This window comes from Peromyscus leucopus, chromosome 23 (assembly GCF_004664715.2).
Source record: "Peromyscus leucopus breed LL Stock chromosome 23, UCI_PerLeu_2.1, whole genome shotgun sequence".
Taxonomy (NCBI): Eukaryota; Metazoa; Chordata; class Mammalia; order Rodentia; family Cricetidae; genus Peromyscus; species Peromyscus leucopus.
Window position 1 is genome coordinate 26,732,616 of NC_051082.1, and position 265,258 is coordinate 26,997,873.

Sequence of the window (265,258 nt, forward strand, 5' to 3'; positions counted from 1 at the left end):
CTTGTGCCTGTAACCCCAGCACTGAGGAGGCAGAGACAGGCAAATCCCAGGAGTGCACTGGCCAGCCAGTCTCCCCAAATCCATGCATTTTAGGTTCAGAGAGAGACCCTGTCTCAAGAAGTCAGATGGAGCCAGGTGTGGTGGCACACACCCTTAATGCCAGCATTTCAGAGGCAGAAGGAGCAGATCTGAGTTCAAGGCCAGCCTGGTCTACAGAGTGAGTTCCAGGACAGCCAGGGCTATGTAGTGAGACCGTCTCAAACACTAGAGTGCTGGAGAAATGAGCTTCTGTCTGGTTTGGACTGGGTCTGTGGAGGTGGGGGGGTCCACTGGAGTCAGGGTCCACACTGTACCCTTGTGTGAGGCTGACCTTGGTGGCCATCTCCAGGTCCCCTGGATCACACCACTCCTCAGATCCCCTCCCTGCCCCTGTAGAACTGTTTCACTCCAGGAGTGTGGCTATTACATCCCTGACTGTGGGGGCGCCTCCCCCCCCAACGCTGTCAGCAATTTACCTCCCGTGGTATAGTGTCCCAGCAGCCACTGGCTGGACCAGAGGGCACAAAGTGGGCTATGTCGCCCCCTATTGCCTGATGTGCTCAGTATGAGTCAAGGAGATCCTGTGGATTAGGTCCAGAGAGCACAAACTCCCCTGTGTGTGTGTGTGTGTGTGTGTGTGTGTCTGTCTGTCTGTCTTTGTGTCTGTCTGTTTCTCTGTGTGTGTGTATCTCTGTCTCTCTGTGTAAGTATATATGTGTGTGTGTGTGTGTCTGTCTGTCTGTCTCTCTCTCTGTGTGTGTATGTATGTGTGTGCACGCATGCCTTGTACCCATGTTGGGGTGCAGAGGACAACTTGCACGAGTTACCGCTCCCCCACGCTGGTCCTGTGGATGAACTCAGGCTCGACCACTTGTGCTTTTACCCCCTTGCTGGCTCACAGCCCCTCAAGTTCTGTTTTTGAAAGAGACAATTGAGACTGAGGTGGGGGTGGGCATAGAAAGTTTGAGGCTAGCCTGGGCAAGTGAGACTCCGTCTTAAAAAAGGGGAAGGAGAGCTGGGCTTGCAGCTTACCTGTAGATATTTCCTGACATGCAAAGGCCCTGGGTTCAGTGCTTAACATTGAACAAAACTAAAGACCCAGCAACTGGCTTTCTATGTGGTGTTATGGGATCCTTGTTCAATCAGAAGCTGGGACCTGAGGGCTGGGGTGTGGCTCAGTGGTAGAGCACCTGCCTAGAATCTAGGAATTCAAGGCCATCTTGGACTATTGCATAGCAAGATCCGGTCTCAAACAACAAATAGTAAACAAAACAAGGAAATAAAAGAGAATGTGGTTTTGGCTCATGAACTGTAACAAACCACCTCGATCGTTCAGCCTTGCCTGCTCTGCTGTTCAGACATCAGAGGGTAGTTGATGTCAGGGTAGCAGGACATGCTGGACATCACAGTGCTTAATGAAGTGCTTGTCTGAGGACACCTCCTTGTGGGCCATCCTGCTGAATTCAGCAGGAAGAAAATCACGAGGGCACCGATAGCAGGTGCCACACACGCTCTGCATGCCCAGCTCTACAGTGACCTAAACCTAGAGTGGGTACCACACACGCTCTGCATGCCCAGCTCTACAGTGACCTAAACCTATAGCGGGTACCACACACGCTCTGCATGCCCAGCTCTACAGTGACCTAAGTGAGACCTCTCCTTTATTCTTTAACAGCTACAAAGTGCTCCCCGAGGTAGCCATGCTGTGATTTCTTTTCCCAGTTCCTCTGAAGGATTTCAACTTTTCTGTTTTATCGATTCTCCAGCCCTAGTTGAGCTGGCCTTTCACCACTGCGACAAAGTGCCTCTCAGAAACAGAAAGAGGAAAGGACTACCTTTGCTCATGTCCCCAAGGTCTCAGTGCATGGTCAGCTGGGCCTGGGGAGAGGCAGACTGTCATGGCAGCTGGATGGCAGGATGCAGCAAAACTGCTCACCAATGGAGGCCAGAGAACAAGAGGAATGGACAGGCCAAGATACTCCTCCAGTGACCCTCTTGTAAAGAGGTCCCCCCCACACTATAACTTACTATATGAATGCATCAGTGTGTTACCATGGATGAATCAGTGACCTCATGATCAATCACCTCAGTCGTGCCCAAAGCTGGGGACCAAAACCTCAACATGGGTGCGTTTTCACCCAAGTGCCATATCCAAATAGCAACACGGTATAGGGTGAACATCCTTTTAGTCCAGTGTCACTGTTCAGGAGAAGCCTAGCAATGGTGATGCTGGGTTGCAGAGTGTGTATTCATACTGTCTTTTTCAACTTTACTTTTAAGTATGTGTCTGTATGTGCATGTGAGTGCTAGGGGCCTGCACTAGCCTGCAGAAGCCTGAGGATGGTTTTGGGTCCCTGGGGACTGGAGTCACAGGTGATGGGAAGTGAACTTGGGTCCTCTACGGAGCAGTACTCACTCTGAGCCCTGGCTCCAGCCCCAGGCCCTTTTGAAACAGGGTCTCACTTACTAAGCCCTGGCTGGCCTCAAACTCACTGACCTGCCTACCTCTGCTTCAGAGCAAAGCACTAGGATTAAAGGCATGCACCACCAACCATATCTGCATACACACCCGATTTTTTTTGGTTTGGTTTTTGAGACAGGATTTCTCTGTGTAGTTTTGGTGCCTGTCCTGGAACTCACTCTGTAGCCCAGGCTGGCCTCGAACTCGCAGAGATCCGCTTGACTCTGCCTCCTGAGTGCTGGGATTAAAGGCGTGCGCCACCACCCAGCTCATTTCTGGATATTTGGACAGCCAGAGACCTATCAAAGACCAACAATCACATCCAAATAGAGAGCCATACATGGTGGTGCCACCTGGAATCCCAGGACCTCAGTAGTTGAGGGAGAAGGATCATAAGCTCAAGGACAACCTGGGCTACATAGTGAGTTTTAGGAGCCAGCCTGAGCTATAAAGTGAGCCTGTCTCAGCCTCCCACCCCTTCTGAGAAAGACCACCAGATAGAGGAACATTGGTCATTACCATAGGACTCAGCAAGGAGTGCTGTGTTTGTGGGGGCTGGGTTTGGGCTCCTGACTCTGGAGGGACTGAGGGACATCTGCTGCCAGAGGAAGCCAGGACATGGTCCAGATCTGAAGATACAGGTTTGGGAGAGTCAGCCAGGTTCTCAAGGCCTCTGGCAGCACCAGGAATATCCAGGAATGAACTGCTGGGAAGTTCTCCTGCCCAGCTCTCCTCAGCATGCACCATCTTCTCACCAGAGGAGTGAGCTGCAGGCGGATGGGCACAGCCAGGGCCTTTGTTGGCATCAGGGGGCACACTAGCTCTCCAGCAGGTATGTGGCCTCCATGGGGCCTCACCTTGGGAGTGTCTTCAGGACATGGATGCCCTTGAGTGGTTTTTCAGTGGCAGGCGCTTAGGAGAGGGCGACAGGGAGGCTCTTCCTGAGAGTCCAGGGAAACCCAGCTAGGTGGCAGGTCACAGGAGCCTGGCTGAGCAGAGGCATGGAAGTTCGTTTCCAAGCTGCAAGATGGAGGCCGAGCTTACGAGTGGGTGTCCTGGAAAGACTGCCATCCACATGCTTCTGGGGATGGAACAGCTGGAGGCACTGAGAGGAAGGAGGAAGCACAGGACGCTGGGGAAGACTCCAGAGGTCCAGCGGGAAGACTCATTGGCTTCCAGTTTCCAATGAACTGGCCTGGCCACAGCTCCCCACAGAGAGGTGCATGGAGATCTGTGGCTCTAGTAAACAGACCCAATTCCTACCCTTGCTGCTCCCTGCAAACGGCTTCCCTCTGCCTGATCACGGCCTTCAGGAGAGAAGTTCAATTCACACAATGAATTTGTACTACATACTGCTAGGACAAGAATGTGTTATATTTACAACAAAAAACAATTGTAACATAATTCTCTTCAAAAGAACCCAACAGAATACACAGAGTCAGTTCTATCTGTACTGACCCACAGACATCAGCAGTTGGAAAGGGTTAGGGTGGGAGGTAAGCCGAGAGGACGCACGCACGCACGCACTCAGAACCTACTTTCCAGAGCAGTGTTCCGCTGTCACGGACTACCCTTTGTTACTGTGTATGAACGTGGAGAAGGGCTGGCAGGGCTGGCAGGGGTGCGGCTGTCTTCCGGGGTGGCTGGAGCAGTGTGAACTAGGGGCTCCGTCTATCCCCAGCAGAGATGATGGAGGAGTCCACTGGCCCTTTCTTGCTTGCAGAGGCCAACAAACCTAGGAGTGGAACAGAGTATGAGGCGCGTGCCAGGACCTCTAGTCCCAGTAGAAAGCAGCTACCATGGGAGGCCAGACTTGTAGGTACTGGTGTCACATACAAGTACAGAGGAAGCCAGGCCCAGGGGAGTCTGTGGTCCAGGGAACAGGCCTAGTTCCCTGGTGGGGGACACAGGAAGCCAATAAGTATGGCTTCAGGAAACTAGAACCGGCTGGGCGGTGGTGGCGCACGCCTTTAATCCCAGCACTCGGGAGGCAGAGCCAGGCGGATCTCTGTGAGTTCGAGGCCAGCCTGGGCTACCAAGTGAGTTCCAGGAAAGGCGCAAAGCTACACAGAGAAACCCTGTCTCGAAAAAACTAAAAAAAAAAAAAAAAGGAAACTAGAACCAATGAACACGGCTGCCCAAGAAAACAAATATACAGGCCCCAACCTCAGAATGTCAGGTCAAAAGAAGACCCAACTTCATTTTCCAGATGAGGCTCCCAGAGATTCAGTTTCTCTTTTTTAAAATATTTATTTTTATTTTATGTATACAGGTGTTTTGCATGCACACAGTTCCTGCAGAGTCCAGATCCCCTGGAACTGGAGTTATAGGCAGTTATGAGCTGCCATGTAGGTGCTGGGAATTGAACCTGGGTCCTTTGGAAGAGTATCCAGTGCTCTTAACAGCTGGGCCATTTCTCCAGCCCCCAACTATTTTTGAAGGAGCACTTAAGTCTTTAAACCACCTTAAGATGGTATAAGGCCCCTCAAGCCACCCATGGGAGCTGTTTTTCAGTGGATACTGCAACTCCTTGGCATGGTGTGGACCCCTCACGGTGTCAACACCCACACTGGAGGGACAGGACAACCTCCCTGTGATCACTAATACTCCTATGCAGATGGCCAAAGCACGATGGTGGGGGCAGGGCCTGTCCGTACAGGGACCTGGGCTCCCTCCCTCCCTCCCTTCCTCTCCAGTGTGGAGAACCGAGCTGGTGGGCAGACACACTTGTCTGACGACGTGCACACACGTGTGAGCTGCCGCACACTGCTGGCCTTGGTTGAGTCTGAAAGCCTTTCTTTAGCAATGTCCCATCAAGCAGTTGCTCAGGGAGCTCTGTGCTCAGGAAGGCTGCTGCCAGTTTCAGAGGACCACGTATTTACTCCTGCCACCCCAGGGTCAACTCCATAAACCACAGCGAGTGTGGGGGGGGGAACGGGTCTTTGTGCTGGAAGGCACTTGGTAATCCTTGATAAAAGCCCCTAGTAAAATCATGTGTTTAAGTTGCTGTTGAGAAAGAATGTCTAAACCTCAAAGCCAGCACCATGGCCGACAGTGGAAGCCACCTCAGAGCAGCATGCAGATAGATGCCCAGGGCGTCCTGCAAAGCTGCTGGCCTAACACAGCTGACTGACATGCTGAGGTAGCTAAAGCAGAGAGATCCAGCAGTGGATAGTGCTTGCCCCAGAAACGTAATGACCTGTGTTTGATCCTAGACCAAAACACAACCCCCCAAAAAACCAACCAACCAACTACGGCAGTGCTGTGGTACACAGACATCTGTAACCCCGAGCTGGGGAGGTGGAGATGGGTAGGCTCACTGATCAGCCAGCCTAGCTAAATTGGCAACTCCAGGTTCTGTGACACACCTTGTCTCAAAAAAATAAGGTAGATGTGGGATATGGTGGCACACTCGGTTAAATCTAGTACTTGGGAGACAGAGATGGGTGAATCTCTGTGAGTTCTAGGCTGTCCAGGCTAAATAATCAGACCCTATTTCAAAAACAAAACAAAACTGTGATGGTTTGAATGAGAATGTCCCCACTAGACTCAGAGATTGGAATATCTGGTCCCTAGTTGGTGCCACTATTTGGAGGTCTAAGAGGTGTGGCGTTGCTGGAGAAAGTATGTTACTGCGGTGAGCTCTCGGCTGTTCCTGTCACCATGCTCGCTGTGATGGTGACAGACTTATCCCTCAGGACCGTAAGCCCAAACAAACCCTCCCTCTGTAAGTGCCTTGGTCATGGTTTTGACCACAGCAACAGAGTCCAAACTGATCAAGACAGCACGCAGCGGCAGAAGTTGCAGAGTGAACACTGCAGAAGACAGCTAGTGCACGCAGGGGACAGGACGGCCAAGTGGGAAAGCAGGAGGGACGGACGGCTCAGGGGTCAGGACACCTGCTGTGCCATCAGGATGACCAGAGTATGGGCTCCAGTACAAATCTAAAAACCAAACCAAACCAAACAAACAAAAACCCCAACAATCAAAAACCACATAATGTATACTTTTAAAGACGAATCTTTCATCTCTCCTATAAAGGCTCTATGTGGAATTGCATTACTTCCCACACAGGCCTTTTCTCCACAGTACACAGTCTATATCTAAATGCACTAACCATGTTTTCACATGGAGCAAATACATCAGATATGGTGGGAGTCATGTCTCCTTTTCAGTAGCTGATGCTTCTTCTTTCTTTTTTGTTTTTTGAGACAGGGTTTTCTCTGTGTAACAGCCCTAAGCTGTCCTGGAACTCATGCTGTAGACCAGGCTGGCCACAAACCAGACATCCATCTGCCTGTCTCTTGAATGTTGGGATTAAAGGTATTCGCCACCACTGCCCGTCCCCACTCTTTCTTTTATCAAGAAGCCAAAGTTCTATGAAACAATTTCAATTAGCACAGACATAAGCTCACTGTCCATCCATGACTGACCCCAGGAGTCAATCTCTGTGATCTCCATCCTGAAGGTCTAACCCACACACATTCCTCTGACGGTTTTCAAGTTGTTCATGTGTGCAGTGATAGCTCTTCCGACTACCTTTTCTATGGCTCAGACATACGAGGCTGCTTGAGCTGTTTGTAGACACTGCTTTTTCTGTAACAGGGAGTTCCAAAACAGATGGAAATCGACAGTGGTCCTGCTTACGTAGCTAAAGTTCTATCTGCTTTTGACAACTTTGGGGAATCCATGTCTCTCATGGCAGTCCTATAACCCTCAGTATAAGCCATAACTAGTGCCCTCATTTATTACTCAAAAATCAAATACATCAACAAAAAAGGAAAAATATGGAATTGACTGCTCAGGAGTAACTTGCTAAACCAACTTTAAATTTTTATAAATTGTTCCTCCCAATTTTCCTAACAGCTGCAGAAAAACATAATAAACAAGAAGCTTAAGCCAAACTAATGATTTTACGTAAACTCCCTCAAGAGCCCAACCAATCCAACCAATGGCTGGACCTGTTCCACTTATTAATTAGAGCTGAGGCCGGCATCTATCTGTGTTTTCCCCTACAGGCCCTCTCTTGATCCCAGCACGACTGGTAAAGCCATAGGAGCTGGTACCAGAAGACAAGGAGTCCTCCTTCAGCCCGTCTATTAGCACCACCACCTGGATGAGCTGGGGCAGAGACAACAAGTACCACCACCACCTTCACCCTCCAACCGCCATCCAACCTGGGGAGGCGCCACACCCCCAACCAATGCAGCTCAACACATCCTTGGGAACACCGAGTCTGGAAAACAAACAACTCACTCCTACACGGTACCCATGTAACAAGCTGGGTGACCTGAGCATACCTAGGACCTCAGCTCTGAGGGGTGGAGACAGGAGACTGATAGAACGAGAGCCTGGGTTCAGGGAGGACCATGGGTTCAATGGACAAAGAAAGATGGAGGAGGCCCCAGGCCCCCACCTCCTGCTTACTCATGTGCACACACCCACAGAGAAACATGCACATATATAAATAATTACATCTTTTTTGTTTTCCTTTTTCTACAATAATTACATCTTTAAAACCCCACAAAAGAATATTATAATACTCATAGCATGAGAGTAAGATGGTTCTTCATGTGTCAACTTAGAAAAACCCAAAATGTATTTTACAAATATTCTAGTATGTGATGTATAATTATATTTGTGGAAAAAATAAATATGGAATATTCCTTTATACTGTGTGAATATGTCACTGTGGTTGGGTAGTAAAGAAGCTAACTGGCCAATAGCTGGACAGGATAAGGTTAGATGGGAAAACCAGACTAAGGACACTGGGAAGAAGAGCAGAGTCAGAAGTCACCAGGAGACAGAGGGAACAAGACACACTGGAGGATAGATAAAGCCATGAGACATGTGGCAATACATAGATGAATAGAAATGGGTTAATTTGGGACTGGAGAGATGGCTCAGAGGTTAAGAGTACTGGCTGCTCTTCCAGAAGTCCTGAGTTCAATTCCCAGCAACCACATAGTGTTTCACAACCATCAAAAATGAGATCTGGTGCCCTCTTCTGGCCTGCAGACATACATGCAGGCAGACCCTGTATACATAATAAATCTTAAAAGAAAAAAAGAAATGGGTTAAGCTGTAATAGCTAGTTAGTAATAAGCCTGAGCTATTGGCTGACCATCTATAATTAATATTAAGTTTCCGTGTTGGTTATCTGGGAACTGGTGGGCAGGTGAGAAAGAAAAGTCCACCTACAAATAAATAGATAACATTTAAAGAGGTTTTTTTTTTTTTAAGATTTATTTATTATGTATATGGAAGGGGGCGCCAGATCTCATTGCAGATGGTCGTGAGCCACCATGTGGGTGCTGGGAATTGAACTCAGGACCTCTGGGAGAGCAGTCGGTGCTCTTAACCTCTCCAGCCATCTCTCCAGCCCCCATATAAAGAGTTTTAACAAAAGACACAGGGAATATCAGTGCTGGTTGTCTCTGCAGGGCAGTCTTAGGACCTGGGGAGACTTACTGTCCCTTTTTAGAATGTTGGTTTAAAATATTAAGCATGGACTATTTTTTCCAGAAACCCAAAAAGTGAGAGCAACAGGCAGCTAGCTGTCAGTTAGCCCACAAGTGCACTGTGCAGACATGCTGACTGGTCCTTCTTCCTGTGGGGAGAAAGCATGGAGAAAGGTTTAGTGATCGCTGAGAGAGGAGGGAGACTGCTCCGTGTCAGATGCCTTAGATTCAGTGTGCTCTTAGCACAGAGGTGGCAAGGTCCCTGTGGACACCAGAGAAGGAGTCAGAAGAGAACTGCTCCTGTTTCACTGTGAAAACTCAGTGTGCACAGCACAGAGGTGAGTGTAAGAGAAAAAACCAAGGACAGCGACGCCAGGGACCCACCAAGACAATGGGAGCGACACAGCCTGGTCCAAGAGCAGACTCCAGCTGAACCTATGAATGCTAAGCAGGCTGTTTCCCACGGCCTCAGGAAAAGGCACACAGGCCAGCATGAAATAGAAACTCAGGGGTGATAGCATCAGTGTCCACAGTTGTCACCCAACACAATGAGCAGTAATCAAAGAAGAGTGTGAACATGTAACGGAGACAGGACGGAGAAGCCCTGTAATCCTGTCACCTCCAGCTGCAGGTTGCAGACCCAGGATGTTTACAGCACATGGAATCTGAGGACAAAGAGCTGGGGATCAGGGCTGGGAGGTGGTGTTCATTTCCCACGGTGGCTGAGCCTCCAGCACTTCCCTGTGGTTCTGTGACAGCCACTCAGTGCACAGCCAGGCAGATGTGAACCTCATTAGTGAGAGGTCTCTGGAACCGTTAAGGGTCACAGTCTTTCTGAAAACGTGAATGATGCTGGATGGCGGTGTATGCTGTAATCTCAACATGTGTGATGCTAAATAAGGCAGGAGATCTCAGGTTTATGGCCAACCTGAACTATATGGCAAGACACTGTCTCCAAAACCAAACTCCTCAGATGGAAGCTGTGGCCCTGCTCCCAAGCCCTGGTGGAGACACAGGGCATGGGGGTGGCGAGGCGGGGAAGCAAATGCCATGAAGCCTTTGCCATCTTAGCCTGGTCCCCAAGCACTCACTCAACACTTGGCATGGTGACAGACATCCGTAACCTCAGTGCAGGAGTCAAGAGACAGGCATTACCCCTGGGGTTTCACGGCAGCCGGTTTAGGCAATCAGTGAGCTCCAGCTCCAGTGAGAAACACCGTCTCAAAAAATAAGGTAGGCCGGGCGGTGGTGGCGCACGCCTTTAGTCCCAGCACTCAGGAGGCAGAGGCAGGCGGATCTCTGTGAGTTCCACGACATCCAAGGCTACACAGAGAAACCCTGTCTCAAAAACAAAACAAACAAAAAGGTGAGGGTCACTGAGAAAAGTACTGGACATCAATCTTTGGTGCATACATACATGCAAGGTGGAGATTCAGACCTTCCAAGCTGCTTAACCAGCTCTTTCCTAGAACGCCTTCCACCTGAGCAAACTAACACCCTAGGCATCCCTCATCACCTCATTCAAGGGGATGGAGCCATCACTGATACTGTGCTCTGGCTACTCTGGGCAGCTGTGTCCCTGGCCAGATGGTCCTGAAGCTGACTCTCCCACCTTGCCAGGTCTCCTCTGCTTGCCTCTCCAGCATGGTCTGAGGTTCTCTGGTGTCGCTTCTGCAGCTCACTTGCTGTCGAAGTCCCTGAAACCTCCTTGCTGATCCTCTGGGTCAGCCTTCTGCCCTCCCTTGGTGCTATGCCTCAGCATGGGATGCCAAGACCTCAGCTTCCTCCTTTGAGCTGGGCATCAGTGTGGGGGATGGTGGAAGCCCTTCTCACCATGGTTCAACTGCACAAGCACGAACTCCCTAGTCCCTTCTCATAGCATTATCCCACCACGCTTCCTCCAACAGCTGGAGCTTAAGGCCCAACCGCCACACATTTCAAAACAAGAGTCACATCATCTAATTGTGTTGCTGGCTACCATCTTGATATTCTCTTGGTTTTATCTTGAGAAAGATCCCCAATGCCGGGGACCGGACAGCTGCAGCCACATGGTGACCTACCCTGGGGTCAGAAACAACAATCCCAAGGCCTTCTGACTTACGGGTTGACATCTTTGGGAGGGGCCCAAAGCTATGCATTGGACTGTGCTTCGCCACCAGGGTAAGGTCCCAGCAGTGCCAGCTCAAATACCTGCACCCTCTTTCCACATCAGGCAGTCTGGCCTTTGTTCCCATCAGGCTGCCATTAGCACCTTGGTCCTTTATAGCCAATTTGAATTCAATCCTCCCTCAAGGGGGTCCAACCTGGGGTGCAGCAGTTAATTGAGGATAGCTATGCACGTGGCCTGTAAAGTTACTCATAACACTGAACTTTAAATTTTTTTTGTAACCATTCAGTTATCATGACCTCTGCTGGCAATGCAGGATGATGATGTAGAAGGTCTGCAGACGCTCTTCACTGTTGGTAGGGAGAGCTCACTGGAGGCTGATGCCCACTGTGTAAGTGGGAGTGCATCTACACTTGTTTCTGAAGCCTTCTGATGTTCTGGGGCCTACTCTGCAAGAGTCCATGCAGGCCCAGCCTGTTTTCCAGGTTTTCTTTTAAAACTCTCACTTCTCCATTGACTTACTTTGTGCAGGTGTGTATTACGTGTACTATGTGGGTGGGTGCGCATGTCACAGTGCACAGCTGGAGGTCAGAGGACAACTTTCAGGAGTTAGCTCTGTTTCTACTGTGTGTTCTGGTGATTGGCCTCAGGTTATGGGGCCCGAGTTTCCTGGTTTGGGAGACAGCTCCTCCCCCTCTCCCCAGTCCTGCACCTGCATGCACTCTGGCCCCCATTCTCTCTCTATCAGGCTTCCTCTCTGACTCCCCTCCAAGTCTCTGCCGTCACCTCTACCTTCATGTCCTGCAGGATCTCAAATTCCAATGCTACAAACTAAACATGGCTGTCCTGAGCTGTGAGGACCCTCAACTGGCCCCACCCCAACACCAACGGTGAGATTCTGTGTCTGGCTACCCATCCATCCCTCCTCTCTACACCATTTTCTGTGCTGACCCGCCTCTCCTTGTATGTGAATGCACAGATTCCTGGTCCCAGCTTGTGTCTTCCCCATCCCTGCTTTCAGTCACCAGGAAGGGTCACGATACATTAGAAGAGAATGTTCTAGAGGAGAGTGCTATGTTCTCATGCAGGAGAGCCAGGATGAAGCTTAAGGTGCCAGGTGCCTGGTTCTGAGCTACTATTATATTAGGCTGGGAGTTCCCAGTAGACGATGACACGTAAAACAGCCTCCAGACACCTTTGGATATATATTCATTCTCATTCTCTCTCTCTCTCTCTCTCTCTCTCTCTCTCTCTCTCTCTCTCTCTCTCCCTCCCTCCCTCCCTCCCACAATAAAAACTTCCCCCTAACAATGGAGCAGCCATGTCAACAGTTTCTTTACTGTGCCCCCACACATGGCTGGTGCTGAAGCATGGGAAGAGCACAGTGGACCCTTTCCAAAGGGCCTGGTCTTTCCTAACTGAATCAAGTTGCTGATGCAACTCTAAAATACGAATCATTTGTTTCTGCTGGCTTCGGCTACCTACCATATTTGACTTCCATTTCTAGAGTCCACCTCTTCAAGCACTTTCTCCACCTACTCTAACCCCTCATCTCTCCTCACCCACTCATAAGTGTCCTCTCCAATTCTCTGGCTCCTGGAGCCCGCCATGCCCTCCTGGGTGCCCATCCCATGGAAAGGCTCTGAGTCTGCTGTATGCATCTCTACTGTGACTCAGGGTACCTCTCTGCTAAGGCACTTACCTGAAGCATGAATCCTAATTGGTCTTAATAATAAAAACCTGGAACCAGATATTGGGGTAAATGCTGGAAGATCAGTAAAGGAGCCAGCCACTAGAAAGACTTTTTTTTTTTTTTTTTTTGGTTTTTCGAGACAAGGTTTCTCTGTGTAGTTTTGGTGCCTGTCCTGGGTCTCGCTCTGTAGACCAAGCTGGCCTCGAACTCACAGAAATCCGCCTGGCTCTGACTCCCAAGTGCTGGGATTAAAGGCATGTGCCACCACCACACAGCTTAGAGAAATTTCTTACTTCTACTGAATCCTCAGCCTGAAGGGGCCAAGCCCCTGTCTCCACCCTCTGCCTTATCACTTCCTCTCTCCATTCAGTCCAGTCATATCACCTATTTCTTCTTCCCAAGCACTGGGATTAAAGGTGTGTGCCACCACTACCTGGCCTCTGTTTCTCTTTTAGACTGGATCAATCTTGTGTAGCCCTGGCTGGCCTTGAACTCACAGAGATCCATCTGCCTTTGCCTCCTGAGTTCTGGGATTAAAGATGTGTGCCACCATTGCCTGGCCTCCGTGGCTAACTAGTGGCTTAGCTCTGCACTCTGATCTTGAGGCAAGCTTTGTTAGAACACAAACAAAACATCACCACACTTACCCATCTCCTCTACCGAACACTCCCCTCTGGTGGACCCTGCCCTAAGCCTCTCATCTCTTAGCTCTGCTTCTCAAGGGGGACTTCTTTTCTGCTTGCTCTCTTTCTCAGCTTGCTCCTGTCTCTAACCACTGGCTCTTCCCATTCAGAACTGGACTTCTCGCCTGCCTTCTCTAATCTCTTTTCCTTCTCAGACTCATTAAAGTTTCACTGTCTTACTACACAAATGCTTGACCTCAGTACAGCTCAATGGCCAGAATATGGAACATTCAATTTCCAAATTATCAAAGATTGTAACACTCTGCCACTGCACAAGTAAACGATTCCCCAAATCTCTTTATCTCTATGCTTTCTCTACTCTTGAAAATCCCTTACCTCTATGCTATCTATGCTTTCTGCTCTCAAAAAATTAAAATCCCTTAAGACCATTGTTTAAATTCTCTGTCTCAAGATTTGTAAACTTTTTGGGTATGGTTAAAAAAAAATCTTGTAAAATCTTTAACAAAAAGTTAGCTTAAAACTTGTAACAAGCCAGGTGCGATGGCAGGGCTTTAATCCCAGCACTCAGGAGGCAGAGGCAGGTGCATCTCTGATTTCCAGGCCAGCCTGGGCTACAGAGCAAACCCAAAACCAAACACCAAAGCAAAACAAAAAACAAACCAAAACCAAAACAAAGCCCAAAACAACAACCAACCCCAAAATGCTCAATGAGAGAGCCGCCTTCCCAATGGACAGAAAGAACTACCAGCTTCTGGTAGCAGCAGCTTCGTCTTTCTCTGAAGAAGAGGGGCAGCAATAGTAATGCTGAGCCTGGGCAAAAAACTGCCCCATGCTTCACCCTCAGCAGGGCCTGCCCAAACTGTGGACATTGTTGGGGTGACTGCCTCACTCTGCCTCCAAAAGGTAGGTCAGTTCCCCAAAGTTCCTCCTCCACAGAAAAACTCAGATCTTAGGGGTCTGACAGCCAAAGGTTGAAGCTGCCCAGTGTGACAGAGGAAGACTAAGGACCTCTGCCCCCCTCTCCGGGGGTGGGGGTCCCCTAAGATGGCTGTCCAGGTATTGGTAAGTATCATTGTAATTGATACAGGGCCTACTCCAATGTATCCTTCTCAGATCTCTGAGATGGCGCTGCTGGCCTTTATCAGACAGCTAAGCACCAACAAAGCCGACCTCAGGCAGCTCCTCCCCAGGGAGGCAGCCGGGTCAGCCCATTGCATATGTAAAAGGCTCGCCTAGCTTTTCTTAAGGCTACTAGGTCTCCTGCTGAGAAAGGCAAACTCACAGTGGCCTTACCTTGCTGACAGACTTCATGCTGAGAAAGATAAACTCACAAAGACAAACTCAAGCTACCATGCTGTGGTTACTAATAAAAGTTGATTTTTACTATTTATTACTTAAGATGTGTTAAAAAAAAAAAAAAAAAGACCTGATGAGATACATAATGTGAAGACTTCAAAGCTCCAAGTTTAACCCTTTACTCCTGAAGTTGTGGTCAGACGTTAGTCTAACCCTGGTAAAGCACTGACTACTCCTGCCATAGTCACAGGCTCAAATTTGTAAATCTCCTTTGGTAGTTTTTAAAATCAAAACTTACAATACGGTCTGGAGAGATGGCTCAGAGGTTAAGAGCACTGACTGCTCTTCCAGAGATCCTGAGTTCAATTCCCAGCAACCACATGGTGGCTCACAACCATCTGTAATGAGATCTGGCGCCCTCTTCTGGCCTGCAGGCGTACATGCAGACAGAACACTGTATATATAATAAATAAATCTTAAAAAAAAAAAAAAAAAGACTTACCGTGCTTCTCACTGTTCTGAAACCATCTGTCCAATCTCTCTCTGTTTAGGCTCTGGACAGAGCAAAGTGTTCATGGGTCCCATGCCATTGCTGTCCTATTACAGATAACTGTTGAGGCTTCTCCCATGTTGATAACTGTCGAGGCTTTATTTTTGTTACGGCTCAAAGGTGTGAGCCTCTTCCAGCTGTCTACGGACACTCCACTGCGTTTCCTACAAGGAGGGCTTCAGTACAGATCACAGACAGTGCTCGTGCTAAGAGATCTAACACTTTCATCACTTCTCTAAGTTTCAATTCCTCTAAGCTCAGGGAGTTGAGTGAGACCTGGGTCAAACAAGCACTCCTGTCCGTCCAGAGCTTAAACTTCCTCTACGACCTGTCCCTGAGGGTGGGCTCCTTCCTTCTCCTGGCTTGGGACTCCTCTCCACTCCCCAAGTCCCAGGACCACAAGACAGGCCTGGAAGTTCCAAGTGCACACCCAAGATGAAGACTTCCCCTAAGCTCCTTAACTTCACCTTGTCCCTTGTCTGTGTCTGTCCCAGCAGACTTCCACTCAGCTGACAGACACCATTCAGAAAACAACAGCAGCCCTTGTAAACTGCTCCAAAATAGCCCGTGCTTTGACAGCCCTGAACTTGCTGAAAGCTGAACCAGTCTGTCCAATGAGATTGCTTCCTATCTCTTCAGACCCCTTGGAGAACCAGATGCTTCTGACAAAATTTCCAGTCCTCCCCATCCCTACTTTTATCTTGTATTCCAGCCTTTCTGGGCCCATGATGACCTTCCCCGGCTTTGAAGCAGTCAGATTGCATTATATTGCCCTTTATCAACAAAAGACTGAACTGTTAGGTTTCAGGCAGTCCATATATCCAGAAAGGAGCTCAGGATGGACTCTAGGAGGGTTTCTGGAGGTTGGATGGAAGCTGGCATTCCTGTAGGTCTGCCAAAAGGGGTCCTTTGCCTTGCCTCTGGCTCTACTGACATGCTCAAGCAGTTGCAAATTAAAGTCCAGGCCCCTCCAGTCCCTCCTCCTCACAAGTGCTTGTCATACATTTCAGAGTCCAAGCGGGTCTCCCCAGATACCCATTTGCTCTTTTTTATAAGAGCAAGGCTTCTCCCTCTGCCCGTGATAGTCTCTCTTTTCTCACAGACAGTCCTGGCCATGTCCAGTCTACTTCTCTTTCTCTCTGCTCTAGACTCCTCCAGATGCCTCTGGATGTTTTCTTTCTCTTATATACAATAAAAACATCCCCCCTAACAATGGGAGACGTTTCTTTTTTACTGCAACCCCTCATACTGCAGAGGGAGAAGTGTCAGAGAAAGAGAAAGCATGTGGACAGGAGCAGGGAGGATCAGGGAGGGAGGGAGGGAGACAGAGCTATCAAGAGGCTATGCTTGTTCGTGTCTGAAGCTAGAGGAAGACCCCGAGTGCAGAGTCCTGGTGGGGTGTGAAGGCCGTGGCTGGAAGCTGATATGGAACTTCTCCCATGAGATGCAGCACTAGGTGAGGACACCAGCATGGTTAACACCTCTCCCAGCCACCTTCTGTTCAGGCTGCAACACTGATGGCAACTACTGAGCACTGTCACCACAGCAGGGTGGCCCCTCCCCTCCCCTCTTAGTGCACAGCTGCCTGCTGCAGGGAGAGAGAGCTCCCTTCTGCTCCCAGCTCTTCACTTCCTTTACCATTCAGTCTGAAACCCTTAGGCTCACTCCACTTCACCTCTGCTTCCTCCTGGTCTGCGACAGCTCTGGGGTTAAGGAAAGCCACAAAGGTCAAAATCAGGGGTTGGAGCTGGGCATGGTGATGCACCCAGGAGGCAGAGGCAGGAGGATCCCTGAGTTCAAGGCCAGCCAGGTCCAGGGTTAGTTCCAGGACAGGCAGGACTACACAGAGAACCCTGTCTCAAAGGATAAACAAACAACCAACAACAAAACCAGGGCCTGGGATGTGGCTCAGAAGGTAGAACACTGGTCTAGCTAGCATCAGGTTCCAACGCCAGCACCACATAACCAGGTATAGTGGTGTACTCCTGTAATACTAGCTAGCACTCAGGAGGGGAGGAGGACCAGAAGCTCAAGGCCATGAAAGTACCACACACTTAAGTGATTGTACCACTGAAGCTCATGGTCATCCTCAGCTATACAATAAGTTTAAGACCAACCTAGGACTACATCAGACCCCTTTTCAAGACAGCAACAAAAAATCCAACACCCACATACACAAAGAAGTCAAACTCGGGGATATCTTGGAGCTCAGTGGTAAAGCACTTGCTTAGCATGTGGGAGGCCCTGAGTTCTATCCCCAGTGCTGCCATTTTAAAAAAAGGATTTATTTATGAGCGTTTTGTCTGCACACTGTACAGACAGACACCAGAAAAGGGTGTTAGATCCCCTTGAATTGGCACTACAGAGAGATGTGAGATACCGTGTGGGTGCTGGGAACTGAACCCAGGACCTCTACAAGGACAAGTGTTTTTAACCACCGAGCCATCTCTCCAGCCCATATTGCCAAATAGTTTTTAGTAATTTAATCATATTTCTTTATTGTATGAGTGTGCATGTACACACACGACACAGAACATGTACCAGATCAGTACCAGAGCTGGTTCTCTCCTTCCACCATGGAGGTCCCCCCCACCCCCAGGGATCAAACTCAGGTCATCAGGCTTGGTGGCGAGTGCCTTTACTGGCTAAGCCATCTCACTGCCACGCCCCCCCCCTTAAGTAAAATCAACAGTAGCTGTAACCTGAAGTCATGTGAGCACAGTCCATGGCACAGAGCTGGAGGCAAACTCTGGGAAGGGGAAGGGGCTTCTTACCATCCCCCTCAGATGGAAGGATGGAAGGACAGTGATTCTCATGCTTGGGCCCATTCTTTCAGTCCTCCCAGATGTCTTTTTATCCAACCAGGTGCTGAAGATCACATGTGCTCAATGGCAGGCAGGGCACACGCCATTACTAACAAACCCAAGGTATTCAAGACAGGCTAAGCTGTAGGCCGGAGCTGTGGCTCAGTTGACTGAGTGTTTGCCTAGCATGCACAAGGCCCTGGGTTCTATCCTCAGCACCAGGCGTGCCTGTAATCTCAGAATTTGGGAGATAGAAGCAGGAGGATCAGGAGTTCAAGGTCATCCTTGGCTACACAGCAAGTTTGAGGCCAGCCTGAGTTAGGTAGGTAGGGTAAGCAAACATATAATGGCCTCAATGAAGCACATCCTAACAACACACAAAAGACAATTCCACTGAAGCCTAGAAGGGCTGAAATAACTTGGCTAACCTCACAGCCAGAGCACTACAATTGACAATCTGCTTTTCATCTCTTGACCCTGGGATGAACAGAGGGCATCTCTGCGCTTGCTCACTCTGTAGATCAGAAAAGGAGTCTGACTAGCTCCCTAGATAATAATAGCCTCATTGATCCCTCACCCACAAAGAGCACGAATCCACTAAAGCGCATCTCAGCGGGAAGCAGACTGTGAGCCCAGGACCACTGCCAAGAGAGGATGTGCAAGAGGTGAGAGGCCAGAGACACCCTACAGGGGAAATGCCTTCCCAGGAAGGGGTTATCATGAAACGGGAGCTACCTGAGCAGAGATATTTATAGTCAAACAACAAAGGGTGACTTCAGTGGCACCTCCTGAGCGGGCAGAAAGGCATCTCACAGCGGTCTACAAGATCAAGAGCTGTGTCTAACGGCTTAAGCCGAACAGCCCTCACCCAGCAACAAGAGGAGGACAGGTTGGCTTGATACCCTGGGGAAATGAGACTCTACAGTCATCAGAAAACACAATGTGAGAGAGGAAGTCAGAAGAACGAATCTCCTATTAAGTTTCAAAAGCACATTTAAACAAGGTATCTACCTGTCTGGGATGCCAACATCTAAGTGGATGCACAGAGCATCTTCACAGACTGCATGCTGTGTTTGAGGGCTTCCTCTTTATCTCTCTGGAAAGAGAGATCAAAGAGATTCCCCAGATAGATTCAGCCACACACTATAAGCAACAAACAATAACCATCACCTCAGGGCTTTCTTGGTTACAGGACTGGAGCCTGGGCACTGGGAGATTGTTCTGAAAAGTCCCAAGACTGGGGTGGGGTGGGGGCAGCCTCTATGGGCCCAATGTTCTTGCGCTTCCTCAGCTGACTCTTGAACGAGGACCAAATTCTTAGATCCTGGCTTCCAATGCCTTCTCCACACATGGACCTCCTGTGATCTTCCAGGAAACATGCTTTTATAAAAAATCCCATTAAGTGCCGGGCGGTGGTGGCCCATGCCTTTAGTCCTAGCACTCAGGCAGGCAGATCTTCGTGAGTTCGAGGCCAGCCTGGTCTACAGAGCGAGATCCAGGAAAGGCACAAAGCTACACAGAGAAACCCTGTCTCGAAAAACCAAAAAAAAAAAAAAAAAAAAAAAAAAAAAAAAAAAAAGACAGTCTTTTCCCTGGAGCTGTAGAGATAGCTCGGGCAAAATACTCAGTCCTCATGGAAAAGGCAGGCACAGGGCAGGGTATGGTGGTGCATAGTTTTAATCCCAGTACTCAGGAGGATCTCTGTGAGTTCCAGACTAGCCAGGGCTACAATGAGGCCCTGTCTTGAAAAAACAAAACAGAACAGCAAAATGCAAATCCATTCACAGAGGTCAAAGTGTACTATGATCCCAATGATGGGAATGTGAAACCAGAAAGATCTCTGAGGCTTGCCAGCCAGCCTAACTGAATCGACAATCTCCAAGTCCAGGAAGATCTTGTTCAAAAAAGGAGGAGGGACGTGATAGAAACCGACACTTGGTAATGACTACTGACATCTATCTCGTGTATCTACACACAAGATACTCTCTTATCAGGGCCAGCTGGTCACATAGCTCAATCCTTCAAAAACTGTTTTTTTATCTATTGAGTGTGTGTAGGCCTGCGTGTTACTGTACATGTCAGAGAACAACCCATGGGGGTCAGTTCTCTCCTTCCACCACGTGGCACCTGGGGAAAGACTCAGGTCATTAGGCTTGACAGTACTTGCCTTTACCCACTAAGCCATCTTGTCAGCCCCTGGATCAGTCCTCGTAATTCTATGGTCCAAAGGCTTTGGGAATGAAAAGCAGAGAAGAGAAATTCCTTCACATTTAAGAGGGGACACTATGGCCACACTCCAACTTACATTAAACCCAACAAAAGCAGCCACAGTGCTCACACACACCCACCAAGACCCCACAGCACAGGCAAAGGGTCAGTTGTGGGAGTTGTGTCCTTCCCCAGCCTATGAGACAGAACTGCTCATCTCTTTTCCATACCAATCCTGGGTGAGTTACGTGGGTCCACAGACACCATGGAGCACGCAGACATGGAATGATGCCTGGATGCAGAGAGCTGTGGTGGAGACCTCTATCCAATCCTGCTCCAACCACAGACCTCTGCTCTCTCCCATAGGCCAACCGTCAGGACAGCCCCAGTCCCTGGAACCATACTTCAAGTAGCAGAAATTATCTGACCTTTCCTAATTACTATTTAGTTACAGTATTTCACACAGAAACTAGATCAGGTATCAACAAACAAAACAACCCTAGGAGGGCAAAGGGCACTGGTAGGCAATTTGCATAAAGCAACTGCTGTAACTGCAATCCCAGAGGATCTCATCCCCTACTCTGGCCTCTGAGGATGCTGCACGCACATGGCACAGACATAAGGCAAAACATCCATACACGTAAAATGGGAAAAAAATAAAAAGGGCAATATGGCTTAGTGGGTAAAGGCACTTTCCACCAAGACTTATGACCTGAGTTCTATCCCCAGGACCCACATGGTCCAAGAGAGCTGACCACCACACACACGCCATGACAGTCACATATCCACAAACACATGCACACATAAATAAACATGCAAAATAAAATGTCTGTCCAGGCCCGAGAGAGGGCTCAGTCAATAAAGCACATGCCGTGCAAGCTTGAGGATATGAATTTGATCCCAGCACTCAAAGCCATGAGGAAGCAGAGACAGGAGGATTCCTGAGCCTTGCTGTCCAGCCAGGCTAGCTGAATCCACAAGCTCCATGCTGAGAGATTCTGTCTCAAGAATAAAGAGGGTGAGTAATTGGCACTTGTTGGTGACCGCTGACTTTCCCATGCACATACACACATGTGCACATAAACATGGATACAAGATTTTTTTTTTTTAAAGACAGTTTCTCTGTGTAGCCCTGGCTGTCCTGGATCTCGCTCTGTAGACCAGGCTGCCCTCGAACTCAAAGAGATCCGCCTGCCTCTGCCTCCCGAGTGCTGGGATTAAAGCTGTTCCCCCACAGCCTGGCTTAGTTTTATTTTTGATTATGTGTATGGGCATGAGTCCCTGAGTGTAGTACTCAAAGAGGTCAGAAGAGGTTGCTGTGTTCCCTAAACTGTAGGCATAAGTGGTTATGAGCCACCCAACATGGGTGCTGAGAACTGGAAAAGAGCAGCAAGCACTCTTAACCAATGAGCCACCTCTCCAGACCCCACAAAAGGGTGTTTTTAAAACAGCAACAGATAAACAATATAAGAAGGGACAAACAATCAGTGGAAAATTTGCATAGAGAATATAGATAGTCAATAAATGTATATAAGATTTCATCTTCACCAGAAAGTAGAAAAACAGTGAAAAAGTACTTGTATATACTACTTCAAAACAATGCTTCTGAGGAAAATTAAGGATATTAGTGTTGGGATTGGTATTCAATGCAAACCTCTTCCTTCTGTTTTTGGGATCCCAAAGCATTCTGGCTGGTGCTCACCAGCTCAGCCTTAAGACCACTCAGTCCAAATGCCTGGCCCCATCCACAGAGTTGCTAGCCAACTCTTCTACTGGTACAGTCTCTTTACTGTATTTGTTTTATGGCGATGCTTGGGATTGAACCCAGGGCCTCATGTTTGCTAGGCAGGCACCACACCACTGAGCTACTTCACAGGCTTCCACTGGTGCATTCTGAATTGTTAAATGTTATCTAAGCGCCGGGCGGTGGTGGCGCACGCCTTTAATCCCAGCACTTGGGAGGCAGAGGCAGGCGGATCTCTGTGAGTTTGAGGCCAGCCTGGGCTACCAAGTGAGTCCCAGGAAAGGCACAAAGCTACACAGAGAAACCCTGTCTCGAAAAATAAAAAAAAAAAAAAAAATGTTATCTAAGAAACTAGACATTTGAGGAACACCCATAACACAGAAAAGTCAAAACACACAGGCATCAGTATCCCAAGCAAGGGAAGGGAAGAAAATACACACATACTGCTCCTTATCCTTCCGATGCACTTAGAGAAGTACCTGAGGATAAAACAACTGAGATCTGGTTTACATTCATACAGTCACATGGAACAGATCTTAAATCTGGCCTGGGGCCATTTCCTCTGCCCAGTACTGTCAGGCCAAAGTCCATTAAATCTTAAGGAAGGATGCAGTTAGATGCTCCAGGCCTGGGAAATTTTGTCTCAAATAAAATGGTGGGTGGCACCTGAGGCTGAACTGTGGCCTTCACACTATGTGCACCTACACACACACACACACACACACACACACACACACACACACACCACAGTTTATCCCTTATCCGATGCATTCAATGTCCAAAGTTGCCCAAGGTACTAGACAAGAAAGAAAACAAGAAAAGGGATTCAGGAAATAGTGGATTTGGCCCAGCAGATAAAAGAGGTCATGATGCCAGCTGCGCCTCAGCTTACAGAACCATTTGTACAGACTTTCAGGAGGGAAGTCCTTATACAAAAGGAGATCATAGATGATGTGACTCCACTGAACTTTTCAAAATTTTACATTGTGTGTGTGGAAGGGGGAGATGTGGGAGTGTGTGTGGGTATGTCACAGTCACAGTGTGTAAGTCAGAGGAATCCACTTTGTCCTTGTACCTTGTGGGTCCTAGGAATCAAACTCAAGTTATCAGGCTTGGCCACAAGCATCTTTATGGGCTGAGCTCCACAGAGCTTTAAAACAGATGAATAGGAAGTGGAGAGATCACTCAGTTGAAGAAGTGTTTACCACACAAGAGTGAGGACCTGAGATCAGAGTCTGTAATCCCAGTGTTGGGATCAGAGACAGGAGGATCACTGGGCTCATTAGTCAGCCAGGGTAGCTGAAGTGGCCCATTCCACATTCCATGAGAGACCCTGTCTCAAAAATAAGGTAGAGAATGCTGGGCATGGTAGTGTACATCTTTAATCTCAGAGCCTGGGAGACAAGTGGTCAGTCTAGTTTACACAGAGAGGTTTGGGATAGCCAGGTCTATATAATGAGACCTTGTCTAAAAAAAAAAGAAAAAAGAGAGAGAAAAAAGGGGGTTGGGGTGGAGAGCCACTGAGGAAGATACTTGGTGTTGACTTTTAGCTCCCATGTGAGCAGTGCACGTTCACACACAAACAAAATAGTATGATACAGGCAAAGTTTATTTAGGGGGAAGGGCATTTAGAAACTGCAGTAAAAACATAAGTTATAAAAATGATACAAACAGGGCTGGAGAGATGGCTCAGCAGTTAAGAGCACTGGCTGCTCCTCCAGAGGATCTGAGTTCAATTCCCAGCAACCACATGGTGGCTCAGAACCATCTACAATGAGACCTGGCGCCCTCTTCTGGCCTGGATAAATATATATTTTTAATGATACAAACCTAAATGTTTACTTTTTTGGTTAGCAGAAGTCTTGCCTAGTGCTGAGCACAGGACACAGTCTTTCTGGGTGATCAGCACACCAGAAGATGGTCTGACAGAGGGAATGCAGTTGGTAAGGGAGGAAGACATAGCACCAAAGCTTATGATGTGGCAAGAAAGCCACAGTCCCAAACTGACAAACTACAAATTGGCAATGGAGGGCTAGGGACATGGCTTAGTGGTGAAGAGAACTCACTGTGCATGTATGAGTGTCAATTCCACAGTCCACATAAAAGCCAGACAAACAGCATAAGCACCTGCAGTCCCGGTGCTCCTACAAGGAGGAGACAGGTCAATCTCAAGAAGCTGGAAGCCCGCTATCCTGGTGTACACCTAGTCAATACAAGACAACCTGTCTCAAGATGAAGATGAGAACTGCCATTCTGAGTTATGACCTGCCCACATCACACACACATCACAAGAGAAGTATGTGTGTGAACATGTTTACCTCTGTGGGTAAATACCCAGAAGGGAATATTCAGGGTTAAAGCTGGTTTCCTCTCATGGACAGTACTGGTTGCTGATTTCAGCTTAGTAGGGCTACAGCCAGGCTGAGATTATCCCAAAGTATGGTTCTGTTCAGAGGGACATGTTCCTGACAGGTGTTGCGGAGGTCCTCAGAAAAAAGAGGACATGTCAGGGCCATCAAAGTGTCTGTTCCTGTCAAGTTCATCCTGTCCCAGGAGCTGGATCACTGTAACAGTTGGGTCCTCCATTGCTTTGTGTCACTCGTAATCACAGAGTCCTGCCAGCTAATGCAGGAGCTATAGTATGTTTCAGAGTAGGTGGATGCTGTACCTTCAATCATCACCAGGGCTAGGAAATGCACAAATGAGAAAAGACTGGTCTCCAGTCTTAAAGTGATCATGTCTTCTACAGTGGAACGCTTGGGCTCCTAGGCTAGAAATGGCTCCACAGTGAAGAGCACATGCCCCACAATCACAAGGACCCAAGTTTGGACTCCAGCACTCAAACAAGAAGCCAAGTATCCCATGCATGCCTGTAACCCAGCCCCAAGCAGGGCAGAGACAAGGCAATCACAGGGATTGACTGGCTTCTTCCTAGCCAAGAAAAAAAGAGTGCCAGGTTCAAGGAGAGGCTAAGGAGAGGCCCTGGCTCAAAGGATTAAGTACAGAGTAATAGGGCACTGTGGTAGTTTGAATGCATTTGGCCCCCATAATCTCATAGGAGTGGCTCTATTAGAAGTGTGGCTTTGTTGGAGTGAGTATGGCCTTGTTAGAGGAAATGTGTCACTGTGAAGGCAGGCCTTGAGGTTTCGTATGTTCAGGATACTGCCCGGTGAGTCGACTTCTGTTGCCCCCAAGATGTAGCACTCTCCTCCAGCACCATGTCTGCCCACATGCTGCCATGCTCCCCTTCATGATCATGATGGCCTGAACCTCAATGAAATGTTTTCCTTATAAGATTTGCTGTGGTCATGTTGTCTCTTCACAGCAATAAAACCCTAACTCAGGCAGCCAGTGTTACTTTCTGGCCTTGTCTATGCAATGTGCTCGCACACCCTTCCTACCCAGAGCACATGTATACACAAAAAAAAATCAACCTTTAAGAGAGAGAATGGCCCTCATCAAAACAAGCACATCAAGCTGACAACCTAACCAGCACTTTGGAGGCAGAGCCAGGTAGAGCTTTGCAAGTTTGAGGCCAACTTGGTCTACATAGTGAGTTCTAGGTCTGCCAGGGAGGTCTTATCTCAAGAAACAAAAGTGCAGTAGTTACAATGAAAATGGCCCCCCAAAAGGCTCATATATTTGAATGCTTGGTCCCTAATTGGTGGAGCTGTTTGGGAAGGATTAGGAGATGTGGCCTTGTTGGAACAGGTGTCTCCCTGGGGGTGGGCTTTAAGGTTTCAACAGGTCCTCACCATTCTCTCTCTGTCTGTCTGTCTCTGTCTGTCTGTCTTTCTGTGCCTCCTGCTTGTGGACTAAGATGTGAGCTCTAAAGCTGGGTGGTGGTAGTGCACACCTTTAATCCCAGCACTCAGAAGGCACAGGCAGGTGGATTTCTGTGAGTTTGAGGCCAGCTTGGGCTACAGAGTGAGTTCAGGACAGCTGGGACTACACAGAGAAACTCTGTTTCAAAAAAAGAAAAAACAAGAAAAGATGTGAGCTCTCAGTTACTGCAGCACCATATCTTCCTTCCTGCTGCTAGGCTTCCCAACATGACAGTTTTGAACTCTAACCCTCTGCAACTAGAAGCCCTGGAGATAAACTCTTCTATAAGTTGCTTTGGTCATGCTGTCAATACGAAAGAAACTAAAACAAAAACAAGCAAAATTATTGGCCAGTGGGCGGGCACGACAGTTCACTGAAAAGTCCCTTCAGTGAAAGCCTGATGACCTGAGTTCAATCTCCAGAACCCATGGTGGAAGGAGAGTTCCAATCCCCACAAGTTGTCCTCTGATCTCTACACATGACCCTGCACTTTCTCACACGTGAAAAATATTTATATAAATGAGTGACTGGCCAGGCCACACATATGGAAAAACAGGGCCAGAGGAAGATGACAAGAACTAAGTACGCTGCAATGCTAACAGGAATGGGAATACAGCAACTATCGTTTGAGACTCAAACACCTTCACTAATGGCTAAAGGATGAACATCCAAGAGCTGGAGCTATGCAGGGAACAAAGCAGCTACAGAAAACTCTGGAAGGATATCCTGCGGCTTAGCTGGGATTCCCAAGACCTGGTTCCCAGCTGGGCCCTGGAAGGACCGGCTCCTCAGTCTGCAGAGCATGTCAAAGTCCTACAGAGTCTAGGGAAGCAGCAGGTAAACAGTCCAGGAAGTAAGTGCCATGTAAGACCGGAGTTAATGCCCAGAACCCACCTAAGAATCCAGGCATGATGTGCATACTGTAATCCAGTGATGGCAAGGTGAGTGGAGGAGACAAGCAGACCTCTAGAAGCTTGCTGGCCTGCTAGCCTCTCCTATTTGACAAAGCTTCAGGCCAATGAAAAGACTGTTTCAAATGGTAGGTGTCTAAGGCTGTCCTTTGACTGTCATGGAGACATGCATACAAAAGACACAGACAGACAGACGGACAGAGAGAGGGGAGAGAGCGAGCAGCTGTATATACACATGCAGCCACACAGATCCATACACCACAGGTCTGGGAAACATGTCTTATGTCTCTACTGAATGTGACAAGAGACAAAGAGAGGTCCCTGGTCTCGGTGTGGTTCAGAAGTCCCCCAAAGACCTCGAGGATGGGGTCAAAGAGCCGTGCATGCAAAGGAGCTGACTGGTGGCATCTGCCGAGCAGACAGCAGTGCTGGAGACTGCATGAGCACACGGATGAATGGGCCTTTCATGGCCCCCCTGTCCAGCCGCTTCTGTAGACAGAAGGGGCAACAAAGGCGAGCTTTCCCGCAGGAGCCGTTCAGCAGCTGCTTCCTCCTCCTTCCTTGTTTAACTTCTCTCAGAAGAGCGGGCTCTGGACCTGGCTGAACAGCTGTTTAAGGGAGGTAATTCTGTTCCCATTAATTGTCTTAAGTAATAGCAGAGCAGACTGGAAGGTTATCTTGGGTACTTGTGGAGACACTCTGCCTGAGCCTTCTCAATCACAAGCTGCCATTGACTGACAGCAATGCCATGTTCTGCTTTTTCAGGTCTTGGCATCTTGAATCCTGGTAGTTAGCAGAACTGAAAAAGCACAACACAGCCCAATTCCTCAACATTGGGATTTTTGTCTTTTTAGTACTGTGTTAGAGGTAAACCGAGGTCAATGGCTTTCAAGTTCTAGGAAAACCCAGATGAAGAAAAGCCTGAGCTTTTCAGGGATAGAGCACCTTGCCTACCTACACTTGCCAAGCATATGTGAGGCCGTGAGTTCAACCCTCCCAGCACCACACACACACACAGCCTGCAGCCAGGCATAATAGTGCAGCCTCCTCCTTTTCTTGGGTTTTGTTTTTTGCTTTTGTTTTTCATGACAGGGTTTCACTACATGACTCTGGCTATCCTGGACCAGGATATCACTCTAGACCAGGCTGGCCTGGAACTCACAGAGATCCACCTGCCTCTGCCTCCCAAGTGCTGGGACTAAAGATGTATGCCACCACACCTTGTTGAGCACTGCCCAGCTTAATCCTACTACTCTTGAGGCTGAGAGAGGATAACTGTGAATTCCAGGCAAACCTGAGTTACACAAGGAAACCCTATCTCAAAAAACAAAGGGCTGGAGAGTTGGCTCAGTGTGTAAGACATACATTGCTCTTACAGAGGACTGGAGTTCAGTTCCTTGCCCCATACCAGATGGCTCACAATTGCCTATAAATCCAACTCTAGAGGATGTGATATCCTCTTCTGGCTTTCACAGGCATCTGCATTGATATGATTACACAATAGATACATATGCACAAACATATAATTAAAACACACATAAACACATCCATAACAGGCTGGGAATGTGGCTTGGTTGGTAGAGTGCTAGCACACATAAGGCCCAGGGTTCCATCCCTAGTACACTAATCAGACTGTGGTGGTATAAGCCTATAATTTTAGCACTCAGTAGGGGCAGGAGGATCAGAAGTTCAAGGTCATTCTCAGGTACATAGTGAGATTCAGGCCAGCCTGGACTACATGAAATTATCTCCAAAACACAGTAACAAAAAGAGAAACTCAGTTCTTCTCTTTCAAGCCCAGCTAAACCGTCACATTAATGACTTCATTCATTGCTTCAGTTCTAAGGAACTTTGAAGAGAGTTTAATTTCACAAACCATGAAAAAAAGTCTTTCAAAAGGGAAAGCTCAGGACCTCCCAAATATGAATGTAACCTCCAAGTCCTCCTCCCTCAGTGACCCACTCTGTGGGAAGTCTGAAACAGTGTATTCTGTCCTATGCTGTCCTCAGTGGAGATAGCCACTGGTCACCAAGACTTGCTGAGGAGAACATCTTCCCCAATGGACAGAACCCTGAATCCTCTCACGCATGCGCAGCCCTGTACCTTAGTTTCCTCCCACTGAGGAGCCGCTCCCACAGGGAGCAAACATCCGGTGACACATCTCTCTCTCTCTGTCCACGTAGTCCCTGTAGTGGCTGTGGAGAGAAAGGCAAGCTTTGTAGGTTTGCAGGAGGTGACATCTGGTGGCTGGAATTCTCTGGTAACAGACACTGAAGTCAGCATTGGACAGCAGGCAATGGAGACAATACAGTAGAGAGCAGGGACAGGCAGGCTAAGCCCACTGAGGACGGCCCTGGACACAGGCCCTCATTTGGAAAGACAGCAGCTGGGAAGGCAGAAGCCACTGTCTTGTCAAATGATTCCCTGTACTAAGTACCTTCTGACTCACTTTGAGGTTTTCTTGCTAAGGAATGGTCAGATTCCTTATGGAATGGAGATGGCTCCCAAAATTTGGGATCTAACCCGAGAGGACCCTTTTCCATACTAGAAAGGATGCTCCTAGGAAACCCAAAAAGACCAGCAGCATACAAATGGAAATGATGCACACAGCTTAGAGACCTCAGCAATGGGGACTGAATGCTTAATGTTAAGGAGAGAACCTTACCAAAGCAGAACAAAAAATACATGTTAAAAATGGTGGCTGTCTGCCGGGCATGGTGGGGCATGCCTTTAGTCCCAGCACATGGGAGGCAGAAGTAGGTAGGTCTCTGATTTTGAGGCCAGCCTGGTCTACAGAGCAAGTTCCAGGAGAGCCAGGGTTACACAAATATAACCCTATCTTGAAAAACCAAAATCCAAAACCAAAACAAAACAAAATGTTGGCTGTCCTAGAACTCATAGAAAGATGGTTTTCAGGTTCTCTACAGCAAATGCAGTTTCTCTAATCAGAAAAAGTCCCATTTTTTTTATAAAGCTTTCACTTTTCATTTTTCTAATGACACTTATTCACGTATGTGTTGGGAGTGGACTCAAGTATCTTTGTGGAGGTTAGAGAACAACTTGCAGGAGTCAGTTTTCTCCTTCCATCATATGGGTCCTAAGAAGGAACTGTCGGGTCATCAGGCTTAGCAGCAAGAACATTTACCCATTGAACCATTTTGCTGACCTCTCAAAATGTACATTTCTAAAAGGTTAATGTCCTTCTCACTTGAACAAGTCACACAGAAGCAGCTCATTTGTGGCCCTAGAAAGACCCATGAGGAACAATGGCTCTCGGGTGATTTTGAGAATAGGCAGGGTGCTAAGCACAACTTTTTGAAAATTAATTTTCCATTTTGAGGCAAGGTCTGTATAGCTCTGGTTGTCCTGGAACACACTCTGTAGACAGGGTAACCTTAAACAACATACTCTGTAGACAGGGTAACCTTAAACTCAGAGGTTCACCTGCCTTTGCTTCTTGAGTGCCGATTTCAAGACTTTCTTTATTGTGGAAGATCGGCTTTTTGTACATTTATTTATTTAGTGTGTGCAGGTGCACACCATGTATGGAGGTCAGAGGACAACTTTCAGGCCAGCTCTTTCCTTCCACTATGTAGGTCCTAGGGATCAGAATACCAAAGACTCTCAGCTGCTGAGCCCCCTCACCAGCCCTGGTTTTTGAGACAGTGTCTTATTTTACACCTAGAAGGTCTGCATTTGTGATCTTCTTGTCTCGGTATCCCAAGTTCTAGGACTACTAGAGTGGACCACCATACCTAGTTTTGACACCCTTTTAAGGTCACATGGGGGACTACAAAAATAGCTCAGTTGGTAAAGTGAGGACCCAAGTTTATATTCTCAGCACCATGTTAAAAAAAAAAACAAAAACAGGCCCAGTGAGTCGAGTTTGTCTGTAATTCCAGCATGGGGTGCTGCTGGGTGGGGGGCAGTGGGAGACAGAACAATCTCTGGGACTAGCCCAATCTAACTGCTGGACCCTGAGCGTAACACTCAAGGTTGTTTTCTGGCCTACACACATAAATATACACAAAGAGTTGCGGGGACCCACTTCTCTAGGGAGTGCTGGACCCTGGAGTGGGTAGCTGTTCCAGCCATGACCTTGAAGCACCATCCTAGTGAGGCAGCAGGTAATAGTTACATCTGCATATGACCTTGAGGTACATGCCCCTGGGGCATAGCTGCTCGGAACCCTTAATACCTGGCATGCATGTGCGCAGCACTCTCTCTTAGTGCCCAACATGGGGCACAAACCCATGGCCCTGAGCAACTTTAGAACAGCTGGTTCAAGAGCAGTTAAATGCTCAACACATCGAAGAATCTACCAGCCCTTGAAATTCTCCTGTTATTTGTTATTAAAAAGAAGTCTAGTTATTGGAGAATGCTGACAGATCTGAGAGCCATTAATAAAGTAATTCAGCCTATGGGCTCCCTACAGAATGGGAGGCCCTTGCCCTCTGTCCTTCTGGCCCTATCTTGAACTTTGTTTTACCTGAGATAGGATTACAATCTCTAGAAACTGGACATTTATCTCTTGAAGAGGCCAATTTGATTGCCATGATTTTGGTGTAATTAGAGTCACACTCCAGGACCCACTTCTCTAGGGAGTGCCAATTGCAGGGTGGTACAACAGGAAGGAGGGACATGCTCAGAAGTGATGCCTCCCCCCTCACAACAGTCAGTTCAGGACAATGAGCAAAGGAACATTCAGGTGGGATGGCTGCCTCTGAGCCAGTTTGGGGCAACACTCCTAGCCTGTCTTCTATCTAGATGTTGGACTAGAATTCTTGCAGCCACCTCTCACTGTGCTTCTAGTCACACTCCTGCCCTCAGCTCTCACCTGGACAGCTTCTTCAGCTCATTATTGATGTCATGGTTGCAGGGCTGCTCCTTCTGAGCTCGCACCAGAAAATCCCGGGCCTGCTCATACTCGGTTAGAAGGAGGCAAGCCTGTGAGGAAGGGACACAATATTAGCTCAAGATTAGCATTTGTGGTAGTGGCCCAAGTGAGACCAACTGCTCTGGGGGAGTGCACATGTGCATATGTGGATGGAGACCAGAGGTCGACCTGGCTTCCTTCTAGGGAGTAGCCCACCTTATTGCGGGGGCAGGAGGGGCTTCAAGACAGGGTTTCTCCGTGTAGTTTTGGTGCCTGTCCTGGATTTCGTTCTGTAGACCAGGCTGGCCTCAAAGTCACAGAGATCTGCCTGGCTCTGCCTCCCGAGTGTTGTCTCCCCCCCCAGTCCACCTTATTTTCAAGACAAGGTCTTCCTCTGGGATTCAGGGCTCCCAATTCATCTAGGCTGACTGGCCAGCAAACTCCAGGGATCTAACCTGCCTCTGCCTCCTCAGTGCAGCGATCTAGCATCCTGGACTCTGGAGAATGAGCTCAGGCTCCCAGGCTTGCACACCTGGCAAGCGCTTGCTTTATTGAGTGAGTTACTGCCCCAGGCCCTCTCTCTCCCCACTTCCTCTCTTAGGCACTTACCCTCAACTCACCTGTCCACACCTGAAGAGGGCCTTGGCGTTCCTCTGATCAATGAGCAGAGCCTGCTCCCCATAGCGCAGGGCCATGGCAGGTCGGTCCAGCTTCAGGTACACAAAAGACAGGTTGAGGAGGACCAGAAGCTCGGCGGGCTCCACCAGGTGCTGCTCCTCACAGATTGCCAAGCGTCGGTGGAGCAGCAGCAAGGCCTGAGGAGAGGAAGGAAGGCAAAGGATCAGGAGGACAGTCCTATATCCTTACCAGTCACATGAACTACTGACCAAGAAAGGACAGTCCTATATCCTTTCCAGTCACGTGGAACTACTGACCTAAGGAAGGATTCATTTAGCGCTCAGGACACACGGTTAATGTATTAAAGTCAGGAGGCTTCTTTTTAAGAGTTATTATTATTTTAAATTATGTATATGCGTGGGATAGGATGTGTGCATGTCAGTATAGTGCCTGTGGAGGCCAGAAGAGGACACCTGCCTGGAACTGGAGTCTGTGTCTTCTAACATGGATGCTAGGAACTGAACTCAGGTCCTATGCAAGATGAATACATGCTTCTAACCACTGAACCATGTTTCTAGTCTAGTTTGAAGGTTTCTAACAGGAGAAGACATGCAACCTAAGTAAGGCAGACAGAATGTATCCTCTACTCTTTTGTCTCAAAAGGAGTAAGGACAGTATACCCAACAAGAGCCAAGACTAAGTTGGATTCCCAGCAGGTGGTTCTCAACTGTTAAGTCCAGGATAGGGGGAACCCCATGCCTCTGGGCTCCGTCAGCAACAGCACTCTCATACGCACATACCCCCACAGAAACAAACACAAAAACATACACACACACACACACACACACACACACACACACACACACACACACACACACGGTTTTGAGAAAGTCTCTCTCTATAGCCCTGGTTGTCCTGGATCTCTCTCTGTAGACCAGGCTGGCCTCAAACTCGCAGAGATCCACCTGGGTCTGCCTTGCGAGTGCTGGGATTAAAGGTGTGCGCCACCACCACACCTGGCTTCTTTATGTAATATTTTAAAAATTTTGTGTGTATGGATGTTTTCCGGTATGCATGTGTAACACATGGGTGCCTGGTGCCCAGAGATCAGAAGGAGTTATCACATTCTCTGGAACTGGACTTATGAGCTACAAATGGTTGTGAGTCACTATATGGGTGCTGTGACTTGAACTTGGGTCCTCTTTAAAAGAAGTGCTCTAAATTGCTGAACCATCCCTTCAGCACCCAATCCCTGCTTTTTTGAGACAGAGTTTCTCTATATAGCCTGGTTGTCCTGGAACTCACTCAATATGTAGACCAGGCTAGCCTTGAACTCAGAGAAATCTGCCTGCTTCTGCCTCCCAAATACTGAGAGACTAAGGCATGTACCCTTGTGCCAGGCTTGCTTATTTATTTATTTATTTATTTATTTATTTATTTATTTATATTTTGAGATAAGGTCTAATGTAAGGCCTAGGCAGGTCCTCAAACTCACTATGTAGCAAAGGATGACCTGCAATTTCTTGTTTTTAATATGTGTAAGCATGTGTATTTGTGTGCTTGTCTGAATGCAGCTGCCAGTGAAGACCAGAGATAACATATCCTTTGGAGCTGGAGTTACAGGTAGTTGTGAGCTGCCTGGTGTGAATGCTGGGAACAGAATTCAGATCTTTTGCACTCTTAACTGCTGAGCCCACTCTTAACTAGAAGTCTGCAGCCCAAGCTTCAACTTCTGGTCTTCCTGTCTCCAACCTGGGATTGCACCTGGTTTATGCAGTTCTGGGATGAAACCCAGTGTTTCATGCATGCCAACTCTAATACCTAAGCTGAATCCCTGTCCCAGGAGGTCTGTTTTCTGAAGAAATGGAACAAAAAAAGACTACTGACTTTGGAATGGACAGATGGGGTGCTGTTAATGGTGTGTGAAATAGTACTGTTTCCCCAGCAGAGAGCCAGGCCTCTGTGTCACTATTCCTGCTTGCCCCACAGCCACAGAGTGACACCAGTCTCCAGAGTAAGAGGGATGTGAAATCTCACAGATGGCAAGCACAATGGAAAAAAATCAACTACAACTGGGGCTGGGGATGCTGGAATGAGGATTTTTTAATACTTTTTTTAAACTTTATTTTAGGTGCACTGGTGTGAAGGTGTTAGATGCCCTGGAACTGGAGTTAGCTTTTTTGAGCTGCCATGTGGGTGCTGAGAATTGAACCCGGGTCCTCTGGAAGAGTAGTCAGTGCTCTTAAGGGCCGAGTCTTCTCTCCAGCCCTAGGATTTTTAATTAATAAACTTTTCTTTGGAGCAGTAATGGGGAATTTTTTTGTACTTACATGTGTGCATGTTTGTATGCATGAGTGCACACATACCTATAGGTGTATGTACCTGCACGTGCATGCGGAGACCCAAAGACAACCTCAGGGATCATTCCTCAGGAGCCATTCACCTCATTCCCCCCCCAACAGTCTCTCATTGGCCTGAGGCTTGTCAAGTAGATCAGGCTAGCTGCCTACAGAGTTCCAGGAATCTGCCTGTCTCTGTCTCCCCAATACTGAAATTACAAGTAGACACTACCACACCTAGCTTTTCTTTCTTTTCTTTTTTTTTTTTTTTTTAAATGTAGGTTCTCAGGACTAACTCAGATTGTAATGCTTAGTATCAAGCACTTTACCAACTGAGTTCTTTTTCCACCTCCCCAAGAAGGTAATTCTTAAAACACCAAATTAAAATAATATACACAGGTAAAAAAAAAAGTAAGTGCATAGCTTAATGAACTTTCATAACTCAAATATACCCAGGAAAACAGCATCAAGAAAAACACACAGGCCAAACATGGTGATGCACACCTTACATCCAGCACTCAGAGGCAGAGGCAGGTGCTGTGGGATGGGCTGTATGTCAAATTGCTCTGATTGGTCAATAAATAAAACACTGATTGGCCAGTGCCAGGCAGGAAGTAGGTGAGACAAGGAAGAGAGGATTCTGGAAGCGGAAGCTGAGGAGAGAGACACTGCAGCTGCCCATGACCAGCAGCATGTGAAGACACGTGAGCACAGCCACGTGCAAGGTATAGATTTAAAAAATGGAATTAAGCTATAAGAACAGTTAGCAAGAAGCTGCCACGCCATACAGTTTGTAAGCAATAAGTCTCTGTGTTACTTGTTGGGTCTGAGCGGCTGTGACTGCGGTGACAAGATTGTCTGACTGTGGGCAAGGCAGGAAAACTCTAGCTACAGGCAGGTGCATCTCTGAGTTCAAGGATAGCCTAGTCTACAGAGCAAGGTCTGGTCAGCCAAGAGTACACAGTGATGCTCTGTCTCAAACAGACACACACACAAAATGAACAGAATGAGTCAAGTTTGTAGCTTTATGCCTATAACTCAGCACTTGGGAGGCTGAGAAAGGATTACCATGAGCTTGAGGACAGCCTGGGCTAGAGAGTGACCTGTCTTGAAAAACAAAAGGAAAAAAGATCAACATAGAGAACATCACCTCACATCACCCAGCCCCCACTGCCCTCAAGTCATTTCTAACACAAGGATCTTCTCTGTATGTTGTGTATATGGTGTGTGTACATATGCATCAAGTCATTTCTAACACAAGGATCTTCTCTGTATGTAATGTGTGTATGGTGTGTGTACATATGCGTCAAGTCATTTCTAACACAAGGATCTTCTCTGTATGTAATGTGTGTATGGTGTGTGTACATATGCGTCAAGTCATTTCTAACGCAAGGATCTTCTCTGTATGTAGTGTGTGTATGGTGTGTGTACATACGCGGGCAGGTTGGTGTGCCCATGGCAGGTGTCCTGCTGTATCACTCTACCCTGTGGGTTGAGACCCTTCCCTAAGACCATTGGGAAACGCAGATATTTATATTATGATTCACAACAGCACTAAAATGACAGTTATGAAGTAGCAACAAAGATAACTTTATGGTTGGGGGGGGGTCACCACTGCAGAAGGAACCGTAGTAAGGGTCACAGTATTAGGAAGGTTGAGAACCACTGCTCCACCTTCTTCCTTGAGACAACATCTCTCACTGAACTTGGAGCTAGGCTTCAAGTCTCAGTGATCTTCTTGTCCCTGCCTCCTACAACACTAGGGCTGCAGCACACACGTGGCCATACCTGGCTTAAAAAAATCTTTCATGTGTAAGTGTGCATGCCTATGTAAATTTATGTGTACTATGTGGGTGTAGGAACCCATGGAGGTCGGAAGAGGGCCTCAGATTCCCTGGAACTGGAGTTCCAGGGAGCTGTGAGCCATATGGATGCTGGGAACCAAACTCTGGTCCTCTACAAGAGCAGTGAGTTCTCTTCCCTGTTACACCATCTTCCCAGCATCCATGCCCAGCATTTTATATAGGTCCTGGGATTTGAACTCAGATCCTTAAGCTTATAAAGCAAACACTAACTCATTGAACTATCTCCCCAGCCCCTTTTTTCAATTTGAGACAGGGTCTAGTTAAGAAGCCCAGGCTGGCCTGGAACTTGTGATCCTCCTGCTCAGCCTCCTGGGTGCTGGGATTAAAGTCATGCACCACCCCTGCCTGGCTTAATGTGATCTTATTAATGGCTGCCTGTGAAGAGTAGCAAAAAGATGAAGCTTATGTTCTTAAGTTTTCTGGGGCTGGAGAGATGGCTCAGAGGTCATAAGCATTGGCTGTCCTTCCAGAGGACCTAGGTTCAATTCCCAGTACCACATGGTGGCTCACAGCTATCTGTAACTCCAGGTCCCAGGGATCAATGGAACTCACTCTGTAGACCAGGCTGGCCTCGAACTCACAGAGATCCACCTGCCTCTGCCTCTTGAGTGCTGGGATTAAAGGTGTGCGCCACCACCGCCCGGCTCCTTACCCATAAACATTTTTAAAGGTGAAAAGGTTTCTGGATCACACACTTCCAGAGCATTCTTACCCGCTTGTACCTCACTTTGGCATCACAGAAGCGATTCTGGCGGAAAAGGTAGTTGCCAAACTCCCTCTCAGTTGCTGCTACTTTGAGAACCTTCTGAAGCGGAAACTGTTCTTGCTGTTCCTGAAGAGCAAAGCCAAGAGCAGTGACATGGAGTCAGAAGCCCCAGTGGCACAATGGCAGCCATGTTCCACTCATCAACATTCCCTCTTGGACCTTGTGTGTGCAGAGACCACCCAGGTGAGCGCTGTGACAGGCCCACCTACAGAGCAGCTCGGGGGTCGTGGCTGCTGTGATCCTCCTCAGATTCCTCCAGAAGCAGAAGCATCCACAGAAGCTGAGAGAGCCTGCCAAGCTCGCACCAGTTACTCAACAAGACTTTTCCAGTTCCTGGTTGGTTCAGAGCCCTGGGGGTTCTATGTGTTTATGCTGCTAAACTGGCTTCCTATCACAACTGCCCGTAGAACCCTACCCAGAGCCCCAAATCTGAACCTGGGTGAGTGCAGGATCATCTAAGTCCGTGGAAAAATGTGGACAAGGTGAGACACTCGACTGAGGCACTGACAGTTAGTGTGAAGACCCAATCATATGGAGGAGCGAAGCCTGGAATGGATGCACAGCGACCACCACATATGCAGTCTGGGGATGACAGCAGCACGTGACTGCTGATGGGATTACAAGCTCTGCTCTACAGGCTGGGGAGCGAAAGGCTGCATGGGAAACCATGGCTTGGGTTATGAGACTGTGGCTCTCTACCCCAGTCTTCCTGAGACTGTCTCAGCTTGTACCTCATGTCACAGTTATCCTGTCAAGTTAGTAAAAGCCTCTCATTCTCAAGGCGGAACCAATTCTCTAGCTTGTTTTTACAGTCCTGGGGATGGATGGTCCTAGAGTTTGTTAATGTTAACACTCTACCACTGACCTACAGAGAGAGCTCCAGCCTATCAGTGGCAGATTCTAGGCAAGAACTATCACTGAATTAGCTCTCCAAGCCTCATCACTTTGTTATAAGCTACCAGTGCCTAACTTTCTGAAAAGCAGTCATCACCTTGTAGTGAGAACTAAGCAGAGGGCGACTAAACAGCAAACAGCTAATGCAGAACTAGTCTAGCATGTTGTACCCTAGACAGAGGAGAGCAGACGCCACAGTGCAGGAGGCTTGAGTGGAACCCAGGGTAGGTGATCTAACGGAGCCACCCAAACACAATCCGATCCCTCTCCCTTTAGAAAGTCCCGGGAAATCTGGGGTCTTGAACTTACAGCTGAAAGTGCACAGAACTTGTCTGACTCAGCAGAATCAAGGAAGTCAATCAGCTCGATCTCAAACAGGACAGTAGCATTTGGAGGGATGAGGGGTGGGCACCCCAGGGTGCCATAAGCATAGGTTGGCTTGAACAGGAACCTGGCTAATTCCCCTCTGCGCATGCTTAGAAGTCCCAGCTCCATGCCCCAGAGTGTAATATCTGGAAGAAAGGACAGTGAGCTCAACTGAGGCTCATCCAGCATCCCATTCAAAGCCACCAGTTTCTCCCTATTCCAAGTGCATGTGCCAACCCAAGTCTTTGGCACGGTGCCCCAACTCAATGCTCAGTTGTTTCTGTTGTCCTGCTTTCCCCAAATGCCAGCTTTTGCAGGCTTCATCTCTGTCACATAGTCTATTCTTTCTTTGAAGATCTCTGCCCTCAATGCCTGTGGCCTACTCTGAAATTTTAAAGATTTTTTTTCCTTTATCCTTATGTGTTTTTTTATGCATGTGTTTGCCTATATGTACCACATTCATGCAATGCCCACAGACACCAGAAGAGGGCAGGAACTGGAGTTATAGATGGTTGTAAGCCACCATGTGCTTGCTGTAAACTGAACCCAGTCTACTGGAAAAGCAGCCAGTACTCTTAACCTCTGAGCCATCTCTCCACTCCCCTAGTTGAGATCTTATTCCAACCTCAGGACTCTCATCTCTAGCCTTCTTTCCCATGTAGTGCCTGTGGCCCTGCCAGAAGGAAGGTTATTATAATTTCATTAAGCAAAGCCAGAACACATTCCATAGCTCCATGTTTCATTCAATTCTATGAGGTTAGTTTGTGGACTAGAGGCCAACCTCCCCCCCTAGTAAAGTCCACAATGATGGGGTTCTCATCATTCATCTGAGCATGGTCTTGAAATATGTTGCTGTGTTGTGTGTGTGTGTGTGTGTGTGTGCGCGCGCGCATGTGGATGCTAAAGGACAATCTCAGCTGTCATTCCTCAGGTGGCATCCACCTTGCCTTTTAGGACAGAATCTCTCATTGTCCTGGAGGAGTCTGGTAAGTAGGCTAGGCTGGCTGGTCAGAGCCCCAGGGATCCAGCTGTTTTTTGCCTCCCTGCACTGAGATTATAAGCACACACTACCACATCTTGCTTTTTTTTTTTTTTTTTTTTAGAGACAGGGTTTCTCCATGTAGTTTTGGTGCCTGTCCTGGATCTTGCTCTGTAGCCCAGGCTGGCCTCAAACTCCCAGAGATCGGCCTGCCTCTGCCTCCTGAGTGCTGGGATTAAAAGCGTGCACCGCCGCCACCTGGCTTCGCTTTGTTTGTCAGGGTGGACGCTGTGGGAAGGAAGGCAGGCCCTCATGCTGGCAGAGCAAGCACTTTACTGACTGAGCCTTTCTCCCAGGTCCTATGAGGTCTTGTTTCACCACACACACTGGGAAGTAAGTATTCACTGCATTCATTTCATAAACACACAAGGAAAAGTGCTCAGAGGACCCAGGTGTAGGGCTCATGTTTATCATTTCATCACTCCAGAGCTGGGGCAGGAGGCTTCTGAATTCAAGGTCAGTGTGAGCTGCACAGATTCTGTCTTAAAAGATGCCCTGTAGCTGGATAGATGCGGTTCCAAGTAACTACACGGTGGCTCACAACTGTCTAACTCCAGTTCCAGGGGAAATGGCACCCTCTTCTGGCCTCTGCAGGTACAGGGCATATACATACATATGGGCAACATATGCATAAAATTTAAAAAAAAAAATCAAGAATAGAAAAACATTCCCAAAAGGTAACTTAGATGCCAAGATAACCTTGCCAGGTGGGCTATCACCCAAAAATAAAGTCCCAAGAAGAAAAGTTGACAGATAACCTGGGAGCTTCCCTGAAATCTAAGCTCAGCTACCAACTGTAAGAATCTGTTCTCTGGACACTGTGACAATCCTAAAACACGTCATGCCTTCGTTTGACTAGATGACCCCAGATGACCTTACCTTCTCCAAGTTTCATCAGCCGAGGTGTTTTCCTAAAGCAATTAGAATCGAAAGGCTTGTCCATGTGCTCCAGGTATCCAGAATATTTCACTAGGGCAGAGGGGAAAAGAAAAAAAGCACAAGTGTGAGGAAAACATTCCAGAGACACCCCCAGAGCCATCCTATTCACTAACACAGTTTACATCACAATTACTGGGGCATGGTGGTCCATGTCTGTAATCCCAGCACTTGAGAAATGGAGATAGGAGCAGCCTCAGCTACATAGCAAATTCTATACTAGCACCAGACAAAAGAGTCCCTGTCTAGGGAAGAAAAGAATTACATGAGTTAGAGCTGCCTGGCACCAAGACCCACAGGAAAGCTGCTTGTGGGGTTCTGACTTTCAGCACTGAGGTTCAAGGGCTCTCCTGATTGGCCTTCCCTCATTGCTCACAGTGGTAGAGGAAAAGGGGAGATCAGGAGCCTGCTTTACTTCTTAAACCCTGAGGCAGGCAAGAGTGGCAGCCATCTGTCACCCCAGACCTGCAGGCAGGAGCTAAGGCAGGAAGAATGCCGGTCTGAGGCTGGCCTGGGACACAGGGAGATCCTGTATTTAAAAAGGGGGGTGCTGTGGATATTGCTCTATATAAATAAAACACTGATGGCCAGTGACCAGACAGGAAGTATAGGCGGGACAAGGAGAGAGGAGAATTGGGGAAACAGGCAGAAGGGGGGGAGACACTGCAGCCACCGCCAGGACAAGCAACATGTAAAGACGCCGGTAAGCCACCAGCCATGTGGCAAGGTATAGATTTATAAAAATGGGTTAATTTAAGATATAAGAACAGCTAGCAAGAAGCCTGCCACGGCCATACAGTTTATAAGTAATATAAGCATCTGAGTGATTATTTTATACGTGGATTGTGGGACTGCGGGGCTTGGTGGAACCTGGAGAGAAGCCCTCCAGCTACAAATGGCGCCCAACGTGGGGCACGAACCCACGACCCTGAGATTAAGAGTCTCATGCTCTACCGACTGAGCTAGCCTCCAGCAGCAGGGGAGGGGGGCATTTGAGGCTGGCTTGGGACACAGGGAGATCCTATATTTAAAAGGGGGGGCCGTTTGAGGCTGGCCTGGGATACAGGGAGATCCTGTATTTAAAAAGGGGGGTGTTTGAGGCTGGGCTGGGGTACAGGGAGATCCTATATTTAAAAAAGGGGGGGCGTTTGAGGCTGGCATGGGATACAGGGAGATCCTGTATTTAAAAAAAGGGGGGGGGCTGGGCTTGGTGGCACACACCTTTAATCCCAGCACTATTAAGGCAGAGACAGGTGGATCTCTGAGTTTAAGGGTAGCCTGCTCCACATATATTCTGATCTACATATGGAGTCACAGGCCAGCCAGGGCTATGCAATGAGACCCTGTCTCAAAAACAAACAAACCAACAAAAACTAAAACAAAGGCTGGGGTGTAGCTGAGTTGGTAGAATGTTTGACTAGCATGCATGAGGCCCAGAGTTCCATCCCCAGCACCGTTTAAACCAGACATAGTGGTATACATGAGTAATCCCAGCATTTGGGAGGTAGAGGCAGGAGGATCAGAAATTCTGGGTCATCTTTGGCTACACAGGGTTTGAGGCTGACCTGGGATATATGAGACTGCTTCTTAAAAACCAAACCTCCTCCATTTAGGAGAAGCACATCCAGTCCTTTAAAATGCCTTATTTTTGAAATATGAAATCACATACTTGAAGACACCTAGATTCTGGGTTCAATCCCAGCACCTTGAAACAAAGTGTTATGGGGTTCACTTGGAGCCAACACAATTCACACCAACTCAATGCAGAAAACAAAACTGTATTGTAATCAAGCCACTACCAATCAATCAGGGCCGCAGAACAGACTCAGGAACTGAATCGCCCAAGCCAGAATGTTTCAGAGCTTTTATGCCTGAGAACTACAAACATCTGTGCCAAATTAGACTTGCATTTTTCCACCAATCAGGATTCAGGGACAGGGGACTTTCCTAGCACTACTGTTCTGTGGTACACTTATCTTACTTTCATTGGTTGGTTTACTCAAGGGCGGTGACTGTTCTTGTCTCACCTTGCCAAGCAGGATGCCAGTTACCCAGGGAGGTCTGGGGAACTTAAACTTTATTTGACCCTTAATTCAAAGCACAATTTCTATCCAAAATGGCTTCAGTTTGGTTCCTTCTTCCAAAAACAACCACCCTAACCAACCAGGTAGATTGTTGCACACGGTTGTGATGCCAACACTTGGGAAGTAGAGGAAGGGTCAGGCCTTCAAGGTCATCCTCTAATACACAGGAGGTTGGATTTCAGTCTGGGCTATTTTTATGACGCTGTTTCAAAAACAAAACAACACAGACCAACGACAGGGCTGGGGACGTAACTCAGTTGGTACAGGGTTTGCCTAGCATGCACGATGGGGACAGGTGTGCTCTGTCCCCAGCACCACATAAAACGTAGTCCTGCCCACCCATAATCCCAGCACTCAAAAGGTGGAGACAAAGTGTCAGGCGTTCCAAGATCATCCTCAGCCACACGGGCAGTTAAGAGGCCGGTCTGGGTTGTATGAGACCCTGCTTCAAAAAAAAAAAACAAAACAAAACAACAAAACAAAACTTAGCCGGACAGTGGTGGCGCACGCCTTCAATCCCAGCACTCGGGAGGCAGAGGCAGGTGGATCTCTGCGAGTTCGAGGCCAGTCTGGGCTGCAGAGTGAGTTCCAGGAAAGGCGCAAAGCTACACCTGTCTCGAAAAACAAAAAACACAACAAAACTAAAACCGTAGTTTCCAAGGACGAAGCAGCCTAGCGGCCTCCATTACCCAGCACGGAAGCGTCAGGGGTCACGGGGTCACCAGCGCCCTCTCGGATGACATCCTTCAGCACACCTCGGTCCCCAGAAATGTCCAACATCCGCTGACTCAGTCGCTCGTAGGGAGACTGGGAGAGGAGAGAGAGAGCCACAGGCCTCGGGGGTGAGCGCCGCCGGCCGCCCCCCAGACCCCCGTCCCCGTCCGTCCCCACCCTCACCTGGCCCAGGACTTCGTCCCCGTCCAGGGCTCCGGGGCCGCGGGTGCTGCCACCCATGGCCGCGCTGCGGGTGCTCCCCACCTCGTGCTTCCGAGGTGCCCCGACCCCCCTCGCTCCGCTCCGCTCTACCTGGCAGTTGTCTCGCGACGGCGGGATTCCGTTCCTGAGGCGCGAGAAGACGCTCATCTTGCCGCTCAACCGCCGCCAAACGCCTCGCCGGAAGCAACGCCCGGAAGTGAGGACCCCGGGCCGGGCCCCGGCGCGTGCTGCGCACGAGAAACACACGTGATGGACGTGATGGACGCTGCCCCCCCCCCCCCGCGAGCGTGCGCATGCGCCGATGCGGAAGCATGATGGGGACACCCGGAGGGTTGCGGGCCAAACCTTGGGTGTTTCATAAACAAAGGCTGGGCCGCGAGCCTCTAGGTCTCTGTGTTGCCCTTTGGCGTTCTAGCGCAGGTAGAACACATCGCCACAAAATTAGTGACTTAAAGCGACGCCTGCTTTTCAACCTCAGGGTTGAACAGTTAGATGTGCGATAACTTATTTTTGGGTGATGCTGAGGACCGGATGTAGTCAACATTAGGCAAAGGATCTGAGGCTGAACAGCATCCCCAGCCCCCCTTCAGGGGATTCCTAAGTAGGTCCCCATCCCTGATAAATGCATCTAGCCCTTCACTGAGGCGTCTAGGCAGGCTCTGTGCTGCTGAGCTATGTTCTCAACCCCAGACTTCACTTTTTTCCCCGCCTGAGACAGGCTTTCTCTGTGTAGTCCCTGGCTGTTCTGGAACTCACTCTGTAGACCAGGCTGGCCTCGAACTCACAGAGATCCGCCTGCCTCTGCCTCCCGAGTGCTGGGATTCAAGGTGTGCGCCACCACAGCTGGCTCCAAGGTGTCAGATTTTAAAAGTTCGTCCTTTAGTGACATTGATGGAAAGGAGTCTGATGTCAATAGTACAATGCTTGTGACTGTTTTCACATCAAATTCACAAACAGGCACTACGGACTGGACTAGGGATGTAATTCGGTGGTAGGGTGCTTTTGTAGCATGCTCAAGACCCTGGTTCTGTCTCCCAACAAGGCAAGAAACAAACCAGGCCAGGCAAGATGGCCAAGTGGGCAAGGTGCTTGCCACCAACCCTGCCAACCAGGACCCACAGGTGGAAGGAGGGAACCGACTATTGCAAGTTATTCTCCACCCTCCCCATGCATAAGGTGTCCTGTGACTTCAAGCACACACAATAGATGTTAAAATAAGTAAATAAACACAGGCAGCTACCATGCCATTGCCACCGTCACGGGGTCCAGGACTTCGTCCCCTTCCAGGGGATACAAGCCAGGACAGTAACTGTCTTGACTGGGAGCCTGGACTAGCAGGAGATAAGAGACTTGTTGATGTTTTATTCTTTGCTCTTTTGGGGGCCTGCCACACAGCTCCCAAATAGATCACACATGGAGGCTTATTCTTAATTATAAATGCCCAGCCTTTACCTTGGCTTGTTGCGAGTCAACTTTCCTTAAATTATCCCATCTACCTTTTGTCTCTGAGCTTTTTCCTTTTCTTGCCTTTTTTTTTTTTGTTTTTGTTTTGTTTTGTTGTTGTTTTTTCGAGACAGGGTTTTTCTGTGTAGCTTTGCGCCTTTCCTGGAACTTACTTGGTAGCCCAGGCTGGCCTCGAACTCGCAAAGATCTACCTGGCTCTGCCTCCCGAGTGCTGGGATTAAAGGCGTGCGCCACCACCGCCCAGCCGCCTTTTCTTACTTCTATATATCTTACTTTCACTCTTTCTCCATGGCTTGCTGTGTGGTTGAGTGGCTGGTCCCTAGTGTCCTCCTCTCCTTGTTCTTTTGCTTCTTCTTCTTCTTCTTCTTCTTCTTCTTCTTCTTCTTCTTCTTCTTCTTCTTCTTCTTCTTCTTCTTCTTCTTCTTCTTCGAGATTTCTCCTATTTATTCTCTCTGTCTGCCAGCCCTATCTATCCTTTCTCCTGCCTTGCTATTGGCCATTCAGCTCTTTATTAGACCAATCAGGTGTTTTAGACAGGCACAGTAACACAGCTTCACAGAGTTAAACAAATCTAACATAAAATAATGCAACACAGCTTTGCATCATTAAAAAAAAGTTCCAGAGCATAGATAAATGCAACACACCTTAAAACAATATCCAACAAGAGGGACCCACACTGGAAATGCTCTACAACTTTATCTTTTGTTTTGTTTTGCTTTTGAGATGGCTTTGAACTTGTTGTGTAGCTGAGAATGAACTTGAACTTCTGGCCTTCTGTCAGCACTTCCCAAGTCCTGGAATTGATTACAGGTGTTCACCACCCTGTCCAGTTTACACCTTGACCTTGAGAGTGAACATACACAAGTAAGATATACATCACTACATCACACTGTGTGGTTAAGAGCTATTCATGTTACACCTCAAATGAAAAAAATTGGAACAAGCAATGTGTTTTATCAGTGTTTTGCACACCACACACACACACACACACACACACACACACATCTCATCCAAACCTACAAAACAAGAGAAAATATAAATACATAAAACACCTTTAAAATTCTGGGTTGGGGTATTCAGAAAGCTGCTTGTCATAGCGCATACCTGCTCTGGCTTGGAGTTCGTAAGTATGGAGGGCAGGTATGTCCCGCCCCTCCCCCACCCCGGGCAAGGCCACTATCTGCCCCCTGGGTTATCATAAAGGACCCAGCAGAGGCTGCCGCCTCAGTCTCGTGGTATGACCCACTTTCCACCTGATTCTGGATGACCTTGGGGACACAGGTGTTGTTGGAAAAAGGGAGTGGAGAGGGGAGGGGGCGGACACCAGGCAGTGGGACTCTGTGTCCAGCTGGGTGCCCAGGTCTGTGCGTCATCTGTCCCATTCTGGAAGGAGGAAGAAAGGACTTGAGTGACCAGTCAGAGCTGCTGGTTTGAGACCTGGTGGGAGGCCTGGTGGACCACAAGAGACCAGGTAATGCAACAGTGGGGTGGGGATGGGGTGGCTATCATGGTCTAGTGGAGACTTCATTTCTGTTTCCACCGGGGAGCAGGGGGAGATGAGCACCAAAGCCTCCCCATCCCAGACTCCGAGGACAGCGTTGTTCGGGGACAAGGGACTTGGCCCTTGGTGCTGGAATGTAGCTAGTGGATAGGTACTGACTTACCAGTCACGCTTGAGGCCCCGGGTTCTATACCCAGCCCTTTATAACCTGGCTATCGTGGGGGCACACCTGTAATTCCAGCACTCCTAGTACTACAGCCTCAGGTGGAGGAGGAGGGTCAGGAGTTCAGTCTCATCCATGGCTGCATACAGAGTTCAAGGCCATCACTGCTTACACGAGTCTGGTCTCTGAAGAACAAAACAAAACAAAACAATCTTGCTTTAAGAGTGCTTGAGTGGGCCAGGCAGTGGTGGCGCACTCCTTTAATCCCTGCACTCTGGAGGCCGGGGCAGGTAGATTTTTGTGAGTTCGAGGCCAGCCTGGTCTAAAGAGTGAGTTCTAGTACAGAGAGAGAGAGAGAGAGAGAGAGAGAGAGAGAGAGAGAGAGAGAGAGAGAGAGACTCCTTGAAATAGAACCCCCAGAGCTGGGGCTCTGGAACCTCTAAGACTCAAAATAAAAAGTAAGGGGGGGCAATATCTCATCAGTAGAGTGCTTGCCTAGTGTGTGTATGGCCCTGGGTTCAATCCCCAATGCTGGGGGAGTGTGTGTGTGTGTGTGTGTGTGTGTGTGGGTGTGTGTGTGTGTGTGTGTGTTGGGGGTGTGTGTTAATATCTCCTGACATTTGTGATTCTGGGGACTGAACCCAGGACCTCATGGATGGTAGGAAAGTGGCTGTACCTCTCTGACTTACACTCCCAGTTGAGCTGTATATCCAGACCCATAGTGACCATTTTTTTCCATTAAAGTCCTTTTTTATCTTCTGGATGGGGAAACTGAGGCTCAGGGTCATAGGTTGAGATCAGAATCCAGGGCCGGCATCCTTCTCCCTAAGCTTCCAGCATCTCTTGGGTTGGGGGCAGAAACGACAAGGGGAGGGAGTGGCAGGACCGAAGACCGACCGATGCCACCTGCTTTGCAGCTGAGCTGCGTGCATGGCTTGGCGCGCGGCTGTGCCGGAGCTACAGGACCAACTACAGTGCCCCATTTGCCTGGAGGTCTTCAAGGAGCCTCTGATGCTACAGTGCGGCCACTCCTACTGCAAAGACTGCCTGGACTCCTTGTCCCAACACCTGGACTCCGAGCTGCGCTGTCCCGTGTGTCGTCAGTGGGTAGACTACAGCAACTCCCCACCTAATGTCTCCTTGGCACGGGTGATCGATGCCCTGAGGCTCCCGGGGGACACAGAGCCCACCGTTTGCGTGCACCACCGGAACCCTCTCAGCCTCTTCTGCGAGAAAGACCAGGAGTTCATCTGTGGTCTCTGCGGCCTGCTGGGCTCCCACCAACACCACCGAGTCACACCAGTCTCCACCGTCTACAGCCGCATGAAGGTGCGAGGAGCGGGCGGGCCTCTAGCGGGAGGAGCGGAGCAAAGGGGCAGCTTTCCTGAGCTCTCTTGCGCCTCCACTCGGTGGAAGTAGCCTACTGCACCAGGGCTCCGTTTCCCACCCCAACTCCATTTTGGGAGCATATGCCATGCATATACAAGCATGCATTATTATTCATTAGTTTTTAACGTTTATTTGTTTATTGACTGTGTACGCTCGTGTACCACGGCATGCATGTGAGAGTCAGAGGGCAACTTGTGGAAGTCAGTTCTCTCCTTCCATTCATTGGTTTTGAACAGTTGCTTATACCAGGTACTGGGGAATCACAGCTGCAGGAATGACGGGGAACCTCTCGCCAGACACTTCCTTTTCTTTTTCTTCCTCTTCTTCTTTGCATCTCTGGCTTGCTGTACAGACAGAAGGCTTAGTCTAGAGCTTAAGCAGCGCTCTACCACAGAGCCACATCACCAGGTTTCCTTTAGTTCGGTGAGATGGTTTTTTTCTAGTGGTTGATCTGAGACAAGGTTTTACTATGGTAGCCCAGGCTGGCCTTGAACTCACTATGCAGGCCAGATTGGTCTTGACCTCTAAATCTTTTTTTTTTTTTTTTGTTTGTTTGTTTGTTTGTTTTTTTCGAGACAGGGTTTCTCTGTGTAGCTTTGCGCCTTTCCTGGAGCTCACTTGGTAGCCCAGGCTGGCCTCGAACTCACAGAGATCCACCTGCCTCTGCCTCCCGAGTGCTGGGATTAAAGGCGTGCGCCACCACTGCCCGGCTTGACCTCTAAATCTTGTCTCATTCTTCACAGAGCTGAGATTTTAGGCATGCACCACCATGTTTTTTTTTTCCTTTTCTTTTCTTTTTATGGTTTTTATTCCTTCCTGAGTGGACACGTGTGTGCGTATGTATGGAGGTCAGAGGACAACTCCCAGGAACCGGTTCTCTTCTTCCACCACGTGGGTCCCAGGATCAAACTCAGGTCATAGGGCTTCATTGCTGAGCCGTAACGTTGGCCTGGCTTCTTGAAAGCTCCTCAGTCTATCTGTACACAAGCAGGAGGGCAGGACCTTTGTTCCCTGCTGTGGGTCAGTGGCCACAATTGTGGTTCTCAACCCGTGGGTCGTGACCCCTTAGGGTTAACCAGCCCTCTCACAGATGGCCTGCATATCATATATTTACATTACAATTCCAAACAGCAGCAAAATTAGAGTTATGAATTAGCAAAAAAAATAATTTCATGGTTGGGGGAATCGCCACAACATGAGGGACTGTATTAAAGGGCCACAGCATTAGGAAGGTTGAGAACCACTCTCTACAGCTAAAGCTGACAAGTAGTAAATGTTTGAAATATATATGTTAAATTGAATTCCTCAGTCTATGGATCTCAGGTGAACAGATCAACATTTACTATTTAAAATTTTTTTCAAATGTAATATATATAAGGCTTAAGAGTCATATGTGGGCTGGAGCAATGGCTCAAAGGTTAAGAGCACTGATTGTTCTTCCAGAGGTCCTGAGTTCAATTCCCAGCAATCACATGAGATCTGGCGCCCTCTTCTGACATGCAGGCATACATGCAGGCAGAACACTGTATGTATAATAAAATAAATCTTTGGGGGGAAAAAAGAGAGTCCTATGTATAAGGCTGGAGATGTGCCTCAATGATAGAGTGCTTGCCTAGAATCCCCCAGTGAGGGGCTGGGGTGTGGCTCAGTGGTAGAGCCCCTGCCTAGAATCCCCCAGTGAGGGCTGGGGTGTGGCTCAGTGGTAGAGCCCCTGCCTAGAATCCCCCAGTGAGGGGATGGGATGTGACTCAGTGGTAGAGCCCCTGCCTAGAATCCCCCAGTGAGGGGCTGGGGTGTGGCTCAGTGGTAGAGCCCCTGCCTAGAATCCCCCAGTGAGGGGATGGGGTGTGGCTCAGTGGTGGAGCACCTGCCTAGAATCCCCCAGTGAGGGGCTGGGGTGTGGCTCAGTGGTAGAGCCCCTGCCTAGAATCCCCCAGTGAGGGGCTGGGGTGTGGCTCAGTGGGAGAGCCCCTGCCTAGAATCCCCCAATGAGGGGCTGGGGTGTGGCTCAGTGGTAGAGCCCCTGCCTAGAATCCCCCAGTGAGGGGCTGGGGTGTGGCTCAGTGGTAGAGCCCCTGCCTAGAATCCCCCAGTGAGGGGCTGGGGTGTAGCTCAGTGGTGGAGCCCCTGCCTAGAATCCCCAGTGAGGGGCTGGGGTGTGGCTCAGTGGTAGAGCTCCTGCCTAGAATCCCCCAGTGAGGGGCTGGGGTGTGGCTTAGAGTCAGAAAGCTTGCCTAGCAGGTGCAAGGCCCTAGATTTCCCCAGCACAAGAAAGAAAAAAATATATACATAAAGTGTGTAAGTGGGACTGAAAGAGGTTAGTTTTCTTGTTCCTTTCGGGGCCTTTATTTCTTTCTTCAACCTAGAAAGACAGTATAACACCTGGGCTGGGCAGTGCCTGTGCCTTTGGCTTGCATGTACACACTGGGTGTCTAATATGTGCAGGCACTGTGCTGTACTGCTAGCCTACTACTGTAGGCAAAAGCCTCCCCAGGTGCATCACCAAGTGAAGATGCGTCACTTGGGATCGGAGGAGTTCCGTGTGTTAGATGGAAGTGGACTTCCCATCTGAGATCTGAATCCCAAGGAAATAAGGGGGAAAAGAGGAGGAGGAGGAGGGGAGGAGGGAGAGGAGGAGGGAGAGGAAGAGGAAGCAGCACCCTCAGAAGAGCAGGAGGCATGTGGGAGGTCCTTCCGCCATGGGCAGATGGTACGATGGCCAGAGCACTTGCTGCACGAGGACCTGAATTGGAATCTCCAGCACCTGTTGTGAAAAGCCAGGTGTGGCCATGTCTGCCAGCGACACCAGAAGTGTGGGAAGACAGAGACAGGAGGATGGCTGGGCCTGCTGGCTGCCAGCCTACCTTCAGCATCACAGAGAGACCCTGTCTCCAGGGAACAGGGCAGGAAGTGACAGAGCTGGACATCTGACATCCTCCTCTGGGCTCCACAGGTGTGAAAATGGCGTGCACACCCACATATGTGTGTGCATATCGTGTACACACACACACACACACACACACACACACACACACGCCATCCCAAGATTCACGAGGGTAAGTGAGCTGAAGAGCCATGCCTGGTGATAAAATACCTATAGTTCCAGCACTAGAAATGTGGAGGCAGGAGGATCAGAAGTTCAAAGTCAGCCTTGGTTATAAGTCAAGTTTGAGGCCAACCGGAGTTACATGAAACCCCCTTTTAAAAGAGAAAGAAAGAGAAGGAGAAGGGGAGGGGGAAGGAGGGAGGGAGGGAGGGAGAGAGGTGGGGAGTTAAGAAGGAAGGAAAGAAGGGCCAGGCATGGTGGCACATGGGAGGCAGAGGCCTGCACATCTTAGTGAGTCCAGGGCCAGCCTGGTCTATACAGTGAGTTCAGGGCCAGCCTGGTCTACATATTAAGTTCCAGGCCAGTCAGGGCTGTATAGTGAGACCTTGTCTCTAACAAACAAACAAACAAACAAACAAACACAAAATAAAGGAAAAAATGAAAGAATAGAGGGAGGGAAGAGGGACGGAGGGACAGAGGGAGGGAAGTGGAGGTTGGAGCCAGATGGGGCAGTGAAGTAAGCAGGACCCAAACTGTGGAAACCTGTACGAGCCAGGAAGGGACCTGGAGTTTATTTAGAAGCCTTGGACAGATGGTGGCCTCTGGAGGTTTGAAGCCTGGTTGTGATGGGTCAGCTCTCCTAGGCTGGAGAGTGGACCAGAGTGAGGCTGAAGGCCGCAGCAGGGTCTGCAGGGACCAGGAACTAACAGGTAGAAACTGGTAAGGAAGTCCGGATGTGCCGGGATGCTTGGAAGGAAGACGAGGAAGACCCCTGAGGCCTGAAGGTGGGAGGAAGGAGCATGGGAGGACCCAGCATCGCAGACGGGTGGGCTGCCGTGAGAGATACGCAGTCGTCCACACCTGGGTGACCCCATCGCTAGGGACCAGGCAGAGAGAGAAGGAAGACGTGGAGGAGCCCAGGAGCATCGGGGCTTAGGATACAGGGAGAGGGCTGGAGAGCTGGCTCCGCCGCTTGATGAGCGCATGCTGCTCTTGCGGAGGACCCATGTTTGTTCCCAGCATCCATGTCAGGTGGCTCACAACCACCTGTAACTCCAGCTGCAGGGGAGTCCCATGCCTCAGGCCTCTGACGCTTGGACACCAACACTTAGCACATACCCCCAACCAGTTACACACACATATATACTCATATACTTAAACATACAATAAATCTGTTTTAAAACCCTTTAAAAAAAAAAAAGAGGCGTGGTGTGAGTGCTATGAAGATGACTCAGTCAGTACGGTGCTCTCTGTGTGAGAGTCCCTAGGCCCACATAAAAAGTCGGGGTGTAGTAGTATGTGCTGGCAACCCCAGCACTGAGGAGGCAGAGACAGGCAGATCCTTGGGGCTTCCAGGCCAGCCATGCTGCTTAGCTGAATTAGGGGAGCCCCAGGACAGTGACAGGCCCTGTCTCAAAATACAAGTTGGAGAGTATGTGAGGAACGACAGCCGAGGTGGACCTTTGGCCTGTCTCAAAAACGAACAACGAAAGCCAACAACATCCACAAACAGCACTCGGGGAGCAGGTGGATCTGAGTTGACAGCCGGGTCAGCGAGCGAGACAGCTCAGCACATAAAAGCATCCGCTGTGCAATCCTAAAGAGCCGAGTTCAATCCCCGCATATGGTAGAAGGAGAGAACTGACTCCTGAAAGATGTCTTCTTCTGACCTTTACACATGTGTCTTGGCATGCACACACACACAATTTTTTTTGTTTGTTTTTTTCAAGACAGGATTTCTCTGTGTAGTTTTGGTGCCTGTCCTGGATCTCGCTCTGGAGACCAGGCTGGCCTTGAACTCACAGAGATCTGCCTGCCTCTGCCTCCCGAGTGCTGGGATTAAAGGCGTGCACCACCGCCATCCGGCCACGATTAAAAAAAAAAAAAAAGATATTTTGATTGATTTTTTTTTTTTTTTTGAGTTCTCAATACATTATCCCACTGGCCTGGAACTCACCATGGAGCACAGGCTGGCCTGGAACTATCTTCCTGCCTCAGTCTCCTGAGAGCTGGGAATGCAAGTGTGTGGCTTGACGTCTTAACTTCCTCTCCCTGCAGCCCAGTTCACTGGCCTGGTCTCGGCTCTCTCTGCCTAAGGAGGTGACTGTCGTGTTCCCTCCTGAGACGGCTGGAGATGCTCGGCGTCCTGCTCCTCCAGGCCAAGGACAGGGCATCGGCTGCCCCTGGATACCTGGGCTTGCTTGCTTCCTTCTTTTTTTAAATAATGCTTAGATTTGTTTTATTATTTCATGTGCAGGAGTATTTTGCCTGCACGGATGTGTGTGTGTCGTGTGCATGCCTGGTACCCAAGGAGGCCAGAAAAGGGTGCCGGATCCCCTGGGGCTGGAGTTAGAGATGGTTGTGAGCAACCACGTGGGGGCTGCGAGTCAAACCCCTGAGCAGTTTCACCAGCCCCTTGTCTTCCTTCTTTGCCCTTCCGCTTTCCCCCTTTCCTTTCTTCCCTCTGCTCCCCCCCCCCGCCCCGCCTCCACTCTGTTCCCTTTCTCTTTCCCTCCCCGACATAGTCTGGTTACATGTAATGTAGGCTGGCCTTGAACTCCTGCCTCAGCCTCCTGCGGGCTGGGGAGACAGGTGTGCACCATTACATCCATCTTCCTTAAACACTCTTCACCTGTGTGTGGAGGGGACCTGGGAAGCCCTGGTTCCTACCCTGGTTCCTACCCTGGGCTCCGCGTCACGGTCACTGGGAAACCCCCAAGGGAAAGGTTCTGTGCTTCCTGAGGAGAGGGAAGAGCACTCGGCTGGCTCCTCACAGGACCACGGCATGTCACCTGCAGGAAGAACTCGCAGGCCGCATATCCGAGCTGAAGGAGGAGCAGAGGAAAGTGGAGGAACACATTGGCAAACTGGTGAACAACAGGACCCGGATTATTGTGAGTCCCTTCCCTCTGCCTGGGGCCCTAGATCTGTCCACCCCATTTTCTGCAGAACCCAGTTTCCCACTCCCTTCTCCCCGGCAACCGCCATTGCCTCTTTCTGACAGGATCTTGAGTAGCCAGGATGATCTTAAACTCTTGACGCAGCTGAGAATTACCTTGAACTTCTCATCTGTCTACCTCCTCTTTTTGAGTGCTGAGATCATAGGTGTGTCCCGCCATACCATGCAGTGATGGGGATGGGACCCAGCACTTCATGTGTGCTAGGCAGGTGCCCTACCTGAACCACATCAGGGGGATTCTAGGCAGATGCTCTACCTCTGAGCCACACCCCAGCCCCTCACTGGGATTCTAGCAGGGGCTCTACCACTGAGCCACACCCCAGCCCCTCACTGGGAGATTCTAGGCAGGGGTTCTACCACTGAGCCACACCCCAGCCCCTCACTGGGGGATTCTAGGCAGATGCTCTACCACTGAGCCACACCCCAGCCCCTCACTGGGGGATTCTAGGCAGGTGCTCTACCACTGAGTCACACCCCAGCCCCTCACTGGGGGATTCTAGGTACTACTAAGCTCTGTCCCTGACTCAAATTTTCTGAGCTAAAAGCTAAAAGCTCAGAAAATTTGATTTTATTTTTGTCGTGCTGCAAATCAACCCAGAGCCCTGTACAATCAAGGTGAGCACAGGGTTCTAAGCACTGAACCGCCCCCCCCACCCCCCTCCCAAGCCCTTTTCTAATTTGCCCTTTACAGAAAAGGGTGCCTTCTGTACAAAGCTAAGTTCAAAGATACCCTGGTGGCTGGGGGGAGGCCCCATTCCTTATAAGGGAATTGGACCCAGGTGTCAGAACTGGTTCCAAGTTGGCTTTTGTTCAGTGATAAGGCAGGACTGGAATCCCCGAGATAAGGTCCCCAAGCTTGGGCCCAGCTCTCCTCCATACTTTGGGGCCACCTGTGTCTGCTTGCCCTTGGTAGCCATCATGGGGTACTGAGGAACGAAAGCCTGGACAGGAAGCTGTCGGTGTTGGGGGCTAGAAGTGGCAGAGAAGGGACAGGAATGTCACACATGCTCTCACTCAGCTCTGAGCCTTAGGAGGAAGATGATGGAGGTTTGGTCTTCTTTTCTTTCTTTTTTTCTTTTCTTTCTTTCTCTCTTTCTTTCTTTCTTTCTTTCTTTCTTTCTTTCTTTCTTTCTTTCTTTCTTTCTTTTTTTTACACAGGGTTTCTCCGTGCGGCCCTGGCTGTCCTGGATCTATTTATGTAGGCCAGATTGGTCTCTGCCTCCCAAATGCTGGAATTAAAGGCATGTGCCACCACCTCCCGGCTGATGGAGGTTTTTTAAGCTAGGAAGAGCGTGAGGGTCCTTTACTCTGATTATAGCTGGGGACTGCCATTGTCGTATTTGTGTTTGTAGCTCACACTCAGGGTTCGGTGGGCAAGCATGTAACGCCTGTCCCTTTCTGCAGTCTAGCCCCCCCCCCTTTTCCTTTTTAGTTTTTGACACTGGGTCTCACTGTGTTCTCTGTGTAGCCCAGGCTGGCCTGGAACTTAAAGAGATCAGACTGCTGGGACCAAAGGCATGCGCCGCCACACCTCACCCTAGCTCCTTCTCTTTTGTGTTGTTACAAATCATTTTACTCTTTGCCTGTCCTATTTTTTTAATTGAGTGTTTAAGACCATGTACAAAATATTTACCCACTTTATTTTTAATCTCAAAGTCAACTGAAGCTCACTTTTAGCGTCTGGGGAGGAGCCCAGATTAAAGTCTGGCTCCTTTAATCTGTCCCCTACCAGTCATGCTGTGGGGTGGATTCAGGGTCTTGCTGACTAGGTGGCCTCCCTCAGAAGTGTTGAGGACAGTTCACTCTGGGTTACCCCTTACTTTCAGAATGCACATTCTTGAGAGTGCAAACCCTGGATCTCCATTGCTCTCTCTGGTCGAGAGAATGAGGATGTGTGACTTGCCCAAGCTTCAGGACCCTTTGAGAAGCAGCCTGTACTTTCCTGGAATGTAGCTGACCTGGGGACATGGGCCAACGTATTGGCTGTTGTCTTAGCCCCGTGGTATTATTGGCTTTGGCCGTCCAGTATGGTGATTGAACACTCAGAAGGTCACTTACACCAGTATTTAAGAACAAACAGTGCTTTCAAACTTAGCTGTTGATTCACTTAGATAAAGTTTGACAAAGACATGTTTCTACATAAACTTTAACTCTGTTAGGACTCAGTTTCCTAACTAAAGTCTGATGAGCTCTGTGGAAACCATGAACAATTATCTGATAAAACATTAAACCTTTGTTCTCTAAGCACATTTTTGTAAACCCCTACTATTTTTACTAATAAAACAACTTTATATTTCAATGGAAACTTAGGAAACTGTAAACACAGAGAACATGTGTACTGTGTCTTAAATGTGTAACATCTACAAATGCAAACAAAACAGTCCTGGAGATAGTTTTAAAAAGTAACATCTAGCTGAAGATGCTGAGTAGACACGACTTTTAGATCCTATTCAATCCAGAACCAGAGCTCAAAACATGAGACGGCGCAAAAAAAAAAAAAAAAAAAAAAAAAAAAAAAAAAAAAAGTAACATCTAGTCATGAGGGGTGACACATGCCTTTAATCCCAGCACTCAGGAGGAAGAGGCAGGTGGTTCTCTATAAGTTCGAGGACAAGACTAGAACATAAGTCTATGAGAATCTAAAAAAAAAAAAAAAAGTCTGTCTATGATGAGTTCTTTGATGCTTATGCAGGACATGTCAGTCTAGAGACGAGTCCTAGTCTACATGATAAGAGAGTGGAGGAGGGAAGGGGGAGGGGGCAAGGGAGGGGGGAGAAGAAAAAAGTCTGAAAAAGAAAATGAAAAAAAAAAAAAAAAAAAAAAGAAAATTAAAAAATAAAATAACAGGGCTGGAGAAATGGCTGATCTTCCAGAGGTCCTGAGTTCAATTCTTAGCAACCACATGGGGGCTCACAACCATCTATAATGAGATCTGGTGCCCTCTTCTGGCGGCAGGTGTACATGCAGGCAGAACACTGTATATATAATAAATGCATAAAACTAAAAAAAAAATTAAATAAAATAACATCTAAATTAGCAAATTTGACAAATACTAGTTAAATAATAAATAAACAAACAAGACAAGGCTGTCCACTCTCCCCATATTTATTCAATATAGTACTAGAAGTTCTAGCTAGAGCAATAAGACAAGAAAAGGAGATACAACAAAGGGATACAAATTGGCAAGGAAGAAGTCAAACTTTCACTATTTGCAGATGATATGATAGTATACATAAGTGACCCCAAAAACTCTACCAGGGAACTCCTACAGCTGATAAACTCCTTCAGTAAAGTGGCAGGATACAAGATCAACTCAAAAAAATCAGCAGCCCTCCTATACACAAATGATAAAAGGGCTGAGAAAGAAGTCAGAGAAACATCACCCTTTACAATAGCCACAAATAATATAAAATACCTTGGGATAACACTAACTAAACAAGTGAAGGACCTTTTTGATAAGAACTTTAAATCTCTAAAGAAAGAAATTGAAGAAGATATCAGAAATGGAAGGATCTCCCATGCTCATGGATAGGTAGGATTAACATAGTAAAAATGGCAATCTTACCAAAAGCAATCTACAGATTCAATGCAATCACCATCAAAATCCCAACACAATTCTTCACAGACTTGGAAAGAAAAATACTCAACTTCATATGGAAAAACAAAAGACCCAGGATAGCTAAAAGAATCCTATACAATAATAAATAAACAAATCTTATTATAACAAGCATTTACAAGCTAATTTTGTTTAAAAGTGTTTACTGTTCATTTTGAGTTCCTACATAGCCAAAGCAGGGTAAAGTCTGAATCTTTGTTCTCACTTTGTGTCTATGCTTTTGTTAGTCTCACTTTTCTTTGCTTACTTCTGCAGGTAAGATATTAATTGCTTGATCTGAAAGCACAGGGACACGGACTGTCTTAATTCTTGAATTCCGGGAACAGTACAGTCTAGCAAGATCAGCCCCCAAGTGAGGCTATTTCTCCATTCGGGTGAGGCTGCAGGTTGGAGTAGAAGTCACCATGTCCTGAGGGGCAGTTTATTTCCTGCAAGCAATAGGGACTTCTTGAATCATTTTGTGGAACCAGACAGTGACCGAGCAAACAACATTCTAAGAATGTTTAATCACATACACATTTTATCTTCTGTTTTAGAGTTTCAGTTACACTGTGAATTAAAATGAATTTGGCTGAACTTGACAGTTTTAATTTATATGATCTTGTCTTAGTTACTGTTATTGCTGTGAAGAGACATCATGACCAAGACAACTGTTATAAAAAGAAACCATTTAATTGGGGCTTGCTTACAGTTTCAGAGGGTTAGTACATGATCATCATGGCGGGAAGCAGACAGGCATGGGACTGGAGCAGTAGATGGGAGCTTTCCATCCTGATTCACAGGTGGCAGTGCAGAGACAGACAGACAGACAGACAGATACTGGGTCTGGCCTGGGCTTTTGAAGACTTTATGCTTACTCTCAGTGATACCTTCCCAACAAGGCCACACCCCCAATCCTTCCCAAACAGTTCCACTAACTGGTGACTAAACATTCAAATATATGAGCCTATGGGGGCCAGTCTCATTCATAAACCAAATGGGTGCTATGTAAACATAATTGTTATTATTATTATTATTATTATTATTATTATTATTATTTTGGTTTTTCGAGATAGGGTTTTTCTGTGTAGCTTTTTGCCTTTCCTGGAACTCACTCTGTAGCCAGGCGGGCCTTGAACTCATAGAGATCTGCCTGCCTGGGCCTCCTGAGTGCTGGGATTAAAGGCATGTGCCACCACCACCTGGCTGCAAACAGTATTTTAAAAGCATAAACAGAGGCTGGGGAAATGGCTCAAGTGTTCAGAATGCCTCCTGCCCTTGTGGAGGACTCAAGTTCAATTCCTATAACCAACACAGCACCTCGCAATCACCAGTAACTCCAGTCCTCGGGGATCTGACACCCTCTTTCTGGCCTGCATGAGCACTAGTAGAAACACACGTGGCATATATGCATGAATACAGGCAAAACACTCATAAAATAATAAAATAGATCTAAAAAATAGATTATTTTGATATGTATGAGTGTCTTGCCTGCATGCATGTATGTACACCATGTGTGTTTCTCATGACCATGGAGGCCAGAAGAGGACATCAAATCCCCTGGGACTAGAATTGCAGACAGTTGTGAGCTGCCTGTAGGTGCTAGGAATTGAACCCAGGTCCTTGGCAAGAGCAACAGGTACTCTTAATTGGTGATCCATCTCTTCAGCTCCAATAAATAAATTAAAAGAGAGAGACTCTTCAGCTCCAATAAATAAATTAAAAGAAAGAAACACCTAGAAACCAATGCCAATGCCCATTTCTTTTTTTCTTCTTGAGATACGGTCTCTCTATGTAGCTCTGGCTGTCCTGGAACTTACTCTGTAGCCCAGGCTGGCCTTGAATTCACAGAGATCCACCTGGCCCTGCCTCCTGAGTGCTGGGATTAAAGGTGCATGTCACCACGCCCACCCTCAGTGCCTATTTCTGACACAGCAAAATGTGCACTGATGATCCAGTGTTGACTCAGCGCAAGTCCAACTGGTACTCAGTAAAACAGCAAACCATGACTAAGCACAAAGAAAAAAAAAATAAACTAGGCACAGTGGCGCACACCTTTAATCCCAGCACTCGGGAGGCAGAGGCAGGTGGATCTCTGAATGTTGAGGCCAGCTTGGTCTACAGAGCGAGTTCTAGGACATCCAGGGCTACACAGGGAAAACCTGTCTTGAAAAACCTAAAAAAATAAATAAGGCCAAACATATCTCAGCCAAGGCAAACCATGACTCAACAAAAAGCACACCATGACTTGATAAAAAAAAAATCAAGCCATGACTCCGCTAAAAACAAAATCAAACCTTGACTCAGTAAAATAGCCAAACATAATTCAGTAAAGCTCCAAATTGAGACTCAGCAAAATCACAAAGACTCCGTTGAATCGGCCACCATAGCTGCACACTGGCCATTTTAGGGTTATGGGGTGAGGATCAGGGTCGGGGTCAGGGTTAGGAGTAGGGTAAGGTATTTGCCTAGCATGCATGAAGCCCTAGGTCCAATCCCCAGTACTACAAAAAGTAAAAAAAAATATACACAGAAAATAGGAGCGGGTCATTTCTAGGGCTTCCCCGTCACAACATGAACTCACAGCTATCATCAACCCACTGGGCATGTAGGCTGAGCCCCTTCAGGATGGGCCAGAAAAAACGAGGTCCTGGGGATGCTGAGACCACCCCGAGCCCAGCAGGTGGGCGGCGACTGCCCTGTGACTGGCCCTCCTTGTCTTAGAATGAGTCCGATGTCTTCAGCTGGGTGATCCGCAGAGAGTTCCAGGAGCTGCATCACCTGGTGGATGAAGAGAAAGCCCGCTGCCTGGAGGGGGTCGAGGGTCACACACGTGGCCTGGTGGCCTCCCTGGACATGCAGCTGGAGCAGGCCCAGGGTACTCAGGAGCGACTGACCCAGGCTGAGCAGGTGCTGGAGCAGTTCGGTAATGAGAGTCACCATGAGTTCATCCGGGTGAGTGGCCAAGAGTGTGGTCCCCAGCCCTCTCCTTAACGATGCAGTTTCGACACAGCAGTAATCCCGTCCTTCTCTTTCTTCCAGAAGTTCCACACCATGGCCTCCAGGTAACAACCTCAACTGAAGCTGCTGGGACAGAGGTCAGCCAGTGTCCAGTGTCTGATGGCACAGGCCTCTCATCCCCATGGTCCCTCCATGTGGTCTAGCTCTAAGCTGCTCCCAACGTGTGGCTCTGCCCAAGGAAAAGAACGGAAGTCAAGTGCCTTCCATCAGGGTTCTCACAGACTAGTCATGTAGAGGAAAAACTGGTGCATCCCTGTGGTAACTATGGCAACAGATACTGCCTCAAGCTATAGAAACTCAGTGGAGGAGGTGATGGTCAGGGACCGGCAGAGGCATATAGGGGTGACAGCTGAGAAGGCTGTGGTGTGCAGGCAGGCAGAGTGGGAGCCATCTCGAGAAATGGGGGTAAGGTGGTGTGCAGACCACAGAGTGCGATCAAGTTCAGTGTTGCTGTGGAGTCAACTGTTATGTGTGAGGAAGTGGAGAGGGAGATGTACCAGGCAGGCAAAGCCAGAATGAGTGCCCTTGAGGTGTGCTCTTTGGACCCTGGGAAGGGAGTGAGTTCATGTTAGTGCTGGAAAACTCAACAGTTTCTGAACCTTCCTCAGACCCTGCGGACGTAGAGCTCCTTGTTTTCTCTCTTTTTAAATTCTTGTTTTATGTGTATGGGTGTTCTGCATGTATGTACGTCTGTGTGAAGTGGCCACAAAAGCCGTAAGAGAGCATTGGCTTCCCCAGAACTGAAGTTACACAGCTGTAAGCTGCCACGTAGGTGCTGGGAATCGAACCTGGGTCCTCTCAGAGTAGCCAGTGCTCTTAACTGAGACATCTCTCCAGCCTCTCCTTTATGTGTGTATTGTTCATGCACATTTATAGGTGTGGAGGCCAGAGGACAGCCCTGGCTGCTGTTTTCAGATACCATCTACCTTGTTTTTTTGTTTTTGATTTTGTTTTTTGAGACAGGGTCTCTCACTGGCCTGGGGCTCACCAAGTAGGCCAGGCTGGCCAGCCAGAGAGCCTCAGGGATTTGTCTGTCTTCGCCTTCCCAGCATTTACTGTACCACCATGCTTGGCTTTTTCAGATTGATTCTTTTATTTTATGGGATGAGTGTTTTGCCTGCATGTATGTCTGTGCGCCCATTGTGTTAGGTGCCTGAAGAGGTCAGAAGAGGGAGTTGGATCCCTTGGAACTAGAGTTGCAGACAGTTTGTCATCTGCCATGTGGGTGCTGGGGACCGAACCCAGGTCTTTTGCAAGAGCGACAAGTGTTTTAACCAGTGAGCCATCTCTCTAGCCACCGTGCCGGGCTCTTTCATGTGAGTTCTGGGAATTGAACTCAGGCAGGTCTTCATTCTTGCTAGGCAAGCAATCTACCTGTTGAGCTATCTCCCAGCATGCCCTCCTTGTTGTCTGTGGTTTCCTTTATTCCTTGGGGCCATGTGCCTAGAAGGCACTTATGGAAATGAACAGACAGACACTTTGCCTAGCTCAGCTGGAAGCAGAATCCTCCCCAGCTACAGTGAGCAATCAAGTCACTTGATGTAGAGGGTCTTTGGCGGCAGTGCGTGTCAGCAACGCCTGCCTGGAGGGCTGGCTAAGACGTGATACAACTTAACCAGGGTGATTGGTTTCTGATAAGCAAGGGTCTGCATCTCTAATAATTCCCAGGAAAGTTAGACTCCTGTTCCCCAGACCCGCGCATGCTCTGTCAACCAACATCTGTTGTATTAGTAGCCTTGTCTCGCTGAGACCAAATGACGTAAGGGAGGTAATGTTTATTTCAGTCCATCACAGCCAGGAAGGTGCGTGGGAGCGTGGACTTGGTCACATGGTGGCAGATAGGGAGCTGAGAGATAAGGCTGAAGTCAGAGGTGGGGGTGACCTTCAAAGACCTGCTACAGTGACCCGTTTCCACCAGCCAGGCCCCACCTCTTTCTGATAGTTCTACCACCTGGGGACCAGCTTCACGGCATGAGCCTGTGGAGGACACTTCCAGGACCATCTGTAAGAGCAGCCATGCAGCATCTCACGCTGTGTCCAGAGTGGCTCGGTTCTGGAAACCTGCCTGGGCAGCGAGGGGATGCAGAAAGAGCAAGTCCGTAGACACACAGGAAAGCTGGTGTCAGGTGGGACAAGCACTCTGAGGTGATGGCATCCACTACAGAGCAACCTGGAACCTCAGCATGTTTATTAGACACAGCACGGGGGTGGTGGTCGGGGTTACACACTGTTGGTAGGCGGTGTCTGTAGTCCGCAGTCTCAAACCGTTAACATCTAGGAGGAGGAAGCTGCAGGCTTTGCACACACTGGTCAATCTTTGGTGAACACTTGGACTTTTACACACTGGCAACATTTGTCCTGGGACAAGAGGAAGGCTTTGCCATCCCATGGGTCTGAGGCATCGAGGTCCCCGACCTGGCCATGCCGATGTCAACCATAATAGTCACTCAAGACTTCATCTGTACTTGGCGCATTCACTCAGGGCTTCCTCGGCTCCCCACAATCCCAATCCTAGGCAGCAGGCGCGTTCCTAGGAAGGAGGTGTGAGGAGAGGGATGGTGGTATCATGAATGTGAGGCCTGAGTGGTGAATTTGCCTCTGTGGACTCCCACATGGGAAGGAGGGTGGGAGACAGCCTTCATGTGGAGCTCCCCACCATTGAAACTCATGCACACAGGGCAGAGGTCCAGCAGGCCCGGCCTTTGGAAGGCGCGTTCAGCCCGATATCCTTCAAGCCAGGTCTCCACCAGGCCGACATCAAACTGACGGTGTGGAAGAGACTCTTCCGGAAAGTTCTGCCAGGTGAGGCTTCAAATCGTCACCCTTTCAGTTCATTGATGGCACCAAGAGGCACACACAGAACTTACAGGGTGCCTGTATGGGGTCGCGGAGAGTGTGGAAATGGCTGTGTGAGCACAGGCACTTGCAGAAGCCAGGCTGGCGCACACACCTCTCCCTGAGCAGAACTCTTCCACGCTGGCCATGTCTGATGTGCTTCAGGCATCATCCATTGGCTCGCCCATCTCACCCACACTTCCCAACCTACCCCATCCATCCCTTCGTCTATCCACTCCATCCACACAGCCCTGTGCCCGCCCCTTCCAGGTCCTGGGGACACAGAGTCAGCACAGCTGCTCCCCTACTCAAGGACTCAGGCTGGCCATCCCCTCCTGGGCAGGGTCTGCAGCTTCTCTGAACCAACGCCGGGTCTCTTCCTCTTCCAGCTCCAGAATCTCTCAAGCTGGACCCGGCTACTGCCCACCCTCTCCTGGAACTCTCCAAAGGCAACACAGTGGTACAGTGTGGCCTCCTCGCCCAGAGACGGGCCAGCCAGCCTGAGCGCTTCGACTATAGCACCTGTGTCCTGGCCAGCAAGGGCTTCTCGTGGGGTCGCCACTACTGGGAGGTGGTGGTGGGTAGCAAGAGCGACTGGCGCCTGGGAGTCATCAAGGGCACAGCCAGCCGCAAGGGCAAGCTGAACAAGTCCCCAGAGCACGGCGTATGGCTGATAGGCCTGAAAGAGGGCCGTGTGTATGAGGCTTTCGGCTGCTCACGGCTGCCGCTGCCTGTGGCCGGCCATCCCCATCGCATCGGCGTCTACTTACACTATGAGCACGGGGAACTCACTTTCTTCGACGCCGACCGCCCCGATGACCTGCGGATACTCTACACCTTCCAGGCTGACTTCCAGGGCAAGCTGTACCCCATCCTGGACACATGCTGGCATGAGAGGGGCAGTAACTCACTGCCCATGGTACTGCCCCCACCCAGTGGGCCTGGACACCTCACACCCGTACAGCTGTAGGCTGCTCAGGTGTGGTCTGCCCGTTGGCCCATCCTGCTAGACACAGGAATTTGAGGGGTTCTGCTGGTCTTAAAAGACAGTTTGGACTGCTTGAGAAGTTTCTTCACACCTGCACGTCCCTGGAACATTTCTAGCAGGGAATATAGGCCCCTACCCACCACCTAGGGGTATGCGTATTACCTTCCACCTTTCCAGGTCCTGTATCCACTCAACCTGAGCAACCCTGTCCCTCCCAACTCTTCCAACAGAGGATAGAAACAGTCCCACACATACTTAATTCTTATCATTGGACCCTTCAAACACCTATTAAAAACAATAAATTTGACATTTTTCTCATTAATTATTACTGTTACTTTGGCACCAACATGAAAGGTATTTTGACCCCAATATTAGGTTTCTCCCCCAACGCAGTAAGCTAGATCAAGCCGAATTAAAAAGACCAGGTTCATTGGGCAAAGCACTCCCAGGTGACCTTTCTAGCCTTCACAGGTGAGGCAGGGGACAGGAGCAGGAGAAATCACATGACTGGGCTAGAGGAGGGGGTTTAAATACTCTGTAGGCGTGGTCTTGAGCAGCTTACAGCTTTGGGGGAGGAGCCTGGATTTCTGGCAGTCTGACAATCTTTCTGAGAGGGCGATGTTTGGAATGGGGCCAAGCTGGAGATTCCAGCCGAATAATTACTACTATCTTTAGTATTTTAGTTTTAGTTGGGTGTATGTTTGGGGATGCTGTGCCCATAGAGGTCAGAAGTTACAGGATCCCTTGGAGCTGGAGTTACAAAGGGTTGTGAGCGCCTAACAGGTTCTGGGAACAGTATGTGCTCTTAACGGCTGTACCATCTCTCTTAGCCCAGCTACCACTATTATTTTGAGACAGTCTCATGTAGACAAGGCTGGCCAGAACTGGCTAGCCAAAGATTACCTTGAACTCTTGATCCTCCTGCCTAAGTGCCGGGGTACGGGGAGTGTGCCATTATGCCTGGCTCACTCAGTGGAGGGACTGGAACTAAGGGCTTTCTGCCTCTTGGCAAGCACTCTTCTGAGTTACATCACCATCCCTCCTCCTTCTCCTCCTCCTCCTCCTCACCAATGTTGAGGATGGATTCCAGAGAGCTGCACATGCTAGGCAAGTGCTCTACTTCCAGCAGCAATCTCTGCCCTATTAAAAAACACACTGTTGAATAGTCTAGTCTAGTTTCTGCAGTGCTGAGGATGGAATCCCAGAGCCCCACATTCACTAGGTGGGCGATCACACCGAACCACATGTGGTTTTAAGGCGGGTAATCTACTTCTGAGCCACACCCCCAACCCCTCAACCGGGGGATTCTAGGCAGGTGTTGTACCACCGAACCACGCCCTTAGTCCCTGACTGGGGGATTCTAGGCAAATACTTTACCACTGAGCAATACTTCCAGACTCTCAATAGAGGCATCTAGGCTGTGCTTTATGACTGAGTCTTTCATCTTATCATTGGAGGAGGCTGAGGCTGGACGGCGAGTCTGGGGTACATTTTGTGTCTCAGAGTAAGTCACGGTCTTAACTATAAAGTAGGCCGGTGGTGGTGGCGCACACCTCTAATGCCAGCACTCAGGAGGCAGAGCCAGGTGGATCTCTGTGAGTTCAAGGACAGCCTGGTCTCCAGAGTGAGATCCAGAACAGGCACCAAAACTACACAGAGAAACCCTGTCTCGGAAAAAAAAAAAAAAAAAAAACCCAACAAACAAAAAACCTATCAAGTAGCTACGGAATTAGGTAAAATTACTTTTTCCCCCTTTTTTGGTCTTTTGAGACAGGGTCTCACTATATAGCCCTGGCTGTCCTGGCACTACGCAGACACAGCTGGCCTCGAACTCACGACTGCCTCTGTCTCCCGAGCGCTGGGATTAAAGGCGTGAGCCACCACGCCCGGCTATAGAATTAACTTTCAGACGCTGAGAACGGGAAGCAGCTACCTTCTCGGGAGTCTAAGGCCTTCGCCTTTTGACGCCGGAAAGCCGGCGGGGCAGGATGTTGCCGCGGCCGCCAAGCCGGGGGCCGAGCTTTGCGACAGTGTCGTAAAGACCGTGCCGGAGCGGCAGCATGGGCTGTACGCGGCGGCGGCGGCCGTGCTGGCGGGCGTGGAAAGCCGCCAGGGCTCCCTCAAGGGGCTGGTGTATTCCAGCAGCTTCCAGGTACTGGGGCCGGGTGCAGGGAGGAAGGGTTGGGGAGCGGGGCGCGGCCGCGCGGGAGGGCGGGTGTGGGGGGCCAGGCCCGCGCGGGGTGCACAGCGTGTCTCCCCCGGGCCCGCAGAACGTGAAGCAGCTGTACGCGCTGGTGTGCGAGACGCAGCGCTACTCGGCCGTGCTGGACGCCGTGATCGCCAGCGCCGGGCTCCTCCGTGCCGAGAAGAAGCTGCGACCGCACCTGGCCAAGGTGAGCGGCGGTGGCCGGGGCCGGACACCCGCGCCTAGTTCTGCCCCTCTTTCCGGGACCCCAGTTGAACTGGAACGGATGCTGACTTCACTTAGAGCATTGCAGAAAGGGTTAATCAGGACAGAGGCCCGAACTAGCCGTGTGGCAGAGGCTACCTGCCGGGAAGGGTGGTGATGGAAAGGAAGGTTGGGGGTCCACAGTTCTGCTCAACAGGTTTTACCTGCGGGCAAGCTACAGGCATGGGAGGCAGGACACCGGGTTTCAATACCGAATCTGCTTTCTGTCTGTCTGCCTGCCTTTTTTTGCGTGACGCTGGAGATTGAACCCAGAGCCTCCAGCATGCCAGGGAAGAGTTCTACCACTGAGCCACGCCCCCAAACCCCGCAGTGGAGGAGTCTAGTTCTATCCCTGAGGAGGTGCTCTACAACCGAGCCACACCCCAGCCCCTCCTGGGATTCTAGCAGGTGATCTACCACTGAGCCACACCCCACCCTCACTGATCTAGCAGCCACCCTGACCACACCCAGCCCCTCACTGGGGGATTCTAGCAGGTGATCTACCACTGAGCCACACCCCAGCCCTCACTGGGATTCTAGCAGGCTCTACCACTGAGCCACACCCCAGCCCCTCACTGGGGATTCTAGGCAGGTGCTCTACCACTGAGCCACACCCCAGCCCCTCACTGGGGGATTCTAGGCAGGGGCTCTACCACTGAGCCACACCCCAGCCCCTCACTGGGATCTAGCAGTGCTACCCGCCCCCCCCCCCTACTGACTGCAGCCTGTAACCCATTCCTTCTCTGGCGGATGGATACAAGGCAAGCTCTCTACCCTGCTGCTGAGCTTTGCTCCCAGTCCCTTAAGTGGTGGATGCTAGACAGTCCTCTTTGGGTCATACCCTCAACCCTTCTCTGGGAGATTCTAGGCATGTTCAACTGAGCTACATCCCCAGCCCTTTTAAGATTTTTGAGACAGGTTCTTGCTAAGTTGCTTAGGCAAGTCTTAAATTGGTAACTCAGGTTGATCTTCAGCTTGTATTCTTGCTTAAGCATCTGGGATTATAGGCGTTTGCCCCCATACCGGGCCATTAATTTTGTGGGTGATCTTTTGCAAGAAAATGCCCTTGACATGACTATCTGGATACGTACTTAGTCCTCCCACCGAAGGGTTTTATGTTGCTAATAGTGTTTCTATTTTTCTCTGTCCAGGTGCTAGTGTATGAATTATTGCTGGGGAAGGGTTTCCGAGGAGGGGGAGGCCGATGGAAGGCTCTGCTGGGCCGGCACCAGGCGAGGCTCAAGGCTGAGTTGGCCCGGCTCAAGGTTCATCGCGGTGTGAGCCGAAATGAGGACCTGTTGCAAGAGAGTTCCAGGCCTGGCCAAGGTGAACTGGAGGCTGAGGGGAGGGTGATGGCCCTCCGGAGGGGCTTGCCTTCCTACCCACTCACTGCTGTGGCTTCTAGCCTACCAGGTGCCTCGGTTTGTGCGTGTGAACACGCTCAAGACCTGCCCTGAGGATGCGATCGATTATTTCAAGAGACAAGGTTTCTCCTACCAGGGTCGGGCTTCCAGGTGAGAACTTGGCACCTGCCTGGGTGCCTTCATTTTCCCGGATGTCCAGATTCCTGGGGAAGCAGGAGTCTGTGGGAAGAGAGACTGGGGGTAGCGACTGCTTTCTCTAGATGTTTTTTCCTGCTTTCCCAACAAAACTTTCTCTCTTTTAAAAAAGATGCTACTTTTGTTTTCAATGACGGATAAGTATGTATGTCTATGTGTGCGTGTGTGCATGTACCAAAAGAGGGCATTGGACCCTCTGGAGCTGGAACTATAGGCAGGGGAGCTGCTGGGCGTGGTGTTAGGCACCAAACTTAGGTCCTCTGAAAGAGCAGTGTGCCCCAGTGCTGAGTCACGTCTCTAGCCCCTCCTGCAGTTTATTCCTCGTCATCTTCTGAGACCTGTTTTTTTTTTTTTTTTTTTTTTTTTTTTTTTATCCTAAACGGGTATTCCTACAATTCTTTATTTTTTTTTTTTTAAAGATTTATTTACGTATACAACATTCTGCCTCCATGTATGGCACCAGATCTCATTACGGATGGTTGTAAGCCACCATGTAGTTGCTGGGAATTGAACTCAGGACCTCTGGAAGAGCAGCCAGTGCTCTTAACTTCTGAGCCATCTTTCCAGCCCCTAATTCCTGCAAATCTTATTCTATGTTCTGACGACCCCTCTATTTGTTCTCTAGCCCAGCTGTTCCCTCTCACCTTTCAGTTTCCTGTCTAGATTATAGTCTCTTCAGCTGGAGGTCAAGACCCCATAGGCTGCAGAACAATGTACAGTTTGAAATATTTGGGAACAGTAAAAGGTCTCTGAAGACACAATGACCAAAATCAATTCATAATCAGATGAGGTCATCAGGTTTGTGCAAGTGCTTTTACCTGGTGAGCCACCTTGCAAACTCAAACCCCCCTTTTTAGAAGCAGGGCTTGATGATACATACTTGTTATCCCAGTACCGGGGAGGTTGAGATGGAACTGAGTTCCAGATCCTGTCTTAACAAAAATAAAGCAGACCTAGAGCTAGAGCCATGGCTCAGTAGTTAAACAGTAAACTCTGCTCTTGCAGAGGACCCGAGTTCAGTTCCTGGCACCCATGTTGGGTGGCTTCTAGTTCCAGTTCCAGGGGCTCTGATGGTTCTCAGGGTATCTGCTCTCACGTGCACATACCTAAACATAGTTACATGATTTAAAACAAGAAGTCTTTTTTTTTAAAAAAAAATGATTTGTTTAATTTTATTTTATGTGCATTGGTGTGAAGGTGTCAGATCCCCTAGAACTATAATTACAGACAGTTGTGATCCGCCATGTGGGTGCTGGGCATTGAACCCAGGTCCTCTGGAAGAACAGCCAGTGAGTGCTCTTAACCACTGAGCCATCTCTTCAGACCCAGAAGTCATCTTTTTTAAAAGTGAAAAGCAGGGAGATGGCTCAGTGGTTAAGGGCATGACTGCTTTTGCAGAGGACCAGAGTTTGATTCCCAGAACCCACATGGTGGTCACAACCATCTGCAACTCCAGTCCGAGGGAACCCGATGCCCTTTTGGTCTCCACAGACACCACATGCATGCCGATGCAGACCAAACACCTGAACACATCATAAACGTAAAGGTTGAAAACAAAACCTAACCAGTGGTTGTTCCCTGCCAGCCTGGAGGACTTGCGAACTCTCAAGGGGCAACATTTTCTTCTGGACCCCCTGTTGCCTGAGCTTCTTGTGTTTCCTGCACAGACAGATCTGCATGAGCACCCGCTGTACCGCGCTGGCCATCTCATCCTGCAGGATAAGGTGGGGAGCACGGACAGGGAAAGGGAGGATGTGTGGGGAGTGACTGGGGCTCTGTGTTTACCGAGCTGCCTGCCATCTTCTGCCCGACAGGCCAGCTGCCTGCCTGCCATGCTGCTGGCGCCCCCGCCTGGCTCCCACGTCATTGATGCCTGTGCTGCCCCGGGCAACAAGACCAGTTACATTGCGGCCCTTCTGAAGAACCAGGGGTGAGTGCTGGCAGTGAGCTCGGAGGCAGAGGGAGGGGTGTGGTAAAAATCTTGTGCTTTGTGGGGAAAGTCTTGTTAATGATACAGATTGACAGTATGGCCCTAGGCAGCTCATAGCCTAGTCCCAAGCCAGGCTACTGTGTGTGAGACAAAACTCCCTCAGCCCTTGGGATTCTCCCCAGGCTGGTTACCTTTGGCAGGAACCCCTATAAGCCATTTAAATATGTTGTGTCCTAGCTTTTTGTTTTGTTTTGGGTGGTAGTGTATTGAGGATTGAATCCCCAAAGCCTTATTACATGCCAGGTAAGCACTCTACCACTGATCCACACCCCAGCTCCTTACTGGGGGATTCTAGGCAGGGGCTCTACCACTGATCCACACCCCAGCTCCTCACTGGGGGATTCTAGGCAGGTGTTCTACCACTGAGCCACACCCCAGCCGCTCACTGGGGGATTCTAGGTAAGCCCTCTATTGCTGAGCCACACCCCCAGACCTGTGTCCTGGCTTAGTATATGTTGCGGTTTGATGTTACCTAACTGTAGGGCTCCATGCTCCAAAACTTCTCAGTTCAGGGGCTGGCAAAATGGCTCACCGAGTACTTGCTATTCCAGAGGAGCTGTTCAGTATATAGCACTCATGTCAGGTGGCTCACAGCATACATGTGTCATACACATAGACGTCTTTTTAAGAGTTATTTTATGTATATGGTGCTCTATCTGCATGTACACCTGCAGGCCAGAAGAGGGCATCAGATCTCATTATAGATGGCTGTGAGCCCCCATTTGGTTGCTGGGAATTGAACTGGAAGAGCTGCCAGTGCTCTTAACCGCTGAGCCATCCCTCTGGCCCCCTAGGAGTCGTAATTTAGAAGAAATTCTCAGTTCGCCCTGCCTCTGCTCTCTTCCCTAGGAAGATCTTTGCTTTCGACCAGGATGCCAAGCGGCTGGCAGCCATGGCTACATTGCTGGCTCGAGCTGGGGTCTCTTGCTGCGAGGTAGCAGAGAAGGACTTCCTGACAGTTTCTCCCTCCGACCAGCGTTACGGCCAGGTCCAGTACATCTTGCTGGACCCTTCTTGTAGTGGCTCTGGTGAGATGGGGACAGTGTGGCTGTGCTCCTGCCCCGCAGCTACTTGGATACTAAAGGCGACCAGTTAATCTTGGTATTCCTTCTGACTTGTGACGACGGGCAAAGGCTCTCATCTGTCAGTTAATCTTGGTATTCCTTCTGACTTGTGACGACGGCAAAGCTCTCATCTATAAAATGGGGATTTGGGTGGGCAATGGCTTTCTGATTGCCTTTCCCGTAGGTATGCTGAGCCGGCAGCTGGAAGAGCATGGGGGAGGCACACCTAGCAAGGAGCGTTTGCAGGCCTTGGCAGGCTTCCAGCAGCGGGCTCTGTGCCACGCCCTCACCTTCCCCTCCCTGCGACGCCTAGTCTACTCCACGTGTTCCCTTTGCCAAGAAGAGAACGAAGACGTGGTCCAAGAGGCTCTACGGCAGAACTCGGGGGTCTTCAGGTAATGGTGTCTCCAGGGCCTGGGGTCACAGGCTACTTCTCCTCAGGGTCTGAGTCCTCTCCTTCTCCACAGATTAGCTCCTGTCCTACCCACGTGGCCTCACCGAGGTCTGAGTACCTTTCCGGGGTCTGAGCACTGCCTCCGGGCTTCCCCCGAGACCACACTCACGGGTGGCTTCTTCATTGCCGTGTTTGAGCGGGCAGAAGTGGTACCAAGGTGAGGAGGAGGAGGAGGAGGAGGAGGAGGAGCCGAGTTTCGTGTTGGAGGCAGGGTCTGTGGCGTCCTGGTTGCTCTACACCTCACTCCCGAGTGTTAAGAGTTAAAGGTGTGGGCCATCACATCTGCTAACCTCTGGCCTGTCCTTCCAGCCCAGCCCCACAGGACAAAGCAGTGGCTCCAGAACCTCTCAGCAAAGCTCCAAAGAGAAAGAGAAGACGCAAAGCAGCAGCTGGTGGCAGCGTGCCACCACACACATAGTGGGCACCGAGCCTTACAGCAGACCATCCTGGTGGGACGCCGCTCCCCAGGAGGGGAAGATGTGGCGGCCCTGGGGCCCCGTACTGGGCAGGTCTACCAGTTAAGTTCTTTGCTTCACAAATAAAGGGCAGACCGGTCAATGACAGATCACAGTTTTATTTTTAACGACATAAGCAAGAACAATCTCACATTCATCCTAAAAATCTCAGCTACGCTCACAGGAACTCAGTCTGTGGTGGGAAGCCCCAGCCTCCCTGCCCCCGTTCAGCATGAGCACGGACAGATGTGCTCACACACCGAGGCTATGCCAGGACGCCTCTTCAGGGGCCCTGGATGCAGGCCTGCTGTGGAGCTGAGGTAATTAGCTCAGACTGAATTGCAGGGAGGCCCCTTCCTTACCTGAGGCACAGGTAGAGGCTTCCTGTGCAGACCCCACCCATCCTCACAGGCATTTGGGACTTGAGGTCCAGCTCTTCCCCAGCTCCACACAACCCAGCCTAACCCCTGCCAGTCACAAAGGGAAGGAACCAGTTACAGCTACGTCACATTGTTTATAAAGTAAGAATTACACTTATACGACATGTCCAGAAGGAGCTAGCTCTGCCCCCTTAGGAGAGCTGCGGGGACAGCCAGGAGCCCCTCCTTCACACAGGCAGAACTACACAGCTAATTCCTACTATCCAATAGCATTTATACTTAACCACCTCAGTGAACCAAGCTTGAAGGAATTTAAAAGGCAATTTAGCTTAAATATAAAAATAAATTTTTATTTTGTTAAAAAACGTTTAAATATTTTTTCTTTTAATTTAGACACACGCATTCATACTTCTCCCAAAGAGGATGGGCATGGCAGCCAGGCTCTGGGGCCCGAGGGTGTGGATTCTAGAAGGAAAGAGACAGGCCGGAAGGACCTTTTGGGAAAACAACTAAGGTGTGGTCCATTCATCTACAGCTCCAAACACGGGCAGAGGACGCCCTTGCCTGGGGTGTGCTGTGGGGGACACAGGAAGGAAGTCTGCTCCCACAGGCTCCGTCCCCTGGGCTGCCAGCCCTTAAGTCAAAACACTATTGAGAATTCAGGAGTCAGCGCTGCGGCTGTCACGCGGTGCCACTGCCAGCATTCGGTTAGCTGGGCCCAGGAGGGCCCAGGCGACATTAAGTCCGGCATCACCAACATGCCGCCACACACACAATTCAATTCTTCCTCCAAACTCGATTCAAGGAGCAACACACATTAACATCAGACAAACACGGTACAAGGCTTGGAAAATACAACCCCGAAGAGGCAAAGAGGCCCGTGGGGCGGCGGGCAGGTGAAGAGGCAACTAGAAGCGGTGGTGGGCAGTCTGCCTGCCCCAGGGCTATCGGAGCAGACTCCTCCCCTGGCTCTGCCAGGCTGTCTTGAGCCACCAACCTTTTGGAGGCTGGACTGGCAGAGGGCCGGAGATGAAGCAGACTTGGCCGAAGAGGCTAGCAGTACCCACTGGGGTCTCCAAGGCAAAGCAAGATTCACTGCCATTTCAAAGGACTGAATCTCAGAGGACTGGGGAGGGGCAAAGCAGCAAGAAATGAGGAGAGACCCTGAAGGGACCAGAGGAAGAGACCACTTCTTACAGCCAAGCCAAGCAGGCAAAGCTCGGGGACATTCCGTTCCCCCAATCCACCTGATGTGTACCGGGGTCCCAGTGGGTCCCATGCACCCTCTAGCAGAGAGGGTGCTCAAGGAAGGGGGAGGCCGCCTAGGCTACACACTAAACAAGCGCGGGGGCAGCAAGGACAATATGTACAGATGTTTCTCCAGTTCTCCAGCCTCACGGTGACTGTTCAAGTCAAGTATCGGGCTTCTGCCCCTCCCTGGGGCACCCACTCTCTCTAGAACAGAAAGGGCCAGGCTGCCGCTTCTGCCCTGGTGACAGGCTGGGTTTGCTATGGATTCGAAGGGTCAGAGGCTCTTCCTAGCAGTGCTGAGGTCCAGATTGGGGAGGGATGGGATGGAGCCGGGGGCAGGCTACTTCTTGCGGGTATGCTGCCTCCGGGCCTGAAGTCGCTGTCGGGCCCCCGGGGTCTTGGATCCCGCGCCAATGGAAAAGGAAGGGGCCGCTGACCCTGCAAAGAGTTGACAAGAAGAGCTCATCAGGCGGCGGCTGCCACAGACAACGTTCCTGTGCCTCGCTCTGGGGAGTCAGGTCAACAGCAGGAGCATCGGTGTTCCACCAGGGCTTCGGAAGCTGGCGGGAACCCATCGTAAACATGCAGGAAAAACATCAATGCACATAAAAATAAACCTGTGCAAAACAGCACCTGACTTCCTAAATGCTTGAGTCTCCTGAGAAGACTCAACTCGACTGTCCAACTCCCTAGACCCCAGGGCCAGCCACCTGCTGTCCTCATGGTCACTCCTGACCCAAGGGACAGGGGTGTCATGCTGGCAACAGACTGGCTGCTTACCGAAAGCTCCAACTCCAACAAAGCCTTGGGCAGGTGTTGAGGAGGCCCCAAATGAGAGGCTGCTGCCTGCGGTGCCCACTCCAGGGGCAGGGGCACTCTGCCCGAAGGTGGGTGTGGCTGTGCCTAGAGGGGGGAGAGAGAAAAGCTGCAGAGACCGGGCAGGTGTCAGACCGGTCCTCAGCACCCAGTGCCGAGGAAGCTGGCCTCTGCCACCCTCCACGTCCAAGTGCAGCCGGAGGTGTGGGGCGGTCAGGGTAACCCTGCCCTGCCTCTCTTCTCCCTGGCTCCCTACCTTCCTTCACACTCACCGTGCAGGGCCGCGAACCCCTCCAGGATGTCCTCTGGGAACGGCTCCTGCTCTGCCTGTGCAATTATCTCAGGCCTGCCCTGCTCTGATGCTGCTTCCAGACCACTTCTCAGCCCTCCTACCTCAGACACCCAGTTCTTCTGTTTTGCTATTTTTGAGATTGAGTCTGCTATGTAGCCCAGGTTGGCCTGGAACTCTCCAACCTCCTGCCCAAGCCTAAGTACCCGGATACCAGGCATGCACACCACACGCAGCTCAACTACTGATTTGGTGTGGACCACCAGGTTCTTATAAATAGTCCTGGTCCTTTGCAATGTCACCTGTCAATCATTCCTTTTCCCCACAAAGGACCCTGAACCATCGCCTGCCCATCACCATTCTCAAGTGACTTCACCACTAGCGAGAACAAAGCACCCATGCAAACTGGCCCCGTGTGTCATCCGTGCCGTGTGTGCACTGCACTGGGGTACCTACCACTCACTCATTCATGGCAGTGTATAAAAGCCAGACGCTCACATTCCAGAGTCTCTCCTCACCGGCCTGCAGCTGGCTATTTTGGCTAGACTGGCCAACCAGTCCATAGGATCTGCCTACCTCCTCCACACTCAGCACTGGATTATAGGCACACACCGCCTCACCTAGCTGTTGAGCACTGGGATTGAACTCAGATCCTTACACTCAAGTGGCAAGCACTGACTGCTGAGCCATCTCCCCAGCCCCGTCCACCAGCTTATTCGGGAGGCTGCATGAACTCATCATCCCGTTTCCACCTATGAACCAACCACCTGGCAAATGGTCCACCGTCTCTGGTTCTATCCCTTTCCTCACTGCTCTAGATGACTCACTCAACAGACCCGCCTCCCACCTCCCCACTTCCCCAGGAGCTTCGCCATTATTTACCAAAGCAATCAGCAGCATTTAGGGCCAAACTTCAGCCTGCACACAGCATCAAGATCTCTTCACCCCTCAGCTTGAAATTCTGTTATGACTTCCCGGGATATTTAAAACGCAAACAGTGAAGCCTGCTAGGACCAGTCTCGTCTCTGCCAGCCTTACCTACCCAGCCACTCTTGCCTGTTGTCTGCTCACAGACCTGGTCCTGCCTGTGCTGTGCCCACAGCCTCCCCTGCTGCCTGCATGGCTCTCTACTACCACAGCGTTCAGGAAGCTCGGGTATGAAGATCTGGAGTTTGAGGGCAGCCTGAGTTACTCGGAAGCGGTCGCTCACATAGACACACACAACAGTACATTAGAATGGGCTGGGGAGACGGCTGGGGAGTGCTTGCTGTGTATGCTGAGTAACCATATAAAGTAAAGCTAGATGTGGCTGTACACAAACCCATAACCACAAACATTCTTCCCTTCCATTCATCACTTCCTCAAAGGCATTAGGATTTTTGTTTTTTAATGGGGCTGGAGAGAGAGCTCAATGGTTCCAGAGAATCTAGGTTCAATTCCTAGCATGAACATGGCAGTTCTCAAGTCCCAGGGGATCCAACACCCTCTTCTGGCTGCTGTGGGCACCAGCACGCATATGGTACACAGGCATACATGCATCAAAACACCCATACACACATCTTTTTAGGATTAAAAAAGTGTGTGTGTGTGTGTGTGTGTGTGTGTGTGTGTACACGTAGGTATGTGCACAAGTGTAGTGCCTGTGGAGACCAGACCAGAAAGCGGCGTCAGAGCTCTTGGAGCCGCATCTAGGGCAGGCGACAGCCACTGGTGTGGGTGCTGGAACTGAGTTTGGGTCCTCCTCGGGACAGGTCTTACCACTCCAGCCCTCCAGAAAGAAGCGCTATTGGCTGCGCAGGGGCCCTCCATCCCTCACGAGCTTGGACGGCTGGCGGGCCTCTAACACACTTGCTGGCTGTTCTGCACAAGTCTTCCCACGGTCCCCAGTCTTACCTCCAAACACAGGCTTGCTTTCAGATGCACTGCCCGCATTGAAGGCGAAGGGTGAGCTCTGGCTGGGTGTGCCCAGGGTGTTCTGACTCAGGCTTCCCCCAAAAGAGGTGGTGGTGCCCGTGGTCCCGCTCGGTCCCGATCCAAAGCTGAAAGTCCCAGAGGTGGAGCTGGTGCCTGGGGTAGCCCCGAGCCCAAAGCCTCCACTGGCAGACGGAGCGGCTGAGCCACCGAAAGTGAACGGGGACGGCGCAGAGCTGCCAAATAGAGAGCTGCTGCTCCCACTGGTGGTGGTCTGCGTGGTGGCTCCAAAGCCGGAGGTGGTGGCTGAACCAAAGGAGAACACCGACGTGGTGTTCCCGAAAGCCGGCTGCGTGCTGGCAGGGGTGCCAAAGGTGGAGGCTGCGGCTTTCAATCCGCCGAAAGCCGGCTGTGCAGCGCTGCCAAAGGTGGCCGCTGCCGGGGCTGCCGACGGGGCCGAGGCCACGGAGTTGCCGAAAGTGAAGGAGCTGCCGAAACTCGGGGCCAGGGCTGGCTTGCTGGCCCCGCCAGCGGCTCCAAACGTGGGCTGCGGGGCGGCTCCAGGGTAGGCCGGCGGCGGCGCAGGCTTGGCCCCGGAGCTAAAGGGAATGTTGAAGGTGGGGGTGGCGGTGCTGCTGAAGGTCAGTGTGGGCTGGCTGCTGGTGGCGGGGGCCGAGGAGGAGGTGGTGAGGGTGCTGCCAAAGCCACCGAAGCCACTAGTGCCGCTGCCGCCGGCCACGGTCTGGGCAGAGCTGGCAAGGGGCTGGCTGAAGGAGGTGCCCACTGCAGACGCCGCGGTGGCGGCGGCAGCGGCAGGGGGCTTGCCGAACTGGAAGATGGAGGACAGGGCCGGGGCAGAACTGGCAGCAGTGACAGGGGGCGCTCCCCCGAAAAGAAGTGTCTGCGAGGTGGACGTCACCGTACTGCTGGCACTGCTGGCCACCGTGGTCACTCCAAAGCCAAACACGAGCTTGGAGGCAGAGGCTGTGGTGCCAGAGGCCGCTGTGGAGGCGGCAGTGCCCAGGCCAGTGAAGAGAGGGGATGGGGTGGCTGTCGTGGTGGCGGCAGCAGCTGTCTGCTTCAGGGAGAAGGGGGCTGCCAGGGGCATGGCTGGAAAGGGCTCCACACTGTCAAAGATGGGCTTGAAAGTGGGAGCTGGGGTGCTGGCTGTGGTGGCGAGCGAGGTGCTGGACGAAGTGGTGGTGGTGGCTGAGGAGGAGCTGGATGGCAAGGGGCCCTCACTCTCACTCTTGGGGGTGGCCAGGAAAATGGGCTTAAACATGGGAGAAGCACAAGCTGGGCCGGGCGTGGCAAGCGGAGGAAGTGGCGGGTGGGCTCAGCATCCCGAACAGCATGCTGGGCTTTGGGGTGGGGGAGGGAGCCGAGGAGGCTGGGGTGCTGCCAGGCTGCTCAGCCTGAGGGACTCCAGGGGACTTGGTGTCGTCAGTGAGTGGTGTTGCAGATGCAGAAGAGGCCAGCCCCAGGAAGGCGGCTGCAGGTTTGGAGTCTGAGGAGGCGCTGGCCGACGGCGGCCCTGTCAGTGGTGAGACCAGAGGGCTCAGGAGGCTGGGGGTCTTCGGGGGCGAAGGGGCTGCAGTAGCTGCTGGCGCAGCAGGTTCTGTGAAGCAGAGGAAGTGAGGTGAGTTCTGAGGGGTCTGCAGGTGGCACTTCGCATGCTTGTATCCTCCACTAAGTACACCACTGCACAGGACTGCAGGAGGCATTGTTATTTCTACCCCAGACTCCAGGAAAGAAGGAGGAAAAAGGAAAGGAAAAAGGAAAGGAAAAAGGAAAGGAAAAAGGAAAAAGGAAAGGAAAGGAGGAAAAAGGAAAGGAAAGGAAAGGAAAGAAGGAAGGAAGCAGGGGAGCCGAATGGGGGCTCAAGTGTGATCATGAAGGGAAGAGAAGGCAGGCCATTAGCACAGCTCTGATGTCTACTTACTTACCTACCCAGGCCTCATCATCTAACGCAGACACCCACCCTGTTTACCAACCCAGCAAGGGAGTGTCTGTCTGAGCCCACGGCTGCACGCCAGTGAGAAGCCCAGCTGCAGCATGCAGGCATGTGCACATGTGACAGGCTGGCGAGGCCCACCAGCCTTACCCAGAGAGAAAGAAAGAAAGGGACTTCAGCTACTCTAGGCTTGGGATCCAGAAAGCTAGGACACCTTATGGGATGGATCACGTCATACTGCAGACACCTCCTAAGGAAGACCTCATTTTCACAGATGACCCAGGCTCAGAGCAGCTGGGGCAGCTGGCCTGGAATCAGGAACCCAGTGTGACAGCCTGCCTTCCAGTTTCCAGACCAGGGCACTCTGAAGCACAGAACCCACAGGCTCTACACTCCCTTCACATCCAAAGCCCGTCATTACAGGGCAGAGTGCCCTGCTCACCTGAGGATGGCGGGGCTGGAGACTCCTGCATCTTCTTCAAGCTCTCCAACAGTGGGTTAGAGCTAGGAGCCGGGAGGGAGGCTGCGGAGGCAGCAGGAGCCACAGCAGGCGGGGTAAATGTGAAAGGAGGATTGGCAGCAGGTGGGGGTTCACTGGCCGAGGTGGACGCATCGTCTGAGGAGGAGAGAATCTTCTAGCATGAGAGTTCCAGAGCAAAGGCACAGGAAGCTGAGCCCAAAGTTTCTTCAGAAATGTTTCCCTAACCTCCCAGGTGGCAGGCACACTGGACCGCAGGCCTCAGTGAAGACCCAAAGCAGGTTTCCCAGAGAAGGGACAAAAGCTGGGGGGGGGGGGGTAATGGCCAGTGCTGGACTGGGAGGCTGAGGCCACCCGCGGCCAGACAGTAACATCATTTCCACCAACGAAACAACACTTCCAGGCCCTGTGGAACAGTGTTGGTGACAGCTATTGGTCATAAGACTGACTCCTGGTGAAATCAGGGGACAAAAAACTCAAGAGCTGGCTGTGGTGGCACCCGTCCGTCTGTAGCCCAGCACTTGGGAGGCTGAAGCAGGGTTCTGAATGGAAGACAGCCTGGGGTAGAGGAGACTCAAAAGGAAAGTCAAGTATTCTAGCACTTCTCTTCCGAGGAGACTGACCCGAAGCCCAAAGCCCCCCAGAGCACACTGCGCTCGGCCACAGCCTTACCCATCTTGTCCTCCAAGACCTTGTTAAACCACTGCAGCGAGGCTCTCCTCTCCATGTCCAGGTCTTCGGCAGTGATGGAATAGCCGAGCTCAGGGGGTGGAGGCTGCTCAAGACAACAGACAGGTTAGGCCGACCCCACAAGCGGAAGAAACCTGCTCCCAGCCCTCCTGACCTAAAAGAGCTGAGGGAGGGAGGAGGGACAAGACATACCAGGGTGAGCTGGTCCCCTCGCCGGGAGGGCAGCAACTGCACCTTGCGTTTGCGTTGCCCAGAGTTGCCAGGCGTGGGTGGGGAAGCCCAAGAGTTCTGCTGCTTCCCGGTGGCTGTATCTGTAACTACAGACAAACACAGGTTTGTTGGCCTATCTGCAATGTCATTTCAAAGGTGCACACAACTGCACCTGCGGGGATGGCAGGGACCCAGAGCCCCCCGCCATGAGCTTGTCACCTGCCAGTCCTCACACTCTGCACTGGACCGGCTGCCTTTCTCCCTTCCCACTTCCCACACTAAGGACCCAGCAAGGGCAAGGCCATCGTCCCAGACAGAGCGAGGTCTGTCACCTCAATGGTGCTGTTCCTCTCCACTGCAGACCACCTTTAGTCCACATGGCTTCTCCACTTACCCTTTTCTCCTGGGGACTCCTTGTCTGCTACCAAGGGAGCTGAAGAACTGGAATGGGGGCACGGCTCCTCCTCTCTGTGGGGTTGTGAAAAGCCTAGGTTTTGTTTGGGAACACTACCCGGACTGCAAAGCACCTCCCTCCCTCCCTCACACAGGGCTGAAGTCTGGAGAGACCAAGGCTCTAGGTCTCAGCATGTCACATGTCACAGTTCTTGTAGAAATGAAGGTGGGCAGTTGACAGAGGTCACGAGCAACTGGTCTTTTAATTAAATACAGAATCTTACTCGGAGCCTGCCAAGTCCAGGGCCCCAGACCGTACCTTCAGGCTCTAACAGTGGGTTAGTGCGGGGAGCTAGGAGTGAGCTGGTGAGGGAGCAGGCCCGGGACAGGTGAAAACATCAAAAAGGCTGGGTGGCGGCAGGCAGGTCCAGACAAGACAGACCTGATCCCTGAGGAGCTGAGCTCCAGTGAAGAGTGAGCGGGCCTGGGGCCAGGCTCCCTGCTGCCCCATCCACTCTGCACCTCCCACTGGAGTAGGACAGGGCAGGGGAAACCATCAGTGTGCTCAGACTGCACGACAGGGCCGCAACTGTAGCAGGCGCTTGCTCGCTCGCTCGCTCGCTCGGCTGCTCTTCCAGGGCTTGACTCTGATTTGCTGAATCAGAGTCAACAGAGAGCCCAACAGCCAATCCCTGTTAAGTCCCGTCCCACCCCCCAAGCACAAGTGCCCGGAGGTCAAAGGTGACTACCTTGTTTTCTTGGCTGGCCTCTCTGGAGTCTGGGAGCGGGAGGAAGCTGGGCTGGAGAAGGGGGAGGAGGTGGGACCACTCCTCTTCCACAGCTGCAAGTCAAGCAGAGGGCAGAGCTAAGGGCACCCCTGACAACAGGCCAGCACCAGGAGGCAGAGGCAGGGGGATCTCGGTGAGTTTGTGGCCAGCCTGGTCCACACAGTGAGTTCCAGGACACAGTCAGACCAAACCAAAATAAAAAGAAATCTTTTTGAGGGGCTGGAGAGATGGCTCAGCAGTTAAGAAGCACTTGCTATTCTTGCAGAGGACTCAGGATTGGTTCCCAGCACCCACTCGGACTGCTCACAAGTACTGTAACTCTAGTGCTAGGAGACTGGATGCTTTCTGGCCTCTGTGAGCACCTAACTCACACAGGCTCAAATAAATAAAAATTAACAATTCTTTTCTTTTTTGAGTCCAAGTCTCACTGTATAGCCCTAGTTACAACTCACTATGTAGATCAGGCTGGCCTCAAACTTAGAGTATGCCACTACACCCTCAAAATAATAAATCTCGGGGCTGGAGAGATCGCTCAGAGGTAAAGAGCACTGACTGTTCTTCCAGAGGTCCTGAGTTCAATTCCCAGCAACCACATGGTGGCTCACAACCATCTGTAATGAGATCTGGCGCCCTCTTCTGGCCTGTAGACGTACATGCAGGCAGAACACTATACATAATAAATCTTTAAAATAAAAAATCTTAAAAGTTTTTAAAACCATATTAAGATAATATTTGTACCCATTATATATTCCGACAAGGATTATCTACAGTAAAAAACACACCCTCTATTTCTGCAGATTTTGACAATCTATCAGAATCAGCTTATGCATATTAAAAAGTACAAGCTGGGTGTGGTGGTGCAAGCCTGAAACCCCAGTACTTGGAAGGCAGAAGCAGGAGGAGGATTACTACAAGTTCGAGCCCAGCCTGAGGGGCGTAGCAAACTTCAGGATAGCCAGGGATCCATGAGACCTTGTCTCAAAAAACCAAACCAAACAAAAAGGTAACTGATCTACCTGCACAAGCCCACACAGCTACTGGTGTCAATGTCTACATTAATACCACCAAACCTGCCTGGCACCAAGCTGCCTGGCTTCCCTACCCATAGTTAGGAAGTAACTCAAAGCAAGAATGACAACTACGTCACGTTTTAGAAACTTGTACTAAATTGTCTCTTAAAATCTCATCTGCACTCCAAACTGAACGAACCCTTTCAACCAGAGGGTACCGTTTACTGCACTGGTCTCCCTCGGTCCATGCAGGAGCAGCTCCATTTGTACAGATCTGCAGTCTGCTCAGGCCCACAGGTCTAGGTCTTATTTGCTATTTAAGGCTTTGAATTGCTGTTAGCCTAGCGACTGGTCCAATGCAAGGCAACAGCAAGTGGTCTGCACCTCTGTTCGCAGCCGAGACATACCTGGGAGAGGCCACGGGTGGAGCTGTAGGAGCTGGTGATGGCATTGCGGCTGGAGCTGGGGATGCCGCCTGTGCAGGTACCAGGCAGGGAGCTCACAGAGGAGGTTCGAGACCGTTTGTTCAAGTGGTCATCGGAGCTCTGGGAAGCCAGACTTCTCTTCAGGGAGCCAGGCCTAACAGAAGGAAAAAGTAGACATGCTGCTTTTCTTCTACCATTTCTAACAGTTCCTGCACGGTTCCAACACACCTTTCTGAGCAAGCCTGCAGGAAGACCATGGTGTTCTCATGGGCATTATCAGCAAATGGCATGGCTGCCCGTATCTGACAAAGTGACTGGGTAGAGCACAGCATGGGAAACACTGACGGGAGTGCAGAGAGCAGAGCAGACGCCTGGGGCTGGAGGGAAGGAATACACCTTGACTGTGGCTCCACACACAGGGAGACAGTTGAACGTCTGCTAACGAAACCTCAATAAAGCTGTTCAGAGAAAAATCAGAGTTAAGAACCAACCACTCTCCTGAGCCTCTAACCCAAAAAGAAACCTCCCATGAGCCTCCCTGTAGGCCTGTGTTCCTAACTCTGCTACAGTATGGTCCCCTGACAGAAGAGAGTTGGCTCAGCAGTTAAGGGTACTGACTGATTTCCTAAACAACCCTGGTTCGAAACCCAGTATGGTCCCGTTATGTCCCAGGGCACCCCACATCCACCACAAACCAGTTGGCTGACACTGCAGCAAGATGCGTTTCCTTTCCCCCGAGCACCCGTCTGCAGCCAAAGCCAGCCAGGTGGTCCATTCCTTTCACACAGCAGCGCTTTAGTTCCAGAGAACCACTATCTCAGCTAGCTCCCACAGGTGTGGGTTTCCCCTGAAACTGTAGGCTAGATAGAGCCTCCAAAGGCGCCTCCCCAGCCCAGCCTTTACCTTTCACATCTCGGTGGTCCACAACATGTGTGCATGTCTCCCGAAGTACAGTACAAGGGAGCTGAATTTTGAATGCAAGGGTTCACAGACAGCCTTTTACCATACTGGAACCTATGTCCCTTGCACCCAAACTTCCTCCAACATTTTAAACTCAGATGTGAGATATTTAGTATTTATTTTAAATTCCATGCTACATTTCTTGCACAGCAGAAGCTCGTACCTTGTGATCCTTCTGTGAAGGGTCAACTATAGCATGTTAGTAGAGCAGAATAAGACAGAACAGACCAATGATTCGACACTGACTTATGGGTTTCTTCAGTGGTTCACTTAAAGCACTGTGTGTACTGCCCATTTCTAAGTAGGGCTTCACTTGCTACTTGGAACAGGATGACCTGGAGAAACCAAAGGTTGTTGTCCTTAACAACCCGAGCACAAAAGCTTACACCTGTCAACTATAATGTATGCCTTTAGAACAAGGTGACTGGCATGTTCACATCTGTAAAATCTCACCCCACCTTGCGGCTTTAGAGTATGAAGTGAGACTGTAAACTGGGCCGCTGTCAGAGCCCTTCAGGAGCTCTCCTGGCTTTGGTCCCCTGTGACATCTCCTCCCCTCCACTCTCCCTGGTGCCGGAGCGCGCACTCCAGAAGGATTACCGCAACATTAGCACAATATATGATGTCATTAAACAAGGACCCGCTCTGTGTTTTCCACTCATATTAGTGGAAAAACATCAGAAGAAATTGGAGAGAAAATATCTAATCATGGCAAATTAGTCCAAATGTTCTTCCAGATTTCAGAGTGTGAACTGGACTCAAGGCAGAAAGCAAAGAGGAAAGCCACAGCACCGGCTGTCAAAACGCACTTCTGCGAAGCATGACCCCAGTACCCAGGAGTCACTTACTTAGGCACAAACGCGGCGGGGACTCCGTTGGCCACAAGGGGCTCGAATGCCGAATGCGCGCTCCCACTGCTATCATGGCGCCTGTGAGAAAGCAAAACAGTCCTCCGTGAGACATTGGGCCTGTCCTCCCAACCCTTTAAGGGTTTCCTGGGCTGCCATTAGCTCAGCAGGTAAAAGCACGTTTGATTCTGGGAACCCCTGGACCCACAAGTAGAAAAAGAGAACTGACCCTCCTAAGCTGGGCTCTGCCCTCCATGTGTGAACCAACTCACACACAAACACAATAAACGGCATATTTCTTCACACTCCTGGGGCCCAGCACTCCCTCTGTAGAGTATACGTTCCACGGTAAACAAGAAAAGGTTTGTTTCAAACCACTCAGTTCTGGAAAGTATGTTACTCTAAGATGGTCCCGGTAACTAGGGAGCAAGAAAGACTCTAATACACCTCAACTACTCAGGTGCATCAGAAGAAGGAAAAAAGTTTGAATCAAGTTCTTGTTATTCTGTCCAAACTACATAAGAACTCATTAGCTAGCCTCAGGCTGTCTTTGAACTTCCAATCCTCCTGTCTCAACCTCTACAGTGCTAGCTACCATGCCTGAAAGACTTATCAGTTTTTAGTGGCTGATTTTATATCAAAATATTATAATCATAAATTTAGCTGTATTATAGGTAGCAGTCCACAGAGCCCCTAGTGCTCCAGAGCTGTTAGGAAAGCACTGTACACTACACGCAAGTGTGTACTCAGGGGGCTCGGGAGACGGCTCAGCAGTTGAGATGGCTCAGCAGTTGGACCTGGCTGCACCCACATGGCAGTTCACAATGTCTGTAACTCCAGTTCCATGGATCTGGCATCCTCACACAGACATAAATACAGGCCCAATGTACATTAAAAATAAATAAATCTTTTTTAAAAATTAAAGAGCTGGGTGGTGGCGGCAGCGACGACGCACACCTTTAACCCCAGCACTCAGGAGGCAGAGACAGGAGGATCTCTGAGATCCAGGCCAGCCAGGGCTATACAGAGAAACTATCTCGGAAAAATCACAAGAGTCCATTCATGGTTCCAGTGATCACTGCTAAACTCCAATTATGGGAAAAATAATATGGAATCCTCAGCTACAGGTGTACCAGGGCCAAGAAAAAGAATTATCCTAAAGAACATGAGAAACAAACAAGAACATGAGAAACCTACCAGGACTGCAATGGCTGTCATTTTCTCCCTGCCTCCCTGACCATCTGCTGTCCCTGCTCAGCTATGGGGCATCAGCACAATGCTAACTTGCCACACCTGTAACTCCTCTAACATCCTTTATTCCATAAATACATGTGCCAATAAAGATCTCCCTAACTAGAGTGGGGCACAGCAATGCACACGGTTATCCTAGCACTCAGGTGGCTATGGCAGAATGATTATGAATTCTAGTCTAGCCTGGACTATATAGTAAAATCTATTTATTTATTTTTTTATTTGTTTATTTTGGCTTTATTTGAGACAGTTTCTCTGTGTTTAACTATCTTGGCTGTTCTGGATCTCGCTCTATAGACCAGGCTGGCCTTAAACTCACAGAAATCCACCTGCCTCTGCATCCTGAGTGCTGGGATTAAAGGTGTGTGCCACCACCCTCTGGCTCCTACACAGTGAATTCTAAGTCAGACTGGGCTACAAAAACTGTCTCAAAAAGAAGTCAAGAAAAAAATCTCCTTTACTTCATTTTGTCATCTAGTATCAGAAAGTCAATTTAAAATCTGGGGCTATGAATTGTCCAGGAAACGGACAATGACAGTTCTTCCCTGGGCATGTGATCTACTGTCTGCTAAGAGAGCTAGCCCTTCCTCTTCACATCACGAGGCCTCGTTACTTCCAACACTCCATTTCCAATCCTCATGCACTTACAATCTGTAATTACCTTGCTTTTTAACCATTTAAATACATGTCTTGCCAGGAGTGTTGGCACACGGAGAGGCTACTGCCCTTAGGTTCCAGGCCAGCCTGACCCCGAAAACAAGTGCTAGGCCAGGGCTCCAGAAGAAAAAAACCCTGGCTCAAAGACCCCATCCCAGAAAAACAGTGTGGGTAGTCAGCCTGCCACCAAGCCTGATGACTTGAATACAATCCTGAGTCCACATGGGAAAGGAGAGAACCAATTCCTCCAAGTTCTTCTCTGGCTTCCACATTTCTTCTGTGGCATGTATGCATCCCTTCCTGATAGCCCCCACCCCCCAACAGATGAATGCGATGTAATGTTAAGATTTCAGAAATTGGGGCTGGAAAAACTGGCTTGGTAGTTTAAAGCACTGGCTGTTCTTGCAGAGGACCCAGGGTCAGTTCCCAGCACCCACATGGTGGCTCCCAATTATCTTTAACTCTAGTTCCGGGAGCTCTGAACTCTTCTGAACTCCAGGCATATGTGCATACATGTACACTATATATGCATGTATCTGTGTGTATGTATATATAAATTTGTTTGCCTTGAAAGTCCTATGAGGATGAGGAGTAGGGTCTGTACACAATAGGTGCCTGATAAACATTGTTGAATTAGAAAAAATAGTGGAGGCTGGGTGTACGGCTCAGTCCTTGCCTTGAGTGCTCCGGTGAGGAACTAGGACTGTGGCTCGGCAGGTGAGCACTTGCCTAGTATGCAGTAGTCCTTTACTTCTTACTTTTTTGGGACAAGTACTTTTTTTTCCTTTTTGAGACAGGATCTCTCTGTGCAGCCCTCACTGTCCTGGAACTCACTCTGTAGACCAGGCTGTCCTGGAACTCAGAGATCCACCTGCCTCTGCTTCCTGAGTGCTGGGATTAAAGGTGTGCACCGCCACCCCCTGGCTGGGACAAACACTTCTTTCAGCAATACTATTGGCACTTAATTAAATACCAGAAAAACACGATTGGAGAAGACTTTGAACATTCTCTTTTGAAAATAAAACTTAACAGATTAGTATCCGAAGCTGATGGCTGGTCACACAAGCCCATGATCCAGCATTTAGGAGGTAGAAGGACTCAAGAGTTGAAGGCCACCTTGGGTTGCAAAGTCTAACACCAATCTTCCTCTGAATACCGGGAGGGGGACAGGGGATGGGGCAAGCATTCTAATGCAGGTAAACTCCTGCATAACGCAGAGTCTAAGTGCAAGGGAATTGTAGCTCACTTAACCCATGTGTGCTGAGATTTTTGTCTATGTTCTGGCAAATAACGCTTGCCTGGAAACCAGAGGGCAGAGCCAGCCACTAGTTAACCATAGAGGCCAGGCAGTGGTGGCATACACCTTTAATGCCAGCACTTGGGAGGAGGAAACAGGAAGTGATCTGGCTGGGTGGAGACAGGAGTTCACCCTTTTCAGGCTGAGGATTCCTAGAGGTAACAAGTCTCTCTAGTGGCTGGATGCTCTGCTTCTATGGTCTTTCAGCATTTACTCCATATTTGACTCCGGGTTTTTACTGCTAAGACCAATTAGGACTCTTTTTACACCCATGCATTAAGAAATGAACAGTAAGCTGGGCGGTGGTGGCACACGCCTTTAATCCCAGCACTTGGAAGGCAGAGCCAGACGGAGTTCAAGGCCAGGCTGGTCTACAGATTGAGATCCAAGACAGGCACCAAAACTACAGAGAAACTGTCTCGAAAAACAAAAACAAAACAAAAAACAAACAAACAAAAGAACAGTATATTAAAGCCCCTACTACCAAGCTGTTTCCAGGCTCATACTGGAGCTGGAAATCACCTTCATGGAAATCACCTATACTTGAACAAATTCTCTGGAGTCCCCCTGGGAAGGCAGTTAAGTACTCTTCTGATCAGTACCTTCTCTTGTTTTCCTGGCCATCAAGGGGTAGCTGGTCTTCCTCCTCCACTGTCCTTTTCTTCTTCTCCTTGAGGGCGCTCAGCACAGTCTCCTTCGCACAAGGGTCTGGGGCATTACTCGATGGTGAAGACAGTGCTGTGTTGAGCATCTGCTCTGGCCTATGATCAAAGACAGGATTTTAGAAACAGGATATTTTAACTATCACGTAGAGAACAGAAACCAGAAGCTAACTGACAATTGAGTCCTTAACTCACGTATGTGTAGAAACTATGATGATTAGTAAATCAGGCCTGGTGGCCTATGCCTGTAATCCCAACAGTGAGAAGGCAGAAGCAGATCATCCTGAGTTTGAAGCCAGCCTGGTCTATAAATAAATAGAGTGTGACTGAGCATGTATGTGTGTATGTGTGTGCATACATGTATGCAGAAATGGCTCAGTGATGAAGAGTTACACAATCAGGAGGACTGGTGTTCGGATCCCAGCACCCACACAATAATCTAGGTATCCCGAATACCCCCGCAACCCCAGCTCCAAGGGAACTAGAGACAAGAGGTCGGCTAGGGCTTGATCAGCTAGACTGAAACGTGAGCCTCAGGTTCAGGGAGAGACCCTGGCCTCAAGGGAATAAGTGAGAGCAATTAAGGGAGACCCGAGGCTTTCTGCTGGTTTCCACGCAGGTGCAGGTGCTTACCTGCAAACAGTTTATACACACACACACTCACTCATACCCATACTCACATTGGTGAGCGAAGTAACTTGCTGTCTGGAGGGGCAATCCTCACTGTCACTGGGCTACACACCATCCTTGAGTTCCGTGCAGACAGCACAGCCTTCTTGTGGCCACCATTCCAGCAAACTGTTGGCAGTGCCCCAAGCAAGGAATACTGGGCCTGCTGAATGGGATATCGTCTTCGGGTGTTATAACGAATCGACTGGATAAAGACCCACAATCTCTGTAGAGAATAGGAGACACATGCTGGAACCACAGAGCCTTAAGAGAGCATCAAATTCGACGGACTGCAGAAACAGAGGCACTAACACTTCTTTCCCAGAGACTATCAACCTCTCTTATTTTTGGCAGTGACGAAACCCAGGGGTGTGAGCATGCTAGACAGAGCACTCTATCACTGACAGCTCAGATCTTAAATCTTTCTAAGCAACAGGGAACAGAGCATTTTAATGGCAAATTTCTCCCATTCCATCCAAGGGCAGAAAATATCAGTTGCTTAATGGCTGTCTCGACCATGGTCTTCAACCAATTAAGAGGTAAACTGAAAACCTTGCCCACACAGGTACTTCAGAAGAAAAGCACATGTGGTTGGGGTGTGTAGAGATAATTTTGTTCAATTTGTCTGCACTAAATCACCAATACAGAGGAAAGCTAAACATTATCAGGTATTCATCCTCAACTGAACACATATTATCAGGGTCAGCGGAAGCAGCTGAATGGGTAAAGGCGCTTGCTGCCAAAAGCCTGATAACCTGACATCAATCTCAGAGACCCACATGGGGCAAGGAGAAAAGACTCCAGCAAGCTGTCCTCTGAACTGCGCATGCATATGCAATTTAAAAAAAAAAATGCTTTCATCCAGAATCTAGGCTGACTGTGGTGGAGCACACCTGTAATCCCAGCACTTTGTAGGTGGAAGCAGGAGGGTCAGCCGTCCAAAGTCATCCTCACCTACAGAGTGAGTTCAAGAGACAACACGAGCTACAAGAGAGCCTGTCTCCAAAAAAAGCCTAAAACCAAAGGCCAGGGAATGAATGGGCAGGGTGCTTGCCTGCTATGAATGAAGCTGCGGGTTCGATCCCAGCACAGCATACAAACTGGTGTGAAGATGCAAACTGTAATCCTGTCCTCGAACTCCTCATCCAGAAGGTGGAGGCAGTCCGGATGAGGAGTTCAGGGACAGCCTCAACCAAAGAAAGGGTTCGAGGTCAGCCAGCCTGGGTCACCAAACACCCTACCTTTAAAAAAAAAAGATAGTAAAGAGACAGGAGCGTAATGAAGAAAGGGAAAGGGGGAGGAATAAAAAGAAAGAAAAGCTAGGGGAAAGGCAAAGGGAAGAAAAAAAAAAGGAAGGTAAGGGAAAATCGGATTTCCAGGCTGAGCCCTAGGTTAAAGCCGCAGCGACCCTTGGAAGATCGCCATAACTTACCGATGGGGCAGCCTCCGGGAGGATCGTAAGAGCGGGGTGGGGAGCGCGGGATAGACGTGGTGGACTCGTTGGGCCGCCGACGCGGGCGGCGGGGAGCATGCGGGTGGGCGGCGGCCCGGCCTGTCCCGAGGGTCCTGCGCTAGGGCAGGCTGGGGCGGGCCGGGCTTGCCCAGGTAGCTGCCCATGAGCAGGAGCTCGGCGGGGTCGGGGCCTCCGAGAGGGCTGCGGGGCTCACAGAGGCTGCCGTTGGCCGCTGACTTGGCCGGAGGCGGCGAAGCGGTGAGCGCGGGCCGCGGGGGGCGGCGCGAGTCCCGCACGAACGACGACAGGCCCCGCGGGCCGCGGGGTTCGCGACTCAGGCCCCACCAGGCCGCGCTCGCCCCCACGGCCAGCCAGGCCAGCGCGGCCGCCGCGGGCACCAGGTAGAGCGCGAGGCCCAGGAGCGCGAGACCGAGTGCCGCGGCACCCGCCGGTCCTCCGCAGCCGCGGGCCCGACCCCGGCCCTCCCGTACGCCCAGCGGGGGCCGCCGCCGCTCGACTCCGCCAGCCGCCGCAGCCGCCGGAGACATCGCGGCTCCGCGCCGCGGAGCGGACTTAAATATCCCAGGGTACACCGCGCCGCGCGCCGCCGCTGACGTCACTGCCCCCGACGCGGCGGGCGCGCCGGGTGAAGAGGGGAAGCGCCGCAGCCTTGGCGAACGAGGCAGGCGCGAGAGACGCGGTTTGAAAAACACCGTTTGGGTAGGCGGCGGTGGCGCACGCCTTTAATCCCAGCACTCTGGGAGGCAGAGGCAGGCGGATCTCTGTGAGTTCGAGGCCAGCCTGGGCTACAGAGTGAGTTCCAGGATGGACTCCAAAGCTACACAGAGAAACCCTGTCTTGGGGGAGAAAAAAAAAAGAGGAAGGAAGGGAAGAAGAAAGAAAGAAAGGCATGGAGCCCGGTGTGTTGGCACTCTCCTGTAATCCTGGCATTTGGGAGGCGAAGACAAGAGTAGGATTGTGAGTTCTAGGCCAACCTGGGCTACTTAGTGAGATTACACCAGTTAATATTCTGATCCGCCCCTTGGGGCTGCCCTGCGTCCTGACATAGAAGCCTCTTCTTTCTTCTTTTTTTTTTTTTTTTTTTTTTTTTCTTTCTTTCTTTCTTTCTTTCTTTCTTTCTTTCTTTCTTCTCTTTCTCTCTCTCTCTCTCTCTCTTCTCTTCTCTTCTCTCTCTCTCTCTCTCTCTCCCCCTTCCTTCCTTCCTTTCTTTCTTTCTATTTTTTTTATTATCAGCTTGATACAGTACAAATTCTTATCCTAATAGTGAAATGTTTCTAGAGGCTTGCCCAGTGATTGAGTAAACCCAAAACTTATTATAAGCCACAGTCATCCTAGGGTCCCCCCTGCTATATAGCCTCCCTGGTTCTGTGGGTTGTAGTCTGATTGTTCTTAGAACCTCTGTCTCTCTCTCTCTCTCTCTCTCTCTCTCTCTCTTCTCTCTCTCTCTCTCTGTCTCTCTCTCTCTCTCTCCTCCCTCCACTCCCATGAGTGGACCCCTCTCTCTTTCCTTCTCTCTTTCTCTCTTCCTTTCTATCTTCTCTTTGTCTATTATAATAAACCATTTCCGTGAGCCCGCCTCCTGCACCCAGCTCCTGTGCCCAGGTTTTACTTGGATGCTGGAGATCTAAACTTAGGTCCTGTGCTTTCATGGCAAACACTGTACCAATGGAACCATTTTCCCAGCCCACATTTTTTTGGTTGGGGAGGGGAATTGAAAGCTGTTTCTTCACAATTAAGAGCAAGGTAGAGAAAGCTGGATGGACAAGAGAGAAGGGGATTCGGTGTGGGGGAGAGGCAGAGGTTAGAGCTCAGAGACAATGCACATTGTTTAGTTTGTTAATAAATACTAGCTGAACTGGTAAATGACAATGAATAAGGTGGGCACAGATTATAGTTAAGAGATGGGGTGGTCCTCCTGAACACGGGGGTTTCTTAGTTTCTGAGGTGTAATCCAATAGGGCTTTATTGTGGAGCAGCCGTTAGAGGACAGCCCCAGGCTTTTCTGTAAAGGCACACCCCCTTACCTGTCAAGCCTTCCCTTGGTCTTATAGGAATCACTGAAGCACTGGACACATGACCAAGCTACCCGAGGCTTGTATTTGCCCTTTGAAAATTGTGGTTAACAAAAGAGCAAAATGGGTCAGGTCTGTGCTTGGATCTCGTAGCCTACTCCTTCAGTCGTTTAACCCTTTTCCCTGCAGAGGTGTGGTGTGATGGGTGGGGTGGGGTGGGGTGCACAGAACCTGATGTGCCTATTCAAGAGGTAGAGGAGGAGGGTGAACAGTGCAAGGTCATCCTTTAGCTACCTAGTGAGTTCCATTACAGCCTGGGTTACATGGGACCCTGTTTCACCCCCCAAAGGAGGGAGGTTGGGGAGATGACCCAGTAGGTATGCTGGCTGGTTTGTTTGACACAAACCTAGACATATCTGGGAAGAGAAACCTCGACTGAAAAAATTCCTCCTTCAGGTTTCCAGTAGACAATTCTTTTTTTTTTTTACTTATTTTTTTAATTACACTCATGATATTCATTAACTACATTCATGATATTAATTACATTTGTGGTATTCATTGATTACATTCCCAGTATTCATTTAATAATTATATTTATGATATTAATCAATTACATTAATTGTATTGATTTATTACATTCATGATATTATGTCCTGATACTACTGTCCATTTGTGGGGCTTTTCCATCACACAAAACAGAGATTCTGTACATAGGAAATCATTGCTCTATATTCCTTTCTTCTCTGTCTTGAGATAATGTCTAATCTTTCTGTCTCTATGAATTTGCATATTCTATATATTTCATGTGATACAATTCTATAGTATTTGTCCTTTTTTTAAATGTAAAAACATTTTATGTACAACTGCAGGAGAAATAATACTCAGATAGCCTGAACATAAAAATAGGTTATAATTTAAAAATGTTTTACTTAAGTTGTTTAAGTGAGGTTCCTATTCATCTTCCCCTTCACTGATTTACGGCAGACATTTTTCTATAGGCTAATCCATAGTCTAAAAATATTTTAGCCTCCCTTCCTGAAAGTACAGCCAGCATTTTGTTTTGTTTTGTTTTTCAAGACAGGGTTTCTCTGTGTAGCTTTGGAGCCTGTCCTGGAACTTACTCTGTAACCCAGGCTGGCCTTGAACTCACAGAGATCAGCCTGCCTCTACCTCCTGAGTACTGGGATTAAAGGCGTGTACCACCACAGCCCGGCCAGCATTTTCTTTCATCAGCTTGATACAGTACAAATTCTTTTATTTGTTTATTTATTTATTTATTATATGTACAGTGTTCTGTTTGCATGTATCCCTGCAGGCCAGAAGAGGGAGCCAGATCTCATTACAGATGGTTGTGAGCCACCATGTGGGTGCTGGGAATTGAACTCAGGACCTCTGGAAGAACAGCCAGTGTTCTTAACCTCTGAGCCACCTCTCCAGCCCCGATATGGTACAGATTCTTATACTAATAGTGAAATGTTTCACTAAAGCTTGCCCAGTGATTGGGTAAAACCAAAACTTATTATAAGCCACAGTTATCCTAGTCATCCTAACTAAATGTTAGTTTTATTTATTTTGTGTGTGCGTGGGTGTTTTGCCTGCCTGATGTGTATGCCTGGTGCCAGTGGAGGCCAGAAGAGGGCATTGGATCCCCTAGAACTGGAGTTACAAATGGTTGTGAATTGCCTAACATGTGGTGCTGGGTATCACACTGGGCCCTCTGTAAGAACAAGTGCTCTTAACCACTGAGCCATCTCTCTCTCTCTTTTTTTTTTTTTTTTTGGTTTTTTGAGACAGGGTTTCTCTGTGTAGCTTTGCGCCTTTCCTGGAACTCGCTTTGGAAACCAGGCTGGCCTCGAACTCACAGAGATCCGCCTGCCTCTGCCTCCCAAGTGCTGGGATCAAAGGCGTGCGCCACCACCGCCCAGCACTGAGCCATCTCTTGAGTGCTGTTTTTAGTTCTTTAGTTTTTGTTTTTTTTGAGACAGGGTTTCTCTGTGTAACAATCCTGGCTGTCCTCAAACTCCCTTTGTAGACCAGGCTGGCCTTGAACTCACAGAGATTTGCCTACCTCTGCCTCCTGCAGGTTGGGATTAAAGGCATGCACCACCACTACCCTGTATTTTTAGTTTCTTGGAGACAAGGTCCAGTGTAGCTCAGGCTAGCTTCACTGTGTACTGGGGTCACAGGTTTGCAGGCCACCACTCCCCAGTTCCAATTTGGTTTATCATGTGGGGACAGGCATCAAACACACTTGCAGCTTTCGGTCACACACAGAGGTTTGAAAGGTGTAGAGATTGGCTACTACTGTGTCCTCCAGCCTCCTGTTCTGAGCCATTGGCTACTCCAACAGAGAGGGCGTGGCTTAGTGCACATTCTTCCCTTCCCCCCTTTTCCCACAGCACTTGTATTGAGTCTTTATTTCTACCCAGAGGCCTTTGCTGCATAGCTTTTTGGCTAAGCCCCTCATCCTGGGTTTGTGGGACAGCCCATTGCAAATGGGTAGATTCACTTCCTTCCTTTTCTCTCCTTTCTTTCATGTGTGTATGTTTGTCAGGGACAAGCCTTCCTCACACAGTGTGAGAGCCTTCCATTTCTAACACCTATTAGAAGTTATGGCCATCATGGGAATACTTGTACAAATTAAGACTGACAATGCTCCAGCATATGTCTCAAAATTCAGGAATTCAATTTCGATGTCACCTCTGGTTTATGAAAAAGTTAAACTTAGTTGGCTGTGGGTTCACACCAAGGTAGGAGAGTCAGATTCCTGTTGCCTGAAGTTTGAGGATGAAATTCCTATCCATTGGCCAGTCTGTGGTGATCCACATTTATAATCCTAACAATTGGGAGATGGAGGCTGGAAGGGTCAGAAGTTCAAGGTCATCCTCGATTATAGTTGAGTTTCAGGCCAGCCTTCAGTATAGGAACAAGAGGACCCTGTCTGAAAACCCCAACTGGAGGAAGTAACTAAGCCAAGGAAATATTTGGATAGTGTAACAAGCCTCGGAAAGTACTTTTGCTACAAAGTACCGACTCCTCTTTAACTCACGATCAACTAGGCAAGGGCGGGGAGATACATGGTTCAGCAGTTCAAAGTACTCAATAGGCCTGTGACCTGATGACCCAAGTTCAATCCCACACCACACAGGACGGCAACCACCATCTCCTGGAAGTTGTCTTCTGTCTTCCACACTGGTGCAGTGGCACTCAAGCGACTTCACTCACACACACATATCCCACAGTTTTGGGGTCCCGGGGACCCCTATTCGCAGCCCTCTGGCTGGAAAGACAGGTTCTCACACACACGCACACACACACACACACACATATATATATGTGAAAACTGGAAATCTCTTCCTTCATTTCTCCTCTAATTCCCTTCCTTCCGGCTGCCTCTTTGCCTCTGCACGTAAGCTGCCAATCACTAACGGTGATTTTTGTATCACTCCTCTTGGAGATTCAACTGAGGCATCTAACTGTCAAGTTTTTACAGTGTCCCAGACCCGTGAAAGATGCCTAAAGCTCACCCTCACCAGTTATTCTAAACTGGGAACCACCTTGGACTCCAGGCAGCCGAGCGTCCAAGGCCATTGTTCACCACCAGGGGGCACTGGTTCACCGTAGAGAGGTGGCTCCTAAAGCCGGTGCTGTCCCTTCCTGAGAACCTGCCTGTCCCCTCAAGCAGTAAGGACTTCTTCAGGCCACTTTGCAGAAGCAGAACTCAGACAAAGATCAGCTGGACCCCACCCTGCTTAATGACACATAGCTCTCCACCCCTGGCCCCTCCAAAACCTAAAGCCCAAGTCCCCAAACATGGACTAGGACTCGCTAGACTCTCATCTGTCCTCATTTTTAACATACATTAAAAGCAAATAAAGTTTGTTTATTGTGCGTGCATAGACACACATTCGAAAGTGTGGATTTTTGAAACGGCTTTTCCGTGTAGACCTGGCTGTCCTGAGACTCATTCTGTAGACCAGGCTGGCTTCAGAGATCTGCCTGCCTCTGCCTCCCAAGAGCAGGGGTTAAAGGTGTGCGCCACCACCGACGACGACGGGTATATCATTTGTTTCTTAATGACAGGGCCTCACCCTATTGCCGTGGCTGACCTGGAACTCACAGAGATCCTCCTGCTTCTACCTCCCAAATGCTGAGATCAAAGGCGTGCACCACATGCCTAGGTTCAGATTTAAATATGCAAGAGGTGCCCTTAACAAAGCATCCAGGTCAAGTGTGGCCCCTCTCATCATGCCTTCAGTCTCCCCAACATTGTCACCTGACAAGCTCCCAGGACTGTGTGAATTCTCTTCCTGGATCAGACCTGTTCTTCCATACTATCTCCTAAACTAGGTTGGAATCTGTCCAGGCTCGGACTCCTTCCCGGCTGTGGCATTACAAGCTAATGCCGCCATGCCCAGCACTCTCCTCTCCTCCACAGTAACCATCAGGATTTGATGAATCATCTACTTATATATTTATTTTAGGTTTACTTTGAGTGTTTTGCTTGCATGTATGTATATGATGTATGTATATGCACGACCACATACATGCCTGGTGCCCATAGAGATCAAAAGAGGGCATTGGAGCTCCTGGAACTGGAGTTACAGAGGTCGGTGAGCCACCGTGTGGGTGCTGGGAACTGAACCCAGGTCCTCTGAAAGAGCAGCCAGTGCTTGTGAACACTGAGATATCGCTCCGGGCCCCTGGTTTCTCTTTTAGTGTTCATTTCTTCCTGCAAAAACATGGAAACTCTATTAAGCTATTTAATTTAGTTTTATCCTCAACACTTTATAATGCCAGGAACAGTTGATGGCTAGTCTTTTTTTTTTTTTTTTTTTTTTTTTTTTTTTTTTTACTTTTTACCTCTTAATTTTCTTCTTTCAGTATAGTACATTTTAAAGGTTTATTTTATTACTTTACATGTAAGTGGGTTTTTTTTTGTTTTTTTTGTTTTTTGCCTGCATGTATGTATGGTCATACGCACATGCCTGGTGCTCTTGAAGGTCAGGAAAGGGCCTCAGATCCCCTGGGACTGAACCTAAAGACAGCTGGTTCTGGCTGGAGAGATGGCTCAGTGGTTAAGAGCACTGGCTGCTCTTCCTGAGGTCATGAGTTCAATTCCCAGCAACCACATGGTGGCTCACAACCATCTACAATGAGATCGGTTCCCTCTTCTAGCCTGCAAGGACACATGTAGACAGAACACTGTATAGATAATAAATAAATAAATCTTTAAAAAAAAAAAAAGACAGCCGGGCGGTGGTGGCGCACGCCTTTAATCCCAGCGCTCGGGAGGCAGAGGCAGGCGGATCTTTGTGAGTTCGAGGCCAGCCTGGGCTACCAAGTGAGTTCCAGGAAAGGCGCAAAGCTACACAGAGAAACCCTGTCTCAAAAAACCAAAAAAAAAAAAAACCAACCAAAAAAAAAGACAGCTGGTTCTAGGCTGCCATGTGGGTTCTGGGAATCTAATCTGCTGCAAGAGCAGCTGTTAATAGTTTGACCCTTCACAATGAACTTAACAGGAATGGCTTTTTCTTCATCTCTCCTCCCTTTGGCTACCAGGATTTTCACCTACTTTATGCCATGCTTTTCAACTTTAATAAAACTGTTCTCAAAATAAAAAAATAAAAAAAGATTCTGAGCCACTCCTTGGAAACCAATGTTAATATTCTGACCCCTTGGTGCCACCCTGCATCCTGACATAAAAGCCTCGTTTTAAGAAAAAACCCTTCAGCTTCCTCTCTCTTCTGCTTTTTCTCCCCTGAGGAATGTACCCTCAACCCCCTCTCTCTCTCTCTTCCTCTCTCTTCTCTTCCTCTTTCCTATTTTCTCTTCATCTCTCTATTATAATAAACCATTTCCAAACGGATGTAGCATCTGGGTCATGAATGACTGTCTGGTGCCACCCCTCTGCCATGCCGGCATGGCATGGGTCACCCACCAACCCGCTCCTGCATCTGCCCAGCATGCCAGCATGTTTTCCCTGACGTGTGGGACTCCCTAGTCGGGCCAGCTGGGGGTTTCCCTGAGTGCAGATTCCTAACAGTGGCCACATGCTCTTAAGGGCTGAGCCAATTCTTCACCTCTTGGTACATTACTTTGAATTATTACTTTTTGAGATAAGGTCTTACTATATATAACCCTGGCTGTCCCGAAACTTGCTATGTAGACAAGTTTGACCTTGAACTCACAGAGATACTCTTGCCTCTGCCTGATGAGTGCTGGGAATAAAGGTGTGTGCCAACTGTGCCCAGCATGAGAACAAAACAAAAACCAACTTTTATTTATTTATAATGTATATGAGCATTTTGCCTACAAGAATGTATATGCACCATATGAGTGCCTGGTACCCCAGGAGGCCAGAAGAGGATGTCAGATCTCCTGGAACTGGAGTTACAGGTGGTTGTGAGCTGTCGTATTGGTTCTGGGAACCAAACCTGGGTCCTCTGCAGGAGTAACAACTGCTCTCAGTGGATGAGGCACCTCTCCAGGCCCCAATGTCTATGCTTTGAAGTAAAGACAAAATGGGCAAAGGAAATTACAGGCTAAGATACTTGGGCTAGAGCATATTCTACAGTGTTTTTTTTTTTTTTTGAAAGGGGGTGGGTAGTTGAGACAGGGTCTATCTACATAGGCTGTCCTGGAACTCACTATGTAAAACAGGCTGGCCTCAAACTCACAGGGACCTGCTTTTGCCTCTGAGTGCTAGGATTAAATGTGGTTGCCATCATGACTCCTGTGTGGTTATTTTTTATTTATTTTTTTCAGATGGCTTTACTAGTTAGTCCAGGTTGGCCTTAAACTTCAGAACCTCTTGCCTCAGCCTCCCCAGTGCTAAGATTATAAGCCTTACCACCATGCCTACAAGGTTTTTTTTTTTATTGTGTTAGTTTTTGTTTGTTCTCTATCTTTTTTTTTTTTAAAGATTTATTTATTTATTATGTACACAGAAGAAGGTGCCAGATCTCATTACAGATGGTTGTGAGCCACCATGTGGGTGCTGGGAATTGAACTCAGGACCTCTGGAAGAGCAGCCAGTGCTCTTAACCTCTGAGCCATCTCTCCAGCCGGTTGTTCTCTCTTTAAAAGATTTATTTATTATTTTTGTATGTGTGTAGATATATGCGATTGAGTACAAGTGCCTGGAGACATCCTTTTAAAAGCTGGTGTCCAATTCCCTGGATATGGAGTTACGGGAGGTTGTGAGCCTCCTGACTTGGGTGCTGGGAACCAAATTTAGGTCCTCTGTGGGAAATAGTTAAGACATCTCTTCAGCCCCATTTTTTGGAGACAAGTTCTCATGTAGCCTAGGCTGGTCTCAAACAGTCTATGTAGCTGAAGCTGCCCTTGAATTCTTGATCCTGCCTCATAAGCATGTGCCCCACTCCCAGCTTAAATCCTCCCTCCTCCTAGGTATCCCATGTGGCCTTGACTTCTGATCCTGCTGCCTGGTCTCCCAAGTGATGGAATTAAAGGTAGACACCAGTACCTGCACCTTGAATCTGCCTTTTTATTGAGATGTGTGTGTGTGGGTTTTTTTTTTTTTTGTTTGTTTTGTTTTGTTTTGTTTGTTTTTGAGACAGGATTTCTCTGTGTAGCTTTTGAGCCTTTCCTGGAACTTGCTCTGTAGCTCAGCCTGGCCTGGAACTCAGAGATCCGCCTGGCTCTGCCTCCCGGGTGCTGGGATTAAAGGCGTGTGCCACACCACCCGCCTGTGATATGTTCCTTACAAAACCCAGTCACACAACGCTTGCCATCCATCAAGGCATCTACGTGGACTGTTGCTGACCCAGCCACAGCTGAACTTGGCTGGCAGAGAAGCCGTAGATGGCCCAAATACTGCAGCAGGGACTTACCAGACCACACCAAGTCCAGGTGGGTCCACATGGACAGTGGCCCGGCCACGGTTACCCGCCTTGAGGCTGGGACTTGTGCCAGCCACCCCCGGCCAGAGCAGCCCGCCGCTCTAAGCAGCACGGAGGTCCAAGGACCTCATGGCCCCAACATGAACCACATGCCTCTTACATCACTACAGGGCAGCTCTGCGAGGAAGCGCGTTAGACAGTCGGTTGCCAGGCAACGAGGCAGCCGCTCCCCAGCTCCCAATCAACTGCCCGCTTTTGACTGAAAGCGGGAAAAGGCGATGCACGTGGTTTGAGTCTTGTGAGTAGTTTTTCTTTACTCTTATTAATTTTCTTCTCATTTCCTGCCTCTAAAGTCCTCTTCTCTTATTCCACCTCCGTTCTCATTCCCCAGCCACTTTCCTACCCTTCAGCTCGGCTGACCGGCCAATGAAAGGGATAAAAGGAGGAAGAAGCCAGCCAGTGGGTCCTTTCCATCCTCCCAAGCGAGGGAGTCTCTTGCTGCTGCTGAAGCCTTGGGCATCAGACCCTAGCTTTTCCAGACCGACTGACTGGATCATCCGTTCCTATTTTTTTTTTTTTTCCTCTTTCTCCCGAGACAGGTCTCTGTGTAGTTTTGGTGCCTGTCCTAGATCTCGCTCTGTAGACCAGGCTGGCCTGAACTCACAGAGATCCGCCTGACTCTGCCTCCAGAGTGCTGGGATTAAAGGCGTGCGCCACCACCGCCTGACCCTCTTAGGAGTTTTTTAAAAAGATTTATTTATTATGTATACAGTGTTCTGCCTGCATGTACACCTGCAGGTCAGGAGAGGGCACCAGATCTCATTACAGATGGTTGTGAGCCACCATGGGGGCGGGGCTCAGGGATGGGAATTGAACTCAGGTCCTCTGGAAGAGCAGCCAGTGCTCCTCACTACTGAACCATCTCTCCAGCCCTCCTCTTATGATTTTAATAAGTACAAAGCAATGTTCTCTTTTTTAAAAGTGGTTTTTGAAACAGCTTCATGTAGCCCAGGCTGGCCTTGAACTCCCTATGTAGCCAAAGATGCCCTTGAACTTCTGATCTTCCTGCCTCTACCTCCTAAAGGCTGGGGTTGCAGCCATATGCCACCCGCCTAGTTTTATCCAATACTGAGAAGCCTGCAGCTTTGAGCATGCTCAGTGAGCATTCTTTCAACCATGCTCCACCCTCTTCTAGGATCTTGAAGCAGAGCTCCACTGTATACATAAGTATACATAAGTTGTCCAAACTGGCCTCAAATGTGTAATCCTCCTGCCTGTTTCCCGATACTAGGATGAGAGGTGCACAGGACTTCAGCCCTCCTTCCTCACCACCCCTATCCTTTGCCATGAATGCTGCAGACAGACCCCATAGCTTAGTAGGCAAGCACTCTATCATTGAGCTACACCCCCCAGCTTACAAACCGTGGTGGTTTGAATAAAAATGCCCCCCATAGGCCCATGGGGAATGGCACTATTAGGAAGTGTGCCACTAGGGGTGGGCTTTGAAGTCTCAGAAATTCAAGCCTGATCATGCTTTCTGCTGCCTGGAGATGCAGATGTAGAACTTCTCCAGCACCATGTCTGCTTACATGCCGCCGTGCCTCCTGCCACGATAATGGACTGACCCTCTGAACTGTAAGCCAGCCCCAATGAAATGTTTTCCTTGAGTTGCTGTTGTCATGGTGTCTCTTCACAGCAATGAAACACTTAAGACACAAACCAATGTTTAATTGTCATTTTAAAATTTGTGTATCTGCTTTCCTGTGCATACACCAGGTGCGTGCAGGTAGCTGCACAAACTAGAAGATTGTAGAATCCCCTGGAGCTGGACTTAAAGGCAGTTGTGCGCGATCTGATGTGGGTGCTGGGAACTGAACCCAGGTCTGCTGGAAGAGCAGCAAGTATTCTTAAGTACTGAGCCAGCTCTCCAGCTCCTTTTTGTATTTAAAAAATAACTTTTATTAAAAAGAAAGCATGCTTGGTATGGTGGTGCATGCCTTTAGTCCTGACACTCAGAAGGCAGAGGCAGGAGAATCTCCAAGTTCAAGACCAACCTGGTTTACAAAGCCAGTTCCAGGGCAACCAAGGCTACACAGAAAAACCCTGTCCGAAAAACAAAAACAAAAAAATTGTTTACGAATCTTATGAGTGTGTATGTGTGTGTGCCTGAGTACATGTATGTGTAGTCCATATGTGTGGGAACCCGAGGAGGTCAAAGATGGTGTTGGATACCCTAGGACTAGAGTTAAGGGAGTTGTGAACTGCCATGTGAATCCCATGGATCTCAGAACACAGAAAGAAGATATAGGAGTCCAATCCTCAGGGGCACTCCGTTGACCCTCCGTCTTCACTGTTCTCCACGGCCAGGCTGACAGGTTTATTGGAAAAATTGAAAACACAGATGCAATGCATTATACAAAGAAAGGTCTTCATTCCATAATAAAAGTACTGTTGGGAGGAGACAAGAGCCGGTGGCCACCTGCCCGGGGAAGGTAGGCACGAAGTGAGAAGTGGAATTCACTGATAGGGACGATTCTAATGGAAAACTGTGGAAAAGGTTAAAAACAGAAGATAGGGCATAAACAAACCAAACCAACCCCATCCCCGCAAGTTCAGAGTCTGTTACAAGCTTGGGACGTTTAGGTCGTCTTCACCAAGATTTAACGGGATCCCTCGGTTTGTCCCTAGAGCGCTAATCTGTTTAACTTAGGGTCTTCAAACCTGAGGTAGTTGAGGGTCACCTGAAAAACATGTCTGAAGGGTCTATATGCTCAGAACTGGATCCAGTCACATCTAACCAACCGTCTCTGGCTTTGGCTCCTGGGCGAGGAAGTACTCCACCACCGTGTTTGCCGGTTCCCTGTTTGGACTGGACCTGTGTGACAGGGGTGGCAATTGCTGTTCTGGATCGGTGTGGGTGGCTGCCAAGTGCTACGGTGATGGTTTCCAATCAGTGTGGTCTCCGAGAACTCGAGAGGTGGAGAGATAGGGCAAAGCCAATCTGTTTCCAAGGCAAATATGGAGGACCCAAGATGGCGGAGAGAGTGCAGGGCCACTCTGATGGACAGGTCAGGGTTGGCTCCAAAGGCTGGCTTTTGTAGCAAGGCTGCCAGAGAGATGGAAAGGCAGTAGAAAGTAGCACATTTGCCAGCCATTAAAAATTAGTGTTAAGCCGGGCGGTGGCAGCGCTCGCATTTAATCCCAGCACTCGGGAGGCAGAGGCAGGCAGATCTCTGTGAGTTCGAGGCCAGCCTGGGCTACAGAGAGAGTCCCAAATCAGCCAAGGCTGCACAGAGAAATCCAGTCTCAAGCTCCCCACCCCCAACATTAGGGTTAAATGATGCTGGAAACCCTTCTACAACCAAGCCACTGACCAGGAAGTAAAAGCTTTCCCCAGACACAAGATGAGAACTCTTAAGATGAGAGGTCATAGCAGACGAATGTGGCCAGAATGACAAGTACATGTGACCTCAAGTTACCTGGTATAAAGCCTGGTGTCGGACCCGTCAGCCACACCTATTCTGAGACAGGATGTCCTGGAGGTGTTTGGCTCCCCCAGCTACTGGGTTAAGGGCTCGTATGTAGGTGGGATTCTAGGAATAATGCTGGGCGCAGTACAGTCATCAAGCCATTTAAGCTCTAGTCTAATTTATTTTTGGTTTTTCTGAGATAAGGTCTCAGTACATAGCCCAGGCTAGACCTGAACTCGTGATCCTCCTGCTTGTGTCCCAAGTGCTGGGATTCCAGGCCTCCAATGTCAAGCCCGTTAGAGTCATTTCAATTCCTTGCTCAGATCTGAACCCCACATACATATCCTCAATCTCTAGGCACTAGAAAAGTGTAACAAGTTAAAAATGAAAGACAGCTAGATTTGAGTTTCCTTTTCACCCCACCCAAGCCATTGTCTTGTTAATTTTTTGTCTTGAAAAAATATTTTTTGAGTTATTTGTACTCAAATGGACGTTGCGTGCATCCGCATGAGTTCATGTAACCGGTAGAGGGCATCGGATCCCTTGGAGCTGGAGTTAACGGTGGTTGGGAGCCACATGATGTAGGTGCTGGGAACAGAACCTGGGTCTTCGGGAAGAGAAGGAAGTGCTCTTAACTGCTGAGCTATCTCTCCGGACCCCCAGTTCCCTGCCTTGAGGATCTGTCTACACTCATGCAGCAGACTTTAGTCTAAGGAGCCTCAGGAATGCTTGAAAAAGCTGCGAAGTTCCTTTTGAGCTGTAAGAATTTTCAGGGCTTGGTTTGTCCAGCCACTGGGTTAAAGACTCCCCTTTAGGTAGCAGCAGAGCCAACAAACTGTGGTCTAGGCTGAGTGGGATGGCGCACACCTTTAACCCCAGCACTTGGGAGGCAAAGGGAAGGGAATCCCTGTGAGTTCAAGGACAGTGAGGTGTCATAGTTAGTTTGAGGCCAGCCAGGGTTATATAATAAGACCCTGTTCCCCCCCCCCAAAAAAAACCACCCAGTTATATATAATTTATATACACACACATATAATCTAATTATTTTAAAAAAAATTTTTTTTGAGACAAGGTCTCAGTATGTAGCCCAGGCTGTCCTTAAATTCAGGATCTTCCTGCTTCAGTCTCCTGAAAGCCAAGATTACAGGTATGCACTGCCAAGCCTGGCTAGAAAGAGCTGCTGACTTGAGTTCCACTAAAAAGTTCTGATCCAACACTGAGCAGGTGGGACGCTTGTGCTGTTGACTCCCCTCATGCTGGGGTTCTTCACTGTTTTGGTACTCAGGAAGAGATTAATGATTAGGGTTTTACAAATGACTGGCTTTTCAGACAGGCGTGTTATTCAGAGAATCCCACTCTATGGCTGTGCGTTTGATATCCTCTTGCTGGGACACACAAGTGTGAACGCTCTGACCTTAGAAGCAAGGACTGACTATGTTAACCTCCTTTGGAAAAGCTGACCCACAGCGAGCACACGGATTGGCTTGATTGGCATAAATGGGCCAACAATGCCACACAGCTTACTTGTTCTGGTCCTTGGACTCAAGAAGAAATGCTAAGCAGAGAAACATGCTTGCGGCACCAGAATAGGCCGTTTCCACTGCAGGTAACTCCTTTAGCCCAATGTGGAGGTCACGTGTCTCAGCAGACTTCTGGGATGCTGGGAGTTTTTGGAGTGCCGGCTTAGAAAATACCCCGGGGGACAGAGTCAGGGTGGGTGGAACAGGAAGAAGGGGGTTGATTCACAGTGATCAAACATTAATTAGCCTCACAACCCATTACCCAGCAAAGCCGAGCCACGTCCCACTGGGGACAGGCTCAAGGAACTGCCTGCTGGCTGCCACCTAAGAGTCACAGATACCAGAGGGAGGAAGACGCCATCTCCCTGCCCCATGCTACAGATCAGAAGGTCACTTAACTCAGTGGTCCATTTGAGAGTGGCAAAGTGCTGTCCGGCTGCTTGTATCTAGGTGGGATGCCTTCAGTGCCCACCTTGTCTTCATGGGAGCAAGAGTGGGCAGTGGCGGAGTCGGTGACACAGTCAGGGCTGGTCCCCTTCCTCTCCTGCTCCTCGATGCTTCGAAGAACCTGCCTGCTTTGGAATCCGGGCCCAGAAATGCCCAGGGATGGCTCTTTAGTCTTGTCTGTGGTCTGTGGTGACTGTGGGCGGAGGGCAAGTCTAGTCGGCCACCCTCAGTCCTGATTGCTCCAAGCATCTCTGGGGCAGGTGTCGCAGGAAGATTGTTAGTAATAAATATGAAGAGTCCTACCCCGAGCCGAGGTCTCTTCCCGATGGGAGCTAGTGGGTCTGTTGAATAAGTAGCACATGGAACCATCTTTTTCCGGTTCAGGAGGCTGCAGGAGCAGGCAGCTGGAAAAGGAAGCACTTCCAGCTCCTTTATATCTGTCCCTCTTAGGACCTTGCCTGGGTTTGACGGAAGGTGGCCCACGTGACATGGCACAGGAAGTGCGCTCTAGGGATGTAGTGTTGCGGCTCACACCAGCTCCATTCCAGCACGTGATGGGGTGGTGAACCTGCTCACATGAGCTCCTAAGAAAAATGTCCCCAGAACAGCTGGGTCCCTGGCACCTTTTTTTTTTTTTTTTTTTTTTTGAAACTGGTGCTCCCTGGCTTGTGAAGGTGGACAGAGGCCTTGGGATGGCACCCAGGGTCAGAAAGTAAAGGCACTAGCTCTGCTTTAGGCTTCCGAGGAGAGCTGTCACCCTGGGAAGTGGCCTTGGCTGACGGAAGAGCTGATCTGGAGCACCAGGGCGTAGCCTGAGCCGCACCATGGTGGGGGTGGGGACCTTCCTCTCAGAAGGGCTCAGAGCTCAGGGTGGGGGCGGGGAGGGGAACCCTTTTTTGGGAAAGTTGGCTATGTGAAACGTTCAGACTATAAAACCAAAAGACCCAAACGACCACCTAATAATAAGCAGGAGGGGATCCATCAGACTGCCAAAAGTGTAGTGTGAAGGGGGGGGGGGGGCGTTGCTTTGGCAGTCTCCGCCAGGCCTTTGTTCCTGTTCCTCTGACTGTGGATTCAAACGGCGGAACTGGTTTGGAATCCAGTGGAGTTCAGATGCTCGCAAGTTTGCGCAAAAGACAAAATGCAAAAGACTGGGGGGCGCAAGGGGGGGGAAGAACAGGTGTCAGATGCTCCAAGCTCCCAATGACAAGAAGCCTCTCTTAGGACATGGCTGGCGAGGAGGTGGATATTAGGCAAGACAGGTTGGCCATGTTGCTGTTTTTCTGTGGACCTGAGCTTGCTCATGGCCAACGCTGGCCTGCCTGTATGTCAGGACATAAGGGGAGAACTCATCATGCATTCAGACAGAGGCGGTGTCCTGAGGAGACACGACGGATGGGCTTCAGCGTTTGTGAATGGAGAGGTCTGCAAGGGCCCGGTGTGCCAAGACGGGGAGGGTCACACACAGAAGGATAACAAGGATTTACATTCTGACGTGTGGGGCGCTGGCTGGGCCTACTCTTTCTCCGGTATTGCTTCTTGAACAGTAGGAGGCGAAGCTTCTGTCCCTAGAAACAAAAACAACAAAGACAAAAAAAAAAAAAAAAAAAAACATTTCACATGGAACCTCACGCATACATGAACTCTTCATGAGAGACTGTGGCCATGTGAGACTCAAACTCATGAATGCCATACTTTAAAGAACCCTTTAGCCGGGCGGTGGTGGCGCACGCCTTTAATCCCAGCACTCGGGAGGCAGAGGCAGATGGATCTCTGTGAGTTCGAGGCCAGCCTGGGCTACCAAGTGAGTTGCAGGAAAGGCACAAAGCTACACAGAGAAACCCTGTCTTGAAAAACCAAAAAAAAAAAAAAAAGAACCTTTAAAAAATTTGGGGCTGGGGATTTGGCTCAGTGGTAGAGCGCTTGCCTAGCAGGCACAAGGCCTTGGGTTCGGTCCTCAGCTCCAGAAAAAAAAAAAATTATTATTGTGTGTGTACGTGCATGGGTGTATATGTGTGTGTGTGTGTGTGCGCATGCACGCACACGTGATATATATGAGTGCAGGTGCACACATGCCACATTCAGAATGTGGAAATCAAGAGAACAGATTTTTCGGGAATTGGTTCTATTCTACTGTGGGTTCCAGGAAGTGAACCCAGGTCATGAAGCTTTGCCTTTTTACCTACCAAACCACCCTCCTGGCTCCACATCGTGGTGCTTTGCTGGCTCTATAGTCAGAACCTCAGAATTAGTGTGCCTTGCCTGCCAGCTCTCCACTGACTACTATTCATCTACCGCAGTTTTGATAGCAAAGCTGTGTGTGTGTGTGTGTGTGTGTGTGTGTGTGTGTGTGTGTGTCCACCCAGGGTGGTGGTGATTCAGTGTTAAGGGCACTGGCTGTTCTTCTAGAGGACCCAACTTCGAACCCCAGAACCCACGTGACAGCTCACAACTGTTTCTATACCTAGAAAATAAAAATAACTCTTTTTTTTTTTTTAAAAAAAATAATTTAACTTAATTTTATGTGCATTGGTGTGAGAGTGTCAGATTCCCTAGAACTGGAGCTACAGGCAGGTGTGAGCTGTCATGTGGGTGCTGGGAATTGAACCCGGGTCCTCTGGAAGAGTAGCCAGTGTTCTTAACCACTGAGCCATCTCTCCAGCCCCCAAAAATAAAAATAACTCTTTAAAAACAAAACAATGCCAAGGCTAGTGACCAGAGAGGGCACTGTAGTGACTAGGACACAAGTCCACTGGCCAACGTGGAGGCTTTTATAACAGTCAGGGTTTTTTGTTTGTTTCTGGCTACGCAGCCGAAATCCCCAGTCTTCTTGCCTCTCTCTCCAGAGTGTTAGGTCTCCAGCTGTGCACCACCCAGGGTACAGCTGGAGCTTGGAAGGGCTATAACAGAAGCTTTTCCATTCTCTATGATGTGCCTATCTCTAGGCTGAAAGGTTATTTAGGAATGAAAAGGGGGAGGAAGAGGAGGAAGTGCCAGGGCAGAGGGACCCGTCCTGTTGGGGGAAAGCCCGTCCCTTCCGAGGCACCCGCTTCTGCGGCACCCGGCACCCGCAGCAAGTACCCGAGGCGTGCTCACCTTCCTCCCAGCCCTCGGCAACTCCAGCCAGCTCGTAGTGTTTCTTCCGAAGCTCTCCTAGTTTTTGACGCTCCTTCTGCAGGTCATTTTCCAGCTCTAGCACCCTAACCTGTGGAGAAGGTCTGGTATTGGTTTAACTTAGTTACAAGTTAAAACGCAGCCCCGAGACCGGGACCCACGGAACACAGGCTGGCCTTGAACTTTAGTCCTTTACCTCCCCAGGCCAGGGTTGCAGGTGTTAGCCTTCTCTCCTCTTTTTTTCCCCATTTTAATTTTGTATACACATGGGGGGGGGGGCATTTGCAACTGAGTGCAGGTGCCCACAGAGGCCAGAAGGTGTTGGACCTCCTAGAACTGGAGTCATAGGTTGTTGTGAGAAAATGCTCTTAACTACTGAGCCACCTCTGTTTTTTTTGTTATTTGTTTGTTTTTCAACAGTCTTGCTATGTAGCCCACACTGGCCTCAAACTCATGACAATCCTCTTGCCTCAGCCCCTCAAGCGCCAGGATTTGCTGCGGTCCGCAGGAATATCATAAGAACTCAGCTGGTTATGGCAAAGTCACTACCTGGAGGAATCAGGGAATTCCTCCAGAGGAAGCCAAATCCCAAGGAGTTTTTGGTGTTACTTGGCTTGTTATATATCAGCTGTCTTCTGTTATGAAAATCATGTGTGCCTTCATAGCTTTCCCAATTGACTTTTCCCTAAGAAGGGCTAACAGTGTGGACTGATCACTCTCTGGACATACACATTCCAGGTATTTGGAGAACTGCCTCAGGAAAGACTTTCTCTAGAATCAGATTCTCCCTTGGCCACTTTCAAGGACTAGCAGTAATAACAGTCCACGTGCAAGTCTCCTGATTTAAGATAAATTCCATAAGGAGACACCGCCTAGGTCAGGTGGACGTTAAGTAATAGCTTTACACAATTCAGCTCGGACCCTCCTTTCTTACAACCTTACCAACTTTATAGACCACTAACTCCTTACCTAACCACTTCTAGGAATATTTAGATAACCTTCTGCGCTGACAGCTATGTTCAGCCAGAACCCCAGTTCAAGCCTCCCTGTAATTATCATCATTGGCAGCATCCGGCCAGGTCCATCCCCAGATGGAAGAAAGTACCTTATCAGAGATACCTCTGTACTCTCTAAGAACAGACTTAAACATCCAGGCTACCTGTTTGAAAAGGCCTGGTGGATGTGCCAATTAAGCCTTACTTCCTTTCCCAAACCTTACCTCCAGTTCCAGATCTCCCTTTAACTATCACCAGAGGCATCTAGCTGTACACAGGTTGCCTAGCAACTGAGCACACTTTCCCCCACCCTGCAGAAAAATGGCAGATAGCTTGGACAGATAGAAGCCACAGGAAAAAAGAAGACAGTTTTATTTTCTCCCCATTGACCTAGCAACTTATAGATTCTTAACACTTTCTACCAAACACGTTTAAGATTATAGTTGAGCACATAAGATCCCTCTTCTTAGATATTACCTGAATTTAGCCTTTAGTTAATTCATTTCCCCATTGGTCACTTCCCTTTGGGGTTGTAAGTATAATTAATGGTTATTGCCTCCCTATGTGATTCTTATCACCCCTCCATTTGACCCTGGAAGCCTGGTTTTGCACTGCTAAGGGAATACTGCTTGTAAGTGTATATATACTAGGACTCCCAGGGCACGAGAAGACAGAGAAGAGAAAAGAGAATGGAAGAACTAGATGGGTAAGAACTTGAGAGGAACAAACTGAGATGGGGAAGAACTAGATTGAAGGGCTACAAGAAAGTACTAGAGGAACGAGATGGAAGAGGAAGAAGAGCCAGATGGGGAAGAACAAGATGAGGAAGAGCCAGATGAGAGAGAAGGAGACAGGAGAGGAGCTGATAGGGGAAAGAACTAGATGGATGAGAACCTAGAAGGGACAGAACTAGATGAAGGAATTAAGATAGAACCTAGAGGGGGACAGTAGACAAATATAGAGAAATAAGGCAAGGAAGGAGCTAGACATGAGAGCAGAATAGAAGCTGTGTAGAGAGAGAACTATCCCAGAATAATAAAGTGTATGGACTAAGGAGTTTCGTGTACATAGATTCATTTCTTCTCATCAAAGATTAATTATCGGCTGGTTGTAGATTCTTCCCGGACCCTGGGAGGGGGCTATTGAGGGGCTGGACCCCCATAGTCCTCGATAAGGATAATTACATGCATGCCCATACCTCACTTCATTTAACCTAAGTTACTCTCTTTCTCTCTGGCTTCTCCCTGGGGAAATGATACTTGGGGACGACGTGCAGGGAATGGAGCCAGCCCGACCTTGGACGTGGCCCTGGTTTTCTTACCTGAGAATCCATCTCCTGGCGCTTGATCTGGGTCAGTGTCATGCTTGAGAAGTCCATACTGTCTGCAAGGATGGATACAGGAAGAGACAGTCAAATAATGTCCCTAGCTGTCACGTGATCTCGAGGACGACGGCAATTCTCCCCTGCACTGCCTGGCCTGCCCCCTGCCACCATCATGGTCCCAGGCTGAACTGTCCTCACAGGCTCATGTTGGGAGCACTTTTCCCTAGCTGTTGGTGCTATTTTGGGGAGACTGTGGAAGGTTTGGAAGGTTGGGCCTGGCTGGTAGGTCCCTAGATGTACGCCTGTCTTTGTGTGTTTGTTAGCGTGTATACAGGAGCATGGCATGTATGTTCATGTGTATGAGGGTGCATGGACCATGGGGGTCCAGGAGATTGAACTAGGTTGTCAGCCTTGGTGACAAGCTCTTTCCCAGGGCGACATCACCAGTCCCTGGATGAGATGGAGAATCACCATGGACACGTAGACCCTGGGGCGTGTTCGTGGGGCAGTTTCTAGACTAGGTTAATTGAAGTAGGAAAAACTAACCCCCCTCAAAGCAAAACACCCAACAAATCAAGCCGGGCAGTGGTGGCGCACACCTTTAATCCCAGCACTTGGGAGGCACAGTGGATCTCTGTGAGTTCCAGGAAAGGTGCAAAGCGACACAGAGAAACCTTGTCTCAGAAAAAAAAAAACAAAAACAAAAAACCAAACCAACAAATCATGCTTATGTGAGGTTCTGCTTTAGGAGATTAGCACGGATGTAAAAAGACATAGTCTGGCTTCACACATGCCAGGGAAGCATTCTAGTGACTGAGCTGCATCCCTAGCCACCCACTTCCTTCCTTAGAGGGTGTCTAGGAAGAGCTGGGTAAGGCGGTGCATGCCTTTAGTCCATGCACTCAGAGGCAGATGGAGGTGGACCTCTGAGTTTAAGGCCAGGACTACACAGTGAGATCCTATCTCCGGGAGAGAGACAGAGACAGAGAGAATGTTATGGGGGAATATCGACAGTGGAAGAGACCCAGACTCTGGCCCCACACACATTAGTAAACACTTGTATGCATATGCCAACACCACACATAAAGAAGAAGGAGGAGGAGGAGAAGGAGAAGGAGAAGGAGAAGGAGGAGAGGAAGAAAGGAGAAGAAGAAGAAGACAAAAACAAAACAGAACTAAATTGAGATCATGGGGAAAGAGATTCGCAGTGGCTGAAAGGCTACCTGTCTCCTCAATCTGAGATTTGCCGGAAATGGTTGAGGCCACCACGGCGGCCGTGGCCTGGTTCACTCCCCGAGAGGCCTGCTGCAGCTGCGTCAGATTGAGGCTGCCCTTGTTAGCTTTCACCTGCCGGGACAAAGGACATTTTCGTTCAGGCTACATCAGAAGCATCGAGGACAGGACCAAACAGCTGGCCTGGTGGTGCCCATCAAACACCGACTGTTGTTACCAGTCAACCTCTCAAAATCATTGTTTCCTGTGGGACCAACCCCTGACATGTCTAGAATAGAAAGTCACCCCCAGCACATAGGTTGAGTTATCTACACTGCACTCTAGCTTGAACAGTTTTCTGCATGAACTCTTCCGGGTGTGGGAAAACCTGGGACCCTAAGAAAGGGAGGAAGAAAGGCCATTCACCACTGAAGTTCTGTTTCCCTGGTGAGGAGACCTTGGTCAACAGCTTTGCATGAGGGTTAAATGGGCCAGTGGTTCAAGTTCAACAGAGGAGGGGCAGACATTGGTCACGTGGACTTTAAAGGCCAAGTCAGGTGACCTGTAGTCTCTGCTCAGCAGTTTCATCACCAAATACTTTTGTTTTTTAAGACAGGGTCTCTCTCACTCTGGAGCCTTGGCTGGCCTGGAGCTCACTATGTACACCAGGCTGGCTTCAAACTCCAGAAGTCCACCTGCCTTTGCTTCCTGAGTACAGGGATCAAAGGTGTGTGCCTGGATAGCATATCCAGTGAACAGATACTGTTTTGATTTTGGATACTAGGAATGGAACCCAGGGCCATGCGTTTTACCAATAACCCACACCTCAGCCCCTCACTGGGGGATTCTAGGCAGGGGCTCTACCACTGAGCCACACCCCAGCCCCTCACTGGGGGATTCTAGGCAGGGGCTCTACCACTGAGCCACACCCCAGCCCCTCACTGGGGGATTCTAGCAGGGCTCTACCACTGAGCCACACCCCAGCCCTCACTGGGGATTCTAGGCAGGGGCTCTACCACTGAGCCACACCTCAGCCCCTCACTGGGGGATTCTAGGCAGGGGCTCTACCACTGAGCCACACCCCAGCCCCTCAGTGGGGGATTCTAGGCAGGTGCTCTACCATTGAGCTATGGCCATTGCCTCTTACCAGTAAATCTGGGGCAAGTGCTTTGCTAATAAACTATCTGCCGCCCCCTTCCCCCTTTTCCTTTTTGATTTTTCAAGATATGGTTTCTCTGTAGCTTTGGAGCCTGTCCTAGAACTTGCTCTGTAGACCAAACTGGCCTTGAACTCACAGAGATCAGCCGGGCTCTGCCCCCTGAGTACTGGGATTAAAAGTGTGAGCTATCACTGCCCAGCTTCCTCAGCCTGTTTTAAATTACTTTTTATCATGTTATTTAATTAGTATTTATGTGTAGGTGGGCATGCCATGGTGTGCATATGGAAGTCAGAGACCAACTTGTGAGAGTCATTTCTCTCATTCCACCATGGAGGTCCCAGGGATCAAACTCACATCATCAGCTTTAGCGGCAAGGACCTTTTCCTGACTGTGCCGTCTCGCCGGCCCCTGTTTAAAGTTTTTCTTCGGAGCCTCTCTGACCCAGCCAGCCTCACAGTGTGCTGAGCCTCCAGCACCAGCGGGTCCTACCTTGGACGCAGCCACAAGCTGGGCTGTGCTAGCAGCGATCTCGTGTGAACACACCATCAGTTCCTCAAACTTCCCCTTGCCTTGGACCACAAGGTCAGCAGCATCCCTGAGAACCCAGGAGAGACACGGAGGAGGAGGTCGCAGAGGACAGAAACTATCACGATCCCACCTCCAGCCAACCCCTAAGTCCCTGTCCAGGCAGGAAAGGCAGCCTGTTTGCCCTATCCCTGTGTTGTCCTGGGAGACCCCAGGTCCCTTTCAAACATACAGTACCAGTCACTACTTTTTGTATTTATTTGTGTGTGTGTGTGTGTGTATGTAGGAGAGAGAGAGAGCGCGAGCGCATGTGGAAGCCAGAGGGCCACTTCACATATCTTTCCTCAGGTATAGTTTACCTTATTTATAAAAAAATAAAAATTTTTTGAGACCCTATCTGTCTGGGGTGGATCAATGGAATGAGGAAGGGGATGTGGGAAGCCTTGGAGCCAGACACTTACACCATGACGGTAGCTCCCCAACCAACAGCTTTGGAGGCAGATATAAGTCCTTCTGTCCAGCGAGAGTTCTTGGCATAAAATTCCTTAGGGGATGCAGTACCCTATGGAAGCAAAAATATCACAGGTTGGTTAGTTTTTATTTTAATCTTTAAGCAGATTTCGCGCATGAGGGTTTTGTCTGCATGCATGTGCACATGTGTGCAGAGGTCAGGAGAGGGATTCAAATCCCTTGGATCTGGAGTTACAGATGACTGTGAGCTGCCATGTTGGGTGCTGGGAATTGAATCTTGGTCCTTTGCAAGGGCAACAGGTTAACCGACAGGCCACCTCTCCAGCCCGGGTTATTTTTAGACAGGCTTTACTACGTGGCCTAAGCTACCCTCCAGTTCTTGGTCCTCCTGCTTCAACCTCCCAAGTGCTAGGATTATAGGCATGTACCACCATACCCAGGTTTTTTTCTTTTAAATTACATTTACTTATGTATTTTGCGTGTGCATGTGGGTGGGACATGTCCATGCCATGGTGCAAAGGAAAAGCTTGGTCAGAGGAAAGCTTGTAGGCATTGGCTCTGTCTTCCTCCCATGTATGACCTGGAGCTTGAACTCATGTTGCTAGGCATGGTGGCAAGCTCCTCTACCTGCTGAGCCATCTTGTTGGCCCACTACCCAGCTATTAATGGCCAATTTTATAGAATGCCTACCAAGTGCTAAGTGCCTTTATTCTCACTTTTGGTATAAGAAAACTAAGGTGCAATAAGGCAAAATAACATCCTTAAGGTCTTGGAGGTAATGAATTAAAGTAAATCCCCAGCTTTTAAAAGAGATTTATTTTTTAACTTTTAATTGTGTGTTTGTGTTAAGAAAATGCAGGTGCCCAGTGATGCCAGAGGCATCTGATGCCCTGGAGCAGGAGCTACAGGCAGTCGTGAACCACCTGATGTGGATGCTGGGACCAAACTCAGACTCCTCAGAAGACCAGGAAGTGCTCAGCCATCTTTCGAGCCCATAACATTTTTGATTTGAGACGGGGTCTCTATGTATGGACCAGGCTGGCCTTGAACTCACAGAGATCTGCTTGCCTCTGCCTCCCAATACTGGGAATAAACCATGTGTGGTTTTATGAAGTGTTTGGGATGGAATCCAAGTTTTTATAGATGTCAAGCAGGGACTCGACCAATCGAGTTATATCCTTGACTCACAAAGGGAGTTTTGAGAAAAGACCCAGTTATGTAGCCCGTGCTGAGGTCAAACTTGAGAGCCTCCTGCCTCAGCCTTACGAGCATTTGGATTATTAAAAGGGTTAAGTATCTGCAGGTCTGGGAATCTATAGAGACTTGTCATCTGTGCCTGAGGGATGACAGTACCAGGTTTATTCCTGGGATCTGCCCAGTTCTCCAAAGTCCCCAGTTGTCCCTGAAGACCTAGATTGGAGGTGGCAGCGGGGTTTCCACAGCAGGTCTGTGTGGCCTGGAAGCTGGGGCTAGAAGGAACTGGTCGATTGCCCCTAGAGACAGCTACTAGGAACCCTCAACTTCCCAGTGTCTGGGAAATTTCCCTAAGAATGGCAGCTCTGCCCGTGAGGGAGGCCGTTGGAGGCCACAGCAAAGCAGAGTCCAGTACATAGGGAAGGGGAAGGAGCCCACCCAGAGCCCTGCTTACCCTGCCACTTTCCACGATCTCCTTCTGGAGGTCCTTGGAGGCCACCACCAGGACCTTGATGGCTTGCATCAGGCTGGTACAGGAACCAAGGATCCTAGGAAAAAGAAAGGGTTGGGGACGGGGACAGTAAGAAGAAAGCGGACAGCTTACTTTCTCATTCCTAAACCAGGAAAACCTTGAGTAGTGACGAGGGGCAGGAAAGGTGCTGGGACTGCTGGAGGAGCCTGAGGCGAAGCCTTGGAGGAAAGCTACTGAGTGACACTTCACTCTGGGCCTTGCTTTCAGGGCCGGGCTTACCTACTGCGACCACCAGGCTCACACTGACCTTTCGTTCACCTCCAGCTTGACTCCTGTGTCTCCTGCTCGGGATTTACTGAGTATTTCCTGTTAAAAAGAAGCACGTCTGGTTTCTTTTCTCTCTCTCTGCGTGTGTGTGTGTGTGTGTGTGTGTGTGTGTGTGTGTGTGGTGCATGCGCGCGTGTGTATTATTGGGAATTAAGCCCAGGCTTCCTGCATGTTGTTTGATAAACCAGGACCTCAGTCCCTCACTGGGGGATTCTAGGCAGGGGCTCTACCACTGAGCCACACCCCAGCCCCTCACTGGGGGATTCTAGGCAAGCTACATCCCCACCCTAAGAAACATGGTTCCTAAATGTATCATGAACCTGATCAACCACCACTACCTTGATACACTCTGGATCCAACCAGGTGTGGTAGCATAGAAGGCTGAATCTAGATAGCTTCATCTCTGTCCTTGTGAGTCAGAACACCCCAGATCTCTCATCTATTGGCTAGTAGGACAGCTGGAGCTGACTGCTCTAGTCAGTAGAGTCTCGATCTTGGCACTCGGGCTGATGTGCATGAAACACCGAGAGCTGTGGTACCTGACCACCAGGGTCAGCTGCTACCAGATCCACAAGGCAGGTGCTCACACCACAGCAGGGAGTGACTTTTCCACCAAAGAAGCCACGTGAGACCTTTCCAACAGGACCCATTCAGCTTCTCCTGAGGAGTTCTTTAACACCTACCAGGCGACCTCTGACATTTTATTATTATGACAGTGATGGCTAGCTCTAACAGTCAACTTGACAACCTAGACTCACTCAGCAAGAGAGTCTCAGTGAGAGACTGTCTACATTGGGTTGGCTTATGGTCATGTCTGTGGGAGAGATGTCTTAATTAAATTAACATATGTGGGAAGACCTAGCCCACTGTAGGCAACACCATTCCCTAGACAGGGGATTCTGAACTTCATTAGGAATAGAGAAATCACCAGGCAATGGTGGGGCACACCTTTAATCCCAGGACTCAGGAGGGAGAGGCAGGTGGATTTCTGTGAGTTCCAGGACAGCCAGGACGACATAGAGAATCCCTGTCTCAAACCCTTCCCCCTCCTCTGTCCTGGGGCGGGGGTGAAGAGTGGAGAGATCAAGTTGAGCACAAGCAAGCAAGAGAACACGTATGCATTAATGCCCTCTGCTCTTGACTGCGGATGGGATGTGATGAGCTGCTTCCAGCTTCTGCCATGGTGACTTCTCGGTACCCTCAAACTGGAAGCAAAAATAGACCCTTCTCCCCTAAGCTGCTTTTTGTTAAGATGCTTTGTAACAGCAACAGAAATGAAGCTAAATCAATGGCCATCCTATAGAAACAGGATCTAGGACTGGAGAGATAGCTCAGCAGTTAAGAGCACTGGCTGCTCTTCCAAAGGTCCTGAGTTCAATTCCCAGCACCCACATGGTGGCTCATAGCCACCCGTATTGAGATCTGGTGCCCTCTTCTGGCCTGCAGGCATACATGCAGGCAGAATACTGTATACACAATAAATAAATAAGTCTTAAAAAAAAAAAAAAGAAAAAGAAAAGAAAAGAAACAGGATCTAAGTCTCAGCCAGGTGACGTAACTTCATATAAGTCATGTAATTATCAGGCAGCCTGAAAACTGAACCCCAGGTGGCCTGACACCAAAATATCCTATCTTGGAGGAAACTCATCTTTCTTTGTAAGGACCCCATTTTCATCCCCTCATTTAGGCAGTGACCTTGGCCTTGGGTTTTGTGTTCTTTTCTCTTTCTCTCCTTTTTCTTTTTGAGACAATATCTCACACAGCCCAGGCTGGCTTCAAACTTACGACCTAGCTGAAGATCACCTTAAAATCATGAACCTCCTGCTCCCACCTCCCAAGGGCTGAGATCACAGGTTTGCACCATCACACTTGGCAGTTTTGACTAAGACATTCCCGAGGCATAGCACTGCCTGAGGGAACTGACAGAAATGTTGCTGTGGGAAATCCTACACAATTCTCTCACCTCTATCCGGGCGGTGGCAGCTTCAATGGCAGCTGAAGTGGCAGCCATCTCCTTGTCCACAAGGTCACCCAGCTCTTCCTGTTTGATGTCCAGGCCCCTGGGCAGCAGGTCCTGTGAACAGTATCACAGAGGTTAAAAAAAGACACTTGGTCTTCTCTTAGCTTTCTCTTGGACCTGTCATGGGAACCTTCTATAAGGCATGGGAGGCGGGTCTGTCATAGGAGGCAGGGTCTGTCACAGACTCCACCTGGAACTTTCCATAATGTGAATGTTGGAACTGTTGTAGAGTTTTAGTTAAGATGTGTTACATTCTTTTATGCTGTGGAATGTTTGTTTAATGATGCAAAGATGTGTTACATTCTTTTATGTTGCATTTGTTTAACTCTGTGAAGCTGTGTTACTGTGCCTGTCTAAAACACCCAAATGGTCTAATAAAGAGCTGAACAGCCAATAGCTAGGCATGAAAAAGGATAGATGGGGCTGGCAGGCAGAGAGAATAAATAGGAGGAAAAATCTGGGAAGAGAAGATTAAGGAGAAAGAAAAGGAGAAGGAGAGAAGTACTCAAGGGCCAGTCACCCAGCTACACAACCAGCAATGAAGTAAGAAAGTAAGAAGCCCAGAGGCCAAAGGTAGACTGGAATAATTAAGTTAAGAAAAGCTGTCTAGAGACAAGCCAAGCTAAGACCAGGCATTTATAAGTCAGAATAAGTTTCCTGTGTATTTATTTGGGAGTTGAATGGCCAGTCCCCCAAAGGATAAAGAGCCAAAGAGTAAAATGAAACAACATGAACCTCATGTTCCTCCCTTCTCTGCACAGTTCACAACCATGTCCAACTGGGAGGCCACTAGTCCCCAACCCTACAGAGCCATTCAGCTACAGTTACTGTGGCCCTAGGATGATTAACCTTGATTGTCAACTTGATGGGACTTGGAATCGCCATGGAAACAGACCTCTCAGCATGTTTGTGAGGGAGTTTCTAGATTGGGTTAACTCAGTTGGGAAGACCCACTTGAACGGGTCTTGGGGTTTGGAATGAATAAAAAAGAGAAAGTGAGCTGAGCACCAGCATCCATCTCTCTCTGCTTCCTGATGGTGGATGCAATGAGGGTGGCTGCCTTGTGCCTCTGCCTCCATGCCTTCTCCTCCAAAGCCTCAAACTGTGAGCTAAAACAAACCCTTCTTCCAGCTGCTTTTGCAGGTGTTTTTAACAGCGACAAGATACTAGACTAACATAGGCCCTAACTCTGTAGTCACGGGCATCAACTCTACTATTTATCCCTTGACAGTGAGGCCTTTCAGCAGGCCAGTGAATTAAACACAGCTAGAAAGTCCTTCTGGACAGACTTGCTGTATGTGTGTTGGTACCAGCCTGCAATCCTAGCCCGTGAGAGGCTGAGGCAGTGGGCCTGTAAATATGTGAGCACGGTGAGATCCTGTCTCTAAATTCAAGGATGCCAGTGATTCTCAGCCCCAGCTCTTTCTGGCATCCAGGTGGATACACATGAGAGATAGTTCAGTGGGTAGGAGGGCTTGCTGCTCAATCATGAGTTCTGGAGTTCGGATCCCAGCACCGGCATAAAGAGCTTAGCATCTGGCACATGACCTCGTCCCAAGCTCTGAGTGGAGCAGAGGCAGAGGATGTCTGGAGGTGGCCGGCTTTCAGGTTAGCAGAGGTCTCAGGGCTCTCTGAGACCCAGCATCAAAGGAACAGGCAGTGATAGAGGACATTTGATGCCCTCTTTTGGCAGGTTATCTACATACATACATACACACACACACACACACACACACACACACACACACACACACAATACAATCATACAATCTTTTTCTAAAAAACGACTTTCTGTGTAGGCATGGTGGTATGTGCCCGCAATCCTAGTACATGGGAGGTGGATGCAGGAGAATCAGCCATTCCAGGATATTCTTGGATACATGACAAGTTCTAGGCTAGCCTGGTCTATGTCAGACCATCTCAAAAGACAAACAGAAAACCAAACAGGGCTGGGGAAGTGGCTCAGTTGGTAGAGTGTTTGTCTAGCACTCCTGAAGCCCTGGGTTCCATTCCCAGCACCACATAAACGAGGTATCGTGGTCTAGACCTGTAATCCCAGGAGACAGAGACAAGAGGAGAGGAGTTCAGGGTCATCCTTGGCTACATAGAAAGTTCGAGGCTAGCCTGGGCTACACAAGACTTTGTCTCAGACAACCAAACAACAACAAAAAGCAAACCACATCACTAACAATACCTCGCCAATGGCCTGGATCTTGCTGAGGCAGTTCCTCATGGCTGTGCCGTCAGCTTTCTCCATGGCTTCCTCTTCCTCCAGGGAGGACAGGTAGGCCAGGGTTTCCCTGCCATACTGCCTACAGGCCTCTGTCAGAGCTGGAGACAGAAGAGACAGGTGTTTAAATGCCCCTGTTGTCCTGGCTCTCGGAGTATCCCTTTCACTCTGATACTCACAGTCGGCCGGCTCTGGAGGGGCCCGGAGGCTGGTGGCGCTCCCCTGAATGATGGTGTCACTGGTCAAGTGGGCAAGCAGGGTCACAGAGTGCAGGAGCTCACTGATATCTGCAGGGCGCAGGAAGTAAGGTCTCAGGCCCAGTGGTGGCGCCATTTTCTTTTTAGGTTCATTTTTACTTGATGTATGTGTCCGTGCGTGCGTGCGTGCATGCGTGCGTGTGTGTGCGTGTGCGCGTGCGTGCGTGTGTGTCTGTGCTCAAGAATGCAGATACCCATGGAAGCCAGAAGAGGGCATCAAATCCCTTGGAACTGGGGTTTCAGGCAGCTGGGAGCAGCCTGAGGTGAGGGGGGGTTTGGCGGATGCACCTAGCTCCTCTGAAGAGGCTCCTAACCCCTGGGCCATCTCTCCAGCTCCTGGTTGTACATATGTACATATTTGCACCTGGCCCGGTTGCCCCTAGCGACGGAGTCCGCATCCTCTGTTCCTTTTACCTTCTGGGCAGGACAGATACTGGCTGCGGTCCTTTTCCAGTTGATCGAGGCAGCTGGAAACAGCCTTGACTTTGGAGAGAAGGTGATCTGAGGGGAGACAGGAAGTCAGCACACGAGTTCCCACAATTTGTTCTACATAAGCAGCGGGGTGGGCGGGATGACCTGCTGAGAGTCCCTGCCTCTTACAAAGGAGGGCTGCTGGCTGTGTGCTTGTGCTCATGTGATGTACATCATCTATTTGCTTTTCTTTCTTTTGAGACAGGGTCTCATGGTAATCCAGACTGGCCTTGAACTCACTATGCGGTCAAGGATGACCTTGAACTTCTGATCTTCCTGCCTCCTTCCGCAAAGTTTGGGATTACAGGCATGTACCATCAGACCTAGTATCCATGGTACTACAACTAGAACCCAGGGCTTCGTGCATGCTAGGCAAGTACTCTACTAACTGAGCCATGTCCCTGTCCCTCCAGAACTATTTCTCAGTTCACTATTGTCTCAGGGTACTGCTCACTAGAGGGGCATGCCACACTATAAGGTGCGAACCTCAAGTCTCTGTCTCTGTCTCTGTCTCTGTCTCTCTCTCTCTCTCTCTCTCGGTTTTTCGAGACAGGGATTCCCTGTGTAAGCTTTTTGCCTATCCTGGATCTTACTCTGTAGACCAGGCTGGCCTCAAACTCACAGAGATCCGCCTGCCTCTGCCTTCTGAGTGCTGGGACTAAAGGCGTGCGCCACCACCGCCCGGCCTCAAGTGTCTCTTAAAAGCTCATGCTATTATTATTATTAATTATTATTATTATTTATTATATTGAGACAGGGTCTCACTAAATAGTTCTAGAACTCACAAAGATCATCCTGCCTCTGCTTCCCAAGCATAAGTCCATGTTCCAATGCTTGGTTTCCCAGTTTTGTGCTATTTGGGGAGGCTATGGAAATGTAGGAGGTGGAGCTGATTTGGGGGGAGCAGGTCACAGGGGGCAGATTTTGGGAATCGGTTCTTCCTGCCTATTCCCTGTCTTGCTCTCCGCTCACGGTCCACCATGTTATGAATAGCCTCCACCACATGTTCCTACAGCCACGAAGAGAGCTGCTCTTCCACGCCTTCCTCATCACTGTGGACCGGAACCTTCTGAAACCGGCCCAAGTGAATCTTTCCTCCCTTAAGTCATTTCTGCCATGTGCTACGGTCAGGGCGACACAGTGACAACCAGGACACTGGCTGAGGCAGTGTGTGCCTCACCTGCCTGGCCAAGAAGTCACAACCACACAGGCAGTATGCTGCATTTTCCAACCTAGCTGACTTAGGATGGGGAGAGGGGGCAAGCCTCAGAGGCTCCAGCATGCAGCTGGATTCAATCCCAACAGGAAGTACCAGGCAGTTGGGCCCAGCAGGTGGGCATCTGGGAGACTACCTGTGGACCCCGCGCAGCTGATGAGGGCAGGCTCTTCAAGCTGGCTCAGTGCCTCCTGTATCTCACGCTCTGCAGCCTTCCTGGTCCCTGCCAAGAGTATTTTCCTCTGGTCCTTTACCTGCTGGCACATGGACTCCTAGAAAAAGGTCATGGAGATGAGAGTCGGCCAGGCACACTACAATGAACCCCAAAGCAGCATCCACCTGGGACCACACTGGGATTCCTGGCCTCTCGTGGGGGTGCTAATGAGATCGAAGCTGGTCAGCTCCACACAGAAAACAATACTTGACTTTGGTCCACTCCCAGGGTGGCATTCAGATGACTCCCTAAGGAGTGCTAACTTGTCATCTTGATTAAGACAAGCCTGGATTAATAAAGCATACCTCGGGCTGTGTCTGTCAGAATATTTCTAGAGGTAATTAAAACCCAGCATGGGTCCTCTGGAAGAGCAGCAAGTATTGGGCCTCTGAGTCATCTCTCCAGCCCATATTTTATTAGGCAGGGACTCGTATCTCAAGCTGGCCTCAAACTCAGTATTAGGGAGTTGAGGGTAACTGGAACTCCTGATCCTCTGGTCTCCACATCCTGAGTGCTGGGATTACAGGTGTCAGCCTGCATACTAACTCAGCTGATGTGGTCTGGAGACTGAACTCAGCGTCCAGTGCATGATGGACAAACGCACTGCCCACTGAGGCACAGCCCTGGCCCACACACTCTTCTTCTTATACAAAAAGACACACTTGGCTTTAGAAACTATGTTCACAGAAAGCCTTCGCCATCAGCCACAATGGCCTTGAACCCTTCACTGCACACCTGTCTCTGGCTTCCACGATGTTCCAGGGGATGTCTGTTACTTGCCTGGGCACTGGCCAGTTTGATCTGGGTGCTTTCCAGCTGGTCTCGGAGGGTTGAGAACTCTTCCTCTCTCTGAGCAGCGGCAGCTGCCAAGCTGCCCTTTTCCTTCTCCAGTTCGGCGATCTGGGTCAGCCACTTCGATTCTGACTGCAGAGGTCACCATGTGGAAACAGGGAGAAACTGAGGAAATTAAACGGTCCCCTCACTGGGCCTCCAGATCCACCTCCTGGCTCCGAAGGGCAGGGGGTGGTAGCCTGTCTACGTGCCTATCGCTGCCTCGAAGAGTACGTGTGGATTACAGTGGGAGCGGAGGGACTCTCGGGAGGGACCCAGGCACCAGAGCGGAGCGGGGAGTGACTCACCTGCGCAGAGGTTTCCAGATTCCCGTGGAGGACCTGCAGCTCTTGTCTGCTGGTGGCTAGTTCATGCTTCAGGTTCTCAAGAACATCCTGCTGCTCTTGAGTCTGAAACGGAGGCAAAACAGGAACGCGGTGAGCTGGAGAGTCATGAGAAGGGATGCACATATGTATACATTTCCCAAGCCACTGATTGAGACTGTGCGCTCCACTGGGTTGAAGGGCAGGCTGGAAGGTAACAACCCAGACCTCACCAACTTTTCTTTTCCAATAGTAATTTGGAAGATTAGTTTACCAGTCATAAAAAGTCATGACTGACATATATATATGTCATATTTACAAATATATATAAATATATATTATGTATTTAAATAGCCCAGGCTGGCCTTGAACTTGCTATATACCCAAGGATGACCCTGGACTTCTGATCCTCCTGCCTCCACCTTCCAAGTGCTGGGATTACAGACGTGCACCACCATGCCTGGTTTATGTGGTGAGGGGGTTGGAACCCAGGGCCTCCTAGGAGAGCATGCTTGGTAAGCACTCTACCAACTGAGTGACACACCCAGTCCCCAGCATCTGCTCTTCTAAGTGGCTTCCAAGGGCCCTCTGGAAACTCCTCATGGAGCATACGATGAAGTCTTCTGATCCATGCCTGCCTCAAAGCCCCTTGGCAGGGATCGAGGGGATGAATGAGTGGCTCAAGGTGATTGCTGCTGATCTAGATGATCTGAGTTCAATCCCCCAGACGCACATGGTGCGAGACGCGAACCTAAACCCACAAGTTGTCCTCTGATTTCAACACGCATGCTGTTATATGTACACACACACACATAAAACACTAGGAAAAGTCCACTTTCAGTAGACACATCTCTCCTACATCCCAAGTGCCTCTCCTGCTCACCTTCCGCTGGGCCTGGTCACTTACACGTGCAAAGGAATCTTCTAGTTCTTTTTTCTCTCTTTCCAAATCCACCTGGGCTTGCCTGGCCACGGACACCTGTTTGGTCACCTCTGCATTCTGAAAGGGGAGAGGAGCATCTTGAGCTGACATCTCTCAGGCTCAACGTACATCTTTCTTCTAGTACCAGTGATTTCAATCAGACGTGAGTATCAAGGAGGCAGACACAGGAGAAGATTTTCCCTAACCCAAAGGAAGCCAGAATCAGGCCACAACCTTCAGATGTTAGACTGTCAGGGATTTACAAAAATACATAGATGTCTGGTGTAGTGTTTTTTCCCAGGCTAGCCTCAGAGTCACGGCAATCCTCCTGCCTCTGCTTCCTAAGTTTGGAGATTGCAAGTGTGAGATAGCACACCTACTTATTTATTTTTTGAGTTAGGATCTTACTATTTAGTCCTGGCTGCCCTGGAGTGCTGGGTTTAAAGTCATGTGCCACCACACCTGACTATTTTCTGGGGGGGCAGGCTCTTGCCTCTGTTTTCTGATAGAATTACAGGGGTCTTCCACTATGCCCAGCTCAAGGGAGGGGTAACTAGAACTGTGGCTGGCACGCAAGACAGAGCTCAAGAAGCTGGGGTTAAGACACGGGGTGCAAGAGCCAGAGAGATGGGTAAGTGCTTAAGAGCCCTCGCTGCTCTTTCAAAGGACCCAGGTTTGGTTCCCAGCACCCATACTGGGCGGCTCACAATTGCCTGTGATTTCAGCTTCAGAGGATCTGATGCCCTCTTCTGGCCTCCTCAAGCAACTGCATACACACATGCACATATACATCCACACAGACACACAGAGGAGGAATAAATAAATAGAAGTGCATCTTGGAGGAACCCCAAGGTCTGCACTCTTTCTCCTGTAATGTGGGGTTTACGGCAGGACTAGAGGGGTCCGAGTTCCTACCTTCCGCAGCAGGTCGGCATGGTTCTGAACCAGCTCGCTATACTTCTCTTTTAGCTTGCTATACCGCTGTTCATTGGCTTGGGCCTTTCCTGCATTGGGAAAGACCAAGGTGAGGCCTCTGCCCAGGATGGGATCCCCGCATCCTCCCTCCAGTAAGGTGGGGGCACTAAGGATGTTTTTATTCCTTATTTATTTATTTATTTTGATTGATTGATTGATTTTCTTTCTTTCTGAGACAGGGTTTCTCTGTGTAACAGCTCAGGCTGTCCTAGAACTCGCTCTGTAGACCAGGCTGGCCTTGAACTTATAGTGATCCATCTGCTTCTGCCTCCCTAGTGCTGTTTTTTTTTTTTTTTTTTTTTTTTTCAAAGACATGGTCTCATGTAGGCTGGCCTCAAACTGGCTATATAGCTAACATGAATTTAAACCTCTGGTCATCCTGAATGCTGGGACTACAGGTGTCCACCACCACACTCAGCTAGAAGTTATCTAATTAATTTGGGGTTTTTATTGGGAGAGAAGGTCTTGCTACATTGCCCAAGTTAGCATTATGGTCATCCTCCTGCCTTATCCCCCAGAGTTCTGGAATTACAGGTAAATATCTGTACTATACTGGACATAAAGTTTGTCTTCTTTGAATAAACATCCCCCTGATTCAAATTGTTTTGCAGACTGATATCTACAAACACAGTGTGGTAATTTGAAAGAAAATGGCCTCCAAAGGGAGTGGCACTATTAGTATTAGGTGTGGCCTTGTTGGAGGACAGTGTGTCACTGTGGGGGTGGGCTCTGAGGTCTCCCGTGGCTATGCCCAGTGAGATAGACCACTTCCTGTTGCCTGCAAGTCAAGGTGTATTAACTCTCAACCTCTGCTCCAGCACCATGTCTGCCTGCACTCCGCCGTGTCCCACCGTGATGATAACGGACTGAACCTCTGAACTGTAAGCCAGTCACCCCCAGTTAAAAAAAATGTTTTCCTTGAGTCACCATGGTCATGGCGTCTCTTCACAGCAATAGAAACCCTAGCTAAGAGTCACAGCATCCACGTCAACCAGGCTCTAAGGTTCATGTCCTCTCTTAGAAGTTCCCTCTCCCAGGATAGGCGCTACCATCATCACCGTGTCTTTGGTTGCTACGGCCCGGCTGGGTCACCGAACCCGTCTCTGCATCTGAGGCCAAGGGCAAGCACCTCGGGCTTTACTTGTGGGGAGTCGCACCAACCCGCCTCGCTCCCGCCCACACCCCAGCCCCAGCCCCTCACTTTCTATCTCGGTCAGGCTGCGCTGCGCCTTCTCCGTGTCCTCCCGCTGCCTCTTGAGCTCGTCCAGCTCGGCGCGCAGGAACTCGCAGTCATCCGTCGCCCGCTGCCCGAGGTGCTGCTGCTCGGCCAGCTCCGCCTCCAGCTCACTCACGCGGCCCTTCAGCTGCAGCATGGCCCGCTGGCTCTGTCAGGGGCACCCGGGTAAGGGGCCTGCTCCTGTGAGGCTGTCCCATGGGGGCACCCAGCAGGACGGGGACGACTTATCCCCTAGTGGCATCGACCCATTATGGTTGATCTCTGTATCTTCAAACTTTCTGACCCACAGATCCAACCAAACAGAGAACATTTTTTTTTTTTTTTTTTGGTTTTGTTTTGGTGCTCTGGGTAGAGAGCCTAGGGTCTTATTCATGTTAGACCAGTAGCTGTACTGCTGAGCCACACCCAGCCCTCACTGATTCTAGCAGGCTCTCACTGAGCCACACCCCAGCCCCTCACTGGGGGATTCTAGCAGGGCCTCACTGACCCCCCCCCCCTCACTGGGGGATTCTAGGCAGGGGCTCTACCACTGAGCCACACCCCAGCCCCTCACTGGGGGATTCTAGGCAGGGGCTCTACCACTGAGCCACACCCAAGCCCCTCACTGGGGGATTCTAGGCAGGGGCTCTACCACTGAGCCACACCCCAGCCCTCACTGGATCTAGGCCCCTCACTGGGGGATTCTAGGCAGGGGCTCTACCACTGAGCCACACCCCAGCCCCTCATTGGGGGATTCTAGGCAGGGGCTCTACCACTCAACCCCTCCCCCCACTGCCATCTCCAATCCTTTACTGAGGGATTCTAGGCAAGGCCTCCACCAATGAGCCATGCCTCCTGCCCCTTCCTGTTAGCCCAATTCTCAACAAGGGAACCACACTTCTAGGCCATCACTGGTGAATTTTAAGCAGACACTCTCTGGCTGAGGCACATCGTCCACTGCTTACTGAGGAATTCTAGGCAGGTGCTCTACCACACTCCAAGCTCTGCACCGAGAGATTTAGACAAGTCATCGATCATTGAGCCATACAGCCCCAGCTCCCAAATCAAGCTTTCTCAAGGACCTTATGAGAAAAATTGGTCTTTCTCGTCATGGTCTGAAGGCCAAGCCATAATCACAGCTTAACTGCCACCCTAAAGTCACATGACAGGACAATGAATTCTAATTGAGACTTGGAGATGACCAAATTCACTGGCTTTGTCATGTCTTAGGACAGGGTTCAAATCATATCGTGAGACACCAATGTCAGTGCCACGTGTCGGGGAAGCCCAGGAGTAGAGGGATCGAGTGCCACGTGTCGGGGAAGCCCAAGGGTGGAGGGATCGAGTGCCATGTGTCGGGGAAGCCCAAGGGTACACGGATCCGAGTGCCACGTGTCGGGGAAGCCCAAGTGTAGACGGATCCTAGCACGCACCTCTGTCTTCATGCTGTCCAGCTGTCCTGTCAGCCCGCTGATCTCTCTGTACAGGCGTTCAATCAACTGGTCCCTGAGAAGAGAAGAGCAGGCCCGGAGTCAGCACACCCCACCCCTCCCCTCCATGGACGCTGACAGACTGGAAAAGGAGGGGGAGGCTGGTGTTAATTTGGGGCCATTCTCTTAAACGAAAACTTTTCTTGTTGTTACCAGATGTCAAGTGGAGGATGATTCTCTCACCCTCTTCCCCTCCCTTCCCCCCGTGTGCTAGAATCAGACCATGTGCTACTTCATCTGGTTTATGGGGTACTGGGGTGTCTCTGCATGCTAGGCAGGCACTCTACAAATGAAGCCACATCACTAGCCCCATGGATAATAATGATTCTTTGCAGTATAAATTTTACAGTCAACTTTTCTCATCTGCGGGTTCTATATCTGTGCATTCAACAGACGGGGGATGGAAAATACTGGGCGAGAAAAAAAACTGCATCTAGATGGACTATGTATTTTTACCTATTTTATATGGACTTCTGTTTTTGTCAGCATTCCCTAAACACTACAGGAAAGCAGCGGCTCTGAGCTGGCCCAGAGAGTGAAGATGCCAGCCGTCAAGCCTGACCATCTTTGCTAAACCCCTGGGTCCCATATGGTGGAAGGAGGGAACTGATTGCTACAAGCTGTCCTCTGAGGTGGACACTAATGCCACAGTGCTCCTGCACCCGTCCCCTCCCAGCACCAAATTAAAGGCGTATAAAAAGAAAAACAATCCGGGTGGCGGCGCACGCCTTTAATCCCAGCACTCGGGAGGCAGAGCCAGGTGGATCTCTGTGAGTTTGAGGCCAGCTTGGGCTACCAAAGTGAGTTCCAGGAAAGGCGCAAAGCTACACAGAGAAACTCTGTCTCGAAAAACCAAAAAAAAAAAAAAAAAAAAAAAAGAAAAAAGAAAAAGAAAAACAAAACGCAGAAAGAAACATTGTAGTGTTTACAATGTATCACGTGCTATGAGTCACGCAGAGGTGATTTAAAGGGTACAGAAATGGAGGAATGTGGGTTCTAGGCAGACAGTATCCAGTCTTCTAGTGGAGTCTTGCACAGTGGCTGAACTTTGTATCTGTCTGTCTCTGTGGGGGTGATTCTGGAACCAATAACGCTAGGATACCTAGGGTGGTTGTACCTTAAACATGAGGTATCTTACCCTGACACCCACCTGTTCACAGTTACCGATCTGGGATACAGAGAGTCATATTGGAGAGGGGTAAAGAGACTTAAACAATTTTTTAGATTTACGTGTGTGCCTCTGCCTGTTAGTATATGCACACGTGTGTGGGTGCTCTTGGAGTTCAAAGAGGGTGTTGGATCCCCGGGAGTTACAGACAGCTATGAGCTATTTAACATGGGTGCTGGGAAATGAACTTGACGTAGCAAGGGCTCTCAGCACCCAGCCGTTTCTCTAGCCCTGGCCCCTTCTATAGTTGGGTACTGAGGCCCAGGCCTTAGGCATGCTAAGTGAGTGTTCTACCACAGAGCAAAGCCCAACTCTCTCTCAGTGGGGGTGAGGCCGCTCTGTAGGTCAAGGCCAGTGCTCCCAAGCCCAATAACCTGACTTTGGAAGGAGAGAAATGACTCCCCGAAGCTCTCGGACTTCCACAAGTACATCTTGGCATGTCCTCCCACACTCCCGTCCGGACCCACAACACACACATATAATCAAACAAAACAAATACAACAAATCTTTTTTTCTTAAAGAAGTGCCGTGCCAGAGAGAGAAAGAGATGGTTCAGTAGTCAAGAGCACTTCTTCCTGTGGAGGAACAAGTTCAGTTCCCAGGACCTGTGTGGGGTGACTCAGACCTGCCTGTAATTACAGCTCCAGGAGAGCCAATGCCTATTTCTGGCCTCCATGGCTACACACACACACACACACACACACACACACACACACACACACACAAAATGGTGGTGAGCAAAAGGGAAGACACCCAACATTTGCCTCTAGCCACCACACAGGCAAGCATAGGCAAGTGCACTAGCACACACATGTGTATCTATATCTACCACCCCACACATACACAAACACAACACACACACACATATACACACTCATACATTATAAACACATATACACATGTATACACACCAAGGCGCGCACACACACACACACTTCCTTCCTCTTGGTTGCAAGGCAGACCAGGGCTTAACTTGAGTTCTAGACCATGGGCCTCCTTCCACCCAGCATGGACTCACTTCTCATCCTTGTTCACGCCATTTTGATTGTTGAAATTGAAGGGGTCGCTGCTGGACGAGCTGCCGAAGATGTCATCGAACTTGTTGTCAAACAAATTCTGCAGTGATTGGCAGGGTGGGGGACGGGCAAAGAACAGGTCAGAGACTAGAAAATTGTTTGGGTGTGCAAGCATGCGCGAGCGCACACGCGCGCGCGCGCGGGCGGGGGATGGGCTATCATGCAAGTGATTATTTCATTTTTTAGACAGGGGCATGCAATGTAGCTCTGGCTAGCCTGGAACTCACTATACAGACCAGGCTGGCCCAAAACTCTTAAAAATGTCCCTCTGCTTCTGCCTCCTGAGTACTGGCATTAAACTGTGTGCTGCCATGCCTGGCTCCTTCCTTCCTTCCTTCCTTCCTTCCTTCCTTCCTTCCTTCCTTCCTTCCTTCCTTCCTTCCTGTCTGTCTTTGTACTTAAACAAAACTTTTTAGCCTGCATGTATGTCTGTATACTGTGTGCGTGCCTGGCACTCACAGAGGGCAGAAAACAGTGTGGGCTCCTCTAGGACTCGAGTTAAAGATGGTTTTGAGGCACCTTGTGAGTGCTGGGAATCAAACCCGGGTCCTCTTCAAAAGTAACAAGCGCTCTTAATGGCTGAACCAACTCTCCAGCCCTTCGTATTTTGGGGACAGGGTCTCATAATGTGCTGTGTGGCTGAAGCTAACTGATTTCCTCTTTTCCTGCTCCCACCTCCCAGGTACTGTGATCAGAGGCATGGACCACCATGCTTGGCTTCACGATTCTGTTTTCTTGGTTTGGCTGAGACCTATCACTCCGGGAGCCCAGGGCAGAGGGCTCAGCCTAATCTCCCACTTTCTTATGAGAGAGAGGAACCCAACTAGGCACTCTGGCATACATGTGTAGTTGTACCCATCTTAGAGGCAGAGGCAGGAGGATTTGGGGCCCAGGAATTTGAACCCAGCATGGGCGACATAGTGAGACGCCATGTCCAAATATTAAAGCCGAGCAGGCCTTGTTTGAGCAGACACACCCAAGCTAGGAGCCTCTCCTATCCTTTCGTCTCCTCTAGGGACAACTGGAAGGGCCAAGTTCCTCTCCTGAGGCTCCTGTACCTGCTGGGAGGCATCCATGTCCATGAGGTCATCCTTCTCCAGGACAGGCTCACTGTCTGGAGAGGAGACCTCTGCTGGGATCACCACCACAGGACTGATGTGCTCTGACAGGGCTGAGGCGCGCAGGAAGTTGGGTGGATTCTGGAGAAGCAAGACACAGCTTTGAAGGATGCTTACCTGCCAGGCCCGGAGCCATGCGGAGCCCCTCAGGGGTGCACTCACCTCAGGTAGCTGGGGGATCTGAATGAGCCGCTTGAAGTACTGGAGGTTGCTGGAGCGCTGGAACAGATCTTTCAACCTGGGAGCACACAGGCATCTTAGGGGTGCTGGACGTGGTTGGTTGCCAGTCCCGGGAACACAAGGAGCACACCTTCCCAGCATTGCCACCCTCTGTCCATCTTAAAGGCACACGCTCTTGGTGGGTTGCCCTCCATGATGCCAGGATTCGATTACGATAGTAGGATTCAATTATGATACTATAGGGCCAGGGAGACGGCTCGGGGGGTAAAGGCACTTTGCCATCTAAAGAAGCAGGCCTGGTGACTTGAGTTTGATTCCTGGGACCCACATAAAGGTGGAAAGAGAGAACCGACTCCATAAAGTTGCCCTCTGATCTCTACATTCACACCACCATGACACCCCCTCCCCCCGCCTCTCTCTCTCACACACACACATAAAAATATATGAAAATAAAATATCAAAAATGGTATTACGGACTGAGGTCTTTTACAGTGAGTTCTCAGTCACCAGTGATGAGAAAAGAATAATCAATGCTGCAGATCCTGTTGAAGACTGGACAGTCTCAGAGACGGTCAATCTTGATGACTACTTGACAGGACCTAGAATCACCATGGGGACACACTTCCGGTGTTGTCTGTGAGGGTGTTTCCATAGAGGTTTAAACGAGGTGGGAAGAACCTCCTTCCCCTTTGTTTTTGAATTTGGGGAGCACCACCCCTCGGGGCTGAATCAGAAGAACATGGGCCCGCCCAGAAGTGAGTAAAGGCATTTGCTGCCAAACCCAATGACCTCTGGGGCCCACAGGATGGAGGGACAGAACCAGTTCCCTCCTCTGGTCTACACAAGCACACTGTGGCACAGCCCTACAAAATAAATAATCATGGGCTGGAGAGATGGCTCGGAGGTCTTCCAGAGGTCCTGAGTTCAATTCTCAGCAACCACATGGTGGCTCACAACCATCTATAGTGAGATCTGGCGCCCTCTTCTGGCCTGCAGGCATACATGCAGACAGAATACTGCATACATAATAAATAAATACATAACCCTTAAAAATAAAAATAAATAAATAAACACATGTGTAGGGAGAGAAACTGAAGCCCGGGGTGGCTTCCTGACCTCGGAGGCAGTGTGACCAGCTGCCCCAAGCTCCTGCCGCCATGCCGTCCCCATCACTATGGACCCGCGCCCTCAGACTGTGAGCCACAGAAAGCCGTTCCTTCCTTAAGTTGCGTTTCTCATGCATTTCCTCACAACACTGACAACACTAGAAAACTGCCCAGACCCCCACACTCATTTCCTCGGGCTGTGGACGGCACGCTGCTGTCGGCAGATTTCTCTTCCTAGGAATGGCGGGCTTGGAGGGACATGAAGGGGAAGTGATCATCTCCACCGTCACTTCCACGCCATCATGCTGGACTGTACCCTCCAGTTCCCTTAGGCTGCTTTTTTTCATGTATTTTGTTACAGCAACTGGAAAAGTAACATTCTATTATTCTGTTCGATTCTATTTTATTTATTCCATTCTTGTTTGTTTGTTTGTTTGTTTTGTTGTTGTTTTTGTTTTTCGAGACAAAGTTTCCCTGTGTAGCTTTGTGCCTTTCCTGGAACTCACTCTGTAGCCAAGGCTGGCCTCGAACTCACAGAGATCCGCCTGCCTCTGCTGGGATTAAAGGCATGTGCCACCACCGCCCGGCTATTCCATTCTTTTCTATTCTATGGTTCTCTAGTCTACTTTACCTTCCATTCTTCTCTCTTCTCTTCTATTTTTCCTCTACCCTCCCTATCCCAGCTCATTCCGCTCCATCCCTCCAATCTACTCCGCAGTGCTTAGGGATCAGAACCCACGGCTTCACGCACGTGACACAAACCTTCTGCATCTGAACCAAACGCCAAGAAAGCATTTCCCTCCTTGTCACGCCTCTAACCTGAGTAAAAACACCGAAGCCCAAGAAAGCCAACCAAGAGGAGGAGCTGAGGCACCAGCCGCCCTCTGCTTGCAGCACGGAACTTCTGCTTACTCAGCTCCATCAACCAACCCCTCCCCCGGGTCGCCACACAGCCTATCAGACCCCAAGACTAAAGGGTCCCTGTGACATTGCTAGAGCTTATCCTGAACTCCAGGGCAGCGAGGTCTCCAAGAATATTCACCTCTGTGCAGGAGAGAAAACGAAGCAGCTCCCCACAGGGGATGTTTTCCTAAGCTAGGAAACAAAATGGAAGGAAATACAACGAGCTAACCACACGTCCCCGTCTCTCTGGGTTGGCGCCAACAGTAAATGGACGTTAGTGCTTTCGCAAACTACTGGAATTTCACATTCCAGGAAACCAGCCCCAGGGCCTGTCTCGCAGGATTTAGTAAGTCATTCATCATAGGATGTGCACCAGGCTTCCCTAGTGGAACGAAACCAGGGGGTTAGTTCAACCCTGTGTTTGTCCTTTGACTGCTCCGGAGGGCAACCAGTAAGTGAAGCACCAGCTAGAAGATTTAGAAGCCATGGTCAAGGACGAAGAAGTTCAGAGGGAAAACACACTACGTCAGGATGGCCACCTCACAAATGAACGATCCACAAAACAAGAAATAAGAAGGGCCAACCACGATGGTTGGTTTGAATGATCAACTTGATGCAATCTAGAACCATCTGGAAAAAGGTCTCACCAAGGGACCGTCTAAATCAAGGGGTCCTGTGGGGGATGGTCTTGATCGCCTTCATTGATGTGGGATGGCCTAGCCCACCGTGGGCAGCACCATTCCCTGGTTTGGGGCCTTGGATTGTATCAGAAGAAAGAAAGCTAGCCGAGCAGCAAGTATGCATGCATTCATTCATTCATTCTATCTCTGCTCGTGGATGTGATGTGGCTGATGCCGCAAGTTCAAGTTCCTGCCTGGACTTTCTTGAAATAAGAGACTGTCACCTGGAGCTCCACATCAAATAAACCCTTTTATCCTTAGGTTGCTTTAGGACAGGGTATTTTATCATGACAGACATGAAACTAAGACACTAATGTATACATATACACACATATATATATACATATATATAGCTCAATATCCTTAGCTACCAAGAAAATGCAAATTAAAACCACACGGACAGTTTTTCTCTCTGAAGTATGAAAATGGCTATCATCAAGAAAACACACATTAAAAAAAAAAAAAAGAAAAGGAAAAGAAAACAAACATTGGGTGAGAACGTGGGGAGAGAAGAGTTCTAATACACTGTGGGTGGGTAAAAAGGTACAGCCACATGGAACCCAGTAATGACGGTCTGTCTGTAACATGGCGTGGTATAGACCCGAAGGCGTCGGATTCAGCACACCACACAGATACCCGCACACCCATGTTCACTGTGGTCCCTTTCACAACAGCCAAACCCCGGAGGCGGCTTAGGTGTCCATCGACAAATGGGGTCTACATACATACAGGATGGGGATTTCATTCGGCCCAGAGGAGAAGAAACAGAGGGGCTGGTGAGGTGACTTAGTGGGTAATGTCACTAAGCTCGAGACCTGAATTCAATCCTTGAGTCTCACCTGGTGGAGGGAGAGAACTGACTCCTGAAAACTGTTTCCAGATCTTCATACTGCTCCAGGGACCCCGGCGCATGCGCGCGGGATGCGCTCTGCCCTGCCTGGCTTTTTTATCTAACCTGAGTGCTGGGGATCCGAACTCCGAACTCCGGTCATTACGCTTATGCAGCAGGCACTTGACCCTACCCCGCTATGGTGTGCGTTTGGATCGGACTCCACTCCCTTCTCCAGAGTCACTTACTTTGTGAACTGCTCCATGAAGCGGTCTCGGTGGCCCTGCAGGGTGTCGGCCGGAAGACCTGGAGGAAATTGCAAGGAGCGTGTGAGTACATGGAGACGAGGGATCAGGCAAGCTGCATCAGGGCTCGGGGAGGGGCCGGCCGACCCACTCTGGCACTCCTGGCTAAGACGCCCTGAGGTTTGGTGACGAAGGGAACCCCCCAGAAACAGCAGGTTGCTCAGCCTCTGCATTCCTGCATCTCACTGCTCTGGACCAGCTGGGGTGGAGCCTGCATCCCTGGGAAGGAGCGGCTCCATCAAACTGCAGGGCTGATGAAGGCAAGCGAGAGCGAGTCCGCTCTCGGGATGCATCCGAGGCTTTAGGGCGCGGTTAACTCTGTGGCCCCTCAAGGCCAATCCCCTAAGGAGCTGCTTCTCTGAGGTCCCTTCACATCCGGGACCACGAGAGGCTACATATTTCAGCTATGAACCAAAACTCAGTTTTCATTTTATTTTATTTGGAGAGCAGGTCTTGCCATATAGCTCAGGCTGGCCTTGAACTCATGAGCCTCCTGCTTCAGTCTCGTGTGTGCTGGGATTACAGGTAACGGTCAACACCTGGCTTAATTTTATTTAGCACCAATTTTTAAAATTACATTTTATCTTTGCATGTGGGTGCACTTGTGCCAAAGACAGTGTGTGTGCGTGCGCGTGCGCGTGCGGGTGCAGGTGCGGGTGCGTGTGCAGGTCACGCACTGGGGAACTTGTTCTTTCCTTACACTGTGTGGAAAGCTCCACGGCGGCAGCTTTTATTTTAACTCCCCCCAGCCCCTCAGTCTCCTTCCTTCCTTCTCTCTCTCCTTTTCTCTTCCTGACACATAGTCTAGCTATGTTACCCAGGCTGGCCTGGAACTCCTAGACTCAAGCCATCCTCCAGCCTCAGACTCTCTTGTACCCGGAACAACAAACCATGCCACTGTGCTGGGCTTTTTCTTTGTTTATTTGAGACAGGGTTTCACACTGTAGCCCTGCCTGTCCTGGAACATACTACATAGCCCAGGCTGGCCTTGAACTTGTGACGATCGTCCTGCTTCTGATTACAAATGTGTGCCAACAAGCCTTGTTTTTAACTGTTTTGAGTGAGTGATAGAATCACAAAGTTCATGTATAAATTATGATTATTGAAAGTGCTGAATGTGAGCCAGGCAGATGGCGAGCTGAAGGTCAGCCAGGGCGACATAGAGACCTTGTTTCAAAAAACAAACCAAAAAAAAAAAGATAAAATTAGACAGAGGATGGAAATAGCATTTAATTTCTACTCCAAAACCCTTGCTCTCAGTTCTACTTGGAGAAAAACACCAGAAGAAGTCAAATTGAGGAAGATTTCACTTAAAAAAAAATTTGATCAGAACTCAAACCTGTCAAGGTCATCAAAAACAAAGGAAGTCTGACAAGCTGTCACAGCTGTTGGGAGCCCGAGGAGAAACAATGACTAAGTGTTACGGGATCCTGAGTGGAAGCTTAGACGAGGAAACTGGGTAAGAATGGTAGAATCTGAGTGAAGTACTGACTTTAGCTGCAAGTATGTTACAAAGTGCTGGGGGCATGGCTCAGTGGTAGAGCCCCTGCCTAGAATCCCCCAGTGAGGGGCTGGGGTGTGGCTCAGTGGCAGAGCCCCTGCCTAGAATCCCCCAGTGAGGGGCTGGGGTGTGGCTCAGGGGTAGAGCCCCTGCCTAGAATCCCTCAGTGAGGGACTAGGGTGTGACTCAGTGGTAGAGCCCCTGCCTAGAATCCCCCAGTGAGGGGCTGGGGTGTGGCTCAGGGGTAGAGCCCCTGCCTAGAATCCCTCAGTGAGGGACTGGGGTGTGGCTCAGTGGTAGAGCCCCTGCCTAGAATCCCCCAGTGAGGGGCTGGGGTGTGGCTCAGTGGTAGAGCACCTGCCTAGAATCCCCCAGTGAGGGGCTGGGGTGTGGCTCAGTGGTAGAGCACCTGCCTAGGATCCCCAGGGAGGGGCTGAGGTTGTGGCTCAGCAGTAATATACTCGCCCAGTACACACAAGACCCTGTGTTCCTTACAGCACACACAAGAAAGTATCAATATTTCACTAATCGACAAACTTCATGCTAATACATTAACAACAGCGGGTTGTGCTTGGTGGCTCATGCCTGCAATCCCACTATCTAGGAGAGGGGCAGAGGTAGGTGGGTTAGAAACTCAGTTATCCTGGGCTACATCGCGAGCTCGAGGCCAACCTGATACATATAAAATTCTCTCAAATAAACAAAAGAAATATATAAATAAAAGTAAGTTCACCTATACTTGTTTATTTTTATTTAACTATTTAAAAAATATTTATTTTTGTGCATATGAATGTTTGACCTGCATGTATATCTGTGTACATGTGAGCGCAGAACCCTCAGGAGGCCAGAGAGGATGCTGGAGCTCCTGGAAGTGGAGTTATAGATGCTGTGAGCTACCATGTGGGCATTGAGATTCAAACGCAGTGCCGGAGAGGGAGTGCAGGGTTTCACACATGCTAGGCAAGCCCTCTCTGCCAACAGAGCTACACTCCCCGCCTATAATTGATGATGTTTCTAAGCAACAGCCTCTCCTTCTCTTGGGATTTGGTCCACCCTCTCTGCTTCCTGGAGGCACACCCTAGGGCACCCAGCCTTTCTAATCCTGGAACAGCAAATTGCAGTCACCCTCGAGGGAAACGACCCCCAGATTAATCACAGTGACGCTGCTTCTCTTGTCTAGTCTCAAATAACCAGGTTTGGTTGAGGGAGACAGGTCCAGGTAGAGGCACTTGCTGCCAAACCTGATGAGCTGAGTTTTGTCCCTGGGACCCAGATGAGAGAACTGACTCCTGCAAATTGTCCTCTGACTTCTACAGGTATGTATGAGCACACACATGCGCCAAAGAAACACATAAATAAGTAAAATAAAACAGGTCATTACTTGTTAGTCAACAGTTATGAAGTGTCCCTTGTTACATATGGGCGTGTGTGTGTGTGTGTGCGTATGTACTTTTTAAAATTTAAATTTAATATTAATATTTAATATTAATAATATTTAACATTTTTCTCCCCTTGAGATAGGGATTTACTAAGTTAACTGGGTGGACCTTGGATTCAGCATGTAGCCCTGGTTGACAATCAATTTCCCATCATCTTCGAGAACCTCCAAAGTTCTGGGATTCCAGGCACGCACGCACGCACCCACGCACGCACGCACGCCCACGCTCAGCCATGTTCTACACATCTAAAACATACCCTTGTACTTTCTGGGCTATGAAACCTGAACAGTATCCTCCTTTCAGATCTACAAGTTATTATGTTTCCCACCATGCTGTAGGCATTCTTCAGGGGCTGGGAGCATGGCTCAGTGATAGAGCACTTGCCTAAAATTCCCCAGCGAGGATTTATAGTAGCTATATCTGGGAAATCTACATTTAAATCTGCATTTAGATGGTAGAGTCTAAACTATACCAAGCTGGCCCAGTAATAGCTGGCTTTAAAAAAAAAATGGGATGGTGGTGGCACATGCCTTTAATTCCAGCACTCATGAGGCAGAGCCAGGCAGATCTCTGTGAGTTGGAGGCCAGCCTGGTCTACGGAGTGAGATCCAGGACAGGCACCAAAAACTACACAGAGAAATTCTGTCTTGGGGGGGAAAAAAAGAAGGAAAAAAAGGATTGATTGATTTTGTGTGTGTGTGTGTGTGTGTGTGTGTGTGTGTGTGTGTGTATTTATGTATGTGTGTGTGTATATATATGTATGTGTGTGTATATATGTATGTGTGTGTGTATGCACTCATATGCAAGGGAGAAGGTTAAAGGTCAACTTGGGCAGTAGATTCTCTCCTTCCATCATGTGGGTTCTGGAACTAGCACTCAGGTCATCAGACTTGGTGGTAAGTACCTTTCTCCTGAGCCATCTTGCCAGCTTGTGCCCAACCCTCCCAATCCCCACAGCCTACCCAGGCCCCCCAGCCCCTGCCAGCCTGCCCTTGACCCCCTGCCAGTCGGGCCCAGCACCCCATATTTTAAACCAGGGCACCAAGTATAAGAACTTCTACAAACCAGCAGCTCTCAATTTTCCTTTATTTTATTAAGGGTGCAGCAAGAATCTGCTGCTTGGCAAAAAACAGTCCCCCTGCCTTGGATCAGCTATGATTTGTTTATTGCTTTACTTAAAAAAGTGTTTCACTATGTAAGCAAGGCTTGCCTGGAACTTAGTATGTAGCTCAGGCTGGCCTTGAACTGGCAGAGATCCTTCTGCCTCTGCCTCCAGACTACTGGGACAGTAGGCATGTGGCACCAGGCCCAGCTACATTTAATTTTTCTGCATTGAGGGGATGGAACTCAGGGCATTATGCATGCTAGTTAAGCTCTGAAAAACTAAGCTACGCCCCCAGCCCCTCACTGGGGGATTCTAGGCAAATGCTATAAACCATACCCTCCGCTAGGGAGTCTCAGCAACTGTCCTATGCTGAGCTACATCAACCCTGCAGCTGTTTTCTATTTCTCCATAAAACTCCATCTGTTACAGGGGATTTGGTTGCTTTGGAGGTCATGTAGGTGTGGGTCAGCTGTCCTTTTTTTTTTTGTTTTTCGAGACAGGGTTTCTCTGTGTAGCTTTGCGCCTTTCCTAGAGCTCACTTGGTAGCCCAGGCTGGCCTCGAACTCACAGAGATCCGCCTGGCTCTGCCTCCCGAGTGCTGGGATTAAAGGCGTGCGCCACCACCGCCCGGCTCAGCTGTCCTTTATGTAGACCGAAGAACACAAGATACTTCTGGTGAATGGTGATTTGGCAGAGGTGGAGGCGGACAGAAAGAGCCCTCCGAAGACAAAGGACTGGAGGACAGGAGCTAGACTCGGGCAATCTAAAGCCTGGGTTACTCCCTTCCATCTCAGATGACCAGGAGTCCCAGGCCCTCTGGACCAGAGCAAAAGGCCGAGGGTACTGGCTGAGCTGCCTGCAAGCCTCTGGGAACTCGCCGAGGCTGTGACCCTGCTCCCAGCCTGAAGCTCACACGAGATGGTAGCGGCTGTCATACTCACAGGAGTGGAGCTTGAAGAGCAGCTTGACAGTGTAGTCATAGAGGTGGCTGCAGTCCAGGATGACCTGGACCAGCGGTGCGAGGCGGCACTGCCCAGCTGTGGTCACGGACACGGAGCGGGACATGTCCAAGGAGTTGAACACTGTGGACGAAGATGGGGAGAGGCCACAGTGAGGCAGAGATCTTTGCAGTGGAGTAGAATCAGGGGTCTGACATACAACCAAGACTTACTCTGTGCATGTATTCTGTTTTTATGGCACTAAGAATGGAACCCAGGACTTTGTATATGAAAGGCAAGTGCTCTACTGTTGAGTCACACCCCAGCCCCTCACTGGGGGATTCTAAGCAGGGGCTCTACCACTGAACCACACCTCAACCCCTCACTGGGGGATTCTAGGCAGGTGATCAACCACTGAGCCACACCCCAGCCCCTCACTGGGGGATTCTAGGCAGGGCCTCTACCACTGAACCACACCTCAACCCCTCACTGGGGGATTCTAGGCAGGGGCTCTACCACTGAGCCACACCCCAGCCCCTCACTGGGTGATTCTAGGCAGGTGATCTACCACTGAGCCACACCCCAGCCCCTCACTGGGGGATTCTAGGCAGGGGCTCTACCACTGAGCCACCCCCAGCCCCTCACTGGGGGACTCTAGGCAGGTGCTCTACCACTGAGTCACACCCAGCCCTCACTGGGGGATTCTAGGCAGGGGCTCTACCACTGAGCCACACCCCAGCCCCTTACTAGGGGATTCTAGGCAGGGGCTCTACCACTGAGCCACACCCCCAGCCCCTCACTGGGAATTCTAGGCAGGTGCTCTACCACTGAGTCACACCCCAGCCCCTCACTGGGGGATTCTAGGCAGGGGCTCTACCACTGAGCCACACCCCAGCCCCTGACTAGGGGATTCTAAGCAAATACTCTACTGTTGAACTATGTCCCCAGCCCCTCACTGGAGGATTTTAGCCCAGGGCTCTACTCTTGAGCCATGGCCCTAATTCCTCTGGGGAATTTTAGACAAGCATCCTACCACTGAGCCATATCCCTAATTCCTCATTGGGGGATTCTAGGCCAATGCTATGATCCTGAACTGTACCCCTAGTGATTTCCATAATCTCACATTGAGATAGGATCTTGCTATGTAGCTCAGGCAGGATTTAATATCTCTATCCTCTCACCTCAGCCTCCTGAGGGCTGGATGACAGGTGGGTGGCCTGTGATTGACAAGTGCATTGACCCATGTGATTCATTTAACCCTATGAAACCCTGAGACAGGAAAGGGTATCCCCACCAGACAGGTAAGGAAAACGTCACTTGAAGGTGGTCACAAAGCCAAGAAGTAGTTGTGCTATTACTTGGGTGCTACAAGCCCACATGGCCATCAATGGGTACAACAAGCACCTTTGCTCCTGATGGCCAGAAAGCTCGGTGTGTCATGATCAGGTGAGGGAAGACTCTCTGCCTTGTGCAGAACCCCATGATAAGCATGGGAAAGAAGATTCACTGATAACCTATGAGGCATGTCCGAAGTCTGATCAGAAACACTTAACACATTTTCTTTTCTGACATAGGGTCCTTAGGTCGCCAAGGGTGGACCTGAACTTAATATGCAGCCAAGAGTGACCTTGAATTCCTGTTCTCCCTGCCTCTATCTACCTCCTGAATGCTGGGAGAAGTGTGCGCCACCATGCATGGTTTATATAGTGCTGGGATTTGAACCCAGGACTTCATGCATGTTAGGCAAGCACCCTACCTATCAATTGTGCTACAGTTTTCCCTAAATTTTTTACTCCAGGCATCTACCCACATTACCTAATTCTACACCCAGCTATTGGACGCCTGGCTATAGGCCATCACTCACCCCATGGCCAGGGCTGACTACCTTTCTTGTCCTGGCCGCCCACTGTCCCTAGAGACTCTATGTAACATGCAACACAAGACTTCCCTGATGTCCCCACACGTGTGGACCTGCCCATGGGTAGGCACAGAGTCCTCATGCAACACAGGACTCCAGGGGATCTGATGCCCTCTTTTGGCCTCTGCAAGCAACTGCACTCATGTGTATATACCCCAACACAGACACATATGTATATACGATTAAAAAAATCTGTGTGCATGCTAGGCTGTAGGGCCCTGGCCTCCCATCTTGGGTAGCTGTTGCCTTGCTTGTCGACCTTGACCAGATGTCCTCCCTATGCCGATTCCCGGCCGGTTTCCTCCATACTGAACGCTCAGGTTCTTTGTTCATGTATCCTGCATTTGGTGTAAACAGCTTAGATGCAAGAATGTAGAACATTGGGTAGCGAACTTCTGCCCTCCGGGGTTCTCCCATTGTGCAGTAAGCCTGTATTTAAGGCCTCTTCCCTCTTTCAATGAATGGCATTTGGCATTCTGCTGGGGTGAAGGACCTGCTGTTTCTTGTCTCTATTTTTTTTAAAAAATATTTATTTATATGAATGCTCTATCTGCATGTATGGCTTTGTGCCAGAAGAGGGCCAGATCCCACTAGAGATGGTTGTGAGCCACCATGTGGTTGCTGGGAATTGAACTCAGGTCGTCTGGAAGAGCAGCCAGTGCTCTTAACTGCTGAGCCATCTCTCCAGCCCCTGGTCCCTATTTTTTAATCCACAGCCCCTGGCTCGGACATGGTGATCGGGTAGTGGTAGCGCGGGCGTTACCCCAACAAATGGAGGTCTCACCGCAACGCTAGGCAAGCGCTCTTCTGCACTGAGCTGCATCCCTAGCTCAAGACAGACTCCCGTGTGGCGGGACGTTTGTTTAACTATGTAAATATATATTGCTGTTTTACCTTACCTGCCTAGGCACCTGACTGGTCTAATAAGAAGCTGAATAGTGAGGGAGGAGGTATAGGCAGAGAAAGTAAGTAGGAAGAGGAATCTAGGCTCAGGAGAAGAAAAAAAAAAAAAAAAAAAAAAAAAAAGATGCCAGGGACAGCCAGACACAGAGGAAGCAGGAAAGAAGGACATACATAATGAAAAAAAGGTAAAAAGCCCTGAGGCAAAACGTAGATGACTAGAAACAGGTTAAATTAAGTTAAAAGAGCTAGTGGGACATGTCTACGCCAAGGCCGAGCATTCACAATTAATAATAAGTCTCCATGTCTTTATTGGGGAGCTGGTTGGCGGCCCAAAGAAAAATCTGATTGCACGCCGCTTCTGAGCAGAGAGCATGCCTGTGTGGCAGCGCAGCTCCAATTACAGACAGGATTGGCTGGAATGGTGGCCACCATTCCGTGGATGTCAGAAAGGGCAAAAGAGCCTCTGGGAGCCTGGTGGCCAGGAGGGAGGGAGGCCCCCGGGGACGGGCAGAGCAACCGGTCTCCCTATCTGATATGAAATAATGGACTTCAAAACTGTGCAAGGAGAGAGCAAAGGCTGATGCCACAGCTCCGCGTCAATGCCCTCTGCTAAGCAAGGGCTCGGCCAGCCGGATGTGACTGTGCAAACCTGTGATCCCAACGCTCAGATGGTTGAGGGAGGACCTGACGTGAGTTCGAGACCAACCCACACCATAGAGACTTTGTCTTTAACAAAACAAAAGAAGACGGACAGACCAAAGGGCTGGGTCAGCTGAACCACACAGACCAGGCTGGGAATCAGGAGACTGAGTCCCAGGACAGCCCCGATCAGCGAAGAGGGAAGGGACTCACCAGTCTGGAAGAGGTTCAGTTCGCACTCCAGGTAATCAAACATCTCCACTGTGAGCTGAAAACTGACACAGGAAGAAACAGAAATCAGAGTCTATAGCACCGACTCTCCCTCAACGCCCCGACTCTTCCTCAACACCTCAACCCAATGCTGGGGATGAAATCTATGACCTTGTACATGCTAAGCAAGCATGATGCTGCTAAGCCATGCCCCCAGCACCTCATTGGATTCTAGGCAGATGCTCTACCATTCAGGAGCCATGCCCCCAGCTTCTCATTGGGGCATTTTAGGCAAGTGATCTACCACTGGGTCATACCCCAGCTCCCTCACTAGGAGAGTCTAGGCAAGTACTGTACTGCTGAACCACACTGCCAGCCACCAAAGCCAGGTATTCACACCACCCCCATGCTCTGTCCTGCTTCCCCACCCTGAGGATTCCCGTGTGAGCACAGGTGCATTCTTTCTTGCATAGACATACACCTCAGCTTCCTTCCAAGCATCTATTATGAAACTTATTTAAAGACTAAACCTCTCAAGATTCCACTGGGGCAAAGAAAGGTGACAAGGCTCGGTTCGGGGTTAGGAAGCAGAGACTAAGACAGAGAAGCCACAGTGAAATACGTCTGGGTAGGATTCCAAATGGATAAGTGACCCTGGGGCCAAGTCACCCCGGGGACTTACTCCTCATCCCAGCCTGTCTCCTGCCACCAGGGCCTCTCACTGTTGCCAGGAGCAAGAATTAAAATCACAAAAGCTTACTTCTCTACTGGGTCTGGAGCAGGATAGCCACTTACAAGTTGTTAACATCACTCTCTCCAGCTTCATCCAGCTGCCGGTCACTCATCTGAAGGTTGCCAGGGAACCTGGGATTCTGGAAGGGAATTTGGGTGAAGGAGGATAGAATGAAGCACAAGAAGGCTGGGGGTGAAGCCAGGTGGGTGGAGCGTTTGGCTGCCGATGCTACTCAAGGGATGGAATGCTTGTTTGAGGACACAGCATAGAGAGAGAGGAGTTCCCCCCCGCCCTGCAAGCACAAAGACCCGGGTTCAATACTGGTACCTCGGGGGTAAGGGGGAAAAGTCCCCATACAGCCCAATGAGACCAGATTAAACACTATAGCAGGTCCCATGTCAACTACACCCTTTTGAGGGAGGCAGGACCCCTTAATGAGGCTCCCAACAAACAACACCCACTGCCCACTACCCATTATCGGAGCTAAAGGTCCCTCTCTTGCAACATGAGTCCTGGAACATTCTAAGCGCGTCCTCCCAAGGGGCAATGAGACCCAGCATGTGAGCATGCTCCCCAGTGGATCATCTGGAATCCCAGGGCAGCAGACACTCATCACTCACTGGTCCTCTCTGATTCCCACTCAATCTCCTCAGCCTTGGCAATGTACCAAAACTGTTACTGTGAGCCCATGGGAGTCCAGAAGAGACAGAGCCTGATCTCAAGTATCTGTTTGTTTTGAGGCAGGGTCTCATGTAGCCCAGGTTGACCTGAAACTCACTATGTAGCTAAGGACAACTTCGAACTTCTGATCCTCCTGCCTCCGCCTCCTGAGTGCTGGGATTAGATGTGTGCACACCATACTAGGTTTATCCAGCACTGGGGATCAAAACAAGGCTTCAAGCATGCTAGGTAAGCACTCTCTGCCCATTTAGCTACATCTCCTCCTGGATTCAAGTGATCCTCCTGCCTCAGCTGCCGGAGTAGCTAAGATATCATAGGACATGGAAACAGATCACAAAAAGATAGGAGGGCATTGCATCAAGAGCCTCTAAATTCCAGAGCGAATACTTTACATGGAGCTGGAACAAGGCGAGACTCCATTTATTCTTGCTTTATCACCCCAAAAGTGCTCTTTATTTATAGATTTTTGGCTTGTTTTGACCTGAATTTGATAACCTGGGGCTACATGGTAGAAAGGGAGAATGAACTAATTTTCCCCCCTAAAACTTTAAAGAGTAAATTTTATTTATTAATTATTTTTATCTTCCAAATGATTTAAGATTTATTTTTATTTTATGTGTATGAGTGTTTTGCCTGCATGTATGCATGTACACCATGTGTATACTTGGTGCCCACAGAGTGTAGAAAGGGCACTGGATCCCCTAGAACTGCTGTGACAGATGGCTGTGAGCTGCCATGTGGGTGCTGGGAACTGAACCCTATTCCCCTCAAAAAAAGAACCTGTGCTCTTAACATCTGAGCTATCTTTCCAGCCCTGAAAGAACTGACTCTTCTAAGTTGTCCTCTGATACCGGCCCCCTGAAATAAATAAAAATATAATTCAAAACAAGAAGACAAGATGGTACTGGATTGGTCACTCAGCAGGTAATAGCACCCCCAAGCTCACAACTGTTTATAATGCTACTTCCAGAGTATCTGCTGCCCTCTTCTGGCCTCCTTGGGCACTGCATGCACATGATGCACATAATGTATAAGCAGACCACACATATAAAATATAAATAAATCTTAAAACATATATATAAGTAAATGTTTGCCATTTTCCTCAGGAAACACCATGCACCAGATGATGGCTGTTATCCTCTGTGTGAAATGCAGAACAGAATGACCCCATGAACAGTGGTCAAAAGGTCACCCTGGGGTTCCCTGACCACATTGTTCTGTCAGTTGATTTCCCCTTACAGAGTTGGACTATAGCACCCCCACTTCTTGAGGTCCCAGCCTGTTCCCTAAAGTGTAGTAAAGACCACGGAGGGTCTGGAGGGAGGACTGGGGGAGGGAGGGCTCGGAGGAGGGATGGGGTGAGGGAGCGGGAGCTGTGGAGAACGGAAGATGCTCACTTTGGTGTGGTACTCCATCCTCGTTCTCAGCAGTTTGAGGTAGATGCTGCACAGCTGTCCATACCCCTCACTCAGATGGCCCTTCGGGGAAGAAGAGAGGAAGCTGCATCAGTGCTGAGGTAGGGCTTTCCCTGAAATCTTTTCCTTGGGCTGGCTGGTTACTCTGTGGGTGAGGGCTCCCACTGCCAGGCTCAGCAACCTGAGTCAGTCCCTGGGATCCACACGATGGAAGGAGAGGACTGACTACCACAGGCGAGGGGTCGTCTGTATGAGCGTTACGTCACTCATGTGCCCACACCCATCCCAACACATAAAATATAATTTTTTTTTTCCTTTCGGAGCTGAGGACCGAACCCAGGGCCTTGCGCTTGCTAGGCAAGCGCTCTACCATTAAGCTAAACTCCCAACCCAAATAAATATAATTTTAAAAGATAGGGCAGAAAGACAGCTCAAAAGGGAAAGGAGTTTGCCACCAAGCCTGACGACCTCAGGATCCCACACAGTGGAGGAGCACCCCGATTCCTCCAGCCATGCTTGGTGACATGCATGTACCCCTCCCCTTCTCTCTCTCTCTCTCTCTCTAAAAAAATAAACAAACACTTAAAGGGTGTTCACTCCCAGCACTCCCATATGGAGGAAATCCTTGAGGATATTCAATTTGGATTTCCTCCACCCAATCAGCGCTGGGAAGGAGACCCAGACGACACTCCCCAGGGGACCTTCCCAGAATTCATAAACCTCCAGCTGAGAGCTTAATTGAGAGCGGATCTCTACAGAGGCAAACACAGGTTCTCTCCGGAGGGACCTGTCTTTATTACTGACTTCAAAGAACTGTGTTCCCAGGAAAACTGAGTAGCTCCCAAGGAGGGAAGGAAAAAAAAAAAGCACAAAAGGAAAATGTGAAGAATAGCTAAGATTCACCAGAAATGCCAGATGGCCAAACAGATCTCTAAGGATAGATGATGAGATTATAAAAAGCAATATACGGTATGGGTCTCATTAAGATAGCTCAACTGTTTGCAAGGTGAAAGATCTTGTAAAGGGGGGCTGGAGCGATAGCCTAGCAGTCAGGAGTGTGTGCTGCTCTTGGAGAGGACCTGAATTCAATTCCTCGCTCACAATCGCCCGTAACTCTAGCTACAGTGAACGTGACACCTCGTTAGGCCTACATCAGCACCCGGCGCCCACAGGACAAATAAAAATAAATTTTTTTTTGTTTTGTTTTTTGGTGTTTTGAGACAGGGTTTCTCTGTGTAACGGTCCTGGCTGTCCTGGAACCCACTCTGTAGACTAGGCTGGCCTTGAACTCACTGAGATCCGCCTGGTTCTGCCTCCCAAGTGCTGGTATTAAAGGTGTGCGCCACCACTGCCTGGCTAAATAAAACATTTTAAAAATAGCTATTGTAAAGAAAGTCAGGTGTGGCCCCGTACATTTGCAAGCCCAGCACCAGGGAGGCTGAGGCAGGAGGATCTGGAATTGAAGGCCAGCCTGTGTTACAAAGTGAGACCCAATGAATCCATAGGAAAGCATGGGATGAGATAAAAAGAATTAAAAAAAAAAAAAAAAAAAAAAGGTCTGGGGAGATGGCTCAGTTGTTAAGTAATTGTTGAGCAAGGTTGGGGGCCCGGGTTGCATCTTCCACACTCAGAGTGCATGTTTGCAAATCTTCCCCATGTTTGCATCTTCCACATGTTTGCAAACCCAGTGTTGGGGAGCAGAGGCAGGAGGATCCCCAGGGCTCACCAGACAACCGCCTTAACCTAATAGGTGAGCCACAGGTTCAGTGAGTTCCTGTCTCAAAAACACGAGGCAGACAGCTTGGTGTAGTGTGATGGCATTAGCCTTTAACCCCAGCCCTTGAGAGGCAGAGCTGAGAGGATCTCAGGGAATTCAAGGCCAGCCTGGTCTATGTGGTGAGTTCTAGGACAGCCAAGAATAGGTAGAGAGACCCTGCTTCAAAAAACAAACAAACAAAAACAAAAAAACAAAAACCAACAAGGTGGATGGCTCCTGGGGAACAACACCTGTGGATGCGCCCCACCCCCCCCCCATGTTCTCACTGCATGCCTATAATCCCAGTACTCATGAGGCTAAAGTAGGAAGATTACAAGTTCTAGGCTAGCCTGGGCTATGTACAGAGATCTCAAACAAATAATAGATCTTTATTTTTTTTAACCTTTTATTATTATGTGTATAGGTGCATATAGGTCTGTGTACTACATGCATGGATGGCAGAGGAGGTCAGAACAGGTCACTGGATCCCTGGAGTTATAGATGGTTGTGAGCCACCATGTGGATGCTGGGAATTGAACTCTGGTCCTCTGGAAGAGCAGCTAGTGTTCTTAACTGCTGAGCTATCCCTCCAGCCCCAAAACAAAGAATTAAAAGTGCAATGTAGCCAGGCGATGGTGGCGCATGCCTTTAATCCCAGCACTCAGGAGGCAGAGCCAGGCGGGTCTCTATGAGTTCGAGGCCAGCCTGGTGTACAAAGTGAGTTCCAGGAAAGGCACAAAACTATACAGAGAAACCCTGTCTTGAAAACAAACAAATAAAAAGGTGCAATGTATTGTGACCACAAAGGTCACAAGTAGAATGGCAAGTTCCTGTGAAGAGTAAGGAGTTCCGGGTGCATCTCCACACTCACCCACATCCTGCTCATGTCGCTTAATTCATTTTTGTATCTCAGAGAGTCTTTGAGCACCTAGGAAAGAAGAGAAGAACCATGAGAGGGGACACCGGTGGCCAGAGAACAGTCTACCTGGGCCTGGGTGTGGGGAAGAGACCCATCCGAAGGGATGTACCCACCTCCTATGGGAAATCAAGACAAGCAGTATGGCAGCAGCCAGCAGCCTCTTTTTTCACGTGTGTGCGTGTGTGTGTGCGCGCACGCGCGCAGGGGCCACAGCATACATGTGGAGAGCAGTGGACAACTTTCAGAAATCAGTTTCTCCTCCCACCTTGGGCTCCTAGGACTATCTTGCTGGCCTGACAGTCGCTTTTGACAGGGGACAGGAGAGATGAACGGGGCACTTCCATATTCTACATTATAAAGACACTTGTGCTGCATACCGCAGGAAGCAATCAGCGTATACACAATGTTCCTGGCCTCTGCACAGACACGGTTGGAGTGTACCACCGCCTCTGGCCCGAGTGTCTCCCGGACAGGTTGACACCAGCAGACACTAACCTAAGTATTTCGATAAACATTTGAGCCCAGACATCCACAGAACGAGAGAAGAGTGCAAGGAATGATACCGAGAGAGGTACAGATATCCGAAGTGGGATGTTTTGATCAGAAATATGGCTGATCACCTGACCAAAGGGGCGAGGTTGAACCCTGAAAAGACTGACAGCCTTTGTCTCCACCCCCTTCTCCCTATATAATTTGCTGCCTTAAGATGAGCTAGGACACAGTCTTCTCCAATTGCTGGCTCTCTGAATAAAATAGTTTTAAAGGTTCAGTTCCTGGGAGGTGGAGAGATGGCCCAGTGGTTAAGAGCACGGTCTGCTCTTCCAGAGGACTGAGTTCAATTCCCAGAACCCACATGGCAGCTCACAACTGTCTGTAACTCCAGTTCCAGGGGATCTGACACCCTCACAACAATGCATATTTAAAAAAAAAAATCTTGGCAGTTAAGGGTGTTTTGCAGCTCTTGCAGAGAGAACCCCAGTTCGTCTCCTAGCACCAACACTGGGCGGCTCACAACATCCTGTAATTCCAGCTCCAGGAGATCTGACACCCTCTTTCGGCCTCCTCAGGCACCTGGACGCGTGGCATACACTCACGTAGACACACATATATAGATAAAAAAATGTTATCTTTAAAGCTTCAATTCCCGTCTCTGCTCACTGGCGTCGATCGCCGGTAGAGTGAACGGAACTCGGGTTCACGGTCCGCGCATGCGCCGTCGGCCTCCCCTGCCGCCCCAGGGACTCACGTTTGGATGTCCGTCTCGGAGGAGCTTGTGGAAGACGTGGCAGAACTTCCAGCACAGCATGGCGTTGCTGGACAGAGGCAATCGGTTGACCACGGACCAAAACGTCTGCGCGCCTTTCTCATGGTGGGTGCCCAGGATGCACGGTGACGGGAGTCAGGGAAAAGCAAGCGCCTGGTGGGTGGTGCTGGCAAGGAGGGTGGGGCCCTGCTCACTACGGAGACCCCACAATTCCACATGCTTGCCCGAGCGGTTTGGAGGCTGGGGATACTGGAATACCTTGTTCTCTGTTTTATAAATGTTTCCTCTCAAAAGGAACCGTCTTTTTTTCTTTCTTTCTTTCTTTCTTTTTTTTTTTTTTTTGGTTTTTCAAGACAGGATTTCTCTGTAGCTTTGGTGCCAGTCCTGGATCTCGCTCTGTAGACCAGGCTGGCCTCAAACTCACAGGGATCCACCTGGCTCTGCCTCCGGAGTGCCGGGATTAAAGGTGTGCACCACCGCCGCCCAGCCGGAACTGTCTTTTTAATATGTATTATTATGTGTGTGCGCGTGTATATATGTGCGGGAACTCATATACCCAGGTACATATGTAGAAGGGGCAGCTTGTTGAAGTCAGTTCACACGGGGTCTCGAGGACTGAACTCAGGTCCTCAGGCTTGATGGCAAGCTCCTTTACAACTGCTGAGCCATCTTACTGGCCCCTCCCTGTCTTTCTGAGACTGGGTCAACATTTAAGTAGCCCAGGTTGTCCTGGAAGTAGTATGTTAGTGGAGGATGACCTTGAACTTCTGATCCTCCTATCTCCACCTCCAGACTTCTGGGGTTACAGGTGTGCAGGACCACACCTGTTTTATGTGACGCTGTGCTGGGACAGAGGGCTTGGTGCATGTCAGGCAAGCACTCTCCCAGCTGAGCCACACTCCCAGCCCCCTGCCCTTTGTTTGTGTTAATGAGATAGAGTCTCACTCTGTAGCCCAGGCTAGCCTCCAACTCCTGGCAATCACCCTGCTTCATCCTCCCAGTGGCCGAGGTTACAGGCATGTGTCACCGTGGTCCCCAGAAATGGAAGTGTGTTGAGAGGGGAAGTCCCTTCATAATCTGCACTTGTGGCTCAGGGCCAGGGGTAGTCTTGGCTGCTCTTTGGGTCAGCCAGATGTACATAGGGCTCTTGGGACCATTGCCACAATCTATTTTTTTTTTAAATAATTTATTTATTTGTATTTTTATCTACATTGATGTTTTGCCTGCATGTATGTCTGAGGGTGTCGGATTCCCCTGGAACTAGAGTTACAACAGACAACTGTGAGCTGCCATGTGGGTGCTGGGAATTGAACCCGGGTCCGTGCTCTTAACCGCTGAGCCATTTCTCCGGCCCATTGCCATGGTCCTAACACGTGGTTTCCTCTTTCACTTTTGTTTTGCCTGTGGTCCTTGTTCATGTGTCTGCCACGCCTGTGTGTGAGCATGAGTGTAGCGTGCCACGGTACATGTGAGGATGCTGAAGGACAACCTTGAAGACAGGCTTCCTTCGCCCACTGTAGATTCTGAGAACCAGACTCGGGATGCCAGCCTTGACCAGCTTTGGCCTGCTGAGCCAGCTCAGGGAGCTTTCTTACTCATTATTAAAGCTGGGCCTGGCGGCACACACCTAGAATCCCAGCGGGATCTTGAGGCAGGAGAATCCCAAGTTTGAGGCCGACTTGTAGGACGTAATGAAGCCCTGTCTCAAAACCGCCACCATCAAAACCATCAAAAAAACAAGCAGAGGCCGGAGAGACAGCTCAGCGGTTAAGAGCACCAGCTGCTGCTCTTCTAGGACTCTGGTTCGATTCCCAGCACCCACACAACAGCTCACAACTGCCTGTAACTCCAGTTCCAGGGAATCCACCGCCCTCTTCTGGCCACTGTGCACACTGCAAGCATGTGGTGCACAGACCTATAGGCAAAACACCTACACACATAATAAATAAAATAAACAAGCAAATAAGAACTTCAACTGTAGCTCAGCTGGTGAAGAATCTCCCTAGTATGCACGAAGCCCTGGGTTTCACCCCAGCACTGCATAAAAACTGAGCATGATGGTACAGGCCTGTGAGATCCCAGAACTCAGGAAGTCAGCAGTTCAAGGTTACCCTCAGCTAGACAGTGAATTTGAGGCCAGCTTGGGCTACAGGAGACCCTGTCTCAAAAATAAATCTAACCAACTCACATGAATGAAATAAATAAATAAAAAGGGAAGGACATGGCAGCTCCTAGGTGTGGTGGAGGAGAAAGTTTATTGTAGATACGTGGGAGAGCACAGCCAGAGGCAGGGACATCTGGGAATCCAGAGTGGACATGGTCAGACTGAGCCATGTGAGGAGAGGGGCGGGGAGAGGGGAGTACCAAACCAAGAGGCCAGGAGGGTGAAGAATAGATGAGCCGAAAGGCCGGGCAACCAGAATGGTCGCATTATATAGAGAAGAGCCTCTGGAGGAAGGGCAGCCCAGCCTCTGGGCTGGAGAGTTTAGGGTAGGGGGGGTGAGGTGTGCCAGCCATATATATATACCTGTAACAGGTAGGGACTGAAGGATGCTGGGAGAACCTGGCGGCCAGGTCAGCTTTGGTATGCTAATGGCCCCTCAATTAGCCATTTTCTGGGTTGAAAAACGTAATATAACTAACTAAATAAACAGAAAAGGCCTGGCTGGGTGGCCTCCTTGGCCCTTGCCAGGCTGGAGTTCCTGAGACTAGTGCTCTCTGGGTCCGCAGTTCGGCCGGAGTGGCTTCCATCTGCAGGCTCCTGTCCCTGGCAAGGGTTACTCTTCCTGCGGCCAAGCAAGAAGCCTCCTCCTGACCCCGGGTCCCACTATTTGACCCCCTTCCAGGGTCGGCCTCCCAAGGATCGCATCCAAAAGGATATTCCTGGCATGTTTTTCCTTCACGGCCACTTCCTGCGTATTAATGGCCTTATTGACGCTGACGGTCTGCAAAACAAGATGGGGGAGGGGAGGGGATGAAATAAATGAGCCTCTGAGAGCGGCTGAGACCCCTCCCAACTTCCTCCCCCCCCATGACCCTTGGGGTTTCTGACTGCCCCGAGACCATCCAGGGTCCTCTAGATCCTCCGCCGGTTACCCAGCTTGGTAGGGGGGAGGGGGCAGAGGTGGGCAGCGCTCCCAGACCAGCTGTCCCAGGCTGTCCCAAGGGAGCAGGCTTTGCTGCCTGGCATTGGCTGTACCCAGCTGCTGCACCCGCCTGCTACGCGCCGGCTTGGCACAACAGCATGGTAATTAAGGGGCCACACAAAGGAAGGCTTTTTCATCCCCAGGGAAACATTATCCCTCAGAGTACAAGAGGAAGAGATGCTGATGTCAGGAGCTGAGACCAGTCAGCCACCCCTCTGCCTCTAGTAAGCCTTCCCACCGAGGGCTGGCGAGGGGGCTCGGGGGTACAGTCGGAGTGCCATTCCCAGGACCCCCATGAAGATGGACGAGGGGATCCCAACCCACAAAAGTGTTCTCTGACCTTCACACAAGAGCTGTGGCAAGTACGTTACCCCAAAATAATAAACAAAACAAAACTTCCATGAGCTTTTCCTGGCCCTCCATCCACCCTTGGCCATTTTCCAACTGGAGGGCAAACCCCTTTTCCTGCCTTAATTACATGGAAAAACACGAAATTATTCCTTTCCTGTTGCTTTCAAATTCATGGCTCTCACGCTAATTTTAACACAGCCCATAGACACGTGAATAATGTGCACAATTGTTAAATGGTATCATTTATCTGGTAGGCTATTGTGTTGTTGATTATTTTTTTTTTTTGGTGATATATATTTTTTATTTTACAATACCATTCAATTCTACATATCAGCCATGGTTCCCTATTTCCCCCAGCCCACCTCCATTCCACCTCCTCCAGGACAAGTCCTCCCCCGAGACTGTGATCAACTTGTAGACTCAGTCAGGGGGTCAGTCCTTCTCCAGACTAAGCAAGTGTCCTGATAAGTTCCTGGTTTCAAACAGCCAATTCATGCATTGAGCACAGGATTGGTCCCACTGCCTAGATGCTCCCAAACTGATCAAGCCAATCAACTGTCTCACCTATTCAGAGGCCTGATCCAGCTGGGAGCCCTCAGCCTTTGTTCATAGTTCATGTGTTTCTATTCATTTGGCTATTTTTTTTCAATATTGATAAACTGAAATTTATTATAAGCACAGTCGTCCTAGGACTCCATGCTATTATATTATAGCCTTTATGGTTCTATGGGTTGTGGTCTGATTGTCTATTGTGTTGTTGATTATTTTTTAAAATTATGTATATGTATGTGTGTATCTGACTGTGGGTATGTGTACACACGTGAGTGCAGGTGCTGAAGAGGCCAGGGGCATTGGAGCTAGAGTTGTGAGCCGCCTGATGTGGGCACTGGGAACTGAACTCTGGTTTTCTGCAACAACAGTGTGTGCTCTTAACCCCTGAGCCACCACCCTAGCCTCTGTATTTGTTTATTTAGTGCACTGTGTGTGTGTGGGGGGGGAGATGCCTGCCTGCCAAGTTGTACACACACACACACACACACACACTCATACTCACTGTACTAAAGGTCTTAAGTCTGCCATTATTTTATATTTTTTTATTTAAGAATTTTTTTTAATGTGTATGGGTGTTTTCCCCACATGTATGTCTGTGCACCTGTGTGTGCACTGCCTGAGGAGGCCACAAGGGGGCATCAGATCCCTTGAACTGGAGTTACAGGTGGTTGTGTGTTACTATGTGGGTGCTGGGAATTGAACCCGGGTCCTCTGGCAGAGCAGCCAGTGCTCTTAACCACTGAACCACCTCTCTGTCCTCAACATAGGGTTTTCACATACCCTTTTCTCTATACTTGGTTTTCTCATTGGAAAATATTTTGACATTCTCCAAGCAGAATGCAAAACTGCTTCTTCCTTTTCTCTTGTCCCTTGGTACCTGAGGTTGAACGAGGGCCTTGCACGTGTCAGGCAGGTAGTCTACCACTGAGCCATATCCCCAGCCCTCCCTGTTTTGCTTTTAGATTTTTTGAGGCAAAGTCTTACTAAGTTGGCAGGCTTTGAATGAACTCTATACCCCAGACAGCTATTAATCCAAGACCTCCCCCCACCCTACCCCTGCCCTGCCTCAGCTTCTCATAGTAGATGGGATTACAGGCATGTACCACCAGGTCTAGCTCCACATATTCATGTTAACTGATGCTTTTAATTAATTAACTAGGGTTCTTTGAGACAAAGTTTCTCTGTGTACTCCTGGCTGTCTTGGAACTCACTCTGTAGACTAAACTGGCCACAAACTCAGAGATCTGCCTGCCTCTGCCTCCCAAGTGCTGGGATTAAAGGCGTGTGCCACCACTATCCAGCCAATGTTTTCAAGAGGTAGGTTTCCAGGAGTGAGAATACAAAGTTAAAATATTTTGTTTGGAGCTAGAGAGATGGCTTAGTGGTTAAGAGCACTTGTTCTTACAGAGAACCCAAGTTCAGTTCCCAACAACCACAACTTGTCTTACAACCATCTGTAACTCTGGTTCCAAGGGATCTGATGGCCCTTTCTGTCTCTGTGGGTACCAAGAGAACACACAATGCACAGACAAAACATCCATGCATGTAAAGATCTTTATTTACTTTTTTAAGTTTTGTTTTTCTAAATTATCCCTTTCATTATGGAAGCACTCAAACATACATAAATGCATCCTGGACTAGCCTACCTCAAACTTGGTATATAACCGAGAATGACCCTGAACTTCTGATCCTCCTGCACTGATTCTGAATGGTGTTGGGACCCCAGACTTCAAGCGTGCTAGGCAAGTACGCTACTCACTGAGCTCCACCCCAACCCATGAAAATTCCCTTTCGGAAGAAGGAGAGGATGTGGTACACAGTGCTGTATCTATAATCCTAACACTTTGGAAGCAGAGACGGGAGAATCTCTTGATTTTCAGAGCCATCCCCCGCTCCCTAGGGCACTCAAGGCCAGCCTGGGCTACCTGGGATCTTACCTCAAAACAAATAAACTAAAAAGGAGGTGTGACGGTTGGGGTTTCTTCTTCAGTTACAACCTGAGATCGGCCACTCAGCTCCCGCCAACCACTGGCCACTTCTTCCCTCGATAATGAAGCCAACACTGCCAGACTTTTTTTTACCCGTCAATCACCTCTCTGGGTGATTGTGAGAAAGACTCCCGGGTTAAAGCTAGATGCGGTCCCCACCATGTGGGAGAGGATCGTAGCTGTAAGGACAATGTCACGGATGCCGGGGACCCCCAGAAGGCAGGGCAGGGGCTTGCTGCAAATGAGCTGATTTCCTTTAGTGTTGCACACGGCCTCCATTCCTAGACTCCAGCACAACGGAGAAAGACCTGGTCTGGCGCTGAGTTTGGGGAGGAAGCCAGGTTCTGTTGTTTTTCTTATTCCTGCGACAAAATACCTAACACAAGCGACATGAGGGAGACAAGGTGGATTATGGCTCACAGTCTGAGGGTGCCGTCCATCATGGCGGGGAAGACTAGGCAGCAGGAGCGTGAGGTGGCTGGTCACGTGGCATCCACAGTCAGGAAGCAGAGAGAGATGGACGCTGGTGTTCAGATCACCCCGCCAATCCCACCCCCAGACAGGGTTTCTCTGTGTAGCCCTTGGCTGTCCTGGAACTCGCTCTGTAGACCAGGCTGGCCTCGAACTCAGAGCTCCACCTGCCTCTGTCTCCCGAGTGCTGGGGTTAAAGGTGTGTGCTGCCACCCCCGTCCTCCAGTACCCCCAGGGCAGCTCACTACTTTTTATTCAGGCCAATAGGATGGTGCCACCCACATCTAGAGTGGGGTTTCCCATCTAAATTAACTCATCCAGAAACTCCCTCATAGACGGGTGCAAGGCCTTGTCTGGAGTGATTCTAAGTCCTGCCAAGTTGACAACAGATATTTACTGCCGAGCCAGCGAGATGGATCAGTGGGTTAAATGTGCATGCCACCAAGCCCCCCCCCACTTCCGACCTGCACAGCAGGAGAGAAATGACTCCCTAACTGTTCTCCGACCTTCACACACGTGCACAGACTTCACTCCCATCATGCACACACAATAACTAAATGTGAAAAATATTAACCATCCTAAGTCACTTGGGGCACAGATAGCCGCCCCCCCCCACACCTAGCTGTTACCCCCCATCCTCTCCCGTAGCTGGTGGTGCTCACAAGAACTCATTCAGTGTTGCGGATGTACCTGACGGACTTCCAGCCATATTCACCAGTGGTGGAGGTGCTGATGAACCGGAGGCCACACCATGGCTCTTGGCTGTAGCTCGGATTCTGTAGCTAACACAGCCTCTCAGGACTCTGAGGCACAAGGCAGGTCTGAGCTTTAACATTCTTGAACTTGGGGTTTTGTTGAGACAGAGTGTCCTTTATTCCAAGCTGGCCTTGAATTCACTAAGTAGCGGCGAATGACCTTGAACTTCTGATTTTTCTGCCTCCGCTGCCTGAGTGCTGGGACTACAAGTGTGCTCCGCTGTGCCCTGTTTAATTTGTGCTAGGGATGGAACCCAAGGCCTCACACATACTAGGCAATGATCCACCACCCTTCCCCACCTCACCACCCTCTGCCACTGCAGTTTTGAGACAGGATCCCACTAGTCCAGGCTAGCCCTGAACTCACAATCCTCCAACTCAAGTCTTCTCAGAATTAGATTCTGCCACTGTGTCTGGCTCACACTGGGCCCTTTAAAGCAAGCAAGCTGTGACCAGGCTTGGAGGTACTGGCCTAGAATCCCAGCTACTGGAGGAAGTTGAAACAGGACGCTCCTACGTTCTAGGTCCACCTGGGCTACAGAGTGAGTTCAAGGCCATGCCAGGCAATACTAACACCCTGTCTCAAAAGAAGGGGGTGGGGGTAGGTCTGGGTCACCCAGAGGCCTCAGGATGTCCATCACCTTGATGTTTCTGGGGCAGATGTTCCCGTCAGGACCAGTTTGCCCAGATGACACCCTCACGCCCCATCCTACACCACACGTACTTTTATATCTATCTATATTGCTAAGACTACATTTTGGGGCGGGTGAGGCGGCTCAGGAGGAAAAGGAGCTTGTCGCTAAACCTGGCAACCTGGGTGCAATCCTCAGAACCCACACGGTGGACTCCTGCATATTGTCCTGTGAACTCCACATGCACGCCTTGGCATGCACATGCATCCACCTCTCATAAATACATAAATGTCACTTTAAAAATCCTAACAGCTACTTTTTTTTTTACCATTTTCTGTACTTGTTAAGCTACAGCCCAACAATTACAAAAACCCTGGCCCTTCTGTTTTAAAGACATGGCCTTACGTAGCCCAGGCTACACTAGGATGTACTATGTCATCCAGGTTAGCCTCTTACACGAACCTCCCAAGGGCCAGGGGCATAAATGTATGCACACCACCACACTCAAGTAAAAAAAACATTGTATGTACTTAGCAAATAGCCTTTCTCCTCTAAAGACCAAAGTCCAAGAGGCTGAGGAAGACATCTCAGTCAGTTCAGTGCCTGCCATGCAAGCATGAACCCCGAATTCAAACCCCAGCACCCACATAAAATTCAGGTGTGGTGCACATCTCATAACTCCATTATCCCATCTGGGGAGTGTGACGTCGAGGCAGAGAAGACCCCTAAAGCTGACTGGTCAGACAAGTCCGGGTTCAGGGAAAGACAAAGTCTGGAAAAAAAATAAAATGGAGAAGAGCAACCAAGGGAGGCACTTGAAGTTGACCTCTGGTTTCCACGTGCACACACCATTACAAACATGTCCATACATCACTCACACACACACACACACACACACACACACACACACACACAGAAGCTCAGGCTTCTCTTTCTATATGGCCTTACACTTTAGGGCAGGACAGGCTGAGATCCCCAAGCCTCAATGCCTCCTGCTCCCCGACACCACTCAGTTGCTGCCCAGACTCAGAGAAATCATTTGGTCCGGATGGATCTGGTTCTGCGGGCGGGCAGGCGGGCGGGCGCCAGCGCGAGCAGAGGGAGGGGGTGCCTTCGAGGCAGAGGGTGGAAGTGGAGGGCGCTGTGTCTCACCTCTGGAGGGGGTTCTTGGTTCGAGAACATCCTTTGAGAACACCCTGTTCTCTTTATTCCGCTGGAGTCACACGGGACCTAAGGCCAGCAGCCGCTCTCCTGAAAGAGCAGCATTGTACAACTTCCTGGCCCAGCTGGCCCCAGTGTCCCCAGCTGGTCCCCGAGAGCCAATTATCAGCAGGCAGTGCAAGAGGGGAGGAGGTTTTTCTCCCGACTTCTCTTCCTCCCTCTCTAGTCCTCTCTATTTACAGGCTCCCCTCCGGGCAGACCAGCCTGGATGTGGCCAATGGGAAGCTTTTGGGTCTTGCTGCTGGAGCGGGCAGTGGAGCCCGTGCTGGCTTGTGGGGCTGACGGGGCATTGTCCTGTCACGCACACAGCTCCGGCTGCAGCCCAGCCTTTGGGTTACCAAGGCCAGGCTGGCTTGCAAAGGTTAGCAGGAGTAGGCAGAGAGGATGTGTCCTGGGTTGGGATGCAGCCCTGGGACAAGGGGCCGGAGGAGGACCAGCTGCTGGGCCAGAAAGAATACCCAAGAAAGGGGCAGGGAAGAGCAGGAACAGAAAGCAAAATAGAAGAAATGCAAAAAGCAAGATCTGGCATTGTAGGTCAGTGGTAGAGCCCCTGCCTAGAATCCCCCAGTGAGGGGCGGGGGTGTGGCTCAGTGGAAGAGCCCCTGCCTAGAACTCCCCCAGTGAGGGGCTGGGGTGTGGCTCAGTGGTAGAGCCCCTGCCTAGAATCCCCAGTGAGGGGCTGGGGTGTGGCTCAGTGGTAGAGCACCTGCCTAAAATCCCCCAGTAAGGGGCTGGGGTCATAACCCAGTAATAGAGTACTTCCCTAGAATCACCTGGTAGGGGGTTGGAGGTGGCACAGTGCCTGTTTTGCATACAGGAGATCCCTCAGTTCAATTCTTATATCAAAAATAAAGAGGGATTGGAGAGATGGCTCAGTGGTCATAAGCCTGGCTGCTCTTCCAGAGGACTCCCAGCACCCACATGGTGGCTCACAACTGTCCAAAACTCCAGTTCCAGGGGATCTGGTGCCCTCTTCTGGTCTCTGTAGGCACCAGGCACACACATGGTGCACAGATATACATCCATACACATAAAAGAAACGAGAAAGAAAGAGAAAACTCATTCGCGACTTTAAATTTTGTTTGTTTGTTTCCTTTCCCTTTCTTCCTTTTTCTTTTTTCCTCTTCCCTTCCTGCTCTTCTGTTTCTCATGCTTGCTTCTTTGTAACAGGAAATACTCAGGAAATCCCAAGCAGGGCAAAACAGGAGTCCAGCTTGAGATGAACAGGAAGTCAGGGCGCACCAGTGGTGACGCCACGTCGTACGCAGGATGCCGCACAATCCTGTGGGGTGGTACCCTGTACATTCCGGGCGGGCCTCCCCTACTGCAGTAACATAATCTAGACACTCTCCCACAGACAGAGGAAGCTCACCTTCTGGGTGATTCTAGGTCCTGCCGACAGGAGCAGCCACCGTCTGTCTGGAAGAGGTACTGCGGTTTCTCCATCTTCTTTACACTCACTACCCTGCAAAAGCCCTCCTGCTGGTGGGCCCAGCACAGTCTGCTGGGTTAGGGAAAAGGTCCCCCGCAGGGCTCATGTGTGTAAGCACTTGCTGTCTAGGTGGGAGCCTCACTTCGGCCCCATCCCTCTCTCCAGACCCCACCTCTCAGAAAGCCAGCCAGGTGGCAGCTTCTCCCCGAGAGATGCCTGAGACCACACCTACAGGGCATTTAAGATCCGGCCCATCGACCTGTCACGTGGTTTCTCCTTTTCCCCTGGGAACACCCTGGAATGCTTTGCTCAGATTAAAACTGACTTATTAATCTGGCCTGATATGACTTGTTGCAATGCCGGAGTTACCCACTACCAGGGGATGTTTTACTTATCATCTGTCCCCAGCTGGCAGCACTGTTTGGGAAGGTCGTGGAACCCTTAGGAGGCGGAGTCTCTCTGGAGGAAGAGGGTCAGTGGGGGCGGGCCTTGAGCCCTTATAGCTCTGGCCCACTTCCTGTTCACACTTTTGCTTTCTGACTGTGGATGCAATGTGAGCAGCCAGTATTCTGCTCCCATCCAGCCTTCCCCGCCTGCTGCCCTGGTGTTTCCATAGTGATGGAATGTGAGAGAATAAATCCTTTCTCCTTTAAGTTGCTTTTGTTAAGGGTACTTTTTTTTTTAAACAGCAACGTAAAAAAGAACCAATAGAGATGCGAAACAGCCTCCTTCCCCCAAGCTAATCTGTTTGAACACTGGTCCCTGGCTAATGTGGCTCTCCTGGGTGGTTATAGAAACACTGGTCTTCCTGGAGGAAGTGGGTATTGGAGGTCAGACCTGAGGTTATGGCCGGGCCCTGATTTCGATCGAAACTTTCTGCTTCCTGGTAAACAGTGGGAAGAGTCCAGACCACAAGTTCCTGCCCCTGTGAACTCAGCCATGACTTCCCCATGAAGGTAGTAGACTGTGTCTTCTCACACCGTGAGCCTAAACAAAGCGGTTCTACCCTTAGGTTACCTGTCAGGGATTTGGTGATAGTGACGGACGGGTAAGGCACAGCCCAGATTAAGATTTCCATACTGTTGGCGGCATCCCTCGCCAGGGCTTCTGAGGAGAATGTTCTAGATGCACAGGGCTGGGCTGTGTCTGCCCTCAAACCACTACGTTACCCAACGACTCTCTTCCCTCTTCATACCTTCTGACACACCCCGTTTCCACAGCTGTGGGTGCTCGGCCTCTCTCTCTCTCCTGGTAAGGACCCACAGCAGCAGCTTCATGCCAGCAACAACCACACAAAACCAAGCGGGTAAGAGGGCTGAGCTGGGTGGTACAGGAAGCTCTCGGGACCCAGCTGCATCGCTCATGGAGCTGATTCATCGGTGACCCGTCTGTCCCATGACTGAGGCAGGAAGTACTTGCTGCAAGCCCAGCAATGTCAAGGCCCCTGCTTCTCCCTCCCCAGACATCCTCTGCCTCCCTAACTCTTACTCTGATTCCACAACACGCACCCTACCTCACACCCATATTACTGTAGAATCTGAATCTACCTCTGCCCACACAGCGTCCCTTCTCAATGAAGTAGCCAGAATCAAGTTTCTAAGGCTGGGGTGTGTATGGCTCAGTGGTAGAGCCCCTGCCTAGAATCCCCCAGTGAGGGGCTGGGGTGTGGCTCAGTGGTAGAGCCCCTGCCTAGAATCCCCAGTGAGGGGCTGGGGTGTGGCTCAGTGGTAGAGCCCCTGCCTAGAATCCTCCAGTGAGGGGCTGGTGTGTGGCTCAGTGGTAGAGCCCCTGCCTAGAATCCTCCAGTGAGGGGCTGGGGTGTGTTATGGGCCAGGCCTAGGGTTCCAACCTCACTCAGCACAACATAAAAAAAAGGAGAGTTCAGCTCTTCTACTAGCAGATGTTCAGCCATTTTTGTTCCAGTCAGAGCCAAAAGGACAAAGTCTGTCAGAGAACCAAGAACAAGAACTTAACTGACCTACCCCAGTGTGATGCAAACAGGGGCTGCATTCACAACAGGCAGCCTCTCCTTAGGAAGTCAGAATAAAACCCCTTGCGGGAGAGGCCAGCTGATCTGGCTGCCCATTGGAGGTGTGGGCAGGACAGATGGCATGCTGGGAGGGGACAGTCCAGAGCCCTAAACTCCAGCTCCTCCTGCCCCACAGACCATCAACCAATCCTGTCACGGTCTGTGGTCACATCCACACCAGCCACAAAGCAGACAGACACTCTCGGGGTCTCAGTGGTTTTTAAAGCACAAGGCGGAACATCTGTTACGACTTCAATTGAAGTGTCCCCCACAGGCCTGTTCCCCAGCTGAAGACGCTATTTGGGGAGACTGTTTTGGGGTCCAGCTGAGGGGAGCAGGTCTTAGGGGCAGCAAGGCTTTGAGGTTGTAGCCAGGTCCCTGGTTACAGCCTGCCTCTCTTCTCTGTCAGCCATGATGGACCGAAACCCTTGGAGACCGTGACTCAGAACCTACTCTTTCCCCCGGAAGTTGTGCGGTGTTTTGGTCACAGTGAGGCAAAAATAACTAATGGTTGGTTGTCACTTGGGCTGCTAGTCCCAAAGCTGGCTACAGTGGCTATCCCCTGGAACTTAATGCGGCTCCCCCCCCCCCAAATTCATCTGGCCTGAGGAGGGAACACTGTACACGTCATACCTTCTTTTACATTCACCTTCTCATCTTGACTCAGGGTCTTGCTGTGTAGCCCAGGCTAGCCCGGAATCTACTATGTAACCAAGGATGACCTTGAACCCCCGATCCTCCAAATGCCTCCACCTCCCGAGTACTGGGATGATAAACAGATGTGTACCATGTTTAGATCAAGCCCAGAGCTATGCATGCTGGGCAAGCGCTCTACCAACTGAACCACACCCCCAGCCCCACAGTCTGGAACTCTTTTTTGGGGGGAGTGGGGGTTATCAAGGCAAGGTTTCTCTATATAACAGTCCTGGCTGTTCTGGAACTCACTCTGTAGCCCAGGCTGGCCTCGAACTCACAGAGATCTGCCTACCTCTGCCTCCCGAGTGCTGGGATTAAAGGTGTGTCTGGCTAGTCTGGAACTCTTGATTCTCCTGCCTCAGACCTCTAGACTAGCTGGGGTTACAGGCAGGTACCACCATGTTGGATCCGAAGAAGAATGTTCCATACACGAGGAAAGAAGTCAGCAAAAAGAATGACATGAAGTAAGAGGAAGAGTTTGGACAAAGAGAGAGAAATATAGACAGCGGCCACGTGGAGAACAGAGGTTCCCTCGACCCCACCATCATACCTTGATTTTTTTTTTTTTTTAATGAATCTACCTTTTCTTCATGGAACACAGGAATTGACGCTGAGTGCAAATTAAGAGATTAATGATTCACTTTACAAAAGAAACTGGCACCACATGCCTTTAAATAGCAGTCTCCGTTAGTATATTTAAAATTGGGTTGCGTTTACAGAAGTGCGATTTACACAAAACCACATCTGTTACAGAAAGCTCAGAAGATGAGCTCCTCTCTCTCGGTGCCTCTCACTATGGAGCCCGCCCAGCAGACGCTCACCTGCCTTCCCAGAGCTACTCAACACCACCCTCGCCCAATACTAAGATTAACCCCAATCTTGGCTAAGTCCTTAAGGGCCACTCTGGGTAGCCTTTGGCTGTCCTGGAACTCACTATGTAGACCAGGCTGGCCTTGAACTCACAGAGATCCACCTGCCTCTTCCTACACATTTCTTTAGCATGTGCCTATATTTGCTTTTTTTGAGATACAATCATGAAACAGAACACGCTGGCTTGAACTTACTATGTAGCCCAGGCTATCCCTGAATTTAGGATGATTCCTCCTGCTTCAGTCCACTGAGTGCTGGGATGACAGGCATGTGTCACCATACCTGACTAAAGGTTTTGAACACAGGGGTGACACAACTGGACTTGCTTTTCCTTAATTTGTTTTGAAACATGATCTCACATAGCCCAGGCTGGCCTTGAATTCACAAAGTAGTTCAGGCTGGCCTTGAATTCCTGATCCTCCTGGATCCACCTCCAGAGCACTGGGGTTCCAGGCATGCATCACTACGCCTGGTTTTACGCAGTGCTGGGAACGAACCCAGGACTTCACACACGCCAGGCAAACATTCTATTAACTGAGCCCACACCCAACCTTGGTGTAAGTTTTTTTTTTCCTTTTTGAGACAGGGTCTCACTATGTAGCTCTGGTTGTTCTCGAATTCACTCTGTAGATCATGGTGGCCTCGAACTCAGAGACACACACCTCCCCGTACACCTGCGCCTCTCTGCCTCAGGAGTCCTGGGATCGAAGGCAACCTATGGCGCTATGCTGAGACCAGACTACAGGGACAAGCGGGGACCTCAGACCAAAATGATGGCAGTTTAGCTGAGGGTGGCAGGAGGGGAAGAGACAGGCTGGTGCTGGGGCTCATCGTTTATTCCTTCACCTACTTTTTCTTTTCAGTGCTCGGGGCTGAGTCCGGGGATTGTTCGAACGCTACTGGAATCTTCTTTTGCACCTGTGTGCACTCTCTTCAGTGCTGGTGAGTCCATGGCTTTTTTTTTATCCTAGGCCTGGGAGGACCAAACTGATTCTCAAATGCTTGCTCAAGCAAGCGTTTTATCTGATGAGCTGCCTCTCTGTTCTAGAATTTTTTGTTTTGTTGTTGTTGTTGTTTGTTTTTTGCTCAGAAGCGACTATGAGTTTCTCTGTGTAGTTTTGGTGCCTGTCCTGGATCTCACTCTGTAGACCAGGTTGGCCTCAGACTCACTGAGATCCACCTGGCTCTGCTGGGATTAAAGGCATGCACCACCACTGCCCAGCCTAGAATTTATTTTTAAGGTAGAACTGACATGGGATTTGCTGACAGGCTATTTCATAGATGCTGGCTGAGAGTGAGGGAGGAGTCAAAGACAACACCATGTGAGGTGGTTTGTAATTGGTCCCCATAATCTCACAGGGGCTGGCACCATTAGAAAGTGTGGCTTTGTTGGAGTGGGTATGGCCTTGTTGGAGGAAGTGTGTCACTGTGGGGGCGGGTTTTGAGATTTCCTATGCTCAGGATACCACCAATGTCTCAGTCAACTTCCTGTTGCCTGCAAGATATAGGACTCTCAGCTATTTTTCCAGTACTACATCTGCCTGCACGTCTGCTCCCTGTCATGATGATAATGGACTTTACAGCTATAAGTGAGCCACCCTAATTAAATGTTTTCTTTATAAAAGTTGCGTGGGGCTGGAGAGATGGTGCAGCAGTTAAGAGCACTGGCTGTTCTTCCAGAGGGCCCAGGTTCAATTCCAAGCACCCACATGGCAGCTCATAACTGTCTCTAACTCCAGTTCCAAGGGATCTGACACCTTCATACCACCAACACATATAAAATAAAGTTAAATAAATTATTTAAAAAACAAAAGTTGCTGTGGTCATGGTGTCCCTTCACAGCAATAAAAACCCTAAGATACCATGAATATCTTCTGCTGGAAACAGGGACCATGTTTACTCCTAACAAGGTAGCACTCAAGAGTCTGTGGCAGGAGAATCTCAAGTTAAACGCCAAACTAAGCTATACAGAGACTTTGGAGTCAGTCTGTGCAACATAGTGGTACCCATCCTCAAAATGATAAATAATAAACAAGGTTGAAAGAATGATGGGAAAAGTGTGTCTGAGGACATAGGAGCTGGTTTTCAGGTATGTTAAATAAAAGCAACCTACCAGATAATCCACACAGCACTATAAATGAGCAAACTAGACAAGCATTCTACCAACCGACCTACATTCCTAGCCCAGGGTTTCTTTGTTACAAATGGAGACATGAGCAAGTGGGATGTGCCACATATGGATTTAGAAGAGTTCCAGCAGGGCTGGGGATATGGATCAGCAGTAGAGAGAGCACCTGCCTAGAATCCCCCAGTGAGGGGTGAGGGGTGTGGCTCAGGTGTCAAGTTGACAAGGAGTCAATTGCCCATTTTTTTTTTTGCGGGGGGGGGGGGGGAGGGTCAGCTCAATACAAGCTAAAGTTATCTGAGAAGAGAGAATTGCAATTGAGAAAATACATCCATAAGACTGACTTACTGTAGGCAAGCCTGTGGGGCAGCTTCTTAGTGATAATGTGGGTGGTCCTGGGTGTATAAGGAAGCAGACTAAGGCTGGCGGCGGCAGCAACAGTGGATCTCTGTGAGTTCGAGGTCAACCTGGTCTATGGAGCGAGATCTAGGACAGGCACCAAAACTACACAGAGAAACCCTGTCTCAAAAACCAAAAATTAAATTAAATTAAATTAGAAAGAAGAAGAAGAAGAAGAAGAAGAAGAAGAAGAAGAAGAAGAAGAAGAAGAAGAAGAAGAAGAAGAAGAAGAAGAAGAAGAAAGCAGGCTGAGCAAGCCGTGAGGAGCAAGCCAGGAAGCAGCATTCTTCCATGGTTTCCACTTCAGTTCTGCCTTGAGTTTTTGCCCTGACTTCCTTCAGTGATGGAATGTGACCAGAAAGTTATAAGATGAAATAAACCCTTTCCTCCCCAAGTTGTTTATGGTCATAGCATTTTATTACAGTAATAAAAAACTGTATAAAGACACCTAGAATCTTCAAGTGAGGGGCTGGACACCATTGCTACCAAAAAGAAAAAAAAAATAGAGTTGGATGTGGTACACATATTTATTTAATTCCAGCATTGGAAAGAAGGAGGCAGAGGCGGGTTCCCTGTGGGTTCCAGGCCAGCCAGGGCTATGTGGTGAGACCCTCTTGGGGTGGTGGGTGTTGGTAGGTTCCAAGTTAGATGTATAAATATGGTCCACATCAACACAGAGTTTAATAAGGAATCAATCAGCTTTCCAAAGACTAGAAATACACGAAAAGTCTGGGGACAAACCGAGGTCACCCAAATGTTCAAAAAGGAGACACAGAAGCCAATGATGAGAAAAGGGGGAAGAGACAGCTCACAGGAAAGAGTCTTTCACAGAGGATCAGTGTGTGAGACGTGGCAGACAAGTCATGGGCTCAGAGCCGAAAACTGACCTTGCTGCATACAGTCACAGGGAACGTGGCTAGGGCTGCTTGGGTCCCCTGGGAGGTCCGTCTCAGAGTCCATGAAAGACAGGGAGGAGGGGAAATGCAGGCCGCTAGATAGGTCTTAGCGGTACTTCTGCCGCATTCTGGGGTGATGCATGGGGACCCCGCTGCAAAGAGGTGGGTCAAGGCTGGTTTGTTTCAAACGGAGAGACGATGATGTGTTTGCACATTTGGGAGTCACCAGGGCTACTGGATGGGCACAGGTGGCCCAGACAAGTAAGGGCTGTGCAAGCGAGGCTGAGCTTCGGGGTGTCGGGAAGCCCAAGGTGCTGGTGGCTGCATGAGGGTCCTGTACAGGTGCCCCTGGATGAAGGAAGTGACGTCAGCCTGAGCCCTTCCTGCTCCAGCCAGTTTCTCCTCAGGCCATGTGTTTTTTCCTCCAGCCAATTCATCTTCCTCTCCTTCATTCCCTGTTCAGCTTTTAAAGTGCCCAGCCCCGGATGGACCAATACTGGAACAGAGTTAGTCACTTTGATGCTCTTCTTCTAAGGAGAGCGCTAAGAAGAGAGACAGAAGTGACTGCTGTTTGCTTTTGGGAAGAGAGGCAGAGACAATTCCACAGTGTGTGTGTGGCCTGCAGAGAGCTGTAGACTTGCCTAGCATGTGTGAAGTCCTGGGTTTGATTTGCAGCACACACACACACACACACACACACACACACACACACACACACACAACCGTCTCTTAACTCCTCCTAGCTTGTAATAGATCCCAGATTCAAGCTTATACATTAGTTCATTTCTCTCTTATAGCAACACCGGATCTAACTCTGCCGAACAGATGGGGAAACTGAGGCCCAGAATGGTTCAGTAACCTTTCTGGCTGGTCACCACGCCTGGTCTGAGGGCTAATCGTCACTGTCAACTGGACTGGATTTTAAATCACTATGAAAACACACCTCTGGGCATGACTGTGAGGAATATCTAGGCTGGGTGAATTGAGGTGGGAAGACAAGACCCTCCCTGGATGTGGCTGGCCCCACCCCATGGGCTGTGCTCCCAACTCTATAAAAAGGAGAAAGTGAGCTGAGAAGCGGCATTCATCCCTCTCTACCGACCTCCCGATTAAGGATACAATTGACATTCTTCTTGGCCTGTCAGGCTAATTGGGTTGTCAGTTTAACACAACCAGAATTATTTTGGAAGGAGGAACCTTAGTTAAGGAATTGCCTCCATCAGATTGGCCTATGGGTGTGTCTTGATTGACAACTGATGGGGGTGGGGCAGCCCACTGCTGGTAGTGCCCCCCCCCCCAGGTGCGCCTGGCTTTATAAGAAAGCAAACTGGATAGGAGACAGGGTTGGAGAGACGGCTCAGCGGGTAAGGGCACTGGCTGCTTCTTCAGAGGCCCTGAGTTCAATTCCCAGCACCCACCTAATGACTTACAACTGTCTGCCCACCTAATGACTTACAACTGTCTGTAACTCAAGTTCTAGAGGACCCAATGCTCTCTTTGTGCCCCCTTTGCAGCAGGCGGGCATGTGGCACACATGTGTGAATGCAGACAAAACACCCACACCGATCAAATGAAATTAAAATTTAAAAAATGAAAGAAAGCCACGAAAAACCAGTAAGCAGGGTTCCTCTAAGGCCTCTGCTTCAGTTCCTGCCTCCAGGTTCCTGCCTTGGCTCCCCTCTATGACGGACTGTAACTTAGAAGACAAAAACCAAAAAAACCTAGTTGTGTTTTGGCCATGATGTTCATCACCACAGCAACAGAAAGCACGGCAACAGTATACCTGGGAAGGACAGTGCAGTCATTGCCACAGATGAGAGCACAGATGCCTGATGCCAAGCCCCCAGTTTGGGGACCAACATAACCAGGCAACAGATGTGGCCTCACTGATATTAGGTCAGAAACTAAAAGCATAACCGGGGTCCTGGCATACATGCCCACCATCCTAGCCCTTGGGAAGTGGAGGCAGGGCAACCAGGAGTTCAAGGCCACCCTCAGCTATCCAGTGAGGTCAAGGCCTATCTGAGAGAGGGTGGGATGGGTGGAGGGTTGATAGAAAACAGAGCTGGGGAGACAGCCCAGCTGGTACAGCATGAGGACCCAAGTTTGATCCTCACACATCTGTAATCCTAGCATTGAGGAAATGGAGGGGCGGTTCCCTGGGACTCCCTGGCTAGCTAGTCTAGACTAATCGGAGAGCTCAGACCCAGTGAAAGACCATGTCTCAAAAGAAGCAGGGTAGACAGTGCCTGAGGAATGTCACCCAAGGAGGCTGTCCTCTGGCTTACACATGTGCACACACACACACACACACACACACACACACAGGCACTCGCGTGTCAGTGTATCCACAGACATACCTGCTTGTACACAACAGAAAGAAGAGGAAAAGTGAATCACTAGTAAAGGGCATGGTCACCCTCAGCAGGCCACGGAATGTCACACCAACAAGGCAAGAACACTCCCTGTTCTGACCACAGAGTGAGTGTAAGCTGGGGAGGATGTTCTAGAACTTTCTTGGGGGTGGGGGGAGGTTGCTAAATTTGGAGGTACATTTCATCATCAGCTGCAGGGTTGAGGTTTGACTTCCTCAGAAAGCAAAGCCACCAAGAACTCTCGCTTTTGTGTCTCCAGGACCAAGGGGAACTCTTCCTGAGGGGAGGTGAGAGGAAGAGCCAGGAGAGGTGTAGGGGAGGCAGGCAGCAGCTCTCCAAAGTGCCCCTGGGCAAGGCAACCCCGACCTGGACTCCGGGTCTGTGGGTCTGCTGGCTAACAGCTCAGGATGCCAACATTGCCAGACCGATCTCCTCGCACCTCCATTTCTGACAGGGTGTCCATAGCTCATGCCGACCTGGGACTCAACACACACCTTCCAAGTACTGGATACAGGTGTGCATCACCATGCCCAGTTCATGCTGTTGCTGGGGCTTGAACCCATGGCTTCATGCATGCTGGCTAAGCAAGCACTCTACCAGCTGAGCTACATGCCCAGCTCAGGACTATCCTGCTAAAGCACAGTTCTGGCAAGATGGCTCTATGGGGAAAGAGGCTTGCTGCCAAGTCTTGATGACGTGAGTTTGATCCCTGGGACCTGCATGATGGAAGAAGAAAATCGACTTCCCCAAGCTGTCCTTAGACCTCTGGGCACACCCACCCACATGTGCACAAAATAAAGGCATAATTTAAAAAATGTGAAGCACTGTTCCAACAGTAGCACATGCCAGGGCTTGGGTAAGAGTCCCTCACAGGCCCTTTATTGAAGGTTTGGTTCCCAGCCTGTGACAATATATTTTTTTTCAGTGCTGGATTTTGAACCAATGGCCTTGTACTGGCACATACCACTGAGCTCTCCTTAAGTTTTTTGCAAATCTTTGTTTTTTGAGACATCATCTCATGTAGCCCAGGCTAGCCTTGAGCTCATTATGTGGTAGGAACAAGAGCCAAGATCTTCCAGGAAGTAATAAAGTCCTGAGAGCCCTGCCCTCATGCATGGGATAAAAGCCCTTATGAAAGAGGCTTAGAGAACAGCCTGGTCTTCTATTCCTTCAGACACATCTTTTCTCTTTTCCAGTGTTTGAGGATGCCATGAGGAAATACTGTATACAGAACAGGTTCCTACTAGAGGCCCTATAGGCAGCCTCTGTGATAGTGGACTTAACTCCAGAACTGTGACCGATGAAGTTTTTTTTTTTTTTTGGGGGGGGGGTAGAGGGCATTTGAGACAGGATTTCTCTGTGTAGCCCTGGCTGTCCCAGAATTTGTTCTGTAGACCAGGCTGGCCTCGAACTTAGAGATCAGCCTGCCTCTGCCTCCTGAGTGCTGGGTTTAAGGTGTGTGCCACCACCAGCTGGCTTGGAAGACAAACTTCTATGACTTACAAACCAACCCATCTTAAGCATTTTTGCCACAGTAGCAGGAATGGAAGAAGACTAATCATGAAGTCTGGTTTCTAAGGTCACAAGGCAAAGTACAGGAGACTACTCCTATGCCTTTGCTACCCAGCTCAAGGGCATCAGTGAAAAGAATTCTTCCTTTATTTTGTATGTGTGTATGTGCCAAAAATACACCTATGGAGGCCAGAGGACAACTCAGGGAAGTCAATTCTCTCCTTCCACCATGTGGGTTCCCAGAACAGAACTCATGAGGTCAGGCTTGGTGACAAATGTCTTGCCCACTGAGCCATCTCCCTAGCCCAGTAAAAAGAATCATATTTTTTTTTTCTTTTTGAGACAGGATCTCACTACCACACCTGCCTCCTACCCCCTTTAAAAGACGTACTTATTTTACTTCCTATGTATGTGGGTGTGCTTACATGTATGTGTGTGAGGCCAGACAAGGGCATTGGATCCCCTGGAACTGGAGCTACAGATGGCCGTGAGCTGCCACGTGGGTGCTGAGAATCGAACCTGGGTCCTCTGCAAGAGCAGCCTGTGCTCTTAACCACTGAGCCATCATCTCTCCAAGAATTCTGAGGAGCTGAACCCATGCACTGGGAAGGTGGTCCAGTGGGTAAGAGTGCTTGCTAGGCAAGCAGAGGACCCGAGTGCCGATCTCCAGCAGCTAAGGAACAAAGGGGAAAGGCCGGGTGCAGGTGTATGCCCACCTGCACTCCAGTGCAGGGGTGGAGACGGGAAGGGGGACCCGACACGGAGACAGGAGGATTGCTGGGGCTTGCTGGCTGGAAAAGGTGAGCTCCAGATTCTGTGAGAGACCCTGTCTTAAGGTAGAACACTGGAAAGCAGTAGAGCAACAGAAGACATCTGAGGTCTCTCTCTGCTCCACAGTGGAAGGCACGGGCACACAGACACACATACACATGCACGCACTCATGCACACCACTATGGCCTGAATGCACAGGCACAAAGACACACACACACACACACACACACACACACAACACACACACACACACACACACCGTTATAGTCTGAGTCCTTAAAATATAAAGAAATGAATTTGGGGCGGGGGGGGGGAGCAGGAGGAGGGATGAGAGGGGAATCCGTGGTTGGTATGTAAAATGAATAAAAGAAATGAATTGCAGCTATGCATATGGCACAGATCTGTAATTCCAGCACTTAGTAGGCTGAGGCAGGAGGATCTCCAGTTTGATGCCAGCTTGAGCTATACAGTGAAGCAGCAAATGGATACATTGTCTTTGATGTGAAGACCTCACAGCAATGGTGGGACCTGCTCACAGACGACTCAGGATAGACAGATGACTCAGGATAGACAGACGTCATGTCACATCAGCTCAGCTGGATATACTACAGCACTCACGGACTTTTTACCAAATACCTGCTTTGTGCCAGGCAGTGATCTACATGACTTTACAGATTCTGGCAAGTGCACTCATCAGCCCTGGAAGGTTCTAGAACCACAGCAGGGAAGGCCCAGCACTTGAGAGGTACAGGCAGGAGCTTTAAAGTTCACAGTCATCCTTGGCTATACAGTGAGTTTGAGGCCAGCCTGAGCTACCCAATAGATCCTTTCTCAAGAATAAATAAACAATCCAACTAACAAAAAAAAGGGCCAGCAAGATGGTTCAGCAGGTAAAGGTGTTTGCTGTGCAGCCTGATAGTTCAGAGTTGATCCCTGAACCCACGAAAAAGGTGGAAGGGGAGAGGGAGCCAACTAGCTCCACAGAGTTGCCCTCTGACCTCTCCACAGGCACACCTAGGCACGAGCACCCTCCACACAAACATCTCACCCACACAATAATAATAAATGATTTTTGTTTTTTTGCTTTGGGGGAAGGTGTGTGTTAGCTATGGTGGCGCACGCCTTTAGTCCCAGCCCTTAGGAGGCAAAGGTAGCCAGATCTCTGCGAGCGGGACCAGCCTGGGCTACATAGCAAGTTCCAGGCCAGGCACAGTGACAGTGAGACCCTGTCTAAAAGAGAGATGGAGCCTGGGGGGCTGGGGGAGGGGAGCAGAGGTGCAAGAAAAGAGGGAGGGAGAGAAAGGGAATATAGTATGAGCGTGTGTGTGTGTGTGTGTGTGTGTGTGTGTGCGCGTGCGCGCACGGGTACTGGGTACAGGACCTGATTCTGCCCTTCACATGGGGTCCTCAGCTTCACTTTCCTGGACACCAACTTTTCTGTCTGTGAAACAGAGCTGCCTGTTTCTGCCCTGCCTCCCTGGCAGGTATGAAAACGCTTCACGCACTGCTGGGCATTGTCTAAAGCGAACTGTTCTACACATCCACGCTCTTGCCAGGACGGGTACTGCTGTCCGCTCCCCAAAAGCCGGGAGCTTGCTCTGTGATGGGTCAAAGTCGGCGCCACTATCCACCCCTGAATGGCTCCCGGACTTCAGCACTCTTCGATGGCTCCCCCTCGGGAGTCATCTCATGTCTGTGGCATCAGCTGGGGAGTCCACTGCCCCCACTCATTTGTACCCTCGTTCAGAGATAACGAGAGCTGGGACAATTGGTTCCCAGAGCTGTCAACTGAAACCCAGATGAGGCTCTGCTCTTCAGGCCAATCAAGGAACTCAAGGGTTATAGGAAGAACCAGTCACCTCAGGGTCCACATTGTCCCAATAACCATGGTGTAAAACCGTTTTTTACTACAGGTGTCGCTGGGCATGGTGGCACATGCCCATAATCCCAGCGCTTGGGAGGCCAAGGAAGGAGGGCTGGGAGTTCCAAGTCAGTCTCAATTATAAGGTGATAATCGATCAAAAAAAAAAAAAAAAAAAGATTGGGGCACAGCTCAGCAGTGGAGCACCTGCCTAGAATCCTCCAGTGAGGGGCTGGGGTGTGGCTCAGTGGTAGAGCCCCTGCCTAGAATCCCCCAGTGAGGGGCTGGGGTGTGGCTCAGTGGTAGAGCCCCTGCCTAGAATCCCCCAGTGAGGGGCTGGGGTGTGGCTCAGTGGTAGAGCCCTGTCTAGAATCCCCCAGTGAGGGGCTTGGAACATGGTTCCGTGCTACATTTGTTTAGCATTTTCAGGTTCTGGGTTCCATCCTCAGCATTTCAAAAAGTAAATCAATAGATCAATTTCCAATGATGACTGTTTATTTTTATTTTTTTCTTATTTGTTTTGTTTTGTTCGAGACAGGGTCTTGCTATGTTGCTCTGGCTGTCCTAGAACTCACTATATAGACCAGGCTGGCCTCGAACTCACAGAGATCAGCCTGCCTCTGCCTCCCTAGTGCTGAGATTAAAGGTGTACGCCACCATACTCAGCTACCTGTTTCTTATGAAAATTTCACAAGCAATCTGTGCTGGCTAGTTTTATGTCAACTTGACACAAGCTAGGGTCATCACAGAGGGATCCTCAATTAAGCAAATGCCTCCATAAGATCAAGCTGTAGGCAAGCCTGTACAGCATTTTCTTAATCAGTGATTGACAGGGGAGGGCCCAGGTGGTGGTGCCACCTCTGGGCTGGTGGTCCTGGGTTCTGTAAGAAAAGCAGGCTGAACAAGCCAGTGAGCAGCACCCCTCCATGGCCTCTGTATCAGCTCCTGCCTCCAGGATCCTGCCCTGCCTGAGTTCCTGTCCTGACTTCCTTCCATGACCGACAGTGATATGGAAGTGTAAGCCAAATGAGCCCTTGTCTTCCCAGGTCGCTTTGGTCATGGTGTTTCATCACAGCAAGAGTAGCATCACTAGGACACAATCCAAGTAGAATGCTTAAGAACATATGTAATATAGTCATTAAGTGGAATCAAAGTCCTATGTATGCATATGTGTATGCATATTCATATATGTGTAAATGTAATTATTAATATTTTTTAGACTCATCCAGGGAGTCAGGTGAACTTTAACCTGGCTTTTCTCGTTAAACAAAGACCACCATGGGGCTTCAAAACCCCAAGAGCAGTAATGATGGGTTCTGTCAGGGACGTAGCTGGAATAATGGGTTTGGGGTCAACCCCGAAGCTCTAGGCGACCAGAGAGAGGCTTCAAGCCAAACATGGCGGGGAGGAAGGGTCAGAACAGAAAGCAACCCGGGCCTCCTGTGGGAATGGGAAGCGGGCTCAGAGGGCCCGGTTGGGAACGTTCTCTTAGCGACACAGCCCAGGGTCTGTGTTCTTCACAAAGAACCGGGGACAATGGCTTCTGGGCTGGGCACTGGGCTGCTCAATGATTAATGAGAATCAAATATCACTTTTGTTTAGACTCCAAGCTAAAAGGGGAGAGACGCCATCAATGTGCAGCCTCTGTGCTCACGGTTCCCATGAGCCTCGCCAGTCCCTACAGGCTGAGCGCCGCCGGGGTTGGCATTTAAGGCCTTCCTGGACCAGCCACAAATAACCAGCCAGCTATTTCCTGATCTCCAACCTCTGTGCCCAGTCTCACCCAATGGGCTCTGCCCATTCCTCTGCCAATGAGCATTGCCCTTTGCTGTTCTAGAAGAAGCAACTCCACCCAGCCCTCCAGAGCCAGCCAGGTCATTTTATTTTATTACTGGGTGCGTGTGTGCGTGTGTGTGTGCGTGCGTGTGTGTGTGTGTGTGTGTGTGTGTGTGTGTGTATGCGCGTGCGCGCGCTCACCCATGTGGAAACATGTGGAAGCCAGAGGTTGAGATCAGAACATTTTCCCCAATCATTTTCCCACTTTTTTCTTCTTTAACGGAGGGTTTCACTATGTAGCACTGGCTGGTCTTGAACTCACTGAGATCCACCTACCTCTGCCTCCCCAGGGCTGGGATTAAAGGTGTACGCCACCACACCTAGCTCTACATTATTTTTGAAACGTGATCTCTCACTGATTGAGTAGACTGGCTGGCTAGCCAGGCTTCTGGAATCTATCTGCCTTGAGTACCAGGGTTATAGACATATGCCACCTTGCCTAGCTTTTACGTGAGTGGTGGCGATCCAAGCCTCAGTTCACGTTTGCGTAGCTAACACTTTACCCACTGGACTGTTCCCAGAGCTCTGTAGACCAGGCTGGCCTCGAACTCACAGAGATCCGACTGCCTCTGCCTCCCAAGTGCTGGGACTAAAGATGTGCACCATCACCGCCCGGCCCAACTTTTTTTTTTTTTTTTTTCCCAACTTATTTTTGGAGACAGGACCTGTCACTGGCCTGGAGCTCCCTGACCCAGCTAAGCTGGATACCCAGTGACCTGCTCGTCCCCACCTTCCCAGCGCTTGGGTTCCCATTGTTCACCACACCACTCAACATCCCCCCCCAAGTCTGTTTCTCACACAGCATCTGAATGCTGCATTTGCATCTCCTTTAAACCTTGGTCCTTTAAACCTTGTGCAGAGTCTGAACAGACAGCCGTCTGCTGTCCAGCTTGTTTGCCCCGGGGAGCAGGAGGCCTTGGGCTCTATTTCTTTGTGCCCTTCATCCAAGCACTTGGTACCACAATGATAGAAAATAGATAAACACCATGGAATTCAGGAGGGATAGAAGGAGGTAGAAGTACCAGAAGTCAAGTGACTAAAGACAGGGATAGGCTGGTTTGGCAAGATGGTTCACTGGGTACAGGTGCCTGCTGCCAAGCCTAAAGACTTGAGTTCTGTCCCTGGAACCTACATGAGAGGAGAGAACCAACTCCTGTGAATTGTACTGCCACCCATGCTGTATGGTATATGCAAACATATGCACGCACGCATGCGCGTGTACACACACACACACACACACACACACACACACACATAAATAAATGGGATTTTTTTTCTTTTGGCTCTCTGAGACAGGGTTTCTCTGTGTAGCCCTGGCTGTCTTGGAACTAGCTGTGTGGACCAGGCTGGCCTCGAACTCAGAGATCCGCCTGCCTCTGCCTCCTGAGTACTGAGATTAAAGGCGTGCGCCACCACCTCCCGCTTTTTTTTTAAGCTGCATAAAAATAAATTTGTCTTATGTAGCTTAAAAAAAAAAAAAAAGGTGGTGGCGCACGCCTTTAATCCCAGCACTCGGGAGGCAGAGGCAGGTGGATCTCTGTGAGTTCGAGGCCAGCCTGGTCTACAGAGTGAGCCAGGACAGGCTCAAAGCTACACAGAGAAACCCTGTCTCGGAAAAAAAAACAAAAAAAAAAAAAAAAAAAGAATTTAAAGGCAGAAGCCCCTGACCCTGGCAAGTTGGAAGCTCGGAGGCCATCTGGAGCAGCAGTCACGGGACCCTAAACTCTAGCTCAGACAGGTGAGTCTTTAGTGTTGCTCTGTCACCTTCAGAAAATGCCAGCCAGTCAAGTGTCCCGCCGTGCTGTCGAGAGGACGGCTTGATGGAGCCGGGTCTCCTACTGCCCTTCCACCTTCACCTGAACTCAGGTCGTCACAGGGGTTACAGGGACTGAACTCAGGTCGTCACGGGGGTTACGGGGACTGAACTCAGGTCGTCACGGGGGTTACGGGGACTGAACTCAGGTCGTCACAGAGGTTACGGGGACTGAACTCAGGTTGTCAGACTTACATGGCAAGTGCCTTACAGGCTGAGCCATCTCATCAACCCTCTCCCCTCACTTGCTTTTGCGTGTCTACGTGTGGGCGTGTTCGAGGTGCATGTGTGAGTGCGGGTTCAAATGAGCGCATGCACTTGGGGGCCAGATGTAAATCTCAGGCGTTCCTCGGGTGCTGTCCACATTTTTTTTTTTTTTTTTTTTTTTTTTTTTTTTTTTTTACACAGGATCTTTCACTCAGCCTGGAACTTGCAAACGAAGCTAGTCTGGGTGGGCCAGCGAGCCCTGAAGGCATCCACCTGTCTCCACCTTCCCAGAGCTGGGAATCCAAGTGTGTGCACCTGGGTCTGTTTTCACAAGGCGCTGGGAATCAGTCGCTGGTTCTCACGATTGCATTTTATGGATGGCATTTTATGGATGGCGTTATCTCTCCAGCCCTCAGGAGGGCTTTTTTGCGGGTTTTAAGTTGTCTGTGGTACAAACACGGGAACGGGGCAGGGTCTCGCCTCTAGGCACTGTCTCATCACAGAAAGACAAGAGTTCAGGAGACCCCTAACCCAGCCCTTACCACAGAGTGCTGAGACTTAGCCTCTTAGAGAAGAGCCTCCTTCCAGGGGAAGAAAATTCACACGTGTCTCAACGCTTTGGTCCAGAACCAAGACAGAGGGCCGAAGGTTATGCGGGGAGCAGAATGGACTTACTTCTGCACCCTCAAAATGCACTCTCTAGAGAAAATTAGCCTCAAACCTCCTCTGTAAGCTGCAGGTCCCCAAGTCTCCTACAGGCCACACACAGTCAGACTCCAAGCCTATGGCTTTCCCCCGCCTTCCTTGGGACTCTCAAAGTCATAGCCCACCATTTGGGGGAGCGCACCTCTCCAATTGGAGGCAGCCAAAGACGGGGAACCCAGGTCTAAAGTCAGCCAGCGTGGCACTGGGTTCCCTGGGTTCCCCGGTACTGGTGTCCTCCTGAGCTACTTCCTCCATCCCTCCAGGATCCCTGAAACCCGCCGAGAGTCACTAGTTGGTCTCAATCAATGAGCAACAATTTTGGCATCTCCTGCAGTATTTGGAGTGGGGGCGGGGCTGCTTTGGGGAAGGGAACAGACCCCTCCATTCTAAAGGAACCCAAAAAGATTAGATACTTTAACGAACCAAAAAGGGGGTCGCTGCTCCCCAGGCCCACCGAAGCTGAGGCTTACAAGTGACCAGTCTATAACATGGCCCCTCCGAGAGTGTGCGCGGGCTGGTGGGGGTTGGGGGTGGAGGGTCGTCTCGTTCCTGCCCCCTCACTTTGGCCAAAGCCAGGATGGCTCCTCACTCGCCCTCCCAGGGACACCTGTACCTCCCAGCGCATAAACCTTCCTAGTAGATCCCCAGCCCCGTGCGAGCAGGGTGCCCCGAAGGGACAGCAGCAGCCCCCTTCCTGCAGCGCTGCCCTCCCCTCCTCCGCCTCGCAGGTTGACTAATTTAGGAAAGGGAGCCCGGCCCAGGGCAGCCCTGGCAGCTGCCGAGGCGGGAAACCGGGAGCCCCAGCCCCGCGGGCCAGCCGCCTCCAGATCCTTGGCCCGGCTCTCCCTCCTTCCTCCCAGCGCTCTGCGGAGCGGGGCCAACAGGCAGGAGAATCAACAATCCAGAAAACTTTCAATGGATCACGCTGCAGACTAGGGGGGAGGGGGAGAGATGGGATGCGAGGCGGGTGGGGGCGGGGAGCTCGGGGACAGAGCCTCAAAAGCTCTCACTTACCATCTTGTTCACATCCATGACCGAAGCGGTAGGGTGTCCTCCCCACACCCAGGGAGATCCCGGGTACCCCCCACTGAAGACTGGCGGCGGCTACTGCAGCCCCGGGGGTGCCATGCTGCTTGCTGGCAACGGCGGCCGGCGGGGGCCCTGGTGGTGGCCGGCGGCACCGCGGCTGGACCGAGGACGGCAGGGGCGGGGCGGGGAGGGAAAGGGAGGGGACGGGCGCCGGCGGGGGAGGCGCGGTCCCTCGGTGGAGCTGGGGAACGTGCTCTTAAGGGGAGGGCCCGGGGAACCCCGAGATCCGCCGCAAGAGGTGAGGACACCTCGCGGTGGATTCCGGGACCCTGAGGTCCCCAGCGAGGAGGATGTGATTTGAATAACAAAAGGTCTCTTTTGGCAGCTGCCCAGGCGGATGGGACCGGATCACCGGCGAGCCAGGAGCTGGGGGCCGCCAGGAAGTGTGTGTGTGTGTGTGTGTGTGTGTGTGTGTGTGTGTGTGTGTGTGTGTGTGTGTGTGTGTGTGTATGCATGCATGCAAGCATGTGCGAATGTGTGTGCATGTACGCGCGCGCGTTTCCGTGGAGGGCTCGGTGGGACTCGGGAAGTGCGCGGGGGGGGGCGCAGAAGGGGCGAGGGGAGATGCCCTCTCAACCACGAGTCTGCACATTCCAGCGAGGGCAGGGGTCCAGCCCCTTGTCCCCTCTCCACTTGGCTTTCCCCCCAATGGACAAAGAGGGAATTGAGAGGCTGTGGTTGGCCTCCTGAGGCTAATCCCCAGGGGCCTCCCAACACGAGGCTGGGGGCTCCCAACAGATGGGCGAACGGAAAGGACGGTGCCAGGTCCACACCAGCGCTCTAGGGACAGGCCCCTGCTCCCGAGGAGCCGCAAGCTTGCCCCTTTCTGGAGGAGAGACTGGCTGCCTGGCTTCTTCTAAATTGGGTATCGACGCCCTCTCAGAACCCCCAGAGAATCCCTTGGCGGGCTCTCTGCTCTGGGAGACACAGCTGGTGTCTAGAGCAGGGCTCCAAGCAAAGGCTCCTTTGGTGTAAGGTTTCCCAGGAGACAAAAGCCTGCCATCTTCTTCCTCCCAAATCAAAGGCAGCCTGGTTCGCGTGTAGTTAAGACGCCAGGGACCTAGCTGTGGGGGCGCAGGCCTTTAATCCCAGCACGCGGGAGGCAGAGGCAGGTGGATCTCTGTGAGTTCGAGGCCAGCCTGGGCTACAGAGCGAGTTCCAGGAAAGGCGCCAAAGCTACACAGAGAAACCCCGTCTCCGGGACGCCCAGAGGAGAATGAAGTGGCTCCTGGTAATACACCTCAATACAGACAGTGCCCCTAAGCTCCAGAAGGTTTCCAGAGATGCCCTACAGTTGGAGCATGCAGCTTTTAAAACCTTTGTATTTTGTATGTAGGGCGCATTGCGGGGGGAGGTGAGATGGAGGATGAAGGGCACAAGTCTTCATCAATCCCTCTGTGCCCATGCACATACAGATGTCATAGCACAGGTGTGGCGGCCAGTGGGCAACTTTCACGGGTCAGTTCTCTCCTTCCATCATGCAGGGTCTTGAATAACAAATGGGCGATGAGGCTTGGCAGAAGGTGCCATCTTGCCAGCCCTCCACTGTATTTTTTGAGACAGGGTCTCTCACTGATTTGGCCAGGCTGATTGGACAGTGAGTCCCAGGGAGACATCCATCTTCCCTTCCCCAACACTGGGGTGATGGACAGTGTGGCCAGCTTTTCACATGGGTTCTGGGGATCTGAATGCAAGCACTCTGGCTTGCATAGTTCAGCCCGTGGGTCACTAATTGGTTTATCTATGTTATTTTATGTGTTCTGCCACGTACTTTATGTGTATGCTTGTGTACCATGTGCATGATGCTTGGTGCCCGTAGGAGTCAGAAGACTGACATTGGATTCCCTCGAATTGGAGTTAAAGATGGTTGTGAACCACAATGTGGGTTCTAGGAACCGAACCCAGGTTCTCTATAAGAGCAGCCAGTGCTCTTAGCCTTGGAGCCATCTCTCTAGGCCCTGGTTTTGTGTTTTAAGATGGTCTCACTGTGTAGCCCTATAGCTGGTTTGGAACTCTCTCTATACACCAGGCTGGCCCCAAACCCGTAGAGATCTGCTTGTCTCTGCCTCCCTAAGTGCTGGGACCAAAGGTCTGCAGTAGCCTTGACAGGCTGGCTCTCGTATTTGAGACAGAGTCCCACAAAGCCCAGGCTGGCCTCCACCTTATTGTGTAACTGAGGATGAGCTTCATTAGACTTTCAAAGGAAGAAGGGATAGGCCCCCTCACTGCCAGGAAGTGGACCCCTGGCCTCTCTGTACCTACAGGAAAGAGCCGGCTGGGCAGGCTGGCAGACCCCTCCCTTTGCAATCAGAGTTCTTATCAATGAAGTTGGGACTGTTTCTCGGCAAGCCTTCTGGTGGGTGGGGGCGAGCATGCAATCAGAGTGACCTACGGGCTGAACTATGTGCAGGAGCTGGGTGTGGTGGCGATCCCAGCACTAAGTAAGGCCGGAGGATGGGGTTTTCTGAGTAGCCTCGGCTACACAGCCAGGAGCTACAATAAAAACATACTGCCTCAAAAATAGTCAAAAACTTTGTGAACCATTAAGTTTGGAATTGGTTGACAGATCAAGGATTCCCAACAGACGCTCTTTACTTGAGTGTGGGCTGTTGTTATTGGCTGCCTTTTCTTGTCTTTGTTTTTGGGTGGGTTTTTTTTTTTTTTAGATGGTTTCTCTGTGTAGCCTGGCTGTCCTAGAACTCGCTTTGCAGACCCAGTTGGCTTTGAACTCACAGAGATCTATTCGCCTCTGCCTTCTGAGTGCTGGGATCAAAAGCGTGGCGTGCGCCACCATGGCAGGCCAAGGCTTTTTTTAAAGACAAAGTCTTATATACTCGGTGTAGTATTTCTCCTGTTTCTTCCTTACAAATGTGTGATGATGATGATTATTATCATTATTGCTTACATAGAGTCTTACTGTGTAACCCTGACTAGCCTGGAAATCACTATGTAGACTACTCAAGCCTTAGCCCCATCTTAATCCACCTGCCTCTGCTTCCAGAGTGTTCAGGTTAAGGCATGTGTCTCTGTGTCCAGCTGTAAATACTGGGACTTTATATAGACCACCACACCTAGTTTGAGCGATGCTTCCTAATTATTATTATTATTATTATTATTATTATTATTTTTGAGAAAAGCACTATATGGCCCTGGCTGGCCTAGAATTTGGCCAGGAACTGTCCCTTGAGTGATGGCATTAAAGGCATGCACAATCACACCCAGCTGGGTGTGCTTTCTAAGACAAGGTCATGCTATCCCCTCCTCCACCTGGAACTCACTAGATATAGTCCAGGTTGGCCTTGAACTCACAGCAATCCCCTGTCAAAGCCTCTAGAGTGCTGGATTGATGGGTGTGCATGGATACCTAACTTTTTAGCTAGGCACTGGAGATTTGAACTTAAGCCCTCATGCTTCAGGAACACACACTCAGCCCACTGAGCCTTCTCCTTAACCCATGTCATCCCCTTAGATTGTGACCTAGTAACATAAATTTCCAGCCTCTGGCCTCCAGGGCTGTGAGAAGACAGGATTCTGTTTCTGGTTTGTTTGTTTGTTTATTTATTTATTTATTACATATACAGTGTTACATCTGCATGTATGCCTGCAGGCCAGAAGAGGGCCTCATTACACATGGTTGTGAGCCACCATGTGGTTGCTGGGCACTGAACTCAGGACTTCTGGATAAGCAGCCAGTGCTCTTAACCTCTGAGCCATCTCTCCAGCCCCTGTTTCTGTTTTTAAAATACATTTATTTGTTGTTGGTTTTGTGTGTGATAGGACAACTTGCAGGAATGAGTTCTCTTTCCACCATGTGGGTCCCAAGGATCGAACTCAGGTCCGCGGGTCATTGGGCTTGGTGGCAAGCGCCCTTACCCACTGAGCCATGACACTGGCCCCAGAACTCTGATGTTCTAACGACTGAGCGTGTGGTCAGCTTTGTTGTAGCAATTACAGGAGGTGCACGCACTGCTCAAAGGTCAGCAAATGCTGGTGCTCCCGCTCCAGCACTAGGCTGCCCAGGGGCTGTGATGTTTTCTGTAGGGTCATCTTATCCTGAAGCAGTGACAAAAGAGGACAGGCCAACCAGGGGCAGGGCTACAGGGCTATGCCTAACTCCACTTACAGGGGCAGGCAAGGCTGTGCAAAGGTGCCTTAAAAAACCAGCCTCGCCAGGCGGTGGTGGCGCACGCCTTTAATCCCAGCACTCGGGAGGCAGAGGCAGGTGGATCTCTGTGAGTTCGAGGCCAGCCTGGTCTCCAAAGGGAGTTCCAGGAAAGGCGCAAAGCTACACAGAGAAACCCTGTCTCGAAAACAACAACAACAACAACAAAAAAAAAACCAGCCTCTGGGGACTGGCAAGCTGGCCCAGCAGGTAAAGACGCTTGCTGACGAGCCAAAAGATCTAAGTTCGATCCCTGGGACCCACGTGACGAAAGGAGTCAAGGGACTCCCATAAGTTGTCATGAGGACTGGGGCACATGTGTGCCCACCCTCAAAGTAAATAAATGTAACAAAAATTTTAAACCAAGGGCTGGAGAGATGGCTCAATGGGTAAGAGCACTGACTGCTCTTCCAGAGGTCCCGGGTTCAACTCCCAGCCTCCACACGGCAGCTCACAACTGTCTCTAACGCCAAGATCTGACACCCTCACACAGACACTCATGAGGGCAAAAAACCAATACAAAGTAAATAAATGGAAAATTTAAAACAAAAACATCCCCTGAACTGATCCACATACGTCTAGTCTCTTCTCTCATTTTTCTTAAAGTAAATTAATTATAATTTATAATTGTAATTTACCATCAACCTACTTTAAATAAAAAGCAAACCCTAATTTGGCTTATTTTGCACCAAGATCCTTAACGCTGTGGCTTCCTCTCCTTCCCTTGCAGTCTATCTTTGCCTAGCCTTCTTCCTCTCCCTCTTCCTCAGGCTGCTCATCTATAACAATTTACTGAGACCTGGTCTCAAAATAAAAAGCATAAACAGGGCTGGAGTGTGGCTCAGTGGTAGAGCACCTGCCTAGAATCCCCCAGTGAAGAGGCTGAGGGTGTGGCTCAGTGGTAGAGCCCCTGCCTAGAATCCCCCAGTGAGGGGCTGGGGTGTGGCTCAGTGGTAGAGCACCTGCCTAGAATCCCCCAGTGAGGGGCTGGGGTGTGGCTCAGTGGTAGAGCACCTGCCTAGAATCCCCCAGTGAGGGGCTGGGGTGTGGCTCAGTGACAGTGTTGTCCTAGCAGGATTGAAATCCTCAGCACCACAAAGAAGGTTTACAGAGGAGGTAAGAAATCTGCCATTCCTTGACAAACCGACACAGAGGTTGGTGGAGGTGTCCTGGTGGAGGCTGACATCTACTGGTGACCAGATTTGTGAAGCCTAGCTCGACACATACCACACCAATGGCCTTGAATGCCAAGCTAGGGCAGGGCCTTGTTAGAGCACTGTGCTGTGGAGGTGTTAGATTTCAGTAATTCCGAGTAACAAGGTTACCTATTAGTACTCAAAGAATCGTCCTTGTCCAAGGGCCTTAGTTGTCATGCTATGGTTTTTAAAAATAAAGCTCTCTACAGGACTGCAGTGTTTACAAAATGCCTTTTGGTCTATTATCTCACCCAGTCCCTGTGAGCCGTCGGGTAGTCTGGGGCAGAATGTCCTGTTATGACTACATGGATACTTGCTGATAGAGTTATAAGGCATAGTGACCATGGAGCCTCGGGATAAGCAGGGATGGGCCGTAGATTCTTGGTTTAGGTTTTTGCATTTTTTTTCACAACTGTTTGTTTTGTGTGCATGAGCACACAAGTGTGAGAGGTTGTGTGTGCCATGCTGGGGGGGGGGAGTCAGGGGACAATTTTAAGACTAATTTTCCCCTTCTGCCATGTGGGTTCTCAGCATCAGAGGTCTTCAGGCTTGGTGGCAAGCGCCTTTAGCTAGGGAGCCATCTCCACAGGCCCTATTTTTCTTACTTAGAGACAGGGTCTCAGGTAGCTCAATTGGACCTCAAATTCTCTTACATAGCCATGCTGACTTTGAACTTCTGACACTCCTGCTCCTGCCTCCCAAGTGGTGGCCTGCGCCACCATGCTTGGCCATTTTGTTTTTTATTATTTTTGTTTGTTTGTTTTGTTTTGAGACAGGGTCTCTCTATGTAGCTAATGCTGGCCGGGAATGATTTATTTATTTGTATGGGTATGAGTGTGCTGTCTGCATGTAGGTAGGTCTGTGCACCACATGTGTGCCTGGTGCCCATGGAGGCCAGAAGAGGGCATAGATCCTCTGGAACTGGAGTTAAAGATGGTGTGTGGGGGTGGGGTCAGGGTCTGGAGAGATGGCTTGGCAGGTAAGAGCATTGGCTGTTATTACTGAGGACCCAGGTTCAATTCCCAGCACCCACACAGTGGCTCACAGCCACATGTAACTCCTGTTCCAGGGGATCTGATGCCCTCTTCTGATCTCCACAGGGACCAGGCACACAGGGCATGAGCAGATATACATGCAAGACAAATCATTCATACGATAAATAAAGATATGTACGTATGTATGTATATAAAACGTTGTGACCTCCATGTGTATTGGATGCTGAGACTCACCAGGTCCCCTGGAAGAGCAGCCAGTGCTCTTAACCACTGAGCCATCTCTCCAGCTCCTGACCTGGCTCCAGAGTGCTGGGGTCACAGGTGTGCACTACCACACCCACCTTAAGTTTCTTCCACTTTGTCTATGATGCTTTCATTTTTGCAATGAAAAGATGGGGCTGGGTCGAGGCTCAGTGGGCAGAGTGCTTGCCTAGCACCCATGAAGCCCTGAGCTCCGTCCCATGTCACATGAACCCGGCATGGCGCACACACCTGTAATCCTAGCACTCAGGAGACAGAGGCAGGAGGATTCGAAATTCAAGGTCGTCTTTGGCTACATAGTGAGTTTAAGGCCAGCCTGGGCTACATGAGATACTTCTTCAAACCGTACAACATGGGCTGGAGAGACAGCCCTTCACGTAAAAGCTCTTGCCTGTGAACCTCGGAGGCCACATGACGGTGAATGGAGAGAACAGACTCCACACAGTTGTCCTCTGACCTCCACATGTATGCTATGAGACACATGACCCAATCATATACGCTTGCACACAATAATAAATCAAATGAAAAACTAGGAAAGGAAGAAATGAGGAAACAGAGGAAGAGGGTGAGAAAGAGTGGAGACAGCTCAGTGGATGAGACCCTCCCTTCACTGCTGCTCCATCAGAGAACTGGAGTTTGGATCTCTGCACCCACAATAGACGGCTCTCGGGTACTTCTAACTGCAGCTCTGGGGGATTTGATGTACCCTTCTGGCCTCTGTGGATACCTGCACACATGTGTATCTCACACACACACACACACACACACACACACACACACACACACAATTAAAGTAATAAAGTAAATCTTTGTTGTTGTTCAGGGTTTTTTTTTTAATATTTTTTAAGATTTATTTATTATGTATACAGAAGAGGGTGCCAGATCTCATTACAGATGGTTGTGAGCCACCATGTGGGTGCTGGGAATTGAACTCTGGACCTCTGCAAGAGCAGTCAGTGCTCTTAACCTCTGAGCCATATCTCCAACCCTCAGTTTGTTTTTTTGAGACAAGATATCTCAAACACAGAGATAAGCCTGCCTCTCCCAAGTGCTGGGAATAAAGGTGTGAGCCACTATGCCTGGCATAAGATAAATCTTTACAAAGAAAAAGAGAGCTGGACAAAGGTAGCACACAACTTTAATCCCAGCACTGGAGAGGCAGAAGTAGGCTGATCTCTGTGAGTTCGAGGACAGCCTAGTTTACAGAGTGAGTTCTAAGACAGTCAGGCTACACAGAGAAACTCTGTCTAGAAAAACCAAATTTAAAAAGGAAGGAAGGAAGGAAGGAAGGAAAGAAGGAAGGAAAAAAGAAAAGAAAAAAACCCTCTACACATTGGTTAAGCATCCCTCTGCATATGCCTGTGAGGTGCCTCCAGAGATGTATCCTGAGGGCTCTGATCTAATCAATGGACTAATTAGTGCATTCATAATATGTCATCACCAAAGTGATCAAAGGGAGGAGGTGGGGAAAAGTCACTGGGTAAAACTCTTTTTTTTGAAACAGCATCTCATGTAGCTTAGGCTAACTCAACCTTGGTGTGTACTTGCTCACACACAATAATAAATCAAATGAAAAACTCTCACTCCTGATCCTGCTGCCTCCCCCTCCTGACTGCTGGGATTACAGGCTTGTCCCCCAATGCCGGGCTTGTGTGGTACTGAGGATGGAACTAGGACTTTGTGCATACCAGGTGTGGTAGTCTGAATGCAATTGGCCCCCATAATCTCAGAGGGAGTGGCACAATTGGGAGGTGTGGCTTTGTTGGAGTGGGTGTGGCCTTGTTGGAGGAAGTGTGTCACTGGGGGTGGGGGGCTTTGAGGTGTCAGATATTCTTGCTGCCTGCAAGTCAGGATGTAGGACTCTCAGCTCCTTCTCCAGCACCATGCCTGCCTGCACGCCATGCCCCCCATCCCACCATGATGATAATGGACTAAACAAACGTCTGAATCTCTAAGCCACCCCAATTAAATGTTTTCCTTTATAGGAGTTGCTGCGGTCATGGGGTTTCTTCACAGTAATACAAACCCTGACTAAGACAGCAGGCAAGTCTCCACTGAGTTACATCCCAGATCTGTATTCTTTTTGAATCAGTCTGAGACCCCAGCTCACCACATTCAGGGGGGAATCTTCCCTCCTCAGCTAAGTATCTCTGAAATTGCCTTCACCATTAGATTGATTACATTTTATTTACTTATTTTTGAGACATTTATTATTATGGTTGACCTGGAACTCAATATGTAGTCCAGGCTGGCTTCAAACTCAGAGATAAGCCTGCCTTTACTTCCCAAGTGCTGGGATTAGATGCATCCTCTACCAGTCAGTGTATGTCAGAGAGAGGAAGGGAGAGGGAGAGAGAGAACATGTGGAGGGTCAAAGGTTGACTTGAGGGAGTGAGTTAGTGTTCTCCTTCCGCAATTATGTGTCCTAGGGATCGAACTCAGGTCATCAGTCTTGGTGTCAAGCACCTTTGCCAAACAAGCCATCTTGCCGGCCTAGGACTCAAGATCCCAAATCTCATCAAGGAGACAATCAAGATTAATCACCACATATAGGGCACTAGTGTGGAGCTAAGCAACTCTCCTGGGCCAGCTGGTCCCCAGGAGGATGTCCTGGACGGCCCTGGATGTCTTGGACTCATCCCCCGAAAGACAAATTTAGCATACTGATTAGCCATGGCTGTTCCCAGCCTTGTCACCCTCTGTGATCCTGAAAAAAGCAGAATGTCAGTAGCTCTGGCCCGAGTCCTGAGCTGACCCCACAGCAGGTGCCGGGGCCTCGGGTCCCCTGGTGACCTGCCACCAACAGTCACATCTGAGGGGAGGACAATCCCATATGTGTTGTTTGCCTAACAGACCGAACAGGAGGTGGACTGCACACTCCACAAACCTCCCTCCAAGGCACTGGCATGGCGGCACCCAAGTCCTGGCAAGGGCAACTCAATAAAGACCTAGTTACAGGGCGGAGGATGTCGCTCCGTTGGTAGTGCTTGCCTAGCATGCATGAAGCCCTGGTCCATCCCTGGCGCCACTTAAACAGGGCATGGTGGTATACACCTATTATCCCAGCACTCAATATCTGGAGGCAGGAGGGTGAAGAATTCAAGGTCATCCTCAGCTAGAGTGAGTTAAGAGACCAGCCCTGCGACATGGGACCTGGTGTCAAAAGACACCACCAGGGGGCGAAAAGATGCTCCCCCCCCCCCCCCCCCCCCCCCCCCGTTGGTAAAGTCCCTGCTGCGTAAACATGAAGACCCTGTTTAATCCTCAATAGCCAATGGGAAAGTCAAGCACTACAGCACATGCTCGTAATCCCGGGAGCTGGGGAGGTGGAGACAGGAGGAGCCTTGGGGCCAAATGGACTGCCGTCTAACCTACTCAGTAAGTTCAAGGTTCAACGAGAGACCTTGCCCAAAAAGCAAGAGGAAGCTCCGTGAGTAAAGGCATCTGCTGCCAAACCTGATGACCCGAGTTTGATCCCCAGATCCCACATGGCGGAGGGAGAGAACCCACTCCTGAAAGTTGTCCTTTGACCTCCACATGCGCACTGGGGCATGTCAGTGTGCACAAAATAAAATATAATTTTTTATTTTTATTTATTTATTTATTTATTTATTTATTTATTTATTTATTTATTTGCTTACTATGTAGCTCTGGCTGTCCTGGAACTCGATATATAGCCCAGGCTAGCCTTGAATTTGCAGAGATGCACCTGCCTCTGCCTCCTGAATGCTGGGATTAAATTAACGGCCTGACACTGACCTCTGGCGTCTAGACACCTGTAAGGCACCTGCGAGTGCACATACAGAACAACAATAAAACTAAGAAGCCGAGTTACTGCTGTCTGAGGCTGCATTCGATCTAATGAAGTCTGTGTAGCCGTGCTTTGCCACAGGATGGATGCTCGCTCACCCACAGCATGCCAGGCTGTGTCTGTGCAGCCCTACCTAACACACAGCCTAGACGCTGACCCACAGTGAACACAGTGACTCGCCCAAGTCCCCATAAGCAGTAATGTCCGCTTCCTCCTAAACCCACTGTCCACTCCTACGAGGCTCAACTCAGCCCAGCAAAGGCTCCAGTCGCTTTCCCCGGACAGTCTGTCTGTCCTTTAGAAGAGAGGCCATCAGCAGAGACAGGTCTGCCCCAGGGCACTCTCTGGGCACCAGCTGGGGATGTCAGAGCTGTCCCTGGGGAAGGCTGAGAGCTTTGGCATCAATGAGTAATGAGAAGAGGATTGAAGTGCCACTCAGAGCCAGCAAAGGTCAAGTGTTCCGTAGTCATCCCAGCCAAGGTCGGTCTGGGGCACCGCCCCCACGAGCCTAACAGCACATTCATTGGCATAAGGTGTCTGGAAGTGTGGCCTCCTGGTCTGGCTAAGGAGGGACAGCTGAGGCGTTCCAAGTGTCTTATCTTCTGGGACCCACTGAAGTGTATAAACCCGGACGACTCAGTCTTGATATTTTCTTGTCTGTATGTCTGAGTGCACGGGGGTGTTGTATGTGTTGTATGTGGAGGCCAGAAATCAACCTTGGATATCGTTCATCAAGCACTGTTGTCCTGGCTAGTTTTGCGTCAACTTGACACAAGCTAGAGTCATCTGAAAGGAAGAAACCTCAATTGAAAAATGCCTCCATAAGATCTGGCTGTAAGGCATTTTCTTAATTAGTGATTGATGGGGTAGGCCCTGTCTATTGTAGGTGGGGCCATTTCTGGGCTGGTGGTCCTGGGTTCTATAAGAAAGCAGGCTGAGCAAGCCACGAGGGGCAGGCCAGTAAGCAGTACTCCTCCACGCCCTCTGCCTCAGCTCCTGCCTCCAGGTTCCTGCCCTGTTTGAGTTCCTGTCCTGACTTCTTTCGGGATGAACAGTGATGTGGAAGTGTAAGCCAGATAAACAAACCGTTTGATCATGGTGTTTCATTACGGCAATTAAGATAACTGTCTACCTTACTTAAGTTTTATGTATTTATTTAGAGCTCAGAGATCTGCCCGTCTCTGCCTCCTGAGTGCTGGAACTAAAGGTGTGAGCTACCATGCCAGGGCCCTGCCTTAGTTTTTCAGATAGTTTCTCACTGGCCTGGGGCTCACGGGAGGCTAGTCTGCCTGGCCAACAAGCTCCCAGAATCCACTAGTCTCCAGCTTCCTGGTGCTTGGATCATAAAGCCTGTGTCACTATGCCCAGCCTTCTTAAAATACTGTGCACGCGCACGCGCACGCGCGTGCATGTGCGCGTGTGCATGTGCGCGCGTGTGCGTGTGCATGTGCGTGTGTGCGTGTGTGTGTGTGTGTGTGTGTGTGTGTGTGTGTTTGTGTGTGTAGAGACTAGACTTCCAGGTCTCAGGCAATTCCAAAGCTTATAGGGACAGGGCATGGAAGGTGACTCTGGATCCCAGCCTGACAAGCAATTGGCCTCTGCACTGCAATCATTTGAGACCCTGGTCCTATTCTAGGGTTTCTGGTGTCACCTATTTCTAGACAGGGTAGACATCAGCATTTTAAAACATACAGTCAATGCTGGAAGGAAGCTATCTATCTCTCTGGGTTCTTTTTTTTTTTTTTTCTTTTTTTCTTCCCCAGTGCTAGGGATAAAAATCCAGCCCTACACTAGTGGATTCAAGTAAAGGGCTCTACTACTGAGCACACCCCAGCCCCTCACTGGGGGATTCTAGGCAGGTGCTCTACCACTGAGTCACACCCCAGCCCCTCACTGGGAATTCTAGGCAGGTGCTCTACCACTGAGCCACACTCCATTTTTTTTTTTTTTTTTTTTTTTTGGTTTTTTTGAGACAGGGTTTCTCTGTGTAGTTTTGGAGCCTGTCCTGGATCTCACTCTGTACACCAGGCTGGCCTCGAACTCACAGAGATCTGCCTGGCTCTGCCTCCTGAGTGCTGGGATTAAAGGTGTGCACCACCACTGCCCGGCTCACACTCCAGTCTTACAGCCAAGACTGGGAACATACCCAACAACCAGAGCCAGGGTTAGAATTCTGCCCTCACTCTAGCTACATGACCACACATGCGCAGTTCAGGGTCTGGTCTCTTCCCCCTGCCCCCCAGCTTCCTCTCTGCCCTCCACAGGTGCTCCTTCCTAGGCCTGGTTCTCTTGTACCCCACCCCCTCTTCCACCTGATAAAGCTCTCAGTAACTAGGTAGCTGTGGCCGTGGCTCGTGACTTTTCCACAAGTAACCAGCGCCGTTTATCATCTTTTCAGCCAGGACTCAGGAACCCAACCCTGGTCTTGGCTGATGCCAACAGGTACAGGAGAGGAGGAAGCATGGGACTTCCCTTCTGGCTTCTCCTATACTGGGAATTTCCAAGCTTCAACACGGAATTTTCCATCCCTTAGCCACACTCTATGTAAGCTATAAGAAGAGATCTCTGCCAGGCGGTGGTGGCGCACGCCTTTAATCCCAGCACTCGGGAGGCAGAGCCAGGCGGATCTCTGTGAGTTCGAGGCCAACCTGGTCTACCAAGTGAGTTCCAGGAAAGGCGCAAAGCTACACAGAGAAACCCTGTCTCGAAAAGCCAAAACAAAACAAAACAAAACAAAACAAAAACAAACAAACAAACAAAAAAGAGGAGATCTTTAAGCCCTTTGTCCCTTGGGGATCTATTTCTCCCCTTTATAATGCCACTCAAACATAGGTAGCCAAGGTCTTTGCTGACAATTTCCAAATAGCTGACGTACTGGGAAAGGATCCCCACCTCTATCCCTGAAGAGCTCTGCAAGGAGACCCCACAGGGAAGAACACAGACGCATTCTTCAAATGGTACTTAGTGTTGTCAGGTTCTGGACGCAAACAGTGGGATTTTATGTCTTCTCCTGTAGGATGTGGGTGGCCAGCAGTGGTGAGGGGACGTACTAAATTCACGGAGACAGCTGGGAGCCACTCAGACAAACCCTGGAGTCAGCAACCAGCCTGCAAGTCTCTGCCAAGGACCCAGTAAGCTGAGCTCCTGGGCCCTGCCTGCTCAGCAGCCTGGGCGGGGTCCTCCATGCAGGAGCAATTCGGAAGCTCCTTGGTTGCCCAGCCCAGAAGCAATGAGCTTCGTCTCTAAGAGGCCCAGAGTTTTTCCGGGGCTCTTCCCCAAGAGGCCAAGTCCAGGATTATACCTCTGTCCAGTCATCTCATCCATTACAGGGTCTGAGTATTTAGCCCAGGCTGGGCTAGAACTGGCATTCCTCCTGCCTAAGACTCTTGCGTGCTAAGCCGAGGAGCGTGTGCCATTCCACCAGTCTCAGATACATCTGAGGTAGAGATGTGTGCGTACAAGTGTGGACCAAATGAACCAAGCAGAGGACCAGGATTCCAGCTCAGAGATGCCTGTGGTCAGAGTGCCAGCATCCTTGCCCTGGGGAGGCTGGCAGCCAGGGTAATTCCATATTATTACAGCTTTACAAGGAGCTAGCCCAGCCCAGCTGTGGAACAGCAGCAATTTACAGGCCCTGGGGGAGAGTGAACAGAAAGGAAGACAAGCCCCCTCCCTAAATTGATCCTGGGCTATTTTTAGCTCTGTGTTCATATCCTCCTCCCCCTCCCCATGCTGCTTTTTAAAGAGTCACGACATGGAATTCACACAAAAACCACTTAGCAGGACTCAGCTGTTCCTGCAGGTAGCCGGGAGGGGGGAGGTTGGGGGGGAGTACCTGCCAAGCACAGGCCTGCATGAAAAGGAGGAAGCGGGGCAGGGTGTAGTGGTGCATGACTGTAATTCCAGCACTCAAGAGGCTGAGGCAGGGGGATAGCTGAGTTTGAGTCCAGCCTGGGCTATACATACAGTAAGACCTTGTCTCAAAAGAGAAAAGTCTGGTGTGGTGTGGTGCACGCCCAGAATCCCAACACTTGGGAGGCAGAGGTTTAAGGATCAAGAGTTCAAGGTCATCCTCAACTACAAAGCCAGTTGGAGGCTAGCCTGGGCTATATGAGAGCCTGTCTTAAAGAAAGTCAGGAGAGAGAAAGGAGAGGAGAGGGGAGGAGGGAAGGGGAGAAGAGGGACGGGGAGAGGAGGAGGGGGAGAAAGGATAACAGGGTCTTAAGGACCCACAGGCAGGAAATACATCCCACCGCTTTGAAGCCGGAGAACCCTCTAAACCGGAAGCCCCACAGAGCTGGAGAGACGGTTCCAGAGCAGCCACTGCACTCAACCTCACTAGCCAAATTTTAATTAAACACCAGATCTGCTAATTACCACAGCCAGCGATAATCATTGCCAAGATTTATTTTTATTCTTTTTAATCATGAGTATGTGGGACCGGTCCGCACATGTGTGTGCAGGTGTTCCCCAAGGCCAGAGGGGTCTGATCCCTGGGAGCTGGGGTTGCAGGCAGTCCTGACACAGGTGCTGGGAACCGAACTCAGGTCCTCTGTAGGAACAGCGAGTACTCTGAACCGATGGGCCACGTCTGCAGCCCCGGGAATCACCAGGGACTGGGCAGATAGCTCAGTGGGCAGAGTGTTTGCCCTGCACACATGAGGTCCTGGGTTCAAGCTTCAAGAAAAGAAAGAAAAAGAAATAGGACAAGGAGCCAGGCAAAGCCGGCACATCTTTCGTCCCTGGTACTTGGGAAGCTGAAGCAGGGGGATACCTTAACAGAGGAGTCTGGGGCCAGCCTGGGCTACACAGCATGGCCTCCATCTAAGCCAATATAGAAGTGAATGAACAGCACCATGGGGTTGGGTACAGTATGAAAATAAAGCCACAGAAGGCCTCGGGCAGAAAAGACACGAAATTAGCTAAAATCACCGAGGAGTCCAGGAAGGGCTGTCCTCTGCTCAGGCCGGAATGTCCACAGTTCTCATTGGCTCACTTGTAAATGGCTAATCTCCACCCTCTTAATTTTTTTATTAGCAAATATTAATTATATATAATAAGGAGCTTATTTTGTTTGCTATTTTTTCTTTCTTTTCTTTTCTTTTTCTTTTTTTTTTTTTTGGACAGTGTTTCACTATGTAGCTCTCTGGCTGTCCTGGAACTCAATTTGTAGACCAGGCTGGCCTTGAACTCACAGAGATCCGCCTGCCTCTGCCTCCTGAGTGCTGGGATTAAAGGCGTGCGCCACCACTGCCCAGTTATGATTTTATTTATGTATTTATTTATGTATTTTATTTATGTATTATGTATATAGCTTTTGCCTATATGTTTGTATACCAACTTTGTGCCTCATGCCCTCAGAGGCCAGAAGAGGATGTCGGATCCCCTGAGATTGGAATGAGAGGTGGTTGGGAGCCACCATGTGGGTGCTGGGAACGGAACCTGGGTCCTCTGGAAGAGAAGCCAGTGCTCTTAACCACTGAGACATCTCTCCATCTCTGTCTGTCTGTACGAGATAGGGTGTCCTTTTGTAGCCTTGGTTGGCCTGGAACTCCCCATGTAGACCAGACTGGCCTCGGACTCAGAGAGATCCACCTACCAGTGAGCCACCATGCCCTGCAATAATGGCTTTCATCATGCTGTCTTCTTATATCTGTATAATATATTTTGATCCTGTTCACCCCATCACCATCTCTTGTCCTCCTCCTTCCTCTTTTATCTCCTTCACCCCCCACCCCTTGGTGACCCCCTGATTTTAACTCAGGTTGCTTACAGGAGCGTGGGGAAGGATTATCTGCAGGAGCTCTTGACCCATGGCTACACCACAGGAGAAAATGCCCCTCCCTCCCTTAGGCCCCATTCACTGCCCCAGGATATTTTTATTCCATTTTATTTATCTAGGGTACTAGGGATAGAATCAAGAACTTTTCACAGGCTAGGCAAGATGGCAGCCCCACTGAGCCACATCCCCAGCCCCTCCCTGGGGGAGTCTTTTCTATATCTGCCCCCAAACAGGAGAGCTTTATGAATGGGATCCCGGTTCCTTAAAGGGGAATGGATCCTGTGGTATCACGGGCTTGCAAAGGGCTTTTGCTCCAAATACTGAAGGCTTTGGGAGAAGAAGGGCTAGAAGATGTGGGGTGAGGGGGATACAGGGTGGGGCAGGAAGGGCAGGTAAGGGATGGGGGTGGAGGAGAGGATAAGGTAGGCTGTGGAGGGAGGGGAAGGTTAGGATTCTAGCTTGAGGCAGCGGCAGCGTGTGGGGGTCTCTGAAAACACCAGAGTGTCGATCTGCCTGAGGCAAGAAGGAAGTCCGGTTTAATAGCTGTTTTTGGTCCAACTTCTAGAGTCTGACATATTTAAGACATTTAAGGGACAGACAGCGCCACAGTAAGGAGGTGTTAGTCATGCCCTGAAGGACAAGAAGTCAGGGAAGGAGGAAAAACACTGTGAGTTTTGTTCACCTCCCCTGGATAGCTAACTGATGGAGGAGATGGGTGGGGAACCACAGGAAACTCCTTAGGAGATGGAAAATTCCAGAGAAGGCAGTGGGCCATCTACAGAAGGGAAGATTGGCGTGGGGGTGGGTGGAGGAACTAGGAATGGACATTGGGGGGTGGGGAATGGATGGCAGACGGAGGGCACCGATGAGAGAATGGGCCTGAGAAAGTGAGGAAGTGAACCAGGCTTGGGGGAGAGGCCGATGAAGAGGGGATAACGTCTAAGAACATCACGGAGCCATGAATTAGAACAGGGACTCAGAAGCTGCCCTTGTTGGGACTAAAGAGGTGGTTCAGTCAGGAAAGCGTTTGTTTTGAAGGCAGGAGGACCTGCAGTCAGATCTCCAGCACACCACATACAAAAGCTGCAGACGCCTGAACTCCGTTCGGAGCAGGGTGGGTGGAGAAGGGGATCTCTGGAGCCCGCTGGCCAGTAGCTCCTTTTATCTTTATCTACCCCTCCTTCCAATCCACACTGGCTGATTATCTTCTGCTTCCTACCATTCATGTTCTGGGCAGTGGCTGACAAGTCCTTGGAGACTCCAGGAGCAGCACGGACGTTCCCCCTAAAATCTCAGTTACGCAAATCAGAAGTGGAGAGGAGGTCCACACTCCACACCTGGAGGGTCTCCTCCTTCCAATGTCTACTGAGAGGCAGGAGGAAGGAGGATCTAAGAGAAAGGGGCACCCAAGAAGCTAAGATGGGAGAAATGATCCCATTTCCTTTTCCTGTGGCTGTGATAAAAACACCGTAAGGGAGAAAGAGCTTACTCTAATTTACAGTCCAGGGCACAGTCATGGTGGGTAGCCGTGTCAGGGTGGTCACCTCACATCCGCACCCAGGAAGCAGAGAGTTCTGAACGCATGCTGCTGCTCGGCCCCTCTTCTTTCTTTATACAAGCAAGGATCCCACGAAGGGAATGGCGCCGCCCAGAGTGGGCTTATCTTCCCTCTCCATCTATGCTATCAACAGGCATGTCCAGAGGCCCGTGTGCCCGAGTCTGGGTTCTGTCAATTCAACAGCGCTCATCATCACAGACAGTAAGGAGTGGGTGGGTGATGAGAGGCAGGCTCTGTCGCTGGAGAGCAGTGGTTCTCCACCTTCCTAATGCTGCGCCCCTTATACAGTTCCTCATGCTGCGGTGACCCCTCAACCATAACATTTTGTTACTACTTCGTAACTGTAATTTCGCTGTCACGGATTGTAATATAACAAATATGTGTTTTCCAACGGTCTTAGGCAACCCCTGTGAAAGGGTCATTCGACCTCCAAGGAGGTCAAGACCCACAAGTTGGAAACCACTGCCATAGGGGAGGAACGAGCAGTCCAAAATCGGGGAATACATGGGCAAGTGGTCAAAGGTTAGAAGCCCTTGGTGTGTTTACAGGCTGGTCCGGAACTCAGGGTCCTGTCCCCAGGATTGCAAAACAAGCCACAGCCCAGACCAACAGCAGCAAATACTTGGGAAACAGAACAAGGCATCTGGAGTTCTGGGATCTGTGACCACGATGCCAGTGAAATCCTGTAAACAAAGATGATGAGACCCACGTCCCTTGTGTATCTACTGCATTCAATGACTCCTATCATACAGAGACGAAATCAAGACGGGTCTAAGTTCCAGACCAAAGTTGGGAAATGGAGGACAGAGGTGGTTTTACCCTTCACTGGCCCTGTTCTTGTATGCTATGTAGTTAGTTAGTTGTTTTTTTTTTCTCGAGACAGGGTTTCTCTATGTAGCCCTGGCTGTCCTAGAGACCAGGCTGGCCTCGAACTCAGAACTCTGCCTGCCTCTGCCTTCTAAGTGCTGGGATTAAAGGCGTGCACCATCACCATCCAGCTGTATGGTAGGTTTTTAAAATGATTTTTTTAAAAAAGATTTATTCATTTATTATGTATATAGTGTTCTGTCTGCGTGTATGCCTGTAAACCAGAAGGGGCAACAGATCTCATTATGAATGGTTGTGAGCCACCATGTGGTTGCTGGGAATTGAACTCATGACCTCTGGAAGAGCAGCCAGTGCTCTTAACCGCTGAACCATCTTTCCAGCCCTAAAATGATTTCTTATAGTTATTTATTTATAGTGTGTGTGTGTATGTGTGTGAGTGTGTGTGACATGTATTTCTGTGTCATGGCACTCAAGTGAAGGTCACAGGACAAGCCCATGGAGTTGGCACTCTCCTTCCATCATGCTGGCAGGTGACTCTACCTGAGCCATCTCCACGGTCCCCTATATGGTGAATGATGATGATGATGATAATGATTATTATTATTATTATTTGGAGACAGGGTGTACATAGTGATTTCTAAGATAACCGTGGATACAGAGTGAGACTCTAAAGAGAAGAGGAAGAAAAAGAAGAGGAGGAAGATAATTGGAAGACAAAGACCCCATTGGCTGGTAGGCGAAAGAGGTCACAGGGGTCAGTGAGATGCTCAGTGGGCAAGAGTACTTGCCAGTAGGTCTGAGGACCTGAGTTTTACACCTGGGATCCACAAATGGTGGGAGCAGAGAAGCAACACTCACTAAGTTGTCCTCTGACCTCCACACCCCAGTTGTGGTACACATGTGCCCCCCCAGCCCCCACCCCATGCACACATACAGAGATGGGAAAACAATGGACAGGGGAAAGAATAACAGAGATTCGCTAGGATCAGGGAAAAAATCTGCCACAAAAGGGTTAAATAATTCCCAAAGGCACTCTGTTGCACTCTGGCTCCAAGGCCCAATTAACCTCACCATTATGCTATTCTGAGCATCACAATACCACAAGAAGTGAGGAGGCCGACTAGGAACCCATTTATAGAGTGTGAGAACAATCTCATAAACGGTATAAATATATATGTTCGTGCATATGCATAAGTGCATATGACATTTATAGGCAGGGTATTTATAGGCAGACACTGCAAAGAAAGACTTTAAACTGGCAACTGTGGCAATTTTTGAACTGTTTTTAAAATAGCTTTTCTAAAATTAATATGATTAATGGGAAAATGTTATTTAAATAGACAGAGGAACGGGCTAGTATCAAAGGCAGGCTATAAAATAGACTTTCTGGAAATAATGGTGCCTTGCCAACCTACTCCATGAGCTGGGATAAATCCAAAGTTTTTCACTTAATTCACAGATAGTGATGGGAGGAACATGAGATCTCCAAGACCTGGGCTCCATCCAGTCTAAACCCTTCCAGCTCCTTGCATAAACCCCAGTACGAAAACAACACAATTTGGACCATCCAGAGGGCTCGGCAAGTAAAGGAGCTTGCTGCCAAGCCTGATGACCTGGGTTCGATCCCCCACACCCACATGGTGGGAAGAGAGAAGTGAGTGACTCCTGCAAGTTGTCCCCTGACCTCCACATAAGCACTGGCAAATATGTAATGTATACATAGATAATAAAAATATATTTAATAATATGTATATATAAATACATATATATATGTACACATACACACATACTTTTTATTACAAGAAAAGAAACAACAAAATTCACTTTGCAAGACTGTCAGAGAGACCAAGTAAGATCACAGATGCAAAGACTAAAATTCATTTAGACTACACTGAGTATGTCTTCAATGTGGTAAATGCCTTGGCACGACCCAAGTCACAATTAAACTGTGGTCATAAAACATAATGTCAATTCTAGACTATTCAGCCAGTTTGATTTCATAAGATGCCAAATCCCAAATCGGCTATTTAAAATAATAGTCAATTTGGGGTCAGAGGTAGTGGCCCACTCTTGATTTTATTTTTCTTTTTTTTAGGCTTTTCAAGTCAGGGTTTCTCTGTGTAGCCCTGGCTGTCCTGGAACTCGCTCTGCAGACCATGTACCCCCACCACTCAGCACTCCTGCCTTTAATCCCAGCACAAACAAACAAACACGTCAATTCGGGGGCTGAGGACACAGTTGGTGGAGTGCTTGCCTAGCATGTCCGGGGCCTGGGCTCCATCCACAGCACTGCATCAACTGGGGTGACACACACCTGAAACCCCAGCTCTGAGGTGGAGGCAGGAAGAGCAGGAGGTCATCTTTAGCCACCTCATGTGCTCAAGGCCAGCCTGGGCTACATGGGACACTGTCTCAAAACCAAATCAATCCGACGGGTGGTGGTGGTGGTGGTGGCGGCGGCGGCGGCGCGCAGCGCACGCCTCTAATCCCAGCACTCGGGAGGCAGAGCCAGGCAGATCTCTGTGAGTTCGAGGCCAGCCTGGTCTACAGAGCGATTTCCAGGAAAGTTGCAAAGCTACACAGAGAAACCCTGTCTCGAAAAACCAAAAAAAAAAAAAAAAAAAAAAAAAAAAAAAAAAAAAAATCAATCCATAAATAGCTAATTTAAAATATTTGTCTAGTAATTTTAGCTTTCAGGCTTCACCAGAGACAGCATCTTTAAAAAAAAAAAAAAAAAAAAAACATTTCATGTGCACTCGAGAGTGCTTGTGAACTCACACGTGTGCCATGGTACACATGTGGAGGTCAGAGGGACAACTTTCACGAGTGAGTTCTCACCTTCCACCTTTACACGGGTTCTCTGGATGGAACTCAGGTCACGAAGCACCTTTACTTGCAACGCCATGCCAACTGCCCGGCAGTTCCCACCCCTCACCTGGGTTTCTCTGCACGGTGCATACTTTTTGTTGGAAACCGGGCATTTCACTAGCAACCCTGGAAACGAAGCTCCGCCCTCTGGGACGCTCTTCATCTTTCAGCTGCTATTTACTTAATGGCTTTCCCAGTAATTAAGCAAAGCCTGGCTTCCAGGGCATGTGTAGCTACTGAAGTCTTTGCTCCATTGACCTAGTAGTCAGCTAATGACTAGACTGGGATTTCCTGAAGCTTCTAGAACTAGAAACCTCCTGCTCTTTGCAGAGAAACTCTGCAAGTGTGTTGGGTAGAAACCTTCTGCATGCCGCTGGTTGTCTGCAGACTCTCAAAGGGAATCAGCTGAGAGTGAAGACCTTCTCAAGGCTTCCCTGGGCATGCACACACACACCCCCCCCAGAAAGACACACCCCCATGACTGTACACATGCACACACGTCTCCCTTTGAATTCCAAGAATGTATGTCAGAGTTTTTTTTTTTTTTTCATTGTGTCACTCTGGCTGTCTTGCAACTTGCTAATACAGACCAGGATGTCCTCAAACTCAAGAGATCCACCTGCCTCTGCCGGAATTAAAGGCATGTGCCACTACACCTGGCACGTGTCAGAGTTTTTTTGTTTTGCTTCCCCCCTCCCCCCAAAACAGGGTTTCTCAGTGTAGACTTGGCTGTCCTGGAACTCACTTTGTAGACCAGGCTGGCCTCGAACTCACAGATCCACCTGCCTCTGCCTCCCTGGGATTAAAGGTGTGCGCCACCACCACTAGGCTGTGTCAGGGCTTTTAAAAGCAATTCCAGGGCTGGAGAGAGGCTTATCAGGTAACGACATCTGCTGCCACACCCAACGATCTAAGTTTAATCCCAGTGCCCACATGGTGGGCAGGAGGGCAGGGGCATGTGTGAGCTCCCCCATACACACACCCCACAAATTAAATAAAAATGTGATCATTTTTTAAATGATTCCAGATCCTGCAATTTCATCCTCCAGCCTTTCTGCAGGTCGTTCCTCTGCTCCAGTTACTCTGATGCCTTCATTAATTTTTCTATTTTTTAAGACAGTTTCAGTCAGACAGTCTTGGCATACACCTTAATCCCAGCACTTGGGAGGCAGAGGCAGGTGGATCTCTGTGAGTTCGAGGCCAGCCTGGTCTACAGAGCTAGTTCCAAGTCAGTCAAGGCTACACAAAGAAACCCTGTCTCAAAATGAATGAATGAATGAATGAATGAATAAATAAATAAAATAAAAGGGGGGTACAATTTCAAGTAGCCTAACGAGGACTATGGGGGTCCAGCCCCTCGATAGTCCCCTCCCAGGGTCCGCGGAAGGCTCTATCAACCAGCTGAGAATCTTAGGGTCGGTAAATCAGTCTACGCACTCAGAGTTCTTTGATCCATTCGCTTTAATTCCTCTGGCATAACATCCTTTATACACAGCTTCAGTTCTGTTCTCATGTCTAGCTCCTTTCTTGCCTGATTTCTCTCTATATTTATCTACTGTCCCCTCTATGTTCTATCTTAATTCCTTCATCTAGTTCTGTCCCTTCTAGGTTCTCATCTATCTAGTTCTTTCCCCTATCAGCTCCTCTCCTGTCTCCTTCTCTCTCATCTGACTCTTCCTCATCTTGTTCTTCCCCATCTGGCTCTTCCTCATCTTCCATCTCGTTCCTCTAGTCCTCTCTTTTAGCTCTTCAATCTAGTTCTTCCCCATCCCAGCTCGTTCCTCTCAAGTTCTTACCCATCTCGTTCTTCCATTCTCTTCTCTCTTCCCCCCTCTGTCCTCTGCTTTACAGTTATATATCTCCCCAAAATCACAATCCTCCCCTCCACCCAGGACACTCAGCCTGAACTTCCTCAGGCAGTGATTGTCCACTATCAGGATCAAATGGAGGGTTGATAAGAATTACAAAGAAGGGCACTAGTTGTTAATTACCATTTGTGACCCAAAGGGGAAGTGACTAATGAATCAACTAAAGGCTAAATATGGGTAATGTCTAAGAAGAGGATCTTACGTGCACAACTATAACCTTAAATGTGTTTGGTAAAGGATGTTAAAAATCTATAAGTTGCTAGGTCAATGGGAGAAAATAAAACTGTCTTCTTTTTTCCTGTGGCTCCTATCTGTCCAAGCTGCCTGCCGTTTTGCTGCAGGGTGGGGGAAAGTATGCTCAGTCTCTAGGCAACCTGTGTACAGCTAGATGCCTCCGGTGATACAGGGAGGCTTGAACTGGGAGTTCTGGCTGAGCATAGCTGTTAGCACAGAAGTTTATCTAAATATTCCTAGAAGTGGTTAGGTAAGTAGTTAGAGGTCTATAAAGTTAGTAAGGCTGTAAGAAAGAAGGGCCTAAGCTAAATTGTGTAAAACTATTACTTAGTGTCCACCTGGCCTAGGCGGCGTCCTCTTGTGAATTTACTGTAAGTCAGGAGACTTGTACGTGGGCTGCTATCACTTGTTAGTCCTTGGAAGTTGGGCGCCCCCCTGGGTGGTGTCTCCTTGTGGAATTTAAGTCAGGAGACTTTCAGGTGGGTTGTTATCATTGTTAGTCTTTGGCAGTTGGGTGTCCACCTGGGTGGTGTATCCTGTAGTCCTTGAAAGTGGCCAAGGGAGATATCTGATTCCAGAGAAAGCCTTTCCCTGAGGCTGTTCTCCAAATTACCTGGAATGTGTATGTCCAGAGAGTGCTCAGTCTACACTGTTAGTCCTTCTTAGGGAAAAGTCAATTGGGAAAGCTATGAAGGCACACATGACTTTCATAACAGAATACAGCTGATATATAACAAGCCAAGTAACACCAAAAACTCCTTGGGATTTGGCTTCCTCTGGAGGAATTCCATGATCCCTCCAGGTAGTGACTTTGCCATAACCAGCTGAATTCTTATGATATATTTCTGCGGCCCGCAGCAGTAGCCAAAGATGACCTTGAACTTCTAATCCTCCTGCCTCCACTTCCTGAGTGCTGGAATCAGAGGCTTGGGACCATATCTGGTTATGTGGTCCTGGGAATGAAACCCTGGGCTTCATACATGCTAGGCAGATACTCTATCCAACAGAGCTAACTATATTTTTGTATTATCAAATCTTAATATCCTGGGACTGGAGAGATGGCTCAGAGGTTAAGATTGGTATTGTTCTTGCAGAGGACCGGAGTTTGGGTCCCTGCATCTTTATCAGGTAGCTCACAACTGCCTGTAATTCCAGCTCCAGGGGATCCAGCTCCCTCTTCTGGTCTCCATGGGTACCTGCACTCATGTGCACATACACACTCTGAGAGACTCAGACACACAATCTCAAATAAAATAAAATCTAAAAACAAACTAAATTAACACCCTGCTTCATATGGTAGAGCTGAGCTATTTTCGGCTCCCCCCTTTTGACTCCTTGCTGTTACATCGAACCCCTAAATGGGACACTATATTTTGTTGTTTCCTTTTGTTTTGAGACAAGGTCTCAATCTGTAGCCCTAACTGGCCTAAACTCATGATCCTTCTACCAGTCACCCAAGTGTTGGGATTACAGGTGTGTGCCAGCACATCTGGCTGTGACCAGGATCTTGAGTAAACTATTTATCATTCCCTTGAATGTGTGTATCCAATTCAATACACACTGGTTTTTCTTTTTCTAACTACACTGAATGGAGGCACCATTTTCCTCCAACTATCTGTGAATGGCATTTAAATGAAAGTGCTATCTGGCTGCTTGCTTCCCACTCACATCCTTGACAGAAGCTGAACACCAATTTGCTTAAAAAAAAATTTATGTGTATGTATGTGTATCTGTACGTAGTATGTGCATATGCATATATGAATGTAGGTACCTTGGAGTCCAGAAGAGGGAGCTGGAGCCCCTGGAGCTGAAGTTACACACAGCTGTGAGTCTCTTGAGATGTGTGCTGGGTACTGAATTCTGGAACTCTTGGGAAAGCAGTACATGCTCTTAATTGCTGGGCCATCTCTCCAACCCCCATTGGCTGTTTGTGAATACCCAACATCCATAGCTCTTCAGAGCTGTCCACCTTGACAGATTCTCAACCATCATTAGATTTTTGCCATGCCAATTTATCAGGCCATCCTTGTAAATGAACAACTGGGTGGTCTTCCTCTGTGTGTGCACATGTTCATGTGTGTTTAAGTGCACATAGTTGTGGGTTTACAATGTGTACAGTTTTGCTGTGCTGGGGATCGACTATAGGGCTTTATGCATGCTAGGCAAGTGCTCTACCCATTGATCAATATATTTAGCCTTTATACTTTTTTTTTTTTTAAAGACAAGTTTTCTCTGTGTAACAGTTCTGTCTGTCCTGGAACTCACTTTGTAGATCCGGCTGGCCTCGAACTCACAGAGATCCACCTGCCTCTGCTTCCTGAGTGCTGGTATTAAAGGCATGTGCCACCACCCATCAAGCTGCACACTTTTAAGAACATCTAAGTGGAGCTGGGTGGTGGTGGTGGTGGTGGTGGTGGTGGTGGTGGTGGTGGTGGTGGTGGTGGTGGTGGTGATGCACGCCTTTAATCCCAGGACTCAGGAGGCAGAGGCAGGTGGGTCTCTGAGTTTGAGGCCAACCTGGTCTACAGAACTAGTTCTAGGACAGCCAGGACTGTTATACAGAGAAATTCTGTCTCAAAAAACAAAAACAAAACAAAAACAAACCAACCAAACAAAACCCACCATATCATCCATTTACTTATTTTTATGAGTATTTGTCTGCATCACATGCATGCAGTACCCTACGAAACCAGAAGAGGGCATAGGATCCTTTCAAACTGGAGTTACAGACAGTTGTGAGTTGCTGTGTGGATACAGGGAGCCAAACCAGGGTACTCTGTAGTAGTAGCAAGTACTCTTAACCACTGAGCCATCTCTCCAGCCCCATCTTCTTTATCCTGCTGGGGGATGGGGTGGGGATCTAGTTTTCCTAACCACAAAGCTGACCTTTCCAGGCTCTCCACGTACCTTTAAAATCTCTGAGCATGGGGCACACGTCTTTAATCTCGGCACCCGGGAGGCAGAGGCAAGCGGATCTCTGTGACTTTGAGGCCAGCCTGGTCTACACAGAGTCCCAGGCCAAGACTACAGAGTGAGACCCCATCAATCAATCAATCAACCAATAAATACATAAATAATCTCCGTGTGCACACAGTCTGGCCCTGCGCGTCCTCCTCGGGACCCACTTTCCCATGGCTCCCTCTCCTCCCCATCTTGATTCCCCAGCTGTCACTGTGCTCAGCACAGGGCTCTACTTCCGGCCCCTGAACCTCTTCCAGGATGTTTTCCTTAAAGTCTTCTCTCTTTGACACTTGGCTGTGAAAATCCTTTGATACCAGGGCTTATTTTCCTCAATGAGAAGGAGTCCTCATATCCTGGAGCTTGACCTCCACATAAGACACACACACACATACACAATCACACACACACATACACAACCACACACACACACACACAATCACACACACATACACACAGCACACACACACTATAAAGGTCTCACAGAATTCCCTCCACACTTCCACCAGGCCCCTCCTAGTCTCTCTCCACTACACAATGAGCAATGGCTGGGCTTGTTGTTAGTTTCTTAACCCACAACGCAAGCGCCCCAGGGCCTGCACAACCTAGGCTAGGAAACTGCCTCTCTGGAGCCATCCTCAGGCAAGGCAGCGCTCACTGTGGAAAGAAATGGAGACCCCCCTCGTATGATACAGCCAGAGAGCTCTTGGTTCCCAGAGTCTACCTAGAAGAAGCAGGGTTCATCTGGGGTTCTCAGAGCTGCATCTGCAGCCTGAGACCTGGAAGGGCCCTCGGTTCAGCCTCTGCAGGGTTGAGCCCCTGGATGGTGCACAAAGGCAGCCACAAAGGCAGCCTGGACAACAGGAAGCCAAATTTAGGAGAGATCTGCTTGCAGATGCCCTCTGGATGAGGGTACCCAGAGCACAAATTCCCACCTGTCAGGGCTCCCACGCACACATCGTTGACCCCGCTGTCGTGGGTTTGGCCTTGTGCCCCAACAACAGCTGCCTCCCTCAGAGGCCTTTGGTCCTCACCCAGAGACAGCTGCACCAAGTCCTCAAATAGATAAGAATGCATCACCATGCACCCCGCCTCCAACTCCCATCCCAACAGCCAGCTCCCCATGACAGGCGCGTCCTGGACCGGCAGAACGGGTGGCCTCACGGAGTGGCCTCACGGCACCTGACTCAGATGACAAGCTGAGGGCAGGTGCTTCCTGACGACTAGCTGACGGGGCTCTCTTCAAAGCCCCTCTTGTTCTTCTTGACGTCCCCTGGCTTAATGTCCCATGGCAGCCATGCTGGGGACCCCCCCCCCAACACCTTTCTTGTGCACAGCCTGCAGATGATTTCAGCAGGCTGATGGGGGAACAGACAGGAAAAACCAATTCCTAAAGAGTGATGCAGACAGATCCACACTTCCGCCTCACTGTGAGAGCAGCATCAATACCACACATGCACGCGCATGCGCGCACACGCGCGCACACACACACACACACACACACAATCACATGTGTATTTATGCACACATAGAAATTACCACGTGTGTCTATCTATATAGATGTACATATAGCACAAATGCAATTTGGAGCTGCCTTGGCCTTCCGGGGGAGTCAGTTTCCAGGGAGCATGGTTAGTGACGACCTCTGTGATTCCACAGAGAAACCGTGAGAACAGAGCTGAGGGTTGCTACCGAAACACACGCTTGAAGCCAGGTGTATGTGACAGACAGCTCCCAACCTGACATGCCAGCATTGGAAGTCTAAAAAAAGCACCTGAGGCTACCTTAGAGTACACGGTGACTTCCAGCCCAAACTGGGTTAGATTACGGAAATGACACTGAATCGCACCCTTGAAAAATGGTTAATGATCAACTTTTTTGTTTGTTTGATTTTTTTTTCAAGACAGGGTTTCTCTGTTTAACAGCCCTGGCTGTTCTGAAACTAAGGCTCTGTAGACCAGGCTGGCCTTGAACTCAGAGATCTGCCTGCTTCTGTTTCCCAAGCGTCAGGATTAAAAGGGTGTGCCACCACCTGGCAATGATGAACCTTTATGCAAAAAAAAAAAAAAAAAAAAAAAAAAAAAAAAAAAAGAAAAAAGAAAAAAAGAAAAAAAAGAAAAAAGAAAAATAAAAATCAGGGCTCAGTTAGTAAAATCGCCGCCATGGAAACTTGAGGAGTAAATTTGTATTCCTAGCACCTATATAAACACCCAGAAATGGCAGCACACCTGTAGTCCCAGCACTGGAGAGGCAGAGACAGGAGGATGCCTGTGGTATGCTGGCCAGCCAACGTAGCCATATTGATGAGCTCCAGGTTCAGTGAGAGACCCCGCTTCAGAAAAGTTTGATGGAAGGTCACACACGGTGGCCCACATTTTTAATGCCAGCACTTGGCATTTTTTAAAAAGGCAGGTGGAGCTCTGTGAGTTTAAGGCCAGCCTGGTTTACATAGTGAGTCCCAGGACAGCCAGGGAGACACTGAGAAATCCAATCTCAAAGAAAAGGGGGTGGGTGGAGACGGATAGAGGAAGGTATCTGATGTTAACTGTTTCCGATTCTGTCAACTGGACAGCTTGGACAGTCTAGGAATATGCCTTAGACATATCGGGTGAAGAACTGCCTTCATCAGACTGGCCTGTGGGCACGTCTGTGGGACATTTTCTTGGCTGCTGATTGACATGAGAGGGCCCAGCCCACTGTGGGGGGTGTCATCCCTGTGCAAGCGAGCCTGGGCTGTATAAGAAAGGTAGCTGAACAGGCTGGAGAGATGGTTCAGTGGTTAAGAGCATTTGTTGCTCTCCCAGAGAACCTGGGTTCCATTCCCAGCACCCACGTGGTGGTTCACCACCATCCTTAACTCTAGCTAGCTCCACGGTTCCAAGGCCTCCAAGGCTACCAGCACTCATGTGCACACACCCACATGTAGACACATGAAACCATATATAACTAAAAATAATAAGAATAAATCTTATGAGGAGGAAGAAGAAGAGGAGGAAGAGGAGGAGGAGGAGGAGGAGGAGGAGAGGAGGAGGAGAGCGGAAAGAAAGGTAGCTGAGAAAGCTGGTGTGCAAGCCAGTAAGCAGAATTCCTCCATGGTCTCTGCCTCAGCACCTGCCTCCATGTTCTTGACTTGAGTTCCTGTCTTAGATTCCTCCAGTGATGGGCTGTAACCTGGAAGCCAAAAACAAAAAAAACAAAAACAAAAACCCAAAACAAAACAAAACCCTCCTTCTTCTCTTAAATTGTTTCTGGTTAATGCTGCATTACATCAAGAGAGATCAAACCAAGACAGAAGTTGGTAGGGACAACGGTGTGTTGCTGTGAAGAACAGAACTGCGTGTTTGATTTTTGTTTTCCTTAAAGAAATGGGGAAGACTTTGGAAATCTGCAATAGAAAAGTGGTTGGATGCTGTCAGCAGATCCCAGTGAGTCATTCTAGTAGGAACCTGGGAGACCGTGGGGATGAGAGTAATGTGGACTGTGGAGACCCCAGGGTTTCACAGGGAACAATATCGGCAACTGGGCTCGAGGCCATTCTCGTGATATTCTGGCAAAGAATATGGCTGCCTTCTGCCTGTGTCCTAAGAGCTTGCCCGAGGCTAAATGTCAACGTAATGAACGAGCCAAGCACGGTGGCACATGGCTTTAATGCCAGTACCCGGAAAGCAGAAGCAGGTGGCTCTCCATGAGTTCAAGGCCAGTCAGGGCTATACAGTGAGATGCTGTCTCAAAAAAAAAAAAAAAAAAAAAAAAAAAAAAAAAAAAAAAAAAAAAAAAAAAGAAAAAAAAAAAAAAAAAAAAAATAAAACAAAAAAAAAAAAACAATGTAATGGATTAATTTCTTTGGCAGAGGACATTTCAAGACACTGTGACCCTGAGTTTTCGGTGTGAGCATCACTAATGACCCTTATGCAAGTCTACAGTGGAAGTGAGCAGGTGGGGAGGGAAGAAATAAAAACGTGCAGTTTGGAGAAAACGGGCACCCGGGAGCTTAACGTCCCAGCCGAGGTGTGTGCAGACAGAGGAGCCGAGATGTGTGCAGACAGAGGAGCCGAGGTGTGTGCAGACAGAGGAGCCGAGGTGTGTGCAGACAGAGGAGCCGAGGTGTGTGCAGACAGAGGAGCCGAGGTGTGTGCTGACAGAGGAGCCGAGGTGTGTGCAGACAGAGGGACTGTGGTTGTTACGGAGATGGGTGACTTTAAGGAAGTCTGCTCTGTAGCGGAGTTAACACAGGCAGTTGTGAGCTACCATGCGGGTGCTGGGAACTGAACCCAGGTCCTCTGCATGAGCAGTCAGTGCTCTTAACCACCGGGCCTCCTCTCCAGCCAGAGTCTCTGAACCCAGCGTTTCACCGGAGCTCCAGAGCATCAGGCTCGTGTGGCAGGCTGTTTCACCCACAGGGCCACCTCCTTGTCCTCCTGTTTAAGACAGAGTCTCAAGCGGCTCAGCTGGCCTCAAACTCAAGTATCAAGGGTGACCTTGAACTCCTGACCCTTCTGCCTCCTCTTCACAAGTGTGGAGATGACAGGCATGTGTCCCATTCTCTTCTCTAATCTAAGAGCTTCTCCTCCCCGTTATCCCCCTAGCAGTCTGATGAGACTGAATTCTTTCCCTGGCTCTTCTGGTTCCTTTTAGGAAGAGCTGAGCTCCGGGATATTATTTTTCTCCAGTGTTCCTGTGAACTCCCCTCAACACTGTTTCTCATTGGTTGCTTTGGTTCCGTGTTTTCTTGACTTTCTGTAGATCCCTGGGGAAGTGTGAGAGAACTAGAAGTCAAAAGATGGCTCAGTGGTTAAGACAGCAGACTGTTCCCGCAGAGGACCCGAGTTCAATTCCCAGCACCTCCAACCCATGGCTCACACTTGGCTGTAATTCCAGCTCCTGGGGATCTGATGCCTTCTTCTAGCCTCCGAGGGCACCAGTGCACATGATTACATAAATAAAGCACAGCTTTTAAAACACTCATTAGAGATGCATGCATGGTGATGGGACTCGCTTATGGAAAAATTAATTTCCAAGGAAGTAGGCGATGAGCTAGCCATCTCCACAGAGGCTCCCTACTCTGGGTTTTTCCAGAAACTTCTGCCTGGGAGGCAAATGGCAGGCAGCTCACATTGGGTTCCTCTGGATGGAGAGAAAGTTCCAGACTTCCAGTTAATCCCCCTGTTTTCAGCACCTGCTGTGTTCTACCCTCTGCCAATATGGAGTCTCGGAGTTGACTACAAACAAGCACGGGTCAACTTCTCCAGCCAAGTCCACAGCTGCAAAAGAAATGCCTGTCTGTTGGCATTTCAGCCGGGGCAGGCTACGCCAGTGTGCCTGGGGTTGGATGCGGTTGTTTTGTGTGTAGGGGGTACGTGTTTATGTGAGTGCAGGGGTGGGTGCGTGCATGCATGCATGCGTGCGTGCGTGCGTGCGTGCGTGCGTGCGTGCGTGCGTGCGTGCGTGTGTGTGTGTGTGTGTGTGTGTAAACCAGAGACCAGCCTTAGCTGTCATTCCTTAGGTGACGTCCACCTTGCTTTGAATCTCTTAGGCTGGCTGACCCCAGGGGTCTACCTGTCCCTGCCTCCCCAGTGCTGGGATTAGAAGTATGTCCCACCATGCCTGTTTTGTCTATCTGCTTGATTTTTGTTTTGTTTGGAGATGGGGTCTCACTATGTAGCCCTAGCTGGCCTTGGAACTCTGTGTGAACCAAGGCTCAACCTCACACAGGCAACCTCTCCGCCTCCTAAGTTCTAGGATTAAAGGCGTGGGCCAGCATGCCCAAGCTGTTTGTCCATCTGTTTCAACATGGGCTCTGGGGACGAAGCTCGGGTCCTCTAATTGAGCCCTTTCCCTAGCCCACTGTTTTGAGACAAGAATCTCACCATGTAGCTTAGGCTGGCCTGGAACTTGCAATCCTCCTGCCTCAGCCTCCCCAGTGCAGGGATTAGCTGTATGTGCTACCACCAGGGAGGACGCTAGTTTGTCTTCTCACGTGACTTCAGCCCTGTGTCCCTTCCAACAGGACAAGCTCCTAATACCCACCTTCCTGGGCTTCCACTCTGTGCTCAGCATCTATTCACGTCTTTCCAGAACCCATTGATATATCTTATTGGGTGAGGACCCCTTTTTACATTCTTGTTGTCCTCGTGGGTCTTTATTATTCTCATTTATTTATTTTAATTTACTTACTAATTTATGGAGGGGTAGGCACGCCATGGTATTTATGTGGAGGACAACTCCATGCAGTCAGTCCTTTCCCTCCACCAAGCAGGTTCCGGGGATCGAACTTGGGTTGCCAGGGTTGTACAGCAAGCACCTTTTCCTACTGAGCCCTCTCATGGCCCCCCTCTCAGCGCTTTGCTATTAGGTGTGAAGTGGATCGTGGAAAAGGCATGTGTGTGGCCAACGCACTTCAGCTAGTCCTCTGTGACACTTCAAAAGACGGGAAATAGACGCGAGGGCTGGAGATGTGCCTCGGTGGTAGAGGGCATGCTCAGCATTCGAGAAGCCCCAGGTTCAATCCCCAGCACCACCAAACAAGAAAACAAACTTAAATGTCGAAACATGGCCCCTCCAGCACTCTGGGAGGCTGAAGCAGGGAGACTGAGTTCCAGGCCAGCCTGGGCTATACAATAAGGGTCTATCACACACACCTCCCACCCACCCACCCACACACCCCAAGACCTACAGGCAGCTAAGAACAGCTGGGAGAAGAATTAGCCTCTCCCAGGCATCAGCCTCCATATTGGTTGTCCAGTGCAGGATGGTCAGCCCTGAAACCATCTCCATACAAACCACAAAAATGGACTCAGCTGTTTGCATTTATGTGTGTGTGCACGCGCGTGCGCGTGCGCCACCACATTCAGTTGATTTGTTTATTTTTACGCAATGAATGAGACCAGTGCTTTCATTATTAAAATATGTTCTAGGGGGTTAAAGCAAGGGAATTGGGAGGTTCAAGTTAGCTTCCATTAATGAGTTCAAGGCTAGCCTGAACTACATGAGACCCTGGATCTTAAAAAGGGGGTTTAGAATTTTCACCACACACACACACACACACACACACACACACACACACACACCACACACACACATACACACACACACACACACACACACCACACACATACACACACTACACACACACACACACCACACACACACACACACACACCACACACACACACACACACACACCACACGCACACACACACACCACGCGCGCGCGCACACACACACACACACACACACACATACACATGTATATATATGCCAGGAGTTGGTTCTTTCCTTCCACTCTGGAGCCTGGAGATAGAACCCAGGCGGCCAGGCTCTTGAGTTCTGAGATCACAATTGCGTGGCACCACATTGAGCTCTTCCTTTTCTGGTATACTTTCAAGATGGCCAACGCTGCCTCTATGTGTGCATCTTCATTTACATCTACATTCTCCTGACCTTTACACACCTAGTCACCATCACTTGTGCCCCTTACCTTGACCTTGCTCATTAGGTCTCAGACTTTTTCCCATGTCTTCTGGGGTTTCACTGGACTCTGTGATTCAATGCACAAAAGGTCAGGGTCAAATGGGCGGGTAAGGGACTAGGGTGAGGAACACAGTCGAGTTCTCCATATAAAGCCATTTAAGTTCTAGTTTAAAAACAAATTAAAAAAAAAAACACTGCGTGGGCCAAACAAAACAAACTCACAAAAGAGTCCAGCCTTGGGGACGCCAGTCTGGGACTTCTGCGGTGGCATGGGCTCCGTTTCCCCTAGCTTTTCCTCGGCTCCAGCCTGGTCCTCCAAAGCCCTCTCCCAATCCCACCTGCCCCTGCTGCTGGCTCCCTGTGGCTTCTCTAACCAAAGGGCACTCTACAGCCCAAAGCACTCCCAGAGTAGCTGGAGGTGATTAGTCCTGCCTTCCCAGTCTCTTTCCACCAACTTTTGGCATCCCTTGCTGCCATGGTTATGGAAGGCTGAGCAGTGACCACTTAGCCCATTCTCTCTCTCTCTCTCTCTCTCTCTCTCTCTCTCTCTCTCTCTCTCTCTCTCTCTCTCTCTCTCTCTCTCTCTCTCTCTCTGAATTCTGGAAGCAACTTGCACTCCACAACCAAGTCTGATTCATCCGTGACTCCTGGCGCCTTCGTCTGGCTGAATGGTGAACGCTCGCTGCAGAGGACATGTTGACATTCCAAAGAACTCACTCACTCCAACCCCAGCGGACCTCCGGAGAACAAGCAAAGAAGACAAGGTGATAGGTCCCAGCCTCAAGGGACCAGCCGGAGCCCCCGCGAGAAGAGCCTCTCAGGGCACACCCGGCACAGCACGCCCTGAGGAGAACATTCTCGGCTGGGGGACTGACATGGAGATTAGCACCCAGGCGCCAAGGCCATGGCCACAGAGGGCAGACAACAGCAAAATCGGGGAGAAGGGCTCCTGGGACCGCAGGCCTCCTAAGAGAACCCTAGAAATCCCTCACTGGGACACGAAAGCTCCAGCTCTAAAGGAGGACAAGTGCCGCGGCCTGTCCCGGGGAATGAGGACAGCACCATTTCGGTTTGATTTGCAGTGCTGGGATGAGACCAGGGCATCACACGGGCTGGGCTAGTGCTGTACTGTTGGGCCTCGCCCCAGCCTCGCCCCAGCCTCGCCCCGGGGATTCTCGACAGGTGCTCGACTGCGCCATCTGGCTGCCCCAGCGTGGGCTTTTGTTGTTGCTATGTCTGGGTTTGTTTGTTTGTTTGTCTTTGTTTTTGTTTTTCTCTTGAAGAGGTTTTTTTTTGTTTTTTTTTTTTAAGATTTTATTTATTTATTATGTATACAGATCTCATTACAGATGGTTGTGAGCCACCATGTGGTTGCTGGGAATTGAACTCAAGACCTCTGGAAGAGCAGTCAATGCTTTTAACCTCTGAGCCATCTTTCCAGCCCTTGAAGAGGTTTTTAAAACACCAGTTATCATCATTAATTATTTTGGAGCCAAGCATGGTGGTACATGCTTATAATCCTAGTACTCAGGAGGTGGAGGCAGGAGGATCACTGTGAATGTGAGGCTAGCCCGGGCTACAACAGTGAGTTTCAGGCCATTGTGTGTAAGATAAGAGTATGAGAACTTAGCCAGGTAGTGGCAGTGGCAGTGGCGCATGCCTTTAATTCCAGCACTCGGGAGGCAGAGGCAGGCGGATCCCTGTGAGTTCGAGGCCAGCCTGGACTACAGAGCGAGTTTCAGGACAGCCAAGGCTACACAGAGAAACCCTGTCTCAAAAAAACCAAAGGAGTATGAGAACTTGTCTCTAAAAGAAAACAGAAGACAAAAGACTATTCCTGTTTTTTTTTAAGATTTTATTTATTAATTATGTATACAGTGTTCTGTCTGCATGTATGACTGCAGGCCAGAAGAGGGCACCAGATCTCATTACAGGTGGTTGTGAGCCACCATGTGGTTGCTGGGAATTGAACTCAGGACCTCTGGAATAGCAGCCAGTGCTCTTAACCACTGAGCCATCTCTCCAGCCCACTATTCCTGTTTTTATGCTTGGGATGGTTTCTATTGTCAATTTGACAAGTTCTGGGATTATCTAAGAGACAAACCTCTAGGCACATCTGTGAGGAGGTCTTCAGATTGGGTTCAGTGAAGTGAGAAGACACACCTAAGTGTGGACAGCACCATCCCCTTGGCTCAGGCTGGGGTCCCGGACTGCATAAAAAGGAGAAAGTGAGCTGAGCACCAGCGTCCATCTCTCTCCGCTTCCTGATGGCAGATGTCATGTGAGCAGCTGCCCCAGGCTCCTGCCGCCATGCCTTCCCCACAGTGATGGACAATTCCCTCAAACTGTGAGTCATATAAATCCTTCCTTCTTCCCTCTCTTTCTTTGTCTTCAAAAACAAACAAACAAACAAACAAACAAACCCAGGCTCTCTCTATTATGTAGCCCTGGGCTGTGCTAAAATTCAATATGCAGACCAGGCTGGCCTCAAACTCTCAGAGATCCGCCTGCCTCTGCCTCCCAAGTGCTGGGATTAAAGGCGTGCGCCACCACCGCCCAGCAAACGCTTCCTTTCTTAGGGAAATGCTTTGGCCAGGCATTCTGTCACAGTGGTAAGAAGAGTAACATACGTCAGTCTCTTGATTTCCACAGAGGGAGAAGATGAGGTGTAAGCTGCAGACACACGGAGGCTGGAATGTTCGCTATGCTAGCACGGAGGACGGAAAAGGGCACTTGTTTTATTGTTTCCCCCCAAAAGAGACATAAATTCAGCCTCAAAAGAAGTTTAAACCCGCGCCCCAACAATCCTATTTTTCGTTTAGGAAAAACAATTGAGATACAAAAACATTAGCCCCAAAGGGTCGGACTTTCTTAAGGTCATTCTGTCCACCCAATAGCCAGTCCAAGATGGAGCTGGGGGGGAGCAGGTGGGGGCCATGTGCTGGGGAGGAGGCCCCCGGATACCAGGCATGAGTGGAATTTCTCTCTCTCTCTCTCTCTCTCTCTCTCTCTCTCTCTCTCTCTCTCTCTCTCTCTCTCTCAGGCACGAGCTGTTTGCTCCTTGCTTTCTGCACTTGGCAGTTTGCTTTTTCCCAGAAAGATTCCAGGGCCCCCATCCCTCATCACTTGCTGCCTGTCAGCGGGTACTTGAGAGTGGGGGAAGCGGGAGGGAGGAGCCTTAGGCAGGCAAAGGACTTGTTCAAGGCAGGCTCCCCCATGTGGTGCCTGCGGGGCCTGAGGTTGCCAGCGACACCCCCTAAAGCAAGGCTCCTCTGAGTGCGACAGGAAGGATGCCTGTGTCACGTTCCAGGACAGGAGGGAGTTTCTGTTGTTTTAGAGCTTTTGTTTTGTTTGAGATGGAATATCCTATATAGCCCAGACTGGCCTTGAACTTGTGATCCTCCTGCGTCAGGCTTCGAGTGCTGGGATGACAGGCATGCATCCACACTCATGCCCAGCTCTTGGGGTATTTTTAAACGGAGACAAGTAGGAGCAATCGAGAAATGACTGCCTGGAAACAGAAATCTAAACTTAAAAAGCCCCGGGCGGGTGACAGGCCTTTGAGAAGCACCTGGGACTTCCGTAATTAAAACTTTGACACCTGGACCTGCCTCTGCTCCCAAGAAAACCTGGTAGGCCTTGGTTCTCCTTCACAGAGGGTTGTAAAGCCGTCTCTTCCCTTCTCCTCGGTGCAGACATAACATCACCGGCACCACTCTTTAAATATCTGTGCAGGGAGGCTATATTTAGAGACTATTTGGCCCTCAAAATAAGCCCGATTTCCTGTGGCAAGAAGTTCTCAGAGACAGGAGAGAGGCCAGGACTCCGGGGCCCTGGCGGCCAGGAGCGGCGCAAACAAGGGTGAGCGACTTCTGGATAGGTAGCAGCCGGGACCGCCGGGGAAAACAACGGAGCGCTCTGAGCATCTTCGTAGTCACGCCGCAGACCAGCCTGCTGCAGGGCGGTCACGTGGGTGAGGAGCCATGTAGCGGACATCCCTCCGGCAGGTGGGAAGGACACAGGTACTCACTCGTTCATTCATTCCCTCGGGCATCCAGCCAACTGTGCATTTCTTCACTACTCATTCACCGGACTGCTCGTTCTCACAATCACCTGTCCACGCAATCACTCACTCACTCATTACACAGTGATCATTCATCATTCATTTATTCACTCAAGTACTCATTACTTCATTCACTTATTCATACACTGATCATTCATCAGTCATTCATTCAAGCACTCGTTAATTCATTTGCTCATTGACACGCTGATCATTCATCAGTCATGCTTTCATTCACTTATTTACTCACTCATTTATTCAAGCACTCATTTATGTGCTAATGGTAATTCATTTATTCATTCAATCACCCAAACCCTGTTCATCCACTCACTCACTCATTCATTCAATCACTTCATCCTTGACGAGACACATCTTTTCAACAGTCCTGTGTGCCTGTTACCTAACGGAGCTCTGTGTCCCAAGGGAGACAAAGCACACAACCCATAGGAGCCCTGGGAGAGGCAGGAGGTGAAGGGAACCTGGGGGATGGGGACACTTCTCCTGGGGACAGGGGAAGACAGCCAGCATGGGCTACTGCTGTATCCTGTCTTATTCAGCCCATTCAGTGAGCCCACATGGCCACACAACTTTTTTTTTTTTTTTTTTTTTTTTTTTCGAGACAGGGTTTCTCTGCATAGCTTTGCGCCTTTCCTGGATCTCACTCTGTAGTCCAGGCTGGCCTCGAACTCACAGAGGTCCACCTGGCTCTGCCTCCCAAGTGCTGGGATTAAAGGCATCGCCGCCACTGCCCGGCCCACAACATTTTATATTTCCGCAAAGGGCTGATAAGAAAACTGTAAGCTGGACATGGTAATGCTTGCTTGTCATCCCGGTACTCAGGAACCTGAGGCAGGAGAATCAATATGAGTTTGAGTCAGCCTAGACTATCTCACGACCCTCTGTCTCAAGAAGAAAGAAAGAAAGCCGAGACGAGCAGAACAAGGGTCTGGAGCTGGAGCTCCCTTGGTAGAGCACACAAGGCCCTGAGTCTGACCCCTGGCACCCATGGGTGGGTGTAGTGGTATTCTATTGTGATCCCAGCATTTGGGAAGTGGAGGCAGGAGGGTCAGGAGTTCTAAGACACCCTGAGCTGGTGTGAAACAGTGCTGGAGACAGGAGAAGGGAAGGAGAGAAGAGAACAGAGACGGTGCCACCCTGTCTGGCACCTCTGACCATGTGGGTCTCTGCTGTCCCGAGGGTAAAGTTTCCATGGTGGCTAGGGGCACACGTCCATCAGCCTGAGGATTTGGTAAGTACTGTGCCGTTCAGTTTGTTCTGCTGAACATTTTGGCTTGAGATCCCTTTAGATCTTCAGAAGAGCTGCCGAAATAGCTCGGGGTTCCTCTACACCCTCTCCCCAGCTCTCCTCCATCAGCCAGCACCTTCCACAACTGCCGAACAGTGACCACGACACACTCACTGGCCTTTCACGCTGTGAGCTGCCCTACTGACTGCTTTTGATTCCGCCATCTGTCCATCCCCATGCTCTTTCTGTTCCAAGATGCAAACCGGATGGTAACATATATTAGTGTCCTCCCAGCTGACAGTTCTCCAACCTCTCCCAGTCTTTCTGAAGAGTCCTGGTCGGGAGTCTTGCATGCATTTTTCTAAGGGTGTGTGCACATGTGTGTTTGTGTGTGTGGTGTGTGGGTATGTCTGTATGTCTGTGTCCGTGTGTCCGTGTGTGTGTGTGTGTGTGTGTGTGTGTGTGTGTGTGTGGTATGTCCGGTGTGGAGGGTGTGTTTGTATGTCTGTATGTATATGTGTGTGATGTGTGTATGTTTGTTGTGGTATGTTTGTATGTCTGTATGTGTGTGTGGTATGTGTGGTGTGTATGTTGTGTGTGTGGTATATGTGTATGGTGTATGTGTTTGTGTGTGTGTGTGATATGTGTGGTGTGTGTGGGGTGTCTTTGTATGTCTGTATGTGTGTGTGTATGTGTGTGTGTGTATGTAAGCCAGAGGACAACTTCCAGAGTGTGGATACTCTCTTTCCTCCACATGAGTCCCAGGGGTCAAACTCGGGTGGTCACGTGGCAGGCGGTTTGGGGCAAGTACTCTAACACACTGAGCCGTCTCTCTGGCTTCAGCTTCCTAGGTCTTAAGTCTAAGTACTACAAGAGCATGCTTCCTCTGTAGTTAAGCCTGGGAACACCAGAACATTCCAGATCTCCACCACAAGCCTGAGTAAGCGTAAGAGCACAACAGGACATGCCTGGGGGCTCTCCCTCCTGGATCCCTCATCTGCTTCCTGTCTTCAAGCCGGCTCTCTTCTCTGCAGACATTCCAGCCCACTTTTATCACGGCACTGGGGTTTCCCCGCACACTTTTTTAAAAATAGCGCAGCTTCATTAAAAGATTCCGCCCCCCCCCTTTAAATGTTAAGTAAATTAGGTCTTCGATCCTCCAGCCTGGAATTGTATCAAAGAACTCGGTGGCCTAGCAGGGGGAAAAAAATGTTCCGAACGGACTGTTGAGTTGTCCTTTCAGGATAAACTTTTGGGAACGGGTGCCAACGGTGGAATTCCAGTGTCTGATCTATGGCCACCATAAACACACATCAAATAGAATGGGTCCCCTGGGGTCCAGCAAGGTGGTTTGTCTGTGAAGTCGGGTCTGGGGGTCACTGGGAGTCTTGCCTGGGAGCACGGCTTACCCATTAGCTTTGCTCATCCACCATCCCCCTTTTAAAATTACATTTATTTGTGTATTTGGGTGGGGGCACATGAGGCAGTCAGAGGACAACATTCGGGAGTCAGTTCTCTCCTTCTACCAGGGACCAGGGACTGAACTTGGTCATGTTGGTGGCCCAGCCTTGTTCATCTTCTATCACTAACAAGTGACTACAAACTCGGCGGCATAAAACACCATTATTTAGTTACATTTCTTTCTCTTTTACAGTCTTTGTGCTAATCTACAGGTAAACAAATAGACATTGTTGGGTAGTTTTAATCCCAGCACTCGGGAGGCAGAGGCAGGCAGATCTCTGTGAGTTCGAGGCCAGGATGGTCTATATCGAGTTCCAGGATAGCCTGGGCTACATAGAGAAACCCTGTCTTGAACAAATCAAAGGGGGGGGGAGAGCAGAGTTTGGTTTTCAGCAACCGCATTTAGGGACTCACTAGCGCCTGTACCCTAGCTCTATCCAGGAAATCTGCCCTCTTCTGGACTCCTTGGGTACCTGCACTCATATGTACATGGATGCACACACACACACACACACACACACACACACACACACCCTGGGGAACAAGGTCATTCTGTGTGCACACTCCCGGGCAACATCTCCCAGCAGCTCATCCATGGCTCACCCACAGCTTTGTCCTTTGCAGCCAGTGTTCCTCTAAACACGAGCCATGCCTGAGATCCACGCTGAATGAATCCATCCCCATTCTCTTTAGGCCAGTGGTTTTCAACCTGTGGGACGTGACCTCTGGGGGGTCTGATGACCCTTTCTTGGGGATCATCTAAGACCATTGGAGAACACAGATATTTTCATTATGAGTCATAACAGTATCAGAATTACAGTTACGAAGTAGCAACAAAAATAATTTTATGGTCGGGAGGTCACCACAACATGAGGAGCTGTATTAAAGGGGGGGTCACAGCATGAGGAGCTGTATTAAAGGGGGGTCACAATGAGGAGCTGTATTAAGGGGTCACCACATGAGGAGCTGTATTAAAGGGGGGGTCACCACATGAGGAGCTGTATTAAAGGGGGGGTCACCACATGAGGAGCTGTATTAAAGGGCTGCAGCGTTAGGAAGGTTGAGAACCAGTGCTCTAGACACTTCTGTGTCCCTCTTCCTTTTGAAAATTCCACCACCTGACCACTCCACGTTTCACTGACACCGTCGCTTAGGTGGTGAAATCTCTCCGCCAAGTGCTGGGGGGGGAGGGGGAGAGGGGGCGCCACACTAAAAAGATCAATGAGAACACACTAAAAAGATCAACGAGAACCTTACAGGCCCTTGGTGTCTAGAGAAGGTAGACAGACGACAGAGACGAACAGAAGCCAAGGACCCCATGCAAAGTGTGGGTCAAGGATGGTCTCTGCTTCCTGGCTACCAGCTACTGCAGTACTGGGAAGCGGCAGGCCGGTCCGTGACTCATACATAGGTCAAGCGCTCTCTGTTCCCGGACGCCTTTGAGAATGCTTCTGGGGAGGCTGGGTTTGAGACAGAGCTCAAAGCAGGTGTGGACAGACAGAAGGCAAGTCCCTGCACACAGCTGCCTACTCCCTGGGAAGAGTTGTCTTTTCGGTTGCTGTTGTTATTTTTTAATCTTCTGCACATTGAAATATAACATAAACACAGCTGTGTATGGCGGTACACACCTGTTAATTCCAGCACTTGAGAGTCAGGTGAGGAAGGATCTATGTTCAAGGTCCCCTGGGTTACAAAGGGTGTCTGAGGGTAGCCTGGGCTAATAGAGAACTCAAGGGCAGGGCTAGGGTGATAGTTCAAATTCAGCCCTAGAATCCATCTAAAGACAGCCAAGAGTGGTGACATTCACTTGTGACCCCAGTGCTGGGGAGGTGGGGACAGGCAGAAGGATTTTTAAAAAACATTTATTTACTTTATGTATACGAATGACCCCTTCATGCACACCAGAAGAGGGAATCAGATCCCATTACCGATGGTTGTGAGCCACCATGTGGGTGCTGGGAATTGAACCCAGGTCCCCTGGAAGAGCAGCCAGTGCTATTAACCACTGAGCCATCCCTCTAGCCCCCAGCAGATGGCTTCTGACGGGGGCTCACTGACCTAGGCAGAGGTCCTGTCTCCAAAAACAAGGTGGGGAAGGGACAGGCAAGGTGGCTCAGTGGGTAAAGGTGCTTGCTGCCAAGCCTGATGACCCAAGTTCAGTCCTGGGACCTACATGGGGGAAGGAGAAAACCGCCTCCCGTAAGTTTTCCTCTGCTTCTTCATGTTTGCCATGGTGTGCGCTCGTGTGTGTGTGTGTGTGTGTGTGTGTGTGTGTGTGCACATAATAAATAAATACACATAATCAACAAGGTGGATGCTGCCTGAGGAAGAACAGCCAAGGCTGTTTAACTTTTACATGCATCATACCCATGTACCCAGGCACACATGCATACATGGGAAAAAAAGAGATGGGGCTGGAGAGACGGGTCAATGGCGAAGAGCACATAACGCTCTTTCGGAAGACCCGAGTTCAGTTCCCGGCACCCACACTGGTTGCCTGTAACTGCAGCTCCGAGGGATCCGACACCCTCTTCTGGACTCTTCGGGCACCTGTACTCACATGTGCACACGCACATGTACACACACACACACTTAAATATAAAATGAACGTTAAAGAGAGTTCAAGAACAGCCTGCATCACACAAGGAGACCCTATCTCAAAACGAAGAAACACAGAACGATATGGATACCGAAGACCTCAAGGAACAAGAAACTCCGGCTCTCATGCTGCTGGCTGGAGCTCCCACTCACCTGCCCCACAGGGCGGCTTTCACTCAACTGTGCTTACTTCCTGATTTCTGCAGTTTCGCTTCTTGAGCAATGGGTTCTGGGGACCGATTTCATTCTCCAGTAATTAGGAGGCAGAGGAAGGAGGATTACAAGTTTGAGGCTACCCTTGTCTCAAAACAATAAAATAATAAAAACATATGAACTTGTGCTTGACTTATTTTTGAATTAATATGGCAACCCTGCTGTGTCGCTCCTGATGGTCTGTGACTCCGGGGCTCAAGCTACCCTGTCTTAGCCTCCCTAATGCTGGCACTCAGTGTCTCTCTGTCCCTCCCTCCCCATCCAACTGTCCCTGTCAGCCTTGAACTCGGGGATTTGAACCGTCTTCCTGCCTTCCTCTCTTGAGTAGCTGGGACTCACGTGCACACCGCTCGTCTTAGTGTCCTTTGCTGGCACTGTGATAAAACACCCCGACGGAACAACGTCGGGGAAGAAAGCTTATTCCGGCTCACAGCTCCACCAGGGAGGGATGGTACAGTGCTGGGAGAACTTAAAGCCACACTAGTCAAGAGCAGACAGCAGCGAGCTGGTGTACACGCTGGTGCTCAGTTCACGGCTCCATTCCATTCGGTCCAGGATCCCCGCCGAGGGAATGGTTCTGCCCACCGTTGCCATGAGTCTTCCCACATCGATTCATGTAATCAAGTCATTCTCAGAGGCTGGCCTTCATCTATACACTCCCCCACAGGCATGCCCAGAGGCCCCTCTGCCAGGTGAGTCCAGAGGCTATCCGGTTGACAGTTAACACCACGGTTTCTAGATGAACTTATATCCTAGGAGGGTACGTGTGCCTTTTTCTTTTTTCCTTCTCCCCTCCCCCTACCCCCCCACTGCCGCCGTTCCCCAGGGGAGGAATTTAAGACATCCAAGGATTTCAGTTGGAAAAGGGCGGGAAAATCAAATCTGTGTATCTTTTTTTTTTTTTCTTTTAAGTTATTAACCACAGACCAGACTTCAGCTTTTAAAGAGATTTTAAAAGAGGGGTGGGTAGGGCAGGGCAGGCTCAGTGGGAGGTATTTGCTGTCCCACCTAACGGCCTGAGTTAGGTCCTGGGGCCTAAGTGATGCAAGGTAGGAATACACTCAGGTACATACTTGAATTGCATGAATTAAATTTTTTTTTGAAAAAAGTAAAGACAGGCATGGTGTTGACCACCTGTAACCCCCACACTCCAGGAGGTGGGGGCAGGAGGATCACGAGGAGTTCAAGGCTGTTCTTAGCTATATGGAAAGTCGGAGGCCAACCTGGGCAGCAAGTGAGATGTTGTCTCAGGCAAATTAAAAGGAAGGGCATCTGTGATCAGATCTGTGCCACGTTCAAAGCTTCCCTGTGCATTCTCAGACAGACCACTAACCTCTCTCCATCTCGGGGTTTGTACTGGAAAAATGACCACAGCTGTGGATTATGTGATGCACCTTTTAGTCAGGGCGTCAAAAGAGGGTCCGTGTAAATGTGGCTTTGGATGCAGTGAGCCATCATCAGATCACAGGCAGGGCTGGCGACCTGCGTGGCTCACACTGGCTTCCAGAACTGTCTCACCATCATATTAACGGTGGTGGTGGCTGTGAGTCCCCATCCAAGAAACACGAGCTTCTCTCTCCCGCTGTCTGAATTATAGGTCCTTTCACCAGTATCAGACGGCACGGCCCTGCGCTAGGAACAGGGTTCCTCCCTGCCCGCCCAGGCAGGAAAACAGGAAGGAGCCTCCACCCTGCCGGGGGGGTGGGACTGACAAATTCCCTTTGCTAGGTGGGCAATATTCCAGGCCATCAGAGCTTCTGGAAGCAGCCGCAGACAGACTGGCCACCGGCCCACTGCACCGGGCTGAGCTTTGCCACACCCACATCTCCTCCACACGCACCTAAGGGAGTAGATTGTGCAAGCCAGTGGCTGGGGTACGCGATGCAGCCCTGATTGTTGCCTTGAAGACCAGCCAGGCGAGGAACCTTTGGGGGTGCCTATGAGGGCCAGAGAATCTGCTTTTTTGGTCCCGTTGCTTCCTAAGGTACAATCCCAGGGTTCTGAGAGCCCCAGGCCTCTAATCCCTGGTCCCTATTCTCTAGACAGAGAAGCATCCAACAGAGCCTTTTAGAGGTTGCAAGATGTTTCATCAGATAAAGGTACTTGCAGCCAAACCTGACAACCTGAGTTCCATCCTCAGAACCCTGTGGTAGGAGGAGAGAACTGATTCCTATAAGTTGTCTTCTAACCTCCATATAAGCACTATTGCTGGACTACACACACACACACACACACACACACACACACACACACACACACACCAACACACACACACCAAACACACACACACACATACACACACACCAACACGCACACGCACATGCACACACGCGCGCGTGCACACACACACACAAAATACACGCAGAAGGTCAGCACCATATATGCCTTTATCTCTTGATTCCAAAACTCAGTCTCGCCAAACAGTGGTGTCGCACGCCTTTAATCCCAGCACTCAGGAGACAGAGCCAGGCGGATCTCTGTGAGTTCAAGGCCAGCCTGGCTACCAAGCGAGTTCCAGGAAAGGCGCAAAGCTACACAGGGAAACCCTGTCTCCAAAAAACAAAGCAAAACCAAAAACTCAGTCTCGTGAGCAGCTGGGGTCGGAAATGTATGCTACGACACAGGGGCTAATGGTGAATCTTTTTAAACAGATTTCGATTTTTATTACGTGTATGTTTGTGCATCTGTGGATGAGATGTAAGTACAACGCCCAAGGACGTCAAGGAGAGGTCATCAGATCTCCTGGAGCTGGAGTCATAGAAGGTTGTGAGCAGTCCAAGGAGTGTGCTAGTGACCAAACTCTGGTCCTCAGTAAGAGCATCAAGTGCAATCTCTCCAGCCCCCGAGGGTCAGTCTTGATTGTCACCTTGATATTGATAATCATTTAGGCAAAGTGACTCGGTCAGTAGAGCTTGGGGCTCTTAGAGACATGTCCGTGGGCTTGTCCATGTGAGTGTTTTCAGAGAGTGTACCTGAGCAGAAGAGAGAGACCCAGTCCGAATGTGGGCGGCATCATTCCCTAGGCTGGGCTCCTGAACTGAATAAAAAATGAGAAAGCCAGCTGAGCATCAGCATCCATCTCTCTCTGCGTCCTGACTGTGGATGGCACGTGACCAGCCGCCTCATACCTCTGCTGCTGTGACTTCCCATCATGATGAACGATACCTTTGAACTGTGAGCCAAACAAGCCCTTTCTCCCTTCAGTTCTCACAGCCGTGAGAACAGCACATTTGTTTTTATTTATTTTTTAGACAGGGTCTCAATATGTTGCCCATGTTGGCCCTGAACTCCTGACTTCATTCAATCCTCCCGATTCATCTTCCTGAGCACCTGGGAGTACAGATACAGACCACCACTTCTCACTTCTCCCATTCCTTTATTTACGTCTGGCCAACAGGCACACCAGCACCTACCTTCTACAAGGGTCCCCCCATGGACAATGAGACGCACAGCCACCCCCAAGAGGGAACTATTGACACAGGAAGCCAAGATATGGGCTTGCATAAGTGTCATAACATACTACAGCATCCCAGACTCCCTGGAATAGACGGCCCATGTACAACCAGAATACAAAAGATGCCTGGTATATGTCTGAGTTATACAAGGGCGAGGACCAGGGACCCTGGTGGTTTCATACCACACAGAATCTGGGGACGACCTTGAAAAGTTTTGTGTGTGTGTGTGTGTGTGTGTGTGTGTGTGTGTGTGTGTGTGTGTTTGAGACAAAGTCTCACTATGTAGCCTCGGCTGGCCTGGAACTCCATATGTAGACCAGGCTAATGTCAAACTCACAGAGATCTGCCTGCCTCTGCCTCCTCAGTGATGGGATTAAAGGTGTGCGCCACCACACCTGTTTTGTTTGTTTGTTTTTAAGATTCATTTCTGAGTGTGTATATGCGCACCATATGCGTGCAGGTGCCTGTGGAAGCCAGAACAGAGTGTTGGACTCCCTGGAATTGGGAGTTATAGGTGCCTATAAGCCACCAAATGTGAGTGCTGGGATACGAACCTGCGTCTTCTTCAATAGCTTCAAGCACACTTCACCACTGAGCCATCCCTCCAGCCTGATTCATTAATTTCCGTTATGTGTGTGCGTGTGTGGGGGGTCTGCGTGTGTGTGTGAAGGTGCCCCTGGAGGACCTCAGAGGTTGTCCAATCCTCGGGAGCTGGAGTTACAGGTGGTTGGGATCTGCCTGATGTGGGCGCTGGGAACTGAACTCAGAGCCTCCGAAAGAGAGCAGCAGCATGTGCTCTTAGCCATGGAGCCGGCTCTCCAGCCCCAACCTTGAACTCCTGATTCTTCTGCCTTAGCTTTCTGAATGCTAGGATTAAAGATGCACACTACCAGGCCTGGTTTATGTGGTGCTGGGGTGGAACCCAGTGCTTTGCCCTAGGCAAGCACTCTTAACAACTGAGCTATAGTCTCAGCCCCCAGCAAAGGCTCTTGAGAAAAGGGGCCCGTAAAGAAAGAGAGAGGAGGGGAAGGGAGGAAAGGAAAGAAATGCAAAGGTGCGGAGGCTGGCACTGTGGGGAACAAGGGAGGGCTGGACATAGGAACATCACAGAATGGGGACAACAGAACACAGGCAGTGTGGGCAGAGGGAGGAAGGAGGTGGGGCTGGGGACACAAAGGGACCAACGGCCAGGCCACAGGGCATGGAGGAGGGTGCGGACGTCTTGAGGAAGGAGATGTGGGGAGGTGACATCACTGTGGTGAGGACAGAAGCTGTCTGGATGGAGGCTGAGAGCGGAGGAAGTGGACAGGTGTAAAAGGGAAGTGGGGTGAGGCTAGCATCTTGGGGACCCCAGAGATCAGGGGGAGGAAGGAGGAGGAGAGCAAGCAGGTGTCAGGCAGGGACAAAGACAGTTAACACTGCCAACAGATAGGGTCTACAGTCACCTGGGAGACAAATCTGTGAGCACGCATGCTTCCAGACTGGGGTGGGCAGATCCACCCTAAATCTGGGCTTTACGATCCTAGGGGCTGGGGTCCTGGACTAAATCAAACTGAACAGCAGCATCCATCTCTCTCTGCTTCCTGACTGTGGATGCTATGTAACCAGCCACCTCAGGATCCTGCCGCCATGCCTTCCCCGCCATGATGGACAGTGTGCCTCCTCATACCATGAGTCCCACCCCTCGCCCCTCACTGGGTTATTCTGAGCAAGTGCTCTATGGTGGACCTACACAGTCAGCCTTCCTGCCTTTGGTTTTAACAGCCTTCGAAGCCTGACACTTTGGTCCTCTGACCACAACAGAGCCCCACCTCCTTGCTGACTCATAGCTCCTCCGGGGCTTAGTCTCGATCTTACTCATCTCTGGGTCCACGCCATGGTACACGCTCCCCCAAGTAATGTTAAAAGAATAAACAACCCACAGGGAAAAGCCTTCTTTGGATAAGTAAACATAGCCAGGAGCCAAGCATGGCGGGTATGCTTGAATCCCTCCAGTGGCTGAGGCTGGAGGATTACACATTCAAAGGGATCTCTATAGTGCGAGCAGGGTCACAGAACCGGGGGCACCTGCTGCCAAGCTTGACAACCTGAGTGCAATCCCCAGGACCCACGGTGGGAGGCCAGAACCAACTCCTGAGTGCTGTTATCCGGCCCCCACGTGCAGCACACCCCACACATATACATACAGACACATAAAATAAAGACATAAAGCCAAATAAAAACCCAGGTAAAGATAGTTTCCTCATCTGGTTGGTAACCCCTGACTCCTTCCAGAAATATCTTCATGGCCAACCGGAGGGCATCACGGCGGTCTGGGCCTGACATGGGGAGCCTGAAGTCGTGGCTTTGAATCCTCCATTCTTTCGCTCAGCACTGGATGACCAAAAGGAGCTGCCAAACTCTCTGACGGCTGAAGTCATTCATTATCATTCACTATAAACTGTAAAGCGCTCCCCAAACTAGGTATCATCACAGCAGCTTTTCCCCCCCTCCTTCTCAGTGCCATGGACCAAACCAAGTCCTTGCACTCACAATATTCCACAGGGAGCTAAATCCCCTCAATGCCACAGTAGCTTTTGGGAAGGGAAGACTGCTTTTTGGGTCCTACATGAAATAATAATAATAATAATAATAATAATAATAATAATAATAATAAAAGCATAGGGCTGGGGAGACCGCTCAGTGGGTTAAGAACACTTACAGCACAAGCAGGAAGACCTAAGTTCGAATCCCCAGCCACCCACGTTTTAAATGACATTGGGCATGGCCACCTCCACCTGTAACCCCAGTGCTGGGGGTGGCTGGCCAAGACAGGAGGTTAGGGCTTGCAGCATAGCTCTGGGTTCAAGTGAGTGACCATCTGAGGTCCTCCTCTGACCTCCTCCTGTGCGTGCCTGGAGAGTGCACGTGCATGGGCACACACAAATAATTTTAATTAAAAAATTTTAATCACAGAAAATTTTAATCACATATTTTATGATAATGGTACCGATTTTGGATCCTCATTGGCAAAAATAATAGTAAAGCCAAATGGGCTAGGGCACACCTGTGATGCTGGCACACGTAAGTGATCAGGAGTCCCAGGTCATCCTTGGGTATAGTGAGTTCCAGGCTAGCCTGGGCTACATAAGACCCTGTCTCAAAAGAAAACAATACTAGAACATCAGGGTGATGAAGCCCATTCACTCAGTTACTTGGGAGGCTGAGGCAGGAGAACTATAAACTTGAGGGCAGCCTGGGGCTGTACACCAAGAATGTGTGTGTGTGTGTGTGTGTGTGTGTGTGTGTGTGTGTGTGTGCCAAGTGTATATGCGTCCCCTTGGAGGCCAGAAGAAGGCATCAGATTCCTTGGACATGTTCCCTGGAGTAACAGGGACAGCGGTTTGTGAGACCACTTGATGTGGGTGCTGGGGACCGAACCCAGGTCCTCCGGAAGAACAGGAAGCTCTCGTAAACCACTCTCCAGCCCCTAGACTTAAGACCAACAAAAAGGCTGGGGGTGCAAGCTGCTTATAGTGTGCTCGCCTAGCACATGGGAAGCCTACCAGGCATGGGGAGCACGTCCATCAGGCCAGCGTTTGGGAAGCAGAGGCAGGAGGACCAAGAGTTCAAGGCCAGCATCCACCACATACCAAGTTTAAGTCCAGTCTGGTCTACCTGAGACTGTCTCAAGAACAAAACAAAACACAAATAGGAAAAACAAAATGCAAGAAGAGGGGATGGGGAAATTTTTTAAAAAAGAAGAAAAAAGGGTTTTGCTTTTGCATTTACTTGGACTACCATTGTAGCTGAAGAAACAACTTCATGCCGGGCGGTGGTGGCACACGCCTTTAATCCCAGCACTCGGGAGGCAGAGGCAGGCGGATCTTTGTGAGTTTGAGGCCAGCCTGGGCTAAAGAGTTGAGTTCCAGGAAAGGCGCAAAGCTACACAGAGAAACCCTGTCTCGAAAAACCAAAAAAACAAAAAAGAACTTCATTACCATCCTTATCTGTCCATAAGCATCCTAGCAATACATACGCTTCCGTGTGTGTGTGTGTGTGTGTGTGTGTGTGTGTGTGTGTGTGCATGTCCATCTTCCCACGGGTCCTGGGGATCCGCACTCAGGTCCTCACACTTGTGCAGCAACCACTGAGCTACCTCCCCAGGCTTTCTCCCTCTTATACATTAAATAGTAAATACAGAATTGACTCGGTAAGTAAAATTTAAAACAAGCCAGAATTTAACATGCCAAAACACACACTCCTACTCTTCCCCTACCATCTGACCGCTGCTTGTGCTGAGCTGAACGGGCAGCGAGGTGACAATCGGTGTACAGCATTGGTTGGGCCACTGGAAGGGACAGTGGCCAAGTGACATTTTGAAACAATGCAGACAGTTAAGGACAGACTTCCTGGAAGAGGCTGCTCCTGGGACACCGGAAACAACACAGCAGTGCCCCGTAATTTACAAAACGCCTTCTTGTTTATTATTTAATGCATTCCACACCAAAAACCCGCAAGGTTAAGTAAGTATTCGGTTTATTTTGTATATGTGTGTTGTATGCTTATGTGTGCAGATGCACATTCCTATGTGTACACACAGGTAGAGCCCAGAGGTCAGCACTGTGTGTCTTCATCTATTGACCTCCACCTTATTATTACTTTTTGAGGCAGTGCACTGAACTTGAATCTCACCGACTGGGCTAAAACGGGAGCTGCACCTGTTTTGTTTTAATGTGGGGTCTGAGGATCTGAACTCAGCTCCTCACGCTTGTGCACCAAGCATAATACTCGCTGAGCCGTCTCCCCAACTCTGTATGATCTTTATTTTACAGTTAGGGAATTGAGGAGTAGGGCAGTCAGGTCGTTTGCCTGAAGGCACCCAGCCCCACACATCAAATCACATCCCCCTGTGCTTAGCCACAAAGCTGAAATGTCTCCTAGGGGCTGGGGATGTGGCTCAGTGGGTAAGAGGCTTGCCTAGAATGCCTGAAGCTCTGGGTTCGATCCCCAGCACTGCATAAAACCAGCCACAGTGGGACACTCCTGCGATCCTAGCACTTGGAGGTGGAGGCAGGGGGATCAGGAATTTAAGCTCAACCTTGTCTTCACTGCTAGTTTGAACCACAAGAGACCCTGTCTCAAAACAAAAAGAAACACACAGAACACAGAACGAAGATGTCTTCCGGATCTGCCCAGGACGGCGAGGTAGCCCAAGGCGGTGGTTAAAGGTTGGGACCACTTCCCCCTGTGTGACCCGGCAAGTGATTTCACCTCAGCAGGCTTCAATTTCCTCTGAGCAAAACGGGGCAGATAAGCACTCCAGCAGCTCTTGTGAAGATTAAAGACAGCAAATAAAGGACTGTACTTAGAGGGCCTCCCCACATAGTTATTAGCTACAATTATTATTATACTACCTTTGCTGATTCTCTTGGTCTCTTAAGACACCAATGTTTTTGGTTTGGGGTTATTGAAATTCTTTCTGAGATAGGGTCTCACTCTGTGTAGCCACGGTTAGCCCAGGAGCTGCTGTTTAGACCACACTGGCTTTCAAGGATCCTCTTGCTTCTGCCTCCAAGTGCTGGGACTGCAGGAGTGTCTCACCCTGGCAGCCAGCTCTAAAGAGTTCCAACAACTGAGCTGGATCCTGGTGGCTCACACCTATAATCCCAGCACTAGGGAGGCAAAGGCAGGGAGATCGATGAAAGTTCGAGGCCAGCCTGGTCTACATAGAGAGTTCCAGGCCAGCCAGAGCTACATAGTGAGATCCTGAGTCAAAAGAGTTTCAACAACTGAAAAATTCTCTACCTCAATACACACACACACACACAGAGAGAGAGAGAGAGAGAGAGAGAGAGAGAGAAGAGAGAGAAGAGAGAGAGAAGTGTTCTAAAGATGGTAAAATGAAACACTGGCCTACCACACTTCTGGTTGGGTGTTCCTTGGACAATTAGGGAAAATGTTAGTCGTGGCTGGAAACATCAAATGTTAAATTTCTATCACTCCATATTAAGTTCAAACTTTTTTAAATTCAAATGAATCTTTGGTGTATGTGTGTGTGTGTGTGGGGGGTTGTTCATGGTACACCGTGAGTGTGGAGGTCAGAGGACAATGTGGACAAGTTGGTTCTCTTCCTGGGATGAAACTCGGGTGGCCAGACTAGCTGGCAGGAACCTTTACCCCTGAGCCTGTTCCCCCAGCCCTAAGCTCCAACTCTTGGGTCTACTTACTGCTCCAATTTTGAGTTATCTGAGATTCTCAAAGGAATGGATGCTATTAAATAACTCCAGTTTCTTTTCTTCTTTCAGTTAAAAAAAAAAAAAAGTAGTGGAGGAGAAAATATAAAAACTTTTTTTTTTCCAGGAACGCCCAAGGCTAAAAAGGGGTCAGTTGGGAAGATCTGAGGGAAAAGCTCCAAACCCAGGTGAACCCTGAGAGGCCAGTGAATTACTTTATCTCAGACACACGAACACACGTAGTGGATCCAAGGGTCTCAGAGACAAGAGGTGGATTAACGTCCCCTGGGCTAACGGCTTTCTTCCTTGCGAAGTCCATTTATAGAACACACGGGCCCTTCCTATCTCTTCGATCTGTGCTACTCACAGAACACGACGGGGGACCAACCTTTGAAAGAAGTCAACTGGATCTTCGAAGTAGAACTCTGAGAGCCAGAGTAGAACAGGGAATCTACCCGCACAGCTTCGGCAGTGGGATCCTAAGGGTTGTATTCTCAGAAACGGATTTGACATACAGATAAACTGGTGACTGCCCCGCGCCTCACAGCTTGATTCAGTCCAATCAATACAATAAGCATAAAAGCTCAGGGTAAAAGCGGATAGTGGTTTTGTTGATAGTCGCGGTGGAATTTTGGCCATCTGCCCTGGTCAGACCAGACAAATAAGGCGGTCTGCTTATTAGCGTCAGGCATATTTTGGAGGGTGAAAACAGAACCTCAAATCAGGATCCTGGGTCTCATTGGACAGCTTATTCCCGACACGCAGGGGGCTGACAGTTCAAGCGCCTCAATTCCTGTCCCAGACTGCACGTCCCCATTCCTCCAGTCCCCCGGGTCATTTTCCAAGTTGAGCCACACTTCGCATTTCCTACATTCCTTCTCATCACTCAGACCCCTTCGGCCCGGCCTCTGAGGCCAACAGCTGGGGCTGCTGAGAGCCAAGTTAGCGGCACCGTTGAACGGGACGCTGAGGAGTGGGGGCGAAGTCAATATGCACATGGAGCGATCAAGAGCACCCTTCACACCCGCAGGCCGGCGTCCCCTCACTTGCAAAAACCAAGTATCTCCCAAGTGCTTGCTCTACCCAGGAGCACCCCTTCCCGTACCCAGGAGTCCCCTTTCCATGTGCCTTCCTTTGGCCTCCCTGGTGACCCCTGATGATGCTCACTGGGTCTCACCAGCTCATCCTCACAGATCTGCAGGTCCGCGGAGTGTACCCTGATCCCCAGGCCAGTAGGGATGCCCAGGTCTCTGACTTCCCTGGAACCCACCTAGTTCCGTACCCCAACAATATTCTGATTGCAACCACCTTGCCTAATCCTCTCCCCGGGCCTGCAAGACCCTCACTCCCTTCCAAGCCTCTCCAGCACTCTGCACCACTCCGGGTGCCCCAGGGATGCCCCAGGGTTCTCGAACCTCACCTGAGTCCGCTCGAAGCTCTCGCGCTCCGCAGCCTCCATCCCAGCACCAATCCCACGCCGGCTCAATACTTTGGGCAGCGGGTTGGGTACCTGCTTCATGGAAGCTGGCCATCCGGTCCATGTTCCCAGGGTGAACAGAGTCAGGGGCCTCGGCAGCCCCGGGATCCCCGCGGCGCCTCCCGCCCCGCCCTACCCGCGGGGATCCGGCGCTAACGGGGACAGATTCCGTCTTCCATTGGTTGACAGAGCTGTCCATCTCCCTCAGGACCCACCCCATCTTTCCAAGAGGCTTTTCCCCACACGCCTCCTCCCGTTTCGGAGGCGCTCCGTTCACTTCGCCCGGCTGGCCCGCCTTAGGGCAGTCGATCCGTTATGATTGGTCTCAAGGCTTGTCCATTATCATTAGTGGGCGGGACCTGGTGAGCTGCTGTCCCAACCTGCCTCCGAGACTCCGCCCCCTACCTGGTGCACCACCTCCCGGGTCCCCAAAAGCTGTAGATACACTGTGATTGGTCTGAAAACTTGTCTGTCATCATAGCGGGGCTGGTCCTGGTCCGCTGTCCCAACCTTCCCGCGCTGGTTCCACCCTACATCCGTCGCTCCGCCTTCTCACCCCGCGCAAGACCACAAAAGCATCATGATTGGTCTGAAGGGTTGTCCGTCATCTTCACGGGGCGGGGCCTGGCTGCCCCAGACCAGCCCTCCCTGACTCCACCCTACTTCGAAGCGCCACCTCCTGGACCCTCCGCAACTGCAGGTATTGGAGCAATCAAAGCAGGGGTCCGGCCGGTGACACCTGTGGTTCGCGTTGCTCAAATGAGTTCCCGAGGGCATGGAACGGCAGATCGTGGGAAGCTTGGCTGCACAGCTCTCACCCGGCTCGCGGGGGAACTCCAAGTTAGTGTGGTCCGGCGATGGAGGCCTCAGAGGTCCTCCTTCCGGCGCATGCGGTCTCTGCCCATTCTAGAGGACTGCAGACCCGGATCCCCAAGTACTGGACTGTGACTGCGGGTACCTCCCCAGCTTTCATCATCCCAGCTTTACCTGCTGGTAGACCCCCCCGCCCCATACTTCTTGTTTGTCTATGTTAGGGTCCGCCCCTCTCATTTCTCCAATGATTTCAGCCAAGAGCAGCTACATGTGCTCCTCAGCAAGGAAAAAAAGTTGCACGTTCTCCACTAATGACGAATGGCACCGTTAAGCATTTAGCCGGTTTGATGATTCTTCCCATCCATCCATGCGCTAGAACCCAGGGTCTCACTCGTTTTGGGCAATGCTTTAATTAACGACAGAATCAAACTCGTTTTGCAGCTGAGTCCCTTGAACCCGCGATCCTCTTGCCTCTTCCTCCCAAGTGTTAGGATTACAGGCGTGGGCCACTATGCTTGACTTATAAAAAAAAAATGTATGCGTATATATGTACCATTGTGCATGTGTGTGGGCGTGATCATGCTGCCGAGCACCTGACAGAAAGCAAATAGGAATCTGTTTTCTACCACGTGGGGCCCAGGGATCTGACTAGGGTAGTCAGGCTTTGCAGCAATTAACCCACTGAAGTATCTCACCAGCGGGACTCTTTTAAAAAAAAAAAGACAGCGGTTCACTAAGTAGTCTAGGCTGGCCTTGAACTCCCAGCAATCCTGCCTCAGTCTCTTGAATGCTAAAATTGCAGGCACACACCCCCACAGATCCCCCAGCCTCCCACAGTGGCCGTGTGTGTGTTTGCATGCATGAATGCACCCATGCACATGGGAACCTGAAGCTGATGTCAGCAATCATCCTCTTATCACTCTTGCATCTTATCCATCAAGGTGGGGTCTCATGACACCCAGAGCTTACTGCTTATGTGTGGATGTTTGAAAGAAAATGCCTCCCCCCAAAGGGAGCGGCGCTATGAGGAGGTGGGGCCTTGATGGAGTAGGCGGGGCCTTGATGGAGTAGGCGGGGCCTTGTTGGAGGAAGTGTGTCACTATGGAGGCGGGCTTTGGGGGGGTCTCATGTATGCTCAAGATACCGCCCAGTGTTTCAGACCATTTCCTGCTGCCTGTGAGTCAAGATGTAAGAACTCTCAGGTGCTTCTCCAGCACCGTGTCTGCCTGCCTGCTGCCTTGCTTACCGCCATGACGATAATGGATGAACCTCTGAACTGTAAGTGAGCCACCCCAGTTAAATGTTTTCCTTTATAAGAGCTGCGTGGTCATGGTGTCTCTTCACAGCAATTGAAACTCCAAGACACTGTGGATATCAGCACTGGCCAGTGTAGTGCGAATTCTAATTGGCCTTAATAATAAAAACCCAGAGTCAGATACTGGGGTAAATGCTGAAAAATCAGAAAAGTAAAGAGCAGCCAAAGTCACCTTTTACTTCTACAACTTCTCAGACCAAAAAAGGGGCTGAGCTCCTGTTTCCTCCCACCTTATATTACTGCCTCCACCTCCCTAGTGCTGGGATTAAAGGTTTGAGCCTCCACCACCTGGCTCTGTTTATCTTTTAGACCAGATCAACATGTAGCCCAAGGTGGTCTTGAACTCCTGATCTTCCTGATTCTTCCTCCCAAGTGCTGGGATTAAAGGTGTGTGCCACCACTGCCTGGCCTCTATGGTTTAGTGCCTAGCTCCACACCCTGATCTCCAGGCAAGCTTTATTTGTTAGAGCACAAATAAGATATCACCACAAGCCGGTTTGCTCTGGATATACCCTGTCTCCTGCTTCTGAGACTGGACTTTCAGGCAGGCAGGCCTCCACACCCACCCAGCAGAGGATCCCAATTCTGGTGATGCCCAGGCTTGATCAGCAACTGCTTTAACTTCTGTGCCCACACTGAAAGAGGAGTTTAATTTCAAACTGCCAATGACTTCCTTCCTTCCTTCCTTCCTTTCTCTTTTCTTTTTTTTTTTAAAGATTTATTTATTTATTATGTATACAGTGTTCTGCCTGCATGTATGCCTGTAGGCCAGAAGAGGGCGCCAGATCTCATTACAGATGGTTGTGAACCACCATGTGGTTGCTGGGAATTGAACTCAGGACCTCTGGAAGAGCAGCCAGTGCTCTTAACCTCTGAGCCATCTCTCCAGCTCCAGGAATTTTTTTTTAAATTAGAAACCTTAGGTAAAAATTCATTCAGTAGAGACATAAAAGAGGGAGTGAACATTTACAAGCACCAGGGAGCCACTGAAGACTTTGGCTGTGCCACACTGGCATTGTGGCCACCAGGTTACCCAGCCTAGATGAAAGTGAAGGGGCCGAGGGGGGCAGTGTCACCGGTAGGCCTGTGGCTTAGTCAGGGTTTCTATTGCTATGGAAACAAAGTTGGAGAGGAAAGGGTTGATTTGGCTTTACACTTCCACATTGTGGTTCATCATTGGAGGAAGCCTGGAGGCAGGAGCTGAGGCAGAGGCGGTGGAGGGGAGCTGCTTACTGGCTTGCTCCTCATGGCTTGCTCAGCCTGCTTCTAATAGAACCCAGGACCAGTAGCCCCACCCACCACGGGCTGGGCTCTCCCCCATCAATCAATAATTAAGAAAATGCCCTACAGTTGGGTCCTATGGAGGCATTTTCTCAATTGAGGTTCCCGTTTTTTTTTTTTTTGGATGACTAGCTTGTGTCAGGTTGACCTAAAACTAGGTCAACAGGACAGGACAGCGGATGAGGATCTAGACGAGGAGAAAGTTCTTCCTCTTAGGGAGTCGTGTGGGTGAGCTTGTGCCAAGGGAATGTGGGAAGAGAGGCAGTGATGAGGCAGGGATGTCAGGAGAAGGGCTTCAGAGCACCAGAGTGATGGGAAGATTAGCTTGAGACGATATTTGTGTAGAAGGAGGTCGTCTATAAACTGCATAAGTGTGTGTGGGCACCGGGGTTGGGAAGTATCTGTCCAGGTTCTAGAAGGAAAGACATCAGGGCTGGGGAAAGGCCTCTTGGTAGGATACTTGTCTTGCAAACAAAAGGGTCAGAGTTCAATCCCTAGAACCCCCGTCAAAACCCAGGCGTGGTGGTATGCACCTGTAATTGGAGCAGGGTAGTTGGTCAACTAACTTAGTCTGCGTGGTGAGTCCCAGGCCAGTGAAAGACCCCGTCTCCAAATGTGGAAGGTGCCTGAGGAGGAACTGAGGTTGTCCTCTGCTCTCCACGCACATGGGCACCCACACCTGCACACGTGTACACACACACACACACACACACACACACACACACGTACACCCACACCTGCACATGTACACACACACATGTACACCCACACCTGCACATGTACACACACACGTACACGCACACCTGCACATGTACACCCACACCTGCACATGTACACACACACGTACACGCACACCTACACATGTAAACACACACATGTACACACACACTTGCACATGTACACACACGTACACCCACACCTGCACATGTACACACACACACATACACCCTCACCTACACATGTACACACACACATGTACACCCACACCTGCACATGTACGCACACACAACGTACACCCTCACCTACACATGTACACACACACCTGCACATGTACACACACACACGTACACCCACACCTGCACATGTACGCACACACACATGTACACTCACACCTGCACATTACACACACATGTACACCCACACCTGCACATGTATGCACACACATGTACACACACATGTACACCCACACCTACACATGTACGCACACACACATGTACACCCACACCTACACATGTACGCACACACACATGTACACTCACACCTGCACATGTACACACACATGTACACCCACACCTGCACATGTATGCACACACATGTACACACACATGTACACCCACACCTGCACATGTACACACACGTACATGTATGCACACACATGCACACCCACACCTGCACATGTATGCACACACATGTACACCCACACCTTCACATGTACACCCACACATGTACACCCACACCTTCACATGTACACCCACACATGTACACCCACACCTACACATGTACACACACACACACACACACACATGTACACCCACACCTGCACATGTACGCACACATATGAACCAGGGAATAGTGAAAGCTGTTCCTAGCTCTTCTTTAAACATTTGCTTTAGATTAATTTGTATGTGTGTGTTTTTGCTTAATGTATGTATGTTCCCACAGAGGCCAGAAGAGGGTATCGGATCCCATGGAATTAGTTACAGATGGGTGTGAGCTGTCGTGTGGGTGCTGAGAATTGAACCCAGAGTCTCTACATGATCAACAAGTGGTCCAAACCACTGAGCCGTCTCTCTGTTTCTCTCTTTTTGACCTGAAGGGACGAGGGAGGGGCGGAGCTGTCCTGGAACCAGCCAGGACTTGGGTCTCTCAAGAGGCAGGACCTGCCTCCTGCAGAGCTGGGCCTTTGTGTCTGAAGCCAGTCACTGCAGGGACAAGAGACTGGCAGGGAAGGGAGATTGGGGTGGAACCCCGACCCCTCGACATTCTAACTTCTTCCTCTGATCAGTCAAACTCAGCTAGATGTAAAAGGTTGGGAAAACCATATGGCCCCTTCCTTCCTTCAAAGAACAAGTAAGCCTCCCCTCCCTCCCCTCCCCTCCCCTCTCCTCCTCTCCTCTCCTTTCCTCCCCACCCCTCTTCTCGGTCTCTCTCCCTCCCTCCCTCTCTCCTGTATGTTTGAGGGTGACACATGGGGTGACTGTGTATACATATACACTCATCCACCTTGGATTTGGTTATTTTTATTTATTCATTTATTTTGAGACGGGGTCTCACTGTGTAGCCCTGGCTGGCCTCGAACTCATAGAGCTCCATCTGCCTCTGTCCTGAGTTCTGGGATTAAAAGCATGTACCGCCATGCTTGGTTGTTTTGTTGTTGTTTTGTTTTGTTTGAAACAGGGTCTTACATGTAGCTCTGGTTGGCCTGAAAGTCACAGAGATCTGCTGCCTCTACCTGTCTCCCAAGTGCCGGGATTAAAGATGTGGCCACTATGCCTGGCTTCTGCCTTGTTTTTTGCTTTGTTTGGTCTTTGTTGTTGTCCTGCTTTAAAAAAAATTGTGTGTGTGTGTGTGTGTGTGTGTGTGTGTGTGTGTGTGTGAGAGAAGAGAGAAAGAGAGGAGAAGAAGAAGAAGAAGAAGAGATATGTGTGCAGGTGCCTGCAGAAGCCAGAAGAGTGTGTTAGATCCCTTGGAGCTATAAATGGTTTGAACCACCCCACATGGGAACCTCTTGGGTCCTCTGGTAACTGCTGAGCTGTCTCTCCAGTCCTGGACTCCTACCTTGTGCTTTTTGAGGCAGGGTCTCTCCCTGATCCTGTGCTCATTACAAATGCCAGCAAGCCCTAGGGATCCCCCCCACTTCGGTTCTGGGATTACAAGCAGGAACCACCACATCTGTTTTGTCTTGTTGTTGTTGTTGTTGGTGGTGGTGTGTGTGTGTGTGTGTGTGTGCGTGCGCGTGTTTCATGTGGATTTAAGAACTCAGGTCCTTGTGCTTGTAAGACAGGTACTTTGCCAACTGAGCTTCCAGCCCCGTACCCAAGGGAATGGTTTCCAAACACCAGGGGACAGACAGTGAATACTCCTAACACTCTGACCCCACTGTCACCGTTCCGAGTTCCACACTTGTCTTATGCACTGGGCTCAGCTAGAGACAGATTTAGGACTCCTGGTCTAGATTTTATGGCATCAATAAACACCAGCCTTTTAAACAGGGATTAAGGGATCAGCCTACTTCTATTACAGTAAACCAGAGTGGGAATGAGGAATTTGTGGTTTGGAGGCACCGGTTAGGGGAAGATTCAAGTGTGTTTTCCCGTGAAACTCAGCAAGTCAGAAAGAAAGAACCAGGGCTGGCGGGGGTGTGGGAGGGTTGTGGGGGCAGTACAGCTCTTTTTCTTATAGTGCTCGTCTAAGCATGCAGGAAGCCCCGGGTTCCATCCCCAGTACCACATAAGCCTGGTAGTATGTGCCCATCATCCCAGCATTCGGGAGGCAGAGGCAAGAGGCTCAAAAGTTCAAAGTCATCCTTGGCTCCATAGGAAGTTCCAGAACAAAATCAGCTGAATGAGACCAGTCAAAAGCAAGACAGGGCAGTGAGATGGCTCAGCAGCCAGCCAGCTTGGCAACCCGAGTTCGATCCCTGGGATCCACATGGAAGAACCCTGCGGGTTGTCCTCTGACCTCCACATGGGTGCGCGCGCGCGCGCGCACACACACACGCACACGCACACACGCACACGCACACGCGCGCACGTAATTTAAAAAATGGTACAAGTCTGGAGAGAGAGTTCAACTGTTGTTCTCCCAGAAGTTCCGAATTAGGTGCTCAGTTTTCCTGTCAAACAGCTTGCAACCACCTTTGACACCAGCTCCAGGGCATCCTAAATCCTTTTCTGGCTCCCAGGGCCACTGGCGCACACACATAATGGGTGAAGCTTGTCCCATATAGCTTGGATCTGTTTAGCATCTCCTTTGAGGACACTCCAGTGTTTACAGGCATGGATTGGGGTCTGCAGAACACCCGCTGGGAGAGCGAAGTTCTTTGATCCCCAAACAAATAATTGAACCAGGGACCATTTCTTAAGAAAGAAAGACACTCACAATGGGAGTGGGCCAGGGGGCTGGGGAAGGGCAGTACTCAAATGGTCCTAGGTCATGAGAGGCTCTATCTCTCTCTCTCTCTCTCTCTCTCTCTCTCTCTCTCTCTCTCAATAAGAAAGGTTTTAAATTTTCTTTTTTCTTGCAGTAGCTTTGTTAATTGCACAAAAACATAGATTTTTTTTTTTTTGGTCATTTAAACATTATTACACAATCCGATTCTGAAAGATAAACGTTCATGAAAACCAAAGCGAAAGTAAAAATTTGCACCCCTGCTCACCTAGATTGGTCATTAAAGGAAGGGGGGGAAGTGGGGGCTTTCTTCTCAGCATTTTCACAAGGTCACATTTTCTCTATAAAAGGGAAGAATTTCAAAACGGAAGGTGAAACAGCTTAAACAGAAATCCTCATAAAAAGGAACTTCATCGAACTGTCGGCAGTATTAAGACAACATTGAATATGGGATTGGGAGGTGTTCAAAGTATGTTTGCTCTGTGTGGCCTGGCTGGCCTGGATCTCACTCTGTAGACCAGGTTGGCCTCAAACTCACAGAGATCCACCTGCCTCTGCCTCCCTAAGGCTGGGAGTAAAGGTGTGAGTCAATACCTGGTCAATAAATGTAATTTAAAAAATTTTTAAATTTTTTTTAAAAAATCCAGTAAATAGGTCCTAGTGATCCAGGTACATCACGACAGGTGCTCATACAGCTGAGGTGGGAGACAGTAGAGGCTGGAATAGAGTCAAAAAAACTGGGCTAGAGAATAAGTTCAAAGCCAGCTTGTGCAACTTAGTGAGATCCTCTTAATATAAAACATAAAAAGAGGCATGGGAATATAACTCAGAGTTGGAGACCTTCCTAGAATCCTCTAGTGAGGGGCTGGGGTGTGGCTCAGTGGTAAGCCCTGCTAGTCCCAGTGGGGGGGGGTGGCTCAGTGGTAGAGCACCTGCCTAGAATCCCCCAGTGAGGGGCTGGGGTGTGGCTCAGTGGTAGAGCACCTGCCTAGGATCCCCCAGTGAGGGGCTGGGGTGGGGGGGAGAGCAGTGGGGGGGGGGGGGGGAGGCCTGAATCAGTGAGGGGCTGGGGTGTGGCTCAGTGGGAGAGAATGTTGACTGAGGGCTTGTTATATAAAGCTAATAATAATGTGGCACTGGTGTGTTAGTAAGGCACAGTGGCATTCTCCTCTATTCCCAGTGGCCAGAAAGTGGAGTCAAGAGGCTCAAAAGTTCCAAGCCAGGCTAGGCAAAAGAATAGGATCTTATTTCTCCCAGCAGTGGTGGCACATGCCTTTAATCCCAGCACTCGGGAGGCAGAGGCAGGTCGATCTCTGTGAGTTCGAGGCCAACCTGGTCTACAGAACGAGATCCAGGACAGGCATCAAAACTACACAGAGAAACCCTGTCTTGGAGAGAAGAAAAAAAAAGAATGAGACCCTATCTCAAACAAATATTGTTTCAGATTTCCCTTCCTTCCTGTTTTTACTCCTTCCTTCCTTCCTTCCTTCCTTCCTTCCTTTCCATATTCTTAGTAGGGTCTTCCTGTTATCCCATCTTGGCCTGGAATTAAGTGTATAGTCCAAACTGGCCTCAAACTCAAGATCCTCCTGCCTCAGCCTTCTAAATGCTGGGATTGCTGGCAAAAGCCACCATGCCACACAGAGATTCTTAACAGGCACTCTGATAAAAAGCGGCCAGTAGGTGGCAGTGGTTAGCTACTCCTGGCGTCACCATGGCAGGTGACACCGGCCTTTTTCTCTGTCTTCACAGGGTCTCATTCTGTAGCCCCAGCTGCCCTTGAACTGACAATCCTCCTGCCTCAGCTTCCCGATTGCTGGGATCATGGATGTGCACTGCCATGCTTGACTGGTTTTGTTTTTTCTCAAAAGAGCTTCAGGCTTTGATAGCAGACAAGATGTCAAGCCTGGAACTTTCCCAGAGCTGAGTGCACACTAGGCAGCTGGCCATGTGTTCCTCAGACAGGGGAAGCTGTACAAGTGAAGGCAACACAGACTTTGAATGGGCTAACCTGGGGTAACTTGGGGCTGAGTGTTAGAATCACGTCTGTGTACTGAACATCCATGACCCTCTCAACACTCTCATCTGTGAAATGGGTATTTAACCCGTCTCCACCTCAGCCACCTAGCAGATGAAAGGAAATGATGTTGTAATGGATCTACCTTAGTGTGTGTTCTGCTTAGATAACAGAATACTAGAGGCTGTGACGTGGGAAGAAAACAAAGTTTGTTTCTCATGGGTCTGGAGGCTGGGAAGTCCACTATAAAGCGTGGCTCTGATGAAGGTCTTCTTGATCTATCACAGCATGGCTCATGGCAGCACACTGAGAAACAGAGTGAGCGTGCTCGCTCAAATCTCTTTTCTTGGGAAAAGCCACTAATACCACGATGTGAAGTCCAGCCTTGTGACTTCATTTGCCCTTGACTACTTCCTGTGTTTGTAACTTTTTCTCTTACTGTAACCAATTACCCGACAACAGCACATTAAAGAAGGAACCGGACTGATGGAATGAATGTACATGTACATAGACATCATTAACATATGCACATACATATGTGCACATACACACACACAAATACTGATACAGGATTTATTAGAGTGGCTTACAGACTGTGGTCCAGCTAATCCAACAATGACTGTCTCACAGTGGAACATCAAGGACCCAGTAGTTGTTCAGTCCGTCTTCAGTGTACAGTGGAGTCCTGAAGCAGCAGGCTCTAATACCGTGAGTCAAGAGAGGAGGGCAAGCAGGCAAAGAACCAGGGTTTCCTCCTTGTCCTTTACATAGGCTGCCCTAAGAAGGTGTGACTGAGCTTTAGGGTGGGTCTTCTGACCTCAAATGACCTGGATTTAAGGAGGATCTCCCTACTTCAAATGATCCAGCTAACTAAAAGTCCCTCACAGGTGTGTCCAAGAGACACACGGGCTCTCAATTAATTCCAGATGTAGTCCAGTTGACAACCAAAAGTAGCCATCACAGGAAGGAAGAAGGGGTTATTTGGCTCACGGTTTGAAGGGCTCCAGCCTGTCATGGGGGAGCTGCAGGAGTCTGAGGCAGTTGGTGGCATTAACCCTGAAGTCAGGAAGCAAAGAGAGATAACTGCCAGTGTGCACTTGGCTTTCGCTTCTCATTTATTTATTTATTTTATACCTTGAGACAGGGTCTCATGTAGCCTAGGCTGGCTGCAAATTGGCTAGCCAGGATGACTTTGAACTCCTGTCCGCTCCCTCTACTTCCCAAGTGCTGGGATTTTTAGTCAGGAAACAACATATCCAACTCTCCTCCCCTATTTGGAGACAGGCTCCCAGTGTGTGCCCTGCCTGGCCTGGAATTTGTTGCTGTGGATCTGCCTGCCTCTGCTTCGTGGGTGCTGGGGTGGAAGGTGTGCCCCACCACCTCTGGCTCCTTTCTCCTTTTCATTTATTCCTGAATTCCAGCCCATAAGTGCTGCTCACTCAGGGTGGGTCTTCCCATCCCATTTAAACCTCCCCCAGAATTCATCAGTAGTCAGTAGTTTAGCATGGAGGGACAGGGCCCCCATAAACTCTGTCCCATCTGTGACTATTGACAAGTCCAGTGTTGTGCAGCCCCAGATTGTTGTTGTTGTTGTTGTTGTTGTTGTTGGTGGTGGTGGTGGTGTGTGTGTGTGTGTGTGTGTGTATGTATGTATAGGAGCAAGAGGTCAAACTTGGACATCTTCCTCTGTCGATCTCCACCTTATTTTTGTTTGAGACAGGGTCTCCACTCATAGAGCTTGCCGAGTTGGCCAGACCGTCTCACTAGAAAGTCTCAAGGACCCCCCCCACCATTTCCACCTCCTCAGGGTAATGATTACAGACATGCACTGCTGCCCCAGCTCTTTTATATATCCATGCTGGGGACCCCTGTACCCCAGCATTATAGAAGACAGAGACAGGAAGGTCGCTAGGACTTGCTGGCTGCCAGCCTAGCTCCAAGTTCAATGAGAGACCCTGTCTCAAAAAAGTAAGATGGAGGATGATGGGGCAGGACACCCAACATCCTCCTTGGCCTCTGCTTGCGTGTGCACACACAAGCATGCAAACACACTCCAAAGAAGAAGCAAACAAAAATGGGCTGGAGGCATCTCTTGTTCAGCTTTCTACGGCCCCACTTTGGAACGCCAAAAGGTTGCTGGTTGTTTTTGTTCTTTTGGGGGGCTGCCACCCAGCTCCCAAATAAATCGCATGTGGAGGCTTATTCTTAATTATAAATGCCCAGCCTTAGCTTGGTTTGTTGCTAGCCAGCTTTTCTTCAATTATCCTGTCTACCTTTTGCCTCTGGGCTTTTACCTTTCTCTTACTTCTGTAAATCTTACCTTCACTCTTACTCTGTGGCTGGCTGTGTGCTGGGTGACTGGACCCTGGTGTCCTTCTCTGGCTACTATTTCTCCTCCTCCCAGATTTCTCCTCCTATTTATTCTCTCTGCCTAGCAGCCCCGCCTATCCTTTCTTCTGCCTTGCTATTGACCATTCAGCTCTTTATTAGACCATCAGGTGTTTTAGACAGGCACAGTAACACAGCTTCACAGAGTTGTGATGTTGTTGAGATGTTGTTTCAACAAACAAACAAAGCCATAGGAAACTGCTTATCCATGGAAGATGTAAAATTACTTTGTAGCCCACGGGCAGCAGAAACAGGGCGTGCCGATGTAGAGACCCCCATTCAATCCCACTGGGTTTGTGGCGTTTGCTGGTTGAAATGGATGAGGCAGCAACATACCTCATCCTGGGAAGGCAGCTGCTGAGCCAGCCTGAAGGGTCTCCTCGCCAGCCCTGTCTCCACTCTAATGCACTGGATAGATGCCTGGCTACACCCGAGGGAGCCTTAATGGACTCCTCAGCCTGGCCTCCGCTGAACTAATGGATTCCTAATGGAGGGAGATAATGCCATTACCAAATGGAGCAGGAGGTGGAAGGCAGAAAGAAGGTCTATCAGTTTCTCTAGGGAACTAGCCACAGTCAGCCCATTCTTGGGTTTGGGTCGGGGGCAGGGTCTCATATAGCCAGGTCTCAACTTCACTGTATAGCTGAGGATGACCTTGAACTTCTGATCCTTCTGCCTCTACCACCAAGTGCCGGGATGGCAAGTGTGCACAAGTATGCCGGGCACCGATCCTTGGCTCTTAAGTCCCCAGTTATTTCTCTCATATTCTGGACACCACTGTGTCTCCTGAGGCCCGAGCCCATCTATCTGATTGGGTACTTCACTGGCCGGCTTCTGTCATTTTGTTGAGAGGTTTCTTAGTTACTTTTCTCCTTGGTTTGACAAAATAGCTGATGAAAGCCACGGAAGGAAGGAAGAGGAGGGAGGGAGGAAGAAGGAGGAAGGAAGGAAAGGAGTGGGTTTGTTAGGGCTCATGGGTCCAGGCAAGACCGTCCGTCATGGCGAGGAAGGCGTGGCATCAGGGGTGAGGCTGCTAGTCACACAGCCCATGAGGGACATTTCAGAGTCATCCTACTACTCGGGTTGACGGGTGTACCAGCAAAAGCAGCTTTTAACTGTACTTCCATATATGATGTACTTACCAGTCCTGACTGAAGGCTCCAAGGTATGGTCGAAGAGAAAGTTTACTGTAGCTACGAGGGAGAAAACAGCCAGCGGCACCTGGAAGTCCAGACTGGACGTGGATGGCCATGAGAGGAAAGGGGAGGGGAGTGAGAGAGGCGAGATGAGGGAGGGGAGCAAGCCGACCCAGAGAGATCCAGGAGCCGAGCCAGACAGGAACCAAGAGGCCAGGAGACTGCATAGCCAAAATGGCTGAGTTTGAGCCGGGCGGTGGTGACGCATGCTTTTAATCCCAGCACTCGGGAGGCAGAGCCAGGCGGATCTCTGTGAGTTCGAGGCCAGCCTGGTCTACCAAGTGAGTTCCAGGAAAGGCGCAAAGCTACACAGAGAAACCCTGTCTCAAAAAAAAAAAAAAGGTTGAGTTTATATAGAAAAGAGAAGCTGGGGGAAGGGAAGCAGAAGCCCAGCCCATGGGAGGGAGAGGCTCAGGGGAGGGGATGGAGTGGGAAGGAGCCACGGTATAGGAGCGTCCAGGTGTCTGAGACTGACGTGATGATCATTACTCCCATGTCCCAGTATGGCTATTTCTTTGAGACCTGACGCTGATTGTGATCCAAATTAACCATCAACCGTTCATAGTTCCTCAGTTATGGCTCGGGGGTTCTGAACCTCTTCCCACATCGTGTTAAAATGATCTTGCAGAGGTCTCGTGCAGCCAACCACAGCTGCTGTGATGTGAGCTCATGTGTGCCTTGGTTCTGCCATATCTAGAAGATGCTGTTTTTTTTGAGACGAGGTTTTTCTGTAACAGTCCTGGCTGTCCTGGAACTCACTTTATAGACCAGGCTGGCCTTGAACTCACAGAGATCCACTTGCCTTTGCTTACCGAGTGCTGGGATTAAAGGCATACGCCACCACCGCCTGGCAAAGATGCTGTTTTCAATCTGGTCTTTCCTATCTCTAGCTCTTACAATCTTTCTGCCTCCTCTCCCACATTGGTCCCTGACCTTTGGGGAGAGATTATGATATAGAGGGCCTGTTCGTAGCCAGTCACCTCTACTGATGTTTATGCATCCACTCTGACCAGTTGTGAATTTCTACACCAACCACCATCCACTGCACAAAGAAACCTTTCTGATAAGACCTGAGTGATGCATTAATCTCTATGTAGAGATGGATAGATTTAGAAGTCAGTTTTATACTATGTCCATTTGGCAGAATAATAGTAGTAGGTTACCCCTGGGGCCAGTAAACTCTTCAGTCATGGGTTCTTGGCCAGGTCAGCCGTAGCAGGCATGTGTTTCTTCCAATGCAGCAGACTTTAAATTAAGCAGAAAGCGGTTGGTCACGCCCACAATGTTTATACCGCTATTGCACCCACGGGCATCCCTTACCCTCCTGAGGCAGCACCATTGTTGCTCATTTGATTGACAGCTGAGTAAGACTGTTGCTCACTTTGCCTCCCCAGCAGGCTACATCACACATTCCAGGGCTAGGAAAGCTAGCTCGGCAGAGAGGAAGCTTCTAATCAGTACAAGTTTTCTCCATGTCTTCTGATTTTTTTTTAAAGATTTTTTTTTTTTTTTAATTTTCATCCATGTGTATGTGTCTGTGTGCATGTGAGCGCAGAGGCCTGCAGAGGCCAGAAGAGGGTGTCAGTAAAGGCTGGAGTTGCAGTTAGTTGTAAGCTACCGATGTGGGCTCTGGAATCTGAACTCAGGTCCTCTGGAAGAGCAGTACATGCTCTTAACGGATGAGCCACATCTCTGGGCCCTCTTGTTTTCTAATGATTCAATTTTTTGAGTTAAGGTGTCATGTAGCTCAGGATGGCCTCAGACTCTCTCTGTAACTGAGGATGACTTTGAACTCTTTTCCGTTTAAGTTATTTATTTATTTATATTTATATGATTGTTTGGCTTGCACGATCTATATATGTTCACCAGGTGCGTGCCTGGTGCCAGCAGAGGTCAGAAGAGGGCATCAGATCTCCTGGAACAGGAGTTACAGATGATTGTGAGCCACCATGTGGGTCCCGAGAGGTCCTCTGCAAGAGCAAGCTCTCATAATTGCTAAGCCATCTCTCCAGGCCCCACGACCTTGAACTCTTGATCCTCCTGCCTCAACCTCCCTAGGTGCACCAGTCACCACATCCATTGTATCCGACTTGGGGGATAGAGGAGGGCTTTCTGCATGCTGGCCAACCACTCCACCAGTAGACCCAGCCTCAGGCGTATTTGTTGGGTTTAGTTTGGGTTTTTGACACTCGGTCTAGTGTAGCCCAGGCTGGCCTTGAATTGGTGGTATAGCCTTAAACTCCTGATCTCTCTGTCGCCACCTCCCATAACTTCCTTGTTCACACACATTTATTGCTTCTTTTCCTTCCTTGTCTCATATCCCCTCTCCCTACTGATTTCTTGTGGATCAATTCCCAAATACAGGTAAATTCTTATCTCAACACCTGTTTACAGAGAAACTCAAATACCTCAGATAAGAACCAAGGAGCTTGGCCAATGAATACTTCCTTAAGGCCTCGTGAGAATAGCCTTTGCTAGTAAAGGATACTGAAGGAAAGATGTCCCAGGTTCACGGTTCAAGGAACTGACAGTATTTAAGTGTTCTTTGTTTTTGCCTGGTTCGTTTTTTCTACTGCTGTGCAAGGTGGCCTTCCCAGGATTCCAGGCATAGAGAGTGGATATAAGAGATCCCCGGAGCATGCCATATTGATGAGCTCTGGCTTTGATTGAGAGACCCTGTGTGTGTTGTATGCATGCATGTGTGCAGGTATTTGTGCCTGTGTGCGCACATCTAGAGGACTAAATTTATCTTTCTAGCTCATTGTCTAAATCATTATCATCTATCATCATCATCATCATCTTGAGACAGGGTCTCATTTTGTAGCCCTAGAAGACCTGGAACTCACTATATAAACCAGATTGGTCTCGAATTCAAAGAGATCTGCCTGTCTCTGTCTTCTGAGTGCCAGCATTAAAGATGTATGCCACTATGCCTAGCCAGTCAAATGTTTTTAAAATTACATTTATTTATTCTCTCTCTCTCTCTCTCTCTCTCTCTCTCTCTCTCTCTCTCTCTGTGTGTGTGTGTGTGTGTGTGTGTGTGTGTGTGTGTGTGTGTGTGTGTACCATAATGCAAACGGAGGTCAAAGGGCAACTTTCAGGAGTTGGCTCCCTGTTTCAACCACGTGGGTTCCCAGGGATTGAACTCGGGTCGTCAGACTTGGTGGCGAGTGCCTTTACCCACTGTGCCATTGTGCCAGTCTTTGCGAAATCAAATCTTTATTTTAAAAACCTCTAATGGAAACAAACCATGCTCTCCTTCCACCAGGACTACGAACCCTCTAAAGGAATTCATCAGGCTCCATGAGGGCAAAGGAGCCAAGAACTGCATTCAAGGATCCTTGGGCTGAAAATCCAGCAGGGTCACAGATGCTTCTGGGCTTCCAACAAGGAAATGTATGTCTGTACCCACTTGGCCTTTGGTTGCACACAGAATTTACCTCTTTTTGTAGTGAATCTGTAGAAAAGAGGTAAGAAGTGAATGTCGACATCCTTGGCTTAGGAAGCTTTTGAAAGAGGAGGGTGAGTTAGTCTGACTAGCATTCTTCCTATTCAACACAACTGCTGCACTCCATTCCTGTCCCATCTCCTGCTGATCCTGCTTCTCCTCTCTGTTTCCCCTGGAATCCACACTCTCTCAGGCCCACAGACCCCAGGAATCATGTCTCACAGGGTCTAGTTGCCAGACAGTAATCTGTATTGGGACCCGAGCTTTCATTTCAATATAACAGCTTTATTGAGACATAATTCACACACTCTGTGAAGCACACATTTGACGTGACTAGGGATGATGATACTATAGCTTAGCTATAAGGGCACCTGCCTAGAATCCCCCAGTGAGGGGCTGGGGTGTGGCTCAGTGGTAGAGCACCTGCCTAGAATCCCCCAGTGAGGAGCTGGGGTGTGGCTCAGTGGTAGAGCCCCTGCCTAGAATCCCCCAGTGAGGGGCTGGGGTGTGGCTCAGTGGTAGAGCCCCTGCCTAGAATCCTCCAGTGAGGGGCTGGGGTGTGACTCAGTGGTAGAGCCCCTGCCTAGAATCCCCCAGTGAGGGGCTGGGGTGTGGCTCAGTGGTGGAGCACCTGCCTAGAATCCCCCAGTGAGGGACTGGGGTTTTGTTCAGTGTAGAGCACCTGCCTAACATGTAGATAGCTCTAGGTTCAATCCCCAGTAAGGTAAATAAATAAACAAAAACTTAAAAGACAAGTACTTGTTGGTTAATAGACTTCAGTATATTTATAGAATAGAGAACTATTGCCCAACCAATTTTAATCTTTCGTGTGTGTGTGTGTGTGTGTGTGTGTGTGTGTGTGTGTGTGTGTGTGCGCGTGCAGAGAGTATAATCTAGAGCTTCATAATATTAAATAAATGCCCTACCGCTGAGTTACACCATAGCTCGGCACAATGAATTTTAGAGGACCGAAAGAGACCCCATATGAATATGCCACTTCATCCTTTTTTTTTTTTGGGGGGGGGGTTTCGAGACAGGGTTTCTCTGTGTAGCTTTGCACCTTTCCTGGAACTCACTTTGTAGACCAGGCTGGCCTCGAACTCAGAGATCCACCTGCCTCTGCCTCCCGAGTGCTGGGATTAAAGGTGTGCGCCACCACTGCCCGGCTATCCTCTTTTTTATACTTTTAAATTTTATTTATTGTGGGGGGGACACTCGCTATAGTGTTCCAGGCCACAGAAATATGAAGCAGGAATTCAGCTGACTATAACAAAAGCTGCCACCTGGAAAGGTCAAGGACTTTCCAGAGGAAGCCAAGGCTCAAGGCGTATTGGTGTCCTTGGGCTTTGTGAATATATCAGCTGTTTTCTGCTACGAATTTCATGTGTGCTATTACAGCTTCCCCAATTGATTCTTCTTCCTAAGAACTTCTAAACTGTGTGGATTGGTCAGTCTTTGGGCATGTAAGACTAAGATATTTGGATAAGGGCCACACAGGCAAGGCTTCCTGCTTCCAGGCTTTTTGTTTCTCCTTTCTTAGCATTAGAACCAGATATCTCCTTTAGCTAACATCCAAGAACAAAGGACAGACAGAATAAGCATTTCCGGCCACCTGCTAGTCTCCTGAATTAAGATAAATATCCATACGAAGACATCGTCAAGGCCAGGCAACTGTTAGGGACATAGCTTTGTTTCTTGTGCAAATTAAGCTCAGGCCCCTCTTTCTTACACAACCTTAGTGGCACCCCCAGATTTCCCCTCCAACAACTAACTCAGAACAAAAGGGCTTTTTCATACCAGGTGCATCAAGCTATGAGGCAGGTTTCCTAGCTCCAGCAGACTTAGCCTGCCCACCCGACCAGAAAGCAGCAGGGCCAGAGTATTGTTGATGGTAGGTGTGTGGAGATGGGTCACCGGGAGAGGAAAGGAAGGAAGGAGGATGGAGAGGGACGAAGATGAAGATGAGAATGAGATGGGAAAAAACTTAGAACTGTGAGAGGACAGGAGGAGAAGGGACAGAGAGGAGCTAAGTGTGAGAACAGAACTGGAGCTGTGTAGATAGCATTTTGTCTCAGAAGAATAAAAGTGAACGAGCCGGGCGGTGGTGGCGCACGCCTTTAATCCCAGCACTCGGGAGGCAGAGCCAGGCGGATCTCTGTGAGTTCGAGGCCAGCCTGGGCTACCAAGTGAGTCCCAGGAAAGGCGCAAAGCTACACAGAGAAACCCTGTCTCGAAAAATCAAAAAAAAAAAAAAAGAATAAAAGTGAACGGACTAAAGAGTTTCATGTAAGTAGATTGATTCATTCGATATCCCTCAGATTACTAACCCATGCCGCTCGGAGCGTCTTACCTGGGACTCAAGGAGCAGTCTTCTCAGGGCAGGCTCCTGAGGGGCTTTTGATACTATCGTGCGTACATGGAGGTCAGAGGACAGTTTGCAGGGAGTAAGCTTTCTCTCCATCACAGGGAGCCAGGAGAACAAGCTCAGATGGTTGGGTTTGGTTGGCAAACCTACTGAGCCATCTCACACTTGTCTGTGCTCTAACAAATAAAACCTGCCTGAAGCTCAGAGGGCGGAGCCAGCCATTAGATCACCATAGAGGTCAGGCAGTGGTGGCACACACCTTTTATCCCAGCACTTGGGAGGAGGAAGCAGGGAAGATCAGGAGCTGAAGGCCACCCTGGGCTATACAAGGTTGTATAGAGAAACAAAGCCAGGTAGTGGTGGCTCACACCTTTGATCCCAGCACTAGGGAGGTAGAGACAGGAAGTGATATGGCTGAGCGGAGAGAGGAATATGAGGTGGGGAGAGACAGGAGCTCAGCTCCCTTTCAGGCTGAGGATTTGTTAGAGATAAGGAGTCTCTCTGGTGGCTAGCTTCTTTACTGACCTTTCAGCATTTACCCCAATATCTGGCTCCAAGTTTTTATTACTAAGACCAATTAGTATTCGTGCTACAAGGTCTTACTATGTAGCCCCAGTAGGCCTCAAACTCATGATCCTTCCACCTTCTGAGTGTTGAGATTACAAACTTATAATCACTGTGTTTACCTCTTGCTTTTATACCCAGCTGTTAGAGCATGGCATGCTACATGGTATGAAAGTCGGGATCTAATTAGCTCAGAGCCACATGCGTTTCTGCAGAGAGAGGGCTCTAACCTAGCTTGGTGGTTAGTTTTAATTGTAAACTTACAATCTAGACTCATCTAGGAAGGAAGTCTTGGGGGCGGCTATTGAGTATATTCATTGAAGTGGGAAGACTTGGCCACTGTGGGTGGTACCATCCTTTAGGCTGGGGACTCTGAACTATATTAGAGAAATCAAGCTGAGCTCTATCATGCATGCATCAAATTCATTGTTTTCTGCTCTTGACTGTGAATATAATTATGACTAGCTGCTTCAGGATTTTGCTACCTTGACTTTACCAGCAATGATGGATTGTGTCTTAGTTTCAGTGGTCAGTGTAATCTTAGCCTGGGATCATCTTAAAAAACCTCAATTAAAGAATTGCCTACATATTGGTCTGTGGAGACATCTGTTAAAAAACTGTCTTCACTGACGATTGATGTGAGAGAACCCAGACAACTCTAGGTAGCATCATTCCCTAGGTGGGACCATTGCTAGGCAGGTGGGCCTAGAAAGCTAGCAGAGACCATGGGCCACAGAGCAAACTCAGTAAGTTGCATTCTTTCATGTTCTCTTCTTCTGTTCCTGCCTGGAGATCTGACTTCCCTCAGTGATGGAGTGTCAACCCTAAATAAACCCTCTCGTCCCCAAGTTGACACGCTATTCATTATAGCCACAGAAAGCAAACTGGAAGAGACCGTAGCCTGGCATTTCTCCCTCAAGTTGCTTCTATCCGAGTATTTTATCCCAGAGACACGAAACAAAACTGAGATGCTCACTTCCCAGCTTCCCACCCCGATGCCCAGTTCATCACTGTGGACATCTACCCAGTCCTTCCCCGGTGATGTGGCTGATGCAGCGGGACCTGATACTCACACCATGAGATCTTGGGGACAGCTGCCTTTGGCGATCTCATAGGAGTGCACCCAGTTCCACGGGATCACATGGTGGCTGTAATAGAGGCAGCAAGGCTTGTCGCTTTCTAAAAACCACGGAGAAGAATGACCTTGAGACAGCCCTTCCGGAGGAGGAGCTTGGGGGGGGGGGAGCGGGAGATCATCTACGTACGTGCGGCAGCTCCAAGGTGGATACTGAGGAAGAAGGCCAGGAGAACAATGGAGCTCAAAGAGACGGTCTTCATGGTCCATGGGCCTGGGCTCTTCATAGATGTCTCCTGAATTCCTCTTATCTTGTCTTCTATGAGGCTGTGCAGTACCTGAAGAAAAGTCCAGAGAATTTGTGGTTGAAAACAAAGTATTGAATGTATATGTAGGGGTGGGGGTGGGCTTCGGATCCCCAGGAATTAGAATTATGGATGGTTGTAAGCCACCCAATGTGGGTCCTGAAAACCGAATTTAGATTCTCTGGAAGAAAGTAAATGCTCTTAACAGTTGAGTCATCTTTCCAGACCCTCACCTTGTTTTTGTTTTGTTTTGGTTGTTGTTGTTGTTGTTGTTTGGTTTCTTGAGACAGCATTTCTTTGTGTAACCACCCTAGCTATTCTGGAACGCATTTTGTAGACCAGGCTGGCCTCAAACTTACAGAGATCCTCCTGCCTCTGCTTCCGAGGTGCTGGGATTAAAGATGTGTGCCACCACTGCCCAGGTTTATTTATTTATTAAGATAAAGTTTATCAGTGTAGCCCAGGCTGGCCTCAAACTTGTGATCCTCCTGCCTTACCATCCTGAGGACTGGCGTTACAGGTGTGTTCATCACCAAATCTATTTTGAGGCGGGACATTATATATCATTTAACTCTTTGTAAACAAATAAAGGTTTATTTTAAATTTGTAGTTGTGTGCATGTGCGTGGGGAGGTGGTATGTACTAGTGAGAGCAGGTGCCTGTGGAAGCCAGAAGAGAATGCTGCGTCTCCTGAAGCTGGAGTTATAGATGGTCCTGAGCCACCCAGAGTGGGTGCTGGGAACTAAACGTGGGTCCTCTGCAAGAGCAGTTCTCGTTGTTAATCAATGAACCATCTCTCCATGCCCAGACTCAACCCTTTTCAAACCACCTCCCTTTTAGCCATCTGGGTTATTCTGATTGCTTCCAATGACAGGGAACTCATTACCTAATGCATCCCAGCTCAGGATAGCTATACATGTAATCATACTCTTAAATTCTTCTGAAAATTCAGCTAGGCTTGGGGGCATACCCCTTTAATCCCAGCACTCCGGAGGCAGGGGTAGGCGGATCTCTGAGTTTGAGGCCAGCCTGCTCTTAAAAAAAAAAAAAAAAAAAATCTTCTAGGGGCTGGAGAGATGGCTCAGTGGTTAAGTGTTAGTATTCCTAGCCACTTCTGGAGTCACATGACTGTGTATGCACTGTCAGCAGTCAGGCAAAATGCTTAGTCACCCCAGGGCCTTAGGTCCTCTGTAATCAGTGCACAGTGTGGTCACATAATCTATACGCATGGCGTAGCTACTTAAGCCCAGATACGCATGCGCAAGGTGACCTATAAAAGCAGGCTCTATCTGCTCCTCCCCCTCCTCTCTGTCTCTCCCACTTTCCTTCCCTCTCCCCCACTCACCTTTTTTTTTTTCGGTAGACCTACCCACCTCCACCCTTTCCCTTCCCTAATAAAAACTCTTATAGTGGGTTCCATTGTACCTCGTGTTTTCTGGAGCCTGGTAAATAACACCAACAAATAAATAACATTAAGAGCACTGGCTGCTCTCCCAGAGAACCCAGGTTCAATTCCCAGCACCCACATGGCAGCTCACAGCTGTCTGTAACTCAAGTTCCAGTGGATCCGGCATCTTCCTACACACATACATGCAGGCAAAACACCAATAAATAAAAATAAAACTTCTAAAAGTGTGATTAAAGTATAGGTTCTGTCCGTGACTATCCTTCTACGGTTAGTGGTCATTGTGTTTCTTTTATGAATCAGAATCCCTCCGAGTAATGGGTGTGTCCATAAACGGGCATCTGCTGGAATCTACCTTCTCAGCAATCCTGCACAATGCTCTGTCCAGGGCTTTGAGGTAGTCCTCTTATTTTTCCTTCTTCTCTCCTTTTTGGGTGCAGAAGATCCAACCCAGAGCCTCGTGCTACACCCCGAGTCCTGAGCATATCCATCATTTCAGCCCCTCTGGGTCCTGTTCTGTCCCCAGCTCACCCTCCCTTATGGTTAAATTCCCTGCTCCATACCCTCCAGGTTGCTGGCTGCGATCTGGTTACATTTGTATGGATGTGCCAGAAACCCCCATCTGGGATGCTTCCCAAGGTCTGGTCAGCTATTTGAAATTCTGCTGCCACGGATACCCTTCTAAAATTCTTCTGTTGTCATGGTCACAGGGATGGAACAGACTGGCTCACTTGTCTAGGCTTCCTTCCTTATGTCCCTTGTGTTACAGAATGGTGTTACTCGAATTCTAAATGGTATTATATACAGAACCCGGAGCCAGATATTGGGGTAAATGATGAGAGATCAGAGAGACAAAGGAACAAGCCACTGCCACGTCTCACCTCTAAGCCTCCTCAGCCTGAAAAGGCCTTCAGTTCCTGTCTCCTCAGGCCTTATGTACCTTTCTCCCTACTTCCATCTTACTTCCTGGGATTAAAGGCTTGTGTGCTTCCCAAGCAAAGGCATGAGATCTCAAGTGCTGGGATTAAAGGTGTGTGTCACCATTGTCTGACTCTGTTTCTCTCCTAGACTGAGTCAATCTCATGTAGGCCAGGGTGGCTTTGAACTCACAGAGATCCAGGCAGATCTCTGCCTCCCAAGTACTAGGATTAAAGGTGTGTGCCACCACTGCCTGGCCTCTATGTTTAAAGTGGCTTGGTCTGTCCTCTGATCTTCAGACAAATTTTATTAGGGTACACAATATATCACCACAGACTACTGTATTCCCATCCCACGAATTCATATGTTGAAGCATTAACCCTTCAATGTGCCTATGTTTGGAAACAAGAACTTAATAAAGACTTATTTTTTGAGACAGAGTCTCACTATATAGCCCTGGTAAGCCTGGAACTTACTATGTAGACCAAGTTGGCCTCAAACTCACAGAGATCCATCTCCTCTGCCTCCCAAGTACTGGCATTAAAGGTGTGCCCCCACCATGCCTGACTATTTTTATTTTTGTTTATTTTTATTTTAAATTATGTGTATGTCTGTGTGCAAGTATGGGCACATGAGTGTAGTTGCCTGTAATGGCCAGAAGAGGGAGTCAGGTCCTCTGGAGCTGGAGTTACAAGAAGTTGTGAGCCTCCTGAGGTGGGTTCTGGGGACTGAACTTGGCTCCTCTGGAAGAGCAGTAGGTTCTTATCCACATCTTGAGGGTATCAAAAAGCAGGGACAGGAGAGGAAGTGGATCCCCACTATGATCTGGAAGACCCCACTCCCCAACAGCCTTCTTCCTCCAGTCAGGCCCTACCTCCCAAAGGCTTCCCAAGTCTCCCCAAACGAGCCGGGCGGCAGTGGTGCATGCCTTTAATCCCAGCACTCGGGAGGCAGAGGCAGGCGGATCTCTGTGAGTTCAAGGCCAGCCTGGTCTACAGCGAGATCCAGGACAGGCTCCAAAACTGCACAGAGAAACCCTGTCTCAGAAAAACAAAAACAAAACAAAACAAAATCTCCCCAAACCACCACCAGCCAGGCACCCTGTGTTCAAAGACATGGGTCTGGGTAGGATGTGTGTGTGTGTGTGTGTGTGTGTGTGTGTGTGTGTGTGTTAACAATTGCCTGTTAACTCCAGTTTCAGGGATCTGATATCTCCTCTGGCCTCTGTGGGTGCTGACATGCATAAGGCACACACTCACAGACAAACACACACATGCACATAAAATAAAAATAATTGCCAGGCGGTGGTGGTGCACACCTTTAATCCCAGCACTTGGGAGGCAGAGGCAGGCGGGTCTTTGTGAGTTCGAGGCCAGCCTGGTCTACAGAGCAAGATCCAGGAAAGGCACAAAGCTATACAGAGAAACCCTGTCTCAAAAAACCAAAATAAATATAATAATAATAACAACAACAATGACATTTTAAAGACACCTTGTTTGCTTGTTTCAAGGAACTGTATGACGCTTCAAAGCAGTTCTATGAGAGAGTTTGGCTATTTTTAAAAATTATTCTATTATTTTGTGTGTATGGGTGTTTTGCCTGCATGCATGTCTTGTACACCAGATGTACACAGGGCCCTCAGAGGCCAAAGAGGGCATTGGATCCCCTGGAATGGAGCTACAGGGGGTTTTGAGTGGCCCTGTGGGTGCTGGGAATCCAACCTGGGTCCTTTGCAAGAGCAGCCAGTGCTCTTAACTGCTGAGACATTGCTCCAGCCCAAGCTTAGTTTTTATCCTTCTTGGCTGTCTAAGAAAATAGAGATCCAGAGAGAGGAACTGGTTTATCCAAGGTCAAAGCTAAAGCTGGACGTCTTCTGCCTCATTCTGAAGAGTCTCAGGGTCTTGTCCCCTTCTACTCTGAAAACGAACCTCCAAGTAGGTTTTCCCCAGCCTCTATCCAAAATGGTCCTGTAGGTAAGTGAGGAGTGTTGGAAAATACCATTTTAAGGTGTGTTACTTTTGTTCATGTTGCGTTTGTTTAACTCTGTGAAGCTGTGTTACTGTGCCTGTCTAAAACACCTGGTGGTCTAATAATGAACTGAATGGCCAATAGCAATGCAGGGGTGAGGATAGGTGGGGCTGTCAGGCAGAGAGAATATATAGAAGGAGAAATCTGGGGGAAGAAAAAAAAAAGAGGGGTTGGGGATTTAGCTCAGTGGTAGAGTGCTTGCCTAGCAAGCGCAAGGCCCTGGGTTTGGTCCTTAGCTCTGAAAAAAAAAAAAAAAAAAAAAAAAAGAAGAAGTTGCCAAAGAAGAAGGAGGAGGATACCAGGGGCCAGCCACCTACATAGCAAGCCACAAAGTAAGAGTAAGATTTACAGAAGTAAGAAAACAGGAAAAGGCCAGAGGCAAAAGGTAGATGGGAAAAATTGAAAAGAAGGAAAGCTGGCAAGCAACAAGCCAAGCTAAGGCCGGGCATTTATAATTAAGGATAAGCCTCTGTGTGTGATTTGGGAGCTGGGTGGTGGGCCCCCAAAGGAGTAATAAAACAACTAACAACAGAGGATACCAGAACAATGGATAAATCACAGTTGAGTAGGTAAGGAGAAACACAGTTGAAGACCAGAAAACCATATCCAAACTTTTAGGAGCCCAAAAGGGGAAACACAAGTCTAGGGATTGCAACATTCACAGCACAAAAGCATACTGCCAGTTGCCTAGGAGACATGCAGCTGTTTTCATTAGGTCATGCCTGTTCTGAGACATGATTTCCCAGGCCATGGCTCCTGAGTGTTCCAGTGGACTTGAATTACTTTGGAGCTAGGGCTGGGGATGTGGCTCAGTGGGTAAAGTGTTTGCCTAGTGTCTTAGTTAGGGTTTCCATTGCTGTAATGAGACACTATAACCAAAAGCAAGTTGAGGAAAGGGTTTATTAGGCTTACACTTCCATATCATAGTTCATCATCAAAAGAAGCCAGGGCAGGAACTGAAACAGGGCAGGAACCTGGATGCAGAGGTCATGGAGGGGTGCTGCTTACTGGCTTGCTCCTTGTGACTTGCTCAGACCGCAATGCTGAAGTGTAAGCCTAATAAACCTGTTGCACAAATCCTAAATGGTCTTATAATAAAAACCCGGAGCCAGATACCAGGGTGAAAGCTGAAAGATCAGAGAAGTAGAGCAAGCCACAGCCACCACTTCTTACTTCACCAACTCCTCAGCCTGGAAGATCCTCTCAAAGAGAGTGAGTTCCTGTCTCTTCCTGCCTTATATCCCTTTCTCTGCCCAGGCATATAACTTTCTGTTTCAACCTTCCTAGTGCTGGAGTTAAAGGTATGTAATCCCAAGTGCCGGAATTAAAAGTGTGTGCCACTACTGCTTGGCTGTTTCTTTTAGACTGGATTAATCTCATGTAGCCCAGTTTGGCCTTGAACTCACAGAAATTCAGAGGATCTCTGCCTCTGCCTCCTGAGTGCTAGGATTAAAGGTGTGTGCTACCACTGCCTGACCTCTATGGCTAACTCTGTGCTAGCTCTGTCCTCTGATCTTCAGGCAAGCTCTATTTCTTAGATTACAAATATATCACCACATAAACCCTTTCCTCCCCAACTTGCTTTTTGGTCACGGTGTTTTGTCACAGCAGTAGAAACCGTAACTAAGACATATGCATATAGATGTTTAAATACAGGTTCTTTGAATGAAAGAAAACACCTAAGCTTTTCATCTGAGTCCTATAGTTCTTTTCATGTACTGGCTGGTTTTATGTCAACTTGACACGAGCTAGAGTCATCAGAGAGGAGGGAGCCTCAGTGAGGAAATGGCTCCATAAGATGCAGCTGTAGGGCATTTTCTTTCTTTCTTTCTTCCTTCCTTTCTTTCTTCCTTCCTTCTTTCTTCCCTTCCTCTCTCTCTCCCTCTCTCTCTCTCTCTCTCTCTCTCTCTTCTCTCTTCTCTCTCTCTCTCTCTCTCTTTCTCTTTAAACATTTTTTGAGAGAGGGTTTCTCTGTGTAGTCCTAGCTGTCCTGGAACTCACTCTGTAGACCAGGCTGGCCTTGAACTCAGAGATATTCTTACCTCTATCTCCCAAGTGCTGGGAATAAAGACTGTAAAGCATTTTCTCAATTAGTGATCAATGGGGGAGGGCCCAGCCCAAGGTGGTGCCATCCCTGGGCTGGTGGTCCTGGGTTCTTCAATAAGAAAGCAGGCTGATGCTGGGTGGTGGTGGCTCACACCTTTAATTCCAGCACTCAGGAGGCAGAGCCAGAGTTTGAGGCCAGTCTGGTCTATAGAGGGAGATCCAGGACAGGCACCAAGACTACACAGAGAAACACTGTCTTGAAAAACAAAAAATGAAAAAAAGAAAGAGAGAGAGAGAGGAAAGAAAGAAAGAAAGGAAGAAAGAAAGAAAAAGAAAAAGAAAGAAAGAAAGAAAGAAAGAAAGAAAGAAAGAAAGAAAGAAAGAGAAAAGAAGAGAAGAAGAGAAAGAAAGAAAGAAAGAAAGAAAAGAAAGAAAGAAAGAAAAAGAGAAAAGAAAGCAGGCTGAGCAGGCCATGAGGAGCAAGCCAGTCAGCAGCACCCCTCCATGGCCTCTTGCATCAGCTCCTCCCTCCAGGTTCCTGCCCTGCTTGAGTTCCTGTCCTGACTTCCTTCCATGATGAACTATGAGCTTAAGCCTAATAGACCTCTCTCCTCCCCAAGTTTCTTTGATCACAGCGTTTCATCACAGCAATCGTATCCCTAACTATGATAATCCCATTTCTCAAAAATGGCATGATTTCATTCTTCTTTAAAGCTGGGGAGGCTAGCAGATGGCTCAGAAAGTGCAGGGGCTTGCTGCCAAGCCTGCCGACCTGAGTTTGATTCCTGAGACTTACAGAGTAGGAGAGAACCAATTTCCGCAGGCGGTCCTCTGACCTCCACATGTCAGTCAAGCTGAATGAAGCCCTCTATGTATAAATGTGTATTTCAATAAATCTTTATTTTACCACTTTATGTGTGTGGGTGTTTAGGCTGCATGTATGTCTGTGCACCGTGTGCGCCCCGTACCTGCGGGAGCCAGAAAAGGACAGCAGACACCCTGGAACTGGAATGACAGACGGCTGTGAGCTGCCTGACCTGGTTGCTGGGAGCAGAACTGAGGTCCTCTGGGAGAGCAGGAAGAGCTCTTGACCGCTGAGCCATCTCTCTCCGGCCCCATGTTGTTTATTTGCCCAGTGAGAGCCATTCTGAGGAGGGTGAAATGGAAACTCGCTGTTCTGATTTTCGGTTCCCTGGTAGCTATATAAAGATAATTGAATTTTTTTTTCCACATGTTTTCTGTCCATTTATACTTCTCCTTTTTAGAACCGCCTTTTCAATTCATTTGCTCGGGACTTCTGTTTTCCTTTCTAACTACTGGAAAAATCACTTTCCGCTGTCGCGCAGCTGACAGAGATCAATGGCATGCTTAGGAATGGTAGCTGACTTTGGGGCGGGGCGGGGTGCTCAGTCCATTCCCAGTAAACTGTGCTCTGCCTTCAGCTCTATCATGCCTTCTTTTTGTCTTTACTTTTATTTTTGTATTTATTTATTGTATATATGTGTGTGTGCATTTGTGTGGAGGCTAGACCACATTTGGTGTCTGCTGTGGGATGTCTTTCTGTAGACTGAATATTACTCCCATTGGCTAATAAGTAAAGCTGCCTTGGCCTATGGCAGGGCAGGATGGAGCCAGGTGGGAAAACCCAAGAGAGAGAGAGGGGAGATGCC

At 49.5% G+C, this 265,258-nt stretch overlaps 6 protein-coding genes across 9 annotated transcripts; 2 read left to right on the forward strand and 4 right to left on the reverse strand.

The window, feature by feature from the left end:
• Positions 1–3,853: 3,853 nt before the first annotated feature.
• Positions 3,854–43,668, reverse strand: Fkbp6 (FKBP prolyl isomerase family member 6 (inactive)). 2 transcript variants are annotated; one of them, XM_028860672.2, is made up of 9 exons: positions 43,553–43,668; positions 43,216–43,333; positions 40,386–40,475; positions 38,411–38,613; positions 37,154–37,273; positions 32,240–32,434; positions 31,581–31,690; positions 28,847–28,938; positions 3,854–4,235 (listed from the first exon to the last, which is right to left on the reverse strand). In XM_028860672.2, exons 1-8 carry the CDS (start codon positions 43,607–43,609, stop codon positions 28,848–28,850), a joined length of 984 nt encoding a protein of 327 aa, XP_028716505.1. In that variant the 5' UTR covers positions 43,610–43,668; the 3' UTR covers positions 3,854–4,235; position 28,847. The 2 variants fall into 2 exon arrangements, with proteins under 2 accessions (XP_028716505.1, XP_037054200.1); XM_037198305.1 differs by lacking the exon at positions 43,553–43,668 and adding an exon at positions 43,424–43,543.
• A 3,852-nt stretch (positions 43,669–47,520) lies between these two features.
• Positions 47,521–64,819, forward strand: Trim50 (tripartite motif containing 50). Of its 2 annotated transcripts, none has more exons than XM_028860675.2 (6): positions 47,521–47,919; positions 53,824–53,919; positions 60,304–60,534; positions 60,622–60,644; positions 63,278–63,402; positions 63,825–64,819. In XM_028860675.2, exons 1-6 carry the CDS (start codon positions 47,521–47,523, stop codon positions 64,403–64,405), a joined length of 1,455 nt encoding a protein of 484 aa, XP_028716508.1. In that variant the 3' UTR covers positions 64,406–64,819. The 2 variants fall into 2 exon arrangements, with proteins under 2 accessions (XP_028716508.1, XP_028716509.1); XM_028860676.2 differs by having other exon boundaries at positions 60,625–60,644.
• Nsun5 (NOP2/Sun RNA methyltransferase 5) lies at positions 64,771–72,502 on the forward strand. The gene is made up of 11 exons (XM_028860678.1): positions 64,771–64,815; positions 66,399–66,575; positions 66,694–66,816; positions 68,024–68,198; positions 68,278–68,386; positions 70,017–70,155; positions 70,246–70,361; positions 71,271–71,449; positions 71,670–71,880; positions 71,953–72,096; positions 72,249–72,502. The coding sequence occupies exons 1-11, from the start codon at positions 64,771–64,773 to the stop codon at positions 72,355–72,357; spliced, it is 1,527 nt and encodes a 508-aa protein (XP_028716511.1). The 3' UTR covers positions 72,358–72,502.
• Positions 72,498–91,357, reverse strand: Pom121c (POM121 transmembrane nucleoporin C). The gene is given in 15 exon segments (XM_028860657.2): positions 72,498–74,463; positions 74,806–74,928; positions 77,024–78,353; positions 78,355–78,659; positions 79,438–79,611; positions 80,146–80,248; positions 80,356–80,480; positions 80,768–80,841; positions 81,516–81,607; positions 82,972–83,143; positions 84,798–84,878; positions 88,605–88,763; positions 89,345–89,519; positions 89,522–89,559; positions 90,766–91,357. Coding segments are annotated over 15 exon segments (3,618 nt in total). The 5' UTR covers positions 91,335–91,357; the 3' UTR covers positions 72,498–74,365.
• A 14,937-nt stretch (positions 91,358–106,294) lies between these two features.
• Positions 106,295–236,393, reverse strand: Hip1 (huntingtin interacting protein 1). Its single transcript, XM_028860656.2, is given in 32 exon segments — positions 106,295–107,689; positions 109,218–109,326; positions 111,552–111,613; positions 112,778–112,901; positions 114,415–114,520; positions 114,912–115,012; positions 116,570–116,663; positions 116,895–116,953; positions 118,878–118,988; positions 121,129–121,265; positions 121,344–121,451; positions 121,836–121,922; positions 123,245–123,380; positions 124,103–124,246; positions 124,462–124,563; positions 125,360–125,476; positions 126,314–126,402; positions 127,575–127,758; positions 129,023–129,095; positions 131,266–131,363; positions 132,382–132,522; positions 132,604–132,679; positions 136,388–136,445; positions 141,431–141,571; positions 145,101–145,162; positions 145,893–145,969; positions 147,909–147,989; positions 150,554–150,610; positions 151,848–151,990; positions 154,747–154,810; positions 236,258–236,359; positions 236,361–236,393. Coding segments are annotated over 32 exon segments (3,114 nt in total). The 5' UTR covers positions 236,379–236,393; the 3' UTR covers positions 106,295–107,636.
• A 16,238-nt stretch (positions 236,394–252,631) lies between these two features.
• On the reverse strand, positions 252,632–259,278 carry Ccl26 (C-C motif chemokine ligand 26). Of its 2 annotated transcripts, none has more exons than XM_028860673.2 (4): positions 258,952–259,278; positions 257,077–257,224; positions 256,885–256,990; positions 252,632–252,891 (listed from the first exon to the last, which is right to left on the reverse strand). In XM_028860673.2, exons 2-4 carry the CDS (start codon positions 257,171–257,173, stop codon positions 252,798–252,800), a joined length of 297 nt encoding a protein of 98 aa, XP_028716506.1. In that variant the 5' UTR covers positions 257,174–257,224; positions 258,952–259,278; the 3' UTR covers positions 252,632–252,797. The 2 variants fall into 2 exon arrangements, with proteins under 2 accessions (XP_028716506.1, XP_028716507.1); XM_028860674.2 differs by having other exon boundaries at positions 259,160–259,276.
• Between the last annotated feature and the right edge of the window lie 5,980 nt (positions 259,279–265,258).

What these genes read in the sequence shown, in the direction of transcription:
- Fkbp6 (XM_028860672.2), bottom strand. Translation starts at nt 43,609, where the DNA reads ATGAGCGTCTTCTCGCGCCTCAGGAACGGAATCCCGCCGTCGCGAGAC. An exon ending in CGTCGCGAGACAACTGCCAG is followed by an intron (nt 43,334 to 43,552) that starts GTAGAGCGGAGC and finishes CTCCTCTCCCAG; the next exon opens with TCTCCCTACGAGCGACTGAG. An exon ending in CCCTCTTCAGGTGTGGACAG is followed by an intron (nt 31,691 to 32,239) that starts GTGAGTTGAGGG and finishes CCTTCCTCACAG; the next exon opens with GCTTGCCTCCTTCTAACCGA.
- Trim50 (XM_028860675.2), top strand. Translation starts at nt 47,521, where the DNA reads ATGGCTTGGCGCGCGGCTGTGCCGGAGCTACAGGACCAACTACAGTGC. An exon ending in CCGTCTACAGCCGCATGAAG is followed by an intron (nt 47,920 to 53,823) that starts GTGCGAGGAGCG and finishes TGTCACCTGCAG; the next exon opens with GAAGAACTCGCAGGCCGCAT. An exon ending in GTCACCATGAGTTCATCCGG is followed by an intron (nt 60,535 to 60,621) that starts GTGAGTGGCCAA and finishes TCTTTCTTCCAG; the next exon opens with AAGTTCCACACCATGGCCTC.
- Nsun5 (XM_028860678.1), top strand. Translation starts at nt 64,771, where the DNA reads ATGAAAGGTATTTTGACCCCAATATTAGGTTTCTCCCCCAACGCA. An exon ending in TGTATTCCAGCAGCTTCCAG is followed by an intron (nt 66,576 to 66,693) that starts GTACTGGGGCCG and finishes CCGGGCCCGCAG; the next exon opens with AACGTGAAGCAGCTGTACGC. An exon ending in TACCAGGGTCGGGCTTCCAG is followed by an intron (nt 68,387 to 70,016) that starts GTGAGAACTTGG and finishes GTTCCCTGCCAG; the next exon opens with CCTGGAGGACTTGCGAACTC.
- Ccl26 (XM_028860673.2), bottom strand. Translation starts at nt 257,173, where the DNA reads ATGAAGAGCCCAGGCCCATGGACCATGAAGACCGTCTCTTTGAGCTCC. An exon ending in CCACCTTGGAGCTGCCGCAC is followed by an intron (nt 256,991 to 257,076) that starts GTACGTAGATGA and finishes CGTGGTTTTTAG; the next exon opens with AAAGCGACAAGCCTTGCTGC. An exon ending in TGTCCCCAAGATCTCATGGT is followed by an intron (nt 252,892 to 256,884) that starts GTGAGTATCAGG and finishes TCTTTTCTACAG; the next exon opens with ATTCACTACAAAAAGAGGTA.